We start from the raw sequence: 248,728 nt of genomic DNA on the forward strand, positions 1-248,728 counted from the left end.
CTTCATCACCCCCTTAGTTAAGGAAAAATTACAAAAATGTATTTATTTCCATTTTCCCATTAGGGTTAGGGGTTGGGGCTAGAGTTAGGGTTGGGGCTTGGGTTAGGGCTACAGTTAGGGTTGGGGCTAAAGTTAGGGTTGGGGCTAAAGTTAGGGTTGGGGCTAAAGTTAGGGTTTGGATTACATTTACGGTTGGGAATAGGGTTGGGATTAGGGTTAGGGGTGTGTCAGGATAAGGGGTGTGGTTAGGGTTACCATTGAGATTAGGGTTAGGGGTGTGTTTGCATTAGGGTTTCAGTTATAATTGGGGGGTTTCCACTGTTTAGGCACATCTGGGGCTCTCCAAACGCGACATGGCGTCCGATCTCAATTCCAACCAATTCTGCGTTGAAAAAGTAAAACACTGCTCCTTCCCTTCCGAGCTCTCCCGTGTGCCCAAACAGAGGTTTACCCCAACATATGGGGTATCAGCGTACTCAGGACACATTGGACAACTTTTGGGGTCCAATTTCTCCTGTTACCCTTGGGAAAATACAAAACTGGGGGCTAAAAAATAATTTTTGTGGAATTTTTTTTTATTTTTTATTTTCACGGCTCTGCGTTATAAATTGTAGTGAAACAACTGGGGGTTCAAAGTTCTCACAACACATCTAGATAAGTTCCTTGGGGGGTCTAGTTCCCAATATGGGGTCACTTGTGGGGGGTTTCTACTGTTTAGTTACATCAGGGGCTCTGCAAATGCAACGTGACGCCTGCAGACCAATCCATCTAAGTCTGCATTCCAAATAGCGCTCCTTCCCTTCCGAGCTCTGCCATGCGCCCAAACGGTGGTTCCCTCCCACATATTGGGTATCAGCGTAGTCAGGACAAATTGGACAACAACTTTTGGGGTTCAATTTCAACTGTTACCCTTGGAAAAATACAAAACTGTGGGCTAAAAAATAATTTTTGCGGAAAAAAAAAGATTTTTTATTTTCACGGCTCTGCGTTATAAATTGTAGTGAAACACTTGGGGGTTTAGAGTTCTCACAACACTCTGCAAACGCAATGTGATGCCTTCAGACCATTCCATCTAAGTCTGCATTCCAAATGGCGCTCCTTCCTTTCCGAGCTCTCCCATGCGCCCAAACGGTGGTTCCCCCCACATATGGGGTATCAGCGTACTCAGGACAAATTGTACAACTTTTGGGGTCCATTATCTCCTGTTACCCTTGGTAAAATAAAACAAATTGGAGCTGAATTTAATTTTTTGTGATAAAAAGTTAAATGTTCATTTTTTTTTAAACATTCCAAAAATTCCTGTGAAACACCTGAAGGGTTAATAAACTTCTTGAATGCAGTTTTGAGCACCTTGAGGGGTGCAGTTTTTAGAATGGTGTCACACTTGGTTATTTTTTATCATATAGACCCCTCAAAATGACTTCAATGTGATGTGGTCCCTAAAAAAAATGGTGTTGTAAAAATGAGAAATTGCTGGTCAACTTTTAACCCTTATAACCCCTAACAAAAAAAAATGTTGGTTCCAAAATTGTACTGATATAAAGTAGACATGTGGGAAATGTTACTTATTAAGTATTTTGTATGACATATCTCTGTGATTTAAGGGCATAAAAATTAAAAGTTGGAAAATTGCAACATTTTCAAAATTTTTGCCAAATTTCCATTTTTGTCACAAATAAACACAGGTAATATCAAAGAAATTTTACCACTATCATGAAGCCCAATATGTCTCGAGAAAACAATGTCAGAATCACCGGGATCCTTTGAAGCATTCCAGAGTTATAACCTCATAAAGAGACAGTGGTCAGAATTGTAAAAATTGGACCGGTCATTAACGTGCAAACCACCCTTGGGGCTAAAGGGGTTAAAGTACTAAATTAAAGGAATAGTTTGATTGCTTACCCTTTTGTATATTTTATCATACAAAGGTTAATTCATATTAAGATTAAATACATATAAAGATTACATGTACTCACATCATCACTAAGTAGCTTTTAAACATCATCCGTCTGGAATATCAGAGAATCAACACCAAGACAGAGAACCCCTGGGAAATTCACAAACTGCATGGGCGTCCCCATTACATGTACCCAACTTACTGCTTCTGTTTTAGTAATGTTTCTCTGGCCTTATATAGTGATTTACACTGTGTAACACTGTGTTTACACTGTGTAACTCTGGTTTCAGCCTCTGCCCTCCAGTCGCCAGCCTTTGGGAGTAAGATGAATCAGAGATACCAGGCAAACATCAGACAAAGTGGCAATAAGCCCACACAATTCAAAATCTCCCAATATAAAAATAAATCCATAGTACACAGAGGTTAAATAAACCTCCATGTTTTACAGCAGAGGTCCACAACATTTCTGATCTTGAGAACCACATTCAGCTCTGAGAGAGGGTCGCAAGCCACATCCAGTCTTGAGAGAGGGTCGCGAGCCACATTCAGCTCCCGTGCCATCACAATAGTGGCAACCAAAGCCCCATTACAGGCGTAATGGTAACTAAAGCTTTTCCACAAAAATCACCCCAAAGTAGTATACTAAGATCCAGGGGTTCCCACAATACCCCCATTCAGTATTCTCCTATAAAGCACTCCCAAGACACTGTCACATCCAGCTTCAAACACCTCCTCTGACAAGTGGTATCATCTTGTCTCCAGCGTAGCATACTTAAATTATCTCAAAACCCCTAAGGGTATGTGCACACTTCCGGATTTCTTGCAGAAATTTCCTGAAGAAAACCGGAAATTTTCTGCAAGAAATCCGCATTTTTTTTTGCGTTTTTTTCCCGTTTTTTTCGCTTTTTTTAGCATTCTGTTAAACACTAAGCGTAGTAACACAGAGCTCAGGCACAGGTGTCAGAGGTAATGAGAGAAGTCAGACAAGCCAAGGTCATACACAGAGATATCAGCACTGTACACAAGGGCAGTCAGGAGAATAATCAGGGACACGCAAGAAATCAGAGCCTACCGGGAACGTGGTAACCAAAACGTGAGACGTAAGACAAAGTCGGGGTACAAGCCAAAGTCAGAACCAGGAGGGGAGCGTGGTGTCAGAGACGGAAAACAAGAGGCGAAGTCCAGAGATCAGATCGAGTCATACACGGGTACAGGCAGTCAGAGACACAAGGATCACCAAAATCAGAATACAGGTCAGGGGCTCAAGCTGGGAAGCATGAACTATCACTAACACCGGTCAGCAGGCTGTGAGGGACTAAAATAGCCCAGCTAGCTCAAGAACGAGGCTGAGGAGATTAACCCCTGCATGACCAGTCCCAAGAGAGGAAAGATGAAAATAAACTCCGGACTGGACCATGACAGTGGATGGGTCTTTCGGCATGATAATTATCCCAAGCACACCGCCAGGGCAAAGGAAGGATTGGCTTCTTAAGAAGCACATGAATGTCCTGGAGTGGCCGAGCCAGTCTCCAGATCTCAACCCCATAGAAAACCTTTGGAGGGAGTTGAAAGTCCGTGTTGCCCAGCGATAGGCCCAAAACATCACTGCTCTAGAGGAGATCTGCATGGAGGAATGGGCCAACATACCATTAACAGTGTGAGCCAACCTTGTGAAGACTTCCAGAAAATGTTTGAGATGAACTCTTGTTAATGACCAAATGCTTATTTTTCACCATAATTTACAAAATAAATCTTGCCAAATCAGACAAGGTGATTTTCCGGATTCGTTTTCTCATTTTGACTCTCATAGTTGTGGTCTACCTATGATGTCAATTACAGGCCTCTCTCATCTTTTTTAAGTGGGAGAACTTGCACAATTGATGGCTGACTAAATCCTTCAGAATGCCAACCGGCTCAAGGACCCCAGGGGAATCAGGCAAAAAACTCCTAGAGAGGGCATCAGCCTTAACATTCTTAGAACCCGGAAGATACGAGACAACAAAATCAAAGCGGGAGAAAAACAGGGACCATCGGGCCTGTCTAGGATTCAGCCGTTTGGCAGACTCGAGGTAAATCAGATTCTTATGATCGGTCAAGTCCACAATATGGTGCTTGGCCCCCTCAAGCCAATGTCGCCACTCCTCAAATGCCCACTTCATAGCCAACAACTCACAAATGCCGACATCATAATTGCGTTCCGCAGGCGAAAACTTTCGAGAAAAGAAGGCACACGGTTTCATCAAGGAACCATCAGAATTCCTCTGAGACAAAACGGCCCCTGCACCAATCTCAGAAGCGTCAACCTCAACCTGAAAAGGAAGAGAGACATCCGGCTGACGCAACACAGGGGCAGAAGTAAATCGGTGTTTAAGCTCCTGAAAGGCAGAAACAGCCGCAGAGGACCAATTCGTCACATCAGCGCCTTTCTTCGTCAAATCGGTCAGGGGTTTAACCACACTGGAGAAGTTGGCAATGAAACGGCGATAAAAATTAGCAAAGCCCAAAAATTTCTGAAGGCTCTTCACGGATGTGGGCTGGATCCAATCATGAATGGCCTGAACCTTAACCGGATCCATTTCTATAGATGAGGGAGAAAAAATGAAGCCCAAAAAAGAAACCTTCTGTACTCCAAAGAGGCACTTAGACCCCTTCACAAACAAGGCATTATCACGAAGGATCTGAAATACCATCCTGACTTGTTTCACATGAGACTCCCAATCATCTGAAAAAATCAAAATATCATCTAAATATACAATCATGAATTTATCAAGATAATTCCGAAATATATCATGCATGAAGGACTGAAACACAGATGGAGCATTAGAGAGTCCGAATGACATCACAAGATATTCAAAATGGCCCTCGGGCGTATTAAACGCAGTTTTCCATTCGTCACCCTGCTTAATACGAACAAGATTATATGCCCCTCGAAGGTCAATCTTAGTAAACCAACTAGCCCCCTTAATCCTGGCAAACAAATCAGAAAGCAAAGGCAAAGGGTATTGGAATTTGACCGTGATCTTATTCAAGAGGCGATAATCAATACAGGGTCTCAAGGAGCCATCCTTCTTGGCAAAAAAAAAAAAACCTGCTCCCAATGGAGAAGAAGATGGCCGAATATGCCCCTTCTCCAAAGACTCCTTAATATAACTCCGCAAGGCGGCATGTTCTGGCACAGACAGGTTAAAAAGTCGGCCCTTAGGGAACTTACAGCCTGGAATCAAGTCAATAGCACAATCACAGTCCCTATGCGGTGGAAGGGAACTGGATTTGGGCTCATCGAAAACATCCTGGAAATCTGACAAAAACTCAGGAATTTTAGAAGAGGTGGAGGAGGAAATTGACATCAAAGAAACGTCATCATGAACCCCCTGACAACCCCAACTAGTCACAGACATAGATTTCCAATCCAATACCGGATTATGCACCTGTAACCATGGAAACCCCAGCACAATAGCAGCATGCAAATTATGCAACACCAGAAAACGACAATCTTCCTGATGGGCTGGCGCCATGCACATGGTTAGCTGTGTCCAAAACTGAGGTTTATTTTTAGCCAATGGTGTAGCATCAATGCCCCTCAAAGGGATAGGACTCTGCAAAGGCTGTAAGGGAAAACCACAACGTCTGGCAAATTCTAAGTCCATTAAATTTAAAGCGGCGCCTGAATCCACAAATGCCATGACAGAAAATGACGATAATGAGCAGATCAAGGTCACAGATAACAGAAATTTAGGTTGTACAGTACTGATGGTAACGGAATTAGCGATTCTCTTGGTACGCTTAGGGCAATCAGAAATAACATGAGCAGAATCGCCGCAGTAAAAACACAACCTAGTCTGACGTCTGAATCCCTGTCGTTCAGCTCTAGACACAATCCTATCACACTGCATAAGCTCAGGACTCCGCTCGGAAGACAACGCCATAGTGTGCACAACTCTGCGCTGCGCTCACGCAAGCGCCGATCAATTTGAATGGCCAGAGACATAGAATCACTCAGACCAGCAGGCGTGGGGAACCCCACCATAACATCTTTAACGGACTCAGAAAGACCCTTTCTGAAGATTGCCGCCAAAGCATCCTCATTTCATTTAGTCAGCACAGACCATTTTCTAAATTTCTGGCAATACGATTCTGCCCCTTCTTGACCCTGACACAGGGCCAACAAGGTTTTCTCAGCATGATCCACAGAATTAGGTTCATCATACAATAACCCAAGCGCCTGAAAAAAGGCGTCTACATTAAGCAAGGCCGGATTCCCAGATTCCAGGGAAAACGCCCAATCCTGAGGATCGCCACGTAACAGAGATATGACAATTTTAACCTGCTGGATGGGATCTCCCGAGGAACGGGGCTTCAGAGCAAAAAACAGTTTATAGTTATTTTTAAAGCTCAAAAATTTGGACCTGTCCCCAAAAAACAGATCAGGAGTTGGAATTCTAGGCTCTAAAACCGGAGTCTGAACGATATAATCAGAAATACCCTGTACTCTAGCAGCAAGTTGATCCACACGAGAAGCAAGTCCCTGAACATCCATGTCAGCGCCAAACTCCTGAGCCACCCAGAGGTAAAGAGGGAAAAAAAAACACAACAGAGTACAGAAAAAAAAATGGCTCAGCACTTTCTTTCCCTTCTTCTGAGATGCGGTTAACTCATTGTTGGCCAGTTGTACTGTTATGATCTGGTGGCCTAGGAGCAGCATAAGACGTACCCTGGAGAAGGTGGTATCTGTACTGACCGCAGACCCTGAACTTAACACCGCAACTAGAAGTAGCCGTGGGATATACCTACCGATCCTAGACACCTCGACACAGCCAGAGGACTAATTAACCCTATAGATAGAAAAGGGAAAACTATCTTGCCTCAGAGAAAATCCCCAAAGGATAGACAGCCCCCCACAAATATTGACTGTGAGAGGAGAGGAAAAAACATACACAGACTGAAAACAGGATTTAGCAAGGAGGCCAATCTAGCTAGATAGGAAGGATAGGACAGAGTACTACCACAGAAAATACAAAAACTCCACATCTAACTAAAGACATGGAGGGTATATCTGCCTCTCCAGAGATTCCAACTAGGCTGCATAAATCCTTACACAGATTAAGCTGGACAAGAAAAAACATGAAATGCACTGAACAATAAGGCCCACAACATGTGGCTGCAAAAACAAGCAGAACTTATCTTTGTTGAAATGAACAGCAAGCAGGAGAGACCAGGAAGGGATGTGAATCCTCCAGAAACAATGGACAACTGGCACTGACTAAAGGGTGAAACCAGACTAAATAGCCCAGTCCGAAGTGGAAACACCTGATGACTGCTGTGAAGGACAGACCGCAGTGCTACCACTTATAACCACCGGAGGGAGCACAAGAGCAGAATTCACAACACATGTGCCTGATGATGCTGGTGGTGGTCAGGCTGGTAGATTTGCTACCTCTGCTGATGCTGGCCTGGCAGGTGGTCAAAATGGCCTTATTGGGGTTATCGGCAGATTCTTTAAAAAACAACCAGACTCAGGAAGACCTAACAGTTGTACTGGCAACTTCCGTCATGTTGGTGTTACAGGGGGAACGGTTGCCCACCTTCTGTCTGCGGCCACGACACTGTTTATTCCTGCCTGTTGGAGTGCTACGCCTCCCTCTCCCTGTGTGCTGCTGTTCTCGCTCTGTATATCCTCCTGCCAGGTTGGGACAGTTACTTTATCAGCCACCACCTCGTTTCCGCTTCTACATCCTGGTCTTCCTGCTGACTTTCTGGCAATTGTGTCTCATCATCCTCTTGTGACACTTTCCCACCGTCGCCTTCGTGTGACCGTGGCTGCTCAAAGTGATTTATCTGCTATCCAACCAACAACCTTTTGACACTGATCTGGGTTCAATAGTGGGGTACTGCGGTCCCCTAGTAATTGGGACAGGAAGGTCAGGCAAGAAGATGTGGGTGTTTGTTGTGGAACAATTTTAGCTTGCCCATCACCATCACGTCCAGTTCCCCATCCTTTGCTATGTGCCTTGCCCATTTTAAATGGAGGACAATATTTTCCAGGTTCACTACAAATAGCAGAATTTGGAGCGAACTTATATGTGATCCTTATGACGGAAATCTACAGTTTTAAATAGCTGGCCTGTAGGTAACTATTTTTAACAGCAAACTGGTGTCAATAACTTTGCTAACACTTTGCAACAAAATTTAAATGGAGGCCAGAAATGGCAGAATTTTGAGCGCACTTATGTATGATCCATGTGATGGACAAACCACAGTTTTAAATAGCTGGCCTGTAGGTTATGTGAGGCAGTGACTGGTGTCATATGTGAAGGTCGCTATGTGTCCACCAGGATGTGCTCAGAAGCATATTAGATCCGCTGGAGTGCCCTGTGCTCACAGCAGGTTACCTGTGAGTCACAAGGCAGAATAAACGTGAGTGTGAACTTGGTCAAGTTATTTGACCAAGAAATTATTCAGGAAAGCCAGGTATGGGCTTTTATTTTTTAAACGGACTGCAGGAAGGTAGTGGGGCCGGTCTGTTTCCTCCAGCCCAGATCTTATAAGTGGCCCATGGCCACAGAGTCTGGAGGAAAGAAAAAAAAACCCTGCAAGAGAGTTTGGGTGTGTCAGTTTTAGTCTTGCAGGCAGACAGGGCAGTTGGTCTGCAGAGCACTCCCTGTGTGAGGCAACACAGGGCCAAGCAGAGCCAAAAGTTCTGGCTCCCTGTGTATACGACAGTGCGATCGCTCACGGCAACCGGCCCCGGACTGTCTTTTGTTTTCCCGGCTGCGATCCAGAGGATAAAGAGTGCTGTGCACTGTGTGAGTTTTTTTCTGGACATTAAACACGTTTTGTTTTTGAATTTGCTTAGGTCACTGCCTCATCACTGCACCGCGTGGACGCCGCTGCACCACATGTGAACTGAGGCATACCCCAAAGAGTGTTGCATGTCTGTCATTAGGCCTGCTTACATTGCAACCCAGGCCTGCGGACAAAATGGAGGAGATCCTGAGACAGCTGGTCCTCACTAGTGATGAGCGAATATACTCGTTACTCGAGATTTCCCGAGCACGCTCGGGTGTCCTACGAGTATTTTTTAGTGCTCGGAGTTTTAGTTTTTAGCGCCGCAGCTGAATGATTTACATCTGTTTGCCAGCTTAATTACATGTGGGGATTCCCTAGCAACCAGGCAACCCCCACATGTACTTAGAGAATTAAATCATTGCACTCATCATAGTTAAAGTCAATTTTGCTAACGTGAATCTTTTTATTGGAGATGAAAACGAAATAATAAGGCAACAAAAAGGTTTTTAACGTTTCGGCCACTCAGTGGCCTTGATCACAAATGATGCCTCAATAGGTTATTCGTGTGGCGTATTATGATAATAGGGTAGAGAATTCAAAATTAAAGGTGGCCCAGACTTCCCCAGATAGTGGAGGAAGGGGCTTTTTAATTCAATAGTAACTGTACAGGACAGCGTATCAGGGGTTTTAAGACCTCTGCCAGATATTGAATTGTCTTGATAGTCTTAGGCCCGTGTCTTGTAATCCTGAGGGACCCAGGGGTGGGTAGTGAAAGTGGAACTCTCCACATTAGTTTTGTCCCCTCAGTATAAGGTGGGTATGCCTATAGAAGAAAGGATTGGTGGCGCAGTGTGAGCGTAGTCCGGGACCGGGGAGACCGTTAGGCTGGTCTTATGTGAAACGCCGACACGGAGCGTGTCCACCGCCAGGACACGCTCCGTGTCGGCGTTTCACATAAGACCAGCCTAACGGTCTCCCCGGTCCCGGACTACGCTCACACTGCGCCACCAATCCTTTCTTCTATAGGCATACCCACCTTATACTGAGGGGTCAAAACTAATGTGGAGAGTTCCACTTTCACTACCCACCCCTGGGTCCCTCAGGATTACAAGACACGGGCCTAAGACTATCAAGACAATTCAATATCTGGCAGAGGTCTTAAAACCCCTGATACGCTGTCCTGTACAGTTACTATTGAATTAAAAAGCCCCTTCCTCCACTATCTGGGGAAGTCTGGGCCACCTTTAATTTTGAATTCTCTACCCTATTATCATAATACGCCACACGAATAACCTATTGAGGCATCATTTGTGATCAAGGCCACTGAGTGGCCGAAACGTTAAAAACCTTTTTGTTGCCTTATTATTTTACCCTTCGCCACGACAGCACCCCACATGAGAGAGAGGGATCCGCCCCATAGGAACAGGAAACCTACAGAATAAAAGGAGGCGGTCCCCTCTCCTCCTCAGTTTAGGTTTCCTGTTCCTACAGGGACCCGGCTTACCTACAGATGAAGAGGATCCCTGGGCCATGCACCCGCCTGCGTCGGTATCTATGGGAACGGCAGGGGCTGCGGTTCCAGAAGCAGCGGCGGGGGAGCCCCTGCTTGCAGCCTCCCCCCTCGTCTGGCCATACATCCACGGTCCGGGTCCGGTCACCGTGGGTCCGCCCGGCACCGTGAGGACGCGCGCGCTGCTGCGGCCGGCTTAATATCCCCAGCCGCCGCATGGTGAGTGAGAGCGGCGCGTCTAACCCGGAAGTCGCTGGAGCACTTCCGGGTTGGTCCGGGGAGGCAGGAGAATGGGCGGCAGTTTTAAAAATGCAGCGCTAGCGTCGGGCCGGTGTGTGTAAGATGGCTTCACCGGCCGACGATGCGCACTTGCCCGCGGTGCAACAGCGTTCTCCTAGCAAGGAGAGGAGCGCTAGGAGCAGCACAAAAAGTGGTGATCGACCTCCAGGGAAGGGTTCTACCACCAAACGAAATCCGCCTCCAGAACCGGTACCTGTCAGCTTCACTGGGTGAGTTTTTGAAAGAGTCTCTACCTATATGCTGATATATGTTCCTCCTGTATCCTTCCTCTAGACTAAGAAAAGGACACACAAGTCCAAGCACAAGGAATGTGCTTTATGTACACAGCCCCTCCCGGATGATTATGTCAAAAAACTGTGTTCGGAATGTATCGTGCAAACCTTACGACAGGAAAACATAATGACTCCGTCAGATGTCCGAGCTATAATCCGGGAAGAAATGCAGGGGCTGGCACAGGCTAGTACCACCAATACCCGTCAGCCTAGTAGGTCCAAATCTCCGGTCAGCTCACAGTCAGAGGACGTATGTATATCCTCAGGCGAAGCGGAATCCCAGCCGAGCTCATCCGAGGCTGAAGGGGGACTTTGTCTTCCCAACAGCAGTGTGGACAATTTGATAAAATCCGTCAGAAGCACGATGGGGTGCTCAGACGAGAAAGAAAGTAAAACGGCTCAGGACATCATGTTCGCGGGGTTAGGACAGAAAAAACGTAGGTCCTTCCCCGTCATAAAAACTATTAAAGAAATAGTAAAAAAAGAGTGGGATAAGCAAAATAGAGGTTTTCTACCATCATCCTCTAAAAGACGCTATCCCTTCAGTGACGAGGAACTAAATACCTGGTCAAAGGTGCCGAAGGTGGATGCCGCTGTAGCCTCCACAACCAAACAGTCGGTCTTACCGGTGGAGGATTCAGGAGTCCTGACAGACCCGCTGGATCGTAAAGCGGAGGCTTTACTAAAAAGGTCGTGGGAAGCCAACACGGGGGCGTTCAGACCCGCCATATCTAGCACCTGCACTGCGAGGTCACTGCTAGTATGGATGGAGCAACTGGAGGAACAGATTAGAGGTAGAACTTCGAGAGAGTCAATCCTGCCGAAATTCCCTCTAATCAAAGAAGCAGTAGCATTCCTGGCTGATGCCTCTGTGGACTCGCTACGCCTAGCAGCCAGGTCAGCCGGCCTAGTGAACACAGCCCGGCGAGCACTCTGGCTAAAGAACTGGAAAGGGGACGCACAGGCCAAAGCAAAACTTTGTGCGATCCCCTGCCAGGGTGAGTTTCTTTTCGGAAAAGCACTGGATGAGCTCCTAAGTAAAGCAGGTGAAAGGAAAAAAGGCTTCCCTAACCAGTATCTTCCATCCTACAGGAGAGCCTTCAAAAGACGTCCCTTTACCAGGAACAAGCCGTTCGAACAAAGGGAGCGATGGGAGTCGAAGGACCCGAAGCAAAAAGGTGCCTTTTTTAGCGGGTCCCATAACCCGAAACGTAAATACCGCTAACCAGGAGGTAGGCGGCAGATTGAAATTCTTCTTCCCCAGATGGGAACAAATTACATCCAGCCAGTGGATTCTGGACATTGTACAATACGGCCTAAAATTGGAATTTGATCGAATCCCTTGGGATTCCTTTATAGTAACATCTCCAAAAGGTCAAGACCAACAAAGGGCTCTGGAATCAGAGATCCTATCTCTTCTGTCTAAAAAAGTCCTGATAGAAGTTCCCCGAGATCAAGAAGGGAAGGGGTTCTATTCCCCTTTATTCTTGATCAATAAGCCTGATGGTTCATTTAGAACCATCATAAACCTCAAGAGGTTAAATGCCTTCCTGCGTAATCATACCTTCAAAATGGAATCTATTAGTTCAACCATAAAACTCTTGTTTCCTAGGTGTGTCATGGCCGGAATAGACTTAAAGGATGCTTATTATCATCTTCCCATACATCCGGAACATCAAAAGTATCTAAGGGTAGCAGTCATCCTGGGAGGACAGGTTCGTCACTTTCAGTATGTTGCAATGCCATTTGGGCTTTCTATGGCTCCCCGCATCTTCACTAAAGTGATATTAGAAGTAATGGCTCATCTACGTCAACAAGATACCTTGATAATACCCTACCTAGATGACTTTCTAGTGGTGGGAAATTCCATGCTTCAGTGTAAAACTCGTCTATCTAATACGATCTCGTCCCTACAGGAGTTAGGTTGGATCATCAACTTCGAAAAATCCCGGCTGAATCCAGAAACCGTCCAGACATTTCTAGGAATCCAGCTAGACTCCGTAAGTCAGAGATGCTTCCTCCCCCAGGCAAAGAAACTGATTATACAATCAAGGGTATCAGACGCAATACGCAACCCCTACATGACACTAAGGAAGAGCATGTCCTTACTGGGGTCATTATCATCATGTATCCCTGCTGTACCATGGGCACAATTTCATACTCGTCAATTACAGTATGAGGTATTGTCGGCTCAGGATAAAGACGGACATCTAGAAAGCAAAATAACTCTTTCCAAAGATGTCTTAGAATCGCTATCCTGGTGGCTAGACATGGACCACCTCTCAGAGGGTGTGCCATGGATAATAGACCCGTCTAAAATAATTACCACTGACGCCAGCCCTATTGGGTGGGGAGCACATATGAAAAACAGTCTGGCCCAAGATACTTGGGACCAGGCAGAATTGTCATGTTCCTCCAATTGGAAGGAGTTAAAAGCGGTAGAGTATGCCTTAAATCACTTTCTTCCGCAGATTCAAGGAGCAGATGTAAGAATTTACTCGGACAATTCCACCACAGTGGCATATGTGAACCGTCAGGGTGGTACAAGATCAGGAAGTCTAATGACCATAGCTGCAGACATCTTTCAGCTGGCAGAGACTCATCTAACATCCCTAACAGCCCTGCATATCAGAGGTGTAGAAAACATCAGGGCAGACTATCTCAGTCGAAACGAGCTACGTCAAGGGGAATGGACCTTAAACAGATCCATATTCAGTATGATAACAGAGTCATGGGGGATACCACAAATCGACCTATTTGCCACAAGAGACAACCGGCAAGTAAAAGGTTCGCTTCCCTGAACGTCATGGATCACCCAGATATGTTGGACTCTCTCCACCATCCTTGGAGATTCCAGCTGGCATATGCCTTTCCTCCAATGTCTCTGATTCCTCTAGTGATCAGAAAAATCAGGAGGGAACAAGCAAGAGTGATCCTCATTGCACCATTCTGGCCGAAAAGACCATGGTTCTCTTGTCTCCAGACCATGTGCCTATGCGATCCATGGATCCTCCCATCAGACAAGGAACTGCTGTTCCAAGGCCCCTTTTTCCACCCGCAAGTGAAAGGTCTTCACTTGACGGCGTGGAATTTGAGAGGCAACTACTAAGATCAAGAGGGTTCTCAGCAGAACTAGTTAACACCCTCTTATTGAGCAGAAAAAGATCTACCACCCTAATATATAGTAGGGTATGGAATAAATTTTTAGACTTTCACACGGTACCGTTCACTAAGCAAGTTCCAATCACACCTATTTTAGAGTTCTTGCAGAAAGGCCGAGAGTTAGGATTATCTGTAAATACCTTGAGAGTTCAGGTCTCGGCATTAGGAGCCCTATATGGATGCAATATAGCAGCTAATAGGTGGATCTCCAGATTCATAAAATCTTGTGAACGTAGTAAACCGGTCCATATTCCCCGTCTACCTCCGTGGGATTTAAATCTAGTGCTAGAGGCCTTAACCAGCTCCCCATTTGAGCCACTAGATTCAATACCTTTAAAAGTCCTGACATATAAAGTAGCCCTCTTGGTAGCCCTAACCTCAGCTAGACGGGTTAGCGACATCCAGGCCCTATCAGTAGACCCACCCTTCTTACTGATATTCCAGGATCGGATAGTCCTAAAACCAGACCCCTCATACCTCCCTAAGGTAGCGTCCACCTACCACAGGTCCCAAGAGATATTTCTCCCTTCCTTTTTTGATTCACCTGTAACTCCAGAACAGCATAAATTCCACACCTTAGATGTCAGAAGAGCCATCCTGACCTATATAGAAAGGTGTCACACATGGAGGGAGAGTAGGGCTCTGTTTATCTCCTTTCAGGGCCACAAGAAAGGACATGGGGTCACGAGAGCTACCATATCTCGATGGATCAGAGATGCTATCTGCTTGGCCTATACATCGAAAGGCGAGATTCCTCCAGTGGGTATTAAAGCGCACTCAACACGAGCCATGGCTTCCTCCTGGGCGGAACAAGCGGATGTCCCGATCCATCTAATATGTAAGGCCGCAACTTGGTCTACACCTTCTACCTTTTACAACCATTATAGACTTGATCTATCTGCATCTTCGGATCTGACCTTTGGTAGAGCTGTTCTAAATACAGTAATCCCACCCAAATAATGAATCTCTGAAAATCTCTCATGTGGGGTGCTGTCGTGGCGAAGGGTAAAAAGCCGGATTACTCACCGGTAATGCTCTTTTAATGAGTCCACGACAGCACCCATTTACTACCCTCCCTAAGTTATGCACAGCTCTTCCTTTTAAATTCACAAATAATGGTTGTATAGAGTTTAAGATATTTTGCTGAATAAGAATTAATACTAAAGCTTTTGCGGTTCCCTTTTTGTACTCTGTAAACTAAACTGAGGAGGAGAGGGGACCGCCTCCTTTTATTCTGTAGGTTTCCTGTTCCTATGGGGCGGATCCCTCTCTCTCATGTGGGGTGCTGTCGTGGACTCATTAAAAGAGCATTACCGGTGAGTAATCCGGCTTTTCGTTTTCATCTCCAATAAAAAGATTCACGTTAGCAAAATTGACTTTAACTATGATGAGTGCAATGATTTAATTCTCTTGGAGCTCTTGGGGTCTTGGGACTCCTTTCACTTGCACCGTCCACTTCCATCTTCAGTCGAGTGCTAGCTCTTTGTTCATTCCCCCACATGTACTTATGCTGGCTAACAGATGTAAATCATTCAGCTGCGGCGAAGAAAACTAAAACTCCAAGCACTAAAAAATGCTCGGAGGACACCTCAAGTAACGAGTATATTCGCTCATCACTAGTCCTCACACAGCAACAACAGCTGCAAACTAATAACCTGTTACTGCAGCAAATTACAGCCCTACATGAGGCACCTCCAGCACCGACCCTGGAATGTCGCAATGCCCGAGACAAGGTCCGCTCCGCTTTGAGGAAGTTGAGTCTGGAAGATGACGTGGAAGCTTTCCTCACCGTCTATGAGTGCACAGTAGAGCGGTAGAACCTGCCAGCGGCACAGTGGGCCAAAGTCGTGGCTCCATTCCTGAGGGGTGATGCGTTAAAGGCCTACTTTGACCTCAGTCAGGAGGACGCCCAGGACAATTCCAAGCTAAAAGGTGAGATCCTTGCCCGACTGGGGGTTAATACTTACGTGAGAGCCCAACGGGTGCTTTGATGGAATTTTGTGGAAACCCAGCCTGCCCGGTCTCAGGTTTTTGACTTACTGCAGCTTGTGAAACGGTGACTCCAACCTGAGACTTTAACCACACTTCAGATAGTGGATAGGGTGGTGGTCGACCGACTTGTGAGGGCTCTGCCAGCAGCCATACAGCGTTGGGTGGGTCAAGAGGACCCGGGTACCCTGGACCAGGTTGTAGGAATTGATAAAGCGGTAAAAGGCCACTCAGGACTTTATACGGGACATGGCTCCGCTCCAGCTGCCACGTAAGGCTCCACCAGCTCAGGAGTCTGAGAAAAGTCCACGACCCTCCACTGGGACAAAACCAGACCGAACCCGTGCTGAGGGGATAGCTCCAAAAGAGTGTGACCACAGACCTGCCCCAAGGTTACATCGTGCCACAGTCATTAGGTGTTGGCGATGCTGAGAGCCTGGACATGTGGTTGCCAATTGCCCCCTAACAACAGAACCCATGGACTGCGGGTATACCCACCGTGTATCTATGTATGCCCAGCCAGTCTGCATTGCCACTACAGACCCTGCCGGTACCAAACCTCAGCTGTGCAAGGTACTCATTAATGGGTACCAGACGGAAGCCCTCTTGGACTCGGGGAGCTTGGTGACCCTGGTACACGGGTCCCTGGTTGCTGTGGACAGTCCTAATGGACAGAAGGTGGGGGTAGTGTGCATATATGGGGACCTCCGAGAGTCCCCGACTGTGGAGGTAACATTCTCCACCCCGTGTGGGGAAATAATACATGTGGTGGGAGTGGTAAAGACTCTTGCATATGGGACTGTATTGGGAAGAGACCTGCGTGCTATCTGTGATCTTGCGGACCTTAAAGGTATATTGCCAAATTCTTTTTACTCTTTTTCCCTATCTTTGCACATATTGCACTGGGAGCGATGTAGTATGGGTTTGCACCATTTTGTTTGACATTGGTACACTTAGATTGTCACCTAATGGAGTGAGTTTTATTGTTTTACTTAATTCATAACCAATTATTGCCCATTTTTATATCATGTTACACTCACATTTTTCACAATTATAATTCACTTGTGGCTAATTTTTTTTTTATTTTTTCATAAACTTTTTATATACTGTATTTTCTGGCGTATAAGATGACTTTTTAACCCCTGAAAATCTTCTCAAAAGTTGGGGGTCTTCTTATACGCCGGGTACGGCGTGTACGGAGCTCTGAGGTTGCCGCATATGGTGCAGGGAGCGGTCCTGAGATGACGTCGCGGTCACACGACTGTGACGTCACAAAGGTACTTCGCGCAATGCATCCCTGGGAATGGAAGCCGCCGCGTGCACCGCTGAGAGTGGGAGAACTCCAGGGGCCGTTGGAAGATAAGTATATCCCTATTTGTTATTTTTATTCTTTTTTTTTTTTACATGAATATGGATCCCAGGGCCTGAAGGAGTCTCCTCTCCTCCTCCTCCAGACCCTGGGAACCATCCAGGACCGCTCCCTGCACCATATGCGGCGACCTCAGTGCTCCGCATGCGCCGTATAAGAGGACACCCGGCGTATAAGATGACCCCCGACTTATATGGCGAGTATATCCCAAACTCTATATTTTAAATGGAAAAGTTGGGGTCGTCTTATACGCCCAGTCGTCTTATATGCCGGAAAATACAGATATATTAATTTTTCATTTTATATTATTTTAATCTAAAAATATATTTTTTGCTTTCACTTCTTTTTCTTCATTCTTCTTTTTTTGGGGGGTCTTTTATGTGATCACAAATATATGTATTTTTATACTGTATATGTGTATATATATATATATATATATATATATATATATATATATATATATATATATACTAGATGGTAGCCCGATTCTAACGCATCGGGTATTCTAGAATATGTATGTAGTTTATTTATGAAGATTTTAGAATAATGCATTGAATACACAGGACTGAGCCTGTCGCTGATTGTTCAAGGCCGGTCATGTAGTTGTAGTATATAACAGCCCACGTAGTAAATAGCACAGCCACGTACTATATTGCACATCCATGTGGTATATAACACAGCCATGTAGTATATAGCACAGCCCACGGAGTATATAGCAGCCCACAGAGTATATAGCACAGCCCATGGAGTATATAGCACAGCCACGTAGTATATAACAGCCCACGTAGTATATAGCACAGCCCACATAGTATATAGCACAGCCCACATAGTATATAGCACAGCCCACAGAGTATATAGCACAGCCCATGGAGTATATAGCACAGCCACGTAGTATATAACACAGCCCACAGAGTATATAGCACAGCCACGTAGTATATAGCACAGCCCACAGAGTGTATAACAGCCCACATAGCATATAACACAGCCACGTAGTATATAACAGCCCACGCACGCAGTATATAACACAGCCCACGTAGTGTATAACACAGGCCACGTGATGTATAACACAGCCCACGTAGTATATTGCACAGCCCACGTAGTACATTGCACACCCCACGCAGCACATTGCACAGCCTAGGTTGTACATTGCACAGCCCACGTATTATATTGCACAGCCCACATAGTATATTGCACAGCTCACGCAGTATATTGCACAGCCCACATATCATATTGCACAGCCCACGTATTATATTGCGCAGCCCACGTAGTATATTGCACAGCCCACGCAGTATATGGGCATCATATCCCTGTTAAAAAAAAGAATTAAAATAAAAAATAGTTATATACTCACCTTCCGTTGGCCCCGGATCCAGGCGAAGTGGTTACCGACGCTCCTTGGGCGCTCCGGTCCCAAGAGTGCATTGCGGTCTCACGAGATGATGACATAGCGGTCTCGCGAGACCGCTACGTCATCATCTCGCAAGACCGCAATGCATGGAGCGGTCACCAGAGCGTCACGAGGAGCGGGAAAGGCCGGTTCTGGATCCGAGGGGCCGACGGACGGTGAGTATATAACGATTTTTTATTTTTTTTATTATTTTTAACATTAGATCTTTTAACTATTGATGGCGCATAGGCAGCATCAATAGTAAAAAGTTGGTCACACAGGGTTAATAGCAGCGGTAACGGAGTGCGTTACCCGCGGCATAACGCGGTCCGTTACCGCTGCCATTAACCCTGTGTGAGTGCTGACTGGAGGGGATTATGGAGCGGGCACTGACTGCGGTGAGGAAGGAGCGGCCATTTTGCCGCCGGACTGTGCCCGTCGTTGATTGGTCATGGCCGTTTTGCCGCAACCAATCAGAGACTTGGATTTCCATGACAGACAGAGGCCGCGACCAATGAATATCCGTGACAGACAGACAGGCAGACAGACGGAAGTGACCCTTAGACAATTATATAGTAGATATATATATATATATTTATTACTAGATGGTGTCCCGATTCTAACGTATCGGGTATTCTAGAATATGCATGTCCACGTAGTAAATTGCACAGCCCGATCCGAGGGCCCCTTGTAGTTGTAACATACTCACCATACTTGTAGTTCTGTTGCCTGCGTGGTACAGGCGGCAGCTTCCGGTCCCAGGGTGTGATGACGTCGAGGTCACATGACCGTGACGCATTGGCAGGTCCTTCTCCCACACGATCCTTGCTACCGGAAGCTGCCGCTTGCACGGAGCGGTTACCGGAGGGTCGCGAGGACCGGGAAAGGCGGCGGAAGGTGAGTATATAATGATTTTTTTTTATTATTATTATTTTTAACATTAGATCCTTTTACTATTGACGCTGCATAGGCAGCATCAATAGTAAAAACTTGGTGACACAGGGTTAATAGCAGCGGTAACGGAGTGAGTTACCCACGGCATAACGCGATCCGTTACCGCTGGCATTAACCCTGTGTGAGCGGTGACTGCGGGGACTATGGAGCGGGCACTGACTGCAGGGGAGTAGGGAGGGACTAATCGGACTGTGGCCGTCGCTGATTGGTCGCGACAGCCATGACAGGCAGCTGGTGAGACCAATCAGTGAATGAATAACCGTGACGGAAGTTGAGGACAGACAGAAGGACAGACAGAAAGACGGAAGTGACCCTTAGACAATTATATAGTAGATTATTATTATTATTATTATTATTATTATTATATTGTTTTTGTTATGTGATCTCTGTGGTCCGGCATCTGTTCTAATGGTTTTATGGTTTTTACATTATATTCATCATATATAATATATTTCTTTATCAATTGATGTATGGTCCAGATACGTGCACATGTCTTTTTTTTACCTATTTAGTACTACTGTTTGCCACTATCTAATTAATAAAGGCAATTTTTTATTGATTATATCTTGTCCAGTATTTTTATGATAGTCCATTTCTCTGGGGTTTTCTTTTAGTATAATGTCAATTCTTGCAGCGTATTTCACTCATACTAATGAGTATGGGAAAAAAACATAACAAAAGCATGGCACAAATGTGGAAAAAATAAATAAATGTATTTTACGCAACTTTCTTCCTGCCAACAGATTAGGATATACAGCAGAATTTTTTCCTGCAAATCCCTGTACTGTGTCCTCATCATTCACTATACGTACTTGATAGCATCGTCATAAATTGGTAGTGGTACTGAGCATCCTCCGCCACCTCCCAATTCATTACAAGTCCTTGACAGTGTCATCTCCCGCCTTTCAGTTTATTATAAAGTGTCCTATGCACCTTGCCCTCTCCTCTGCCAGTCCCCAATAAATGTTAAGTCCCCGATCGCATCATAATAAATTGTGAGATGGGGAGGATGCTATCAGGGGCTTAACACCCTCCTCCACCACCAAATTAATTTTATATCTATGTCTAACGTCCTCCTTCCCCTATTTGAAAGTCCATTATAAGTCCCCCTTCCTTACATCCCAATCCCCCACATCTCTCCTTGTCCTCCTCCCCCACCTCCATCATTGCCCTCTCCACCACCCTCACCATTGCCCACTCCACCACCTCCATCATTGCCTTCACCACACCAATCATTGTTTTCCCCCACCACTGCCATCATTGCCCTCTCCTCCACCCCATTGTTCTCCCGCACCACCTCCATCATTGCACTCTCTACGACCCCATCATTGTTCTCCCCACTTCCATCATTGCCCTCTCCACCACTTCCATAATTGCTTTCTCCCTCTCCTCCATCATTGCCCTCTCCATCACCTCCATCATTGTTCTCCCTTACCACCCCATCATTGCCCTCTTCTCCACCTCCATCATTACCATCTCCACCACCCCAATCATTGTTCTCCACCACCTCCATCATTGTTCTCCCCCACCAGCATTGCCCTCTCCACCACCTCCATTACTTTTCTCCCCATCACCTCCATCATTGCCTTCTCCACTTCCATCATTGTTTTCCCCACCACCTTAATCATTATTCTTAACCACGTCCATCATTGTTCTCTCCCACCCACCTCCATCATCGCCCTCTCCACCACCTCCATCATTGTTCTCCCCACCACCTCCATCATTGTTTCCCCCCATTTCCATCATTGTTCTCCCTCACCACCTCCATCATTGCCCTCTCCACCACCTCCATCACTGTTCTCTCCCACCACCACCATCATTCTTCACCGCTTCCATCATTATTCTCCCAACCACATCAATCATTGTTTTACCCCATCCACCTTCATCATCGCCCTCACCACCACCTCCATCATTGTTCTCCCCCACCACCTCCATCATTGTTCTACCTCAGCACCTCCATCATTGCCCTCTTCACCACCTCCCTCATGGTTCTCCCCCACCACCTCCATTATGTTTTCCCCCACCACCTCCATCATTATTCTCCCCATCGCCTCCATCATTGCCCTCTCCACCACCTCCATCATTGTTCTCCCCCCACCTCCAACATTTCCTTCTCCACCACCTCCATACACACACACACACACCACCGATCACCTCTCCACACTTTCCCCTGCAGCATTACCATTGCAGGCAGCTTCCTCTATCTGACACAGGTGCACTGAATGCTGACGTGACCCGCCCGGCTGTGTCAGGAAAGGCGGGTAGGAAGTGTAGGATGGATCCTTGCAGCTCCGCTCTGCTGTCATTTTCTCCTGTAGGCACCTCCATCATTGCTCTCCCCCACCACCTCCATCATTGTTCTCCCTCACCACCTCCATCTTTGCCCTCTCCACCACTTCCATCACTGTTCTCTCCCACCACCTCCATCATTGTACTCCCCCACTTCCATCATTCTTCTCCCCATCACCTCAATCATTGTTCTCCCCTACAACAACCATCATTGTTCTCCCCCACCCACCGCCATCATCGTCCTCTCTGCCACCCCCATAGTTGTTCTCCCCAACACACCCATCATTGTTCTCCCCCACCACCTTCATCATTATTCTACCCTACAACTTCCATCATGTTCTGTCTGACCATCTCCATCAATGTTCTCCCTCAGTACCTCCATCATTATTCTCCCCAACCACATCCATCATTTCCTTCTCCACCACTTCAATACACACAAACCACCGCTCACCTCTCTGCACGTTCCCCCACAGCATTACCATCACAGGCAGCTTCCTCTATCTGACAGAGATGTGCGCTGAATGCTGACATCACCCATGCCAGCTATGTCTTACAGGAAGCGCAGGTAGGAAGTGTAGGGCGGATCCTTGCAGGTCCACTTTGCTGCACATGAGGGCAATCTGACCAGGAGCTCTTTGGGGCCAGAGAAACAGGCCAGATTTCCCTCAATATTAGCCACACTGCTGGGACCCCCCTCCAACTCCGGGCCCCAGTGCAGCTGCACCGCCTGCACATGGGGTATGTCCGCCACTGCAACTGAGGCAGAGACACTCTTAAGTGGAATATGAGTATGTGGGACTAAAAGGAGTACTTTGGGCAGATTCACTTTAGAGCATCTAAGGCACAGTCACTCTTAGAGCCACAGAGGATCAATATGGAGCACCCTTGACATAGCATCATGGATAAAAATACTATAAGGGACACCTAGGGAAGGGGGAAATTAGGAACAAACACCTGTGAAGTATTATAGGACAGCAGAATTTCTATTTGGGCATCTGGGACAGGTACTTGTAAAAGACATTTAGGACAGATGCACAAGAAGGGGCACACAGGGCAGAGGTACTATACATAAAATATGGGGTATTTGGGAAAGTAACTATACAGAGCATTTGGGGCAGTTTCTATAAGGGGCAACCACTATAGGGGGCACCTGAGTCAAAACATAAGGGGACACCTACTATAGTAGACACTTTGGAAGAGGTACAACAATGGATCAATGAGACAGAGCAAGTTTAGGACAGAAATAGTGTGAAGGGACAAATTAAGAAAGATTCTCCATTTTGTGCTTTTCAAGTCTATTTTGCTGTTCTAAGATAAATATTGTTACTAAGCTAAAGTTTACAGCTGTTATGAAACCTTGATTGTTGCAATCTAGACAGGACATGAAACTGAGAGTGTATTGTTCTATGAGACTTTGACGCACAGACTGTTCCTGCATTCTTATAGGTTAAGAACTGTGAGCGTGTTCTTATGCTGATTGGTTGAAGTATAATTTCTATGACTATGAAAAGTCATACACAATAAACGGGGGCCAGAGATCTGCTTGATCCCCCCCCAAACAGAGACACACGGCTCCGTCTGGTCATTTTCAGTTGCCGGCAACTCCCTGTAGATTAATTTGGAAATCACTGAGTTAACTGTGAAGGATCACTTTAGATCCTCCCTCAACAATAGCATAGAAGACTCCTTGGACAGAAGCACAAAGAGGGGTGCCTAGCACAGAGGCTTTTTACTGGGTACTTGAAACAAAAAAGTATAGATTTAATATTGGGAAGTGGATCCAGAAGGAGAACCTAATTCAGAGATACTAAAGATGGCAATGGGGGCACAAATACTAAAGATGAAATCTGTACGAGTACCTGGGAACTACAGGAAAGCACCTGGTTCTGTAGGAGGTACTTAGGGCAGAAGAATTATATACATAAAATATAGTATATGTAGACATACCTATGGGTCTCCACAAAGTAAATACCCAATATCCTTTACAGCAATTAGCTACATTAAATAATAGCTGTCAGGAACGCCCCCCCAAGTACAATAACATACTTTTAAAACACAGTCGTTACTAGTTCAGTACAAATACATTCAGTCCAAAGTGATGTCTTATATATATATATATATATATATATATATATATATATATATATATATATATATATCTAATATATAATTGCCTAGAATACTACTTCCTGCAATTTGTGCCAACTTCCGTGGCTTTGTCCGGAGCTAATGTCCGGAGCTAATGTCCGGAGCTAATGTCCGGAGCTAATGTCCGGAGCTAATGTCCGGAGATAAGTGACGTCACCAGTGTCCTACACCCAGGCAGAGCACAGGGGCCCCAGGCAGCATATGGGGCCCCAGGCAGAGCACAGTGGCCCCAGGCAGAGCACAGGGGCCCCAGGCAGCATATGGGGCCCCAGGCAGAGCACAGTGGTCCCAGGCAGAGCAAAGGGGCCCCAGGCAGCCTATGGGGCCCCAGGCAGAGCACAGTGACCCCAGGCAGAGCACAGGGGCCCCAGGCAGCATATGGGGCCCCAGGCAGAGCACAGGGGCCCCAGGCAGCATATGGGGCCCCAGGCAGAGCACAGTGGCCCCAGGCAGAGCACAGGTCCCCCAGGCAGAACATGGGGCCCCAGGCAGAGCACAGGGGCCCCAGGCAGAGCACAGGGGCCCCAGGCAGCATATGGGGCCCCAGGCAGAGCACAGGGGCCCCAGGCAGAGCACAGGGGCCCCAGGCAAAACATGGGGCCCCAGGCAGAGCACAGTGGCCCCAGGCAGAGCACAGGGGCCCCAGGCAGAACATGGGGCCCCAGGCAGAGCACAGGGGCCCCAGGCAGAGCACAGGGGCCCCAGGCAGCATATGGGGCCCCAGGCAGAGCACAGGGGCCCCAGGCAGCATATGGGGCCCCAGGCAGAGCACAGGGGCCCCAGGCAGAGCACAGTGGTCCCAGGCAGCCTATGGGGCCCCAGGCAGAGCACAGTGGCCCCAGGCAGAACATGGGGCCCCAGGCAAAGCACAGGGGCCCCAGGCAGAGCACAGGGGCCCCAGGCAGCATATGGGGCCCCAGGCAGAGCACAGTGGTCCCAGGTAGAGCACAGGGGCCCCAGGCAGCCTATAGGGCCCCAGGCAGAGCACAGGGGCCCCAGGCAGCATATGGGGCCCCAGGCAGAGCACAGGGGCCCCAGGCAGCATATGGGGCACCAGGCAGAGCACAGTGGCTCCAGGCAGAGCACAGGGGCCCCAGGCAGAACATGGGGCCCCAGGCAGAGCACAGAAGCCCCAGGCAGAGCACAGGGGCCCCAGGCAGCATATGGGGCCCCAGGCAGAGCACAGGGGCCCCAGGCAGCATATGGGGCCCCAGGCAGCATATGGGGCCCCAGGCAGAGCACAGCGATATTTTGGACCACTGTGCGGTGTTTCAGACCCCCTGTGTGATGTCTGGGGCCCTGTTCTTAAGTATATTAAAGATTAAAGTAACGTATATTAAAGTATATTATAGATCAAATTTGACACGTTTATGAGCACCATTGAGTGATATACAAGAATGACATAATTTTTCAACATTTTATGGTTTCAAATTGTAAACACTCAGAGTTTTTTTTACTTCAACCAGAAAACCTTAACGGTTCATAAAAAACTTGACTGTTCAGGATATGATAAAAGTCATAGTATTCTGAATCTTTAACTTATAAAGATACCTTTACATGGGGTGATTATTGGTTCCAGAGAGGCTTTCGGCCGATAATCGTACACATGGCTGGTGACAGGACAATACAATATAAACGTTCAAAGGTAAACACTGATAACATTAAAATCTAATATATAATTGCCTAGAATACTACTTCCGGCAATTTGTGCCAACTTCCGTGGCTTTGTCCGGAGATAATGTCCGGAGATAAGTGACGTCACCAGCGTCCTACACCCGCTCAGGGTGGACAAAGATATATGCCTTCGTGGTGCGCGGCACTTTTCTGATTGGTTGCCGCCTGCCGCGAGCGACCAATCAGAAATGCGCCGTACTGTCAAGAATTGTCAAGAGCTGGTGAGTGCAGCCATTTTTTGTTCTTTCTTACTATTATTTATTAATTGTATTATTCTTACATTTGAATAAATAAAGTATATATGGATTCTAGACTCTCGATTCTTTAGAATCGGGCTGCCATCTAGTATATATATATATATATATATATATATTCTAACACAAAATAATATATGTCCGTGAAAATATCTACATTTTTACAAGACTAAATTTCTCTAGTCTCTTTTAATATATTATAGCTTTATAGATATTTTTCACCTATTAACATAAGTACACAGGCTGATTATTATCGGATCACCTGGATATTGCTGCCATCTTGTGGACAACCTGCGTATTACATGACTGATATCATTGGAAAACTGTATTCATGCAACTTCATCCCTCACAACTAGAATTGTATGGTTCAACCTTTCCTTGATTAATGTTATACAACTTTTTTCTCCATTTTGAGTCATACAGAGGTAGAACGGTCAATATTTACATCTATTGGTCTGCTTAACTTCTTTTGGACATCAAACTGAAACTGCAAATACAATGTGACTGTGTTGATGTCATAAAGCCTGTAACTTAAAGATGTGTGAATTACTGTGCACAAATTTGAAATCACAGTCAAGTCCATATTTTAATTTTAGACACCTCTCCCCTATGACAGATGTTAAAAGAAAAATTATCCCCGAGCTTTCTAATCATGTGCTACCTAATAAGAATAAACACAATAATTGACGTTAGTCTTATTTTAAATGCTTAAAGTAATTTGAATTCCAATTATTTAGAGAAACAGCTTAGATCAGCTACGCCCAGAGAAGCCCAAGCTTTTCAATACTATTAGGGACAATAGAAATTCTGCTATAAGTCCTTAATTCCAAGCCTGTCTTACCAAAATGGGAACTGTTGTAGGTTTCTATATCATTTGGGCACTTCAGTAACACATTAAGGTGCTTTGGATAAGGGCAGCGGCATCTAGGTACAAGAGTCACAGTCACTATATATAACTGATATTAAATATGAACACATTTATAAAAAGTTATTTAATTTAGCCTCCAGTACATTGATAGCAACCAATCACAGAGCACCTTATATTCTTCTAGTTCAGGTGAGAAAATGATAGCTGTGACCTGATTTCTTTATAGTGATTGGAGCTCTGGTTATTTTTCTGAGACAGAGCTCCAAATCCTCCATAGACATACAGTAAATGTAAAATATTTAACTTTCTGGCTGCCAGTAGAGGGCACTGTGGAGCTTACTGCATACTATTTATACATTAAACTCAATTACAACCCTGTGTTCACTGATCCCCCACTGTTGGTGGTGGCAGGTATCAATCATGGTGAGGGGATAATTTATAAAGTGATGTATGTTACTTGTTTGGCATTTAAAAAGTTGCACATGTTGGCACCAAACTAAATTTGCAATACAATTTGCAAACTTTTATTCTTCCCACCACATTTGAAAAATTATAGACTCCTTAACGAGATTCTCTTTTTTCTGGAGGAGAGCACATTTGCTAATTTTGTTTTTATTTATTTCTATGCCAGCTGTTAGTCTCTACAAAAAGAAACTCTAAATTTACAAAGAAGAACAAAGCTGTTAATAAATCTTGCTCATCAGGTGCAGCTTCAAGAACAGAACGATTTCTGTCATATTTCAGGTTGTCCACTACTTTTACATTGATGGCCTTTCCTTAGGTTAGGTCATCAATATATAATCGGTGGGGGTGAGACACCCGGCGCCCCCGATCAGCTGTTCTTGATATCAGCGGCTGCTGGAACTTCTCAGTTACGGAGCTGCACAGCTCCGACAACTCATCAGTGGCCATTTAATGCACATCCGCCATCAATTCAAATTAGTGGGGGGCGGATGTGCATTACCTGGGAGCCGCCACTATCCTGTCGACTAGCTGCGCTGTGCAACTCCAAAACTGAGCAGTTACAGCCACTGATGATATGGAGAACAGCTGATCGGCGGGGACGCCAGGTGTCGAATACCCATCTAAAAGACATTGATGACAGGATAGGTCATCTGTGTAAAAGTAGTAGGCAACCTATTTGGATAGGTGATAACTTGTTTTCACTGGACAATCCTTTTTAAGAAATGTAGATTTAAAGATGTCATATTCCCTGAGGACATTTTCCTTAGGCTGTATTCGTAATTCTGCTGATTTCCAGACAGCAGTGTATTATGGGATTTTAGGTAAGGTCTCATGTTTAACCGAGATCTAAACTGCATCTTTTTCCAAGGGCAAGCAGTAGCATTTTGAAATTAGCTCTGAATATAAATGAAGAAAACAACATAAAAAAGCTCTAAACCAGTACAAAACCAGCAAAGTAACCTTTGTTCTTTTTTGTGTGAAAAAGGCTGGAAAATGTTTTCGATAGGCTTATTGATAGGCAACGCCAATATATTTTTCCAGATTGCTTTATATCCCTGAATCTACATTTCGGAAGATTCAATCAAGGTGATGTATATTCCCAATGATAAAGAGCACAAGTAACAGACAGAGTGATAAAACTGATCCATTGTCCGCTTTGCTGAATATATGTAATGTTCCCGGTTCCGGGTGAAAGTCCCTGGCATCTTCCAAGGCATAGAAAGCTGAATCAGTTAAATTTGCATTTCCTGACACCATCAAGTCAAATACACAGGACTCAAAATACATATCTTCTATGGCCAGTCTCTCCCGGCATAACAACCTGGCGCTCTCCATGCACATAGAGTGAGTCCTAGTGATGTATTTAGTCCTAGAGATCTGTTGGTTGGATGGACAGCCACCTACACAAAGCTGCAAGTCCTGCTCTTCCTGGAAAGCTTGAGAGATCTCCTCTGCCATGCTTACGGAAAATGACAGCTGCCTGCCCAGCTGGCGCACACGGATTGTGGTGCCTATGTAAGCAGCGTGGATCTCTATGTACTTCCCAGGCTCCTTCTCATGAATGGTGAGGCTGCTACCACCTGCTCTTGTGCCGCCATTGACAGATCCGTCATCGAAAGCCGCTGGAACGTGGCCCACTTCTGCCTGGTACACTTTTTGATCAATGCACTGCTTCATGTTCTTGAAAATTATTGTTAGCTATAAAGACAAGACAATAAATGAAGCATTAAAAATGGCGCTATATTAAGACAGTGACTGTACGTCACATGTTACCCTTTTATCTCTTGTTGTATTAAAACCTCTGTCCCATTCAAATAACTTCAATCAAAAATACAAATTTTACTGTGGCAAATCACCTGGCTACACACCTAGCGCACCTCTTCTGGTATCCTGTTTGCCTCGTGACAAACTGAGCATTACAATCTTTGACTTCCCTGAAGACATCTGAGACACACCAACCCCTGCTGACGATGACTGTGGTTTTGTAAAAAAAGTGCTGACATCATCCACACGGATACATAATTGCGCAGTGGAAGGGAAGCGGTGTGTTTCAGACTTCCCATTAATTCTCAATGTTAGGGAGACAGAGTCAACCATTTTTTGAAGATGCAAAAGGAGGACTGGAAAACAAAAAATGTCAGGACCGTCCACAATGAGAGCACTAGGTGCATTGACTATTAATTTGCCATATAAAGGCAACTTTTCACTTTTGACTTGAGAATCACTTTAAGTTTGGCCATACACTTTAGATAACTGTGTGCTGAATGCCTGTCCAGTCAAGAGCTGTTCCTTCCTTATTCCCCATATATATGTACACTCAGTTCAATGAGGAGACAGTAAAAGGTAGCTGTCACACAACTCTGGCGGTGAATAATCTTTCATGGAAGCATGTTAAAATCTAGGTACTCCATTATTCTTTCTATGATTATTTGGATTACCCCCCATAGGCATTAGATGGTCAGCTTACATTCATCTGGCGTGTATGGACACTTTTGCCCTTTCTCCCTGGGCCATCACAAAAAATATCACAGCATGGCAGATACCACAAATGTGTAGGTGGGATTTTGCTGGCTATATTGGTGTTGATCACAGGTACACATTGGTTTTATAAGTATAATCTGTGCATTATTTATGTGCACTATGTATAGCCATTGTTACATGGGGAGTGTACATGATGGTTGCATCATCTCCACTTGTTTTTGTAAAGACTTTGCACGCCATTTCCATTGCCTCCAACCTTTTGGAAAAAAATACTATCAACTGAACTTGGTAGCTATGAATTTTACCTTTGTTGTAACTGTAGCATTGAAGGAAGGGTGAAGAGGTATGCTGGTTGCCTGGACAAACAGATATTCATTGTCAAGAAGAGGCCATGAGCCATTCACCTTACATGTCTGAAAGTCACCACTGAAAGTGCGCACATGGGGATCTCCGAAAACTCCACAGTGCAGGTACTTGGGATCAGTCTCATGTTTTTCCTGGTAGACTTTCTCATAATCACAAGCCTCTTTCACATGACTATCGGGAAGAGGCTGTGGTGGAGGCTGTCGTCTGGGAGGAGAGGTAGGCCCCACCTTGGAGCAGTTGTGCTGTATCATACGATCCTCGATTATGTGAACTGCAGAGTGGTATACCAGGTCTCCTCTACAAGTTCGAGCTGTGTTACGAGTGCACTGAGAATAGGCACGTAAGGCGTTGCAGAATACAGCGTTCTTGTTGGAGATCCTTGGATTTGATATGGCAGCAACATAGTCAGTGTTACATTTCACAATTTTACACTGTGCGTCCACTAAACAAGGAAGAAAAAAATGCTCATTAGTAGGTGTTTCACCAATGCATATGTACTTAGAACTCAGGAGAAATGTGTCTATAAATCTTGACCTGATAGATTTGGACTTTAAGACTATGGCATGAATTAAGATGCTTCACTTAATTTAAAGTTATTGAGTTATTCATGACGATGGTACTGGGTCAGTGGCTAATTACAGTGAGGGATAAAGGGTAAATATCTTCCCACATCCACAAACCTCCCAAGTACAATCATTATTCACATACTGTATGGCTTAATTTTCATCAAATCGCCTTAATTCTATTTTTTGGACAAAGGTAAAAGCAGTCCATCATTTTGAGTCATTTATCTTCCTAACACAGTTTCTATAAGTTAAAATTTCCAGCCCACCTACCTTGCTCCCAGAAAATTAGCAGAAGCACAGTCTTGAAGAAAACACTCTCTGTAGATCTTGAGATATAACGTCTAGTGGTCAGCCTACCCATTCCAGTCCATTCAATTCTCCGGGGATGGTCACTCGTCACAGGCTCATCCTCCACCTGGTACAAAAAAGTTTTTTAGACTTATATCTAGAATTAATTTTAAGGGAAATTGGTGAAAAAAAAATCAACTATGGTTAAAGAGGTCCATAAGCTAGAACTATATGTGTATAGATTTCTTCTGTCAGTGCCTTCACCACAGAGTTTCACATTACAGTTCAGAGACAGATATATTAACTGACAAGATTTCGTTATCTCCGATAAACATATTAGCTTCCTAGCTCAATTTTCAGTTTCCGTATCTGTTTGGCAACTTGGCAGATCCTTTTAGTGATGGACCGCTTATGCTATGTATCCCTCAACTAGCAAATGTCCAAATTTTCAATAGAGACTGGCTGATTGCCCAAAATTCTTTAAGTGCCTCTTGAAGTTTAAGGAAGGCTGGTGGAGAAGTATGGGTGACGAAGTGGAGTCTTTTTTTGTGAAGACATAACAAGTGTTAAATTCTTTTTAAGACACTGGGATAATTTATTCTTGCCTTTACATAAGTAGACTGATAAAACCTCAACTTTTTCTCAAAAAAACATTTTACTAGATTTTAGATGATATGTATAAAGTACAGTCATACAATCAAAAGGAATTTTCAAACCACAACTTTTTAATATTTTTTTGTTTCTAAACTCCTCACCTTTTTTTTCCCAAATGTAATAGTTTATAGATTTTTAGTCATTTTCCAAAAATGTGACACCTGATAGGCTGTCCTCTAATTCTGGGTCCAGATTTGAGAACACATTGAAGGAAAGGCTAACACCACTCCAACTCCATAAAAGCACAAAACTCCCCCATAAATATTAAATATCTGTTTGGTCTGAACTATCTTCTACCCAACAGCTATCTCCCCTTCTCAGTTAGGAGGTGAGATAGGAGCACTCAGACAGTTCAGCCCGTCTGAGTGCTCCTATGTTCTCTATGAGAAAGCCACTGCCAGAGGAGTTTAATCTCCCAACGAATAAAAGGATCAGCCATGGAAATGCCAGTGGCCGGATCCTTCTCTCCTCCTACATATGACCTGATGATTTCAGAAGGCATCTATACCCATCAAATTCAGATGACACATCCGATATCGTTAGGTTCGTCAGATCTAGTTCTAATTAATATAGAATCTTAATCCCACATCTAATTACTAACGTTCATTTTTAATCAACTCACAACACTAAAGGTTCCCATAAACATTCAATGAAAGTGAACCCAATCTGTTGATTTTGGCGGTACAGTTCAACTATCTCTCCATGACAATTGTGTTTGAGGAGATGAGGTTGACCGTGTTTCTCATGTTTGCCAATTGAAAACACATGAATGGTCTTTCGATCCCAAAAAATAAGTGGATGAAGTGCAAGTAGCATGAGTGTGGTCAGCTCTTACCAATGATTGGGAACGAGATCTAATAAAAGCTCATCCAGGCATTTATAGGTCTGTGTTAATGAACATAAACTCTATAGATGTAAAAGAGAGGTAAACTACTCCAATTCCATGAATACACATTACTATGAATAAACCTCGGAAATCCATACTGAATCACTGATGCGTTGTGAACATCAAGGGTCATTCCGCTATGTGCACATCACAAACAATGAAAATAATGCACTATACATGCACTAAATGGAGCTCTTTAGGTCTCCATTTATCTGATAAAGGCCAAAAGAGTGGTCTCTTGATGTCTTGGGTGGTATGTGTTGGCAAATTATCTGCTTATCTTATATATAGCTTGGCTTTTTAACAGTACACATTGGATGTATATGTTAGGGAGTTGCAGTTTATATGCTCGGGACATGTGTTTTAGGAATCACTGACCCATGGATTTCCCATAACATGAACAAAACTTTTTTTAAGTCACTTCCAGGTTAGTGGTAAGATGCATATCTTCTTAGCAATTGTCCTAACACATCTGAAGTATTGGTGATATGACCATGCACCATGTGTGCGTCATATGTGTCCTGCTTTAAATGGCTGAACTGCAATCTACCTCCCATCTGTCTCACTAGCTTAGGGTATTAACTGTGCCGTTTGGCCTGTCACGTAGAGGAATGCATTGCTAATACCGCTCATCTGTGAAAGCTGCCTAGTACACATGTTGTGCCCTTATGGGTGCGAAGCCTGGAGCGCATACACAGTACCGCTTAACAGGGCACAAGAAGTTGAAGTGACAGATGCAACAATAGCACTGTCCTATATACAAATTGGTGCTATCATTGGGGTCATATGCAAAACCACATCATAGTGCTCGAAAATATTAGGAGCTAAGTTTTGCTCAAGCTGTTATAACTGGAGGGTAGTTAGAGGCCCATTACCTTTTTTGCCCAGGTCTCAAGCCCTCAGAAGGTCCTTTTTTGTAGATAAGCTGCCAGTAATGAGAGTCGATCAATGATGTAGGAAGATCTGCACTCCTTTACTTTCATGTTCAGATAGCAGTGATTTGGAGCGAAGGTTTGTACAAAGGATTGTTCTTTCCCCCTCCACTTATTCTTGGTGCAACAAAATTTTGGCACATTTGCTCAAATATCTGAAAGTTTTCATCTTCTTGTCTAAAGTAAGTGGGATACGTGGATGAGACAGAACCAATATATTGCAGACTGATTTGTTAAAACTTGCGTCACATATTGTGCCTGCGCTACATCACAAGCTCTAGAACAATTATAGCCAAGGATGCATCTTATCCCAGCTACGGTTTCTCCTACCTTCCATCTCTATGCACTGTCATGAACCTCATTTCTCTCTTCTTGAGGTTGCAAATGTTATTTTAGGTTAATCTCATTATTTTCACATTCTTTGGCAGTGACCCGTCCATCTGTTGAAGTTACAGCTGACACAATTTTGGGGTGACATCATTACTTTTTAGATTTTTTTTTGTTTGAGAAATCACCAAACAAAAGATTCCCACACATCTACTCTACTGTCGGGCGAGCCTTTTACCATCAGCGCACTATACCATATAATCGAATGAATGCATTCCACTCATCTCACTATCCTCATCTTGTCCCGCAAAGCAAATGCTACAGATTTATGTCTAAACTCAGATATTATAACTAGGAGAGGAAGAAAAAGTCATGTTCTTCCATCGGAAACATCTGCTCCCTCCTCCCCCACCACTTTTTCAATATATCCCCATTTTTTCACCTGCACTGGGGACTCAGAAGTTAAGCTCGCTTGCCTCAGACTTGTCTTGACCTCTTTCTAATATAAACCATTTGCTGCCATAACTTTCTATCCATCAAAGAGCTGAGGCCTGCCCCACTATGGGAAGAGGATGGAGATCAGAACATTTAGGATTAAAATTAGTGGCACCCTTTCGTCCACCTGCTGAACACTGGAGGTTCCACAGCTGGGAATAGGAGTTGTCTTGGCCAAACTCTTTTTCTGTCAAGCAAATTGCTCTCTGAAGACTTGGGAAGTATTTCCTTCCAGATCAACATGTGTCCAGATGTCGTGGATGTGGAAGGGGGAGACATCGCAGATGTACATTATCAAGAAAACACTGTGCTCTCCCATAACAGAGGACTTGCTTACTTTGTGAGATCAAGAAGCTTACAAGACTTGAGATTATGTAATCACCAGCAACCTTGTTTGCTCATTAAACTTGTCACTTTTGGAAGACAGCCGGGGGATGAACTTGAGATCTTCAGCTCTGCTAAGTACTAAGTTACGAAGTTTTTACCTAGAATTGTGATAGATGTAGCAGAATTAACTTAGTCATCTAAGTCTTTTGGCCAACCAAAAATCAAACAGGCTTAGATTTTTTGGAGATGGTCACGCTAGGGTCATGTTACGTCATGAGTCACAATGCAACGTATATATCTCAATGCAGCGCAATCCACATGCCATTCATTCAACCCCAAATCCAACAGATTTAGCCTTTTTTTATGATTGTCGCTCAATGGTCCTGTTAAATTGTGAGGCGCAATGTGACCCGTGACTTCAATTAACATCTTGGTCCATATACAACATGTAGAATCACATCTCATCAGCGACCACCATGATGCATTCATCTAAGTGGTCATGTAAGCAGAATTATCTATGACCACCTGAAAAAGACCTCGATTCCCTCTCCCTCTCTCCTTGTAGAAAATGATCCATTTCTCCGAAGCACCAGAGGTTGTTTTCAAAGAGCGTCACAATATTGTTGTAACAATGTAAATAATGTATCAACAGGAACCCTGGCTCACTGCCAAGATCTATGGTTGTTAATGGAAAATAGGGTGGGGACAGTTCGGAGGCCTGGTGAACCCCTCTAAATCACAAGGAGCCTCTTTAACTCAAGCTAACATTATAACAAGCAGAAGGCAATGACTTTCTAATAACTTGTACATCATTATATTGAGTGAGAATTACACATACCATACATAAAAAAAATATCAGGAGACCATTTAAGTGCCTTACTCAAACTTAGATATTGTGGTAATCTTGTAGTAAACACTTACGAATGTGCTCTTTTTCTCATGGCCATACTGTGTAGTAATGTGTCCTTTGGCAAGTGTTGAGGTTGTAAAAACAAAATCTCCTTCCACCTGAAATATATTTCAAAGACAGCCGGTGTTCATCCCAGTCTACTTTTTTTCCAGTCCTCCTTCATAAGAGTGATAATCCGTACTTTCAAGAGCAGCTGTCTGTCTGTATCAACAAGTATTTCAAGAGCTTCAGTGGCTGTCAGGACTTTCTCTGTAAACCACACACAATCTTCGCATAGAACAGATAATTGTATCAGCAGGAGAACCTGGGCCCAGTCAAAAATGATAACATCACTGGAGTCTCCTGTCCCATGGTATCCAATCTGTAATTCAAGAATAACACCAATAGAAGTCCAAGAAGTGGTAGTTCTTCATCTGTTGAGACTACAAGGGATATCACAGGACTTCTTTTTCCAGTTGGCCACTTTTATGAGTTGTCAAAATTAATCAGCTCTGAAAAATCCTAATAAACAGGCTTTTTTGTCTCACACTGCAGTCATTGAGCAATAGCCATGCTTCCACCTCATACACAAAGCTAATGATCAACTGGTTCCCGGTATAGAAAGCAGAAGCCTTGATCTTTGTCAGTCCAGGCCTATGCCAACTCAAAGAAGTACAAATGACTAGAACCCAGATTGTTCACAAAATACAATAGCAACAGCCGACAGCACTTCAGATATCAGAATGCACATTTAAAATCCATAGGACAAATAGGAAAAACGTATACCAGAAAATCAAGAAGAACAGCAGCCAATCCGGGTAAAAAATTATTTTGCCATAATGTGATGTTTCGACCAATTGTAGGTCTTTTTCTAGCAATTTTGCCATAATGCGACGTTTCGACAAATTGTAGGTCTTTTTCAAGCATGAAAAAGACCTACAATTGGTCGAAACATCTAATTATGGCAAAATAAAGAGGTATTTTTGTTTTTTTCACCCAGATTGGATGCTGTCCTTCTTGATTTTCTAGAACCCAGATTGGTCATATGATTATTATTATTATTATAATAAACATAGTTGTGTAAAGTGCCCGCTGCAAATTCAGTAACGTGAACCCCCAGCTATTATACAGTTGTCTTCTTATGTTGGTCAGAAGCTTGTGGGCCCCTCAAACACGCGTCCCTGAGGGTAACTGCTTCTTCTGCACCATTTATAATTAGACTATACTTACCAACTGCTTAAAATTCTTATTACAGAAGACAGATTGATCTTTTGGATATTGTTTCTCAGAGTAGCCGCAATGAAAATATTGGGACAACACTGCTTGTTGTAAGGTTTCAGGAGGCTTCTCTGGTACCTAGGAGGTTTGCCAACTCTGTCCAAAGACATACTGATAGGGAATTTAGATTGTGAGACCCATTGGGGACAGTGATGATAATGTGTGCAAATTGTAAAGCGCTGCGGAATATGTTGGCGCTATATAAAAATAAAGATTATTATTATTATTACCAGCAAATTTTCTCTTTTTCTGAGAGCTTCTGAGCCTTTCTGAGTGAACTGGCAAGTGTAAGTTAAGCCCCCATACACAACAAATAGCTGTAAGCAGAATGATTGCTTGTCCGACAGCTATTTCCCTAGACTTATGCATACACGGTAGTGCGCCTGTGTTCTCGATGAGAGAGTCAGACTCCTCTGATATTTGCTTACAGTGGCATGTAAAAGTTTGGGCACCCCTGGCCAAAATTACTGTAATTCTGAGCTGTTAAGCAAGTTGAAGATTATATGATCTCTAAAAGGGCTAAAGTTAAAGATGTCACATTTCCCTTGTATTTTAAAAATTACAAAAAGGCAAACAGGCCAATGCAAAAGTTTGTGCACTCTTTGAGATTTAAGTGCTCAAATAACTTTGACCAAGGATTCAGACCTTAACTAATTTACTATCATTGTTAGGAAAGGCCAGGTGATGCAAATTTAACAGGTTTATAAAACCCCAGCCTCCTCTAACCTTGTGCCAAAAAATGGCATCCATGGGCTATTCTAAACAGCTGCCTAGCACTGTGAAAATTAAATGGTGGGGGCCCACAAAGCAGGAGAAGGCTATAAGAAGATAGCAAAGTGATTTCAAGTTGCCCTTTCCTCAGTTCAAAATGTAATTAAGGAACGGAAATTAACAGGAACAGTGGAGGTCAAGATAAGGTTTGAAAGACCAAGCAAAATTTCAGTGAGAGCTGCTAGTAGGATTTGCTAGAGAGTAGGGATGGAAAAACCCAACAGTAAAGTTCGGCATCCGAACACCTACTGTTCAGGCACAGACGCTGAACACAGACTTCACCAGGAAGTCTGTGTGACTGTTCAGATGCAGACCACTGAACACCGGGTGGCGAACACCGTTTCTGATGGGCGGTAAAATCATCACCGCCGGTCAGATAGCCATGTTTCCCGTGCTGTCAAATGACAGTGTGAGCCGGCAGCTGTGATCGGAGGTAGAAAGTTTACCTCCGGTCACTGGTGTTGACTGATGAAACTACTGCTCCCATCAGCCTACGCCTGCTGCTGCTAATAACAGTGAGAGCAGGAGCGGCTGATGGGAGTGTTCATCAGCCAGGTCCTCCACTGAATAAATAATAAAAAAAAATAAAAAAAACCTGCGTGAGTTCACCTGTATTTTTGATAACCAGCCAATCAAAACTCACAGCTGGGTGCTGCAACCTTCAGCTGTAAGTGTTAACAAGGCTGGTAATCAAGAATAGAGGGGTTTCCATGTTGTTTTTTTAATTATTTAAATAAATTTAAAAAAAAAAATGGCATGGGGTCCCCCCATTTTGGACAACCAGTCAAGATAAAGCGGACAGCTGGGGGCTGGTATTCTCAGACTGCTAAACCTTCATCTCCTGTAATAAAACAAAAATAGAAAAACAAGAATATCCCTCACCTGTCCGACGTTCTGTCCCACACCATAATCCATGTCCGGGATTAATAGTTTTCAACCTGGATGGTGCCAAGATGCGACCGTCCAAGCTGAGAACCACTGATGCATGAACTGCTGTGAGTGCAGCATCAGTGACTAGTGGTTCTGGTGCTTGAACCTGAACTTTTTGTAACTGTTCGGCTGGACCTGAAAATCCAGATATCTGCCCATCTCTACTAGAGAGGCAAATCAGAACCCCCGATTGACTGCAAAAGACCTTCAGAAAGATTTAGCAAACTCAAGTTGTGGTACATTGTTCTACTGTTCAGAGACACCTGCACAAATATGGCATTTATGGAAGAGTCCTCAGAAGAAAACCTCTCCTGCGTCCTCACTATATAATTCAGAATCATAAGTATGCAAAAAAAGTCTAAACAAGCCTGATGCATCTTTAAAACATTTCATCGGTAGGGGAAGGATGGATTCAATTAAATTTCAACAAATTCTTGATGAAAACATAACACCATTTGTAAAAAAATGCTGAAGTTTAAAAGATGATGGCTCCTACAGATGCATAATGATCCTAAACACATGTCAAAATCCACAACAGACTGCCTCAAAAGGTGCCAGCTGAAGATTTTACAATGGCTCTCACTATCCTTTGATCTAAAAATCATTGAAAATCTGTGGCTATACCTCAACATAGTGCATGGCGGACGACCCAGGAATCTCACATAACTGGAAGAATTCTCCAAGGAAGAATGGATGAAAATCCCTAAAACAAGAATTGAAAGACTCCTGGCTGGTTGGCTGGCTACAAAAAGTGTTTACAAGCTGTGATACTTGCAAAGGGGGGGCGCTACTAGGTACTAACCATGGAAAGTGCCAAAGCTCTTGCTTTTGGCCCTTTTCCTTTTTGTAATTTTTAATGTATTTATATATATATATATATATATATATATATATATATACATATATATACATATATACATACATATATATACATATATATATATATACTAGACTGTGGCCCGATTCTAACGCATCGGGTATTCTAGAATATGCATGTCCCCGCAGTATATGGACAATGATGATTCCAGAATTCGCGGCAGACTGTGCCTGTCGCTGATTGGTCGAGGCAACCTTTATGACATCATCGTTGCCATGGCAACCATTATGACATCTACGTCGATACTGTGCCTGGCGGCCTCGACCAATCAGAGACGCGGGATTTTCATTATGACATCATCGTCGACCAATCAGAGACATGGGATTTCCAGGACAGACAGACAGACAGACAGACAGACAGACAGAAAAACCCTTAGACAATTATATATATAGATATATACACATATATATATATATATATATATATATATATATATATATACATACATATATACATCTATATATATATGAGGCATCGTGATTACTCGCTATTCCCACCCCCTGTACAGTAGCTCCGCCCCCACCACATCACCACACATAATCCCGCCCTCCACCACATTACCACACACAATCCTGCCCCCACCACATTACCACACATAATCCCGCCCCCCACCACATTACCACACACAATACCACCCCCACCACATTACCACACACAATCCCGCCCCCCCACCACATCACCACACATAATCCCGCCCACCCACCACGTTACCACACACAATCCCGCCCCCCACCACATCACCACACACAATCCCGCCCCCCACCACATCACCACACATAATCCCACCCACCCACCACATCACCACACATAATCCCGCCCCCCACCACATCACCACACACAATCCCGCCCCCACCACATCACCACACATAATCCCGCCCCCCACCACATCACCACACATAATCCCGCCCCCACCACATCACTATACATAATCCCGCCCCCCACCATATTACGACACACAATCCCGCCTCCCCACCACATCACCACACATAATCCCGCCCCCCACCACATTACCACACACAATCCTGCCCCCACCACATTACCACACACAATCCCGCCCCCCCACCACATCACCACACATAATCCCGCCCCCCACCACATCACCACACATAATCCCGCCCACCCACCACATCACCACATAATCCTGCCCCCACCACATCACCACACATAATCCCGCCCCCCACCACATCACCACACATAATCCCACCCACCCACCAAATCACCACACATAATCCCGCCCACCCACCACATCACCACACATAATTCCACCCACCCACCACATCACCACACATAATCCCGCCCCCCACCACATCACCACACATAATCCCGCCCCCACCACATCACCACACATAATCCCGCCCCCCCACCACATTACCACACACAATCCCCCCACCACCACATCACCACACACAATCCCGCCCACCCACCACATTACCACACACAATCCCGCCCCCCCACCACATTACCACACATAATCCCGCCCCCCACCACATTACCACACATAACCCCACCCCCCACCACATTACCACACATAATCCCGCTGTTGTGAATTCCGTTCTCGAACTTCCTCCTGTGGTCATGAATGGTACTTCGGCGAGTTCTGTCCGTGGACTCCCTCTGGTGGCTGTGAGTGGGACTGCTGGTTCTGAGGTTGCTTCCTCACCTGCCCTCGTTTGCGGCTCGGCTGGCTTCTCTATTTAACTCCACTCAGATCGTTACTCCATGCCAGCTGTCAATGTATCAGTACTGGTTCAGATCTCTCTCGGATCTTTCTGATGACCTGTCTACTCCAGCAGAAGCTAAGTCCCTGCTAGTTCATTTGTTGTTCATTGTGTACAGAATATATTTATTAGTACTTGCTAAGTTCTAGTCCAGCTTGCTAACATGATATTGCCTTGCTAGCTGGAAGCTCTGGGGTGCAGAGTGGCACCTCCGCACCGTGAGTCGGTGCGGGGGTCTGTTATGACCCCAATGGCAGAGGGTCTCAGGAATAAATACCAAGTCTGCAAACACAAAAAACCAGCTCATAGGGCAGTGGTAACTGGGCTGACCATATATCTAATCCTAGCACCACAAATAGCAGTAGCCGGGGAACGTGCCTACGTTGGTTCTAGACGTCTCGCGCCAGCTGGAGAACTAACTCTAGAAGGGAAAAGAAAGACCTTTCTTGCCTCCAGAGAAAAGACCCCAAAAGTTGGATACAAGCCCCCAACAAATAATAACGGTGAGGTAAGAGGAAAAGACAAACATAAGAATGAGCTAGGTATTTAGCAAAGAGAGGCCCACTAGCTAATAGCAGAATATAGTAAGATGACTTATATGGTCAGCAAAAACCCTATTAAAATATCCACGCTGGATATTCAAGAACCCCCGAACCGACTAACGGCCGGGGGGAGAACACCAGCCCCCTAGAGCTTCCAGCAAGGTCAGAACTCACATTTAGTACAAGCTGGACAAAAATAGAAGCAAAGCAAATAACCCAAAAAACAAAGAAGCAAGACTTAGCTTAATTTTGCAAAAACCAGGACCAGCAGACAGGAGCAACAGAAGGATCTGATTACAACGATTGTTATGACCCCAGTGGACAGGGTCTCAGAGGAACGTGTAAGTCTGCAAGATACAAAAATCCAGCTCATAGGGCTGTGGTAACTGGGTTGACCAAATAGCTACTCCTAACGCCAACACTAGAAGTAGCCGGGGATCATGCCTACGGTGATCGCTAGATGACTCGCGCCAGCCGGAGAATCTAACTACCCCTAGGAGAAGAAAACAAAGACCTCTCTTGCCTCCAGAGAAAGGGACCCCAAAGCAAGATACAAGCCCCCCACAAATAATAACGGTGAGGTAAGAGGAAATGACAAACACAGAAATGAACCAGGTTCAGCACAGAGAGGCCAGCTTACTAATAGCAGAATATAGCAAGATAACTTATCTGGTCAACAAAAACCCTATAAAAATCCACGCTGGAGATTCAAGAACCCCCGAACCGTCTAACGGTCCGGGGGGAGAACACCAGCCCCCTAGAGCTTCCAGCAAAGATCAGGATACAGATAGGAACAAGCTGGACAAAAATACCAAACAAAACAAAAGCAAAAAGCAAAGAAGCAGACTTAGCTTGAAAAACAGGAACCAGGATCAGAGGACAAGAGCACAACAGATTAGCTCTGATTTCAACGATGCCAGGCATTGAACTGAAGGTCCAGGGAGCTAATATAGCAACGCCCCTGAACTAACGGCCCAGGTGAGGATATAGGAAAAGACAGACGCTCCAGAGTCAAATCACTAATGACCACTAGAGGGAGCAAAAAGCAAAATCACAACAGTACCCCCTCCTTAGTGAGGGGTCACCGAACCCTCACCACGACCACCAGGGCGATCAGGATGAGCGGCATGAAAGGCACGAACTAAATCGGCCGCATGAACATCAGAGGCGACCACCCAGGAATTATCTTCCTGACCATAGCCCTTCCACTTGACCAGGTACTGAAGCCTCCGCCTGGAGAGACGAGAATCCAAGATCTTCTCCACCACGTACTCCAACTCGCCCTCAACCAACACCGGAGCAGGAGGCTCAGCAGAAGGAACCACAGGCACAACGTACCGCCGCAACAAGGACCTATGAAACACGTTGTGGATAGCAAACGACACAGGTAGATCCAGGCGAAAGGATACAGGATTAAGAATTTCCAATATCTTGTAAGGACCAATAAAACGAGGTTTAAATTTGGGAGAGGAAACCTTCATAGGAACAAAGCGGGAAGAAAGCCACACCAAATCCCCAACACGTAGTCGGGGACCCACACCGCGGCGGCGGTTGGCCCACAAATAATTTCGCTCCGCAGGCGAAAACTTCCTAGAGAAAAAGGCGCAAGGTCTCATAACAGAGCAACCAGGGCCTCTCTGCGACAAAACGGCCCCTGCTCCAATCTCTGAAGCATCCACCTCAACTTGAAAGGGAAGCGAGACATCAGGCTGGCACAAAACAGGCGCCGAAGTAAACCGACGTTTCAACTCCTGGAAAGCCTCCACGGCAGCAGGAGCCCAATTAACCACATCGGAGCCCTTCTTGGTCATATCCGTCAAAGGTTTCACAATGCTAGAAAAGTTAGCGATAAAACGACGGTAGAAGTTAGCGAAACCCAAGAACTTCTGAAGACTCTTAACTGACGAGGGCTGAGTCCAATCAAGAATAGCTCGGACCTTGACTGGGTCCATCTCCACAGCAGAAGGGGAAAAAATGAACCCCAAAAAGGGAACCTTCTGTACACCAAAAAGACACTTTGAGCCCTTGACAAACAAAGAATTTTCACGCAAAATTTTAAAGACCATCCTGACCTGCTCCACATGCGAGTCCCAATTATCAGAAAAAAACAGAATATCATCCAGATAAACGATCAGAAATTTATCCAGATAGTTCCGGAAAATGTCATGCATAAAGGACTGAAAAACTGAAGGGGCATTAGAGAGCCCAAAAGGCATCACCAAGTACTCAAAATGACCTTCGGGCGTATTGAATGCGGTTTTTCATTCATCCCCTTGCTTAATGCGCACAAGGTTGTACGCACCACGAAGGTCTATCTTGGTAAACCACTTGGCACCTTTAATCCGGGCAAACAAGTCAGACAACAGCGGCAAAGGATACTGAAATTTGACAGTGATCTTATTTAAAAGCCGATAGTCAATACAAGGCCTCAAAGATCCGTCCTTTTTAGCCACAAAAAAGAATCCCGCACCAAGAGGGGAAGAAGACGGACGGATGTGTCCTTTCTCCAGAGACTCCTTGATATATGAACGCATAGCGGTATGTTCAGGTATCGACAGATTAAACAGTCTTCCCTTAGGAAATTTACTGCCTGGAATCAAATCTATTGCACAGTCACATTCCCTATGAGGAGGCAATGCACTGGACCTGGACTCGCTAAAGACATCCTGATAATCAGACAAGTACTCCGGAACTTCCGAAGGCGTAGAAGAAGCAATAGACACAGGCAGGGAATCCTCATGAATACCACGACAGCCCCAACTAGACACTGACATAGCCTTCCAGTCAAGGACTGGATTATGGGTCTGTAACCATGGCAGCCCCAAAACAACCAAATCATGCATTTTATGTAGAACGAGAAAACGTATCACCTCGCGGTGTTCAGGAGTCATGCACATGGTAACCTGTGTTCAATACTGCGGCTTATTTTCTGCCAATGGCGTAGCATCAATACCCCTAAGAGGGATAGGATTTTCCAATGGTTCAAGAACAAAACCACAGCGCTTAGCAAATGAGAGATCCATAAGACTCAGGGCAGCACCTGAATCTACAAACGCCATGACAGGATAAGATGACAGTGAGCAAATCAAAGTTACAGACAGAATAAGCTTAGGATGCAAATTACCGACGGTGACAGGACTAACAACCTTAGATATACGTTTAGAGCATGCTGAGATAACATGTGTAGAATCACCACAGTAGTAGCACAAGCCATTCCGGCGTCTATGAATTTTCCTCTCATTTCTAGTCAGGATTCTATCACATTGCATCAAATCAGGTGTCCGTTCAGACAACACCATGAGGGAATTTGTGGTTTTTCTATCACATTGCATCACATCAGGTGTCTGTTCAGACAACAACATGAGGGAATTTGCGGTTTTGCGCTCCCGCAACCGCCGGTCAATTTGAATAGCCAGGGACATGGTATCATTCAGACCTGTGGGAATGGGAAAACCCACCATAAGATTCTTAATGGCCTCAGAAAGGCCATTTCTAAAATTAGCGGCCAGTGCACACTCGTTCCAATGTGTCAGCACGGACCATTTCCGAAATTTTTGGCAATACACCTCAGCCTCGTCCTGGCCCTGAGACATAGCCAGCAAGGCTTTCTCTGCCTGAATCTCAAGATTGGGTTCCTCATAAAGTAAACCGAGCGCCAGAAAAAACGCATCAATATCAGCCAATGCCGGATCTCCTGGCGCCAACGAAAAAGCCCAATCCTGAGGGTCACCCCGTAAGAATGAAATAACAATTTTTACTTGTTGAGCAGAGTCTCCAGACGAACAAGGTTTCAGGGACAAAAATAATTTACAATTATTCCTGAAATTCCTAAACTTAAATCGGTCTCCTGAAAACAGTTCAGGAATCGGAATCTTGGGTTCAGACCTAGGATTTCTGGTAACATAATCTTGTATACCCTGCACACGAGCAGCAAGCTGGTCCACACTTGTAATCAAGGTCTGGACATTCATGTCTGCAGCAAGCTTAAGCCACTCTGAGGTAAAGGGGAAAAGAAAAAAAAAAAAAAAAATGAGAGAGGGAAAAAAAACAACTCAAAATATTCTTTCTTATAATCCCACTTCTGCAATGCATTAAACATTTAATACTGGCCTGGCATACTGTTATGACCCCAGTGGACAGGGTCTCAGAGGAACGTGTAAGTCTGCAAGATACAAAAATCCAGCTCATAGGGCTGTGGTAACTGGGTTGACCAAATAGCTACTCCTAACGCCAACACTAGAAGTAGCCGGGGATCATGCCTACGGTGATCGCTAGATGACTCGCGCCAGCCGGAGAATCTAACTACCCCTAGGAGAAGAAAACAAAGACCTCTCTTGCCTCCAGAGAAAGGGACCCCAAAGCAAGATACAAGCCCCCCACAAATAATAACGGTGCGGTAAGAGGAAATGACAAACACAGAAATGAACCAGGTTCAGCACAGAGAGGCCAGCTTACTAATAGCAGAATATAGCAAGATAACTTATCTGGTCAACAAAAACCCTATAAAAATCCACGCTGGAGATTCAAGAACCCCCGAACCGTCTAACGGTCCGGGGGGAGAACACCAGCCCCCTAGAGCTTCCAGCAAAGGTCAGGATACAGATAGGAACAAGCTGGACAAAAATACCAAACAAAACAAAAGCAAAAAGCAAAGAAGCAGACTTAGCTTGAAAAACAGGAACCAGGATCAGAGGACAAGAGCACAACAGATTAGCTCTGATTTCAACGATGCCAGGCATTGAACTGAAGGTCCAGGGAGCTAATATAGCAACGCCCCTGAACTAACGGCCCAGGTGAGGATATAGGAAAAGACAGACGCTCCAGAGTCAAATCACTAATGACCACTAGAGGGAGCAAAAAGCAAAATCACAACAAACGATGCCAGGCACTGGACTAAGGATCCAGGAAGTTTATATAGCGACACCCCTGGACTAATGACCCAGGTGAGTGCCAAACTGAAGAAAGACAATCCCAGAGTCATATCACTAGTGACCACAAGAGGGAGCCAAAAAGTCTAATTCACAACAGGGGTCTTTTTAAACACTCTGCGTGGCTTTTTGTAGTTTTTTGTGCTGACCGCATAAGATCCCTTTTTCTATCCTCAGTCTATTTAGTAAGTCTGGCCTCCTTTGCTGAAACCTGTTTCATTCCTGTGTTTGTGACTTTCCTCTTAACTCACAGTCATTATTTGTGGGGGGCTGCCTTTTCCTTTGGGGACATTTCTCTGAGGCAAGGTAAGGCTTTATTTTCTATCTTTAGGGGTAGTTAGCTCTTAGGCTGTGAAGAGGCGTCTAGGGAGATTTAGGTACGCTCCACGGCTATTTCTAGTTTGTGTGATAGGATTAGGGTTTGCGGTCAGCAGAGATCCTACTCCCCAGAGCTTGTCTTGTCGTCTAGTTTAACCATCAGGTCATTCCAGGTGCTCCTAACCATCAGGTCATTCCAGGTGCTCCTAACCACCAGGTCATAACAGTACAGCTGGCCTATAAAGTGTTAATGCATCTCAATAGAGGGATAAGAGAAGTTCTGAGACCATTTTTTTTTCTCTGCAGTGTGTTTTGTCTTTCTTTTCCCCTTAACCTCTGGGTGGTTCAGGACTCAGGTGTAGATATGGACATTCAAGGTCTGTCCTCTTGTGTTGATCAACTCGCTGCAAGGGTACAAAACATTCAAGATTATGTAGTTCAGAATCCGATGTTAGAGCCTAGAATTCCAATTCCTGATTTGTTTTCTGGGGATAGATCTAAATTTCTGAATTTCAAAAATAATTGTAGACTGTTTCTTGCTTTGAAACCCCGCTCCTCTGGTGACCCCATTCAGCAAGTGAAAATCATTATTTCTTTGTTACGTGGCGACCCTCAAGACTGGGCATTCTCCCTTGCGCCAGGAGATCCTGCATTGCTTAATGTAGATGCGTTTTTTCTGGCGCTTGGATTGCTTTATGATGAACCTAACTCTGTGGATCAGGCAGAGAAAATCTTGCTGGCTTTGTGTCAGGGTCAGGATGAAGCGGAGGTATATTGCCAGAAGTTTAGAAAGTGGTCTGTGCTTACTCAATGGAATGAGTGTGCCCTTGCAGCAATTTTCAGAAAGGGTCTTTCTGAAGCCCTTAAGGATGTTATGGTGGGGTTCCCCACGCCTGCTGGTCTGAATGAATCAATGTCCTTGGCCATTCAGATCAATCGACGCTTGCGTGAGCGCAAGGTTGTGCACCATTTGGCGGTATCCTCTGAGCAGAGGCCTGAGCCTATGCAATGCGATAGGACTTTGACCAGAGCTGAACGGCAAGAACACAGACGTCAGAATGGGCTGTGTTTTTACTATGGTGACTCCACTCATGCTATATCTGATTGTCCTAAGCGCACTAAGCGGTTCGCTAGGTCTGTCACCATTGGTACTGTACAGCCTAAATTTCTTTTGTCCGTTACTCTGATTTGCTCTTTGTCGTCCTACTCTGTTATGGCATTTGTGGATTCAGGCGCTGCCCTGAATTTGATGGATTTGGAGTTTGCCAGGCGCTGTGTTTTTTTCTTGGAGCCCTTGCAGTATCCTATTCCATTAAGGGGAATTGATGCTACGCCTTTTGGCCAAGAATAAGCCTCAGTATTGGACTCAGTTGACCATGTGCATGGCTCCTGCACATCGGGAAGATATTCGCTTTTTGGTGTTGCATAATTTGCATGATGTGGTCGTGTTGGGTTTGCCATGGCTGCAGGTCCATAATCCAGTATTGGATTGGAAATCAATGTCTGTGTCCAGTTGGGGTTGTCAGGGGGTACATGGCGATGTTCCGTTGTTGTCAATTTCTTATTCTACTCCTTCTGAAGTCCCTGAGTTTTTGTCGGATTACCGAGATGTATTTGATGAGCCCAAATCCAGTGCCCTACCTCCTCATAGGGATTGTGATTGTGCTATTAATTTGATCCCTGGTAGTAAATTTCCTAAGGGACGACTTTTCAATTTATCTGTGCCGGAACACGCCGCTATGCGGAGTTATATAAAGGAGTCCTTGGAGAAAGGGCATATTCGCCCGTCATCGTCACCGTTGGGAGCAGGGTTCTTTTTTGTGGCCAAGAAGGATGGTTCTCTGAGACCTTGTATAGATTACCGTCTTCTCAATAAAATCACGGTCAAATTTCAGTACCCTTTGCCTCTATTGTCTGATTTGTTTGCTCGGATTAGGGGGGCTAGTTGGTTCACCAAGATAGATCTTCGAGGGGCATATAATCTTGTGCGTATTAAACAGGGCGATGAATGGAAAACAGCATTTAATACGCCCGAGGGCCATTTTGAGTACCTGGTGATGCCATTCGGGCTTTCTAATGCTCCATCTGTGTTTCAGTCCTTTATGCATGACATCTTCCGAAAGTATTTGGATAGATTCATGATTGTATATTTGGATGATATTTTGGTCTTTTCGGATGATTGGGAGTCTCATGTGAAGCAGGTCAGAATGGTGTTCCAGGTCCTTCGTGCTAATTCTTTGTTTGTGAAGGGGTCTAAATGTCTCTTTGGAGTTCAGAAGGTTTCCTTTTTGGGCTTCATTTTTTCCCCTTCTACTATCGAGATGGATCCTGTTAAGGTTCAGGCCATTTTTGATTGGACTCAGCCTACATCTGTGAAGAGCCTTCAGAAATTCCTGGGCTTTGCTAATTTTTACCGTCGCTTCATCGCTAATTTTTCTAGTGTTGTTAAACCGTTGACTGATTTGACCAAGAAAGGTGCTGATGTGGTGAATTGGTCCTCTGCGGCCGTTGAGGCTTTTCAGGAGTTGAAACGTCGTTTTTCTTCGGCCCCTGTGTTGTGTCAGCCAGATGTTTCGCTCCCTTTTCAGGTCGAGGTTGATGCTTCTGAGATTGGAGCAGGGGCTGTTTTGTCTCAAAGAAGTTCTGATGGCTCTGTGATGAAGCCATGTGCTTTCTTTTCTAGAAAGTTTTCGCCTGCTGAGCGTAATTATGATGTTGGCAATCGGGAGTTGTTGGCTATGAAGTGGGCATTCGAGGAGTGGCGACATTGGCTTGAGGGAGCCAAGCATCGCGTGGTGGTCTTAACGGATCACAAGAATCTGACTTATCTCGAGTCTGCCAAGCGGTTGAATCCTAGACAGGCTCGATGGTCACTGTTTTTCTCCCGTTTCAATTTTGTGGTTTCATACCTTCCAGGTTCTAAGAATGTGAAGGCCGATGCCCTTTCAAGGAGTTTTGTGCCTGATTCTCCGGGAGTTCCTGAGCCGGCTGGTATTCTCAAAGAGGGGGTAATTCTGTCTGCCATCTCACCTGATTTGCGGCGGGCGCTGCAGGAGTATCAGGTTGATAGACCTGACCGTTGTCCAGCGGAGAGACTGTTTGTCCCTGATAGATGGACTAGTAGAGTTATCTCTGAGGTTCATTGTTCGGTGTTGGCTGGTCATCCTGGGATTTTTGGTACCAGAGATTTGGTGGCTAGGTCCTTTTGGTGGCCTTCCTTGTCACGGGATGTGCGTTCTTTTGTGCAGTCCTGTGGGACTTGTGCTCGGGCCAAACCCTGCTGTTCTCGTGCCAGTGGGTTACTTTTGCCCTTGCCAGTCCCGAAAAGGCCTTGGACGCATGTTTCCATGGATTTTATTTCAGATCTCCCTGTCTCTCAAAGGATGTCGGTCATCTGGGTGGTTTGTGATCGCTTCTCTAAGATGGACCATTTGGTACCCTTGCCTAAATTACCCTCCTCCTCTGATTTGGTTCCATTATTTTTCCAGCATGTGGTTCGTTTGCATGGCATTCCGGAGAACATCGTGTCTGACAGAGGTTCCCAGTGTGTCTCAAGGTTTTGGCGGTCCTTTTGTGCTAAGATGGGCATTGATTTGTCTTTTTCTTCGGCTTTCCATCCTCAGACAAATGGCCAAACCGAGCGAACTAATCAGACTTTGGAGACCTATCTGAGATGCTTTGTTTCTGCTGATCAGGATGATTGGGTAACCTTCTTGCCATTGGCTGAGTTCGCCCTTAATAATCGGGCCAGTTCGGCTACTTTGGTTTCGCCTTTTTTTTGTAATTCTGTTACAATTTTGTAATTGTAAGTTTTCATCCTCGTTTTTCTTCAGGGCAGGTTGAGCCTTCGGACTGTTCCGGTGTAGATTCTGTGGTGGACAGGTTGCAGCAAATTTGGACTCATGTAGTGGACAATTTGACATTGTCCCAGGAGAAGGCTCAACGTTTCGCTAACCGCCGTCGCTGTGTTGGTCCCCGACTTCATGTTGGGGATTCGGTTTGGTTGTCTTCTCGTTATGTCCCTATGAAGGTTTCTTCTCCTAAGTTTAAACCTCGTTTCATTGGTCCTTATAAGATTTCTGAAATTCTCAATCCTGTGTCGTTTCGTTTGGCCCTTCCAGCTTCTTTTGCCATCCATAATGTGTCCCATAGGTCGTTGTTGCGGAGATATGTGGCGCCTATGGTTCCCTCCGTTGACCCTCCTGCTCCGGTGTTGGTCGAGGGGGAGTTGGAGTATGTGGTGGAGAAGATTTTGGATTCTCATATTTCGAGACGGAAACTTCAGTACCTGGTCAAATGGAAGGGCTATGGTCAGGAGGATAATTCCTGGGTTGTTGCCTCCGATGTCCATGCTGCCGATTTGGTTCGTGCCTTTCATTTGGCTCGTCCTGATCGGCCTGGGGGCTCTGGTGAGGGTTCGGTGACCCCTCCTCAAGGGGGCGGTACTGTTGTGAATTCTGTTCTCGAACTCCCTCCTGTGGTCATGAATGGTACTTCGGCGAGTTCTGTCCGTGGACTCCCTCTGGTGGCTGTGAGTGGGACTGCTGGTTCTGAGGTTGCTTCCTCACCTGCCCTCGTTTGCGGCTCGGCTGGCTTCTCTATTTAACTCAACTCAGATCGTTACTCCATGCCAGCTGTCAATGTATCAGTACTGGTTCAGATCTCTCTCGGATCTTTCTGATGACCTGTCTACTCCAGCAGAAGCTAAGTCCCTGCTAGTTCATTTGTTGTTCATTGTGTACAGAATATATTTATTAGTACTTGCTAAGTTCTAGTCCAGCTTGCTAACATGATATTGCCTTGCTAGCTGGAAGCTCTGGGGTGCAGAGTGGCACCTCCGCACTGTGAGTCGGTGCGGGGGTCTTTTTGCACACTATGCGTGGCTTTTTGTAGTTTCTTGTGCTGACCGCATAAGATCCCTTTTTCTATCCTCAGTCTATTTAGTAAGTCTGGCCTCCTTTGCTGAAACCTGTTTCATTCCTGTGTTTGTGACTTTCCTCTTAACTCACAGTCATTATTTGTGGGGGTCTGCCTTTTCCTTTGGGGAAATTTATCTGAGGCAAGGTAAGGCTTTATTTTCTATCTTTAGGGGTAGTTAGCTGTTAGGCTGTGAAGAGGCGTCTAGGGAGAGTTAGGTACGCTCCACGGCTATTTCTAGTTTGTGTGATAGGATTAGGGTTTGCGGTCAGCAGAGATCCCACTCCCCAGAGCTTGTCTTGTCGTCTAGTTTAACCATCAGGTCATTCCAGGTGCTCCTAACCATCAGGTCATTCCAGGTGCTCCTAACCACCAGGTCATAACATCCCGCCCACCCACCCCATTACCACACGAGGCTCCGTCCCCACACATTACCGCACATCTTACTGAATCCAGTTTGTTTTTGATTTTACACTGTGAATAAAATGTATTATTAGTATTATTCAGATTTTTAATGATTATTATTGTTATTAACGTCATTTTAAGTTAATTTACCACTTGCGTAAGCGCTATTGAATGTTGTCATTATTTACTTTAGTTTAATCACCAGCAGCGTTAATTAGATAGCAATGAGCGTGCCGAGTGTTAGCTGGCTGGAAACAGCTAGTATATATATATATATATATATATATATATATATATATATATATATATATATATATATATATATATATATACAGGGGTTGACAAAATAATGGAAACACCTAGAAACATCAACAAAAGTTGGTTTCATATGGTGTAGGTCCACCTTTTGCGGCGATTACAGCCTCAATTCTCCGAGGTATGGATTCATACAAGGTGTGAATTGTTTCCAAAGGAATTTTAGCCGATTCTGCAGTTAAAACACCCTCCAGTTCTTTGAGCGACGATGGCGGCAGAAATCGACGTCTAACTTGAATCTCTAAAATCGACCATAAATGCTCAATAATGTTGAGGTCTGGGAATTGTGGGGGCCAGATGAGATGCTCAACTTCATTAGAATGTTCCTCGTGCCATGCTTTAGCGATTCTAGCTGTATGAATTGGTGCATTATCATCTTGAAAGATGGCGTTCCCCTCCGAGAACAGTGCTTGAACCATTGGATGCACTTGGTCACCCAAAATGCCTAAATAATCTCGGTTGTTAATTCTTCCATGAAGGGATATCATTGGCCCAGCGGATCTCCACGAAATAGCACCCCAGATCATCACACAACCTCCACCATGTTTTACAGTTGGGTGAAGGCAGTCTGGATGGAATGCTTCTTTCGGCTGTCTCCAAACGTACACTCGGCCGGAGGTCGGAAATAGGGTAAACGATGATTCGTCTGAGAATATCACGTTTCCACTGCTCGAAGGACCAATTCTGGAGGTTTCTACACCACTCTAAACACTTGGAAACATTTGTCATTGAGAGCAGCGGTTTTCTAATTGCAGCTCTTCCGTGGAATCCAGATTTGTTCAGCCCCCGACAAACAGTTTTCGTGGAAACTGGGTTCTGTAGGTGTTCATTGAGCTCAGCAATGATTTTCAGAGCCATGGTGTTGCGATCCTCTCTCACAATTCGCTTTAGAGTCCGACAGTCTCTCTCAGTCAACTTTGACTTTCGTCCGGACTTGTGCTTTGCTGTGGACGTTTTTCCTTCTCTTTCAAACGCAGTCATTACTTTGGAGACAGTACCTCTTGACACGCCAAGCATTCGGGCACTTTCTGTTACACTAGCGTCTGCCATACGAGCACCAACAATTTGGCCTCTTTGAAAATCCGAGAGGTCTGCCATTGGTATCAGGTTCTCATCAATGTCCTTACAATTATTCAAAACAAACAGTTAATTTACATACACATATTACATAACACAAATAATCAACTACAAAACATTACCATATGTCAAGATTTGCATGTTTATCGCTAGTTTGAAAATTATGATGCCAAAACGTTAGGTGTTTCCATTATTTTGTAAAGTATATACATTATCATTAAATGTTATTGCTCATAGAACTTAATACAACTGAACGAAATTATTAAACAGATCATCAAAATATATAAACCATTACATAAATATCTAACTCTATTAAAATAAATCATTGGACGAAAAAAATACATCGACACTATAATATATTTGTTAACAATATCAACCCAAAATATTTTTGTACACCACATTGACTGACTGAACGTGTTCAGTAAACGTGAGTGAACTATGTCGCACTGTGACTGACAGAACATGTTCAGTAAACGTGACTGAACCACGTGGCACTGTGACTGACAGAACTTATTCAGTAAACGTGACTGAACTACGTGGCACTGTGACTGACAGAACTTGCCAAGTAAACGTGACTGAACTACATCACACTGTGACTGAGAGAACTTGTTCAGTAAACTGAACTATGTGGCGACCAATCAGCGACGCGGGATTTCCGTTACAGACAGACAGAATTAGACGATTATATAGTAGATACACACACAGTTGGTACGGAAAGTATTCAGACCCTTTACATTTTTCACTGTTTCATTGCAGCCATTTGGTAAATTTAAAAAAGTTATTTTTTTTTTCATTAATGTACACTCTGCACCCCATCTTGACTGAAAAAAACATAAATGTAGTAATTTATGCAAATTTATTAAAAAAGAAAAACTGAAATATCACATGGTCATAAGTATTCAGACCCTTTGCTCAGTATTGAGTAGAAGCACCGTTTTGAGCTAGTACAGCCATGAGTCTTCTTGGGAATGATGCAGCAAGTTTTTCACACCTGGATTTGGGGATCCTCTGCCATTCTTCCTTGCAGATCCTCTCCAGTTCCATCAGGTTGGATGGTGAACGTTGTTGGACAGCCATTTTCAGGTCTCTCCAGAGATGCTCATTTGGGTTTAGGTCAGGGCTCTGGATTGGCCAGTCGAGAATGGTCACAGAGTTGTTCTGAAGCCACTCCTTTGTTATTTTAGCTGTGTGCTTAGGGTCATTGTCTTGTTGGAAGGTGAACATTTGGCCAAGTCTGAGGTCCAGAGCACTCTGAAAGAGGTTTTCATCCAGGATATCTCTGTTCTTGGCCACATTCATGTTTCCTTCAATGACAACTAGTCGTCCTGTCCCTGCAGCTGAAAACACCCCCCATAGCATGATGCTGCCACCACCATGTTTCACTGCTGGGATTGAATTGAGCAGGTGATGAGCAGTGCCTGGTTTTCTCCACACATACCACTTAGAATTATCACCAAAAAGGTCTATCTTCGTCTCATCAGACCGGAGAATCTTATTTCTCATAGGCTGTGAGTCCTTCATGTGTTTTTTAGCAAACTCTATGTGGGCTTTGATATGTCTTGCACTGAGGAGAGGCTTCCGTCAGGCCACTCTGCCATAAAGGCCCGACTGGTGGAGGGCTGCAGTGATAGTTGACTTTGTGGAACTTTCTCCCATCTCCCTACTGCATCTCTGGAGTTCAGCCACAGTGATCTTGGGGTTCTTCTTTATCTCTCTAACCAAGGCTCTTCTCCCATGATTGCTCAGTTTGGCTGGTCAGCCAGGTCTAGGAAGACTTCTGGTGGTCCCAAACGTCTTCCATTTAAGGATTATGGAGGCCACAGTGCTCTTAGGAATATTGAGTACTGCAGAAATTCTGTAGTATCCTTGGCCAGATCTGTGCCTTGCCACAATTCTGTCTCTGAGCTCCTTGGCCAGTTCCTTTGACCTCATGATTCTCATTTAGTCTGACATGCACTGTGAGCTGTGAGGTCTTATATAGACAGGTGTGTGCCTTTCCAAATCAAGTCTTATCAGTTTAATTAAACACAGCTGGCCTCCAGTGAAGGAATAGAACCATCTCAAGGAGGATCACAAGGAAATGGACAGCATGTGACTAAAGGTACCGTTACACTAAACGACTTACCAACGAACACGACCATCGATACGACCTGGCCGTGATCGTTGGTAAGTCGTTGTGTGGTCGCTGGGGAGCTGTCACACAGACAGCTCTCTCCAGCGACCAACGATCAGGGGAACGACTTCGGCATCGTTGAAACTGTCTTCAACGATGCCGAAGTCCCCCTGCAGCACCCGGGTAACCAGGGTAAACATCGGGTTACTAAGTGCAGGGCCGCGCTTAGTAACCCGATATTTACCCTGGTTACCATTGTAAAAGTAAAAAAAAAAAACAGTACATACTCACATTCTGATGTCTGTCACGTCCCCCGGCGTCCACAGGGTTACGCGCTGCTGCTCAGAGCTTCCTGCACTGAATGTGTCAGCGCCGGCAGTAAAGCAGAGCACAGCGGTGACGTCACCGCTGTGCTCTGCTTTACGGCCGGCACTGACAGTCAGTGCAGAAAGCTCTGAGCAGCAGCGCGTAACCCTGTGGACGCCGGGGGACGTGACAGACATCAGAATGTGAGTATGTACTGTTTTGTTTTTTTTTACTTTTACAATGGTAACCAGGGTAAATATCGGGTTACTAAGCGCGGCCCTGCGCTTAGTAACCCGATATTTACCCTGGTTACAAGTGAACACATCGCTGGATCGGCGTCACACACGCCGATCCAGTGATGGACAGCGGGTGATCAGCGACGAAATAAAGTTCTGGACTTCTAGCTCCGACCAGCGATATCACAGCGGGATCCAGATCGCTGCTGCGTGTCAAACACAACGAGATCGCTATCCAGGACGCTGCAACGTCACAGATCGTCGTCGTTCTCGCTGCAAAGTCGCTTAGTGTGAAGGTACCTTTAAATATGAGTGTCAGGGTCTGAATGCTTATGACCATGTGATATTTCAGTTTTTCTTTTTTATTAAATTTGCAAAAATTTCTACATTTCTGATTTTTTCAGTCAAGATGGGGTGCAGAGTGTACAGTAATGAGAAAAATATTAACTTTTTTGAATTTACCAAATGGCTGCAATGAAACAAAGAATGTGTGTGTGTGTGTGTGTGTGTGTGTGTGTGTGTGTGTGTGTGTGTGTGTGTGTGTGTGTGTGTGTGTGTTTGCTGAAAATGCAAAGGAAATGTGTTATCTTTAAGCCTTTTGAAGATCATTTCATCTTCAACTTGATTAGCTGTTCACAATAACAGTAATTTTGATCAACGGAGCCGAAACTTTTGCATGTGACTGTATCTCCCAGAGAATAAAAGGATCAGCCCTTGGAGTTTCAGTGTGCCGAGCCTTCTCTTCCCCATCATCTCCTCTCAATTGGAGAATTGGGAGGCCTCTCTACACATTAGTCTGTAGACCTATCTCATCAGGTTTAAAGGGACTCTGTCACCTGAATTTGGAGGAAACAATTTTCAGCCATTGGGGCGGGGTTTTCGGGTGTTTGATTCACCCTTTCCTTACCTGCTGGCTGTATGCTGGCTGCAATATTGGATTGAAGTTCATTCTCTGTCCTCCGTAGTACATGCCTGCACAAGGCAATCTTGCCTTACGCAGGCGTGTACTATGGAGGACAGAGAATGAACTTCAATCCAATATTGCAGCCAGCATGCAGCCAGCGGGTAAGGAAAGGGTGAATCAAACACCCGAAAACCCCGCCCCTATGGCTGAAAATTGTTCTCTCCAAATTCAGGTGACAGAGTCCCTTTAATGTATGGGGACCTTAGACTCTTGATGACTTTATTTACAAGCCCATGATAGGTTAATAAGTTCCAACCGTGGGAAATGTGACATTATTGAGAGGTGGAGCTCATGGTTTTAAGGGTCATGTTTGTAACTTTGGTGGTTTCCTAGCACATGTAGAGGTTTAATTGAAATTGCAGCTCAAGAATAATATTTTGTTCAAGTTTGGTCAGACTACTAGACCCTCAATATTTGACATTTAATCTATGCTTGCCAATTCTCCAGAAACGCCTGGGAGGCTTGTAGAAAAAGGGGAAACTTGCCATGCTTCTGAAGAATCGGCACACTCCAAAACTTCCCATTCTTGTGCCCATTACTGGAATCATCCATCATTGGAGTGCCCCCTATGTTCAGGAAACAACAGATAAGGGATGCCTTGTAAAAAGGGAGTGGAGCGCCCCCACTGCTGCAGGGCCGAGGGGCACCCGGTACCGGGCCGCTACGTCTCGGTTCTGGGGTTGTCACGGTGGCTGGGCCCGGTTCGTGACCCTGCTGAGGGGTGTCCAGTGAAAGTTGAGAACGTGATGAGGTTGTGGTGCGGTGCAGATCGCAGTAAATAACGAGGACACCAGGTTGCAGTCTCTTTACCTCTTTACTGAAGGCTTCAGGATCCTCAGTCCGGAATACGGTTAACCGGGCTGTGTGAGTCCGGCCGGTCCGATGGCACCTCCAGAGTTCCCTTTGCAGGTGGAAATCGGTGCCTACCTTCTAGCGCTTGTGTGTTGTGGTCCTCCCCTGCTGTGCTTACGGAATAGTCCCCACAACTGTTGTGTCTGTTTCTGAAGTTCCCTCACAACTCGATTTTGATGTTCTTCTTCGTCCCCCCAGATGATATGGCTAGGACGCACCCGTATGACGGGTAGGCTCGGAGCTCTTCCGGGACCCTAGTGTCGCCCCTCTCAAACTGTTGCCCCCTATGTCTTCTTAGGTGATTTGAGTGAGACAGCCCGCCTATAACTGACTGTCCTGCCGTAGGTTTGAAGTAAGGCCTGGAGCTCAATACTTCCTCGGCGTTTCCGGCCACCGGCTACGCGCCTCAGTAGGATGTTGCCTCGTCTTACAGCACGACTCCTACTGGTGTTTCTCCTTGTTGCGTTGATCTCATTTCTCACTCAGCACAATAAACCTCGCTTCTTGTCCTTTCTTGGGATACCGCCGCGATGAAATGCAGGCGCGGTCCCGTAACGTTCTTTCTGTTCGCTAGGCCTCTGTCAGGATCCCACCCCTGACGGGGACCCCCCTGAATCTTCCCCTGCAACACCCTCTGCCACAGGATGTTGCCTGGTTCCAACCCAGTCAGCTTCTGACTAACTTCCTATCTAACCCCCAGTTTTACCAGATTGTGAGGAGTGGCCTAATACATAGCACCCTTAGCTCCCCCTGGAGGCCAGACTGTGAAGTGTATTGGTGTCTGTGATACCTGGTCAGGTGAACTCCTTCAGTGCCATCAGACGTACCATAGCCCCCCTTAGCGGCGGAGCATTAGTACTGCAATGACCAGGACTCTGGGGCGCTGCACTCCCCCCCGGTTAAACCCAGTACTCCTGGACTGGGAAGAAAACAACAATACATGTCAGCAAAAAGACATACAATTTTTGAAATGCAATAACAAGTAAACTTGAACAGAGCTTCACTTTATGGGAGGTGAGGACACTTGAACGTTACAAACATGGTTAAATATTTTAAATAACTTCTCTTACCCAACCGGGTATTCTACTTAGTGCAATTTCTGAACAATAATTTAACATTGCCTTTAAGGACGTACACACTGAATCCACTAAAGACCTTCTTATAAAACACTATAAGGCTAATCAACTTTTCTTCATTTTCCACCTTTACATCTGCAGGACCGCCTGTCTATCTGCCCCAGGCCTACTGCCTCTCGTTCTGTTGCAGGACCGCCCCTTTCCGCCCGGGCCTACTGCCTTTCTGCTACTATACACAGTATAGAACTTATCAACCTTCTCTCAGTTCAAGATCACTGAGCCATCTCTGTATGGCTCCTAGGAGGACTCACCGACTAACCCCATACGGCTTCACTTCCTGTCCTCATTTTCTAACACATTATTAAACATTTCTTACAATTAACTAGCTAACTACATATAACTTTCACATGTAAGCATTATTCGACTTTAAGTGCTGTTGGTGAACGTCCCCTTTAAGAAGGGACCAAGTCTCTCGGAGGTAGTGCAACTTCTCAAGCTGCAAGTTCGTGTACAGCAAGGACTCCGGTACTGCTTTCAGGAACAGTTTTTTCGCAAAGAGTCCTTTTCTTTGTAAAACCAGTAGAGGGCACCTTTAAGAAGGTGCAAACTATTTACAATAAGTTTGTAATCATGCAGTGTTCATGATCCAGCAGTTCTTTTAAAGAATGATGAACAAGAAACAAAAACAAAAGCAAAAAGGCAAAATAGGGATCCCGGGTAAACTAAGGGATCCCTTTAAGAGTTAACCCTAGACGGGTTGTATCAGCAAGAAAACACATAGGAAAATGAACAGTTAACTATATACAAATGATGAAGCATTCTTGCTTACTCAGTTTCTGGCTGGGCAGGAGGCGGCCTCCTCCCGGGCCTCACCGGACCAACGGGTCGTGATGGTGTAGCAAAGACCGGTCCCAGTAACGATAGGATCCCTCGTTGGGACACCCTCCTCGCTCGTGGGTGAATACGACCCATAACGACACGGTGGGTCTGAATCCCCTGGGGTTCCGCGAGGGCAGGTTCCAGCACCTTCCCTGCAGGAGGCTCGTCTTCCGACGTTCCGGCTGCGGCCTGGAGTGCGACGCACCGCTGGATGCCCCGAGCTATCCAGCCAACCTCCCTTCTCCACCGGGTGTAAGTCACTGCGTCTCCAGGCTCCAGGTCGCGACCGTACCTTCCCCCGCAGGGTTCCACCTCTTCCCGATCCACACGGACCTGCAGTGGCTCTCCAATTTCTTGTATAACTCCCCGTCCTTCCCGGGAGTTGAAGAACACCACCACACCCCAATGTGACGGGGGGAACCTCCTCGACTTCCGTCAGGTCGATCTGGGCCGCAGGTTGGGGTCTATTCCTCCACGCCGTCATCAGGCGCCGCAGATGTTCTGCCCCCGGCAGGATCCTCAGGCCCTGCGCCTGCAGCTCGCACTCTGCCGCGGCCAGGATGGAGGAAGCAGGGGACACCGGAGTTAGGCAGACCTCCGCAGGCTGGCCCAGCCGAGCGGTCACACGAGCATCGGCCTCCCGGCGGCATGCTATCTGCCGGGCCTCGGCAGCGGCCACACACTCCTCAGACGGCGGCCAGTTGGGTCTGCCCATCGGTAGCTCCATAAGGGCCAGTCCCCGCAACGATGGCGCGTCTGGGGCTGTGTCAGGTGGTGCAGCCTCATGCTGAGTCGGGTCGTCCCCACGCGGTGCTCCCGGCGTCGCCATCTTTGCGTCCTCTCCAGTGTCTTCTTCCCGCGGTCTCTTTCGTGGGCGGCCCCGTCTCCATGGTCTCTACCCTCCAAAGAGGATGAGAAGGCGGACCTCGGCTGCTGACGGACACGTCCTCAGGATGCAAAAATGTTTAGACTGGGCGGCCATTGTCTTTCGCGCTCTTCAGCTGGTCCACGCCTACTCCACGCCCCTCTTCTCCTGCGCTCTCCTCAGCGCTGTAATGGCGGCGGTTTTTGGTGGCAAGTGGCAATGCACAGTCTTTGCAATAAGTCACAGTCCAAACACAGTAAATCACAGTTCCAAGGCACACATGACCTGATTCTTCAGGCTTAAGTAGATCCTGTTCGTGACGCCAAGTTGGAGCGCCCCCACTGCCGCAGGGCCGAGGGGCACCCGGTACCGGGCCGCTATGTCTCGGTTCTGGGGTTGTCACGGTGTCTGGGCCCGGTCCGTGACCCTGCTGAGGTGCGTCCAGTGAAAGTTGAGAACGTGATGAGGTTGTGGTGCGGTGCAGGTCGCAGTAAATATTGAGGACACCAGGTTGCAGTCTCTTTACCTCTTTACTGAAGGCTTCAGGATCCTCAGTCCGGAATACGGTTAACCGGGCTGCGTCCGATGGCACCTCCAGAGTTCCCTTTGCAGGTGGAAATCGGTGCCTACCTTCTAGCGCTTGTGTGTTGTGGTCCTCCCCTGCTGTGCTTACGGGATAGTCCCCACAACTGTTGTGTCTGTTTCTGAAGTTCCCTCACAACTCGATTTTGATGTTCTTCTTCGTCCCCCCAGATGATATGGCTAGGATGCACCCGTATGACTGCAGCGCCCCAGAGTCCTGGTCGTTGCAGTACTGTGGCTCCGCCACTATGGGGAGCCATGGTGCGTCCGATGGCACTGAAGGAGTTCATCTGATCAGGTATCACAGACACCAATACATTTCACAGCCGGGCCTCCGGGGGGAGCTAAGGGTTCTATTCATTAGGCCACTCCCCACCATAGTGGGTAAACTGGGGGTCAGGCAGGAAGTTAGATCAGAAAGCTGACTGGATTGGACGAAGCAACACTCAGTGGCAGAGGGTGTTGTGGAGAAAGAGACAGTAGGGTCTCTGTCAGGGGTGGGATCCTGACAGAGGCTTGGCATTGGAAAGAACGTAACGGGTCCGCGCCAGCTCCGGGAAGCGGCGGGACCCAAGAAAGGACTAGAAGCGAGATAGATTGTGCTGAGTGAGAAACGAGATCAAGCGATAGGAGAATTCCAGCAGGGGTCGTGCTGTAAGACCGAAGCAACACCCTACTGAGGCGCACTACCGGTGGCCGGAACGCCGAGGGAGTATTATAACATTCAGCTTCAAGCAATACTCTAAACAGCGGCAGGGCAGTCAGTCTCAGGCGGGCTGTCTAACACATATCACCTATGAAGTCTTGGGAGGCAATTGCGGGAGAGGGGCGTCTCTAGGGTCCCGGAAGAACTCCAGGCCTACCCGACAAACGGGTGCCGTTCTAACCGTAACATCAGGGAGGGACGGACGATTAGAAGAACATCATTTAATCGAGTTGTGAGGGAACTTAAGAAACAGACACAACAGTTGTGGGGTACTTTCCGTAAGCACAGCAGGGGAGGACTACAACACATAGCGCTAAGAAGGAAGGCACCGATTTCCACCTGCGAAGAGGACTCTGGAGGTGCCATTGGACCGGCCGGACTTGCGCAGCCTGGTGAGCCGTACTCTGGACTGAGGACTCAGAGATCTCCAGTAAAGAGGTAAAGAGACTGCAACCTGGTGTCCTCGTTATTTACCGCGACCTGCACCCCACAACTGCACCGTTACAACACGACTTATTTCACCGGACGTCCCCCACTGACGGACAGGGCCACGGACCGGGTCTAGCCACGGTGACAAACTTAAGACTGAGACCTAGAGGCCCGGCTCCGGGTGCCCCTCGGCCCTGCGGCGGTGTGGGGGCGCTCCAACTTGGCGTCACGAACAGGATCTACTTAAGCCTGAAGAATCAGGTCATGTGTGCCTTGGAACTGTGATTTATTGTGCTTGGACTGTACTTTATTGCAAAGACTGTGCTGTGTCACTTGCCGCCAAAAGTTCGCGCCAAATCCGCCGCCATTACAGCGCTAAGGAGAGCGCGGGAGAAGAAGAAGGGCGTGGAAGTGGGCGTGAACAAGCTGAAGAGCGCGAAAGACAATGGCCGCCCAGTCTAAATATCTCGGCCCCTTGAGGACGTGTCCGTCAGCAGCCGAGATCCGCCTCCTGATCCTCAATGGTGGGCAGAGACAGAGAAAACGAAACCGCCCACGAAGGAGAGAGCGGGAAAAGGACCAGGAAGAAGAATTCAGCGACATGGAGGACGCCATGGCCAGCCGCCCGGAGCCGGAGCGTGGGGTCGGAGCCGAGGACTCCCCCAGCTACCCGGAGAGGCACCGCAGCCAGACCTCCACAATTGACGCTGACCTCCTGCAGACCGGAGCGGACGAGCTGATCCACCGACTCCCGCAGACGCAGCTGAGCACTGAGGCCGGGTGGAAGAAGGCCATCATCAGGAGCCTCACCGGACATCTGTCGGCAGCCTCATCTGGTCCGGAGCAGGGAAGAAGTCCCAGCGCTCCGAAGCTGGAAAGCAAGGCCCTGCCGGAAAGGGGTATGCTGCGAGCAGAGATGACAACGCCGCAGCACAAGGTCCCGCAACCAGCGTTCCAGACCCCAGCAGAGGCAGAGCAGACCGGCACCGGAGGGACCGCATCTGAAGCAGGTATGAAAGACGACCCTGCCCTGACGACCGACACCCCTCCAGTGACTGCTAGTGCCACAGCTGCTGACTCCGTTCCAGTGACTGATCTTGCAGCGGCCGCTACCTCTGCTGCAGCAAATGCCCATACTCAAGCTGCGCAGACCTCCATCGCTGCGCATGATTTAACCATACATGAAGGACGGATTAACGGCGTTTGTCCAGCACTGGGTGTAACCCTGGACCTCACTTTGCCCAGGCCAAGAAGGGTTAAGTGCCAGGTGCAGCCCTGGAAGCCGTCCAACTAAACCTCGGAAACCTGAAACTGTAAATAGTTAACTGTTTATTTCCTTGCTGTTTTGCTGCTAAAACCCGTCCTGGGTTAACTCTTAAAGGGATCCCTTTGTTTACCCGGGATCCCTATTGCTTTTTATTTTTGCTTTCACTTTCATTTTTGCTTTTTGTTCCACAATGTTATAAAAACTGCTGAATCATGAACAGTGCATGATACAAACTTCCTGTATATAGTTCGCACCTTCTTAAAGGAGCTCCCTGCTGGTAATACTTAAAGAAGGACTCTTTGCGAAGATACCGCACTGGAACCTTTGCTGAGCATGGACTGGTAGTCTGAAAAGACGAACTACCTCAGAAAGACTTGATCCCCTCTTAAAGGGGATGTTCATTTGATGCACGTAAATGGTGATATTGCTTTAAGATCGGTAGCAATAATGTCAATGGAAGGAAATGATGATAATGTTTACATGAGAAAAGTTATATGTGTTTAACTGGTTAAATGTGAAGAAATATTGATAATGTTCTCTGAAAGAAAAAGTAGAAGGAAGAAATGAGAAAGGTTAATGTTGTGAAAAGAAGATAGTTGATAATGTTGATAAGAAAAGGGGGGGGGATAGAAGGTAAACCCTGCGTTCCCCATCGAAAGTTAGTAATGTGTTACTAAGGACAGAAAGTGAACCTGTAAGGGTTAGTGGGTGAGTCCTTATAGGAGCCAAGTAGACCCGGCTCAGTGTTCTCGAACTGAAAGAAAAGTTATGTTCTATACTGTGTATAGTAGCTGAAAAGGCAGTAGGCCCTGGCTGAACGGGGCGGTCCTGTAACTGAAAGGAGAGGCAGTAGGTCTGGTGACGATAGGACAGGCGGTCCTGCAGATTTAAAGAAGGAGAATGAAAAAGTTGAAATACCTTATAATGTGATTATAGGAAGGTCTTTAATGGACTAAGAGTGTATATCCTTAAAGGCAAAGTTAAATTATTGTTCAACAATGTTTGCACTTAGTAGAATACCCGGTTGGGTAAGAAAAGTTAATTGTAGCATGTTGCTATGATATTTTACCATGTTTGTAACATTCAAGTGTCCTTACCTTCCATAAAGGGAAGCCTGTTCAAATATGCTTATTGTTATTACACTCAACAAAAATTGTATGTCTTTTTGCTAACTTGTATTGTTGTTTTCTTCCCAGTCCCGGAGTACTGTGTTTAACCAGGGGGGAGTGCAGCGCCCCAGAGTCCTGGTCGTTGCAGTACTGTGGCTCCGCCACTATGGGGAGCCATGGTGCGTCCGATGGCACTGAAGGAGTTCATCTGATCAGGTATCACAGACACCAATACATTTCACAGCCGGGCCTCCGGGGGGAGCTAAGGGTTCTATTCATTAGGCCACTCCCCACCATAGTGGGTAAACTGGGGGTCAGGCAGGAAGTTAGATCAGAAAGCTGACTGGATTGGACGAAGCAACACTCAGTGGCAGAGGGTGTTGTGGAGAAAGAGACACTAGGGTCTCTGTCAGGGGTGGGATCCTGACAGAGGCTTGGCATTGGAAAGAACGTAACGGGTCCGCGCCAGCTCCGGGAAGCGGCGGGACCCAAGAAAGGACTAGAAGCGAGATAGATTGTGCTGAGTGAGAAACGAGATCAAGCGATAGGAGAATTCCAGCAGGGGTCGTGCTGTAAGACCGAAGCAACACCCTACTGAGGCGCACTACCGGTGGCCGGAACGCCGAGGGAGTATTATAACATTCAGCTTCAAGCAATACTCTAAACAGCGGCAGGGCAGTCAGTCTCAGGCGGGCTGTCTAACACATATCACCTATGAAGTCTTGGGAGGCAATTGCGGGAGAGGGGCGTCTCTAGGGTCCCGGAAGAACTCCAGGCCTACCCGACAAACGGGTGCCGTTCTAACCGTAACATCAGGGAGGGACGGACGATTAGAAGAACATCATTTAATCGAGTTGTGAGGGAACTTAAGAAACAGACACAACAGTTGTGGGGTACTTTCCGTAAGCACAGCAGGGGAGGACTACAACACATAGCGCTAAGAAGGAAGGCACCGATTTCCACCTGCGAAGAGGACTCTGGAGGTGCCATTGGACCGGCCGGACTTGCGCAGCCTGGTGAGCCGTACTCTGGACTGAGGACTCAGAGATCTCCAGTAAAGAGGTAAAGAGACTGCAACCTGGTGTCCTCATTATTTACCGCGACCTGCACCCCACAACTGCACCGTTACAACACGACTTATTTCACCGGACGTCCCCCACTGACGGACAGGGCCACGGACCGGGTCTAGCCACCGTGACAAACTTAAGACTGAGACCTAGAGGCCCGGCTCCGGGTGCCCCTCGGCCCTGCGGCGGTGTGGGGGCGCTCCATGACGGGTAGGCTCGGAGCTCTTCCGGGACCCTAGTGTCGCCCCTCTCCAACTGTTGCCCCCTATGTCTTCTTAGGTGATTTGAGTGAGACAGCCCGCCTATAACTGACTATCCTGCCGTAGGTTTGAAGTAAGGCCTGGAGCTCAATACTTCCTCGGCGTTTTCGGTCACCGGCTACGCGCCTCAGTAGGATGTTGCCTCGTCTTACAGCACGACTCCTACTGGTGTTTCTCCTTGTTGCGTTGATCTCGTTTCTCACTCAGCACAATAAACCTCGCTTCTTGTCCTTTCTTGGGGTACCGCCACGATGAAGTGCAGGCGCGGTCCCGTAACGTTCTTTCTGTTCGCTAGGCCTCTGTCAGGATCCCACCCCTGACAGGGACCCCCCTGAATCTTCCCCTGCAACACCCTCTGCCACAGGATGTTGCCTGGTTCCAACCCAGTCAGCTTCTGACTAACTTCCTATCTAACCCCCAGTTTTACCAGATTGTGAGGAGTGGCCTAATACATAGCACCCTTAGCTCCCCCTGGAGGCCAGACTGTGAAGTGTATTGGTGTCTGTGATACCTGGTCAGGTGAACTCCTTCAGTGCCATCAGACGTACCATAGCCCCCCTTAGCGGCGGAGCATCAGTACTGCAACGACCAGGACTCTGGGGCGCTGCAGGAGCATAGATAGAGGTTTCAAGCCTACATCCTAAAGGTTCTTCTGGCCAGTGTTCTCCAGAGTGCGAGGTCATGTGGTCATAATCTGCTCCACGCTATCCTTTTATATAAAAATATTAAATCAAGACAAAACCGAATGGTATGAAGCAACACATCTTCACGCGTCACCAAGCATGTCCCCTGGTTATTCTACTAACCTCACGGTCTTCATGTAGCTAACCATTTTTGCATCTCTGGAGCCATTATATAGTTTCACAGTCACCTTGGATTCTTAGCAATGCATAGTCCCTTCTTTCTCCCCCCCCCACCTTACCTGCTTTCTTCCGGTGTCTCCTCTTTCATGTCTCCAACTTTCTTAGTACTCTACTAGAGTCTACTATATTATTAAACATCGATAGTATTATAGTCTAGTATTACCCACATCAATGCAGTTCCCCGATCTGCTTTTTAAATGCTCTACATTCCCACTGAGACCCAAGCGCTGCCCTCCTGCTTACATTTATTTTGGTAAAGCTACAAGCCTGCACTAAATTTAGATTTTTCTTCGGACAGGGCCAATTAAAACATGCACCTGGCAGGCGGTCATAGAAATAGCTGATGTCGGTCGGGGGCACTGCCTGGCCATGATGTTATTGAAACACAGGTTGAAATTTGTAGCAAATCTGCAACAAAATCCGTGGCAAAATCTGAATGTAATATTCTTGCATTTTGCTGTGAAAAAATCTACAGCAGATCTTTTAGGTGTGAATCTACCTTGGAATCCACCCCACAGATGTATTTATTTTTTCACCACAGCATGTAGATAAGATTTTTTGCAAAGTCTGTAGGATATTGTGAATTTTCCACAAGCAAATCTAGAGTAAAAATCAGCAGCTTATCCACCCTCTTTCAGCAAACTCATGGAAAACATGAGTAAAATCCAAAATTATCATCCACGCATCACTGGGAAAAAAATCTTCACAGCAATTGATGTCAGGTCAATTCATGCCTCGGATGTTATCTTTTGGGGTAAATGCATGTGGTGACCATTTGTTGCACATTTTCTGCACCGATTTTAATGCAGATTAGTGAAGTAAAAGCTAAGGAAATGAGATTTTTAAACCAATTTTCTCTTAGTTAATTAACCCACAGTGCAGATTTCAAGGTCCACAGAAGTCATTAATAGTGATGAGCGAATATACTCGTTACTCGAGATTTCTCGAGCATGATCGGGGGTCCTCCGAGTATTTTTTAGTGCTCAGAAATTTAGTTTTTCTTGCCACAGCTGAATGATTTACATCTGTTAGCCAGCATAAGTACATGTGGGGGTTGCCTGGTTGCTAGGAAATCCCCACATGTACTTGTGCTGGCTAACAGATGTAAATCATTCAGCTGCGGCAAGAAAAACGAAATCTCTGAGCACTAAAAAATACTCGGAGGACCCCCGAGCATGCTCGAGAAATCTCGAGTAACGAGTATATTCGCTCATCACTAGTCATTAACTCTTTTCAATGAATATGGTGAAATCCACACCAAAACCTGTGCTAAAATCTGTATGAAAGTCACATACAATCCACAATTTGTGCATTTACCATTTCAACACAAACCCTCTATACTACAATTTAGCAACTAAGTAAATTTTGCATACAAAACTCATACAATGTAGTGCGCTTCTCGCCGCTTTGTAAAACCCATGGCGTGTGAACATAGCCTTAATAGTAGATATTAATTTTCTTGTGTAAATTTGGAGGGATTTTGTGAGGTTGTATAAGCGCTAGGGGTGGAGAAATCACCGATTTTGCTTCATCGGCGCCCGGAGGAGAAGAGCCTCCAGCGACTACTTCACCTGGATGTGCTTCCAGGATGGTTCACATTATACCAGGATGGGGACCAGGAAATGGCTCAGTATGGGGGACATTATTACTGGAATGGACATCTCTTATTACGCATCATCCTTTCTAGTTATGTATGGAGCAGTCCCTTATTATGTAGCATCCTCTGTTGTTATGTACAGTGCTGTCCCATTATTACATAGTATCATATCTTGTTATATATAGCAGTCTCTTACAATGCGTATCCTCATTATTTTTGGTATTCACATTGCCTTCTCTTTATTACATAGTGTCCTCTCTTGTTAGATATAAAATGACTGCTTATACAGCAGCATCTAACCAGAAGACCAGTCCAGGAGGAGGGCCCCAAACACAAGCACAAGGGTCCCAAGCTATCAGTGTCCGATTCTGATTAGCATGCATATAGTTCAGGCCTCCATTCTCTAACACTTTTATTGCAGTCCATTCTGTCAGGTGGGAGTCATAAATGAGAAATGATGTTCCTCACTTGTTGCCTGTTAATGGAGCACACATGTAATTAGACCGTCGAGGTGTCGGGGGATGGAGCGCATCTGACAGATGATTGATGTGATCTAGTAATATTTCTGCATGCAGAACGTAGGCCAAGGCTCTCCCATGTGCTAACTCCAGCCAGGTGCCGAGGAGCAGCCATGTTGGATATATCAAGTCGAGCTCTGGGGAACAAGCTATGTAATGCATCACTAATCTGCTGTATCAGGGCTGCTCGCAGCTGCTCAACAGGTTGAGCGCTTGAGGCCAAGTCCTATATTACTTTGGCGCAGTGATATTTAGCTGCGTATATACATGGCAAGCTGTATGACAACTTTGTGGATATTGAGGGCTCAGCTTAGATGTATCCTAGAGGCTGACAGTTCTTCAAAAATGTCGCAGACACTCGGAAATCAAGGCTATACATGAACTCTATTAATTAGCTAGAATACAGTGCTGTGTAATGGAGTTCACTTATAGCCTGGATTCCGCAATTTCTGGGATCATTAATTGTTTTCCTTTTTCACTATGTACTTCCTTGGGCATCCTGTGATCAGCTCATCATCGGTTCTCTTGTTCCAAAAAGGGGATTGTTCAAAGCGGAGAAAACCGAGAGTCGCAAGAGAATTTTATCTAATTTTTGCCGGAATCACACATACGCGAGATATGGCCGAGTCTCGCAGGTGAAAACCTAGCTCTGGCGCCGGCACTCCGGAGCGGAGCGTGCTGCCACACAGCAATACATGGAGCTGCACGCTCCGCTCCCAAGTGCTGGTGCCAGAGGAGGGATTTCACCTGCGAGACTCGGCCGTATCTCGCGTATGTGTGATCCCGGCCTTTGACAGACCCTATTGGGTTCCTTACCAGGGGCGTAACTATAACAGGTGCAGGGGTTGCAATCACACCCAGGCCTTAAAATTCCCTTTGGCCTATATAAAAAAAACTATTGCTATTAAAGATTAAAAATATTTAGGGGCCCCGTTGGAGCTTTCGCATCAGGGCCCATGAGTTTCAAGTTACGCCACTGTTCCTTACGCTTTACTAAAGAGGTTGTACGTAGGATCGAAGAGGTTGTCATTGATCAGAAGGGACTGGAATGTACTGGTTCTTTACTGGACTGGTGATACCTCTCCGCTAACCTCTAAACTGGGGGGCAGGATTTTCCCATTCTGGATGGTGACTTTGGCAGTGTCACCTGTGCATAGCACTCACAGTCTGCTGCTTAGTCTGACTGGACATGTTCACTTTCATCATAGTCTTACCTTTCACCGATAGTGACTCAAACTGATTCCTGTACTCAGTGACCACGTCGGATATACACTCCTCAACATTGAAATTGTAACACCAAGAAGGAAAAGTCATGGAATTATAGAGGATGGAGACATGTTAGAAATTATGAAAAAATGTGAACAAAATTTTAAAAACAACAGGATTTCTTCATTATTGAGTATGAGCCATGTGCAGAAATTCCTGCACTTCCAAGCTTGGCTGCCATCACTGAGGTTATTAATAGTTATCTGAGGAAAGTTCTGCTGCACTGAGTACATTCAGACAAATCATCAAGATACTATTCTGGCAGCTTCTGTATAATCACTGACCAAAGATGTCACAGCTGTGCTTGATGGGAGACAAGTCTGGAGGCTACTCAAAGTAGCACGAGCATCATGGAGCCTGGCGTTGTAGTGTTGAAAAATGATGCGAGACCCTGGAGAAAAGGCACCACCACTGGTTCCATCATCAAATCAATGTAAAACCAAATTGTTAAGTGTACCCAGAATGAAGATTATAGGGGTCTATCTGCCATACATTATGCCACTAGACACCATAATCCCAACAGCAGGACCAGTGTTACGTTCCCTCTTGAAGGCATCTTGATGTCAAGCATTGCACATGTGGTCTCCAGATGGAGACCGGGGGCTAGAATCGAGCATTGAAGGCAGGTCTTTCCTCTTTAGTGATGTCATGTTTATGGCTTAGATGCAATGTTAGTCGGAGATTGGACTCGAGACCACGTGGGCAACAGCATGAAGGGGCCTTCACAGTGGAACGTCACTTTGGTCCTAATCCAGGGAATATGGTGTGTGATGGTGTAATGTACAGTAGCCGGACCCAACTAGTCTTCATGCTGAGTACACTAACAGCATAGCGTTACATTGATTGAGTGGTAGAACCCGTGGTATGGCCTAAACGTGCAAACATGGCCACAGCGTCTCCAGACTTGTTTTCCATCTTGCACGTCATTGGTCGGTAATTGCCACCAGCGAATCTTGATGATGTGCCCAAGTGCATTCAGCGCAGGCTCGGACTGGCCCATAGGGTAACGGGAATCCTCCGGTGAGCCTCTGTGCAGATCTGAGCCCCAACCCCACTGTATGGGCAGTACTTGGCATAATTCACTTGATTCACTCTGTACAGAAAAAAAGCAGCATCTCATCATTCATTAACCAAACTACACAGTTATTATTATGAGATATATGTAAATTTGTGAAAAAGGGTCGTGTAATATTTGTATGCAGGTGAAAAGTGGGCCCCCTCAAAGTCAATGTTACTGGTAGGCCCTTGGCACCCCAGTCCAACACTGTTCAGGGGTACAACCTTCCTAAGATGACCGTTAATAATCTCAGTGATAGCAGCCAAAGCAGCACGAGGGATTTCTGCCCATGGCTCATACTCCTGAATACATCAAGATGCTTTGAAAATTTTGTTTCCATTTTCCCCTCATTTAGAAATCAGTAACGTCTCCATCCTGTGGTTTCCATTATGTGCGACACACACACATTTATTGCCCTTCCCAGTAGCAACACTGTTTTTCCTCCCCACTGCTGACTTTCTCTGTGCTGCTGAAAGATCCTGCTCCTCCAAACTAACCTCCCACTTAATTCATTCACATCCTCATCTGTCCACCATGCCTTATCCGAGGGAGTGGTCAGATCACAGCTCCTTCTCCAGGATCATTATGTGCTGCTGAAATACTCTGAGCTGCTGTGACACCTTCCATTGACTTTGACCTCTCGTCTATATTTTCCTCACTGCTCCTGTCCCACATGATGCCATCTTCATTACCAATTATGAATAGACAGGTCGCTACCTCCTTGCTCCATTCCAGAAATTCTCTGTGCCGCTGCTGTTGCTACACATTGATTTGCCCACATAAGTAAAGCAAGGTCCGGTGTCCTCTCATCACACCTCTGTGGGCCTGGCTGTACCCCCTGCAACCACCACAATCCCCATCAAATCACGCAGAAATTAATTTACTGCAGATTTCACCCTTCACAGTTTATACGGTCAAAAATGAACAAGTCCAGCAAAATGGTTGCCCGATGGCCTCCAGACTACAGAAATTTAATGACGCCAGGTGTCCGCAGATTTGCCTTTCTCCTTACAACTAAGTGCCATATTGTCTTGCAGTTTAGTGTGATCCATGTGTTACCCCTCTCGTAATGACTGCTGTAATCAGTAGTCCCCGCCGGCCCAAAGATCAAACTGTCAGAAGCAAATTCCTCAATGTTACCACGCAGCTGACAAGGCACCCTGAGCGGCCACACTCTACATTTCCTCTAAAAAGTTATACATGCACAAGGTCATGGATGTCAGACTTGAAGACCCGATGGGCATTCACTCCAATCACCCTCAAATTCCCTTCAAATCTGAATGGGTCGACAAGGCAGTCTTGTAAAGGAGCCCCATCGGAAAAAACGGATAGAACGAAAAATGGCTTCAGATTTTTTTTTTTTTTTTTAATTTGGGGGTAAATGCCACTTGGGGATTGAATGTACGGTCCCAGCTGTTTTCCTATTTGCTTCCAAGCTCTTGTACAAATATTGATAAGAACAAAGTGTCTGGTGTGAGGAAAAACTCAGTTTGGTGATTCTGCATTTCCAAATGCCAAGGATAAATTTAGAGGAAAACTGGGGAGATAACCTATGAACACTGGTGGATGCAGAACTACAGATGCCAGCAGGATAAATACAATTTTCAATTTTTTCCTATACTAGACCCTAAAATTAAAGTGCAATATCCACAGACCCTCAGTAGTGAAACCAGCAGGAAAATTACTATTTCAATAAAACAAATATGTAATCACAGAGAATATATTATATATATATATATATATATATATATATATATATATATATATATATATACACACACACATATACATATATACATACATACACATATATATACAAATTCGATATATATATAGAAAACTAATTCTAAAAATACAGATTTTGTAAGAAAAAAAATTATATTATATATATTTTTTTACAAAATCTGTACTTTTAGAATTCGTTTTTTTATATATAAATTACAGGAGGTAAAAAATAAAAAAAAATAGATGTACTAAAAGTTTTAGATTGTATAATGTAAAGTATAATTATAATTATATATATATATATATATATATCACACACACACACACGCACGCAGTGTTTCTATCAAATTATTTTTAAAATCCCAAAATGTATATATACATTATATATAATGTGTGCCTGTGTGTGTGTGTGTATATATGTGTGTGTATATATATATATATATATATATATATATATATATATATATATATATATATATACACACACACACACATATACACATACTGTGGTCTTTTTTGTTTTTCAGACAAAATTTCAAAACCTAAGAATCAAAGAGAAAAATACCCACTGCTGGATAGTTGCCTTTGCAGACATGCGCATGTCACTTACCTGGCACACCGCTCGCAGGCCGTAAGCTTCACTTGCCCATGACTCATGTAGCCGCACTGCTGCAGGTGGCAGTGACTGCAACGGATCAAACCAGCATCTCGTCCGCCACCCAATAGTCGGACCCCAAAACTCTAGTGGCAGAATGATAGATGATCCCACTGCACTTCTATGCACAGTTCTGTGCCCTCATCTGGGACCACCTTTTTTTTTTTTTTTTTTAGGGTGGGTGCAGCTTGTCTCAGCGGAGCTCCGGAGACACCAGAGGGGAGATAAATCAGTGGACATTGGCACCTGCTCGTTGCTTGAACAACTGTGTTTGGCCCCCTCAGCGCTGCAGGCTCAGTGCATATGTTACTTGCAGGATGGAAGAAGTACAGTATAGGGTGTGTGTGAGAGAGAGGGAAGGGGGAGAGACTAAGGGGGTCTAAAAAAAGATTGAAACAGATGTAGGGGAAGCTTGCAAGCTCAATATATCAAGCTTTCCTGGAGCTTAGGCTAAAGTCATGCAAGTGACATTTCAGAAAGGAGATGGAGCAAACGGAGGATGTGTCGTCTGCAGGCCCAGAACATCAGAGGGTTATAATTACAGCATAAACCAGGTCACAGTTTTATAGTGTCACATCACCTAGTAACAGAATTTGATGTATTGTTTAGGTAGAAGTCTTTGACCCCTTAGTGACGGAGCCAAGTTTTTGAAATCTGACCAGTGTCACTTTATGTGGTAATAACTCTGGAACGCTTCAACATATCTCATTTTTTCGTGACACATTGTACTTTATAATGGTAAATTTAGGTCGATGTGTTTTGTGTTTATAAAAAATATCAGGAATATGACAAAAAAATATAAAATTGAAATTTTCAAACTTTGAATCATTATCCCTTTAATTCAGATAATGATACCACAGCGAAACATTAACCCCTTCATGACCCAGCCTATTTTGGCCTTAATGACCTTGCCATTTTTTGCAATTCTGACCAGTGTCCCTTTATGAGGTAATAACTCAGGAACGCTTCAACGGATCCTTGCGGTTCTGAGATTGTTTTTTCGTGACATATTGGGCTTCATGTTAGTGGTAAATTTAGGTCGATAATTTCTGAGTTTATTTGTGAAAAAAACGGAAATTTGGCGAAAATTTAGAAAATTTCGCAATTTTCACATTTTGAATTTTTATTCTGTTAAACCAGAGAGTTATGTGACACAAAATAGTTAATAAATAACATTTCCCACATGTCTACTTTACATCAGCACAATTTTGGAAACAATTTTTTTTTTTTGCTAGGAAGTTATAAGGGTTAAAATTTGACCAGTGATTTCTCATTTTACAACAAAATTTACAAAACCATTTTTTTTAGGGACCACCTCACATTTGAAGTCAGTTTGAGGGTTCTATATGGCTGAAAATACCCAAAAGTGACACCATTCTAAAAACTGCACCCCTCAAGGTGCTCAAAACCACATTCAAGAAGTTTATTAACCCTTCAGGTGTTTCACAGCAGCAGAAGCAACATGGAGGGGAAAAATTAACATTTAACTTTTTAGTCACAAAAATGATCTTTTCGCAACAATTTTTTTATTTTCCCAAGGGTAAAAGGAGAAACTGGACCACGAATGTTGTTGTCCAATTTGTCCTGAGTACGCTGATACCTCATATGTGGGGGTAAACCACTGTTTGGGCGCACGGCAGGGCTCGGAAGGGAAGGAGCGCCATTTGACTTTTTGAATGAAAAATTGGCTCCAATCTTTAGCGGACACCATGTCGCGTTTGGAGAGCCCCCGTGTGCCTAAACATTAGAGCTCCCCCACAAGTGACCCCATTTTGGAAACTAGACCCCCCAAGGAACTTATCTAGAAGCATAGTGAGCACTTTAAACCCCCAGGTGCTTCACAAATTAATCCGTAAAAATGAAAAAGTACTTTTTTTTCACACAAAATTTCTTTTAGCCTTAATTTTTTCATTTTCACATGGGCAACAGGATAAAATGGATCCTAAAATTGGTTGGGCAATTTCTCCTGAGTACGCCAATACCTCATATGTGGGGGTAAACTACTGTTTGGGCACATGGTAAGGCTCGGAAGGGAAGGAGCGCCATTTGACTTTTTGAATGAAAAATTATCTCCATAGTTTGCGGACACCATGTCAGGTTTGGAGAGGCCCTGTGTGCCTAAACATTGGAGCTCCCCCACAAGTGACCCCATTTTGGAAACTAGACCCCCCAAGGAACTTATCTAGATGCATAGTGAGCACTTTAAACCCTCAGGTGCTTCACAAATTGAGCCGTAAAAATGAAAAAGTACTTTTTTTTCACACAAAATTTCGTTTAGCCTCAATTTTTTCATTTTCACATGGGCAACAGGATAAAATGGATCCTAAAATTTGTTGGGCAATTTCTCCTGAGTACGCCGATACCTCATATGTGGGGGTAAACCACTGTTTGGGTGCACGGCAATGCTTGGAAGGGAAGGCGCGCCATTTGACTTTTTGAATGGAAAATTAGCTCCAATCGTTAGTGGACACCATGTCGCGTTTGGAGAGCCCCTGTGTGCCTAAACATTGGAGCTCCCCTACAATTGACCCCATTTTGGAAACTAGACCCCCCAAGAAACTAATCTAGACGCATAGTGAGCACTTAAAACCCCCAGGTGTTTCACAGAAGTTTATAACGCAGAGCCATGAAAATAAAAAAAATATTTTTCTTTCCTCAAAAATGATTTTTAGCCCGGAGTTTTTTATTTTCCCAAGGATAATAGGAGAAATTGGACCCCAAATGTTGTTGTCCAGTTTGTCCTGAGTACGATGACACCCCATATGTGGGGGTAAACCACTGTTTGGGCGCACGGCAGGGCTCGGAAGGGAAGGCACGCCATTTGGCTTTTTGAATGGAAAATTAGCTTCAATCATTAGCGGACACCATGTCGCGTTTGGAGAGCCCCTGTGTGCCTAAACATTGGAGCTCCCGCACAAGTGACCCCATTTTGGAAACTAGACCACCCAAGGAACTAATCTAGATGTGTGGTGAGCACTTTGAACCCCCAAGTGCTTCACAGAAGTTTATAACGCAGAGCCATGAAAATAAAAAATTATTTTTCTTTCCTCAAAAATGATTTTTTAACCCACAATTTTTTATTTTCCCAAGGGTAACAGGAGAAATTGGACCCCAAAAGTTGTTGTGCAGTTTCTCCTGAGTACGCTGATACCCCATATGTGGGGGTAAACCACTGTTTGGGCACATGCCGGGGCTCGGAAGGGAAGTAGTGACGATTTGGAATGCAGACTTTGATGGAATGGTCTGCGGGAATCATGTTACGTTTGCAGAGCCCCTGATGTGCCTAAACAGTAGAAACCCCCCACAAGTGACCCCATTTTGGAAACTAGACCCCCCAAGGAACTAATCTAGATGTGTGGTGAGCACGTTCAACCCCCAAGTGCTTCACAGAAGTTTACAACGCAGAGCCGTGAAAATAAAAAATCATTTTTCTTTCCTCAAAAAAGATGTTTTAGCAAGCAATTGTTTATTTTCACAAGGGTAACAGGAGAAATTGGACCCCAATATTTGTTGCCCAGTTTGCTGTGAGTACGCTGATACCTCATATGTGGGGGTAAACCACTGTTTGGGCGCACGTCAGGGCTCGGAAGGGAAGTAGTGACATTTGAAATGCAGACTTTGATGGAATGGTCTGCGGGCATCACGTTGCATTTGCAGAGCCCCTGATGTGCCTAAACAGTAGAAACCCCCCCTAAGTGACCCCATATTGGAAACTAGACCCCCCAAAGAACTTATCTAGATGTGTGGTGAGCACGTTCAACCCCCAAGTGCTTCACAGAAGTTTACAACGCAGAGCCGTGAAAATTAAAAATCATTTTTCTGTCCTCAAAAAAGATGTTTTAGCAAGCAATTTTTTTTTCACAAGGGTAGCAGGAGAAATTGGACCCCAATATTTGTTGCCCAGTTTGTTGCGAGTATGCTGGTACCCCATATGTGGGGGTAAACCACTGTTTGGACGCACGTCAGGGCTTGGAAGGGAAGTAGTGACATTTGAAATGCAGACTTTGATGGAATGGTCTGCGGGCGTCACATTGCATTTGCAGAGCCCCTGATGTGCCTAAACAGTAGAAACACCCCATAAGTGACCCCATTTTGGAAACTAGACCCCAAAAGGATCTTATCTAGATGTGTGGTGAGCACTTTCAACCCCCAAGTGCTTCACATAAGTTTATAACGTAGAGCCATGAAAATAAAAAATAATTGTTCTTTCCTCAAAAATTATGTTCTAGCAAGTAATTTTTTATTTTTGCAAGGGTAACAGGAGAAATTGGACCCCAATAGTTGTTGCCCAGTTTGTCCTGAGTACGCTGGTATCCCATATGTGGGGGTAAACCACTGTTTGGGCGCACGTCGGGGCTTGGTGGCGCCATGTTGCGTTTGGAGACCCCTGATGTGCCTAAACAGTGGAAACCCCTCAATTCTAACTTCAACACTAACCCCAACACACCCCTAACCCTAATCCCAACTGTAGCCATAACCCTAATCCCAACCCTAACCCCAACACACCCCTAACCACAACCCTAACCCCAACACACCCGTAACCCTAAATCCAACCCTAACCCTAATCCTAACCCTAATCCCAACCCTACCCACAACTTTAACCCCAACACAACCCTAACCCTATCCTTAACCCTAACCACAAGCCTAATCTTAACCCTATTTCCAACCCTAGCCCTAATTCCAACCCTAAGGGTACCGTCTCACATAACGATTTACCAACGATCACGACCAGCGATACGACCTGGCCGTGATCGTTGGAAAGTCGTTGTGTGGTCGCTGGGGAGCTGTCACACAGACCGCTCTCCAGCGACCAACGATGCCAAGGTCCCGGGTAACCAGGGTAAACATCGGGTTACTAAGCGCAGGGCCGCGATTAGTAACCCGATGTTTACCGTGGTTACCAGCGTAAAAGTTTAAAAAAAAAAACCCGTACATACTCACATTTCGGTGTCCTTCAGGTCCCTTGCCGTCTGCTTCCCGCTCTGACTGAGTGCCGCCGTACAGTGAGAGCAGAGCGCAGCGGTGATGTCACTGCTGTGCTGTGCTCTCACTTTCCGGCCGGCAGACAGTCAGAGCGGGAAGCAGACGGCAAGGGACCTGAAGGACACCGAAATGTGAGTATGTACGGTTTTTTTTTTTTTTACTTTTACGCTGGTAACCACGGTAAACATCGGGTTACTAAGCGCGGCCCTGCGCTTAGTAACCCGATGTTTACCCTGGTTACAAGCGAACGCATCGCTGGATCGCTGTCACAACGATCCAGCGATGACAGCAGGAGATCCAGCGACGAAAGAAAGTTCCAAACGATCTGCTACGACGTACGATTCTCAGCAGGGTCCCTGATCGCTGCTGCGTGTCAGACACAGCGATATCGTATGGATATCGCTGGAACGTCACGGATCGTACCGTCGTAGCGATCAAAGTGCCACTGTGAGACGGTACCCTAACTCTAATTCCAACCCTAACCCTAAGGCTATGTGCCCACGTTGCGGATTCGTGTGAGATTTTTCCGCACGATTTTTTAAAAATCTGCAGCTAAAAGGCACTGCGTTTTACCTGCAGATTTACAGCAGATTTCCAGTGTTTTTTTGTGTGGATTTCACCTGCGGATTCCTATTGAGGAACAGGTGTAAAACGCTGCGGAATCCGCACAAAAAATTGACATGCTGCAGAAAATACAACGCAGCGTTTCTGCACGGAATTTTCCGCACCATGGGCACAGTGGATTTGGTTTTCCATAGGTGTACATGGTACTGTAAACCTGATGGAAAACTGCAACGAATTCGCAGCGGCCAATCCGCTGCGGATCCGCAGCCAAATCCGCTGCGGATCCGCGGCCAATCCGCTGCGGATCCGCGGCCAATCCGCTGCGGATCCGCAGCCAAATCCGCACATGCCATAACCCTACCCCTACCCGTAACCCTAACCCTACCCCTAACCCTACCCCTAGTTCTAACCCTAACCCTAGTTCTAACCCTAACCCTAGTGGAAAACGAAAAAAAAAAAATATATTTTCTTTATTTTATTATTGTCCCTACCTATGGGGGTGATAAAGGGGGGGGTATTTATTATTTTTTTTATTTTGATCGCTGTGATAGAACCTACCACAGCGATCAAAATGTACTTGTAAGGAATCTGCCGGCTGGCAGATTCGGCGGGCGCACTGAGCATGCGCCCGCCATTTTCCAAGATGGCGGTGCCCAGCGAGGAGACGTACGGACACCGGGAGGATCGGTAAGTATGAAGGGGTGGTGGGGGGGGTGGATTGGAGCACAGGGGGGGTGATCGGACCACAGGGGGGGTTTATTCAAACAAGGAGGGAGCGGGCAGGAGGACGGGGGAGCCGGCAGGCGGACGGAGGGGACCGGACCCCATAACGGAGCACTGGGGGGGGCGATCGGTGGGTGTGGGGGGGGACATATTAGGTTTTCCAGCCATGGCCGATGTTATTGCAGCATCGGCCATGGCTGGATTGTAATATTTCACCAGTTTTTTAGGTGAAATATTACAAATCGCTCTGATTGGCAGTTTCACTTTCAACAGCCAATCAGAGCGATCGTAGCCACGGGGGGGTGAAGCCACCCCCCCTGAGCTGAAGCACCACTCCCCCTGTCTCTGCAGATCGGGTAAAATGGGAGTTAACCCCTTCACCCGATCTGCAGGGACGCGATCCCTCCATGACGCATACGCTGCGTCATAGGTCGCATTGGCACCGACTTTCATGACGCAGCGTATGCGTCAAAGGTCGTGAAGGGGTTAATAAACAACATTTCCAATATGTCGGCTTTACATCAGCACCAGTGGTAAAATGTTATTTTATTTTGTTATCGTTTTAGAAGAGTTAAAAATGTAGCAGCAATTTTTATTTTTTTCTAAGGAAATTTACAACATTAATTTTTTTTTTAGGGACCTATCCATGTTTGAAGTGACTTTGGGGGTCCTATATATTGGAGACCCCTTCAAAAGTGATACCATTTTAAAAACAGCACCTCCTGACATATTGAAAACTGATGTCAGGTAGTTTATTAACCCTTCAAGTGATTTTCAGGAATTAATGCAAAGTGACATTACAGGAAAGAAGAACTGTATTTTTACCACCTAAATGTCGCTGACTTCTGAACAAATTACTACAGTCGTCAGACTAAGGCCGCTATTTTGCTGTGAACTGCCATGGCAAACACCAGGACCACACAATCATGATCTCAGGGTGCCAATTGGGATAAAGAGGATCCCCCACACTCAACCATTTATATGATGTAGTCACTATAGAAAGCAGCATCTAAGGGTAAACAGATTTGGACAGTGCAAACACTGATCGTGACTGATGCAGCAAGTTGTCAGCTATAGTGGACAGCTGACAGCTGCTGGATTGTCTCCTGTATGACGATGCTAGACTCTTACATCTCAGGTCAGTTAAAAGACGTTTTGGCGGTCATTTCTCCCCTGAATCTAAACTGTGCCTAAATTGGCGATGCAGAGCCAGACAAGTGATGTGGTTGTTGTTACTAACCCCACCCTCCACCTTGTCTTTAGTGACCCCACCAGTGTTGTCAACTTCATTATTGGCTGTACTGAATACTGCACTGTTGCCATCAGTCAGCACTGAGGTCATTGTGCTCGGGGCGGTTTGAGTATTGAGAACTAGAGCTCTTGCCAAATTAGACCATGAACCCCATGATGACGTTGGTTTTCGCATCTGGTGGGAAGTTGGGTCTTAAGTGTCCAGTGGGAGGTCCCAAGTAGTTGCCACCAATCTCGTGTCCTTCCCCTGGTGTTGACTGATAACCTTTCAGTCCTGGGCTGCGCCAGTGTGGTCAATCACCACAGAGAAAGAGGTGCTAAGGAGGGATTAGTGACACTAGAGCACATTCCTAGCCTGGGACTGCCCACTGGACACTTGGTATCTAGCTTACATATGCATTACATGTTCAATGTCGCAGCAGCGATGAATCACTTTATTCGCATGTTGTCAATGTACCGGGTGTAATCGGTTTAGTACAGAGAAAGCTTTTCCTTTTTTACATTTTTTTTCCTACTATTTTTGTGGGATTTTTTTCTGCTCTTGCAGATCCCCCATCGGTTTCCAAAACATGAACTTTTCTTCCTGAACTCTGACTGAAGAGTCCTGATATTTTTGTAGTCTTGCACTAACAAGGTCCTTTCATCTCACAGTGTTTACAGTCGGGCCCCTTGCTCTCGCTCTGCAGCACCATTCATGGAATGTATTATTATAAAATGTACACAAAAACATTAAAAAGTGTAATTAACGTGGAGATGACTTTAGTTATACGCAATGTATCAAGGATGTGTGGATGGCTTACAATTTACGGAGAGTGTGGATTCCCAAATAAAGGGACATATATGTTATCTGCAATGATGAGGAAAGTGGAAAATCATAAGCAACGTTGTATATGGTGTTTATGAGGACTGCTGCTTCTGTATATTCCCATTTATTGCCTGTCTACTAATTGTGAAATAGGCTTCATATTTCTGGGGGTCCCGAATGTGGGTCCTCAATTTGAGACAGTTAAAATTGTACATATTAGAGTTGTTGTAAATTTATTCGCAGGATCCAGTCCATGGGCTGTCGGTGATCCGCTGGTGGACAGGAGTCCCGAGAACCGTCCCTTACATGATTCCAGCCGTGGCTCTTTTCATTATCTGGCTTGGTGTGACGTCCCATGTACATCAGGCAGCAATGACTTTGCACCAGGCCAGGTAATCAAAAGATAAAGTTGTGGAAGCAGAGAGGTAAGGCTCCCCATCCAGCAGCCACAAATTACTGGGGTGGCCGACGGGTCCTGCAAATCGATTAGCACCAACTCTAATATTTCTAGAAAGTGACAGATACTCTTTAAGAATTATCCTAGTACTATGCTTTGAATATCGAGTATAGCAGTTTCCTGACACTGTAGAATTAAAATTGGGTTTCTAACTAAGCAATGCAATGGGTTTACCCCCATGAGTCATAAAAGACTAACCTCGGCCCACAGATGGGTTTTCTACAATGCGCTGTGGTCAGGCACCAAGGCACAGAGACTGTGGTGATGGGGGATGGCACACCCTCCTATCCTAAATGGGACACACAGGCAGTGCGGCAAAAAAATGTTCTGCCATCAGAGTAGGGCACCCATGACCTTCGGCAGCTGAACATAAAGCCCACTCCACAAAACAACAGCACTGCAGGGGCGGGTCTTCCAACACTTTTAAACCCTGCCCCAGAGCAAGCATTTTCGGAATATTGGCATAAGCCAAACTCCAGAACATCACATATGCCTGTGGAGATTGGACCAGGGAACATCACGGCCTGTACTCGATCTAGGATTGAAGGCTTGTGGTAACCAGTCTGGCGATCTGACCAAAGATATTTAATAATTCTATGAAGTTCAAACATTTTGCACCATCTACTAGAAATAAATGACAGAAGGAATGCAGCAGGTTTCAGGTCACACTTTACTGATGTTACATTCTACAATAACAGAATAAAAAGGAAAATCTATAAAGTTACTGGCACGTGGGCCACTTCCATCTTAACTCACAGGATATAATTAAATGAAGTTCTAAACACAATTATGTAATATGCAGACTCTATTCATGACGATGTGTAGCTCCTGATAACAAGCGCAACCCCGGAACTTCATCACGTCATCTGTAAAAGAAAGATGGTAGTGAGGTGCAGACATCAGCAGGGCCAAGTTACTGCCAGGGAACATGCTGATTGTACCACAGACTTCTCTATGTAGTATTGGAGAAAGAAACAAAAGAAGGAAGGAAATTAAGAAAAAGAACAAAACAAGAACAAGCAGAACAGGGAGGAATATGGAAGAAAGAGAAAGAAGGATAAGAAAAGAAACATGGAAAAGAAATAAAGAGAGGAAGAGCAGAAGAAAGGAGGTGAAGGGTGAGAAAAGCAGGACAAATAAGGTGAGGAATAAAGGAACTGTTGGGAAGAAATGGGAAGGGAGGAGAAGTAAAATGAAAGACAAGGGAGAAATGAAGGAGGAAAAGAATAAATAAAAGTGACTGAAGGAAGAGAAATAATGGTAGAAGGGGAAAAAAGGAGAGAAAGGGGGAGAAGAAGTGAAGGAAAAGAGAAAGGTGAATCAGGGACAAGGGTGAGAAAGAGAAAAAAGGGATATAAAAGGTGAGGAAACTGGTAGAAAAAAAGATCGAAGGTGAGAACAAACACACAAATCCGCACTGCCAACTGAATGTAATCCATAAATAAATTGACCACTTCACACTATAATGGTTACAGCAGCCACATATATCCTGTGTGAGACTGGGGGTGCGATTTCCAAAGAAGTATGCAAACAGTCCAAAAAATAAGAGAAAAAAGGAACGCACTTACCCCTGTTCAGAAATTGTTCACTTTATTTGGACATACTTAAAAACAGGACCCGTTGAAGTGCTTGTACGCACGAAACGGCCCTTGTCCAGAGCTGCTTCTATCCCTCCCTGCAAATCTGTTTTTAAGTATGTCCAAATAAAGTGAACAATTTCTGAACAGGGGTAAGTGCGTTCCTTTTTTCTCTTATTTTTTGGACTGGTAGAAAAAAAGGGCTGCAACAGGAAGGTAGAGAAAAGGGAAGTGAAAGAAGAAAGATGGAGGCAGAAAGAGGGGAAATAAAGGCAGTGAAGGGGAAGTAAAAGATAGGTAAGGAAATGGCAAAATGAAAAAGAAGGCAGAAGAGGAAAAGGGAAGTTAACCCTGCTGTGGAACCATGGGGTCATATAGACCCCAGCACTGAATAAATTGGAATATTTCTAAAACTGGTCAATCTCAGACCTTCTATGTATTTTCAAGTGACATATTTCTGCTTATTTTACCTATATACAGGCGGAAGCATCTGCCAAGTAATTTAAAAATAACAATTTTTATTAACCAACAATTATAAAAAACATAAATTGCCTTTAGTGGGTAGATACACAAAATGGACCTGACAACACAGGGATGATTACTCCAAATATTGGGTTAGGATTCAAATTTCATAACAATAGCATAGCAAAAAAAAATGAAGAAATCCTTGAACAATGTTTCTATTTAAATAAACCCCAAAGTGGGTACAATTAGTGCTTATAAGGTTCTATATGTATAAACAGGTTAATAGATAGATGATAGATAGATGATAGATAGACAGATGATGACTCCTGATGAAATATTGGCAGCTTCTAGTGATGTTGATACTGGTAATGAAGGTAATTTGGAAGATAATTTGAGCTGGGTTGAAAGTGACGCAGATCTCGATCGGATTCAGATAGCGAACAAGGTGGTATTCTGTCTGACACTGGCGATCGAAGGACAAAAAGACGAGATTTGTTTGCAAGAAGTTCATTTGTGAAGAACATGGCACTATGACGTGCAGTGAATGCAAGGGCTACATTTATTGCCAGATCATTCATTGCCATTATGTTTTTACTAAAATCCACACAGCTGCAGTTATTGTGCATTTTTGTTATTGAATTTGAATACTTTCAGTTATTAGTAATGTATTTTGGTATAAATTTCAGTTAGTGTTTGATGCTGACAAATAAATCGCTTCAAAGGTACATTTGATTTCATAACTGTGTTCTGAAATGACGACAGAATAACACTTGACTATTCTGAACAGCCAGCATGCTCATTTTAATGAAATATGACGATTTTGAGCCTGGGGTCATATAGACCCCATGGTACCAAAGCAGTGATTTTTTCATGGTTCCACAGCAGGGTTAAGGAATAAGAAGAGGGGGTGACAAGCAGACACCCCTCTTGTCATGACCTCAATTTGATCTAACAGAGTATGAATTGGGGTGGTCTTTGCTACTACTTACAGAGACATTTGCCTGATTTGGGAAAGATTTAGGAAGGGGGGTTGACCGTTTTGTTTTTGAGGATGCCGGCAGGGTAAACGCCACGTTTAGCAGGAGCTGCACTGGGCCATGTGTCTGGACGCCCCTCTGATGAGTACCCGGTAGAAGCAGCAGGCTGAGGCTGGAGACCTTGGGGTGCTGTAAAGCAATGATGAAATACAAGAATTAAGAACTAATATGCCAATATAAATCTATCACTTATTATCACCCAAAAATTATCACGTGTTATGGCCGAACCTCCCAATCCACTAAGCCATATTTCTTTCCTACAGTTAAGGGGTTTTTCCACCAAAGACATGGGGATGCTCTGCGTAGGTAACAAAGTGGTACAGATTGCAAAAAAAGCGGCCACGCCAGAGGGTTGTGGCAGAAGCTTACTTATGGACGGCTCAGTGGTTAGCCTTGCAGCGCTGAGGTCCTGGGTTAAAATCCCACCAAGGACAACATCTGCAAGGAGTTTGTGCGTTTGCGTGGGTTCCTCCGGATGCTAAAATTTACTGGAAGGTATTTTGCTCTGATTTCCTCCCACATTCCAAAGACATACTGATAGGAAATCTCGATTGTGAGCCCCAATGGGGACAGCGACGATAATGTGTGTAACACGTTGTGGAATTAATGGTGCAATATAACCAAGTAAAATAAATAAATAACTACTCCTATCTCCATGCAAATCTAGTAAGTCATAGATACATACCAGGAGGTTTATTGTCTATTCCGGCTCCATACTGCTCTTTGCTACTGTACTGGGATTGCCACTGGTTTTGGGTGTACTGGTCTGACAAAACACACGAGTGATTATTTACATGTCTCCGTCCATCATACAGATATCTTGTTTCCCTACAGACCCCACAACAACCACAATCCACCCACAGTGTATAGCATGGACACATTAACAGTACACATTAATAATACCGTCATATCTTCCCGTTCCCATCCCGGAAGCTGGTTGCGCCTCATTATAGAAGCCCTGTTTTCCTGATGTTGGGCCGCTATTCCATGCCGCCTGCTTATAATTTCCTTGTTGATCTATGAAGATAAAGCGTATGTGTTATAATCGCCAAGAAAATATATACAGTCACAGTCCAGCAATATGGAATGGTGGCGGGGATCGCCCATAGACCTATGTGGACCTGGAATCGCTTCACTACAGTGAAGCTATCCCTCCATCAAAGGGCTACTGGTACGTAGGGGACTTCCTGTGCTGTCCCATGTTGCCCCCATTATACTTGTAAGCAACACAACAGCACGCAATGCGTCATACAATAAACATGGTGATACAGAAAAGGGGCAACATACTCAGGACAGGGGAAATAGAGATTCTAGCTTAAAGCGGTTGACTAAGACACCTAGAATAGGTCATTAAAATCCGGACCCTCGGCTGATACAAAGCTCTACTGCAACTGGAAGGACACAAATGTACGCTCCATGCAAAGGAAAAGTGAGGTAGGAAGTAAGCTCTTATACGCCATGTTGTGGCACTTTTTAGGCACTGAAGAGCAGCTCGTATTAAAGTGAATAAAAACTAAAAGGCAGTACCGTGAATGGCCACGCCCACTGTACGGCGCTGTTGTGTTCCAGCTCTGTACACTGTGTACTTTAGACAGCTGCAGGATCCCAATAAATATGATACAGCTGACCAATACTTAAGCTTGGCTAGCCGTATCAAAGTCCTCAACCACACTGTTAAAGGGAACCTGTCAGCAGGATTGTGCACAGTAACCTACAGTGTCAGGTCGGCGCCGTTATACTGATTACAAGGATACCTGGTGATGAAATCCTTCTTGTGGTTCTTTAATCTTTATTTTCAGTTTTGAGTTAATGATCTGCTCGTGCCCCGGGGCGGCCTGTGGGGGTCTTCATATGGTGCTCTGATTAGGTTTCATCAGGATCGCTTCTCACAGGTACTGATCTGTCACTGACCTGCCCCCTAGTTTATATAATATTATATATTTAACCCCTTTCTGACATCGTGCGTAAATGTACGCCGATGTCAGACACCCTCCCTTTGATGTGGGCTCTGGCACTGAGCCCACATCCTTTTCCGGCACATGTCAGCTGTTTTGAACAGTTGACATGTGCTGCTAACAGCCGTGGGAGGGATCGTGATCCACCGACGGCTATTAACCCATTAAATGCCGCTGTCAAACTGACAGCGCATTTAACACGTGCTTCAGGCAAGCGCGCCGGAAATCCACCCATCGTTGGGTGACCCCGTCATGTGATCGCGGATCACCGATGGGTTGACATGACAACCAGAGGTCTCCTGCAAACCTCTATGGTTGTCACTGCCGGATCGATATGAGCGCCGCCTGGTGGTTGGCGCTCATTACAAGGCGATCAATCTGATCATAGCTTTTATGTAGCAGAGGCGATCGGGTTATGGCAGCTTTAAGTCTCCCATTGAGACTATTGAAACATGCCAAAAGTTGGAAGGGCAGCAAAAAACGAAAATGCAAAACAAAAATACCATTGTCATTAAGGGGTTAAAAAAGCCCCACCCTCCTGCAGGCAGGAGCCAGTGTTGCACCATGATCACATCCATATTGTGCATTTATTCTTTTTGATGGTATCCATAAATTCCTGTAAAAAAAAAATGGCGCCATCTCGGAAGAGGCAATTTTTTTTCCCTAGCAAGATGGCGCGACCGGCGCCATTTTCAAACTGATTTTTATTTTTTTTTAAAGCAATCTATGTATACCATAAGAATAATTAAATGCACAATGTGGATGCGATCATATATAGTATTCATTTAGTAAACTAGGGGACAGGTCAGTGAGGGGTCAGTGACCTGACAGAAGTCATACTGCTGAATACCTAATCAGAGCATGAAGACCCCCACAGGCCACCCTGGAGCACGAGCGGATCATTAACTCAAAACTACAAATAAAGATTACACAACAACCACAAGTCGGATTTCATCACCAGGTATCATTGTAATCAGCATAACATCGCCGACCTGATACTGTGTGTAGGTTACTGAGTACAAGGAGTAAATAAAAGTCTTTTTCAGCTCACCTGTCCTCTCTGTGCATGGCTGCCATCCGAGGAAAATCCAACAAGTAGTAACAAATCCAGAACCAAGAGGTTGCACTCCAATAAGCTTGAACCAAGAGGTTGCAATCCAATAAGCTTTATTCCAAAATCTTCATATAAAAACATAGACAATAGAAAAAAAATGGCAGAAATACGCATACTTGGCCCTGAAACGCGTAAACCGGTGTCTGGGACCCCTGCTATTTGTGCCATTTTTTTCTATTATCGGTTGTCTATGCTTTTCTATGAAGATTTTGTTTGAATAAAGCTTATTGGAGTGCAACCTCTTGGTGCTGGATTTTTTACTACGTACTGTGCACAATCTTGCTGACAAGTTTCCTTTAACTTTCATGTCCAAAAAAGCAATAAATGAGATCATCTGTCGGTTCGCTGATCCTGACAGTCAGTAATCACCTGCTCCTACTGGTGGTCTTGTCTTATCGTGAGATCCATTGTTTTTGGTCCAGGCACCCGGATACGTGTCATCCTGGCTATAAAAAGTGTCTGGCTCTGTACACAAAGAATGAAAAAATTATCACTGTCTGAGCTAGTGGGTGGAGACTAGCTGATCTGGCTGAGTGAGCTGCGTATGGTAGATGTCCTGCGTCATGTAGCACTTGTTCAGTAGAAGCATCATCATGGTGCACATCATACAACAGTACTGAGCACTGTCACTGTGAACCCAGACTTGCTGCTGCTTTTACTAGAAAGCAGCAGCGCAGAGGACATTATACAGCAGTATTGAGAAGTAGCTGTGAATCCAGCACTCAGTGTGATTAAACACTTAAGTTAGTGCACTGCCAGTAGCATTACTGAAGATGCAGTAATTAAAAATAAATATCTTTTCTGTTTGAAGAAAAATATTATAAAAACATCACTTATAACCCATTGACAAAATTGGAATCTGACCTCAGTGATTTCTGAAAACACTAAAATAGAAAGGGATTTATTTTTAATTACTGCATCCTCACTAATTGTGCTGGCAGCACACCAACATAACCTCTAATGTTTTTATATCTCCCGGTTCTATTGCTGTGCCACGAATATTGTTCAGTGCTGCGCCTCACCCCCTCCACTCCAGGTGCTATACCCTGCACCATTGGACTTCATAGCCATTTCAGCACCACTATCCCCACCAATTCTTTGGATAATGTAGTACTGAGCAGTGTTGCTGTGAATCAGGATACCTTGATATCTGTTTGCTGCTTGTCCCACCAAGGATTTTGGTTGATTACCAGGATTTGAATTGTCAAATCTGGGACCAGGGTTTTGCAAATTCTGACTGAAACGCATCTCAGAGCCTGTAAAAACACAAACAAAAACATAGATTGAGTTAATACAAAGGGTCCTCTGTTCATCATCTCTTAGTACTTTTCTCGCTCTGGAGGACACGGCCTGCCCTGAATTACGCAGACAGTTCATTGATATGGAAACTATAATGCTGCATTTCCCCTCTGGAGGCGCAGCAGAAAATTTAGATACTGCGAGGTTTATCCACAGTTTACAGCTGATCACTGAGAAAAACAAGGACAAAGTGATCAGATTGTTGTCAAAGGACCCTACTACCAAGTGAAAAACCCTTTGTCATCAATCCTGACGGTCAGTAATTACCTGCTCCTGATGGTGGTCTTGTCTTATCGAAGGATCCATTGTTGTCAGTCCGGGCCCCGGGATACGGCTCATTCTGGCTGTAACGACCATCCGTCCCTATACATTGAAGAATGATAAAATTATAACCGAGGCCGATCAATTCTCACAGTAATAATATATAATCACTGACGGCACAGTAAGTGATTGTGTCCCAAAACCCGAACGCCAGTGATCAATAAGTGGTCACCCATCCAAGTTGGGACCAAATTCAGATATGTGCGAGGTACCTAGATATCTGCCTGCTGTTTGCCCGACATTAGACCTTGAATCCTTAGAGACATTCGGATTGTCAAATCTGGAGACAGGAACTTGTGGAGTCTGACTGAAATGCGTTCTGGGACCTGTAGAAAAATAAAGTGATACTACACATGGCTCCGAAACATCCATGGAGCCTACATAGCAGCTCCAGGTCTATAGTAATGCTAACAATACTCTATACCATATTGGGGGCATATGGAGGTACAGAAGGACCCACAACAAACAATGAGGACTTCCCCATGGTCAAAAGATCCGGGTGGAGTAGGCCTATATTAATCGAATGTGTACGGGTGGACCCTGGTGAGCTGTGTAACATGTATATATATACCTTGTCCTGCTCCTGCACCATCCACAGGTCCTCTGGTATCAAAGCGGGAAGGCGGATTTTGGTTAAAACGATTGGCAGCGTCTGTGAAAGAAAAGAAAAGGGAGCATGTATGAAATACAAGAGCATGTATGATGGAAAAAGTACGGGATCATGTGATGTTTGCATGTGGTAGGAGTTATAAGAGCGATGTAGATTCTGCCACCAATGTCCCATCAGCGGAGGTCCTACCACTGCCACACCAGTAAGACATAATGGCAGTCATGCCAGCACCACTCTGCGCATTGTTGGCTGCTGTTCACCCTGCGATTGCTCAATATTTTCAGTAACCAACCATGCAGGGGGCCAAAAAAATATCCAATCAGAGACTATGTTCCACTTTGTGGGGCAGTTTATGAGATGATTCACCCGAGCCGTGGCACATGCTGTCAATTTCTTAGCACCCCTAGATGCTACAGTCGGCATTTACTGCAGCATCTAAGAGGTTTTAATAAAAAAAGAAAGCAAGAGTCAGGTGTATGGCTATGAGTATACATTACATACGTCATTTGTGATGCCACAATATGAAGGGAATACATCCCAAATATGACCATGAAATACACCTGATCATCTGGCATGTCCTCATCCCGACTATCAGTAATCACCTGCTCCTAATGGTGGTCCTGACTTATTGGGAGCTCCCGCGCTGTCAGTCCGGGGACCGGGAAACGCCTCATTCTGGTTATAACGACCATCTGATTCTAATCGAAGAATGACAGAATTATAACCGAGGCTGATCACATGTAATTACCACTCGTGTGGTACAAATGGAGAGCATCTATCCCCACACACCATGGATACCTGGATATCTGCTCACTGCTTGTCCCATCTGAGACTTTTGGTCCTTTGGGGGATTTGTATTATCAAATCTGGACACGGGAGGTCCCTGATTTTGACTGAAGCGTGTTTCAGAACCTGTAACGCAAAAAAAAAAAAAAAAAAAAAAAAAAAGAAGTTACGAGACGAAGGGAGAACATGACATACTTCTACATGTGCATGGGAATGTATGGCTGCAGGGGGTAAGATGGCAGCTATGTTCTGCAACAGACACATTAATACCATTGCATTTCAAAAGGACGATGCGCAACCTAATACATGTGATGGCTGGAGCCAGAATACGGGGAGCCAACTGATCACAAAAATAGTGCTCTTGGATCCCCTGTAGAATGGCAGCCCCTCAGGAAATGAATGGAGCAGTGGTTGTTCCTTCCACCGTACCTGGTCCTGCTCCATCCACAGGTCCCCTGATGTCAATGCCAGGACGAGGATTTTGGTTAAAGCGATTGGCGTCTATGGAGGAAAAAATATATACAATAACCAATGCAGGTGCCACGTGTATACAGTTAGTATGTGGCAGACTAGGAAAGCTGTGGGGGTCCTGCCCCTTAAACATCAGGGGGCGGCACATCATTTTACAATGGGACCATTACTAGTCTGCGACCATTATAATACGGTGCTACCTTGAGGGTTTGGAGCAGCTTGTTGTTGAGGCTGGCTGGGATTCATGGGAGCTGGAAGTGTATAAAGAGATTGATGTTACTGTCAAACTGCAGAAATAAAACTACACGTGGAAACAAATCTTGTACATAGCAGTGTATTACCATTATCACCCACTAGGAGGTAGTGATGGGTCGTTGGCGAACGATCAGGTACAAAGAGCCGGGTCCCTGCTGTGACCGATGGGTGATGGTACCCCAGTGAGTGCCACTGAATTCTCTGAATGGCTATCACTGGGCGTGAAATTCTGGTGTTCAACAGACGTAACTCCACCCACCCAAACCAAATTCCACCCACTCATCAATTTAATTGGTTAACAGCAACCATCATGGTTGGGCGAGGTTTCGGCCGCATTAACATCAGCTTAAATACGTATTCACCTATTGTGAACACATTTTACAGTGATCCATTCAGGATCCATAAGAGCAGGCTCTTTTTGGTGAGCGGAGCCAGACTGCCCATCACTACTAGGGTGAGCTAAAGGTATCGGCAGAATATGAGACCAAGTGATTATTTAACTGGACCACCTGTCTGTACCCCCTGCTAGGGCATAATGTCATCGGGGATCCTTCCCTGTCAGATGTAGGGAATAGAGGGCGGATGGCACAATGCCCTATCAACAGGCGAAGCATACATCTGACCCTACTAATCACTATCGAGATCCTGGAAACTGTTATAGCATTATCACTAGTGTGAATTAGTAGTCACGGTGCAGGATTACCTGGATATCCACCAGGTCCTTGTCCCAACAAAGGAGGCCTTTGTTCCTTAGAGGGGTCCCGATTATTAAATCTGGACCCGGGAATCTCAGGATTCTGAGCGTAACGCGTTTCAGGGCCTGAAAAAATGAAAGCAGATTACATCCTCGCCAATGTACATGGGTCAGAGGGTCTCCTCTGCGCCATCACCTCTGCATCGTAATGAGGATGGACTTCAATTTACAAAACTGGATCTTACAATTGCAACCACCTGAGACCATTACTACAATAATTACCTGGAGCTCTCGGACCGGCTTGTTGGACTGGTGCAGTACTGGACCCAGGTAACTGCTGGTAACCGGTCACAGGATTGGAAGGGACGACGTTCTCTGCTGCCAACACATAATCCACATATTACTGGAAGATCCTTGTCAGCTGCAGTGTAGAACTGCTAAGGCACACCAGGGGGCGCTGAAGTAGGGAACACTTCCTACCGAGGCCCTAAGAATAGCATTAACACAAGATACCTGGATATCTGCCGGCTCCTTGTCCTGGGAAAGGCCACTGTTCCTTAGAGGGATTTGGATTATCAAGTTTGGGGCCAGGGATCTGCAAATTCTGACTTGGGGTAGTAGATGCTGTGATTGTAGATACTAAAAAAAAAAAAAAAGCGGTGTGGTGAAATATTGGGAAAAAAAAAATATATAAATATATATATATATATATATATATATATATATATATATATATATATATATATATATATATATATATATATATATATATATATAACTGTACAGATTTATTGTGTCACTGGCAATAATGTAACATCTGTCCTTAAGGCTGCAGGTTCGCACCCCGGTGTTAATATGCATTTTCCTGGGACAAGTAGAATTCTGTCTCCAATCTCACCAAGGGGTCCTGCTGGAAGCCAAGAAGAAAGGTAACATTTGACACCTCCTAGCTCTTGGAAGAGAGATGTTAATTACGACCTGATAGTATCTCTGTGACAGCTGTTACACTAAGGAACTCAAGAGAAAATAATATATTCATTGGGGGCGCGGCCGTAGTCCAATCAAAAACCAAGCAATTATATTAACCTGAGGGGCTGGTCTAGAAACCTGACCTCCAGACCAACGCTATAAATTAGACCTATATACAGAGAGTCAAGTTCACATGTGAGGGCAGCCAACGCTGATGTGTTCCACCAACTCCATTCACCCCCCCTTCAGGTAGCAGAAAGCAAACTACCAGTTAGATGATTTCTGTAAGTTTTCTCCTGTTTTTTTATACTGTTTTGCATAAGTTGTATTTCTTTTTATCATATTTTTATAAGTTTTTCTTACTGTAAGCACTGAACCTTTATGAATTAAAGAATAAAACTTTAACAAGTTAAACCTTGAATGTTCTAAAAGAATCCATAGCCTAAGGTGTGTGAGCCTTATGAGTGGTAGACAGTATTAGTATTAAAATTTCCGTGACTCATGTCGTGTATTCGGTCAGTGGTGGCAGCGTGTATGAGCATGTGTGTGGCCTGGGTCGGTGTGCGATTTATGCTCCCATTACAGCATAGGACAGAGGTTGGATACTGGACTGAGAGTGGGGAGATTAACCCTTGCAGGCACAACCCAAGTCACACGCTGAGAGCGGGCACGTGACGAATTAATTACACCATGGAGTAGGGATCTGTGACAGGCACCATGGAAGAACCAGAGCATGCACTGCGATGGCTTTTGGATCTCGAGGCCGAACCATGAACTAGAGTACATTGGCGTTCAGTCTGGATGCCATCCGACCTTCATCTGGAGCGCTCCAGAGAAGGCAGATCTGATGGAAGACTTCCGGGTGAAGTTCCCACTCACTTGTGGCGGGACCCTGACGGCGTGATAGATCTGAATGCTAGATCTCGGCCCATCAGAGAATGTGAGGTACCTCGACCCTGACGCCTGACCGTGGGTACGTGCTAGATGATTGACGTATGGCACAGCCGTGGCAGTGTCCGACTGAATTCGGAAGGGGTGACCCATCAGAAGGCAGTGGACCTGCTGTAGAATTAGCCATACAGTTCGGATCCCCAGAACAATGATCAGGAGAAGAGGACTGGCATCAGTAGTCACTAATAACCATTGAACCGGGAGAAAGGATCTCCCCTGGATGAGGAAGGAGCTCAGAGACTACCCTCTGAAAGCCTGTTTGACCTGCAGAAAACGAGAGGAGCGAAGGAAACCGCTTCCATTGTCGTCACCATTTTCCCCTCTGAACCCTCCTAGCAAATCGAATGGAATGAAGGGACGTGTGAACAAGTGCGCAAGCTCCCTGTTGCAGGGCCACGGCCTTGTCTCAAGGGAGAATTACCAACCTTCTGGAAGTGTCCAGGATCATCCTCAAAAAGGATATCTGCTGGGCTGGAAATGAGGAAAAACTTTTCTAAGATTAGCTGCCAGCCCAGGTGAGAAAGGGTATCGCAAGAGATATAGACGACTCAGCGCTGTCCTGGAAGAGTGGCTAAAAAGTCGACCAGATAGGGCAGGATGACCATGCCTCTAGGGTGCAAGAGGAACATGACAGCCGCCATAACCCCTGCGAACACTATGGGTGTGGTAGCACGGCTGAAGGACAAGGTCGTGATTTGAAAATGCTGTTCGCGAATGGAAAAGCGAAGGAATTTTTGAAGAGGGGAAAAATTAGGAATGTGAAGTAAGAGTCCTGAATGTCGGAGGATGCCAGAAACTCTACCTTTTTCCGTTGAAGTAGTGGCTAAGCGGATGAACTCCATCCGAAGAAGGGGGACCTTGTGAAGCATGGTAGAATTTTGAGGTCCAGGATCGGTCTTAGTTTTCGGTCCCCTTTTTGGAACTAAGATGCCTTAGATCTAAACCGTCTTGGTCAACTCATCCACTGCTGGTTGGGTCTATAGGAAACATACGATCCTTTGTTCCTGCGTGGAGAACGCTCCCAACTTCTCACCGAATAACCGATCACCCTGGTAAGGTAGTGATGTCAGAGGCTTTTTGAACGCAGAGTACGCTTCCATTCTCTGAGCTATAACGTCCTTCTGAGTGTAATGGCATTTGCTGCTGACAGCGCCGCACGAATAGCCGCATCCGAGAGGCGTGAAGCAGCTAGTCTCCCACTCAAGAAATTTGATTGACCAGCTGTACTGTCTTCGGGAGAAGGTTACTGTTGTGAATCAAGGAAGTTAAGGTCTCCGACCAGGAGACCATTGCTGCAGCAACCCATGCAGCGGCTAAGGAAGGGTAGAGCGCTGAACCCGAGGCCGCAAGACGGGACTAACCAGATTTGCTATCTGACAGTCCGTTGTATTTTTAATTGATGTCCCATCGGGCAGGGATACTGGAAGGTATACAACAGGAGATTCTACCCGGTTAATCTGCCAAGTGGCAGAATGCGCGGCTGCATCCGGAAGGTCAGGAATAGCCGTCTCTTGCAATCGCCACTCTCTTTTGACGGTGCGGAGTTAAAAATTAGGAACCCTCGATCCACCATCCTCTTAACAGGGAAGTGGAGACAGATCGTCCGCCTTCTAGCATCACCTGCTAAATAGCGGTGATGCAGAGGGGGACATTAGGACGCCGAAAAGGGTGCCTCCGTACATCCACAGAGTTCAGGTCACCGGGTGGACAGGGCTGGTTGTCCGGCGTTAGGCCTGGCTGAAGAGGATACATAGAGGCGATACTCCGTGTGCTCGTCTATTGATGGTGTGGGGAGATCGGTGCCCTTTAAAAGGACCCGTCGCCCCTAAGAATCAGACCAGGCATGGCATCCCACGTCCTAGGGGGGGTATACGTGGAGGGGACACCCCACGTGTTCTTATATTGGCTGAAAAGAGGGATTTTTTGGTACTTACCGTAAAATCTCTTTCTTGGAGCCTTCATTGGGGGACACAGGACAACCATGGGTGTATGCTGCTGCTGCTAGGAGGCTGACACTATGCAAAAAAGGAAAAAGGCGTAGCTCCTCCCCGGCAGTATACACCCACCGACAGGCACCAAGCACCTCAGTTAGTGCAAAAGCAGTAGGAGAAGCGACAGAACTCATAACAGTAAAAGTACCAACTCAACTAGGGTCTCCAGGCCCCAAACACGGTACCAGAACAAACCAGTAGGGAGGGTGCTGTGTCCCCCAATGAAGGCTCCAAGAAAGAGATTTTACGGTAAGTACCAAAAATCCCTCTTTCTTTATCGCTTCATTGGGGGACACAGGACAACCATGGGACGTCCAAAAGCAGTCCCGGAAAAGGGTGGGTAGAAAGGAAAAGAGAAAAGGTCTCAGGTCGGCCGGTGTGCGACCGCCGCCTGCAGTACCTTCCTACCAAGACCTGCATCGGACGAGGCTTGGGTATGAACCCGACAGAACCTCGTAAACGTGTGCAAAGACGACCAGGTTGCGGCCTTGCAAACTTGTAAGGCGGAGGCCTGGTGGCGAACAGCCCAAGAAGCTCCGACAGCTCTGGTGGAGTGAGCTCGCACCCCCGGGAGAGGACGTGTCTCATGAACATGGTACGATTCTGAAATTGCCGAGCGAATCCAGCGCGAAATGGTGGATTTAGCCGCTTGAAAGCCCTTCCGACGACCTTCAGAAACGACAAGGAGAGAATCAGATTGACGGAAGGGAGCGGTTCTAGAAAGATAGACCCGAATGGCCCTGACCACGTCAAGCTTGTGAAGAGACTTCTCCAAAGGATGAGCCGGAGAAGGGCAAAATGATGGAAGGACAATGTCTTCGTTGATGTGGAAAGCCGAGACCACCTTGGGAAGGAATTCAGGAACCGGTCGAAGAACGACCTTATCCTGATGAAGAATCAGGAAAGGGGAACGACATGACAGGGCTGCCAACTCAGAGACCCTCCTGATGGATGTAATGGCAATGAGGAAGGCGACCTTCCAAGAGACAAGGGGACGTCATGAAGAGGCTCAAAGGGAGCAGCCTGAAGAGAAAAGGACATTGGAAAAACTTCATTGGTTTCGCACCAGCGAAAGAACGCTTTCCAGTACCTATGGTAGATACGGGAAAAAGCCGGTTTTCTGGCTCTGATCATGGTCTGTATGACCTGGGAAGAGAGACCAGAGTTTTTTAAGACTGCGGCCTCAACGGCCATGCCATAAAACTCAGCGACTGAGAACTCTGGTGGTAGAGAGGTCCCTGCGAGAGGAGATCTGGCCGATCCGGGAGTCTCCAAGGAGTGTCCGCGAGCATGTTTACGAGCTCGGCGTACCACGGCCGCCTTGGCCAGTCCGGCGCTATCAGTATGACTGGAATCCCTTCCAACTTGATCTTCTTTACCACCCTTGGAATCAAGGGGAGGGGTGGGAACAGGTAGGGAAACTGAAACTGGGACCATGGAATTACCAGGGCGTCGTGGCCGACGGCAAGAGGATCCCGGGACCTGGCGACAAACTGAGGGACCTTGTGGTTCATCCGGGATGCCATAAGATCGACGTCTGGCGTACCCCAGCGGAGGCAAATTTGATTGAAGACTGCGGGATGGAGAGACCACTCGCCCGCTGCTAGGCCCTGGCGACTGAGAAAGTCGGCTGCCCAGTTTTCGACCCCGGGGATATGAACGGCTGATATGGCCGGAACGTGGCGTTCCGCCCACCGAAGAATCTTTGCCACTTCTGCCATTACTTGGCCGCTGCGAGTCCCGCCCTGGTGGTTTAAGTACGCCACGGCCGTGGCGTTGTCCGACTGGATGCGGCGGGAAGATTCGACAGAAGAGACTGCCAGCGGATTAACGCAAGGAAGATTGCCCTGATCTCCAGAAGGTTGATGGGAAGGAGAGCTTCCTGGGTGGTCCAATGGCCCTGAGCCGTGTGTTGTCGGAAGACTGCTCCCCACCCGAGAAAGCTGGCATCGGTGGTGATGACCTGCCACTGAAGGGGAAGAAATGATCTTCCTCTCAGGAGAGAGGAGGACAACGTCCACCAGGTTAGGGACTGACGGACCTGGAGAGGAAGGTGGACGGGACGGTCCAGGGAGTCCAAGGACCTGTTCCAGGTGGATAGGAGGAATAGTTGGAGGGGGCAGGTGTGGAACTGGGCGAAAGGAACAGCCTCCATGGAGGCCACCATCTTTCCCAGGACTCCCATGCAGAAACGAAGTGACTGAGGGGCTGGGCGTTTGAGAAGGCGGACCGCCTTGAGGAGTACTGAGAACTTGTCCTCTGGGAGAAAGACCCGAGCTAAGTTCGTGTCGAACACCATGCCCAGGAAGGACAGTCGTTGGGATGGAATCGGAGAGGATTTGGTCCGGTTGATAATCCAACCGAGACGGGTCAGGGTATCCAGGGAGACCTGGAGACTGTGGGCACTGTCTAGACGAGAGGACCCCTTGATCAACAGATCGTCCAGGTAGGGGATAACGAGGATCCCCCTGGAACGAAGGAGGGCCATGACCGCCGCCATGATTTTGGTGAAGACCCTGGGGGCAGACGCTAAACCGAAGGGGAGAGCCGTGAACTGGTAGTGATTGTCCCCGACAGCAAACCGAAGGAATCTCTGATGCCGTACGCAGATGGGGACATGAAGGTACGCATCTTGGATGTCGACCGAGCAGAGGAACTCCCCAGGTTCCATGGCGGCGATCACTGACCGCAGGGATTCCATTCTGAAGTGGCGAGGTCGGACGTGGCGGTTCAGAAGCTTCAAATCCAGGATAGGGCGAAGAGACCCGTCCTTCTTTGGGACTACAAAAAGGTTCGAGTAGAAAACGGTCTTCGGAAGGAACGGGAATTAAGACTCCGGCGGCGACCAGAGACGTTGCGGCTTGAAGCAAGCCGGGTAAATGGGACGGTTGCTTTGGGGGGCAAGAGAGAAAGAAGCGATTTTCCGGGAGGGTAGAAAATTCGATCTTGTACCCGGAGGTGATAATCTCTCTGACCCAGGCATCGCTGATCACTGACAGCCAGGTGTCTTTGAAGAGAAGAAGCCTGCCTCCCACCCTGGAAAGACTCCCAGGTAGGGGCGACCCGTCACTTGGAACGGTATCTGTTGGAACGAGGTCTGGAAGACCTGGGAGGTGGAGCCCTGGATCTCCACATGGGAGCTGGCTTGTAAGAGTGTTTTCTACGTTCACCCGTGGTAGCGAGTCACTCTTGTTGCGAAGAGGAATCTGAGGCTGCAAACGGACGAAAGGGGCGAAATGTTCGAGGAGCCTTTGGGTTAAAGAAGCGTTTTGGCTTGGACTGGGGGAGAGAGGTACTCTTGCCCCCAGTCGCGTCTGAGATAATTTGATCCAGAAGAGCGCCAAAAAGCCTGGAACCTTGAAACGCCAAGTTGGTGAGAGACTTTTTGGAAGTAGCATCTGGATTCCATGCTTTGAGCCAAAGAATGCGGCGCATAGCGACAATGTTGCTGCTTGCCCTGGCTCTACAGGCTGCTGCATCTAAGGAAGCAGTGAGAAGGTATTTCCCTGCGTGGTTAATCTGGTCGGCGAGGTCAGCCAGCTCTGTAGGGGAGGCCGAATCCAAAATGCCCTGACGGAGAATCTTGGCCCAGGCAGATATGGCCTTAGCCACCCATGTGGAAGCAAAGCTGGGGCAGAGGGAAGCACCCGTTGCCTCAAAAGCCGATTTGGCCAGCGCCTCAATTTGTCTGTCCGATGCGTCCTTAACCCCTTCATGACCCAGCCTATTTTGGCCTTAATGACCTTGCCGTTTTTTGCAATTCTGACCAGTGTCCCTTTATGAGGTAATAACTCAGGAACGCTTCAACGGATCCTAGCGATTCTGAGACTGTTTTTCCGTGACATATTGGGCTTCATGTTAGTGGTAAATTTAGGTCGATAATTTCTAAGTTTATTTGTGAAAAAAACGGAAATTTGGCGAAAATTTTGAAAATTTCGCAATTTTCACATTTTAAATTTTTATTCTGTTAAACCAGAGAGTTATGTGCACAAAATAGTTAATAAATAACATTTCCCACATGTCTACTTTACATCAGCACAATTTTGGAAACACATTTTTTTTTTTGCTAGGAAGTTATAAGGGTTAAAATTTGACCAGTGATTTCTCATTTTTACAACAAAATTTACAAAACCATTTTTTTTAGGGACCACCTCACATTTGAAGTCATTTTGAGGGTTCTATATGGCTGAAAATACCCAAAAGTGACACCATTCTAAAAACTGCACCCCTCAAGGTGCTCAAAATCACATTCAAGAAGTTTATTAACCCTTCAGGTGTTTCACAGCAGCAGAAGCAACATGGAAGTAAAAAATGAACATTTAACTTTTTAGTCACAAAAATGATCTTTTAGCAACAATTTTTTTATTTTCCCAAGGGAAGAAACTTGGGAAACTGGACCACGAACGTTGTTGTCCAATTTGTCCTGAGTACGCTGATACCTCATATGTGGAGGTAAACCACTGTTTGGGCGCACGGCAGGGCTCGGAAGGGAAGGAGCGCCATTTGACTTTTTGAATGAAAAATTGGCTCTAATCTTTAGCGGACACCATGTCGCGTTTGGAGAGCCCCCGTGTGCCTAAACATTGGAGCTCCCCCACAAGTGACCCCATTTTGGAAACTAGACCCCCCAAGGAACTTATCTAGATGCATAGTGAGCACTTTAAACCCCCAGGTGCTTCACAAATTGATCCGTAAAAATGAAAAAGTACCTTTTTTTTCCCCAAAAAATTATTTTAGCCTCAATTTTTTCATTTTCACATGGACAACAGGATAAAATGGATCCTAAAATTTCTTGGACAATTTCTCCTGAGTATACCGATACCTCACATGAGGGGGTAAACCACTGTTTGTGCACATGGTAAGGCTCGGAAGGGAAGGATCGCCATTTGACTTTTTGAATGAAAAATTATCTCCATCGCTAGCGGACACCATGTCACGTTTGGAGAGCCCCTGTGTGCCTAAACATTGGAGCTCCCCCACAAGTGACCCCATTTTGGAAACTAGACCCCCCAAGGAACTTATCTAGCAGCATAGTGAGCACTTTAAACCCTCAGGTGCTTCACAAATTGATCCGTAAAAATGAAAAAGTACTTAATTTTTCACACAAAATTTCCTTTAGCCTCAATTTTTTCATTTTCACATGGGCAACAGGATAAAATGGATCCTAAAATTTGTTGGGCAATTTCTCCTGAGTACGCCGATACCTCATATGTGGGGGTAAACCACTGTTTGGGTGCACGGCAAGGCTCGGAAGGGGAGGCGCGCCATTTGACTTTTTGAATGGAAAATTAGCTCCAATCGTTAGCAGACACCATGTCGCGTTTGGAGAGCCCCTGTGTGCCTAAACATTGGAGCTCCCCCACAAGTGACCCCATTTTGGAAACTAGACCTCCCAAGGAACTAATCTAGATGTGTGGTGAGCACTTTGAACCCCCAAGTGCTTCACAGAAGTTTATAACGCAGAGCCATGAAAATAAAAAATAATTTTCTTTTCTCAAAAATGATTTTTTAGCCCACAATTTTTTATTTTCCCAAGGGTAACAGGAGAAATTGGACCCCAAAAGTTGTTGTCCAGTTTCTCCTGAGTATGCTGATACCCCATTTGTGGGGGTAAACCACTGTTTGGGCAGATGCCGGGGCTCGGAAGGGAAGTAGTGACGTTTTGGAATGCAGACTTTGATGGATTGGTCTGCAGGCATCATGTTACGTTTGCAGAGCCCCTGATGTGCCTAAACAGTAGAAACCCCCCACACGTGACCCCATTTTGGAAACTAGACCCCCCAAGGAACTTATCTAGATGTGTGGTGAGCACGTTCAACCCCCAAGTGCTTCACAGAAGTTTACAACGCAGAGCCGTGAAAATAAAAAATAATTTTTCTTTCCTCAAAAAAGATGTTTTAGCAAGCAATTTTTTATTTTCACAAGGGTAACAGGAGAAATTGGACCCCAATATTTGTTGCCCAGTTTGTTGTGAGTATGCTGGTACCCCATATGTGGGGGTAAACCACTGTTTGGGCGCACGTCAGGGCTCAGAAGGGAAGTAGTGACATTTGAAATGCAGACTTTGATGGAATGGTCTGCGGGCATCACGTTGCATTTGCAGAGCCCCTGATGTGCCTAAACAGTAGAAACCCCCCACAAGTGACCCCATTTTGGAAACTAAACCCCCCAAGGAACTTATCTAGATGTGTGGTGAGCACTTTGAACCCCCAAGTGCTTCACAGAAGTTTATAACGCAGAGCCGTGAAAATAAAAAATAATTGTTCTTTCCTCAAAAATTATGTTTTAGCAAGTAATTTTTTATTTTTGCAAGGGTAACAGGGGAAATTGGACCCCAACAGTTGTTGCCCAGTTTGTCCTGAGTACGCTGGTACCCCATATGTGGGGGTAAACCACTGTTTGGGTGCACGTCGGGGCTTGGAAGGGAGGGAGCGCCATTTGACTTTTTGAAAGCAAGATTGGCTGGAATCAATGGTGGTGCCATGTTGAGTTTGGAGACCCCTGATGTGCCCAAACAGTGGAAACCCCTCAATTCTAACTTCAACACTAACCCCAACACACCCCTAACCCTAATCCCAACTGTAGCCCTAACCCTAATCACAACCCTAACCCCAACACACCCCTAACCACAACCCTAACCCCAACACACCCGTAACCCTAATCCCAACCCTAACCCTAATCCTAACCCTAATCCCAACCCTAACCCTAATCCCAACCCTAACCACAACTGTAACCCCAACACACTCCTAACCCTATCCGTAACCCTAACCACAAGCCTAATCTTAACCCTATTTCCAACCCTAGCCCTAATTCCAACTCTAATTCCAACCCTAACCCTAAGGCTATGTGCTCACGTTGCGGATTCGTGTGAGATTTTTCCGCACGATTTTTGAAAAATCTGCAGGTAAAAGGCACTGCGTTTTACCTGCAGATTTACAGCGGATTTCCAGTGTTTTTTTTGTGCGGATTTCACCTGCGGATTCCTATTGAGGAACAGGTGTAAAACGCTGCGGAATCCGCACAAAGAATTGACATGCTGCGGAAAATACAACGCAGCATTTCCGCACGGAATTTTCCGCACCATGGGCACAGCGGATTTGGTTTTCCATAGGTGTACATGGTACTGTAAACCTGATGGAAAACTGCTACGAATTCGCAGCGGCCAATCCGCTGCGGATCCGCGGCCAATCCGCTGCGGATCCGCAGCTAAATCCGCACTGTGTGCACATGCCCTAACCCTAGTTCTAACCCTAACCCTAGTGGAAAAAGAAAAAAAATATATATTTTTTTTTTATTATTGTCCCTACCTATGGGGGTGATAAGGGGGGGGGTCATTTACTATTTTTTTTTATTTTGATCACTGTGATATAATTTGATCACTGTGATAAAACCTATCTGGAACGAATCTGCCGGCCGGCAGATTCGGCGGGCGCACTGCGCATGCGCCCATTTTGGAAGATGGCGGCGCCCATGGAGAAGACGGATGGACACCGGGAGCCTCGGTAAGTATAAGGGGGTGGAGATCGGGGCACGGGGGGGTGGCATAGGAGCACGGGGGGAGCGGACAGGAGGACGGGGGAGCGGAGCACAAGACGGAGGGGAGCGGACCACAGATCGGTGGCTTGGGGGGGCCATCGGTGGGGTGGGGTGGGGGGTGGGGTTCACATCAGTGTTTCCAGCCATGGCCGATGATATTGCAGCATCGGTCATGGCTGGATTGTAATATTTCACCAGTTTTTTAGGTGAAATATTACAAATCGCTCTGATTGGCAGTTTCACTTTCAACAGCCAATCAGAGCGATCGTAGCCACGGGGGGGTGAAGCCACCCCCCGGGCTGAAGTACCACTCCCCCTGTCCCTGCAGATCGGGTGAAATTGGAGTTAACCCTTTCACCCGATCTGCAGGGACGCGATCATTCCATGACGCCACATAGGCGTCATGGGTCGGATTGGCACGGGTTTTCATGACGCCTACGTGGCGTCAAAGGTCGGGAAGGGGTTAAGCGAAGCGCCGTCCGGTAAGGAGAGAACAGTCTTGGAGGAAAGACGGGAGATCGGTGGATCGACCTTGGGAGATTCAGCCCACTTGGAGAGAAGATCGGCGCTAAAAAGAGAGAGCACGTCCAGATGTTTTCTACCCGAAAAACGTTTTTCAGGATGTTCTCAGTGTTTAGACAGGGTAGACTCAAACTCCTCATGGGTAGGAAAGGAGCGAGAGGGACGCTTCACCCGCTTAAAGGAGACAGAGGAATCCTGGGGGGAAACCTCGTTTTGCTTTAGTTTGAGGGTTAGTGATATAGCCGAAATAAGACTATCTACGACAGCCTGCATGCTAGAATTCTGGTCTGAATCAGAGTCAGAACCGGACTGGGAATCCACATCAGACCCAATGTCCTCCTCCGAAGAGGGGAATTGGGAGGAGGAGAGCCGCTTGGGCGCTGCGGAGGGACCTGGAGAACCAGACGAAGAGCCAGACAGAGTCCTCTTTCTAGAGCGGCTGGCTGATTTGTCTCCCTGTGGTTCAGGGTCAGGTGCGGCCGACTCGCCATGGAAGACGGTCGGAGCGCTGGTGGCTGAAGGAGGCTGTGGAAGACGTTCAAGCGCCTGGACCAGGGACTGAGATACCTTAGTCAAATCAGAGACCGACTGCAAGATAGCAACGGCCCACTCAGGGGGAGGGAGAGCGCCCCCATCCCGAGAGTCGGAAGCTTCCTGCGGGGCAGACATGGCAGGAGGACTGCAGGACTGGCAGAGAGGCGACGATTGGCCTACTGACCACTTTATCTTACAATGAGCACAGGCGTAGTGAGTTATGGTAGGTTTGGTAAAGAAGGCTCCAGAAGAGTTGGACATAAGGATATTCTGCAGCACTATACTACAGAAAAGGCTAAGGGGCCTACAGTGGTATGGATAATACCAGGGAGGGGCCAATATAGCATCGCAATCCTACCACACCGCAGAGCAGAGTAGTCCATGTCCCCCAACACACGATGTCTCCATCTGAATAATCCATCTTGGCTGAATAAGCCAAGGCTCCTGATAGGGCCGCACTGAAAGGGAAGGGTGTGCCCGGGATGTAGAAACCCCTTTGAGTGGAGGAGGAAAAGAGCGCCGAAAAAGGAGGGGGCGTGGCCGGCCGCAGCAGTGAAAGTGTAAGTAAAAACGGTCTGTGTGAAAGCACTGTACATTTAGACAGGGAAATACTGCTGCGGGGGAGAGGCTGCTGAAGCGCTGGTACCTGCATGTTCCGGTTCCACAGGTAGAGGGAGAGAGGATCGACCAGGGGCCCGATGAGACGGGTCGCTGGAACAGAATCCTTCGTCCAGAAGACGGCCTTGACCCCCCAAAACAAGGGGGAGGATCACCGCTGGTGACCACCGTCTTCCTCTCAGCCCTCTCCGAGGAGAGGGGTGAGGGGGACTGTTTGGCAAGGACCGCCACCATAAAGACCCTGGAGCACCTGGGAGGGTGTCAGGAGATAATGTCCTGCCGGCGGTCTGAGAGCTGCGATGCGGACGACACCACACTGCTCGCTCAGCCGCCCTCCTGGGGAGGCAGGGTGGGAGATTGCACACTGAATCCCTGAATGCTGTATCTGAAAAAGAAAAGCCAAAATGTTAATAAAAACAACAAAACCTGTAAAGGAATCAAGATTAGCAGCGGATCTGAAGATCCAGGTCCGCCTCCTATAGACACTAAGCACAAACTGAGGTGCTGGGTGCCTGTCGGTGGGTGTATACTGCCGGGGAGGAGCTACGCCTTTTTCCTTTTTTGCATAGTGTCAGCCTCCTAGCAGCAGCAGCAGCATACACCCATGGTTGTCCTGTGTCCCCCAATGAAGCGATAAAGAAAAGGATACCGCGCATGCAGAGGCTTCTGTCCAATGAATCGCTTATCCGGACGCTCCCTGTCCGGGTGAGTGGCAAATGCTCTGCTGGGAGTTTAGTCTCCTTATGAGGGACACTGCGTGATCTAGAGTAGAACCAAAGTCCTGGCCAAACTACGGGGATTGGTAGATGATATAAATAAGCAAATCCATCCTTTTCTGAAGTTCTGGCGAGTCCAGAACCAAGTCAATATCCGATCCATATTCAGAGTCTTGTTCTCAGCAAATCATTGGTGAGGGATCAGGAAACGAAACTTCCATTTTCTAGACGCCTGTATGCATCTAGAATACTTGCGGCCCCTGCTAGCTGACGGCTCGCATGAAGGAGAGGGACCATCTATATTGGTCCTGCGAGCCACAGAGGGTTCACGGAGGGATTCAATCTCTTGGTCAGAGAAGCCATGGGTTGCGGCAGTGACGAAGCCCACTCAAGGAACTAGGTACTCTGGGATAAGCTGGGGTCGGCGGCGGAGGGCTCCTGAGCTCATTTAAGGTGACCGGTTTCGGACTGGTCATGTGCCTTTAAGACAGGGAATATTGGTCATGAGCCTTTAAGACCAGGGAAAACTGTTCATGTGCCTTTACGATCAGGAAATACTGGACATGTGCCTTTAAGAGCAGGGAATACTAGTCATGCCCCTTTAAGACCAGGGAATACTGGTCACGTGCATTTAAGACCAGGAAATACTGGTCATGTGCCTTTAAGCACAAGGGGAAGATGCGGAGGGTAGAGCAGTACTTTCTTACCCGGTTGCAGGTGCCCCTTCAATGCAAATACCAGGGGTAGAATAGAGGGACGTAGGTGGTGGCCGGGAGAAGCGATCGCTCCCGTGCTAGGTGAGAAGCGCCAGAAAAGGTGGGCGGAGCCGCTTTAGTGCGCCATAGTGCGGTGGCGGCTTCCGGGATACGGCCTACACATCGGCCAAAGCCGGGGGCTAAATTTTTGCAGCCAGCCGGAGTGTTACCTCAGGGAGGTGGACCAAGGGAAGCTGAGGCTGCCTGTCAGCATGTGAATATCCCACTGCAGAGACCCATCGCTGACTGGATCCACTCACCATCGGTGCGCGTCCCGGCATGGAGCCGCAGTGATGACTGGGTTTCAGCGCCGAGGAAGGCGCACGCAGTCTACTGTTCTGCTGCAGGTCAGGTATTGCAAAGTGGACGGTGCAGGGATAGAGGGATACACTTCAATCCACCATCCCTTTGTTAGGGAGGTGGAGAGGAACCGTCCGCCTCCTTGTGCCATCCGCTTTAGGGTGCCTCTGTACATCCACAGAGTTCCAGTTCCCTGGTGGACAGGGCCAGTTGTCCGGCATTAGGCCTGGCTGCAGAAGAGGGTACGTGGAGGCGACACTCCATGTGCTCGTCTGTTGATGGTGCAGGGAGATCGGTGCCCTTGAAGGGGCCCGTCGCCCCTAAGAATTAGCCCAGGCCTGGCACGTCGCAGGAGAGGATACGGAGAAGCGACACTCTCCGTGCTCGCCTGTTGATGGTTTGGGGAGATCGGAACCGTGAAAGGATCTGTCGCCCCTTCAATGTAGAAAGTAAAATAAAAAATGTAAAAATAAAATAAAAGAGTTTTGGGTCTGAATAGCAGACCCGTCCGTGTGCCTCCTACAGACACTAAGCAAGAACTGGTTAGCTAAGAGCCAGCAGGAGGGTGTATACTGCAGGGGAGGAGATCACTTTCTTTGTATCACTTAGTGTCAGCCTCCTAGTGGCAGCAGCATACACCCACGGTCTGTGTCCCCCAATGAGGCGAAGGAGAAATCATTTTTTCACAAAAATGATATTTCGCCCCCAATTTTTTATTTTCCCAAGGGTAACAGAAGAAATTGGACCACCCCAAAAGTTGTTGTGCAATTTGTCCTGAGTACGCTGATACCCCATATGTGGGAGTAAACCACTGTTTGGGCGCATGGCAGAGCTCGGAAGGGAAGGAGCGCCATTTGACTTTTCAATGCAAAATTGACTGGAATTGAGATGGGACGCCATGTTGCGTTTGGAGATCCCCTGATGTGCCTAAACATTGAAACCTCCCACAAGTGACACCATTTTGGAAAGTAGACCCCCTAAGGAACTTATCTAGATGTGCGGTGAGCACTTTGACCTACCAAGTGCTTCACAGAAGTTTATAATGTAGAGCAGTGAAAATAAAAAATCTTTTTTTTCCCCACAGAAATTATTTTGTAGTCCCCAGTTTTGCATTTTCCCAAGGGTAACAGGAGAAGTTGGACCCCAAAAGTTGTTGTCCAATTTGTCCTGAGTACGCTCATACCCCATATGTGGGGGGAAACCACCGTTTGGGCGCATGGCAGAGCTTGGAAGGGAAGGAGCGCCATTTGGAACGCAGACTTAGATGGATTGGTCTGCAGGCGTCACGTTGCATTTGCAGAGCACCTGATGTACCTAAACAGTAGAAACCCCCCACAAGTGACCCCATATTGGAAACTAGACACCCCAAGGAACTTATCTAGATGTGTTGTGAGAACTTTGAACCCCCCATGTGTTACACTACAGTTTATAACGCAGAGCCGTGAAAATAAAAAATGAGTATGCTGATACCCCATATGTTGGGGTAAACCCCTGTTTGGGCACACGCGAGACCTCGGAATGGAAGTAGCACTGTTTTACTTTTTCAACGCAGAATTGGCTGGAATTGAGATCGGACAAAATGTCGCGTTTGGAGAGCCCCTGATGTGCCTAAACAGTGGCAACCCCCCAATTCTAACTGAAACCCTAACCCAAACACACCCCTAACCCTAATCCCAACCCTAACCATAACCACACCCCTAACCATAACCACACCCCTAACCCAAACACACCCCTAACTCTAATGCCAACCATAGCCCTAACCACACCCCTAACCCAAACATGTCCCTAACTTTAATCCCAACCACACCCCTAACCCTAATCCCAACCACACCCCTAACCCTAATCCCAACCATAACCCTAACCCTAATCCCAACCATAACCCTAACACCCCTAACCCTAATCCCAACCATTAATGTAATCCAAACCCTAACTTTAGTCCCAACTGTAACCCTAACTTTAGCCCCAACCCCAACTGTAGCCCTAACCCCAACTGTAGCCCCAACCCTAACACTAACTTTGGCCCCAACCCTAACTGTAGCCCTAACCCTAACGAGAAAATGGAAATAAATACAATTTTTAAAATTTTATTATTTTTCCCTAAGGGGGTGATGAAGGGGGGTTTGATTTACTTATATAGCGGGTTTTTTAGCGGATTTTTATGATTGGCAGCTGTCACCCTAAAAGACGCTTTTTTATTGCAAAAAATAGTTTTTGCGTCTCCACATTTTGAGAGCTATAATTTTTCGATATTTTGGTCCACAGAGTAATGTGAAGTCTTGTTTTTTGCAGGACGAGTTGACGTGTTTATTGGTACCATTTTCGGGCACGTGACATTTTTTGATCGCTTTTTATTCCCATTTTTGTGAGGCAGAATGACCAAAAAACAGCTATTCATGAATTTCTTTTGGGGGGGCGTTTATACCGTTCCGCGTTTGGTAAAATGGATAAAGCAGTTTTATTCTTCGGGTCAGTACGATTACAGCGATACCTCATTTATATCATTTTTTTATGTCTTGGCGCTTTTATACGATAAAAACTATTTTATATAAAAAATTATTTTGCATCGCTTTATTCTGAGGACTATAACTTTTTCATTTTTCGCTGATGATGCTGTATGGCGGCTTGTTTTTTGCGGGACAAGATGACGTTTTCAGCGGTACAATGGTTATTTATATCCGTCTTTTTGATCGCGTGTTATTCCACCTTTTGTTCGGCGATATGATAAAGCGTTTTTTGCATCGTTTCTTTTTTTTTACGGTGTTCACTGAAGGGGTTAACTAGTGAGACAGTTTTATAGGTCAGGTCGTTACGGACGTGGCGATACTAAATGTGTACTTTTATTGTTTTTATTTTTTTATGTACAACGCGATCACATCGCGTTGTACCGAGAGTCTCAGGGAAGCACCCTCCCTGCACAATGCTTCCCTATGCCGTCGGAACACTGCAATCATGTTTGATCGCAGTGTTCCGGGGGTTAATGTGCCGTGAGCGGTCCCGTGACCGCTCCTGGCACAGTGCCGGATGTCAGCTGTAATAATCAGCTGACACCCGGCGGCGAGGGGCCGCGTTCCCCCATGAGCGCGGCAAATCGCCTATGACGTACTGTTCCGTCCATGTAAAGTACGGCCCGGGTCACATGGACGGAATAGTACGTCTAATGGCAGAAAGGGGTTAATTATGGACCTGAGAATCTCAGGATTCTGAGCATAACGCGTTTCAGGTCCTGAAAAAATGAAAGCAGATGAATCCTCACCAATATACATGGGTTAGAGGGTCTCCTCTGCGCCATCAGCTGTGCATCGTAATGAGGATGGACTTCAATTTACAAAACTGGATCTTACAACTGCAACTACCTGAGACCATTACTATGATAATTACCTGGAGCTCTCGGACCGGCTTGTTGGACTGGTGCAGTACTGGACCCAGGTAACTGCTGGTAACCGGTCACAGGATTGGAAGGGACGACGTTCCCTGCTGCCAACACATAATCCACATATTACTGGAAGATCCTTGTCAGCTGCAGTGTAGAACTGCTGACGCACACAAGGGGGCGCTGAAGTAGGGAACACTTCCTACCGAGGGCCTAAGAATAGCTTCAACACAAGATACCTGGATATCTGCCGGCTCCTTGTCCTTGGAAAGGCCATTGTTCCTTAGAGGTATTTGGATTATCAAGTTTGGGGCCGGGGATCTGCAGATTCTGACTTGGGGTAGTAGATGCTGTGATTGCAGATAAAAAAAAAAAAAGCGGTATATAGATCCAACACTGGCATGTACACTCTATGATCTGTGGCTAAGTATACAATTACCTGCTCCTAGGGCCGGTCTAGTTCCACCCAAAGGACCCCTGATGTTAAATTGAGGACTGGGTGTTGGCAGAAGAGGATTAGCAGCGGCTACGGATGAAAAGAGACAAACATAGGACTAAAGGCCCTTTACACAAGAGGGCAATGTCGGCCTAATCTGGCCCACTGGGGCCTGTCGAATACATGGGCTCTTCACGCCCGACTGTCAAGTACAAGGGCCCTCCCTCCCAACTATTGCGCATCAAGGACCCTCGCTCCTGTCACGTGTAAGGAGCCCTCCCTCCTGACTGTCGCGTGTAAGGAGCCCTCCCTATTAACTAGTCACGTGTAAAGAGCCCTCCCCACTGACTAGTCACGTGTAAGGAGCCCTCCCTCCTGACTGTGGCGTGTAAGGAGCCCTCCCTACTGACTAGTCACGTGTAAGGAGCCCTCACTCATGACTGTTGCATGTAAGGGGCCCTCCCAAACCAACTGTTGCCTGTAAAGGGCCCTCTGGAACAGACTGTCACGCACAAAAGCCCTCCTGACTCTTGCTTACAAGGACCCTCCCTCCTAACTGTCACATACAAGGGCCCTGCCTTCTGAGAGATGATGTTGGGGAAGAGAAGGATCAGACATGCTGAAATTCATCACTCTGCTCAGCACCCAGTATGCTGGTGGGAGTTAACACTTTTATATGTGCAGCAGCCATTCCCCCCATTCTCAACTGCCCCTTGAATGATGTGCATGAGAAATGATCATATAGTTACCCTGAGGTCTGAGGAAAAGCTGTTGAAGTATTTGCCCCATGCCGGCCATTAATGCCTTCTGAGAGATGAGAGCTTGCTGGGCCAGGGTGAGGTTCAGTGCTGCACACAGTATAAAATCTCAGTGTTATCTGGAGATCTGTATGTGCCCAGAATGAGGACAGAAATGCATTCATTACTATATTGTTACCTGGAGGTTTCTGGGCGGCTTGTTGTACTGGTGCTGTACCGGCTACCAACGGATTCTGGGAGCCGGGCACGAGCTGTGGAGCAGCGACTGCTGCAGACAGGATAAAAAAAATCTCAGCATTACAGTCAGATCTGTACAGCATCTGTGTATCCCCCAGAGGAATCCCTTTTGTTACCTGGAAATCTCTGAGTGGCTGGTAGCATCATTGGTGGTATGCCAGCCACCACAGTCTTCAGGAAGTTGGTCAGCAGCAGGGGCTGGTTAACTTTGTCTGCAGCAAGGGTATAAATTATATCAGTGATTTCACATTATGTTCATCATAACAGGAAACATGATAATATACAAAAAATTCCCTGCTGCCTGTAATATGCTGCCCATCATTCATGTGACCACTGCAGCAAATCAGTGACCTCAGCGATCACGTGCCGTGTGTGCCAACATTACAGCCGAGGATAGAAATTGGCTGCTGCGGTCATGGGAATGATGAGAGAAGCTTCAGGACCTGTGGTCTCCTAATCGTCAGCATCTTCTCTACCTACATATCACATCCCCACAGTCACAACAAAGACCACTGCTAACCATCTTTGTTGGTAGCCTTGTGACCACTGCAGGCAGGTGGGAGCCTTGTGACAGTCTTGTTATGTGAGCCATTTACAGGTTATTTCATGAATTAATAGGATTCTGTTGCTTATTTGTATACGCCTGGACAAGAAAACTCCTTTAAAGGGATAAAAAAAAAAGGCAATTGCATTTCAGTGGGACCTTAAACCTACCTGCACCCCCTACTGCACTAATAAAGACCCCCACTGCATAGAGAGGTGCGATATACTGTATGTTACCGCATCAACTCCCGACACCCTATAGAGTGGCGCGCCCCTGTACTACATTGTTACCTGGAGGTCTCTGAGCGGGCACAGGCAGCTGCTGGGTGACCTTCTCCGCTGTAGAAATGATATAAAATGTCAGTTACTGGAGATTTTTCTTGGGAGAACATGGAATGGGATCCGAGCAGGTCATGAGATTGCCTGGTATATGTACAGCGTAATACTACACACTCACCAGAAGTATTCTGAGCAGCCGCTTGAGCGTCTTTTCCAGTATCGGAGCTGTTCTTCTTATGGGACCCCGTCACTTCATTAAACAGCTTCAACATCTCGGGTTCTGCAAAAATGAAAAAAAAATAAAAAAAATCAGAAAGCTGATGGATAGAAAAAAGATTATGTATTTGGATTCAGACGTCTCCCCGATGGTATTGTGATATACACCGCACAGTGGAAATGTTTTAGGCAGATGTGGAAAAATTACTGCCAAGTAAGAATATTTTTAAAAATAAGCGTTTCAATTTTGTTAACTCCTTTCTGACATTTGTTGTAATACGTCCCTGTGCCCTGGGCCTTATTGACCAGAGATGGATTATTATTACGTTATCCCGATCGCCCGTGCACACAGATGGTGCACGGGCGATCGCAGCCGGTTGTCAGCTGATTCTGACAGCTGTCACCCGACACTAAGTGCCAGGAGCGGTCCCGCACCGCTCATGGCACTTTAACCCGCTAAATGCAGCAATCCGGGAGCCGGCAGAGGGATGACAGCCCCTCTGCCCTTGGATCGCAGACCCTGCAGCTTGACGCGGGGTCCCGATCGTTGCTATGATGTCCCGATGTCATCATGACAACTTCTGGGTCACCAGAGCTGGGAAAGTTGCTTGATCATGCGTAGTGCATGATCAGCAACTTTCTCTGTCAGTCCAGAGCTGAGTTTCTACAGCATGGGGATGCTGCTGCATCCCCATGCTGTAGACGCGATCAGCCTCCAAAAAATGCTAGTCCCATAGTGGGACAAAGTAAAAAAGTATAAAAAAAATTCTTAAAATATTTAAAACAATTTTAAAATAAAAAGATTGTATCCATAAATATTTGTATGAAAAAAACAAACAATAAAAGTGCACATTTGGTATAGCTGCTTCTGCAATGACCTGACCTATAAAACTGACCCACTAGTTAACCCCTTTAGTGAAGACCATAAAAAATAAAAAAATAAAAAACCTCAATGCTTTATCATACCGCCGAACAAAAAGTGTAATAAAACGTGATAAAAAAGACAGATATAAATGCACATGATACCGCTGAAAATGTCATCTTGTCCCGCAAAAAACTAGCTGATATACAGCTCCATCAGCTGAAAAATAAAAGTTATAGCTCTCAGAATAAAGAGATGCAAAAATAATTATTTTTTTCTATAAAATATTTATCACTGTGTAAGGCTATGAGCGCATGTTGCAGATTTGCTTGTGGAAATTTCTGTGCGGTTTCTGCATCTCTTGGCAGAAAACGCAGTGGAAATTCCACATGGTTTTCATGTGTTTTTGTTGCATTTTTTATGCAGTTTTTCATGCGTTTTTGTAAATCCATAGAGCTAAATAAAGATATATTATGAGAAGAAAAAAAATAAAGAATTGTGATGTAGTTTCCTTGCTCAACCTCTCCAGCCAGATACCCTCATTAATATTAAATAAAGACACACACACACCAGCATATGTAGGAGCATTAACATAACTAACCTAAATATGCTGTAACAAAAAAGCAACTGTCAGACATCTGCGTGAAATACAATGTTTACTTTAAAAAAAAAATTGTGTGGGCTCCAGCGTTATTTTAATAACCAGCAGAGGGAAAGCCGACGGATGATATTAATATTCTGGGAATGAGCCAATAGCCATAAAAGTTCCCAAGCTATTAATATCAGCTCACAGCTGTTTGCTTAGCCTTTACTGGCTAGTTTACAGGGAAACCCCAGAAAAAAATTGACATGGGGTCTCCCTATAAAATCAAACCAGCAAAGGTTAGGCAGACGGCCACGGGCTGATATTAACAGCTTAGGAAGGGGCCATGGATATTGGCAAAAAGATCAGCTCTCAGCTGCCCTAGAAATGGCGCATCTTATAGATGAGCCAATTCTGGCACTTAGCCTCGCTCTTCCCACTTGCCCTGTAGCAGTGTTAACTGGAGTTCATATTTGTGGGGTTGATGTCACCTTTGTATTGTCAGGTAACATCAAGTCCACGGCTTAGTAATGGAGAGGCGTCTATAAGACACCTATCCATTACTAATCCTATAGTTACACGGTAAATAAGGACACGGGCCGAATTAAGTCCTTTACTTGAAATAATCACACTGACTCCTTTATTAAATCTAAATTTACTTTACTTACTGAACGCCTACTCCCCGACGCCCTTGTCTCCTGCAAACAATCAAAAAAATAATAAACCAACATACAATATACTATCCTGTCCGACGTAGTCCATTTAATACCAAGTGTCTTATGGCGATCTCATGTGTAAAACAGTCACATCGGGAGATGTGAAAGCTCTACCCGGCCTACGGCGACACACTGCCAGGATATAATTGCTCCCGCAGTGTATCACTGAGGCGCTGTGAGAGCACCGGAGTTGATCAGCTGATGAACTCCGGTGAACTCTCACAGCGGCTCAGTGATACACTGACAGGAGTTGATCGCTCCCACAGTGTATCGAAGGCGGCTGGGTGAGATCGACGTGGGACACACGGTATTAAATGAGTCACAGTGGACAGGGAGTATATGTTAGTTTATTATTTTTGATTGTTTGCAGGAGACGCGGGCGTCGGGGATTAGGTGTTCGTTGAGTATGTATTGTGTATGTGAATATGTAAATGTTTTGATTTACAATTATTGAACACAGGCTGATGAGACTATTCGTCTCTCCCATCATTGGCTCATGCTGTCTCTGTTCTATGAGACAAAAGATGTAGCAGGACGGGAGTAGTAGTCCCATCAGACGACGCCTGGGTACACACACACACACACACACACACACACACACACACACAACACGCACATATTCTTCGCCCACACACTCTTCCTACTTCTGACATCATTTCCCTTTGACAATTTGCAGCGTTTTAGGCAGCAAATCGGCAGCAAATACGCAAACCTTTTTACTCCTGCATTTTTGCTGCGGATTTGGCTGACTCAATGGAAGTCAATGGATGCAGAAATGCTGCATATCTGCAAAAAGAATTGATATGCTGCGGAAAATATAACGCTGTGAAAAAGGACAGAAATTTCCAGATCATGTGCACAACACTTCAGGAATGTGACTGATTAACATTGCTTTAGTAATCCATTGCGTTTTTGGAGCATTTCCGTGCGGAGAAAACGCTGCGGAAACGCAACAAATCCGCATTGTGTGCACATCGCCTAAAAGCGCCAAAACATAAGAAAATTATATAACACTGGTATCGATGTAATCGTACTGACCCAAGAATAAAGCTGTCTTATCAATTTTATCACACATGGAAAGGCATAACACCCCCCAAAAGAAATTCCTGAATTGCCGTTTTGTTCATTCTGCCTCCCAAAAATCAGAATAGAAAGCAATCTAAAAACGTCAAGTGCCTGAAAACGATACCAATAAAAACGACAAGTTGTCCCACAAAAAAAACAAGCCATAACATGACTGTCGGCCGAAATATGAAAAAATTATAGCTCTCAACATATGGTGATGCAAAAAGAGGGATTTTTGGTTCTTACCGTAAAATCTCTTTCTTGGAGCCTTCATTGGGGGACACAGGTAACCATGGGTGTATGCTGTTGTCACTAGGAGGCTGACACTATGCAAATAAAGAAGAAGTAACTCCTCCCCGGCAGTATACACCCTCCGACAGGCACCAGGCAACTCAGTTGGTGCAAAAGCAGTAGTAAGAACAGGTAATATAAAACTCAACCTATGTACCAACCCACAACAACGGCACGTTAGCCAACACGGTACAACTTCAAGGGAGGGTGCTGTGTCCCCCAATGAAGGCTCCAAGAAAGATTTTACGGTAAGAACCAAAAATCCCTCTTTCTTTCTCGCTTCATTGGGGGACACAGGTAACCATGGGACGTCCAAAAGCAGTCCCTAGGGCGGGTATTCTGCAGAAAAAGAGGAGTCAGGTTGGCCGGTGAGAAACCGCCGCCTGCAGTATCCTCCTACCCAGGCTCGCGTCCGCGGAAGCCTGAGTATGCACCCCGTAGTATTTGACAAAGGTGTGCATGGAAGACCACGTAGCGGCCTTGCAAACCTGCGAGGCCGAAGCTTGGTGACGAACTGCCCAGGAAGCTCCCACTGCCCGGGTAGAGTGAGCCTTCACCCCCGAAGGAGGCTGTTTGTCTTGGACGCGGTATGCCTCCAAAACCGCCGAACGGATCCAACGAGCAATCGTGGACTTGGAGGCAGGAAGACCCTTTCGACGCCCATCCGAGACGACGAACAGAGGATCGGCCTGACGAAAAGAGGCAGTTCTGGCGATGTAAATCCGGATAGCCCTGACCACATCCAGCTTGTGAAGGGATTTCTCCAATGGATGAACCGGGGAAGGGCAAAAGGACGGGAGGACAATGTCCTCGTTGATATGAAAAGATGAGACAACTTTCGGTAAGAAGGAAGGAACCGGACGAAGAACCGCCTTGTCTTGATGCAGAACCAGAAAGGGAGAACGGCAGGATAAAGCCGCCAGCTCTGAAACCCTTCTAATGGAGGTGATGGCGATCAAAAAGGCTACCTTCCAGGATAGAAGCGAGAAGGAAATATTCTGAAGCGGCTCAAAGGGCGGCCGCTGCAGGGCATGTAAGACGAGGTTGAGATCCCAAGGCTCAACAGGAGACCGGTAAGGGGGAGCTATATGAGCGACCCCCTGGATGAAGGTCCTCACCTGAGGCAGGGAAGCCAGGTCTCTTTGAAAAAGAATTGATAGAGCGGAGATCTGACCCTTCAAGGTGCTAAGGGAAAGACCCGAATCTAGGCCCGTTTGAAGAAAGCTGAGAAGGGAAGGAAGGGAAAAGGTCATAGGAAACAGATTGTTACCCTGACACCACCGGAAAAAGGCCTTCCAACATCTGTGGTAGACACGCGATGAGGCCGGATTTCTCGCTCTTATCATAGTCTGGATGACGCTATGAGAAAAACCCGCGTTCTTCAGGACCGCGGCCTCAACGGCCATACCGTTAAATTCAGCGACCGAGAATTCAGGTGGGAGAGAGGCCCCTGTGAAAGAAGGTCCGGAAGATCCGGAAGTCTCCACGGAACATCCGATAACATGTTTATCAGCTCTGCGTACCAGGCTCTGCGAGGCCAATCTGGAGCTACCAAGAGTACAGGGACCCCTTCCGACTTGATCTTCTTTACGACCCTTGGGATCAGAGGGAGAGGCGGGAACAGATAGGGCATCCGGAACTGGGCCCAAGAGATCACGAGAGCGTCGCATCCGACGGCCATCGGGTCCCGAGACCTGGCGACATACTGGGGAACTTTGTGGTTTGCCCGGGAGGCCATCAAGTCGACGTCCGGAACGCCCCACCGCTGGCAAATCTGGCTGAAGATTGCTGGAAGAAGAGACCACTCGCCCGCCACGATGCCCTGGCGACTTAGAAAGTCGGCCTCCCAATTGTCCACTCCTGGGATGTGGACGGCTGACAGAGAGGGAACATGACCCTCCGCCCAGCGGAAAATTTTTGCTACTTCCGCCATGACTTGACTGCTGCGAGTCCCCCCTTGGTGATTTATGTATGCCACGGCCGTGGCGTTGTCCGACTGAATGCGGACCGGCTTTCCCGAAAGGAGAGACTCCCAGCGGATGAGGGCTAGGAAGATGGCTCTGATTTCCAAGAGGTTGATCGAGAGGCACGCCTCTTGAGCAGTCCAGCGGCCCTGGGCTGTGAGGTGGAGAAAGACCGCTCCCCAACCTTGGAGACTGGCGTCGGTGGTAATCACCTGCCAGTGGGGGGGGTAAAAATGACCTCCCGCGCAGAATGGAGGTGGACAGCGTCCACCAAGAGAGAGACTGTCTCGCCCTGGGGGAGAGGCGAAACGGACGGTCCAGGGAAAGCGGGTTCCTGTCCCAGGCAGACAGAAGAGCCAGCTGGAGGGGACGAGAGTGGAACTGAGCATAGGGGACCGCTTCCATAGAAGCGACCATTCTCCCCAGAACTCTCATGGCTAGACGAAGGGACAGAGGACTCGGACCCTTTAGCGATCTGACACCCCGACGAAGAGAAAGAAACTTCTCCTTGGGAAGGAAGACCTGAGCCCGAAAGGTATCGAATTCCATGCCTAGGAACTCCAGCCGTTGGGTTGGAATCAAGGAAGATTTCTGGTAGTTGATCAACCAGCCTAGGCGAACTAAGGTGTCCAGAGTAAGATGGAGGCTCTGGCTGCAATCCCCCTGGGATGAGCCCTTGATCAATAGGTCGTCGAGGTATGGGATTACCAGAATCCCTTTTGAACGCAGGATGGCCATGACAGCTGCCATGACCTTCGTAAAGACCCTGGGAGCAGATGCCAGCCCGAAGGGGAGGGCAGTGAACTGGTAATGATGCTCCCTGATCGCGAATCGGAGGAACCTCTGATGCTGCACGCAAATAGGAATGTGAAGGTACGCATCCCGAATGTCCACTGAGCACAGAAACTCTCCCGGCTCCATGGACGCGATCACCGAGCGCAGAGATTCCATTTTGAAGTGTTGAATCCGAAGGTGGCGGTTCAATCGTTTGAGATCCAGAATCGGACGGAGAGAGCCGTCCTTTTTTGGAACCACGAACAGGTTTGAATAAAACCCGGAAAACCGCTGACGAAAAGGCACCGGCACTACGACTCCCGAGGCGACGAGCGAATCGACGGCTTGGAGAAGCCCTGGGAGATGAGAGGGCTTTTTGGGAGGACGAGAGAGCATGAAACGTCTTCCTGGGGGCGAAGAAAACTCTATTTTGTAGCCTGACGTGACGATCTCCCTGACCCAGGCGTCGTCGACTACTGAAAGCCAAACCTCTGAGAATAGAAGAAGGCGGCCTCCCACCCTGGAAGGAGTTCCAGGTGGGGGCGACCCGTCATTTATTAGAAAACCTGCGGCCCCGAGATCCCGATGGTTTTGCGGGGTGGCTCTTGGCTCTCCAGCGTGGCGGAGGCCTGAAAGAAGGTTTTCTTCGGTCCCCTTGTGAGGAGGAACGGTCCTGGACGGGGTTTCCTGAAGAGGCAAAAGACCGAAAGGGACGAAAGGACTGGGGACCCCTCCTGTTGAAGGGACGTTTCGGCTTGGACTGGGGTAAGGAGGTACTCTTACCGCCAGTAGCGTCCGAGATCATTTGATCTAGCTGCGAGCCGAAGAGTCTGGAGCCCTGGAAGGGCAGACCCGTGAGCGATTTCTTAGATGCGGGGTCAGCGTTCCACGCCTTTAACCAAAGAATCCGGCGAATGGCGACAATGTTGCCATTAGCCCTGGTAGAACAGGCCGCTGCATCAAGGGAGGCATTCATCAGGTATTTTCCTGCCAGTGAAATCTGATCCGCTAATTCAGACAGTTCTTCAGCAGGAGCAGAGGCCGAAATGCCCCTGCGCAGGGTCTTGGCCCAGGCTGAAACAGCCTTGGCTACCCATGACGAGGCGAAACTAGGGCAAAGGGAGGCTCCGGAGGCCTCAAATGCTGATTTTGCTAGCGCCTCGATTTGTCTGTCCGAGGGGTCCTTAAGGGAAGCCGCATCCGGAATAGACAGAACTGTCTGTGAGGATAGCCTGGACACAGGCGGGTCGACCTTAGGAGACTCGGACCACTTGGAGACCAGGTCGGAGTGAAAAGGGTATAACACATCAAGCAGTTTCCTGCCTGGGAAACGCTTGCCAGGGTTTTCCCAGTGAGTGGCGGTAGTGTTGTCAAACTCCTTGTGATTAGGGAAAACCCTAGAGGGACGTTTAATCCGTTTAAAAGCAACGGAGACGTCCTGAGAGCTTGCCTCATCCTCCTTAAGATCAAGCGTCTGAATGATAGCTGAGATAAGGCTATCAACCATGTTTTGTGTTCCGGAAGTCTGATCTGCATCCGAGTCAGATTCCGACTGAGAGGTGACATCAGACCCGAGGTCCGCCTGTGAGGAAGGGGAACGGGCAGATAGGGGAATCCCGATGTGGTCCGGTGAACTGGAGAAGGATCTAGATAAAGTCCGTTTTCTGTCTCTTTTGTCCGGTCTGCCTCTGTGAGAGTCTAGGACAGGTGCGGGCGAATCGCCGTGAGAGGCGTTCGTGGCACTGGTGGCATTAGAGAGAAGCGGGATGCGTTCAAGTGCCTGGACCAGGGACTGAGAAACCTTAGTCAGGTCGGACACAGATTGAGACATAGCAACAGCCCACTCCGGGGGAGGGGGGGTGCACTCATCCCGGGACCCTGAAGCTTCCAGGGGAGCTGACATGGTGGGAGGAACGCAGGACGGGCAGAAAGGAGAAGGCTGACCTGAAACCCACTTTTTCTTACAGTGAGCGCAGGCGTAATGGATGGCCGTAGGGGCAAAGGCCGGGGTGGGGTCGGACATAGGTGGATATTACCTTGTCCCCAGAGAATACTGCCAGGTGGAGTAGGAGGTAGCGCTGAGCCTGGTGAAAGACAGTGGTAACCGCAGGTGCCTGTGTTCCCCCGAGAAATCCTGTGTCCTACGCGATGTGCAGACGCTGACCCGCTGACAGGAAGCAGGAGAAAAGAGCGCGGAGAAAGTGCGACGCTGTGGGCGTGCACAGGATCGAAGGGGGGAAAGAAAGGAACGCCCCCTGTAAAACTGAAAGTAATCCGGCCGCTATACCGTCGACCGCCACAAGAGGGCGCTCAAGCGGCAAGAAAGGGAAAAGCCGGGAGACGCTGCACATCCCGGCCGCAGTAATTCCGGCCACCACCAGAGGGCGCTCAAGCGCTAAGAAAGGGAAAAATAAACTGTGAGGCAGAGAGAAATGGCGGGCGAACGGGCCTGCAAGTTTGAATAAGGAGGGGGAAAAGATGCCAGCCTTCCTGCTCCCATTCTATGCAGCCCACTTCCCTGTCAGATGCACCCCTATGGTAAGAGGGGATCACCGCTGCGCAGGGTATTGGTGGGGGGGGGGGGATTTTGTAGATTGAAGATTCCCTACCTGCAGATGAGGAAGCATCAGGATCCCTGGTAGATAGAGGGTCCTGGAAGTAGTCCTCCTTCCCGCGCCACGACTCTCCGGCGCAGAAGACGGCGTCGACCCCTGAACAGGGGGAGAGGGTCACTGGATGTGACCGCCGTCTTCCTCTCAGCCCGCTCCGAGGAGAGGGATGAGGAGGGGAAACGGGCAGGACTGGCCACCGAAGAAAGGGTCACCCTGAACACCCGAATGGGTGACAGGGGACAAAGTCCTGCCCAGCGGGTCCGAGAGGGTGCGATGTGGGTGATACAACACTGCTCTCTCGGTCGCTCAAAGTGGGGAAAACAGGGTGAGAAAACTGCACCCTGTTACCCTGAAGAAAGCATCTGAAAAAGAAAGGGGAAATGATTAAAAACACACAACAAATCCCTGTAAAAGAAATGCGGATCTGGTGTTAGATCCAGGTCCGCCTCCTACAGACACTAAGCAAAAACTGAGTTGCCTGGTGCCTGTCGGAGGGTGTATACTGCCGGGGAGGAGTTACTTCTTCTTTATTTGCATAGTGTCAGCCTCCTAGTGACAACAGCATACACCCATTGTTACCTGTGTCCCCCAATGAAGCGAGAAAGAAACTATTTTTTGCAATAATACGCGTCTTTTAGTGTGTGACAGCAGACAAAAAAAACAAACAAAAAAGAACAATAAAAATCTGGTATCGCACCGACCCAAAGAATTAAGTCCACCTAATCACTTATACCACATGGATTTTTCTCCGAGCCACTCTTTGGGGGACACAGGACCATGCATGCTGCTGCCACTAGGAGGCTGACACTAAGTGAATAATAAAAAAAAGTTAGCTCCTCCTGTGCAGTATACACCTACCACTGGCTCCTGCCCAAACCAGTTCAGTGACAAAGCAGTAGGAGATCATAACCATCAAATATGGATTCAACATGTCAAACTTAAGAATAAACACAGCCATCAGGCCAATAGAGTGGGTGCGGTGTCCCCAAATGAGTGGCTCAGAAAAGGATTTTACGGTGGGTACACAAAAATCCCTGTTTCTCATTCGCCTCAGTGGGGGACACAGGACCACGGGTCCTCCTAAAGCAGTCCCTGGGTGGGAAAAAAACGAAGTAACAGATCAACCCCCACGTACCAACTGACTAAACGGGGCGGTACTGTCTGTTGCAGACACCGTCTGCTCAGACCCACATCCACAGAAGCCTGAGTGTGGAAATTGCAGTGCTTCGAGAATGTGTGCAGACTGGGCAAAGTCGCAACCTTGCAGACCTGTTCCGCCGACGCCTGGTGCCGAATGGCCCAAGAAATGTCCACCGACCGAGTGGAGAGTGCCCTAATCCCTGCTGGGATAGGCTTACCTCCGACCCGGTAGGATTCCTGAATAGCTGAACAAAACCACCTGGCTATAGTGGACCTCGAGGCGGCTAAGCTCTTGCTGTGACCCTCAGGGAGTACGAATAAGGCGTCCGACTTACGGAAGGACACTGTCTGTGAGAAGTACCTTCTGAGAGCCATCACCCTATCTAGAGTGTGAAGAGCTCTCTCAGTACAATGTACCGGACAAAATAAAGGCAGAACAATGACCTCGTCGAGGTGGAAAAAAAGATCACCTTGGGCAAGAACCTGAGAACCACCCTGTCCTGGTGAAAGATCAGGAAAGGGGCGCGACAGGACAGAGCGGCTAGCTCCGAGTTCTGCCGGATTGACGTCACCGCAAGAAGAAAAGCAACTTTCCAAGTAAGGAAGGTAAACAAGACATCCTGCAAAGGTTCGAAAAAGGATCTCCCGAAAAACACCCAAGACCATGGTAACGTCCCACGCGTCCAATGGTATGCTATAGGGGGGTCCACATGAGAGACCCCCTGAATGAAAGACCTCACTTGCAGATTGGTCCCTAAAGACCTTTTAGGGAGCTAAATGCCAGGCCTAACTCCAGTCTGGCTTAGAGGAACTCCAAAATGGTAGGAATAGAGAAGACAAGGGAGGACGTCCGGTCTCTGCACCCTGCGAAAAAGGCTTTCCAGGTGTGGTGATAGAAGCACATTGATGCAGGCTTCCGGCGCTAATCATGATAGAAACCACCTGATGGGAGAACCCAGCCTAGGTTAGGACCCAGGATTCGACGGCCAAGCCAGTAAACACAGGGCCCCTAACTTCTGGTGACAAATCGGGTCCTGGGAAAACAGATCTAGTCAATCCGATGGTTGCCAGGGGACGTCGGCGATGAGCTGCACTAACTCCGGGGAACGCGCCCTGTGTGGCCAACCTGGAGCTACTAGGATAACTGGAACCCCATCCGCTTTAATCTTCCTGATGATCCTCGGAAGTAACAGAAGCGAGGGAAACGCGTACGGAAGACAAAACTGACACTATGGAAGAACTAGTGCATCTGCTCCAAAGAATTCTGGATCCCGACACCGAGCTATGTACTCGGGTACTTTGGCGTTTAATCTTGAAGTGATCAAATCCACGGCCGGGGTCCCCCAGAGATGACAGATCTGCTGGAAGACCTCCGGAGGAAGTGCCCACTCTCCGGAGGTGACACCGTGACGGCTGAGGGAGTCTGCCGCCCAGTTTTCCATGCCCAGAGCGTGGTCTGCTAAAATGACTGAGTGGTTCCTCTTAGGAAGGAGCTAACTTTTTTTGTCTTCACTTAGTGTCAGCCTCCTAGTGGCAGCAGCATACACCCATGGTCCTGTGTCCCCCAATGAGGCGAAGGAGAAAATAAATAAAAACAATCAACTGCTGTTGATTTTTTTTTTTTTCATTCTGTCTCCCAAAGTTTGCAGTAAGGCTCGGTACACATTTATCCTGTGCTCTGCGCATTTTGGTGTTAAAAGAGGGATTTTTGGTTCTTACCGTAAAATCTCTTTCTTGGAGCCTTCATTGGGGGACACAGGTAACCATGGGTGTATGCTGCTGTCACTAGGAGGCTGACACTATGCAAATAAAGAAGTAACTCCTCCCCGGCAGTATACACCCTCCGACAGGCACCAGGCAACTCAGTTGGTGCAAAAGCAGTAGTAGGAACAGGTAATATAAAACTCAACCTATGTACCAACCCACAACAGCGGCACGTTAGCCAACACGGTACAACTTCAAGGGAGGGTGCTGTGTCCCCCAATGAAGGCTCCAAGAAAGAGATTTTACGGTAAGAACCAAAAATCCCTCTTTCTTTCTCGCTTCATTGGGGGACACAGGTAACCATGGGACGTCCCAAAGCAGTCCCTAGGGCGGGTATTCTGCAGAGAAAGAGGAGTCAGGTTGGCTGGTGAGAAACCGCCGCCTGCAGTATCCTCCTACCCAGGCTCGCGTCCGCGGAAGCCTGAGTATGCACCCCGTAGAATTTGACAAAGGTGTGCATGGAAGACCACGTAGCGGCATTGCAAACCTGCAAGGCCGAAAGCTTGGTGACGAACTGCCCAGGAAGCTCCCACTGACCGGGTAGAGTGAGCCTTCACCCCCGAAGGAGGCTGTTTGTCTTGGACGCGGTATGCCTCCAAAACCGCTGAACGGATCCAACGAGCAATCGTGGACTTGGAGGCAGGAAAACCCTTTCGACGCCCATCCGAGACGACGAACAGAGGATCGGCCTGACGAAAAGAGGCAGTTCTGGCGATGTAAATCCGGATAGCCCTAACCACATCCAGCTTGTGAAGGGATTTCTCCAATGGATGAAACGGGGAAGGGCAAAAGGACGGGAGGACAATGTCCTCGTTGATATGAAAAGATGAGACAACTTTCGGTAAGAAAGAAGGAACTGGACGAAGAACCACCTTGTCTTGATGCAGGACCAGAAAGGGAGAACGACAGGATAAAGCCGCCAGCTCTGAAACCCTTCTAATGGAGGTGATGGCGATCAAAAAGGCTACCTTCCAGGATAGAAGCGAGAAGGAAACATCCTGAAGCGGTTCAAAGGGCGGCCGCTGCAGGGCATCTAAGACGAGGTTGAGATCCCAAGGCTCAACAGGAGACCGGTAAGGGGGAGCTATATGAGCGACCCCCTGGATGAAGGTCCTCACCTGAGGCAGGGAAGCCAGGTCTCTTTGAAAAAGAATTGATAGAGCGGAGATCTGACCCTTCAAGGTGCTAAGGGAAAGACCCGAATCTAGGCCCGTTTGAAGAAAGCTGAGAAGGGAAGGAAGGGAAAAGGTCATAGGAAACAGATTGTTATCCTGACACCACCGGAAAAAGGCCTTCCAACATCTGTGGTAGACACGCGATGAGGCCGGATTTCTCGCTCTTATCATAGTCTGGATGACGCTATGAGAAAAAACCCGCATTCTTCAGGACCGCGGCCTCAACTGCCATACCGTTAAATTCAGCGACCGAGAATTCGGGTGGGAGAGAGGCCCCTGTGAAAGAAGGTCCGGAAGATCCGGAAGTCTCCACGGAACATCCGATAACATGTTTATCAGCTCTGCGTACCAGGCTCTGCGAGGCCAATCTGGAGCTACCAAGAGTACGGGGACCCCTTCCGACTTGATCTTCTTTACGACCCTTGGGATCAGAGGGAGAGGCGGAAACAGATAGGGCATCCGGAACTGGGCCCAAGAGATCACGAGAGCGTCGCATCCGACGGCCATCGGGTCCCGAGACCTGGCGACGTACTGGGGAACTTTGTGGTTTGCCCGGGAGGCCATCAGGTCGACGTCCGGAACGCCCCACCGCTGGCAAATCTGCTGAAGATTGCTGGAAGAAGAGACCACTCGCCCGCCACGATGCCCTGGCGACTTAGAAAGTCGGCCTCCCAATTGTCCACTCCTGGGATGTGGACGGCTGACAGAGAGGGAACATGACCCTCCGCCCAGCGGAAAATTTTTTGCTACTTCCGCCATGACTTGACTGCTGCGAGTCCCCCCTTGGTGATTTATGTATGCCACGGCCGTGGCGTTGTCCGACTGAATGCGGACCGGCTTTCCCGAAAGGAGAGACTCCCAGCGGATGAGGGCTAGGAAGATGGCTCTGATTTCCAAGAGGTTGATCGAGAGGCACGCCTCTTGAGCAGTCCAGCGGCCCTGGGCTGTGAGGTGGAGAAAGACCGCTCCCCAACCTTGGAGACTGGCGTCGGTGGTAATCACCTGCCAGTGGGGGGGTAAAAATGACCTCCCGCGCAGAATGGAGGTGGACAGCGTCCACCAAGAGAGAGACTGTCTCGCCCTGGGGGAGAGGCGAAACGGACGGTCCAGGGAAAGCGGGTTCCTGTCCCAGGCAGACAGAAGAGCCAGCTGGAGGGGGCGAGAGTGGAACTGAGCATAGGGGACCGCTTCCATAGAAGCGACCATTCTCCCCAGAACTCTCATGGCTAGACGAAGGGACAGAGGACTCGGACCCTTTAGCGCTCTGACACCCCGACGAAGAGAAAGAAACTTCTCCTTGGGAAGGAAGACCTGAGCCCGAAAGGTATCGAATTCCATGCCTAGGAACTCCAGCCGTTGGGTTGGAATCAAGGAAGACTTCTGGTAGTTGATCAACCAGCCTAGGCGAACTAAGGTGTCCAGAGTAAGATGGAGGCTCTGGCTGCAATCCCCCTGGGATGGGCCCTTGATCAATAGGTCGTCGAGGTATGGGATTACCAGAATCCCTTTTGAACGCAGGATGGCCATGACAGCTGCCATGACCTTCGTAAAGACCCTGGGAGCAGATGCCAGCCCGAAGGGGAGGGCAGTGAACTGGTAATGATGCTCCCTGATCGCGAATCGGAGGAACCTCTGATGCTGCACGCAAATAGGAATGTGAAGGTACGCATCCCGAATGTCCACTGAGCACAGAAACTCTCCCGGCTCCATGGACGCGATCACCGAGCGCAGAGATTCCATTTTGAAGTGTTGAATCCGAAGGTGGCGGTTCAATCGTTTGAGATCCAGAATCGGACGGAGAGAGCCGTCCTTTTTTGGAACCACGAACAGGTTTGAATAAAACCCGGAAAACCGCTGACGAAAAGGCACCGGCACTACGACTCCCGAGGCGAGGAGCGAATTGACAGCTTGGAGAAGCCCTGGGAGATGAGAGGGCTTTTTGGGAGGACGAGAGAGCATGAAACGTCTTCCTGGGGGCGAAGAAAACTCTATTTTGTAGCCTGACGTGACGATCTCCCTGACCCAGGCGTCGTCGACTACTGAAAGCCAAACCTCTGAGAATAGAAGAAGGCGGCCTCCCACCCTGGAAGGAGTTCCAGGTGGGGGCGACCCGTCATTTATTAGAAAACCTGCGGCCCCGAGATCCCGATGGTTTTGCGGGGTGGCTCTTGGCTCTCCAGCGTGGCGGAGGCCTGAAAGAAGGTTTTCTTCGGTCCCCTTGTGAGGAGGAACGGTCCTGGACGGGGTTTCCCGAAGAGGCAAAAGACCGAAAGGGACGAAAGGACTGGGGGCCCCTCCTGTTGAAGGGACGTTTAGGCTTGGACTGGGGTAAGGAGGTACTCTTACCGCCAGTAGCGTCCGAGATCATTTGATCTAGCTGCGAGCCGAAGAGTCTGGAGCCCTGGAAGGGCAGACCCGTGAGCGATTTCTTAGATGCGGGGTCAGCGTTCCACGCCTTTAACCAAAGAATCCGGCGAATGGCGACAATGTTGCCATTAGCCCTGGTAGAGCAGGCCGCTGCATCAAGGGAGGCATTCATCAGGTATTTTCCTGCCAGTGAAATCTGATCCGCTAATTCAGACAGTTCTTCAGCAGGAGCAGAGGCCGAAATGCCCCTGCGCAGGGTCTTGGCCCAGGCTGAAACAGCCTTGGCTACCCATGACGAGGCGAAACTAGGGCAAAGGGAGGCTCCGGAGGCCTCAAATGCTGATTTTGCTAGCGCCTCGATTTGTCTGTCCGAGGGGTCCTTAAGGGAAGCCGCATCCGGAATAGACAGAACTGTCTGTGAGGATAGCCTGGACACAGGCGGGTCGACCTTAGGAGACTCGGACCACTTGGAGACCAGGTCGGAGTGAAAAGGGTATAACACATCAAGCAGTTTCCTGCCTGGGAAACGCTTGCCAGGGTTTTCCCAGTGAGTGGCGGTAGTGTTGTCAAACTCCTTGTGATTAGGGAAAACCCTAGAGGGACGTTTAATCCGTTTAAAAGCAACGGAGACGTCCTGAGAGCTTGCCTAATCCTCCTTAAGATCAAGCGTCTGAATGATAGCTGAGATAAGGCTATCAACCATGTCTTGTGTTCCGGAAGTCTGATCTGCATCCGAGTCAGATTCCGACTGAGAAGGGACATCAGACCCGAGGTCCGCCTGTGAGGAAGGGGAACGGGCAGATAGGGGAATCCCGATGTGGTCCGGTGAACTGGAGAAGGATCTAGATAAGGTCCGTTTTCTGTCTCTTTTGTCCGGTCTGCCTCTGTGAGAGTCTAGGACAGGTGCGGGCGAATCGCCGTGAGAGGCGTTCGTGGCACTGGTGGCATTAGAGAGAAGCGGGATGCGTTCAAGTGCCTGGACCAGGGACTGAGAAACCTTAGTCAGGTCGGACACAGATTGAGACATAGCAACAGCCCACTCCGGGGGAGGGGGGGTGCACTCGTCCCGGGACCCTGAAGCTTCCAGGGGAGCTGACATGGTGGGAGGATACGCAGGACGGGCAGAAAGGAGATGGCTGACCTGAAACCCACTTTTTCTTACAGTGAGCGCAGGCGTAATGGATGGCCGTAGGGGCAAAGGCCGGGGTGGGGTCGGACATAGGTGGATATTACCTTGTCCCCAGAGAATACTGCCAGGTGGAGTAGGAGGTAGCGCTGAGCCTGGTGAAAGACAGCGGTAACCGCAGGTGCCTGTGTTCCCCCGAGAAATCCTGTGTCCCACGCGATGAGCAGACGCTGACCGGGAGCAGGAAGCAGGAGAAAAGAGCGCGGAGAAAGTGCGACGCTGTGGGCGTGCACAGGACCGAAGGGGGGAAAGAAAGGAACGCCCCCTGTAAAACTGAAAGCAATCCGGCCGCTATACCGTCGACCGCCACAAGAGGGCGCTCAAGCGGCAAGAAAGGGAAAAGCAGGGAGACGCTGCACATCCCGGCCGCACTAATTCCGGCCACCACCAGAGGGCGCTCAAGCGCTAAGAAAGGGAAAATGAGGCAGAGAGAAATGGCGGGCGAACGAGCCTGCAAGTTTGAATAAGGAGGGAAAGATGCCAGCCTTCCTGCTCTCATTCCTACGTGGTCTCAACGCCCGAATATGCAGCCCACTTCCCTGTCAGATGCTCCCCTATGGTAAGAGGAGATCGCTGCTGGGCAGGGTATTGGTGGGGATGGGGGGTTTGTGGATTGAAGATTCCCTACCTGCAGATGAGGAATCATCAGGATCCCTGGTAGATAGAGGGTCCTGGAAGTAGTCCTCCTTCCCGCGCCACGACTCTCCGGCGCAGAAGACCGAGGAGAGGGATGAGGAGGGGAAACGGGCAGGACTGGCCACCGAAGAAAGGGTCACCCTGAACACCCGAATGGGTGACAGGGGACAAAGTCCTGCCCAGCGGGTCCGAGAGGGTGCGATGTGGGTGATACAACACTGCTCTCTCGGTCGCTCAAAGTGGGGAAAACAGGGTGAGAAAAACTGCACCCTGTTACCCTGAAGAAAGTATCTGAAAAAGAAAGGGGAAATGATTAAAAACACACAACAAATCCCTGTAAAAGAAATGCGGATCTGGTGTTAGATCCAGGTCCGCCTCCTACAGACACTAAGCAAAAACTGAGTTGCCTGGTGCCTGTCGGAGGGTGTATACTGCCGGGGAGGAGTTACTTCTTCTTTATTTGCATAGTGTCAGCCTCCTAGTGACAACAGCATACACCCATGGTTACCTGTGTCCCCCAATGAAGCGCGAAAGAAAATGTAATTATTTTTTCTTCACTGCCCAATGGTATAAGATTCTGTGACACACCCATGGTATCAATATGATCACTGCACCCCTAGATGAATTCATTGAGAGGTGTTGTTTGTAAAATTAAGTCACTTATGGGGGGTTCTGCTGTTCTGGCACCTCATGGGTTCTCCCAGTGGGTCAAGACACCTGCAAACTAACAGTAAAATCTAGCACTCCTTGCCTTCTGAGCTTTGCACTGTGCCTGAAAAATATTTCACGATTACATGTAAGGTATTTGCGCACTCAGGAAAAAATGGACCTCCGTTTATTGTAAAAAAATTCCTATTAGCCCTTACACAAATTAAAAAATTGGGGCTAAAATAACATTATAGTGGTTAAAATGTAATTTATTCTTTCTTCACTGCTCAGTGGGATAAAATTCTGTGAGGCACATGTGGTGTCAACATGATCACTGCACCACTAGATGAATTAATTGAGGAGTATAGTTTATAAAATGAGTTCACATATGGTGCGGGGTTCCTTTTGAAAAATCTGAACTCCGATATGATGCCTCTTCCCTTCTCAGCTTTGCACTTTGCCTCGAAAGTAGCATTCCCCACATATGAGGTATCGGCGTACTCAGGAGAAATTGCACAACAAATTTTTTAGTGCAATTTCTCCTGTTACACTTCTGTGGGGAAAACGTGATTTTTTTTTTTCAGGGCTCAACGTTATAAAACTTCTGTGAAGCACCTGAGGGTTCCATGTGCTCACCACACATCTAGATCATTTCTCTGAGGGGTCTAGTTTCTAAAATGGTGTCACTTGTGGGGGACTTTGACTGTTTAGGCATATCAGAGGCTCTCCAATTGTTCCAGCAAATTTTGCATTCAAAAAGTCAAATGGTATTGGCATGCTCAGGAGAAATTACACAACAAATTTTGGGGTTCGATTTTTCTTGCTACGCTTGTCAAAAAAAATAAAGGGATCTGAAGTAATTTTTTTGTGAAAAAAGTTCATTTTTTTCCACATTTCAAACATTCTTGTGAAGCACCTGAAGGGTAAGACTTCTTGAATGTGGTTTTGAGCACCTTGAGGAGTGCAGTTTTTAGAATGGTGTCACTTTTGGGTATTTTCTTTCATATAGGCCCTCAAAGTCACTTCAAATTTGAGGTGGTCCCTAAAAAAAATGGTTTTGTAAATTTTGTTGGGAAAATGAAAAATCGCTTGACAACTTTTAACCCTTATAACTTCCTAACAAAAAAAAAATTTTGTTCCAAAATTGTGCTGATGTAAAGTAGACATGTGCGAAATGTTATTTATTAACTATTTTGTGTGATATAGCTCTGATTTAAGGGCATGAAAATTCAAAATTGGAAAATTCCGGCATTTTCAAAATTTTCACCCAATTTTTATTTTTTTTAATAAACACGTCATATCAAAGAAATGTTACCACTATCATGAAGTACAATATGTCACGAGAAAACAAAATCAGAATCAGTGGGAAACATGGAAGCATTCCAGAGTTATTACCTCACAGTGAGTGGTCAGAATTGTAAAAATTGGTCTGGTCATAAACATGCAAACCACCTTCGTGGGTAAAGGGGTTAATTGCTTCAAAACAGCATCAATTCTCACAGAAAGTAAGGGATTTTCTAGAATTTCATATATAAGTTGAAACACGGTCAAGAATGAAACAGAAGCAACTATGCAGGAGGATTTAAACTGGATGAGGAACAGGACTACTCTACTACAAAGTTGAGGTTTTGGAAGACCGTTTCATATCCCAGGTCATCAGCATTTCACTGGAGCACCTTGGGCCCACCAGAGAAAATCATTCTTGGGGCCCACTATGGAGCTACACAGAAATAAATACAAGACCAATTGTGTGGTAAAACATGCTAATTTCAGAGTATAATATAAGGTAGTACACGTCTTAATTATGTAGCAAGGGTTGGGGTAGCCCCCTCATAGAAAATAATGTAGCCCCCTCATAGAATATAATGCAGCCCCCCCCTCATAAAATAACGTAGCACCCCCTCGAAGAATATAATGCAGCCCACCTCATAGAATATAATGGAGTACCCCACAAAATATAATGCAACCTCCTCATAAGGTATAATGCAGTCCCCACCATAGAATACAATGTAGCACCCTCATAGGTTATAAAGCAGCCCCCCCAAGAGTATACTGTAGCCCCCTCACAGGGCATAATGCTGCCCCCCTCATAGTATGATGTAGCACCCCCAGAATATAATGTAGTCCCCTGAGAGAATGCAGCCCCACCACAGAATATAATGTAGCTCCCCCATAGAGTATACTGTAGCCCCTTCATATAGTATGATGTAGCCGCCCAAAATATAATGTAGTCCCGATAATGCAGTACCCCCCACAGAATGCAATGTAGCCCCCTAATAAAGTATAATGCAGCCCCCCTCATAGGGTATAATGCAGCCCCTCTCCACCTCCATCAATGTTCTCCCCCACTACCCCCTATCATTGCCCTTTCCACCACCCCCTATCATTGCCCTTTCCACCACCCCCATCATTGACTTCTCCCCCACCACCCCTATCATTGCCCTTTCTACCATCTCCATCATTGCCTTCTCCCCCACAAGCTCATCATTGCCCATTCCACTACCACCATTGTCTTTTCCACCAATACCATCATTGTCCTTCACACCACAACCATCATTGCTTTCTCCCTCCATCATTGCCCATTTCAACGCCCACATCATTGCCCATTTACCAAATATAGATGCGATTTAGATTTCTCCTTTGCTTCTATTTTTGATTGTCCAGGTCTCAGTTTTCTAGCAGTGCAGTCACCCTTATAACACGTGTTTCTCCCGCTACGCCAGGTCTTGTACTTACCGCAGATTTTTGTGCTGGTTATCTTATCTTCTTTCCGCTTCTTCATTTCTTGAAATTTCTAGAATATAGAAGACAGGTGGTTATACAGGATCACCTGTGATTGGCAGCCTCATTTCGCTCCTCCAGGGACAGGGGAGAACCAAAAGCCATCTGGGTCCACGGTCCTGACAATCTGTGGGGATTGACACTGATCGAACAGTTATCACCTATCTAGTGAATCGTTTTTCGTAAACTGGAATACTTGTTTATGTGCCTCTGTGCAGGAAACGGGGCTGTCCAGGGCTTACAGGCTAGCACTGGGGACCCCAAAGGTTTAGCCACAGCCCCAACATGGTTAGAAGGAGCAAATCTGGCTAAAGCAATGCCTGGCAATACATCACGGATGATCTGCGGCACCAGGTATGGTCACATCCATTTCGTGCCCTTTTGTTATGCTGATCAGTTGGGGCCCCAACCCACCATACATTGATCTTGCGGTTACTCATCAAGCCACTGAGGAACGATGAGGGAGACGCACCAACTATGCACAAAAGGCCCCCTATTCTGGAGGTCAAGGGACAGTCACACAGCACATAATACCTTCTTCTCCTCTTCCAGCTTCTTCTTCTCCTGCGCGATCCAATTCTTCAGATCCTCCATCCGCGTCTTGTGACGGACCAAGGCGTGAGACAAGGTCTTTATGGCCTCCAGGATGAACTGGACATCTTCTTCATCTCCAATGTAGTAGCATTTCTAAAAAAGAGAAAAATCAGAAGGTAAATCTAAGTATTAGAGCCGAGGACAATTTTTGTTCTTACTGTAGTTCCACCAATTTCAAGACTCATGACTTTGTTAGTTTTATGATTTTTTTTTTTGAAGGATGAGTTGCAGTTTTGAATGACAACAATCATTTTAAAATAAAATTTACTGAAAACAAAGTTTGCCTTACTTTATTTTTTAAATAATGGAAAGGAGATTATATATATATATATATATATATATATATATATATATATATATATATATATATATATATATATATATATATATATATATATATATATATATATATATATTTTTTTTTAAATTTTTTTTTTTTTTTTTCACTTTGAACATTATGTTTAGTATAAAAGTGCTCATATAAGAGGAGTTCTTACCAGGTAATCAAACAGCTCCTCATTACACCAGAAATCGTCAGGTTCACATTCGCTGAAGTCCTGTAGGTAAATGGAAGAAATATTATTAGAAATTTCACCCTGTGGAGACATGTAAACCAGCTTTTTAAAAAGGATAAGAACAGAGAAATGGTCTGTGGTCACCCCCTGCAGAACCACTCCTTTATAGGGGTTGTCTTGCTAATTGTCAATCACTTCTACCTGTTGTCTGTTTCATATGCACAACAGCAGGAGAAATTGATTCACAATCAGTGTTGCTTCATAACTGGAGTGTGTGTGTGTGTATTATGTTATGCAAATGGAACAGACAACAGGTAGAAATGACAGGCAATTAGCCAGATAGAGGTACTGTACAGTAGCACGAGGCGGTGTCTACAATCCACATAAGTTGCTCAGGTAGTGCAGCTCATCCAGGATGGCACAACAATGCAAGCGGTGGCAAGAAGGGTAGCTGTGACTGTCAGCACAGTGTCCAGAGCATGGAGAAGATACCAGGAGATGTGGAGGGGGCCATAGGAGGGCAACAACCCAGCAACAGGACTGCTGCCTCCTCCTTTGTGCAAGGAAGAACAGGAGGAGCACTGCCAGAGCCCTGCAAAATGACCCCCAGCAGGCCACTAGCATCCATATGTCTTCTCAAACGGTCAGAAACAGACTCCATAAGGGCCCGACATCCACAAATGGGTGTTGAGCTTACAGCCCAACACCGTGCTTGGCGTCAGATTCAACATTGGCGACCTGTGATCTTCATGGATGAGAGCAGGTTCACACTGAGCACGTGACAATCTTACTCTGCTGTCTGCAACATCCTCCAGCATGACCGGTTTGGCAGTGGGTCAGTAATGGTATGGGGAGGCATTTCTTTGGAGGGCCGCACAGCCGTCCATGTGCTCGCCAGAGGTACTCTGACTGCCATTAGGTACCGGGATGAGATTCTCAGACCCATTGTGAGACCATATGCTGGTGAGGTTGGCCCTAGGTTCCTTCTGATGCATGACAAAGCTAGGCCTCATGTAGCTGGAGTGTGCCAGCAGTTCCCGCATAATGAAGACAATGATGCTATAGACTGGCCTACCTGTTCAACAGACGCAAATCCAATAGAGCACATCTGGGACATAATGTCTCGCAACATCCACCAATGCCACATTGCACCACAGACAGTCCTGTAGTTAAGTGATGCTTTAATCTAGGTCTGGGAGGAGATCCCTCAGGAGACCATCTGCCGCCTCATCAGGAGCATGCCCAGGCGGTGTAGGGAGATTATACAGGCACATGGAGGCCACACACACTACTGAGCATCATTTCCTTGTCATGATGCATTTCCATTTAAGTTGGATCAGCCTGTAACTTCATTTTCCACTTGGATTTTGAGTATCATTCCAACTCCAGACCTCCATGGGATACTAAGTTACATTGATCACTTATTGAATAAAGAATTGCAACTGGAATATTTAATTCAGTGATATCTAGGATGTGGGATTTTAGTGTTCCAATTTTTTGAGAGATATTATATATAGGCATGCACACGCACTATATATATATATATATATATATATATATATATATATATATATATATATATATATATATATATATATATATATATATATATATATATATATATATACACAAACACATATATACACACATATACACGGGTCGGCTTTCATATACTGTTCAGCAGTCACATACCATGCTGCACACGTCCATGTCGCTGTCCGAATCCTTGTCCTGAAAGCAAAAAAAAAGAAAAGATAGTAAGATGAATGTGTTGCCGCTTTGGGGGTTGTTTAGGATTTCTCGTGGACGCTTACCGTCGTCGTCTTCTTCTTTTTAGGCATGGGTACATGTAAGGTGCTGTAACAGAAATAACTCCATGAGTATATTGTACATTATATGGTTAAGCATTATGCTGGCTGCCTCCAGACAGAGCTGTATATTGGGGGAGATATGTTAGGACATTAAAGGGTTAATCCATTGCACAAGTGTACCAGAGAGGCCCACATTCACCTCGAGTACAGTGAACCCACGGTCCTGTAAGTGACAACCTTTTTTATTCACTTCCTTTTTAATTTGCATAGAAGTGAAGGGAAAGAGCAACACAAGAGCGACCATTTCTACATTAAACCTAGGGCCCCATTCTCCACAGGGTTATGGGCCTCAGATGTGGGACACATGCCCATTTCAAAAGAGGGCGTTGCCTGACCGGAGAGATGCTGCTGCGCATGCGCTGTTGAAGTGAATGGAGAGAGCTGCGCATGTGATGGGCAGTTTTCCCATGACGGGATGGTCTCGCGATCCCCGCCTCACGGCTTGTAAGTGAGCAGTTAGTGTGGCGCATGCACATCTTTCACAGTTTGATTTTATGGTAGATCTGAAATGGCTCTTTTACTTTCAGAAAGGCGACTTGGAGAAAACGGTCACCATTCACAGCAGCAGTAAAATAGGGCCCACTATTGACCTCTGCTGTCCATGCTTATCTCTCAGAGCTGTGTTTGCAGTGCAATCTTTCCATTTTCAGCAGCTGGAAGCAAGATCCTACTGGGACCTGTGCCTATTGGACATTTATGGTATATTCGGCTGATGTGCTAAGCTAAAAGATAGGACAGGATCGAGCAGCCTGAACTGCACTGCATTATATGCAGGCTCCACCAATCTAGACCAAATACTACACTGAGTCAAATAGTTGAAGCCATGTGAAAACCTACAACATTGGTAACAGAAGCATCCTGCATTGATGTCATATCCTAATCACTAACCTGATTCCTCCTTGTAGATGTCCTATGTTGGCTGTTTTCAGTTCTGCAACGATACATGGGATCAGGTAGGAACAGACCAGCAGAGACCAGTGGCTGAATACAGTGACATTTCAGAGGGCCAGAAGGCAGATTAACTTACCTCGAAATGATATGCCCCCTGCGGGCAACACGGACCGAACGTCAATATCACCAGAGCTCTCTAAGAATTTGGATCTGTGACTACTATGTGTTTTTCTGCGGCGATCTGGAGAACGAGAACGGGACCGTTTCCTACGATCTGACCTGGAGTCAGCAGCTGAGGAATCTTTCAGTAAGCTGAGTCGAGATGCAGAGCTTATGTTCCTGGCATCAAAATCTTCATCGTGAATCAGAGATTTCGTCAGGTCACGTCGGGAAGAGGAATCGCGCTCACGACGCCTGGATCGGTCATCACGATCATCATCTCGCGCTCGAGATTTTAGCAGCTCTCTATACTTCTCCGCTCGCTCCCGGCCTCTTCTTAATTTATTACTATCCTTTCTGACTTCTTTTTTCTTTTCCGTTTTTTTATTAGAGGGAATATTGTCTGTGAGATTTAAGAGGTTGTACAACATTAAAAACAAACAAACCAAAATAAAACTAACTGCTTCCATAAACTGCACCACACACGTTTTGTGGTTGTTATTGCAATTGTGCACCATTCACTACACTAGAGCTAAGCGGTAATACCTCACACTGACAGGTGTGGCACTGTCCCTGCAACATCCTACAGAATTGACAGCGTTTCATTCGTCAGCACTAGTGATGAGCGGGTATGCTCCTTGCTGGGGTTTTCCCGAGGACGCTCGGGTGATCTCCGAGTATTTGTGACTGCTCGGAGATTTCGTTTTTGTTGACACAGCTGCATGATTTACAGCTGCTAGCCAGCCTGAGTACATGTGGGGGTTGCCTGGTTGCTAGGGAATCCCCACATGTATTCAAGCTGGCTAGCAGCCATAAATCAAGCAGCTGGGGCAAGGAAAACTACATTTCTGAGCAGTCACAAATACTCGGAGGACACCCGAGCAACGAGTATAGTCGCTCATCACTAGTCAGCAGTAAGGACGAGAACAGGAGGTCGATTGATCCTTTTAACAGGAAAGTGCCATAAAAAAAAAAAATTTCCAGCGATTGAAAAAATGTAAAGAATTAATGTTTAAAATTTTCTTAAATATTATCATTTGTTTATAATTTAGTAAAATATGAAAAATAATTTTAAAAGGTTTGGCATTTCCACTTTTAAACACTAGGGAGAGCAGTTACAGAAATTTGACAAAAACCTAGTGTACAACTAGCTCACATTACTGCACTGCAGTAATTATGGGCGGAGTCTGCTGACATGGCTGTGATGTCTCCTCTCCTCCCCTTCTAGGTGTTTGCTAAGGGATAAGAGAGGATGATATTCAGGAACACAGTGTGCAGCCATTTTGTTGGTGCCTGCAGAGTTATACTGACAAGTAGACAGTCACCGAGGATGGCAGGCAGCAAGGATTCTGGGAGATATATGGTAGAGGGAGCAGGATGACAGCAGCACAGAGTATTTCAGGAGGGCATTGTGCTGGTCTATGGGGGGCACCCTGTTTGGTGCGCGGAGCAGCCAGGGATTGTACATAGAGCGCTGTCTTTTATACACATGGATGGCAGGGCTGTGGAGTCGGTAAGCCACAGTTGTGACTCCGACTCCTGGATTTAATCAGGCTCCGACGCCTTCATAAATGGCCAATTCGTAACAATAAATTTACTGTTGTAAAATATTAACATCGTGCTTATTCAGTTTCTCACCATCATACAAAGTAATCAGACCACTTAGAGCAAAAACTATATTTATTAGAATACAATTAGAATATAGCAAATAACTTTTATAAACTTTTCTAAACTCTTGTAAGTAAAAATGCAATAAACACTGTTATGCAGTTAATAAGAAGAAATCTATAAATTTGTCCTCAGAAAAAGTATTGCCTCTGTCAGATCCTCCTTCATGGATTCCCTCAAATCTGATCTAATTATTTTGAGAGCAGAGAACAACCTCTCTACACTAACTTGGGTTGGTGGCAAAGCAGTAACCACTCGGGCAACATCTCTGACAATGTCAGGATACAGAGGAATCGCTTGTTGCACTTATTTTTGATGAACGGTCAAATTTCTCAATTTCTTTTAGTGCACATGAAAAATTCTGCTGAAATGTACTGGCTGCGTTCTTTGATGGGGATGACTCTTCTATGCGGGAACGCTTTGCACGGTCCTTGTGATCCAAATATTTTTCTAAATTAAATTCTTCATCAGTTGATGAGGGTGAAGATGTGGCAGGACGACCAAATTCTTCTTGTTCCTCCTGACTGTTCTGCAACCCTTTCATCCTTACTGCTATTTCAAACAGAGCTTCTTTTCCTTTAGTTAGCTGTTGATCATCTAGAAGAATCCGATGCATTGGGTCTACATAAACAGCTGCCAAAAGAATGTTATTTTGTAATAGTAGCTCCTCTCTCCGTTTCATTGATGTAGCAATGCCACTTGCAATTAACCCTCCTCTTTGGGACAGGCGAAACATCAGGTTCTTCCACTCCTTTAAGAAAATACCTGGAGTTAAGTCCTCTGCTTGTAATTTTTTAGTCACTGTAAATGGGTGCTCTAGCAATTTTTCCAGCTCAGTCACCTGATTCCACTGACTTATTTAGCGTCAGTTAGACATGTAGCCATGTCTACAAGAAAGGTTTTCAGTTCAACCAAGTGCTGAATTATTAAGTAAGTACTGCCCCATCGTGTGGCTTGATCAATAATTGCCCCTTTTCCAGCACGTCTCTTCAAAATTGAGTCAGCTTTAGGGGTTCTGGCAACAGTAGCCAATTTTCTCACCTTGCCAATCAGTGCAGCAGCATGTCCTTCTTGCAGACTGTCTCTTATAGCCAGCTGTAGCGTATGCACAACACAGCACATGTGATGAATGAAAGAACGTATTGACAGTTTCAACAAGATCATCTAAACTATCATGTTGCTATTCATCTGAAGCAACTTCAGTTTTCTCCTCAGTTACAATAATGTGTTCCTCTATTTCAAACATTTCTGTGTTTGTGGACCCAGAGTGTTCTTCTAGCTGCTGGTCACCATCATTACTCTCATTCATTAGCTTAAGACTACTTTCACATTAGCGTCGGGCTCGGCCCGTCGCGGTGCGTCGGGCCGAGGTTCCCGACGCTAGCGTCGTCTCCACCGCACAACGGGGGCAGCGGATGCATTTTTCTAGCGCATCCGCTGCCCCATTGTGAGGTGCGGGGAAGTGCGGGGAGGTGGGGCGGAGTTCCGGCCGTGCATGCGCGGTCGGAAAAAGAGGACCGTCGGGAGCAAAAAACATTACATGTAACATTTTTTGCTCCCGACGGTCCGCCACAGTACGGCGCAACCATCGCACGACGGTTGCGACGTGTGTCATTGCGTCGCAAATGCGTCGCTAATGTTAGTCAATGCAGAGAAAACGCATCCTGCAAGCACTTTTGCAGGAGGCGTTTTTTCGGCAAAACGACGCATTGCGACGTAATGCAGTTAACGCCAGTGTGAAAGTAGCCTAATAGTACTTATCATATTTGAAGCATTGTCAGTTACGACAGAAAGAACTTGCTCTTTTTTAAGTTCATAGTCTTGCAGAACCTTTTCCACCAAGACCTGGAGAAACTCACTGGTGTGATGAGCTTTGGTGTCTTTTACTGCCAATGTCTTGGCAACTATTTCATTTTTGTCACAAACAAATCGGACATTGACGGCAAAATAGTTCACTCTGACGTGTGCAGGCATCCATTTTAAGAAACAAAGCGTCCCTTGAGAGTTTTTTTTAAGTTCTTCCTTTTGTTTAAAAGCTTCTTCGATTACTAATTTTCTAATACTCTCTCTCTCTCTCTCTCCAGAGAAACACCAAGCTTGTGGGCCATTTCCCCATTCAGACACACAAAAGCTGGTCGTGAAAATAATGAAATAGGCACACTATCCTTTACAACAAGCTCTATGATCTGTTTTTTAAATGTATCTACTGTCATTGTCACAGTAACTTGGTCACTGACAAAATATCTTGCAACTGATGGCTGCAAAGTTCTCTGCTCCTTTGTTTGGCTGGAAGAGCTGGGCACTGGTTCATTGGTTTGGATGCAGTCTTTCTCATCCACTGCTTTCAGTACTTCTGGATGAAAGCGCTGTAAATGTCTCTTTAGATTAGAAGCTCTGGTAGGAGCATTTTTATCTTTGCCTGAATATGCACTGATCTTGGCTTCACAGCATTTGTTTTCGTCTGGATCATTTGTCATACACTGACAGACAATGTTTTCTATCTTGAGTGATGGTGAAATGTTCAAATACCGCTGATTTAATGTGACGCTTCTTTGACATTCTCAGGTTTTTAATTCTGCATTCACAATCCAAATGACAATTGTTTTTCCTAAAAACAATTGTACAAAATTATTGCCAGGTCGTACAACTGATATAGTGGTCAGTAATACTGTTATTCCTCATGTACTCACAGTTAACTGATGCAAAGTTTGTTGAAAGGATAATACTTCTTACAGTCTTCCTCTTCTGAGTAGCAGCTGTGAGATGCTTGGAAGACGCACACCTAGTAAACATCTAGTCTAGAGGAGGAGCTTTACTACTAAGAATTTGCAACACATTTTCACTTTCAGTTTCATACATTGTAAGTAGGGGGGTTGGGGCACCATGAGGTTAACCAAGTATAAGATTAGATAAGGGCAGTGGAGAACAGTGACACACAAGAAGTAAAGGTACCTTCACACTCAGCAACTTTACAACGAGAACGACAACGATCCGTGACGTTGCAGCGTCCTGGATAGCGATCACGTTGTGTTTGACACGCAGCAGCGATCTGGATCCCGCTGTGATATCGCTGGTCGAGCTAGAAGTCCAGAACTTTATTTGGTCGTCAGGTCGGCGTGTATCGTCGTGTTTGACAGCAAAAGCAACGATGCCAGCAATGTTTTACATGGAGCTAACAACCAGCGAGAACGATAAATGAGTCGCCGTTACATCACAGGATCGTTCTGGAGCTGCTGTGTTTGACGTCTCTACAGTGACCTAAACAGCGACGCTCCAGCGATCTAGTTTAGGACGGCTCGTTGTCTATATCGCTGCAGCTGAGTGTGACGGTACCTTTAGAAATGTCTCTATCTCCAGCAGAACTGCTTATCACTGTTGTTCATAGTTTGATACTCAAATATATATGTTCTAACATTTATAAAATTCATATGAAAGTTCAATTATGAAATATTAATACATTTTTTTTTTTTAAGCTGGAGTCGGAACATTTCTACCGACTCCGACCAAAACTAACTCTGCCTCAGACTCCACAGCCCTGCTCAGCAGTCAGTATCACACAGGATAGGATTAGATACACAGCTCAGACAGCATCACACAGGATAGGCTTAGATACACAGCTCAGCAGACAGCATCACACAGGATAGGATTAGATACACAGCTCAGCACAGTAACACATGGGAGGAGATACACTGCTCAGAGTCAGCATCACAAAGGATAAGATTAGATTACCTCTACCCCTCCCCCGCTGATATTACTTCACTGCTGCCTGCGCTGCTCCTTTCTCCCTCCTGTGCCATCCTTGGTCTCCTCCTCCTAGAACCGCAGGGCTCCTGCGATTACACTGGGAAACTGGAGCTCACAGACACACTGTGAGCTCCAGAAAGATGGCGCCGATCTCCTGCCTCTGCTGTGATGTGGATGGCTCAGGGGGCGTGGCCAGATCACAGCAGGGAGCAGCTCAATGTAAAGTATAGAGTCGGCTTCCGACCGCAGTCTACTATGCCCAGGGCTGCAGTATTTGCAGAGTGTAAAAGTGTCGTGCAGCTACACTTACACTCCTGCAAAGCAAAATGGCGGCGCCCAGTGGCTGAAAAAAAAATTAATAAAAAAAAAAGTTAGTTAAAAAATGTAAATTTGTATTAAAAATAATTGTTTATATAAACAATCATTTTTAATACAAAAAAATAAAATGCGGCACCTTCCTTTTAAGTATGTTGTACGACACTGGTATTGCAGTATATAGAACACGTAATGCTTCAGCAGCCCCCGACTGTCATGTCAACCAATAGGCACCCCACAATCCTGTAGAAAGGAGGAGGACCGCTCCATGATAGATGTGTAAAGAGGTTAAAACATCATATACACCGGCTTGCAAAAGTATTCATCCCCTTGGCACATTTTTTGCGTTTTGCTCCCTCACAACTTGGAATTTCACTATTTTTCAAGGGTTTGCATAAATTCATGTAAAGAACATGCCTACAACTGAAAACATTTGGTTTCCTTTCTATTGTGAAGCAAACAATAGGACAAAATAACTGAAAGTGCATAATTATTCACCTCCCTAAAGTCAAAACTTTGAAGAGCCCCCGTTTGCTGCAATTAGGCTACGTTCACATTTGCGTTGTGCGCCGCAGTGTCGGTGCCGCAACGCACAACGCAAACAAAAACGCAGCAAAACGCATGCACAACGCTGCGTTTTGCGACGCATGCGTCCTTTTTTTAATTGATTTTGGACGCAGCAAACATGCAACTTGCTGCGTCCTCTGCGCCCGGACGCGGGCGCCGCAGGGAAGCATGCGGCGCAAAACGCAAGTGCGACGCATGTCCATGCGCCCCCATGTTAAATATAGGGGCGCATGATGCATGCGGCGACGCTGCTGCGCCCGACGCTGCGGCGCAGACCGCAAATGTGAACGTAGACTTACAGCTGCATGGTGCTTGGATTAGTCTCTATGAGCTTTCCACATCTTACCACTGGGATTTTTGCCCATTCCTCAAGCCAAAACTCCTCCAGCTCCTTCATGTTAGATGCTTTCTAGTGATGAGCGTGTTCGGATAAGGTATTATCTGAGCACGCTCGTGTCCTATTCAAGTACTTTTGGTGTGGTCAAAAAATATGTTCAAGTCCCCGAAGATGTTGAACAAGACATGCAGCAGCAGGAACATTTTTCGAGCACGCTGAAAATACACCGATGCCTCTACCTTGTGCCAGTCATTACACTGGCTACCCATCCAATCCAGAATCCAGTACAAAATTACTACCCTCATCCACAAAGCACTCCATGGCTCAGCACCACCCTACATCTCCTCTCTGGTCTCAGTCTACCAACCTACCCGTGCCCTCCGCTCTGCTAATGACCTCAGGTTAGCATCCTCAATAATCAGAACCTCCCACTCCCGTCTCCAAGACTTTACACGTGCGGCGCCGATTCTTTGGAATGCACTACCTAGGTTAATACAATTAATCCCCAATCCCCACAGTTTTAAGCGTGCACTAAAAACTCATTTGTTCAGATTGGCCTACCGCCTCAACGCATTAACCTAATTATCCCTGTGTGGCCTATTAATAAAAAACAACAACATAATCACGTTCCTCCATCATGTTCTCATACACTTTATGCAGTTAATAGCCTCTGTGTCTGTACTGTTACATACTTAGGCAGTTAACTGGTTCATGCAGCTTTACATGATCACCCGAGCCTTACACTATGGCTGGTCCAAATAACTAAAGCAATTGTTACCATCCACCTCTCGTGTCTCCCCTTTTCCTCATAGATTGTAAGCTTGCGAGCAGCAGGGCCCTCATTCCTCCTGGTATCTGTTTTGAACTGTGATTTCTGTTATGCTGTAATGTCTGTTGTCTGTATAAGTCCCCTCTATAAGTTGTAAAGCGCTGCGGAATATGTTGGCGCTATATAAATAAAATTATTATTATTATTATTATTAATACTCGATTAGAACACGAGCAAGCTGAGATAACACGCTATCACTAATGTTTTCCTCTGGTGACCAGCGATCTTCAAGTCTGACCACAGATTTACAATTGGATTGAGGTCTGGGCTCTGACTCGGCCACTCCAAAACGTTTACACGTTTCCCCTTAAACCACTCGAGTGCTGCCTTAGCAGTATGCTTTGGGTCATTGTCTTGTTAGAAGGTGACCATCTGTCCCACTCTCAAATCACCGACAGACCAAAAGAGGTTTCTCTCAAGAACATCCCTGTATTTAGCACCATCCATCTTGCCCTCAAATAAGACCATTTTCACCGTGTTTGCTGCTGAAAAACTTTGCCACAGCATGATGCTGCCACCATGTTTCACTGCGGAGATGGTGTCCTTGAACTGATGAGCTGTGTTGGTTTGTCACCAGACATGGCATTTACCTTGGTGGCCAAAAACTTCAATTTTGGTCTCCTCTGACCACAGCACCTTCCTCCATACATTTGGGGAGTCGCTCACAAATCTTTTGGCAAACTCAAAATGAGCCTTACTATTTTTGTAAGTACTTTATTTTTCAGATCATAAGATGCACATTTTTCCCCAAAATTTTTTGGGGAAAATGTGAGGGGGGTGGGGGGAGATGTCTTATGGTTGCAATATACTTACAAATCCTACAGCTGTGGCGGTGCAGCAGGGCTTTGTGGTGTGGTGGCGGGCTCTGCTCCTTGGCAGTGGCTCTCTGTGCTCCGTGGGGGGCTCCGCCCGCATTTCATCAAAGCCCGGAGGCCCCCGCACATCCATTGCGATGGCCTCCGGGAATATGGCCGCCAGGAAGATGGTGCCGGGCCGGCGCATGCTCAAGATTTAGATCTTGGGAGACGAGATCTCAGGACGAGATCTCGCTACCAAGATTTGAATCTAAGTTTGCACCGCCCCAGCGGCCATGTTCCCAGAGGCCACTGCAACATGGCAGAAAAGAATGTGCAGGGGCCTCCGGGCTTTGACGAAATTCCAGCGGAGCCCCCCACAGAGCACAGAGAGCCACTGCCCTGGAGCACAACCCGCCACCCACCATACCACAGAGCAAGGCCTGGCGGCCACATTCTCGGAGGCCACTGCTACATGGCAGCAACGGATGCACGGGGGCCTCCGGACTTTGATGAAATGCCGGCGGAGCCCCCCACAGAGCTCAGAGAGACAATGCTACTGCACCAGAGCACAGCCCCCCTGCTCCAGCACAGAGCCACCACCTCTGCCCCAGCACAGAACTACCACCCCTGCCTCAGCTTGGCAAGGGATTTCCCAGAGGCCACCGCACCAGCCACCGGACCATCGAACGACCCCTGTGACCACTCCTCCACCTGTGCCGATGCCTTCCCTAGCAAGCTGAATTCGGACTGTTAAACGGACCCCCATTTGACATTTTTTTTCCCTATTTTCCTTCTTAAAATATGGGGTTCGTCTTATGGTCCTATATTTATGGTCTTATAGTCCGAAAAATATGGTAAAGGCTTTTTTCTGGCCACTCTTCCATAAAAGCCACCTATATGGAGTGTACGGCTTATTGTGGTCATATGGACTGTTACTCCAGTCTGCTTGGGAACTCTGCAGCTCATTCAGGGCTACCTTTGGTCTCTGTGCTGCCTTGCTGATTAATACCATCTTTGCCCGGGCTGAGAGTTTTGGTGGGCAGCCCTCTTTGAGAGGTTTCTTGTGGTACCGTGTTCTTTCCATTTGATGCTAATGGATTTGATGGTGCTCCAGGGAATCTCCAGAGATTGGGATATTATTTATAGCCTAACTCTGACTTGTACTTAACTTTGTCCCTGACATATTTGGAGATCTCCTTTGTCTTCAAGGTGTTGTTTAGAGATCTCCATGGTTTTCATGGTGTTGTTTGGAGATCGCCATGTTGTTTTGTTAGTTTTGCCTCTTGTTAATGGTGTTGCAGCCTCTGTGGCCTTTCATAAAAGGTAAAGTGTACATAGTGACAGACATGGGACACAGACTGCACACAGGTGGACGTCCTCTCACTAACTATGGGATTTATGAAGGTAGTTGCTTGCAACAGAAATTTTTAGGGGCTTCATAGCGACAGGGTGAATACATATGCACGTGCCAAGTTTTAGTTATTTGATCCCATAAATGTAATTTATGCCTATTTTTTTCTCACTTCACCAACTTAGACTATTTAGTGCTGATGCATCACACACAAATCGGATTACAAAAATATTTAAACACCGGTTGTAAAGTAAAAAATAAGTAAAATGCAAAGGGGGTGCGTGAATACTTTTGCAAGCCACTGTACATAACATATCAAAAGTTTCCAAAGGAGGGGCGCTTCCCCCAGGACCACTCTTTCCTCCGCCAGTGGTTAACGTACCCACAAGATAAATTTCCGTATCACTGACTTCAGAGACGTTCGGTTTCGATACATAAACTTCCTCCACGACCTAAACGTAAAAATAAATATATACTAAGAATAAGACATCCTCAATCCTGTCCAAACCTCCCTGCTATTGGTGAATGTTCATTATTAAAGGGAACCTGTCACCACGTTTTTGGAAGATGGGATAAAAATAGCGTTAAATAGGGGCAGAGGTGGGCGTTACATTAGTGTGTGTGTTATGCGTTTATTACCCACCTAAGTTGCCGAAATAACTTTGCAAAGTCTCCGTTTTCGCCTGTCAATCAGGCTGGTCAGGTCGCATGGGCGTTGTCTTCCCCCAGATTTGGCGTAGTTTTCCGTTGGTGGCGTAGTGGTGTGCGCATGCCCAAAGTCCGGAATCCTCTTCCAGGGGATTTAAAATAGCGCGGTGTTCGTTATTGCATTGGTGATCGGTGGGCGCGGCCATCTTCCTTTGGCCGCGCGTGCGCAGAAGCGGCGCTCTGCTGGCCGCGGCTTCAGGAAAATGGCCGCCGCGATATCCATCTGCGCACGCGCGGCATCCCGCGGCCATTTTCCTGAAGCCGCGGCCAGCAGAGCGCCGCTTCTGCGCACGCGCGGCCAAAGGAAGATGGCCGCGCCCACCGATCACCAATGCAATAACGAACACCGCGCTATTTTAAATCCCCTGGAAGAGGATTCCGGACTTTGGGCATGCGCACACCACTACGCCACCAACGGAAAACTACGCCAAATCTGGGTGAAGACACCACGCCCATGTGACCTGACCAGCCTGATTGACAGGCGAAAACGGAGACTTTGCAAAGTTATTTCGGCAACTTAGGTGGGTAATAAACGCATAACACACACACTAATGTAACGCCCACCTCTGCCCCTATTTAACGCTATTTTTATCCCATCTTCCAAAAACGTGGTGACAGGTTCCCTTTAACACCTTCCTGATAACAGGGTTACTGGTTAAGCCCCCTCCATTCACAGCAGACACCATCATGCAACGGCCGGGATTGGAGAGGACTCAGATTCTGACGACTCAACCCCTTAGATGCTGCAGTGAATAGCTGTCGTGGCATCTAAGCAGGTATTCAACATGGCTTCCTCTGCCACCCCTTACACACAATGGGTTGCCAGAGTAATTGGGGGCATAAGGAAACCCCGAGGCCTGCTATAAATGCCTAACACTATCGTAGAAGTACTGACTTGTACCAGCAAACACATTACTAAAGTTCAAATACGCAATATAAAGTGCAATAGATAGCCAATAATGTATGGATCCCTCTGTATCATAGAAAAAAAAGCAAAAATAGGGAACTTAACATTTAATATTAATCATTAAAATGTCACAATGGAGATTCTATCATCTGTGGATCTGGTGAGATTGTTCCAAATTTCTTTCAAATGAATTTCCTTTGGGCATTATGAGACAGAGGGGTAAATGAGTCAGTCTAACTGATAAGCCTAAAGGTTTCCCCATGTCTGATTAGGTTTTAAATTGCATTGCCAGTTGTACTGGTAGCCTCTTTTGGATTATAATCAGCCCCCAGTTTTGGCACAATTATGTCTGGCTGCTTCACTTGGGAGTTCTGATTCTATGTGTATTGTCAGTGAAGTCTGGTATAGTAGTATTCTAGTTACAGGAGCATGGCCCATGGACATGCTGTTTAAGATGTGTGGCTTACATTTATCTTCTTCCTTCCGTGCGTCTGCTCGATGGCGAGGGCGTGATTGGTTAGTTTTCGGTAATGCACTTGTTGTTGGACATCAAAATCGTCCTCGATTCCCATAATGGGATGATGCTTTGCCTGAAAGCAAAAAAAAAAAAAAACCTCCACAAGCCGAACTGTAGTCATAAGAAGTTGGACATGACCCAGTACAGAGATCGAGGGACACCAGGGATCGCTGAATAAATGCCCATGATCGGGGAGGGTGACAGCAGATGGGAACACCCCCGGTACAATCCTGGATCCCTCCTTCGTGAGGAGTCCGTGCTGCTCCAACTTACCAAGTACAAAACCCGGTGCCTGATGCCCACAATGTGGAAGAAGATGGAGGCGACTCTGAAGGCAGATGAGCAGAGTTTGCATTCGTACATGCGGACCCCTTGGCTATCCTCCGCATACTCATAGATGTACTCGAGGCCTGACAAAAGAAATCCACCACACTATTACATGTATTCATCGTCTCCCTACAATTCATACCTTACACGCTATGCTCTGTATACACCCCCATTTCTGTTGAAGCTCCTGAGCTCAGTGATTGGCTGCAGTGGTGTTGTAAGCGGGCGACATGACATCATTACTGATGATGGAAGACTGATCGCTGGGGCCGGCTGCCAAGACCCAAAGTTGGATGGAGTGGTGGTTGCACACAACAGGAGCGATCATAGGGGTCATCCCGCTGCCCCTCCCAGTGATGCACTCAATTTTACTGGCCAGGAAGCCCCCATAGCAGTGTACAGAAGCCCCTGGTGTGTGGTGAAGGCTTCTGACTTTCTTACCGATTAAAGACTCCTTTTTGCCGGTTTCTGTGATCTGATCGTTCAGCGTCTTGGATTGTCCCATATAAGACAGCTGGTTTCGCCTCACCCCCTGTATGAAGAGTAATTATACAGTCCTTATACAGCACAGACCCAACAACCTGGCAGATTAGAAAACCTTCTGGATTATCAGATCAGTAGAAAAAAAGTGGGGCGCTCGTTCCGTAGACATATATAGAGGGACAGAGAAAAGGATAGTCGGCTCACCGTATCAATTCTTCAGATGAAGATGGAGTCCATGCTCCCCAGACTAGTAGGCCCTCCTTTCCCTTGTGGGCATGATATCATAATTTGAACAAGCGGCATCAGTGATACTCATGCAAATCTGTGCAGGCGTGCCGCTCATTCCTGCAGCCTGCATTGCCTGAAGCCGGGTGTATGCTTCCCAGCGTCAGAGACGCATAACACATGACCACAAGATGGCCTCTGGTCATGTGGGAAGCGTACACCCGGCTTCAGACACGCTGCCGGAATGAGCGGCACGCCTGTGCAGATTTGTATGAGTGTCACTGATGCCGCTCGTGCAAATTACGATATCATGCCCACAAGGGAAAGGAGGGCCTACTAGTCTGGGGAGCGTGGACTCCATCTTCATCTGAAGAATTGATACGGTGAGCCGACTATCCTATTCCCTGTCCCTCTATATAAGCCTGGGGAACTAATGCCCCACTGACTAGTAACAGCCCTCGTTAGCATAGGAAAAGCAGAGGTTACTAATGCTTTATTAGAGATTTCTAGAACTGAATGCTGTGATACAGGGTGGGTTGGGGGGGAGCTGAATCACAAAGGGGAATGCTGCTGGATTGGAGGGCACAGGGAACCTGATCGTTTGCTTTAAAACATTCCTGACCAGAAGAATTTCCATTCTTACGCTTCCATTTTTTTTTTTCCTCCTTTTCTTCCAGGAACCATAAGATTTCTGCAATTTTCTCCATTGAGGACTTGTTTGTCTCCTGGACAAGTCATCATTCACTTTACTTAGATTCTTTTTGCCTCATCTTCTAGTACACAATACATTAAAGTGAATGGTGTCATTCAAAACTACAACTCGTCCCGCAAGAACAACAAGTCCTCGTATAGAAAAAATTAAAACAAAACTTACGACACTTGGAACAAAGGGGAGAAGAAGCTTTTACTTTGGGTCTGGTAATGAGAAACCTTTGGGGCTGTCGCTCACCATCATGAACTTGTGGAACTGCCCGTTGTAATGAGTGTCTTTGTCATTGTTGTTTGTGAACTGTGCGTCGCAGAGCTGAAAAAAACAAGACAGGTAGTAATGATATCTTAGGGCCGGACCCCAGCAGATCTCAGGGGCCACATGTAGACTACCAGGCGGTCGGCCCCGGGTGCCGATGCATTCTAGGAGTGGCCAGCTGCGGTACTTACATAGCACTTATGGATGACTCCCACTTTGTTCTGGTCAGCCATGTTGATTCTGCAATTTAAAGAGACGTGGCGATGAATTGGACAGAGCGCATGCCGCCATTACCACCTGTGCCGCCATTACCGCCTGTGCCGCCATTACTGCCTGTGCCGCCATTACTGCCTGTGCCGCCATTACTAGTCCTACATAAGTTTAGCAACCTATGATGTACGTCTTCTCTATAGCCTTCTAAGTATGAAGCGGCTTGGGACTGCTGGGCCAGCATTGGGCCCCTGTCACTGCCACCTTGGTGCTCCTGTGACGCCCATGGGCTCCACTACCAGCATCCCTATTTCACTATGTACTGCAATACTGTGGGATGAGACTGAACAGGTTCAAGTCCACTAAAGGGACCAGAAAATAAAGTCAAACATTTAAAAAAAATACATATTAAATATTATACTAAAAAAACATGTTTAAATAAATCACGAGAAAGAAAAGGAAAAATTAGGTGAGAAAAAAATGGTCAAATCGACGCACTAAATAGTGATCATGTGAGATCATATGTGAGATGTGTCCACAGAGGGTAGGTAGGAGCCTTGGAGAGGGGGCAGCAGGGGGCATTGTATCCACAGAGGGAAGGTGGGAGCCCTGGAGAGGGGGCACCAGGGGGCTTTGTATCCACAGAGGGAAGGTGGGGGCCCTGGAGAGGGGGCACCAGGGGGCTTTGTATCCACAGAGGGAAGGTGGGGGCCCTGGAGAGGGGGCACCGGGGGCTTTGTATCCACAGAGGGAAGGTGGGGGCCCTGGAGAGGGGGCACCGGGGGGCTTTGTATCCACAGAGGGAAGGTGGGAGCCCTGGAGAGGGGGCACCGGGGGGCTTTGTATCCACAGAGGGAAGGTGGGAGCCCTGGAGAGGGGGCACCGGGGGGCTTTGTATCCACAGATGGAAGGTGGGAGCCCTGGAGAGGGGGCACCGGGGGGCTTTGTATCCACAGAGGAAGGTGGGAGCCCTGGAGAGGGGGCACCGGGGGCTTTGTATCCACAGAGGGAAGGTGGGAGCCCTGGAGAGGGGGCACCGGGGGGCTTTGTATCCACAGAGGGAAGGTGGGGGCCCTGGAGAGGGGGCACCGGGGGGCTTTGTATCCACAGAGGGAAGGTGGGGGCCCTGGAGAGGGGGCTTTGTATCCACAGAGGGAAGGTGGGGGCCCTGGAGAGGGGGCACCGGGGGGCTTTGTATCCACAGAGGGAAGGTGGGGGCCCTGGAGAGGGGGCACCGGGGGGCTTTGTATCCACAGAGGGAAGGTGGGGGCCCTGGAGAGGGGGCACCGGGGGGGATTTGTATCCACAGAGGGAAGGTGGGAGCCCTGGAGAGGGGGCACCGGGGAGGCTTTGTATCCACAGAGGGAAGGTGGGAGCCCTGGAGAGGGGGCACCGGGGGGCTTTGTATCCACAGAGGGAAGGTGGGGGCCCTGGAGAGGGGGCACCGGGGGGCTTTGTATCCACAGAGGGAAGGTGGGGGCCCTGGAGAGGGGGCACCGGGGGGCTTTGTATCCACAGAGGGAAGGTGGGGGCCCTGGAGAGGGGGCACCGGGGGGCTTTGTATCCACAGAGGGAAGGTGGGGGCCCTGGAGAGGGGGCACCGGGGGGCTTTGTATCCACAGAGGGAAGGTGGGGGCCCTGGAGAGGGGGCACCGGGGGGGCTTTGTATCCACAGAGGGAAGGTGGGGGCCCTGGAGAGGGGGCTTTGTATCCACAGAGGGAAGGTGGGGGCCCTGGAGAGGGGGCACCGGGGGGGCTTTGTATCCACAGAGGGAAGGTGGGAGCCCTGGAGAGGGGGCACCGGGGGGGCTTTGTATCCACAGAGGGAAGGTGGGGGCCCTGGAGAGGGGGCACCGGGGGGCTTTGTATCCACAGAGGGAAGGTGGGAGCCCTGGAGAGGGGGCACCGGGGGGCTTTGTATCCACAGAGGGAAGGTGGGAGCCCTGGAGAGGGGGCACCGGGGGGCTTTGTATCCACAGAGGGAAGGTGGGGGCCCTGGAGAGGGGGCACCGGGGGGCTTTGTATCCACAGAGGGAAGGTGGGGGCCCTGGAGAGGGGGCACCGGGGGGCTTTGTATCCACAGAGGGAAGGTGGGAGCCCTGGAGAGGTGGCACCGGGGGCTTTGTATCCACAGAGGGAAGGTGGGGGCCCTGGAGAGGGGGCACCGGGGGGCTTTGTATCCACAGAGGGAAGGTGGGAGCCCTGGAGAGGGGGCACCGGGGGGGGCTTTGTATCCACAGAGGGAAGGTGGGGGCCCTGGAGAGGGGGCACCGGGGGGCTTTGTATCCAGAGGGAAGGTGGGGGCCCTGGAGAGGGGGCACCGGGGGGCTTTGTATCCACAGAGGGAAGGTGGGGGCCCTGGAGAGGGGGCACCGGGGGGGCTTTGTATCCACAGAGGGAAGGTGGGAGCCCTGGAGAGGGGGCACCGGGGGGCTTTGTATCCACAGAGGAAGGTGGGAGCCCTGGAGAGGGGGCACCGGGGGCTTTGTATCCACAGAGGGAAGGTGGGAGCCCTGGAGAGGGGGCACCGGGGGGGGGGCTTTGTATCCACAGAGGGAAGGTGGGGGCCCTGGAGAGGGGGCACCGGGGGGCTTTGTATCCACAGAGGGAAGGTGGGAGCCCTGGAGAGGGGGCACCGGGGGGGGCTTTGTATCCACAGAGGGAAGGTGGGGGCCCTGGAGAGGGGGCACCGGGGGGCTTTGTATCCAGAGGGAAGGTGGGGGCCCTGGAGAGGGGGCACCGGGGGGGCTTTGTATCCACAGAGGGAAGGTGGGAGCCCTGGAGAGGGGGCACCGGGGGGTTTTGTATCCACAGAGGGAAGGTGGGGGCCCTGGAGAGGGGGCACCGGGGGGGCTTTGTATCCACAGAGGGAAGGTGGGAGCCCTGGAGAGGGGGCACCGGGGGGCTTTGTATCCACAGAGGGAAGGTGGGGGCCCTGGAGAGGGGGCACCGGGGGGGCTTTGTATCCACAGAGGGAAGGTGGGAGCCCTGGAGAGGGGGCACCGGGGGGCTTTGTATCCACAGAGGGAAGGTGGGGGCCTTTGTATCCACAGAGGGAAGGTGGGAGCCCTGGAGAGGGGGCACCGGGGGGTTTTGTATCCACAGAGGGAAGGTGGGGGCCCTGGAGAGGGGGCACCGGGGGGGCTTTGTATCCACAGAGGGAAGGTGGGAGCCCTGGAGAGGGGGCACCGGGGGGCTTTGTATCCACAGAGGGAAGGTGGGGGCCCTGGAGAGGGGGCACCGGGGGGGCTTTGTATCCACAGAGGGAAGGTGGGAGCCCTGGAGAGGGGGCACCGGGGGGCTTTGTATCCACAGAGGGAAGGTGGGGGCCCTGGAGAGGGGGCACCGGGGGGCTTTGTATCCACAGAGGGAAGGTGGGGGCCCTGGAGAGGGGGCACCGGGGGGCTTTGTATCCACAGAGGGAAGGTGGGGGCCCTGGAGAGGGGGCACCGGGGGGCTTTGTATCCACAGAGGGAAGGTGGGGGCCCTGGAGAGGGGGCACCGGGGGGCTTTGTATCCACAGAGGGAAGGTGGGGGCCCTGGAGAGGGGGCACCGGGGGGGCTTTGTATCCACAGAGGGAAGGTGGGGGCCCTGGAGAGGGGGCTTTGTATCCACAGAGGGAAGGTGGGGGCCCTGGAGAGGGGGCACCGGGGGGGCTTTGTATCCACAGAGGGAAGGTGGGAGCCCTGGAGAGGGGGCACCGGGGGGGCTTTGTATCCACAGAGGGAAGGTGGGGGCCCTGGAGAGGGGGCACCGGGGGGCTTTGTATCCACAGAGGGAAGGTGGGAGCCCTGGAGAGGGGGCACCGGGGGGCTTTGTATCCACAGAGGGAAGGTGGGAGCCCTGGAGAGGGGGCACCGGGGGGCTTTGTATCCACAGAGGGAAGGTGGGGGCCCTGGAGAGGGGGCACCGGGGGGCTTTGTATCCACAGAGGGAAGGTGGGGGCCCTGGAGAGGGGGCACCGGGGGGCTTTGTATCCACAGAGGGAAGGTGGGAGCCCTGGAGAGGTGGCACCGGGGGCTTTGTATCCACAGAGGGAAGGTGGGGGCCCTGGAGAGGGGGCACCGGGGGGCTTTGTATCCACAGAGGGAAGGTGGGAGCCCTGGAGAGGGGGCACCGGGGGGGGGCTTTGTATCCACAGAGGGAAGGTGGGGGCCCTGGAGAGGGGGCACCGGGGGGCTTTGTATCCAGAGGGAAGGTGGGGGCCCTGGAGAGGGGGCACCGGGGGGCTTTGTATCCACAGAGGGAAGGTGGGGGCCCTGGAGAGGGGGCACCGGGGGGGCTTTGTATCCACAGAGGGAAGGTGGGAGCCCTGGAGAGGGGGCACCGGGGGGCTTTGTATCCACAGAGGAAGGTGGGAGCCCTGGAGAGGGGGCACCGGGGGCTTTGTATCCACAGAGGGAAGGTGGGAGCCCTGGAGAGGGGGCACCGGGGGGGGGGGGGCTTTGTATCCACAGAGGGAAGGTGGGGGCCCTGGAGAGGGGGCACCGGGGGGCTTTGTATCCACAGAGGGAAGGTGGGAGCCCTGGAGAGGGGGCACCGGGGGGGGCTTTGTATCCACAGAGGGAAGGTGGGGGCCCTGGAGAGGGGGCACCGGGGGGCTTTGTATCCAGAGGGAAGGTGGGGGCCCTGGAGAGGGGGCACCGGGGGGGCTTTGTATCCACAGAGGGAAGGTGGGAGCCCTGGAGAGGGGGCACCGGGGGGTTTTGTATCCACAGAGGGAAGGTGGGGGCCCTGGAGAGGGGGCACCGGGGGGGCTTTGTATCCACAGAGGGAAGGTGGGAGCCCTGGAGAGGGGGCACCGGGGGGCTTTGTATCCACAGAGGGAAGGTGGGGGCCCTGGAGAGGGGGCACCGGGGGGGCTTTGTATCCACAGAGGGAAGGTGGGAGCCCTGGAGAGGGGGCACCGGGGGGCTTTGTATCCACAGAGGGAAGGTGGGGGCCTTTGTATCCACAGAGGGAAGGTGGGAGCCCTGGAGAGGGGGCACCGGGGGGTTTTGTATCCACAGAGGGAAGGTGGGGGCCCTGGAGAGGGGGCACCGGGGGGGCTTTGTATCCACAGAGGGAAGGTGGGAGCCCTGGAGAGGGGGCACCGGGGGGCTTTGTATCCACAGAGGGAAGGTGGGGGCCCTGGAGAGGGGGCACCGGGGGGGCTTTGTATCCACAGAGGGAAGGTGGGGGCCCTGGAGAGGGGGCACCGGGGGGGCTTTGTATCCACAGAGGGAAGGTGGGAGCCCTGGAGAGGGGGCACCGGGGGGCTTTGTATCCACAGAGGGAAGGTGGGGGCCCTGGAGAGGGGGCACCGGGGATTAATGAGGCCACCACACCGCGTAAAGCACAGCCGACTGCCCAACCAAAACATTACTGGATATGGAGGCAGACGACAATGAGAAACTTACAAACAAAATTATCTAAAATATATTCTAAAAATCAAATCAAAATATTTGGATAAAAAAATAAACTAAAAATTATAAAGAAATAAAATAAAGTAAATACATTTAAAAAATGTTTTACAAAGTATTTCCCCTCCTCCCGCCGCTACATACGGAGGTCCAGCCGGGCAGCCGCCGCCGCACTCACCAAACCATTAGTTCGCTACACAATGGCAGGAGTGAGGAAGCAGCGTGGCGCAGCCCGGACACCCGTCACACGGCGCACAGGCCTCACCTGCACCCGGAGCGCTGCTCCGTCTCCTCCGCTCCCCGCAATACACGGCCCCACAGCTACGAACTACAGCTCTACGTCTGTCTCCTGTGCAGCCGCCATCTTGGAGGAGATATTCCGGTAGGAACACATTGCTGTAAGGCTCCGACAACATGGAGGACGCTCAGACATATGGACTGCGTACTGCGGACACGGGAACATCAGCGTTTAGATGATGTCATGACCATGTGATCAGCCACATGATTAGTTGTTTTTTTTTGTTTTTTTTTAAGGCTATTGCATTTCTTTATTTTAGTTCTCCCTCACCTGAGCTAGACACGTTGCTACACCCTGTGCCTGAGAGAGGGCGCCCGTACGACAGAACACTACAGTGGGAGGCGCACTGTACACCGTTGGTGGGCGAGGCGTTTACATGACGTTCTTGCGTAGTGACGTGGCGGGAGGTCGTCGTGAAGGCGCAGAGCGGAGCGGTCGCCATGTCAGCGATGAGCGGGTGAGGCGTGCGCCGGTATTCGGGGTGGGGGGATAGTGGGGTCCTGAGGAACAGGGACCCCCCGGGGAATGTCGCAGTTATTAACCGTCTTCCTTCCCACAGCCATACCCTCCTTCCCGTGTAGCCGGGTGACGGCTTGTGTTTGGCAGGCTGAGCCGCAGTGTTTATTATTGCCATGGTGGGGTGATGGGACGTTGTGTCGGCTCTTAGCACATTGTTAGAAGCGTCAACCAATAACCGTCATCTATGGTGTCTGAGGCTTCCTGTGTGGTGGCGATGGGTGTATGTCGGGATCCATCCGCCGGTGTCAGCTGACCTGCAGGTGGCAGCTATTCGGGGCAGCTCGGGCTAGGAGCATGCGCAGTACTGGGCCACACATTGTGTCTTGATTTGTTTGGTTTTTTTCTAGACGCAGAAGTAAATGGGACCAGCCAGGCCCTGCCACCGCTGCCAGCCTCCTCCTCCCCGGGGTGATGCCGGTGATCCCGCCCGTCGGTACGACCATGTTCATGCTGCCTGTAGAAGAAAAGCTGCCCATGTGCGAGACTGTCAGCGCGCCCTCTGGGGCACTGGATGCTGCAGCTGCCGTGGCTGCCAAGATCAACGCAATGCTGATGGCCAAGGGGAAGATCAAACCTGCCCAGAATACACCAGACAAGGTGAGGGCGCCCCCTGTGGCAGCACCATCGGATCATAAGAGGAGGGCCCGGTGACCCCCTGTGGATCTGAAGTCACTTTCAGGTGCTGCACCATTTGGTATAATATCCCATAGATCATGGAGGTATGCACCACTGCGGTGTAACGGGACTTGAGACCCTCATTCTTTTCCTTTGGGGGGGTCTTCACAACAATTGTCCAGTTATCACTTATCCTGTCTGATAATTATTGGGTGTACGGGGTCAGTAAGTGATCAGTTCAACAGCTACCAGAGCGAGCACCGACCACTTCTGTTTCATTACTTAAGAGCTTGTCTCCTACTCGTACGTTGATGACCTATCCTTAGTATGGTTCACCAATGTCTGATCGGTCATGGTCTGACACCCGGCATCAGCACTGGCCGAAAGTACTCACTTGCCGAGCTGCTCCGCTGCAGGGTACTGCACACACTTCCGACTCCTATTGATTTAAAGGATGCAGATGTGAAGTACCTATCCCCAGCCACTACATGTAGACGGAGCAGCTTGACCAGTGAGTACTTGCGTCCGATAACAGCTGATCGAGGGGTGCCCAACCCCGACCGATCAGACATTACGGCTAGGTCATCTATGTGAGAGTAGTGAACAACCTCTTTAAATATCGGCTGTGGGGAACATTGGGGTGTTACTACTTCACCCTCACGGTGTTGATGGGTTGTTCTTTTTAGGTTCCAGTCGCCGGTAAACCTCCAAACACCACCAAAAGCAAAGACGACCTGGTAGTGGCCGAAGTGGAGATCAACGACGTGCCCCAGACCTGCCGGAATCTACTGACCAGGGGACAGATGCAGGACGAGGTGGGTACACTGCTCTCCAATGTTTGTCGCCGCTGTACTAATGGACTAACAAGTATCCTGTGCCCCTACAGATAAGCCGACTGAGCGGAGCTGCTGTGTCCACAAGGGGGCGATACATGAGACAGGAGGAGAAAGACAAAGGGCCTGGGTACGTATGAGAGGAGGACGGCGTGGCTCCGTAGATACTGGGTCGAATAGTCAGGCCATTCTCACATTTCGCTACTTTTTGACGAGACAGATGATGGGTAAGACCAGTGACACCAGGGAGGTTAGTTTTTGCTGATCTCTGGGTCTACACCCCTTGCTCGACATTTAAAGGGATACTACAGAACTAAAATATTTGTTGCCTGGCATAAATGGCTTACCTTGCAGATACTGTGGGTACTGCAATTCCTAAGATCTGTACTCTTTGTGGTGGGAGGGGGTAGTGAGAACGTCGCTCTGTGAGGTCCATTTCTTATGTCACCCTCTGTTCAATCCTCCTGGCAGGGATCGGCCGATCTATCTCCACGTTCAGGGCCAGACCAGGGAGCTTGTGGACCGTAAGTGGCCTGTTCTGTTCTGCTAGTGCTCGGTGTGATGTGCAGTGTGACAGGTAACATTCTGTGCCTTCTCAGGGGCGGTGAATATAATAAAGGAAATCATTACCAATGGAGTTGTCAAAGCTGCCACCGGCTCCAGCCCCACCTTCAATGGCGCCACCGTGACTGTGTATCACCAATCGGCCGCCGTGACGCCAGTAGCCCCTGTGACATCTTCCAAGCCGCCTTTCCAGTCCGGAGTATGTATTGCTTCCAACCACGATACTCAGCCTTAGAGGTAGTGGCGCGGAGAGCTCAGCTTTTGTTCTTGCCCCCCTCGCAGTTACACTACGTCCAGGACAAGCTGTTTGTGGGGCTGGAGCATGCTATAGTCACCTTCAACGTGAAGGAGAAGGTGGAGGGGCCGGTCTGCTCTTACCTCCAGCACATCCAGATGGAAACTGGCGCAAAAGTTTTCCTGAGGGGGAAAGGCTCGGGGTGTATTGAGCCCGCCTCTGGGCGGGAAGCTTTTGAGCCTATGTACATTTATATCAGGTTTGTCATTTTTTTTTTTAAGGGGTCTCTATTGAAAGGGAACCTATCACCCCGTCTTTTAAAAATTAGATAAAAATAGTGTGAAATAGGGGCAGAGCTGGGCTTTACATTAGTGCCTTTTTGGTGCCTTTACACCCCCGTTAGGCTGCCGAAATACCTTTGTGAAGTGGCCGTTTTGTCCTGTCACTCAAGTTGGTCAGGTTGGATGGGCGTGGTCACAGCGCTGTTTCTCCCCCAGATCAGGCTCATCATTACGTTGGTGGCGTAGTGGTGTGCGCATGTCCAAAGAGAAGATCCACTGCCCAGGAGATTCAAAACAGCGGGGTCTACGCTATTCGCCGTTTACCGGTGGGCGCGGCCATCTTTCCTGTGGCCGCGCGTGCGCAGATGGAGCGCTCTGCTGCCCGGGGCTTCAGGAAAATGGCCGCCGCGATCTCCATCTGCGCACGCGCGGAATCCCGCGGCCATTTTCCTGAAGCCCCGGGCAGCAGAGCACTCCATCTGCGCACGCGCGGCCACAGGAAAGATGGCCGCGCCCACCGGTAAACGGCGAATAGCGTAGACCGCGCTGTTTTGAATCTCCTGGGCAGTGGATCTTCTCTTTGGACATGCGCACACCACTACGCCACCAACGTAATGATGAGCCTGATCTGGGGGAGAAACAGCACTGTGACCACGCCCATCCGACCTGACCAACTTGAGTGACAGGACAAAACGGCCACTTCACAAAGGTATTTCGGCAGCCTAACGGGGGTGTAAAGGCACCAAAAAGGCACTAATGTAAAGCCCAGCTCTGCCCCTATTTCACACTATTTTTATCTAATCTTTAAAAAACGGGGTGGTAGGTTCCCTTGAAGAAGTTGTCCAATACCCTTCACTTCTGCATCAAGAGGTGAGTGGTGCTTAAGTCACATCCTGGAAGGTTTGTGGTTACGCAGCTTTCTCAGCACCTCTTACCCCCTGATGTGGGACGCTGGGTTGTGTGGGTATCACGTATGGCCTCCAGATAATGTGCACGTCTGAGTGTGGTGTCGCTTCACCTTCACAGCCACCCAAAGCCCGAAGGCCTGGCAGCCGCCAAGAAGCTGTGCGAGAACCTCCTACAGACGGTAAGTGCCCAGACCTCGCCTGTTGCCTCTTCTGTGGAGGGTGAAGAAAGCACAGTCTGTACAGTGAGGCTCTGCTGATACTGCCCTCCTACAGGAAAGCATGGTCCGAGAGCAGCCATGCTACCAGTCAGGGTGAGGGCTGACTGCGCCATGCGACACCACCGAGGACCACCGCTGCCATGCCTAGACACTGATGTGGCGCTCACTCCCCCAGGGGGGTAGAAGACTGAATGGATAATTTGTATTTCTCACAGTTCCCAGTTCTCTCCTCGCCACCATTAGCTTGGGCTTTTTATTGTTACCTGGTGGCTCCATTGAGCAATGGCGTTATCTTTAGCGCCTGATAGCGAGCAGCACAAGGCCTCGCACCCTCAGGAGGTGGCACCTTGCCAGGAATGGGGCGCTGGCTGTGCATGAATGGTTGAGAGCGCTCTCCATTCCTGGTAGCAGCAGGACCCACAATCATACATGGATGTGATGTCTGCACGAAATGTACCAGAGAAGACCCCCCCTTTAATGGAGTAAATATTACTTTTTCTGCTCCCCAGGTCCATGCGGAATATTCAAGGTTCATCAGTCAGATGACTTCAGCCGCTTCTGTGCCCGGTACGTCATCCCGGGATCTGGAGACCGGCCGCTCCGTCACTGCTGACCCCTCTTAAGTATTGGCCGTGACAACAAGGCATCGTGGGGCTGAATGATGGGTGGTGGGCTTGCTCCACCACTTCTCTATATACACAGGACTCTGGGCCTCCCAGCTCCCATCCTGTGTATAATGTTATACAACCTCCTTAAAGGGGTTGTTTTAGGTTTGGTAGATCCCCTCTGCTTCCTGTCAGTGAATGAGGGCATTCTTACCTGGTCTGCCGGCCATCCTGACACAGCTGAAGCTTTCTACACTGTCAGGTTTAGTCTGTCTTGTGAGCTGCGACTTCAGACCGATACCTTGTACCTGCACTAACACATTGTAACAAACTCTTTCTCAGCATATGTCCAGCCCCCACCGATATCGACCGTACCCATCCAGCCGCCATACTATGCAACAAATGGCTACCAGGCGGGGTTTCCTGTGGGTCCACCCATCCCACCGCAGCAGCCAGTGCAAGTTCCATATGTAGTGCCCACACCGATGAGCAGCCCAGTGCCTCCAGTACCTACTGTCATACCCACCATGCCCATTCCTGTGCCCCCTGTACCAACGCGGTATCCAATCCCACAAGTGCAACCACCGGTGACCTCTATTACAGTAAGTGATTGCGCCAGCAGAATAGTGAGTGCAGCTCTGGAGTATAATACAGGATGTAACTCAGGATCAGTAATGTATGTACACAGTGACTGCACCAGCAGAATAGTGAGTGCAGCTCTGGAGTATAATACAGGATGTAACTCAGGATCAGTAATGTATGTACACAGTGACTGCACCAGCAGAATAGTGAGTGCAGCTCTGGAGTATAATACAGGATGTAACTCAGGATCCGTAATGTATGTACACAGTGACTGTACCAGCAGAATAGTGAGTGCAGCTCTGGGTTATAGTACAGGATGTAACTCCGGATCAGTACTGGATCAGTAATGTATGTACACAGTGACTCCACCAGCAGAATACTGAGTGCAGCTCTGGGGTATAAAACAGGATGATACTCAGGATCAGTACAGGATCAGTAATGTAACGTATGTACACAGTGACTGCACCAGCAGAATAGTGAGTGCAGCTCTGGAGTATAATACAGGATGTAACTGTATTCCATTCTTTCTTCCACTTCAGGCTCCTATTTCCTATATTGCGCCTGCTCTCTGTAAATCCACCACTACAGCCCTGTCGGTACCCAACTTGCCTCTTCAAGGTCAGAAGCGACGTTTCAAAGAGGAGCTTCCTGAGGAACAAGACTCCAGTCTGCTGGGATACCAGGTGCTTTTACGCCTCCAAATCAATCTGTGCTTCCTCCCCTGTGCCCATTGCTCTACGCTTGCTGACCTCCGTGGCTTTCAGCTGATTTTGGTGGGAGATGTGGCCATTTATCCCCTGCAGTATCACGTGACTGCACACAGTGGGAGGCGCTGTTATCTTGGTGCCCCAACCATTTGGATGATGACGGGGGTCTTGTATGTAGTAGAGTTTAGATGCCAGGCTGGAGCCCTCTTCTCTTCCTGGGGTGGGGATCTCTGGGTGGCTCGGTTGCCCGCGCAGCAGCAGTAGCAGATGGCACCACTTCTGTAGGATTGCTAATAATGCCCCTGTGTATCTTTCTGCTCATAGCATGGACCCATTCATATGACTAATTTAGGTATAGGCTTCCCAGGCCAGAACAAGATGGACTCTCCTGCTGCTAAACCAGACACCTCGGCCTGCAAGGAGCGACAGAGGGACAGGTGAGAACCCGAGGCTTAAAGGGGCAGTGAGGTGAGACTGCATGGGCTTTATCTAGTACGCAAATATAAGATTTCAGTGTGTTCCGCAGTCATCGGGGGGCAAAAGTGCTCCTTTTTACTATTTCACTCCGCCAGTACCTGTCCATCGGGAGGTGGGGTAGCTCCCACTGAGAATGATGGGTCACACGATATGTCTATTAACTCCCCGCAGGCAGCTGATGCCCCCACCAGGGTTGCCAGGGTCCACGCAGAGGAGTCCAGAGGAGCGCAGCAGCATGCGGAGCTATGAGGGTGCAGATGGTGAGTATTGAGCCTCCCGGTAGGTTGGTACCCCTGCTCCCCACCAGTTCTCGGCCTTCTCCCCGGATTCTACAGGCTGCCGGTGTGAAGTCTCCCATGACTTGAGCCAGCCCTGTGTATATTGTTCTGCTCCTGCCGCCCGTCATACTGCAACGGGTGGGGGGCAGCTTGGTGTAGAGTCTGTCGTGATCTCTAACTGCATATTTTTGTATTTTTTGTGTCTTCTTTTTTTTTTTTTCTCCATTTCTCTCTTCTCTTCCATGACCGTGGACTGCGTGCCTATGCTGTGCTTGACCTGACGCGTGACCCACCCTGGGGGGAACCCTCACAAATCTCCCACATGGTTCCCGACTAATGTGTTTATTTCTCCTGAATTAATGGACGCGGGTATTTTCTGTTTCTGTCCTCCTTCCTTTGTTTTGTTCCCCTCCCCTCTCCTGCTCTTGTTCTGTTTTTTTCCCTCTTCCAGATTCTCCCACCAAGAAAATGAAGGCTGATAAAACTTTCGGGCTGGTAGCATACGCTGGCGATTCGTCTGACGAGGAAGAGGAGCATGGGGGGCACAAGAGTTCGGGTTCCTTCTCTCCGGGGTGGAATGTTGGGTACCAGTATCCCGCATCCCAGCAGCGGGCCAAACAGCAGATGCCTTTCTGGATGGCACCTTAGCGCGTCGGGCAGATTCCCATCCACGAGGTCCTGTAGCAATAATTCGGCATGTGTACACCAGACTCTCACTTGTCAGACTTTAAAAGTAGGAGCAGGTAAAGAGATGACAACGGGATCCATCTTGTCCCAACTCCCCATCTAGTCCTTGTCCTTCCCCTGTTATTCTTACTGTTGGGCTTTGCTGTAGCTCAACCCTTGTCCTTGATCCTTGATGTAGCACACGGATCGGCAGCGTTTGACTCTCCAGTGTTGTGACACCACGGTTCCCAGCATGCTTGGATCATCTAGGGCTGTCAAGCATGTTGGGAGTTGTCATTGTGATAATGCTGAAAGTGCTTCTACCGAGAGACTATGAACCTGATTCCTCTTGGCAGCCGCTTGGTCCCGTGAGGCATAAAGATAGTTTTCTCCCTGTAGCTGTGCGTTCATTGAAGTGGTCAGATAGCATTGTAACACAGAGAACCTGCAGCTTATAAGCGTTGGGACAGGATGGTCCCCCTATGTTGCAGTACTGCTATCTCATAGATTGATGGCACGCTTGTGAGGGTCATTTTATGACTATTGGAGTACTCTACCAATCTTGAGTTCACAGATTAGCACTATGTTCAGCGACGATACCTCAGCATTGAATCCACTTCACCCATTGCGAGGACATTAACCAGCGAGCACCATGGTTTCCAGCTCAGACTACCCATTTAAAAGGGTAAATCATAAACTTGGTAAATTCTCTTTTTTAATTTCTTTACTGCTGAGTCTTCTCAGTTGTTAAAAGGGTATTGCAGTTCTACTCACTTCTGCGTCAGCATGTCCCATCACTTCCGTTAATACTGGATGGGTCACTTAGATGTTTTGATGTTGACTCTCCGTTACTGATGGGAGTGGAACTAGAATATCTCTTTAAATTTAGAGTATGCTACTGAGGAACGTAAATCTAATATGGGGGGCAGTCCTTAGTTCAGGTCATGATAGGTGCTGGTTTACCTGCTGGACCTTTTGAAAATACTTTTTGGTTAAGGCCGGCGTCACACTGGCCTTTTAAACGGCCGAGTGCAATGCGATAAAAAATCGCATTGCACTCGGACCAATGTTCAGCTATGGGGCAGCTCCCACCAGCCGCCTTTTTGTCGGCCGTTTTCCTCGGTCCGAGACAATTGAAGCATGCTGCAATTGTCTTGGACCGAGGAAAACTCTCGGCTCACTCGCACCCATAATAAGCCTATGGGTGCGAGTGAGACAACGCATATCACTTGGATATCATCTGAGTGATGTGCGTTATAAGCGGACCCCAGCAATGGAGGAGATGGAGAAATTCATTTCTCCGCCTCCTCCGCAGCTGTGCTCCAATCCTCCCTGTGCGGGGGAATCAGAGCACAGACGCATGACACTCGGCTTCTGCTCTGCTGCGAGCAGGAGCCGAGTGTCATTAGCATATCGCATCCGATGCTCTCGCATCCGATGCAATATGCCAGTGTGACGCCGGCCTAATACAGCTCCGTTTTGTTTCTCCACTGGAGGGACCCCAAATAGCTGATGAGGATAATAACTAAAAGCCACATTGGTAGGTTGCTTCTGATTGATTAGGAAACAATGTGTATTGGGGTACTGTAATGGGGTCTAACCTCACCCCACGACTACTGAGTGCACCGTGGCTTGTGGTCTTGTGGCAGCTGAGTTGGGTGGAAACAGTCAACACGCTCCCTCTTCTGACACCTGTATTAATGCTAAATCTTTTCCCATTAGGAACCTTGTACTTTCTGGACCCCTTTGCTGTACACACTTAGCCCCTTGTACCGCTGATCACCTCACTGTGCTCTGAGTCGCCCCCTGTTATTTGCATGTTGTCACCGTGCTTGGATATTTATAGCTAAATGCCTGATCGCAGCTGCCGCCGTCTGTATACTGCAGATCTGTTCCTCCAGTCTGGATCCCTCAGCGTCCATCTCCTGCCTGGCAGTCCTGCTCTGTACTTTTTATGTATTTTGCTGTAAATATGGGGGGAAAAAATCTTTTATTGTAAATAAATGTATTCATATTCAACCAGCTGCGTCCGTGTGGTGCGGGATCACAGGGCAGGAGTTCTGTAAATATATATCTCACCTGTGGCCGGTAGTGGGGATTCCTGTGTATGTGGCGCCACTTCTCTAATAGAAACAGACCTTGAGTGTGATGAGAGAGGATCTGTTGCCATCGGACATGGATCATCTCTTGCCAGGCCGAAGGTTTGGTCATCAACTTTCAGCATGCCGGTCCTCTCCAGTGATGGATAAGTGTGAAGGTTCTCTGCTCAGGCTTTCCCTGATAAGTGTGAGGTTGTTGCAAAAATATTTAATGCCAGATTAATGAATGGGGGAGTGAACTATTTACCGATTCCACAATTGGTATTTTATTTTCTTTAGAACAAAATTAAGTGTCATCCAGGTCACAGCTGTGGTGCAGGTGTGTGTGGGGGGAGGGGGTGGTTTGGCACCACTTTAATGTCGCCCCGAGCTGTGCTCTCAGCTATTATCTCTCCATCACCATTCAGCAGTGATAGGATGTCCGGGCTACGGTGGTGAGAAGAGCCGGAGGTCGTGGGAACCTGACATTGTGCTACTGCCCGGCTATTGAGGATTGCTCTGTAGTGGCTCCTTAGTCCAGCGCGGAGCTCAACTAGCTGGGTATTTGTACAATGTCAAGTGGCTAACCTGTGTTCCCCACTGCTGTCAGTGTTCAGAGTACAGCAGAGAGCCTCATGCTGCTGTGCTCTGACCACTGACTCGGCTGTGCTAGGCCAATGAGCCTCGTTCAGACATCTTGAGAAGCAGCAAGTTGTAAATGAGGCTTTGCTGCATCTGCCACTTGCATCATCCCAGACCTGAGAGCAGGGCGCATGGAGCTGCACTAATGCCTCATTCACACATCTCTGAAGAACAACTGAATGAGGCTTTCACTGATGGCAGAGCTGCGTCCCTTTAGAGCACAGCAGTGTATCTCATCCCGGTCTGCGTTGTTCCCTCCATGTACAGTGGGTATGTAAAGTATTCAGACCCCTTCACCCCATCTTGACTGAAAAAAAAAAAGGTAGTAATTTTTGCAAATTTATTAAAAAAGAAAAACTGAAATATTACATGGTTAGAAGTATTCAGACCCTTTGCTCAGTATTGAGTAGAAGCACACTTTTGAGCTAGTACAGCCATGAGTCTTCTTGGGAATGATGCAACAAGTTTTTCACACCTGGATTTGGGGATCCTCTGCCTTTCTTCCTTGCAGATCCTCTCCAGTTCCGTCAGGTTGGATGGTGAAAATTAGTGGACAGCCATTTTCAGGTCTCTCCAGAGATGCTCAATTGGGTTTAGGTCGGCTCTGCCTGGGCAGAATGGTCACAGAGTTGTTCTGAAGCCACTCCTTTGTTATTTTAGCTGTGTGCTTAGGGTCATTGTCTTGTTGGAAGGTGAACCTTTGGCCAAGTCTGAGGTCCAGAGCACTCTGGAGGAGGTTTTCATCCAGGATATCTCTCTACTTGGCCGCATTCATATTTCCTTCAATGGCAACCAGTAGTCCTGTCCCTGCATCTAAAAAATACTCCCATAGCATGACGCTGCCACCACCATGTTTCACTGTTGGGATTGTATTGGGCAGGTGATGAGCAGTGTCTGGTTTTGCCACACATACCGCTTAGAATTATCACTAATCATGAGCGAGTATACTCGTTGCTCGGGTTTTCCCGAGCACGCTCGGGTGGTCTCCCAAGTATTTGTGACTGCTCAGAGATTTAGTTTTTGTTGACGCAGCTGCATGACTTACGGCTGCTAGCCAGCCTGAGTACATGTGGGGGTTGCTAGGGAATCCCCACATGTAATCAAGCGGTCTAGTAGCTGTAAATCATGCAGCTGCGGTAAGGAAAACTACCGTATATACTCGAGTATAAGCCGAGATTTTCAGCCCAAATTTTTGGGCTGAAAGTGCCCCCTCGGCTTATACTCGAGTCACGGTCGGCGGGTGAGGGGGAGAGGGCGCTGAGGCATAGTTACCTGCTTCCGGGGCTCTTGGCGCTCCCCCTGCCCGTCCCACGGTCTTCAGTGCCGCAGCTCTTCCTCTGTTCAGCGGTCACATGGGACCGCTCATTAGAGAAATGAATAGGCTGCTCCACCTCCCATAGGGGCGGAGCCGCATAATTCATTTCTCTAATCAGCGGTGCCGGTGACCGCTGACAGAGGAAGAGGCTGCGGCACCGAAGACCAGCTGTCCGGGGGAAGGAGCGGGACGCCGGGAGCAGGTAAGTATTACATATTTACCTTCCCTCGTTCCACCCGCCGGGCGCCGCTCAGTCTTCGCGTCCTCTTGTTCTGACTGTTCAGGTCAGAGGGCACGATGACGCATATAGTGTGCGCGCCGCCCTCTGCCTGATCAGTCAGTGCAGAGAGACGCCGGGATGGGACGCTGAGGAGCTGCTGTCGGGGTCGTAACGACAATATACCCTCATTCACCAGTCATTCCAAATTAAACTATAAGCATGTGGTACTGGGTAAGAATGAGTCAGACAGGTAGCTGGTTCAATCTCAGTGCATGCTCATGTGACTATATGTGTCAGCCACGGTCATAGCAACTGAACTTTATTTTCCAAATACACGGTACTAAAAAGGAATGCAATAGGCGGGGTTTAAGCAGTATACATCTAGTATTCAATCCCTTTCTGATTCGTCGGACGTCTTCTGGTGGATTCCTCCTCTTCTTTCTATTTCCAAGTTTCGATTTCAAAAGAAATGAAACTCAACATTTCAGATTCTAAACTGAAGAATGAACACTGGCAGCCATCTTTAATACAGTTACATTTGCAAGCAGATAGGAAAAACTTATTGTTTTACAGTATAAGATATATAAAAGGTATGTAAGAAAGTATACTTTCACCTTGACAATCCCCCCTAAACACTAAGTTTTTCCCTTAAAGAAAGATCCTTCGAGACTGTCCATGTGATGGGAAAAGGGGAGGTGGATTTCTTCATCCAGACACCTCAGAAACTCTCCCCTAGCGAGAGGCCTCCAGGCAGCTGAACCCTTCACTAACCTCACATGGAGTTCTCCCACTGTCCCTAAACTAAATCTCTTAGCATCATCTGAGAATGGGAGGTTTTGTCTACTCTCTTGAGAGGAATATACTTCGGAATCTCCCCTGGATCCAGTACCATTGTACTCTGGTGGGTCTACTTCTTGATTGAGGAAGGTGCCAGTCGGAGTTGCCTTGGCAATAACCTTTTCATACAAGGGAATAACACAACAGAGAATTATTGATCCAATTACAAGGAGGGCAATCGGTACCAGACAAGCTTGTTGAAGGAATCCCTTGAGCCCACCTAACCAACTGGAAAAGAAAGATGTGTCTACTCCAGCATACATGACACGTCGTCTTATTGTCCTAATTTGTTCAACTTCTTTAGAAACCTTCAGGTCTTTTGGATCTACATTTCGCCATTTAGGTCTGGCTGTCTATATTTCGTCTCGTAAGTCTTTGGTCATACCGTCAATGAATGTATTCACCAATACTCTAACATCAAGTGGGTTTATGGGACTGTACTCCATGTCTTCCCATTTCAGCTGTAACCGTCCAAAGTATAGCTCTACACTCTCCTTTTGTCACATCTGTAAAAAGTCTTAATTTGCGTCCTAGCACGTCACCTGTTTTTGTGCTCACTAACTACCTAGGCCTGCCTAGGTGCACTTATACGTCCATCATATGATCATTATTTGTCTGTAGAATGAGAAAGGTTGGTTCTCAGGGTCAGCCAAATATTTTGCGTAGCTAGCTAGTCAGAGGGCCTCCAGGGATAATATTCCTGTATCTGTCTTACCCTACCTGATGTGGTTGGTTCTCTGGTGGTGGGAGCGACATGACATACTGGTCTACAGCTCCTTCCCAAAAGGATTACTGTCAGCCTACTCCCAAAAGTTAATGTCCCCACTATCCACCAACCACAATCCTGTGTCAGCTTCTTATATCACTGCATGTGATCTTGTCTGGACAGGATTCAGTGTAATTCTCTTAGGTCGGGTTGCAGCACGGGTCATACAAGTGTTAGGGCCCAAACCCTCAACTATATCCTAAAAGGCATCTTGGCTAAAATTGACAAATCTTTGTTCTCTGTAATATATATATATATATTTGATCCATTCAACATTTTTATTAATCTGCACCTGTGGGATTATAGAAGCAATGCCGGCATAAATCTGGTTCTGGGCTTTAAACTGGTCAGGCACCCCCCTTGGCACTCCAATGGCATCAATATATATCAGTGGATCTTCTTCATAACTCATGTGGAGCTGATTGAGACTTCTCCTCTTTCTGGTAGGTTCATCAGGTACCTCTGGATCCCAAGGTAAAATCTTGAACTGCATAGCTAGTTTAACAAGGGTGCATTGGCCTATCCAGGCATTAGGCAACCTGGGACGGAGCTTACCATCTCCACATAACCAATAAATGTCGTACATATATTGTGTATGGTTTGATTAGCAAATCAGTATCTAAAGAACTGTTCTCTTTGCAGAAACCCGTCTCGAAGATCCCTACTGGTTTACCTGTAATGTCGTGGGAATTATAGCAGGTGTAATTGTCAGCTAATACAGTTACTTCTCCTGGGACCTTTAGTTTAGGTTCCCTATGAATTAGTGGGACGTAATCTGGGCAATCAGTGGGCTTCAAACCTTTCAACAGATTCATGACACAGGCAGTGGTGTTGTCATCAGGAAAAAGCAATGCATGTGTGTAGAGATGTGTATTCGCAGCAGCACAAGCAATACATCCTACAGAGATATTCTGGACTCTCACATTGTATCTCACCCATTCTAACCATAGGTTTTTCCTTGGGGCTGTTTGTGTTTCTATGGAGAAAACTTCTCGCCAACTGAGACCTGGAATGGGGATCACTTCATTAACTACATTTCGCAAACGCTCACTTGGGCCTGTTTTAGCTGTACTGGTAACAGGGGCCTTGGTCAGTCTGAAGCTAATATCTTGGAGCTGTATATGGCCTAAATTCTCATGATATCCACTACTAAATACATAATTAAAATGCCTTCCTAGTACAAACGTCTGCAGATCAGCAGATTGGGGGTTTTCAAGATTCAGGAGGAGGGGGTGACCGCTTCTACCCCATTTACAGCCCCTAAGTGGTTGCAGAAGGGCTGTTAGATGCATTCTCTCACAAAGACTCCTACCGTCCCATCCTTAGGGAACATGGCTTCGCTAGGTTTATATCCCAAATCATCTCCCGTATAAAACTGGATGATTCCCTCTACCACCCGTTCAGTCTCAAGGCACTTGACTATGTCAAGGTGAAAATGTATTTTCTTATATACCTTTTATACTTTTATAAATCTTTATACTCTTTTTGTACTGCTATACTTTTATACTGTGAAACAATAAGTTTTTCCTATCTGCTAGCTAATGCAAATGTAATTGTATCTAAAGATGGCTGCCAGTGTTCATTGTTTATTTCAGTTTAGAATGTGAAGAGTTAAGTTTATTTCTCTTGAAAAAGATAACTCTGGAATGTGAAGAAAGTAACCATCGAAGATGTCCTGACGAATGAGAGAGAGAGACTGAGCACTAGATGTATGCTGCTTAAACTCCGCCTAATGCATTCCTTTTTCCTAAACAATAGTACTGTGTATTCAATAAAAAAAATAAAGTAGTTGCTGCTCGGCTCTGGACACAGGTGAACGCAAGAGCGTCAGCAAAGATTGAATCAGCTACGTGTCTGAATCATTTCTTTTTCCGGTACCAGATGTTCTGTGCTCACATCACAATTTGGAATGACTGGTGAATGAGGATCAATTGTCGTATTACGACCCCGACAATTTTGGAGCCCAACGGGGGGCGTGGCCAGCGATCCGAGACTCTCTGGACCCATGCCTGGATGTCTGTGGATGATACCCGTAGTGGCTGACCTCGAGGACTGATCACCCTCACACGGTAAGTGGCGATCATATACACTGTATGTGTCACACTTGCTAGTGTCTCAGCCGTTATTGGTTTGTCTGTGGTCTCTTTTTGGGTCTGGAGAGTGACCGGTCGAGTGGTGAGATCGAATGTGATCCTGTGCCACGCTCTGAACCAGCAACTGAGAGGTGTCGCATTCTGTGCGATCTCTGTACACCACACCTTCTCCATCGGTCATTGTACTCCATTCAACCATCCTACCCGTGACTATTGTCTAGTAGTGAAGTGGACTGAAAAATTGAGCCAGTTGTAGATTGTGGGGCGGCTTAGAGAAAGGGATAGGAGACGCAGCCTCTGTGATATTGTACTAACCGGTAATTAAGATGTCCCAAGTCAGGGACCACCAGAATTTTGAGTACAAATAGGTAATTAAGACGCCCCGTATGGAACCACCAGAATAGGTAATTAAGACGTCCCGAAACGGGACCACCAGAAACAGGTAATTAAGACGCTCCATACGGGACCACCAGAATTTTTGTGGAGGGGTCTCATTAGGAGGCTGCCTCCCAACGGTTGGAATATCGTAGCAGGATAGTCTGTTAAACGCTGGTGTTCATGTTAGGGACAGAAAATCTTTTTCTAATACGTTGAGCGAGTTTCCGTATTGTGGGAAACCAGCGTTGAATATCGCTGCTAGTGGTTTTACTGCAGAAAATCACAGTATTCTGTAAGAGTCATGTTGCGTCTCTTAAAGCAGAAGAAATCCGTGCCCCACAAGTTAGATGAGGATGCCGTGGAAGTCAGGACAATAGTTGAGTCACGGGAGGGCAAGAAAGCAGTCAAAAATGTTGAGAGATTGTATAAGCATGTAGGATTGCCCTCGTCAGGGAGACTACAGCCGGCTATGTGGAATAATCTCATAGAGAACAAACGAGGCATGTTGAAAGATAAAGGATTGTTAGAACAAGCACAAGCTCATCTGCGAGTAGCGCGAGGCTTGAAGAATGAAGGATGGAAAGAAGTTGATGGGGAGGGTGGATCAGACAATGCGGAGCCCGTGTTTGGTTATAAAATGCCTTTGAACTGTGATCTTACAGATTGTAAAATGGCCGCCGTGCCACTGGTGATGAAAATACAGTGCCAACCACCACCCTATAATGGCGATGGGCCAAACTCTCCAGAAGCGTGGGTGTGTCCTGCTTGTGGCGTGCAGAATCCAAACTGGGTGGAAATCTGCCGTGTGTGTGGGGCGGGCCGTCCTCAGGGGTCTGCCCAGATCATGGGAGGAAGTGGGGCATGCCACACTTCCTCCAGCGGCCATCTTGGTGCACCCGGAACTTCCCCCGGAAGTGGGGCATGCCACGCCTCCACCGGCAGCCATCTTGGTGCACCTGGAATTCCTCCCCAGCCACTATGTCCGCTGGTAACACTTTCCGGCGAGTACTATCAGGGACCACCACTTCCTGAGAAACCCCCAGCACCGACTGATGCTGCCTCCACCTCCAATGTTCCCGTATCCACTTCAGTCTCGGGGTCTAGTCTCCCAGTGCAACCCACTGTGATATTTGTAAACACTCCAGGTCAGGGTCCCTTTACCCTTGAAGCTCTGACCGGCAGTGCAGCTTTTCAGTCCGCAATGCGTACGAGACGCCAAGTTATCGGAGATGATGAAGAGTCAGAGGACCAGGACAACCAGGCCGTTACAATTCCCCCTGCCCTGCCAATGCTATTAGGTCCATTCGAATCCCCCCGGCCTGGAAGGAGCCCACTACCTACCCCTCTCAACAAATCCTCTAAGCTGCCCCATGACCCCGAAATCTGGTTCCCCTGTCATTCACGCTATTACACCACACCTCAGGGCTCCCAGGTTCTCTTCACAGTGGGCTATGGGGACATACTTACCCACCAGGTGGGAGCCATAGTGAACCCAGCTAATTCTGCCCTGTCACATAGAGGTGGTTTGGCCCAACAGATAGCTAAAAAGGGGGGCCCATCCATAGCCCAAGAGTGTCAGGCCTACCTTGTCAATTATGGCCCCTTGCATCCAGGAGATGCTATGACTACCCAGGGAGGGAATTTGCCCTGTGATATAGTGCTACACACTGCAGGCCCTATATACGACAACAGGACACCCGAACACTGCCGTACAATGTTGCAGACTGCCCTGCAGACAGTGGTCATTCTTGCAGGACGGCTAGGGAGAGATACACTTCCTCGTAGAACTTTGGCTGTACCATTGATATCTTCAGGACTCTTTGGATACCCACTGGGCCCCTGTATGAAGGAACATGTTGAAGTCATCAAGAATTGCCTCCAATCAACCCCAAATCTAGACTTACAAGAAGTCAGAATCGTCTGTTACCACGAGTCTGGATTAGAGGGCATCATGCCCTTGGTAGCTGAATACATGGTGCCACTGATGCATACGGGTATAAAGCCTGTGGATGAGATAACACCCACAGCACCCCCAACTGCCCCGGAGGGCGAGGTAGTGACACATGATGAAGAAGAAGAAGAACTGAAGCTGAAGTACAAACCCTTCACTCCGGTACAGATTGATGCTATTGTCAGCAAGTTATGTGACCCAGACAAATTTCCCATGCAGTATGTGAGGAGACTGGAGCAGATTAGGAGCATCTATGGGGCTACATGGTCGGATCTATCAGGTATTACATCTATCAGAGCCTCCGAATATTTCCTCCCCACCATCATGAAGGAACTGGATTCCACTAAAGCAGGACCTCTCAACAAGTTCAAGTCTGGAAAGGAGTTTATTGCTCAACTCACAAAGTGGGCCCAGGATCGTCTCTGTGACGAAGCAGGATCAATACAGGATATACGACAAGAATCTGGAGAAGCTGTGGAGAAATATGCTGCCAGACTAACTATGCAATTTGAAGATTTGGGTTATTCAACTCATGTGAAGACGCAGGCAGCCTTGTTGGTCCGTGCTTTTATTGATGGTCTGGAAGATCCACTGAAGGATAAGGTCATGAAGCTTCGTCCCGAATTACCTGATGGTCCCCTAAAACAGGCCCTTACTGTTGTGAAGAGTTATCAGAAATTGCTTCAAAGGGAAGAGAAAGAAGCAGAGAAGGAAGCGCAGAAGGACAAAGGAAAGAAGAAACCAGCCATGTATATGGCAGAGGCTTCAGAAGTACCTGTTATGGTGTACCAGGCTCAGGATCGGTATGGACCACCATCTTTAAGGCCGAGGGGGCCCCAAGGCCGAAACTACAGGGATAGACCATTTCGTGATGACCAAGGGAGACCTCTGTGTTGGGAGTGTGGCAACCCTGCCCACATGAGAAGAGATTGCCCCCACAAGGAGCACCCTCGGAGACTCCCTCCTCCACACTCATGAAGTTCAGGCCAACCGGTGCCCACTTTTCCCGCCACCTGTACTTCTTCATCTTGCGGTACAGTGACCCTGGAAGTGGACAGCCAACCTCTCAAGTTCTTAGTGGACACTGGGGCGGCCACCTCTGTTATCTCTTCATCTCAGCTGCCTCCTACGATTTCCCTGTCTTCAGATTTCCTCACGTGTATTGGAGTTGAAGGCCAACAAACCTCATCACCACTCACTGTTCCTGTCTCAGCTGGCCCTTTCTCTGGTGTCTTTGCCAAATTTCTGGTGTCTGAAACCTGCCCTGTCAACCTTCTAGGAGCTGATCTCCTTCAAAGACTTCATGCTACCATCACCTTCGGTGATCAAGGGATGGAACTGCAGATACAGGACCCTGCCTCACAACAAGGCGCTGAGGATCGCTGTGTCCTTAAAGCTTTCCCTCTGATGATGATGACTCTGCAAACGACACCTTCCCCGGATTTGCCCAATGTACCTACCGGTCTGTGGTCAACTGGACCTGAAGATGTGGGTCTGCTCAAAGTGCCTCCAGTAAAAGTACACCTCAAACCTGGGCATCCGTACCCCAGACTACCTCAGTATCCACTTAAGGCTGCCCAAGAGCAGAGCCTTGGAGTTCAGATTACCTCCCTCCTGCGTTCTGGAGTGCTAATCAGATGTGTTTCACCCTGCAACACGCCCCTGTTTCCGGTAAAGAAAAAGACAGCTCCTGGAGAACCTCCGAGATACAGACTCGTACAGGACCTCAGAGCAGTCAATTCAGCCACCATCTTGGAAACTCCTGTGGTACCCAACCCCAACACCTTGCTTTCCCAAGTGCCTACTTCAGCAACACTCTTCACCGTCATTGACCTGGCTAATGCTTTCTTCAGTGTCCCGCTTCATGAAGACTCACAGTTCTTATTTGCCTTCACGTTTCAAGGATCTCAGCTGACCTGGACCAGGACACCTCAAGGTGCCCAGAACTCCCCTAACCAGTTCACACATGCTATGAAGATGACCCTGGATCCGTGGGTGTTACAGAATCTTCATGTCACGCTTCTCCAGTATGTTGATGACCTACTCCTCTGTGGAACTGAAGAGAATCTGTTTGCTGCTTCTGAGTCCTTACTCCTCTTCCTCCACTCTGCCAACTGCAAAGTCTCAAAGGCCAAGGTCCAGTGGTGCAAAGAGAAAGTTGTCTTCCTCGGACACTGCATCTCTCAAGGTTCGAGACACCTCACCGAGGACAGAAAACATGCCATCGAGGACATCCCTTATCCGAAGACGTACTCTGCTATGCAGTCTTTCCTAGGACTCATTACCTACTGCAGACAGTGGATTCCAGATGCTTCAAGACTCATGCAACCCTTGTATGACTGTCTTAAAACTGGAGGACCAGATTGGGAACATGCTGAAAATCCGTATATCTATGCTCAGCAAAAGGACTGTTTTGAGACTCTCAAGGAAGCTGTTGTCAGTGCCCCTGCTCTGGGTCTCCCTGACTACACTCAGCCGTTCCACCTCTTTGTTTCAGAGTCTGAAGGATATGCCTCTGGTGTGCTAGCACAGAAACATGTTGATCGTTTCCGTCCTCTGGCCTATTACTCAGCCAGACTAGACCCTGTTGCCAGAACTGCTCCATCCTGTCTCAAGGCTGTACATGCGGCCCATGTTCTCCTGGACAAGTCTGCTGACATAGCCCTTGGTCATGACTTGGTCATTCAAGCTGGACATGATCTCTCTGCAGTCCTTCAACAAACATCTCCTAAGCATCTGACGAGCCAAAGACATCTCAGGCTTCAGTGCTCTCTACTTCTGCCTTCCAACATCACTTTCCAGAAATGTACTACAATCAACCCAGCCACTTTGCTTCCACATTCTAGGGGGGAGTTACCTGAATGGTATAAGGACTTACCAGACTGGAGATCACCTGGTGACCCACATGACTGTGTAAAAGCACTGGAGCAAGAAATTTCTGCACCACAGAATGTGGTAACTCAGGAACTCCTCAACCCTGATTTGCAACTATGGACTGATGGATCCCGATTTGCAGACTCTTATGGCAAGTTCCACACTGGATATGCTGTCACCACTGACACAGAAGTCCTTCTGGCTGAAGCTCTACCACCTCACCTGTCAGCACAGGAAGCCGAACTTGTGGCCCTACAACAAGCATGTTATCTAGCAGAAGGGAAAACGGCCAATGTCTACACTGACTCAAGATACGGCTATGGAATCTGTCACGATTTCGGATTCCTATGGAAATCCCGAGGGTTCATTACGGCTACAGGAACCCCTGTTAAACATGCACTAAGGATTAAAGCCCTGATGAAGGCACTAGAGCTCCCCGCACAGATTGCGGTGATCAAGGTCAAAGCTCATGGGAAAGTCAATTCGAAGGAAACTAGAGGAAACCATTTAGCAGACCAAGCTGCCAAAGCTGCTGCCATAAAGAATGTCTCAGCAAAGTGGGAAGAAGAAGAAACAGCACCAGAAAAACCCTGTTGGGAAGACACTGCTACACCCGTGATGCCTGTGCTTACCAGAGCACAAACAAAGGAACAAGCAACCAAGGAAGCTACCCAAGCCGAAGAAGAACGAGACTTTGAGAAGTCTGAAGCCCGAAGAAAGAAGAAGAAGTTGATAGAAGACATGGAAATGGAATACCCTGCCACCGGATCTGGCTGGAAGCCAGCTCGACCACCTGAAGAAAGATTGTGGGAAGAACAAAAGTTGACTTCTAGAGAAGAAAAGAAACAGTGGGAAGCTGCAGGAGCCATTCATGGGAATCGTAGTTCGGCCGGACAATACGAATTTCCTAGACTCTATAAGGTGGATGGGAGACCCTGTCTACCCAAAAGAATGTATCCAGCCGTTGCAGCATGGGCTCATGGATCAACTCATCGAGGAAAGAACCAAGCACTAGCCTGTATCAAGAAGCTCTACTGGGCCCCAGGAATCTCTACCACTGTCACAGCTTACTCAAGAGCCTGCCCAGTCTGTGCCATCTGTAACCCAACAGCCACCGCCAAGGTTCCACTTCAGCATCTTGCCAAACCAGATTACCCTTGGCAGAGGATCCAGGTTGATCATATTCAAATGCCCAAGTCAGGAAAGTATGAGTACGTCCTAGTGGCTGTGGATATGTTCTCAGGATGGCCTGAAGCCTACCCAGTGACCAATATGACTGCCAAAACTACAGCTAAGAAGCTCATCACTGAAATTTCGTGCAGATTTGGAATACCCGAAGTCGTTGAATCAGATCAAGGCCCAGCCTTCACTGCCAATGTCTACGAGGAATTGTGGCACATGTTAGGGACAGATTTGGGTCTGCACACCCCTTATCACCCCTCCAGTTCAGCCAAAGTTGAGAGAATGAACTCCACAATTAAGACACAGTTGCTTAAAATGAGCCAGGACCACCCACTCCCATGGCCAGATTTGCTCCCTGTGGTCTTATACCATATCAGACACACCCCACAGGGAAAACACGGCTTGACCCCCTTTGAGATTCTTTTCGGTGCTCCACCTAAAATAGGAGATATTAGGCCTCAAGAGTTGTCTGAGACAAATGATAAAGTTGTACAATTTGTGATTGCATTGTCTAAGGAACTGTCTAACACCCATTCTACAGTTTCTGCTTCTCTTCCAGAATCCACAGGTGACGTGGTCCATGACTTTGTGCCTGGAGACTTGGTGTATGTGAAAAAGTTTGTGCGCAGAGATTGTCTCCAGCCAAGATTTGAAGGACCTCATACAGTGATCCTGGTCACCCCCACTGCAGTAAAACTTGAAGGAAAGAGCACCTGGATTCACGCTTCACACTGTAAAAGAGACCGAACCAGTGTTTAGTCACAGTAGTGACTGAAGGGAAATGTTGCTGTTTTTAACCTTGGGACTGGGGGCCATCCTCGCCCCTACCTTTTCGGCCTCTGTTGTAAATAAGAATTCTGGCCCCACTATTCTCTGGGTAAATCTGACAGCCCCGGTGAATATCTGGCGATTTGATTTCTGTGATGTAGTCAAGTGCCTTGACACTGAACGGATAGTAGAGGGAACTATCCAGTTTTATCTGTGTGTTACCAGACAATACAATGATAATTGTCACTATTGGACAGATGCTGCCTGGAGTACAGGGAAAGATTGGGGATATAAACCTAGCGAAGCCATGTTCCCTAAGGATAGAACGGGTAGGACTCTCCGTGAGAGAATGCATCTTACAGCCCTTCTGCAACCACTTAGGGGCTGTAAATGGGGTAAAAGTTGTCACCCCCTCCTCCTGAATCTTGAAAACGCCCAATCCGCTGATCTACAGACGTTTGTACTGGGAAGGAATTACAATTATGTATTTAGTGCTGGACCCCATTCGTATTTAGGCCATATACAGCTCCAGGATATTAGCTCTAGACCAACCAAGGCCCCTGTTACCAGTAAACCTAAAACAGGCCCAGGTGAGCGTTTGCAAAGTGTAGTTAATGAAGTGATACCCATTCCAGGTCTCAGGTGGCAAGAGGTTTTCTCCATAGAAACACAAACAGCCCCAAGGAAAAACCTATGGTTAGAATGGGTAAGATACAATGTAAAAGTCCAGAACATCTCTGTAGGATGTATTGCTTGTGCTGCTGCGAATACACATCTATACACACATGCATTGCTTTTTCCTGATGACAACACTACTGTCTGTGTTATGAATCTGTTGAAAGGTTTGAAGCCTACTGATTGCCCAGACTATGTCCCACTAATTCATGAGAAACCTAAACTAAAGGTCCCAGGAGAAGTAACCGTATTAGCTGACAATTACACCTGCTATAATTCCCACGACACCACAGGTACACCAGTAGGGATCTTCGAGACAGGTTTCTGCAAAGAGAACAGTTCTTTAGATACTGACTTGCTAATCAAACATACACATTATATGTACGACATTTATTGGTTATGTGGGGATGGTAAGCTTCGTCCTAGGTTACCTAATGCCTGGATAGGCCAATGCACCCTTGTTAAACTAGCCATGCAGTTCAAGATTCTACCTTGGGATCCAAAGATACCTGATGAACCTACCAGAAAGAGGAGAAGTCTCGATCAGCTCCACATGAGTTATGAAGAAGATCCACTAGTATATATTGATGCCATTGGAGTGCCAAGGGGGGTGCCTGACCAGTTTAAAGCCCAGAACCAGATTTATGCCGGCTTCGCTTCTATAATCCCACAGGTGCAGATTAATAAAAATGTTGAATGGATCAATTACATATATTACAGTGAACAAAGGTTTGTCAATTTTAGCCAAGATGCCTTCCAGGGTATAGTTGAAGAATTGGGCCCTAACACTAGAATGACTCTTCAAAACCGACTAGCCCTTGATATGATTTTAGCTGAGAAAGGAGGAGTTTGTGGGATGGTGGGAGAAGAATGTTGTACCTATATCCCTCAGAACACTGGAGTGAATGGAAAAACCATGATAGCCCTTAAAAAGATAACTGGGTTAGCAGCAGAATTGAAAACTAATGCCGGAGTAGACACATCCTTCTTTTCCAGTTGGTTGGGTGGGCTCAAGGGATTCTTTCAACAGGCCTGTCTGGTATTGATTGCCCTCCTTGTAATTGGATCGATAATTCTCTGTTGTGTTATTCCCTTGTACAAAAAGGTTATTGCCAAAGCAACTCCGACTGGCACCTTCCTCAATCAAGAAATAGACCCACCAGAGTACGATGGTACTGATCCAGGGGAGATCCCGAAGTATATTCCTCTCAAGAGAGTAGGCAAAACCCCCCATTCTCAGATGATGCTAAGAGATCTAGTTTAGGGACAGTGGGAGAACTCCATGTGAGGTTAGTGAAGGGTTCAGCTGCCTGGAGGCCTCTCGCTAGGGGAGAGTTTCTGAGGTGTCTGGATGAAGAAATCCACCTCCCCTTTCCCATCACATGGACAGTCTCGAAGGATCCTTCTTTAAGGGAAAAACTTAGTGTTTAGGGGGGATTGTCAAGGTGAAAATGTATTTTCTTATATACCTTTTATACTTTTATAAATCTTTATACTCTTTTTGTACTGCTATACTTTTATACTGTGAAACAATAAGTTTTTCCTATCTGCTAGCTAATGCAAATGTAATTGTATCTAAAGATGGCTGCCAGTGTTCATTGTTTATTTCAGTTTAGAATGTGAAGAGTTAAGTTTATTTCTCTTGAAAAAGATAACTCTGGAATGTGAAGAAAGTAACCATCGAAGATGTCCTGACGAATGAGAGAGAGAGACTGAGCACTAGATGTATGCTGCTTAAACTCCGCCTAATGCATTCCTTTTTCCTAAACAATAGTACTGTGTATTCAATAAAAAAAATAAAGTAGTTGCTGCTCGGCTCTGGACACAGGTGAACGCAAGAGCGTCAGCAAAGATTGAATCAGCTACGTGTCTGAATCATTTCTTTTTCCGGTACCAGATGTTCTGTGCTCACATCACAATTTGGAATGACTGGTGAATGAGGATCAATTGTCGTATTACGACCCCGACAACTACATCACAGAAATCAAATCGCCAGATATTCACCAGGGCTGTCAGGTTTACCCAGAGAATAGTGGGGCCAGAATTCTTATTTACAATAGAGGCCGAAGAGGTAGGGGCGAGGATGGCCCCCATTTCCAGGATCAAAAACAACAGCAACATTTCCCTTCAGTCACTTCTGTGACTAAACACTGGTTCGGTCTCTTTTACAGTGTGAAGCGTGAATCCAGGTGCTCTTTCCTTCAAGTTTTACTGCAGTGGGGGTGACCAGGATCACCGTGTGAAGTCCTTCAAATCTTGGCTGGAGACAATCTCTGCGCACAAACTTTTTCACATACACCAGGTCTCCTGGCACAAAGGGATGGTGTCCAGGAACCTTGTCTGGGTCTGGAAGAGAACTGAAGACAGTTAAATGCACTTTGGCAAGGTGTCCATGTAAGGCCTGCACATAGCTAGTCAAGTCCTGGTACTTGGGTTGCAACTGTTGTGGAAAGAAACATTCAAGACTGGGGCTCCTGCCAAACAGAATCTCATACGGTGACAGTCCTGTCTTCCTATTTGGGGTATATCTTACTGAAAACAAAGCTAGAGGAAGGCATTCTGTCCATGGTTTACCAGTCTCTGTCATTGCCTTCTGAATTTTTAAGCTTAAGAGTTCCATTTAGTCTCTCCACTTTTCCACTACTCTGTGGATGGAGTATGCAGTGCTTGACTTACCCCCAGTGCTGCCATTACCTCTGACATGATCTCTCCAGTAAAATAGGAACTCCGATCGCTTTCAATGACTTCAGGAACTCCATACCTGCATATGATCTCAGCCATCAGTTTCTTCGCCGTTGTCTTAGCCGTAGCTTTGGCAACTGGGTAGGCTTCTGGCCAACCTGAAAATAAATCAATGCAGACCAACACATACTCATACGTCCCTACCCTGGGCAACTGAACATAATCAATCTGCAGTCTCTGGAATTGGTTAAAAGGGCCGGGGAGTGTGTTTGGATGGGGTTTTCACTGTCCTACCCTGATTATGTGTGGCACATATCATGCAGCTCTGTACCTGCCCTTCTGCGCAGGTGGAAAACCCCGGGGGCAATCCATTGTTTCTGTAGGGTGTCACACATGGCCGTCTTCGAGTGGTGCACATTCTCGTGCAGAACCTGTGCCATCATTGGGTACAGTACCTGTGGTAGGCAGACCTTTTCACCCCTCCCCCATAGTCCAGTGACGGTATCAGAGCAAGCCCCTATCTCTTGCCACCTATTTTTCTCCTCCTTACTTGCCTGTTCTTGTAACCGGGCTAAGATGTCTTTCAACACAAGTGGAGATGGTGGGGTGTCTAGGTGATGTACTTTAGAGGCTACAGGAGTGCTTGCTGCTTTATTGGCAGCCTGGTCTGCCAGTGCGTTACCCTTTGTCCGTCCATCAGTGCCTTTGGTATGTGCCTTTAACTTTATGATGCCTGCTTGGGTGGGAAGTTGTAGTGCATTCATAGGTTGCTGGACTGCCTCAGCATGTTTAAAGGGGTGACCATTTGCTGTCAGGAAAGCCCTGGCTCTCCAGGTAGGCCCATAACCGTGTGTAATGCCAAAAGCATACCTGGAATCAGTGTAGATATTTACAGTCTTACCTTCTGCTAGTTTGCATGCTTCTGTAAGCGCCTTGAGCTCTGCTTCTTGTGCAGACATATGAGCTGGCATTGACTCTGCCTTGATTACCTCATGTTCTGAGACCACAGCATATCTGGTACAGTAGCATCCTCGGTCATCTTGGTGACGGGATCCATCTACAAAAAGCTCAAAATCAGCATTAGAATAGGCACACTAGAAACCAGCCGTTTCCTGAGACATCAATTCTAGACAATCATGTGGTTTGGAAACCTAATCTTGTTCCTCTGGATCCATTCTAGAAAGAAAAAGAGTGTCCTTGCTCATGTCACCTACTCCTCCCCCCTTTGGATCCATAGGAACTAGGAGAAGAGTAGCGGGGTTCAGGACAGTGCACCTTTTCAAAGTCACATTAGTAGGCATGAGAATAGCACACTGAAGTCGCAGCTGTCTGGCCATAGACATGTGGCTAGTTTGTACACGGTTAAGGATACTATATACATCGTGTGGGGTGTGGACCATCAGTGGGTAATTCAAAACAATCTCTGAAGATTTGTGTAGCAACAGCTGGACAGACAACACAGCCCAAACACATAAGGGATTTCCTCTTGCCACCCTATCCAGGCGGCCGCTGTAATGAGCAACAGATCTCTGTTTGTCTCCATAAAACTGAATCAGCACACCTGTAGCATGTCCTGCATAGGTGAGCTCTGTCTGCAAGGCAGTCTGCAATACTGTACGGCCTGCAGTGTGTAACACTATATCACAGGGCAAATTCCCTCTTTGGGTGGACATAGCGTCTCCTGGATGCAAGGGGCCATAAGTGGCAAGGTAGGCCTGACACTCTTGGGCTATGGCTGGGCCCCCCTTTTTAGCTATCTGCTGGGCCAAACCACCTCTATGTGACAGGGTAGAGTTAGCTGGGTTCACTATAGCTCCTATCTGGTGGGTAATTATGTCCCCATAGCCTACTGAGAAAAGAACCTGGGATTCCTGAGGTGTGATATAGTAGCGTGAATGACAGGGAACCAAACTTCAGATTCCTGGAAAGTCTGGCCTTGTAAGTGTGAAGGTTTCACGGGAAGAGGAGATGTAGGGGCCTTTCCGGGCTGGGGGGTCTGCCATTTACACCGATTAAAACAAGCTCTTGGTCTGAAAATTGACATAACAAAGCTGGGAGGGAGTGAGATTCCTATACAGGGTTAAAAGCGTATTGGAATGTGAGGCTGGACTTGCGTGTACGATAGGAGATAAGGAAATCACAACATTCCTCAGCGCACAAGGGAGAATACAAAGCCCAGCTCTTTGCCCCCCTCTTTCTCCGGCTCACAGCACCGAAGGGAGAAATTTCAAGCAGGTCGCGCAGGGGCTCACTCGCCCCTGCCCTCTCCTACACATCACTGATAAAAAGCTCCGTATCTTCTACAAAGGAACAAATTGCAGCAGTTTTCAGACTTAATTTCTACAAAACTTTCCTATGATCCTCCGTGGTCTGGGCGGAGCCCCAAGGACGGTCCGTACGCACACACACGGCAGGTTTCCACCCAGGTTGGATTCTGCACAACACAAACAGGACACACCTACGCTTCTGGAGAGCTCGTCCCGCCGCCATTACAGGGCGGTGGCTGGGACTGCATTTTCATCACCAGTGGCACGGCGGCCATTTTACAATCTATAAAATCACAGTTCAAAGGCATTTTATAACCAAACACGGGTTCTACATTCTCTGATCCTCGCTCTCCATCAACCTATTTTCATCCTTTGTTCTTTAAACCTCGCGCAACTCGCAGATGAGCTTGTGCTTGTTCTAACAATCCTTTATCTTTATCCACCTCTTGTGTCTCCCCTTTTCCTCATAGATTGTAAGCTTGCGAGCAGGGCCCTCATTCCTCCTGGTATCTGTTTTGAACTGTGATTTCTGTTATGCTGTAATGTCTGTTGTCTGTATAAGTCCCCTCTATAAGTTGTAAAGCGCTGCGGAATATGTTGGCGCTATATAAATAAAATTATTATTATTATTTATTATTATCTTTCAACATGCCTCGTTTGTTCTCTATGAGATTATGCCACATAGCCGGCTGCAATCTCCCTGACGAGGGCAATCCTACATGCTTATACAATCTATTATTATTATTATTATTTATTGTTATAGCGCCATTTATTCCATGGCGCTTTACAAGTGAGGAGGGGTATACATAATAAAAACAAGTACAGTAATCTTGAACAATACAAGTCATAACTAGTACAGTAGGAGAGAGGACCCTGCCCGCGAAAGCTCACAATCTACAAGGGATGGGTGAGAATACAGTAGGTGAGGGTAGAGCTGGTCATGCAGCGGTTTGGTCGATCGGTGGTTACTGCAGGTTGTAGGCTTGTCGGAAGAGGTGGGTCTTCAGATTCTTTTTGAAGGTTTCGATGGTGGGCGAGAGTCTGATGTGTTGTGGTAGAGGGTTCCAGAGTAGGGGTGATCCGCGAGAGAAATCTTGTATACGATTGTGGGAAGAGGAGATAAGAGGGGAGTAGAGAAGGAGATCTTGTGAGGATCGGAGGTTGCATGTAGGAAAGTACCGGGAGATGAGGTCACAGATGTAAGGAGGAGACAGGTTGTGGATGGCTTTGTACGTCATGGTTAGGGTTTTGTACTGGAGTCTCTGGGCAATGGGGAGCCAGTGAAGGGATTGACAGAGGGGAGAGGCCGGAGAATAGCGGGGGGACAGGTGGATTAGTCGGGCAGCAGAGTTTAGAATAGATTGGAGGGGTGCGAGAGTGTTTGAGGGGAGGCCACAGAGCAGGAGGTTTCAGTAGTCAAGGCGAGAGATGATGAGGGCATGGACTAGGGTTTTTGCAGATTCTTGGTTGAGGAATGAACGGATTCGTGCAATATTTTTGAGTTGAAGTCGGCAGGAAGTGGAAAGGGCTTGGATATGTGGTTTGAAGGAGAGATCAGTGTCAAGGATAACCCCGAGGCAGCGAGCTTGTGGGACTGGGGAGAGTGGGCAGCCATTTACTGTAATGGATAGGTTCGTTGGGGGGGTCACGTGAGATGGGGGAAAGATGATGAATTCTGTTTTGTCCATGTTAAGTTTCAGAAATCTAGCGGAGAAGAAGGATGAAATAGTGGACAGACATTGAGGGATTCTGGTTAGTAGGGAGGTGATATCTGGTCCAGAGATGTAGATCTGTGTGTCATCAGCATAGAGGTGATACTGAAAGCCATGAGATTCTATGAGCTGTCCCAGGCCAAAGGTGTAAATGGAGAAGAGCAGGGGCCCAAGGACTGAACCTTGTGGGACTCCGACAGATAGGGGGTGAGGTGAGGAGGTGGCGTGTGAGTGGGAGACGCTGAATGTCCGGTCTGTTAGGTATGATGAGATCCAGGATAGGGCCAAGTCTGTGATGCCAAGGGATGAGAGGGTCTGTAATAATAGGGAATGGTCCACTGTGTCAAAGGCAGCCGACAGGTCGAGGAGGAGGAGAACAGAGTAGTGTCGCTTGCTCTTGGCGGTTAAGAGGTCATTGGTGACCTTAGTTAGGGCAGTTTCAGTGGAATGGTGTGACCGGAAGCCAGATTGTAAGCGGTCAAAGAGGGAGCAAGAAGAGAGATGGGAGGACAGTTCAAGGTAGACATGTTGTTCCAGTAGTTTTGAGGCATAGGGGAGAAGTGATATAGGGCGATAGCTAGATACAGAGGATAGGTCAAGAGAGGGCTTTTTGAGGATAGGTGTGATGGAGGCATGTTTAAAGCTTGAGGGGAAAACACCAGTTGTTAGTGATAGGTTGAAGAGATGGCTTAGAGTTGGGATGAAGATTGTGGTGAGGTTTGGGATGAGGTGGGATGGGAGCGGGTCAAGTGCACAGGTGGTGAGATGCGATCTTGAGAGTAGAGTGGCGAGTTGATCTTCTGTAATGGTGGAGTAGTTGGTTTTGGAGGTGGAGGGTAGGGAAGTTGGGAGGAAGGGCTCTGGGGCTTGTTGACCAAAACTGTCTCTGATGTTATCAATCTTCTGCTTGAAGAATGAGGCAAAGTCTTCAGCAGAGATAAGTGGGGAGGGAGGAGGTGCTGGGGGACGGAGGAGAGAATTGAAGGTGTTGAATAACTGTTTAGGGTTGTGAGACAGGGAGGATATGAGAGATGAGAAGTAGGTTTGTTTAGCTGTGGCGAGTGCAGTCTTGAAAGTAGTGAGGGACTGTTTGAATGCGATTAAGTGGTCGTTGGAGTGGGATCTTTTCCATCTGCGCTCAGCAGCCCTGGAAGCTCGCCTCAGTTCTTTGGTCAGGCTGGTGTGCCAGGGCTGTCTGTTGATTTTGCGAGCTTTGATATGTGTAAGTGGGGCAGCAGATTCCAAAGCTACAGCTATTGTGGTGTTATATAGAGCGGCAGCGTCATCCGCATTGTGTATGGAACTTATGTCTGTGAGAGGGAGGAGGGATTCAGAGAATGAATGTAGGTCAAGATGTTTAAGATTTCTGCGAGGGTGTGAAAGTTTGTGGGGTGGGGACTCTAGACATGGAGTGGAGAGAGATGAGAATGTGAGAAGGTTGTGGTCAGAGAGAGGAAGAGGTGAGTTAGAGAGGTTAGATAGGGAGCAGAGGCGGGTGAAGATGAGGTCCAGTGTGTGACCATCTTTGTGAGTGGCTGCAGAAGACCATTGAGTGAGGCCGAAGGAGGAAGAGAGAGATAGAAGTTTAGTGGCAGCTGAGAGGGAAGTGTCAATGGGGATGTTGAAATCGCCCATGATGATAGTGGGGATATCTGCAGAAAGGAAATGAAGTAGCCAGGTGGTGAAGTGGTCAAAGAAGATGGTGGCTGGCCCTGGGGGGCGGTAAATGACAGCCAGTTGGAGGTTGGAGGGGGAGTAGATGCGCACAGAGTGCACCTCAAAGGAAGGGAGGGTAACAGAGGGTGGCAGTGGGATTGGGGTGAAGGAGCAGTTATCTGACAGGAGAAAACCAACTCCTCCACCATGCTTGCTGCTGGGGCGGGGTGTGTGAGAAAGGTGGAAGCCACCGTAAGAGAGTGCAGCAGGAGAGCCTGTGTCAGAAGGGGTGAGCCAGGTTTCGGTGATGGCGAGGAAGGAAAGTTTGGTAGTAACAAAAAGATCATGGATGTAGGAAAGCTTGTTACAGACAGAGCGAGCGTTCCACAGAGCTCCTGTTAGTGGGACTGGGGAAGCGGGGGCTGGGTGAATGGGTATAAGGTTAGAGAGGTTACAGAAGTTTGTGATGGAGCGTGGATGGGAGGTAGAAATGACTGTGGGAATGTGGTGAGGAGGACCAGGATTTGGAGAGATATCACCAGCAGTGAGAAGGAGCAGAGATAGTGTTAGCAGGTGGGAGCAGGAGAGGGCGTGAGGGGGCTGCCTGTGCTTTGAGACAGAGGATTGTATGTTGAGGAACAGTTCTGAGGAGGAGGTGAGATGGATGGGAAGGATTGAAGAGGAGATGAACAGTTCCTTACTTGGTGTGGGGATTGGGGGAGGTAGCAGAAAGTGAAAGATTATAGGGGTAAAAGTGACAACAAACAGAAACATTGTTTGCAGTGACAGGCCAGTTACCTTCAGTTCCCTTCAGGTTCAATTCAGGTTTTAATTCTAATGTAATCCACACTTTTAGAACACACTTCTAGAAATCACACTGCAGACTGAAGTCTAGCAGACTTGTGCTATGCAATATATGGAAAACTAAGTGCATTCAGGTGTGGAGCAGAGAGGAGTGGTCTCTGCTCATCTTGGTCAGAGAATTAAGGGTGGACCAGATGCATACAATCAAGCCTAAGTAAACAAGGTCATAAATATCACAGAGTAAGTTGGGGGTTAGCTGAAAGGCATACCATCACAATGCTAGGAGCAGAGGAAAGTCTATGCGCAAAGCTGGGTGATGTACTATGTGCACTTCACAGACAGACAGCAGGAGAGCTGGGTGGACTGGGTGGGTGAACATACCTGTTGGAAGAATAGAGATGCTTGTTAGAGTGCGATGGTGGCAGGTAGCAGGGCACAGTCTGTATACATCTTTCAGGTTTTAATTCTAATGTAATCCACACTTTTAGAACACACTTCTAGAAATCACACTGCACACTGAAATCTCTTAACATTCCTGACTGCCTTCTTTCCCTCCCGTGACTCTACTATTGCCTTGACTTCCACAGCATCCTCATCTAACTTGTGGGGCACTGACTTCTTCTGCTTTAAGATACGCAACATGACTCACAGAATACTATGGTTTTCTGCAGTAAAGCACTAGCAGCGATATCAACACTGGTATTCTACAATACGGAATCTCGCTCAACGTATTAGAAAAAGAGCCTCGCGCTCAATATTTTCTGTCCCTAACCTGAACACCAGTGATTAACAGACTATCCTGCCACGATATTCTAAACAGTCGGGAGGCGGTCTCCTAGTGAGAGCCCTCCACAGAAATACAGGCGGTCCCTTCTCGGGACGTCTTAATTACCTAGCTGGTACAATATCACAGAGGCTGCGTCTCCTATCCCTTCCTCTAAGCTGCCCCACAATCTACAACTTGCCCAATTTATCACTCCACTTCACTACTAGACAATAGTCACGGGTAGGGTGGTTGAACGGAGTACAATGACCGGTGGAGGAGGTGTGGTGTACATGAGGACACGCAGGATGCGACGTCTCCCAGTTGCTGGTTCAGAGCGTGGCACAGGATCACGTTCGATCTCACCACTCGACCGGTCACCTCCCCAGACCCAAGGAGACCACAGACAAACCAATAATGGCTGAGACACTAGCAAGTGTGACACATACAGTGTATATGATCGCCACTTACCGTGTTCGGAGGGTGATCAGTCCTCGAGGTCAGCCACTACGGGTATCATCCACAGACATCCAGGCATGGGTCCAGGGGGTCTCGGATCGCTGTCCACGCCCCCCGTTGGGCTCCAAATTGTCGGGGTCGTAGCGACAATATACCCTCATTCACCAGTCATTCCAAATTAAACTATAAGCATGTGGTACCGGGTAAGAATGAGTCAGACAGGTAGCTGGTTCAATCTCAGTGCATGCTCATGTGACTATATGTGTCAGCCACGGTCATAGCAACTGAACTTTATTTTCCAAATACACGGTACTAAAAAGGAATGCAATAGGCGGGGTTTAAGCAGTATACATCTAGTATTCAATCCCTTTCTGATTCGTCGGACGTGTTCTGGTGGATTCCTCCTCTTCTTTCTATTTCCAAGTTTCGATTTCAAAAGAAATGAAACTCAACATTTCAGATTCTAAACTGAAGTGAAGAATGAACACTGGCAGCCATCTTTAATACAGTTACATTTGCAAGCAGATAGGAAAAACTTATTGTTTTACAGTATAAGATATATAAAATTATATTACCAACAAGTCCAACCATAAACATAGTATGGTACTTCCAAGGTACATATAGACAAACCACTAGATGGCAGCAGAATCACTGTCATCCAAATAGAAGCTTACCAAAGAGAAAATAAATTTAAAATAAATTTATTGAGAATAACATAGTAAAAACACATATATAAAAACACAAAACTACAGCATATCCTCCAGGTAGTACCTCATGGGACGAACGTGGGAGGCACAATATAAATAATGTCCATCTGGACACATTAGATATATGTACATGTGAAGCACCTGCCCCCCTATGCTCTAAAATGGGCCTATATATGTCTAGGTGCAAATCGCATCCTCTTATAAATAGTAACAGCAGGTCCCAACTACACAGGTAGACTGAAGTACTAGTACCAATCCGCTCCCCATATGCCTATAATGACCGGGCGCCCCCCGGAAGAAGCCAGGGCGAAACGCGCGTCGGGGCGCTGGGAAGGAGACGTGGGAGTACGCACGCTATTTACCTGATCTGGTGAGCACTGTAACATATCCTTCTTCTCATGCCATGTATCATTGGTGGTCATTATAGGCATATGGGGAGCGGATTGGTACTAGTACTTCAGTCTACCTGTGTAGTTGGGACCTGCTGTTACTATTTATAAGAGGATGCGATTTGCACCTAGACATATATAGGCCCATTTTAGAGCATAGGGGGGCAGGTGCTTCACATGTACATATATCTAATGTGTCCAGATGGACATTATTTATATTGTGCCTCCCACGTTCGTCCCATGAGGTACTACCTGGAGGATATGCTGTAGTTTTGTGTTTTTATATATGTATTTTTACTATGTTATTCTCAATAAATTTATTTTAAATTTATTTTCTCTTTGGTAAGCTTCTATTTGGATGACAGTGATTCTGCTGCCATCTAGTGGTTTGTCTAAGATATATAAAAGTACAAAAGGTATATAAGAAAGTATACTTTCACCTTGACACTGCAAGCAAGAGAGGTGAGTATGTGTTTTGTTTTTTTTATTGCAGCAGCAGCAGCAATGGCACAGATTTATGTGGAGTATCTATGGGGCAACGGTGCAGAGCATTATGTATAAGGCACAGCTTTATGTGGAGCATCTATGGGGCAACGGTGCAGAGCACTATATATAAGGCACAGCTTTATGTGGAGCATCTATGGGGCAACGGTGCAGAGCACTATATATAAGGCACAGCTTTATGTAGAGCATCTATGGGGCAACGGTGCAGAGCATTATATAAGGCACAGCTTTATGTGGAGCATCTATGGGGCAACGGTGCAGAGCACTATATATAAGGCACAGCTTTATGTGGAGCATCTATGGGGCAACGGTGCAGAGCACTATATATAAGGCACAGCTTTATGTGGAACATCTATGGGGCAACGGTGCAGAGCACTATATATAAGGCACAGCTTTATGTGGAGCATCTATGGGGCAACGGTGCAGAGCACTATATATAAGGCACAGCTTTATGTAGAGCATCTATGGGGCAACGGTGCAGAGCATTATATAAGGCACAGCTTTATGTGGAGCATCTATGGGGCAACGGTGCAGAGCACTATATATAAGGCACAGCTTTATGTGGAGCATCTATGGGGCAACGGTGCAGAGCACTATATATAAGGCACAGCTTTATGTAGAGCATCTATGGGGCAACGGTGCAGAGCATTATATAAGGCACAGCTTTATGTGGAGCATCTATGGGGCAACGGTGCAGAGCACTATATATAAGGCACAGCTTTATGTGGAGCATCTATGGGGCAACGGTGCAGAGCACTATATATAAGGCACAGCTTTATGTAGAGCATCTATGGGGCAACGGTGCAGAGCATTATATAAGGCACAGCTTTATGTGGAGCATCTATGGGGCAACGGTGCAGAGCACTATATATAAGGCACAGCTTTATGTGGAGCATCTATGGGGCAACGGTGCAGAGCACTATATATAAGGCACAGCTTTATGTAGAGCATCTATGGGGCAACGGTGCAGAGCATTATATAAGGCACAGCTTTATGTGGAGCATCTATGGGGCAACGGTGCAGAGCACTATATATAAGGCACAGCTTTATGTGGAGCATCTATGGGGCAACGGTGCAGAGCACTATATATAAGGCACAGCTTTATGTAGAGCATCTATGGGGCAACGGTGCAGAGCATTATATAAGGCACAGCTTTATGTGGAGCATCTATGGGGCAACGGTGCAGAGCACTATATATAAGGCACAGCTTTATGTGGAACATCTATGGGGCAACGGTGCAGAGCACTATATATAAGGCACAGCTTTATGTGGAGCATCTATGGGGCAACGGTGCAGAGCACTATATATAAGGCACAGCTTTATGTGGAGCATCTATGGGGCAACGGTGCAGAGCATTATATATAAGGCACAGCTTTATGTGGAGCATCTATGGGGCAACGGTGCAGAGCACTATATATAAGGCACAGCTTTATGTGGAGCATCTATGGGGCAACGGTGCAGAGCATTATATATAAGGCACAGCTTTATGTGGAGCATCTATGGGGCAACGGTGCAGAGCACTATATATGGCACAGCTTTATGTGGAGCATCTATGGGGCAACGGTGCAGAGCACTATATATAAGTATATAAAGAAGGTAGCGGGCACCACAAAGCATAAGTGAGTCAGGGATCAACCATATGCATATGAGAAAGACTATCAAGAAAAACTAAGAAAAAGGATATGCATAACACTGGGATCGACCATTAAAAGATGACAACTTTATTCAAAAAGGCACATCAAAACGAGACATACATTTAAAAGCATTTAAAAACGGAAAAAACAGCACATAGCTAGTAAGCTACATGCAACCCCCCAGACAGTTGGGAGACAAATGTCATTTTAGCACTGAACAATGTGACAAATATTTAGAGAAGGTGCGTGCATATGAATTAAAACACGTACACTAATATATACTCTTATACCACCAACGTGTACCCTACAGACATCAAGCAGTATTAAGGACAAAGGTATAATATACACACAAATTTAGGCTCAGAGTATGCCCCCTCATGCACCCTAAGAATTCCAATAAAAGCAAAACAATATATAAGATGTTAACCAGAGAACTGGGGGTAAGATAACCACATATTAAATAAAGATATACCACCCAGAAACAATAGCCAAGTTGTAAAGGAATATATCACCTAAAGACCAGGAGCGAGGCAAATAGTAAACTCCAAAGGAGCCTGGAGTGCAAAGATGCCGAGTAGAGATGAGGTAGTTCAAATATAAAGTGCTAATACTGGGGAGAGCTTGAGCCCCACGCGTATCGATGCTACAAGGGCATTTTCCTCAGGGGAAATGTATATATGTATACACTCACCGGCCACTTTATTAGGTACACCATGCTAGTAACGGGTTGGACCCCCTTTTGCCTTCAGAACTGCCTCAATTCTTCGTGGCATAGATTCAACAAGGTGCTGGAAGCATTCCTCAGAGATTTTGGTCCATATTGACATGATGGCATCACACAGTTGCCGCAGATTTGTCGGCTGCACATCCCAAAGATGCTCCATACAAGGCAGGATGGATCCATGCTTTCATGTTGTTTACGCCAAATTCTGACCCTACCATCCGAATGTCGCAGCAGAAATCGAGACTCATCAGACCAAGCAACGTTTTTCCAATCTTCTACTGTCCAATTTCGATGAGCTTGTACAAATTGTAGCCTCAGTTTCCTGTTCTTAGCTGAAAGGAGTGGTACCCGGTGTGGTCTTCTGCTGCTGTAGCCCATCTGCCTCAAAGTTCGACGCACTGTGCGTTCAGAGATGCTCTTAGGCCTACCTTGGTTGTAACGGGTGGCGATTTGAGTCACTGTTGCCTTTCTATCAGCTCGAACCAGTCTGCCTATTCTCCTCTGACCTCTGGCATCAACAAGGCATTTCCGCCCACAGAACTGCCGCTCACTGGATTTTTTTTCTTTTTCGGACCATTCTCTGTAAACCCTAGAGATGGTTGTGCGTGAAAATCCCAGTAGATCAGCAGTTTCTGAAATACTCAGACCAGCCCTTCTGGCACCAACAACCATGCCACGTTCAAAGGCACTCAAATCACCTTTCTTCCCCATACTGATGCTCGGTTTGAACTGCAGGAGATTGTCTTGACCATGTCTACATGCCTAAATGCACTGAGTTGCCGCCATGTGATTGGCTGATTAGAAATTAAGTGTTAACAAGAAGTTGGACAGGTGTACCTAATAAAGTGGCCAGTGAGTGTATATAAGGCACAGCTTTATGTGGAGCATCTATGGGGCAACGGTGCAGATCACTATATATAAGGCACAGCTTTATGTGGAGCATCTATGGTGCAACGGTGCAGAGCACTATATATGGCACAGATTTATGTGGAGCATCTATGGGGCAACGGTGCAGAGCATTATATATAAGGCACAGCTTTATGTGGAGCATCTATGGGGCAACGGTGCAGAGCATTATATATAAGGCACAGCTTTATGTGGAGCATCTATGGGGCAACGGTGCTGAGCACTATATATGAGGCACAGCTTTATGTGGAACATCTATGGGGCAACGGTGCAGATCACTATATATAAGGCACAGCTTTATGTGGAGCATCTATGGTGCAACGGTGCAGAGCATTATATATAAGGCACAGCTTTATGTGGAGCATCTATGGGGCAACGGTGCTGAGCACTATATATGAGGCACAGCTTTATGTGGAACATCTATGGGGCAACGGTGCAGATCACTATATATAAGGCACAGCTTTATGTGGAGCATCTATGGGGCAACGGTGCAGATCACTATATATAAGGCACAGCTTTATGTGGAGCATCTATGGTGCAACGGTGCAGAGCACTATATATGGCACAGATTTATGTGGAGCATCTATGGGGCAACGGTGCAGAGCATTATATATAAGGCACAGCTTTATGTGGAGCATCTATGGGGCAACGGTGCAGAGCATTATATATAAGGCACAGCTTTATGTGGAGCATCTATGGGGCAACGGTGCTGAGCACTATATATGAGGCACAGCTTTATGTGGAACATCTATGGGGCAACGGTGCAGAGCACTATATATAAGGCACAGCTTTATGTGGAGCATCTATGGGGCCATAATCAAAGGTCAAAGGTGCAGAGCATTATATATGGCACAGCTATCTATGGGGCCATAATCAAAGGTGCAGAGCATTATATATGGCACAGCTATCTATGGGGCCATAATCAAAGGTGCAGAGGTAATATATAGCACAGCTATCTATGGGGCCATAATCAAAGGTGCAGAGCATTGTATATGGCACAGCTTTCTATGGAGCATCTATGGGGCCATAATGAACTGTGAAGAGCATTGTATATGGCACAGCTTTCTATGGAGCATCTATGGGGCCATAATGAACTGTGCAGAGCATTATATGTGGCACAGCTTTATGTCGATCATCTATGGGGCCATAATGAACGGTGCAGAGCATTATATATGGCACAGCTTTATGTGGAGCATCTATGGGGCCATAATGAACGGTATGGAGCATCTAGTTTTAATTTTGAAATTCACCGGTAGCTGCTGCATTTTCCACCCTAGGCTTATACTCGAGTCAATAAGTTTTCCCAGTTTTTTGTGGCAAAATTAGGGGGGTCGGCTTATACTCGAGTATATACGGTAAATCTCCGAGCAGTCACAAATACTCGGAGACCACCCGAGTGTGCTCGGGAAAACCCGAGCAACGAGTGCACTCGTTCATTACTAATTTCACCAAAAAGGTCTCTCTTCGTCTCATCAGACCAGAGAATCTTATTTCTCATAGTCTGGAAGTCCTTCATGTGATTTGTAGGTAGCAAACTCTATGCGGGCTTTCATATCTCTTGCACCGAGGAGAGGCTTCTGTCAGGCCACTCTGCCATAAAGGCCCGACTGGTGGAGGGCTGCAGTGATAGTTGACTTTGTGGAACTTTCTCCCATCTCCCCCATCTCCCTACTGCTTCTCTGGAGATCAGCCACAGTGATCTTGGGGTTCTTTACCTCTCTCACCAAGGCTCCTCCCACGATTGCTCAGTTTGGCTGGACGGCCAGGTCTAGGAAGTCTTCTGAGGGTCCCAAACTTCTTCCATTTAAGGATTATGGAGGCCACTGTGCTCTTAGGAACCTTGAGTACTGCAGAAATTCTGTTGTAACCTTGGCCAGATCTGTGCCTTGCCACAATTCTGTCTCTGAGCTCCTTGGCCAGTTCCTTTGACCTCATGATTCTCATTTGGTCTGACATGCACAGTGAGCTGTGAGGTCTTATATAGACAGGCGTGTGCCTTTCTAAATCAAGTCCTATCAGTTTAATTAAACACAGCTGGACTCCAATGAAGGAGAAAATTACAAAAGAACAACCCAAATAAAATAAAGGCTATATATATAAATCAGTATTACAATCATAAATATAGTGATATTAGCTCACCCGGGTGTCTTTTGAGGTAAAAGAAAGTGGAGACCACTTTAACCAAGAACCAAAACCAATCACCAAACCAAAGGATGCACCAGGAAGACCAGACTGGATCAAGATATATTATTTTATTATTTAATTATCAAGCAGCAATACAATATATACACAACTACAGTTTAAAAATATACGATAAAAATACAAAACAATCATACAAAAAAGTGTGCAGCACAGGACGGCATATAAAAAATGAATATACGGATACCCAACCGCACAGTAATAATAATTATTTATATACCCGTGCAAGGTAAGTATTACCCACAATCAGGGTATATTAGTTCCCTGAAAAATTAAGTGACACAATGTGGAAACAAAAATAAAAAAACTCCAAAATTCGTCACCCCCTGACGAAGGAATTTAGTTCCGAAACGCGCGTCGGGTGTGTGCGTGTACTCAGGACGGCGTGGTGCCCTAAGGTAATATCCACTAATATCCACTATTTTTCCCTGAAATCTGTTATAGTTCAGCACTTAGCACTTTGTCTCTATCAGCACTGTGCAGGGTCTGGAAATAACCCTGATGGTTAAAACAATTGTGTTTTTTGAATATATTTGCACTTCAGCACTTTTTTTTGCATATATTGCACATCAATTTTGGAGTTTTTTTTTTTTTGTTTCCACATTGTGTCACTTAATTTTTCAGGGAACTAATATACCCTGATTGTGGGTAATACTTACCTTGCACAGGTATATAAATAATTATTATTACTGTGCGGTTGGGTATCTGTATATTCATTTTTTATATGCCGTCCTGTGCTGCACACTTTTTTGTATGATTGTTTTGTATTTTTATCGTATATTTTTAAACGGTAGTTGTTTATATATTGTATCGCTGCTTGATAATTAAATAATAAAATAATATATCTTGATCCAGTCTGGTCTTCCTGGTGCATCCTTTGGTTTGGTGATTGGTTTTGGTTCCAATGAAGGAGTAGAACCATTTCGAGGATCACAAGGAAATGGACTGCATGTGACTTATAAATATGAGTGTCTCGGCAAAGGGTCTGAATACTTATGACCATGTGATATTTCAGTTTTTCTTTATTAATTTGCAAAAATGTCTACATTTCTGTTTTTTTTGTCAAGATGGGGGTGCAGAGTGTACATTAATGAAAAAAAAAATGAACTTTTTTGAATTTACCAAATGGCTGCAATGAAACAAAGAGTGAAAAATGTAAAGGGGTCTGAATACTTTCCGTACCCACTGTATTTCAGCCTGGCTTGCATCACACTTAATATCTCAGCCTGGCCTTGGATCCCCCATGTGCTGTGCTACAAGGGCTTGGATACACTTCTTGCTCTGCACTGGATAGGCTTATAATCGGTGTACCTATCACACAGGATGGACTTTGATACACCGCACTGCACATGATTTTTTTTAGATAAACTGTACCTCGCAGGATAGGCTTGGAAGGTCTCCTTGTATCATGAAGGTTTGGCTGGAGTCACATCAGATGTTAGATGCTCTTGACTATCTGCTGCGAGCGTTATCTGAGGGTCTGTGCTCCGATCCTCTCACCTAACCGGATGAGCGCACAGCTGCTGATGAGATGGCGAAAGTAGTTTCTCCATCTCCTCTGCTGGCAGGAATCGCACTCTACTCGGGTGATCTAGTGCAGTCCGATGTTTCACTGGAGGGAGCCGAGTCTCGCTGCCAGTCACAGCATGCTGGCATTGCTCTCCTGTCCCGAATTGGCATGAGAAAATAATGGCAGATGTGAGCTGCCCCATAGAGGAACACTGGGCAGAGTGCTATCGGATGTTTATCGCATAGCGGCCATGTTCTAGGATAGTGTGACTCCGAACTGCGAGATGCACTCAGTGTTACATGCCAGATGGACTTGGATACATGGTATATCGTGAAGTAGGGGCTGAGATGCACTGTATTATATCGAATGGGCCTAGATACACTGAGCAACACGAAGGATGCTGGAAAATGGGCTTGGATACACTATCACACAGGTGGGGCTTGAATCGCTCCGTCCACTGTTCAGGATCAGATTGGATGCATTCTGTGTACAGCTTCGGATGGACTTGGTTGCACTAAGTGTACTACATAGGGTGGTCATGGATGCACTGTACCGTGCAGGATTGGCTGAAATTCACTGTCTCATGCAGGGTGGTTAGATCCACTCCATGCACTGCTGGCAGAATGGACCTAAATACACTATAATGTAAGAGGGGCTTAGATACACTGAGTGAATAGTGCAGTATGGGCTTGACTACACCCGTGTACCACACAGGATGGTCTGAGATACTCTGCGTGATACACTCGGTGTACTACGCAGGACAGATAGCTGCACTCCATATATACACTGACTGTGTATCATGCAGAATTATCTTAGATACAATGTATCACACAAGATGGGCTTGGATACACTGAATAGTGTAAGATGTGCTTATGTACACTCCTTGTACCACACAGCATGGGCTTGGATGCACTGTATCGCAAAGAAAGGCCTTAAATACGCTTCTTGTACTGCCCAGGATTGGCGGAGACACACTATATAGTGCAGGGTGGGCTGGGCTGCATTGGGTGTAGGGTGGGCAGGACCCCCACTCCTGGAAATGGTGAACTGAGTTACTCGGTTACACACTTAGGGCTGATTCCCACTTGCGATAGAATCAGATTAATACAATCCGATTAAAAATCTGATTCCATTCGGACCAATGTTATTCCATTGTGTATTCATCTACGATCCCCCCCCCCCCCCCCCCAATCTGATCAGATCACGATCGGACTGGAAATAAAACGTGGCATGCTGCGATTGTATGTGAAATTCGGATCGCATTTACCAATAGAAGTCAATGGGTGTGAGAAAAAAAAATCACATGGCACTCGGACAATGCTAGTGCAGTCCGATTTTTACACCCCGATGTTCTTAAAAACCCGATATTTCAGCAGCTACGTACACTGAAATCACGGCATGACCTGATCAAATAGAAATAAAGATGTTATACATAATTAGTAAAGTACATATGTTTAATTCAATATCTGAAAAACATGGTATGGGATTTTATTAACTAGAAGGAAAATGGACAGCTGGGGGCAGATGTATATAGCCTGGGAAGGGGGTAATACCCATACACCTCACAGCTATACAGCCTTTACTGTAAGAAAAACAAGAAAAGTCTAGTCCCCCTATAACTAACCAGCAAAGGCTAGGCAGAGAGCTGCGGGCTGATCGCTTCCCACTATAGTGTATGCATTAGCCAACTTTCCACCGGACTAGGGCAAGTGGGAAGAGGGAGGCTAAGTGCCGCATTTGGCGCCGCATCTTATGGATTTTCCATTTCTAGGGCGGCTAGGAGCTGATGTTTTAGGCTGGGGTCACACTTGGCGTAAGACAATACGCCACGTATTATACGTCCGTACTACGGCCGTAATACGGAGAAATGTTCCCAAAATATTGATCCGTAGTCAGGGTGTGTCCGCGTATTTTGCGCATGGCATCCTCCGTATGTAATCCGTATGGCATCCGTACTGCGAGATTTTCGCGCAGGCTTGCAAAACCGACATCTAATGGATTTATGTGCTCAAATGTTCGGGAAAACATATATACAGTATATATATATATATATATATATGTCATTGAGACACATATATATATAGTCTGTATTTATATTTCATTCAGCGCGATATCTGTGAACAGCCGGTAATTCAATTGCCGGCTTTTCATTTCTCCTGCACAAACCCGACAGGATATGAGACATGGTTTACATACAGTAAACCATCTCATATCCCCATTTTTTTTGCATATTCCACACTACTAATGTTAGTAGTGTGTGTATGCAAAATTTGGGTGCTGTAGCTGCTAAAATAAAGGGTTAAATGGCTGAAAAAATTGGCGTGGGCTCCCGTGCAATTTTCTCCGCCAGAGTGGTAAAGCCAGTGACTGAGGGCAGATATTAATAGCCAGGAGAGGGTCCATGGTTATTGCCCCCCCCCCCCCGTGGCTAAAAACATCTGCCCCCAGCCACCCCAGAAAAGGCACATCTGGAAGATGCGCCTATTCTGGCACTTGGCCACTCTCTTCCCACTCCCGTGTAGCGGTGGGATATGGGGTAATGAAGGGTTAATGCTACCTTGCTATTGTAAGGTGACATTAACCCCTTTCTGCCATTGGACGTACTATTCCGTCCATGTGGGGTGGGCCCTAATTCCCAAGGACGGAATAGTACGTCCAGCACGATCGGCCGCGCTCTCGGGGGGAGCGCGGCCGATCGCGGCCGGGTGTCACCTGCCTATCGCAGCTGACATCCGGCACTATGTGCCAGGAGCGGTCACGGACCGCCCCCGGCACATTAACCCCCGGCACACCGCGATCAAACATGATCGCGGTGTGCCGGCGGTACAGGGAAGCATCGCGCAGGGAGGGGGCTCCCTGCGTGCTTCCCCGAGACCCCCGGAGCAACGCGATGTGATCGCGTTGCTGCGAGGGTCTCCTCCCTCCTATCCCTGCAGGCCCCGGATCCAAAATGGCCGCGGGGCTGCATCCGGGTCCTGCAGGGAGTACTTCCGGGTGCAGAGCAGGCTGCAGATGAAAGCTGCAGCCTGCACGGCTGTAAGTGAGATCGGTGATCTCACAGAGTGCTGTGCACCCTGTCAGATCACCGATCTGTAATGTCCCCCCCTGGGACAAAGTAAAAAAAAAAAATTCCCACATGTGTAAAAAAAAAAAATAAAAAAAAATATATATATCATTCCCATAAATACATTCCTTTATCTAAAAAAAAAAAAATCAAACAATAAAAGTACACATATTTAGTATCGCCGCGTCCGTAACGACCCCACCTATAAAACTATATCACTAGTTAACCCCTTCAGTGAACACCGTAAAAAAAAAAAAAAAAAACGAGGCAAAAAAACAACGCTTTATTCTCACACCGCCAAACAAAAAGTGCAATAACACGCGATCAAAAAGACGGATATAAATAACCATGGTACCACTGCAAACGTCATCTTGTCCCGCAAAAAACGAGCCGCCACATAGCATCATCAGCGAAAAAATAAAAAAGTTATAGTCCTCAGAATAAAGCGATGCCAAAATTATTATTTTTTCTATAAAATAGTTTTTATCGTATAAAAGCGCCAAAACATAAAAAAATGATAGAAATGAGATATCGCTCTAATCGTACTGACCCGAAGAATAAAACTGCTTTATCAATTTTACCAAACGCGGAACGGTATAAACGACTCCCCCAAAAGAAATTCATGAATAGCTGGTTTTTGGTCATTCTGCCTCACAAAAATCGGAATAAAAAGCGATCAAAAAATCTCCCGTGCCTGAACATGTTACCAATAAAAACGTCAACTCGTTCCGCAAAAAACAAGACCTCACATGACTCTGTGGACTCAAATATGGAAAAATTATAGCTTTCAAAATGTGGTAACGCAAAAAAATATTTTTTGCAATAAAAAGCTTCTTTCAGTGTGTGACAGCTGCCAATCATAAAAATCCGCTAAAAAACCCGCTATAAAAGTAAATCAAACCCCCCTTCATCACCCCCTTAGTTAGGGAAAAATAAAAAAATTAAAAAAATGTATTTATTTCCATTTTACCATTAGGGTTAGGGCTAGGGTTAGGGTTAGGGTTGGGGCTAGGGTTAGGGTTGGGGCTAGGGTTAGGGCTAGGGTTAGGGTTGGGGCTAGGGTTAGGGTTGGGGCTAGGGTTGGGGCTAGGGTTAGGGTTGGGGCTAAAGTTAGGATTAGGGCTAAAGTTAGGGTTAGGGTTGGGGCTAAAGTTAGGGTTTGGATTACATCTACGGTTGGGAATAGGGTTGGGATTAGGGTTAGGGGTGTGTCTGGGTTAGAGGTGTGGTTAGGGTTACCGTTGGGATTACGGTTAGGGGTGTGTTTGGATTAGGGTTTCAGTTATAATTGGGGGGTTTCCACTGTTTAGGCACATCAGGGGCTCTCCAAACGCGACATGGCTTCCGATCTCAATTTCAGCCAATTCTGCGTTGAAAAAGTAAAACAGTGCTCCTTCCCTTCCGAGCTCTCCCGTGCGCCCAAACAGGGGTTTACCCCAACATATGGGGCATCAGCGTACTCGGAACACATTGGAGAACAACTTTTGGGGTCCAATTTCTCCTTTTACCCTTGGGAAAATACAAAACTGGGGGCTAAAAAATAATTTGTGGAAAAATAATATTTTTTATTTGCATGGCTCTGCGTTATAAACTGTAGTGAAACAATTGGGGGTTCAAAGCTCTCACAACACATCTAGATGAGTTCATTAGGGGGTCTACTTTCCAAAATGGTGTCACTTGTGGGGGGTTTCTACTGTTTAGGTACATTAGGGCCTCTGCAGACGCAATGTGACGCCTGCAGACCATTCCATCTAAGTCTGCATTCCAAATGGCGCTCCTTCCCTTCCGAGCCCTCCCATGCGCCCAAACGGTGGTTCCCCCCCACATATGGGGTATCAGCGTACTCAGAACAAATTGGACAACAACTTTTGGGGTCCAATTTCTCCTGTTACCCTTGGGAAAATACAAAACTGGGGGCTAAAAAATAATTTTGGGGGGAAATTTTTTTTTTCTTTTTTTTTTCACGGCTATGCGTTATAAACTGTAGTGAAACACTTGAGGGTTCAAAACTCTCACAACACATCTAGATGAGTTTCTTAGGGGGTCTACTTTCCAAAATGGTGTAACTTGTGTTTTTTTTTTTACTGTTTAGGTACATTAGGGCTCTGCAAACGCAATGTGACGCCTGCAGACCATTCCATCTAAGTCTGCATTCAAAATGGCGCTCCATCCCTTCCGAGCCCTCCCATGCGCCCAAACAGTGGTTCCCCCCCACATATGGGGTATCAGCATACTCAGGACAAATTGGAGAACAACTTTTGGGGTCCAATTTCTCCTGTTACCCTCGGGAAAATACAAAACTGGGGGCTAAAAAATAATTTTTGTGGGAAAAAATGTTTGTTTAATTTTTACGGCTCTGCATTATAAACTTCTGTGAAGCAGTTGGTGGGTCAAAGTGCTCACTACACCTCTAGATAAGTTTCTTAGGGGGTCTACTTTCCAAAATGGTGTCACTTGTGGGGGGGTTTCAATGTTTAGGCACATCAGTGGCTCTCCAAACGCAACATGGCGTCCCATCTCAATTCCTGTCAATTTTGCAGTGAAAAGTCAAACGGCGCTCCTTCCCTTCCGAGCTCTCCCATGCGCCCAAACAGTGGTTTACCCCCACATATGGGGTATCAGCGTACTCAGGACAAATTGTAAAACATCTTTTAGGGTCCAATTTCTTCTCTTACCCTTGGGAAAATAAAAAATTGGGGGCGAAAAGATCATTTTTGTGAAAAAATATGATTTTTATTTTTACGGTTCTGCATTATAAACTTCTGTGAAGCACTTGGTGAGTCAAAGTGCTCACCACACCTCTAGATAAGCTCCTTAGGGGGTCTACTTTCCAAAATGGTGTCACTTGTGGGGGGTTTCAATGTTTAGGCATATCAGGGGCTCTCCAAACGCAACATGGCGTCCCATCTCAATTCCAGTCAATTTTGCATTGAAAAGTCAAATGACGCTCTTTCGCTTCCGAGCTCTGTCATGCCCCCAAACAGTGGTTTACCCCCACATATGGGGTATCGGCGTACTCAGGACAAATTGTACAACATTTTTTGGGGTCCATTTTCTCCTGTTACCCTTGGTAAAATAAAACAAATTGGAGCTGAAGTAAATTTTGTGTGAAAAAAAAGTTAAATGCTCATTTTTATTTAAACATTCCAAAAATTCCTGTGAAACACCTGAAGGGTTAATAAACTTCTTGAATGTGGTTTTGAGCACCTTGAGGGGTGCAGTTTTTAGAATGGTGTCACACTTGGGTATTTTCTATCATATAGACCCCTCAAAATTACTTCAAATGAGATGTGGTCCCTAAAAAAAAAATGGTGTTGTGAAAATGAGAAATTGCTGGTCAAATTTTAACCCTTATAACTCCCTAACAAAAAAAAAATTTTGGTTCCAAAATTGTGCTGATGTAAAGTAGACATGTGGGAAATGTTACTTATTAAGTATTTTGTGTGACATATCACTGTGATTTATTTGCATAAAAATTCAAAGTTGAAAAATTGCGAAATTTTCAAAATTTTCGCCAAATTTCCAATTTTTTCACAAATAAACGCAGGTAATATCAAAGAAATTTTACCACTATCATGAAGTACAATATGTCACGAGAAAACAGTGTCAGAATCACCGGGATCCGTTGAAGCGTTCCAGAGTTATAACCTCATAAAGGGACAGTAGTCAGAATTGTAAAAATTGGCCCGGTCCATAACGTGCAAACCACCCTTGGGGGTGAAGGGGTTAAGCCAGATTAATAATGGAGAGGCGTCAATTATGTCACCTATCCATTATTAATCCAATTGTTTGAAAGGGTTAAAAAACACACACATGATTTAAAAGTATTTTAATGAAATAAACACAGCGGTTGTTGTAATAATTTATTGCTCTCTCAATCCATTTGCAGACCCTCGCTTGGCAAAACAATAAACGCACAAGATACATACCTTCTGATGTCCTATCACGTCCAACGAGGTAATCCATCTGAAGGGGTTAACTAATATTACAGGCACGAGCTGCGATAAACCACTCGCTCGTGCCTGTAATCCCCGGGTGCTGAAAGGAAAGCAGTGATCTATACTTACATTGAGTCGCGGTGATGCGCCCCTGCTGGATGTTCTCATGAACTGCAGCCTGGGAACTTTTTCCCACGCTCCAGGTCATATGAGGACATCCACCAGGGGGCGCATCACCGCGACTGAAGGAAATGTAGGTCAATGACCTACATTTCATTCATTCGCCGGGGATTACAGTCACGGAGCACAGCTGCATTTGCAGGGCTCCTGCTTGTAAAATATTTTAACCCCTTGAGATGGATTACCTCGTGGGACGTGACGGTTCAGCTGAGGGTATGTATCTTGTGCGTTTGACGGAAAATCATGCGATTGTCATGCGAGTGTCATGCGATTTTTTTATCGCAACATCCGTATGACATCTGTATTGCTGTCCGATTTTTACGCACCGGTGTCCTTTGAAAAGCCGGCAAATCAGCGCTGTGTACAGTAAAATCACACTGACAGGTTAGAATAGAGAAGATATATACACATAGAATAGGTATATATATATATATATATATATATATATATATATATATATATATATATATATGTCAGTGAGACACCTATATATGTATATTTATTTTTAATGCAGCGCTAGATAGCATAAAAGCCACTAATTCAATTGCCGGCTTTTTCTTTCTCCTTCACAAACCCGACAGGATATGAGACATGGTTTACACACAGTAAACCATCTCATATCCCGTCTTTTATTACATATTCCTCTTCACTAATGTAACAAGTGTCTGTGTGTCAAATTGGGGGTCTCTAGCTATGAAATTAAAGGGTTAAATTGCGGAAAAAATTGGCGTGGGCTCCCGCGCAATTTTCTCCGCCAGAGTGGTAAAGCCAGTGACTGAGGGCAGATATTAATAGCCAGGAGAGGGTCCATGGTTATTGGCCCCCCCGTGGCTAAAAACATCTGCCCCCAGCCACCCCAGAAAAGGCACATCTGGAAGATGCGCCTATTCTGGCACTTGGCCTCTCTCTTCCCACTCCCGTGTAGCGGTGGGATATGGGGTAATGAAGGGTTAATGCCACCTTGCTATTGGAAGGTGACATTAAGCCAGATTAATAATGGAGAGGCGTCAATTATGTCACCTATCCATTATTAATCCAATTGTTTCAAAGTGTTAAAAAACACACACACATGATTAAAAAGTATTTTAATGAAATAAACACAGCGGTTGTTTTAATATTTTATTGCTCTCTCAATCCATTTTCAGACCCTCGCTTGGCAAAACAATAAACACACAATATACATACCCTCTGATGACCTGTCACGTCCCACGAGGTAATCCATCTGAAGGGGTTAACTAATATTACAGGCATGAGCTGCGATAAACCACTCGCTCGTGCCTGTAATCCCCGGTGCTGAAAGGAAAGCAGTGATCTGTACTTACATTCAGTCGCGGTGATGCGCCCCTGCTGAATGTTCTCATGAACTGCAGCCTGGGAACTTTTTCCTTTTTCCCACGCTCCAGGTCATATGAGGACATCCACCAGGGGGCGCATCACAGCGACTGAAGGAAATGTAGGTCAATGACCTACATTTCCTTCATTCGCCGGGGAATTACAAGCACAAGCACAGCTGCTTTTGCAGGGCTCCTGCTTGTAAATTATTTTAACCCCTACAGATGGATTACCTCGTGGGACGTGACGGGTCAGCAGAAGGTATGTATATTGTGTGTTTATTGTTTTGCCAAGCGAGGGTCTGCAAATGGATTGAGAGAGCAATAAAATATTAAAACAACCGCTGTGTTTATTTCATTAAAATACTTTTAAATCATGTGTGTGTGTTTAACCCTTTCATACAATTGGATTAATAATGGATAGGTGTCATAATTGACGCCTCTCCATTATTAATCTGGCTTAATGTCACCTTACAATAGCAAGGTGGCATTAACCCTTCATTACCCCATATCCCACCGCTACAGGGAGTGGGAAGAGAGTGGCCAAGTGCCAGAATAGGCGCATCTTCCAGATGTGCCTTTTCTGGGGTGGCTGGGGGCAGATGTTTGTAGTCAGGGGGGGCCAATAACCATGGACCCTCTCCTGGCTATTAATATCTGCTGTTATGGTTCTCAATGGCAAGAGAACATAGCCCAGCATACATAGGAACTAGCTCTTGGAAGGATGGAAACTTAAACTGACCATGAACTAAACCTGCCGCACAACTAACAGTAGCCGGGTAGCGTAGCCTGCGTTTTATCCCTAGACGCCCAGCGCCGGCCGGAGGACTAACTAATCCTGGCAGAGGAAAATATAGTCCTGGCTCACCTCTAGAGAAATTTCCCCGAAAGGCAGACAGAGGCCCCCACATATATTGGCGGTGATTTAAGATGAAAATGACAAACGTAGTATGAAAATAGGTTTAGCAAAATCGAGGTCCGCTTACTAGATAGTTACATAGTTACATAGTTATTGAGGTTGAAGGAAGACTTTAAGTCCATCTAGTTCAACCCATAGCCTAACCTAACATGCCCTAACATGTTGATCCAGAGGAAGGCAAAAAAAACCCATGTGGCAAGGAGTAACTCCACCATGGGGAAAAAAATTCCTTCCCGACTCCACATACGGCAATCAGACTAGTTCCCTGGATCAACGCCTTATCAAGGAATCTAGTGTATATACCCTGTAATATTATACTTTTCCAGAAAGGTATCCAGTCCCCTCTTAAATTTAATTAATGAATCACTCATTACAACATCATACGGCAGAGAGTTCCATAGTCTCACTGCTCTTACAGTAAAGAATCCGCGTCTGTTATTATGCTTAAACCTTCTTTCCTCCAGACGTAGAGGATGCCCCCTTGTCCCTGTCTCAGGTCTATGATTAAAAAGATCATCAGAAAGGTCTTTGTACTGTCCCCTCATATATTTATACATTAAAATAAGATCACCCCTTAGTCTTCGTTTTTCCAAACTAAATAGCCCCAAGTGTAATAACCTATCTTGGTATTGCAGACCCCCCAGTCCTCTAATAACCTTGGTCGCTCTTCTCTGCACCCGCTCTAGTTCAGCTATGTCTTTCTTATACACCGGAGACCAGAACTGTGCACAGTATTCTAAGTGTGGTCGAACTAGTGACTTGAATAGAGGTAAAATTATGTTCTCCTCATGAGCATCTATGCCTCTTTTAATACATCCCATTATTTTATTTGCCTTTGTAGCAGCTGCCTGACACTGGCCACTGAATATGAGTCTGTCATCCACCCATACACCCAGGTCTTTTTCATTGATGGTTTTGCCCAGAGTTTTAGAATTAAGCACATAGTTATACATCTTATTACTTCTACCCAAGTGCATGACCTTACATTTATCCCCATTAAAACTCATTTGCCATTTATCAGCCCAAGCTTCTAGTTTACATAAATCATCCTGTAATATAAAATTGTCCTCCCCTGTATTGATTACCCTACAGAGTTTAGTGTCATCTGCAAATATTGAAATTCTACTCTGAATGCCCCCTACAAGGTCATTAATAAATATGTTAAAAAGAAGAGGGCCCAATACTGACCCCTGTGGTACCCCACTGCTAACCGTGACCCAGTCCGAGTGTGCTCCATTAATAACCACCCTTTGTTTCCTATCCCTGAGCCAGCTCTCAACCCACTTACACATATTTTCCCCTATCCCCATTACTCTCATTTTATGTATCAACCTTTTGTGTGGCACCGTATCAAAAGCTTTGGAAAAGTCCATATACACTACGTCCACTGGGTTCCCTTGGTCCAGTCCGGAACTTACCTCTTCATAGAAGCTGATCAAATTAGTCTGACATGAGCAGTCCCTAGTAAACCCATGCTGATACTGGGTCATGAGGTTATTCCTCTTCAGATACTCCAGTATAGCATCCCTTAGAATGCCCTCCAGGATTTTACCCACAGTAGAGGTTAAACTTACTGGCCTATAATTACCGAGTTCAGTTTTTGCCCCTTTTTTGAATATTGGCACCACATTTGCTATACGCCACTCCTGTGGTACAGACCCTGTTATTATGGACTCTTTAAAGATTAAAAATAATGGTCTATCAATGACTGTACTTAGTTCCTGCAGTACTCGGGGGTGTATCCCATCCGGGCCCGGAGATTTGTCAATTTTAGTGATTTTTAGACGCCGCTGTACTTCCTGCTGGGTTAAGCAGTTGACATTTAATGGGGAATTTTTATCACTAGTCATATTGGCTGCCATGGGATTTTCTTTTGTAAATACTGATGAAAAAAAGTCATTTAGCAGATTGGCTTTTTCCTCATCCTCATCCACCATTTCACCCAGACTATTTTTAAGGGGGCCAACACTGTCATTTTTTAGTTTCTTACTATTTATATAGTTAAAGAATATTTTGGGATTATTTTTACTCTCTCTGGCAATGAGTCTCTCTGTCTCAATCTTTGCTGCCTTGATTTGCTTTTTACAGCATTTATTTAATTTTCTGTATTTATTTAATGCCTCCTCACTACCTACTTCCTTTAATTCTCTAAATGCTTTCTTTTTGTTCCTTATTGCGCCCCTAACAGCTCTATTTAGCCATATTGGTTTCCTCCTATTTCTAGTATGCTTATTCCCATACGGTATATACTGTGCACAGGTCCTATCCAGGATGCTAATAAACGTCTCCCATTTTCTTTGTGTATTTTTGTGTCTCAGGATATCGTCCCAGTTAATTGCACCAAGATCCTCTCTCATCCGTTGGAAATTTGCCCTCCTGAAGTTTAGTGTCCTTGTCACCCCCCTACTACCCATCTTATTAAAGGTTACATGAAAACTTATTATTTTATGATCACTAGTCCCCAAGTGACCCCCAACCCTTATATTTGATATGCGGTCTGGCCTGTTGGTTAATATTAGGTCTAGCAGTGCCCCCCTCCTTGTTGGGTCCTGAACCAGTTGTGAAAGGTAATTGTCTCTCATAGTTGTCAAAAACCGATTACCTTTGCTGGAACTGCAGGTTTCTGTTCCCCAATCTATTTCAGGGTAGTTGAAGTCCCCCATAATAATGACTTCTCCTTGAGTCGCAGCTTCATCTATTTGCTTTACGAGGATATTCTCCATTGCTTCCATTATTTTTGGAGATTTATAACAAACCCCTATCAGTAATTTATTATTTTTTCCCCCTCCTCTTATCTCCACCCACAGGGACTCCACATTTTCATTAAATTCACCTATATTATCACGCAGGATGGGTTTTAAGGAAGATTTTACATATAGACACACCCCACCCCCTCGCTTATCTGTACGGTCATTTCTGAACAGGCTATAGCCCTGCAAGTTAACAGCCCAGTCATGGCTCTCATCCAGCCATGTCTCAGATATTCCCACCATGTCATAATTATGCTCCAACAACATTAGTTCTAATTCGTCCATTTTGTTGGCGAGGCTTCTGGCATTAGTATACATGCACTTGATGTTACTCTCTGTACCTCTATTCTTTCTTAAATTATTAACTGTTCTAACCCCACCCCCCATGCCACCGCCACCCCCAACTTCCTTATTTGTGCCCAGGTCTCTATCTGCACTATCTTTCCCTCCTATAAAATGAATACCCTCCCCCCCAATCCCTAGTTTAAACACTCCTCCAACCTTCTAACCATTTTCTCCCCCAGCACAGCTGCCCCTTCCCCATTGAGGTGCAGCCCGTCCCTAGCGTAGAGCCTGTAGCCCACTGAGAAGTCGGCCCAGTTCTGCAGGAACCCAAACCCCTCCTTCCTACACCAATTCTTGAGCCACTTATTAACCTCCCTAATCTCCCGTTGCCTCTCTGGCATGGCACGTGGTACAGGCAGTATTTCGGAAAATACCACGTTGGAGGTCCTTGCTTTCAGCTTGCAGCCTAATTCCCTGAAATCATCTTTAAGGACCTTCCACCTACCTCTAACTTTGTCATTTGTGCCAATGTGCACCATGACTGCTGGGTCCTCACCAGCCCCTCCCAGTAATCTGTCCAGCAGGACAGATAGCAGGAAGACAGAAAGGGTACTTTCATGGTCAGCTGAAAACCCTATCAATACACCATCCTGAAATTACTTTAAGACTCTAGTATTAACTCATAACATCAGAGTGGCAATTTCAGATCACAAGAGCTTTCCAGACACAGAAACGAAACTGCAGCTGTGAACTGGAACAAAATGCAAAAAACAAACAAGGACAAAAGTCCGACTTAGCTGGAAGTTGTCTGGTAGCAGGAACATGCACAGAAAGGCTTCTGATTACAATGTTGACCGGCATGGAAGTGACAGAGGAGCAAGGTTAAATAGCGACTCCCACATCCTGATGGGAACAGGTGAACAGAGGGGATGATGCACACAAGTTCAATTCCACCAGTGGCCACCGGGGGAGCCCAAAATCCAATTTCACAACAGTACCCCCCCCTCAAGGAGGGGGCACCGAACCCTCACCAGAACCACCAGGGCGATCAGGATGAGCCCTATGAAAGGCACGGACCAGATCGGAGGCATGAACATCAGAGGCAGTCACCCAAGAATTATCCTCCTGACCGTATCCCTTCCATTTGACCAGATACTGGAGTTTCCGTCTGGAAACACGGGAGTCCAAGATTTTTTCCACAACGTACTCCAACTCGCCCTCAACCAACACCGGAGCAGGAGGCTCAACGGAAGGCACAACCGGTACCTCATACCTGCGCAACAATGACCGATGAAAAACATTATGAATAGAAAAAGATGCAGGGAGGTCCAAACGGAAGGACACAGGGTTAAGAATCTCCAATATCTTGTACGGGCCGATGAACCGAGGCTTAAACTTAGGAGAAGAAACCCTCATAGGGACAAAACGAGAAGACAACCACACCAAGTCCCCGACACAAAGCCGAGGACCAACCCGACGCCGGCGGTTGGCAAAAAGCTGAGTCTTCTCCTGGGACAACTTCAAATTGTCCACCACCTGCCCCCAAATCTGATGCAACCTCTCCACCACAGCATCCACTCCAGGACAAACCGAAGATTCCACCTGACCGGAGGAAAAATCGAGGATGAAACCCCGAATTACAGAAAAAAGGAGACACCAAGGTAGCAGAGCTGGCCCGATTATTGAGGGCAAACTCCGCTAAAGGCAAAAAAGCAACCCAATCATCCTGATCTGCAGACACAAAACACCTCAAATATGTCTCCAAAGTCTGATTCGTCCGCTCGGTCTGGCCATTAGTCTGAGGATGGAAAGCAGACGAGAAAGACAAATCTATGCCCATCCTAGCACAGAATGCCCGCCAAAATCTAGACACGAATTGGGTTCCTCTGTCAGAAACGATATTCTCCGGAATACCATGCAAACGAACCACATTTTGAAAAAACAGAGGAACCAACTCGGAAGAAGAAGGCAACTTAGGCAGGGGAACCAAATGGACCATCTTAGAGAAACGGTCACACACCACCCAGATGACAGACATCTTCTGAGAAACAGGAAGATCCGAAATAAAATCCATCGAGATGTGCGTCCAAGGCCTCTTCGGGATAGGCAAGGGCAACAACAATCCACTAGCCCGAGAACAACAAGGCTTGGCCCGAGCACAAACGTCACAAGACTGCACAAAGCCTCGTACATCTCGTGACAGGGAAGGCCACCAGAAGGACCTTGCCACCAAATCCCTGGTACCAAAGATTCCAGGATGACCTGCCAACGCAGAAGAATGAACCTCAGAAATGACTTTACTGGTCCAATCATCAGGAACAAACAGTCTACCAGGTGGGCAACGATCAGGTCTATCCGCCTGAAAATCCTGCAAGGCCCGCCGCAGGTCTGGAGAAACTGCAGACAATATCACTCCATCCTTAAGGATACCTGTAGGTTCAGAATTACCAGGGGAGTCAGGCTCAAAACTCCTAGAAAGGGCATCCGCCTTAACATTCTTAGAACCCGGTAGGTATGACACCACAAAATTAAACCGAGAGAAAAACAACGACCAGCGCGCCTGTCTAGGATTCAGGCGTCTGGCGGACTCAAGATAAATTAAATTTTTGTGGTCGGTCAATACCACCACCTGATGTCTAGCCCCCTCAAGCCAATGACGCCACTCCTCAAAAGCCCACTTCATGGCCAAAAGCTCCCGATTCCCAATATCATAATTCCGCTCGGCGGGCGAAAATTTACGAGAAAAAAAAGCACAAGGTTTCATCACGGAGCAGTCGGAACTTCTTTGCGACAAAACCGCCCCAGCTCCGATTTCAGAAGCGTCGACCTCAACCTGAAAAGGAAGAGCAACATCAGGCTGACGCAACACAGGGGCGGAAGAAAAGCGGCGCTTAAGCTCCCGAAAGGCCTCCACAGCAGCAGGGGACCAATCAGCAACATCAGCACCCTTCTTAGTCAAATCAGTCAATGGTTTAACAACATCAGAAAAACCAGCAATAAATCGACGATAAAAGTTAGCAAAGCCCAAAAATTTCTGAAGACTCTTAAGAGAAGAGGGTTGCGTCCAATCACAAATAGCCCGAACCTTGACAGGATCCATCTCGATGGAAGAGGGGGAAAAAAATGTATCCCAAGAAGGAAATCTTTTGAACCCCAAAAACGCACTTAGAACCCTTCACACACAAGGAATTAGACCGCAAAACCTGAAAAACCCTCCTGACCTGCTGGACATGAGAGTCCCAGTCATCCGAAAAAATCAGAATATCATCCAGATACACGATCATAAATTTATCCAAATAATCACGGAAAATGTCATGCATAAAGGACTGAAAGACTGAAGGGGCATTTGAAAGGCCAAAAGGCATCACCAAATACTCAAAGTGGCCCTCGGGCGTATTAAATGCGGTTTTCCACTCATCCCCCTGCTTAATTCGCACCAAATTATACGCCCCACGGAGATCTATCTTAGAGAACCACTTGGCCCCCTTTATGCGAGCAAACAAATCAGTCAGCAGTGGCAACGGATATTGATATTTAACCGTGATTTTATTCAAAAGCCGATAATCAATACACGGCCTCAAAGAGCCATCTTTCTTAGACACAAAGAAAAAACCGGCTCCTAAGGGAGATGACGAAGGACGAATATGTCCCTTTTCCAAGGACTCCTTTATATATTCTCGCATAGCAGCATGTTCAGGCACAGACAGATTAAATAAACGACCCTTAGGGTATTTACTACCCGGAATCAAATCTATGGCACAATCGCACTCCCGGTGCGGAGGTAATGAACCAAGCTTAGGTTCTTCAAAAACGTCACGATAGTCAGACAAGAATTCAGGAATCTCAGAGGGAATAGATGACGAAATGGAAACCAAAGGTACGTCCCCATGCATCCCCTTACATCCCCAGCTTAACACAGACATAGCGTTCCAGTCGAGGACTGGGTTATGAGATTGCAGCCATGGCAATCCAAGCACCAACACATCATGTAGATTATACAGCACAAGAAAGCGAATAATCTCCTGATGATCCGGATTAATTCGCATAGTTACTTGTGTCCAGTATTGTGGTTTATTACTAGCCAATGGGGTGGAGTCAATCCCCTTCAGAGGTATAGGAGTTTCAAGAGGCTCTAAATCATACCCACAGCGTTTGGCAAAGGACCAATCCATAAGACTCAAAGCGGCGCCAGAGTCGACATAGGCATCCGCGGTAATAGATGATAAAGAACAAATCAGGGTCACAGATAGAATAAACTTAGACTGAAAAGTGCCAATTGAAACTGACTTATCAAGCTTCTTAGTACGCTTAGAGCATGCTGATATAACATGAGTTGAATCACCACAATAAAAGCACAACCCATTTTTTCGTCTAAAATTCTGCCGTTCGCTTCTGGACAGAATTCTATCACATTGCATATTCTCTGGCGTCTTCTCAGTAGACACCGCCAAATGGTGCACAGGTTTGCGCTCCCGCAGACGTCTATCGATCTGGATAGCCATTGTCATGGACTCATTCAGACCCGCAGGCACAGGGAACCCCACCATAACATCCTTAACGGCATCAGAGAGACCCTCTCTGAAATTCGCCGCCAGGGCGCACTCATTCCACTGAGTAAGCACAGACCATTTACGGAATTTTTGGCAGTATATTTCAACTTCATCTTGCCCCTGAGATAGGGACATCAAGGCTTTTTCCGCCTGAAGCTCTAAATGAGGTTCCTCATAAAGCAACCCCAAGGCCAGAAAAAACGCATCCACATTGAGCAACGCAGGATCCCCTGGAGCCAATGCAAAAGCCCAATCTTGAGGGTCGCCCCGGAGCAAGGAAATCACAATCCTGACCTGCTGAGCAGGATCTCCAGCAGAGCGAGATTTCAGGGACAAAAACAACTTGCAATTATTTTTGAAATTTTGAAAGCAAGATCTATTCCCCGAGAAAAATTCAGGCAAAGGAATTCTAGGTTCAGATATAGGAACATGAACAACAAAATCTTGTAAATTTTGAACTTTCGTGGTGAGATTATTCAAACCTGCAGCTAAACTCTGAATATCCATTTTAAACAGGTGAACACAGAGCCATTCCAGGATTAGAAGGAGAGAGAGAGAGGAAGGCTGCAATATAGGCAGACTTGCAAGTGATTCAATTGAAAGCACACTCAGAACTGAAGGAAAAAAAAAAAAAAAATTTTTCAGCAGACTTCTTTTTTCTCTCCTTTCTCTGCCAATTAATTTAACCCTTTGTGGGCCGGTCAAACTGTTATGGTTCTCAATGGCAAGAGAACATAGCCCAGCATACATAGGAACTATCTCTTGGAAGGATGGAAACTAAACTGACCATGAACTAAACCTGCCGCACAACTAACAGTAGCCGGGTAGCGTAGCCTGCGTTTTATCCCTAGACGCCCAGCGCCGGCCGGAGGACTAACTAATCCTGGCAGAGGAAAATATAGTCCTGGCTCACCTCTAGAGAAATTTCCCCGAAAGGCAGACAGAGGCCCCCACATATATTGGCGGTGATTTAAGATGAAAATGACAAACGTAGTATGAAAATAGGTTTAGCAAAATCGAGGTCCGCTTACTAGATAGCAGGAAGACAGAAAGGGTACTTTCATGGTCAGCTGAAAACCCTATCAATACACCATCCTGAAATTACTTTAAGACTCTAGTATTAACTCATAACATCAGAGTGGCAATTTCAGATCACAAGAGCTTTCCAGACACAGAAACGAAACTGCAGCTGTGAACTGGAACAAAATGCAAAAAACAAACAAGGACAAAAGTCCGACTTAGGTGGAAGTTGTCTGGTAGCAGGAACATGCACAGAAAGGCTTCTGATTACAATGTTGACCGGCATGGAAGTGACAGAGGAGCAAGGTTAAATAGCGACTCCCACATCCTGATGGGAGCAGGTGAACAGAGGGGATGATGCACACAAGTTCAATTCCACCAGTGGCCACCGGGGGAGCCCAAAATCCAATTTCACAACAATCTGCCCTCAGTCACTGGCTTTACCATTCTGGCAGAGAAAATTGCGCGGGAGCCCACGCCATTTTTTTCCGTCATTTAACCCTTTATTTGAGCAGCTACAGCGGCCAAATTTTGCACATACACACTACTAACATTAGTAGTGTGGAATATGCAAAAAAAAGGGGATATGAGGTGGTTTACTGTATGTAATCATGTCTCATATCATGTCGGGTTTGGGAAGGAGAAATGAAAAGCCGGCAATTGAATTAGCGGCTTTTATGCTATCTAGCGCTGCATTAAATATAAATATACATATATAGGTGTCTCACTGACATATATATATGTATATATACACATTCTATGTTTATATATCTACTCTATTCTAACCTGTCAGTGTGATTTTACTGTACACCGCGCTGAATTACCTGCTTTTCAAAGGACACCGGTGCGTAAAAATCGGACAGATCTCGCATGGTGCGAGTGCTGTGCGATTTTTTTTCTCGCACCCATTGACTTACATTGGCGAGTCTCGTCCGAGACTCGCAGCAAATCGCAGCATGCTGCGATTTTTTTCTCAGTCCGATTTCGGCTGAGAAAAAAATCGCAAATGAAAAGACACCTATTGAATAACATTGGTCCGAGTGCAATCCGATTTTTTATCGGATTGCACTCGTCCGTTTTCCTCGCCAGTGGAAATGAGCCCTTAGGCTGTGGCTGGCCACTATCCATGGCTCCTTCCTAGCCTGTTAATATCAGCCCACAGCTCTGTCGGCCTAGCCGCCATTGCTTGTTATTAATTGTAGGGGGACTTTGGTTTTTTTTGTTTTTTTTTTTGGGGGGGGGGGCATTTTAATACCAAGGAAAGGCTAAGTACCTCTTTGTGCACCTATTTTTATCATTTATAACCTTCATGTGTAGCTTTACATTCTATGTATAAATCCTAGCTGTCTCTGTGTGATGTTCCTCCCCAGATGATGCTCTTGGTTCACTGTTACATATTATTATTATTGCCCATTCTGAGTGATGCAGTGTATCTAATCCCATGTGGTACACTCTGCTGAGCCACGTATCTAATCCCTTCCTGCGTGGTACAATCTGCTGAGCTGTGTATCTAATCCCGTCCTGCGTGGTACAATCTGCTGAGCTGTGTATCTAATCCCGTCCTGCGTGGTACAATCTGCTGAGTTGTGTAGCTAATCCCGTCCTACGTGGTACAATCTGCTGAGCTGTGTATCTAATCCCGTCCTGCGTGGTACAATCTGCTGAGCTGTGTAGCTAATCCCGTCCTGCGTGGTACAATCTGCTGAGCTGTGTATCTAATCCCGTCCTGCGTGGTACAATCTGCTGAGCTGTGTATCTAATCCCGTCCTGCGTGGTACAATCTGCTGAGTTGCGTAGCTAATCCCGTCCTGCGTGGTACAATCTGCTGAGCTGTGTAGCTAATCCCATCCTGCGTGGTACAATCTCCTGAGCTGTGTATCTAATCCCGTCCTGCGTGGTACAATCTGCTGAGCCGTGTATCTAATCCCGTCCTGCGTGGTACAATCTGCTGAGCTGTGTAGCTAATCCCGTCCTGCGTGGTACAATCTGCTGAGCTGTGTAGCTAATCCCATCCTGCGTGGTACAATCTCCTGAGCTGTGTATCTAATCCCGTCCTGCGTGGTACAATCTGCTGAGCTGTGTAGCTAATCCCGTCCTGCGTGGTACAATCTGCTGAGCTGTGTAGCTAATCCCGTCCTGCGTGGTACAATCTGCTGAGCTGTGTATCTAATCCCGTCCTGCGTGGTACAATCTGCTGAGCTGTGTATCTAATCCCGTCCTGCGTGGTACAATCTGCTGAGCTGTGTATCTAATCCCGTCCTGCGTGGTACAATCTGCTGAGCTGTGTATCTAATCCCGTCCTGCGTGGTACAATCTGCTGAGCTGTGTAGCTAATCCCATCCTGCGTGGTACAATCTCCTGAGCTGTGTATCTAATCCCGTCCTGCGTGGTACAATCTCCTGAGCTGTGTAGCTAATCCCATCCTGCGTGGTACAATCTGCCGAGCCGTGTATCTAATCCCGTCCTGCGTGGTACAATCTGCTGAGCTGTGTATCTAATCCCGTCCTGCGTGGTACAATCTGCTGAGCTGTGTATCTAATCCCGTCCTGCGTGGTACAATCTGCTGAGCTGTGTAGCTAATCCCATCCTGCGTGGTACAATCTCCTGAGCTGTGTATCTAATCCCGTCCTGCGTGGTACAATCTCCTGAGCTGTGTAGCTAATCCCATCCTGCGTGGTACAATCTGCCGAGCCGTGTATCTAATCCCGTCCTGCGTGGTACAATCTGCTGAGCTGTGTATCTAATCCCGTCCTGCGTGGTACAATCTGCTGAGCTGTGTATCTAATCCCGTCCTGCGTGGTACAATCTGCTGAGCTGTGTATCTAATCCCGTCCTGCGTGGTACAATCTGCTGAGCTGTGTATCTAATCCCGTCCTGCGTGGTACAATCTGCTGAGCTGTGTATCTAATCCCGTCCTGCGTGGTACAATCTGCTGAGCCGTGTATCTAATCCCGTCCTGCGTGGTACAATCTGCTGAGCCGTGTATCTAATCCCGTCCTGCGTGGTACAATCTGCTGAGCTGTGTAGCTAATCCCGTCCTGCGTGGTACAATCTGCTGAGCTGTGTATCTAATCCCGTCCTGCGTGGTACAATCTGCTGAGCCGTGTATCTAATCCCGTCCTGCGTGGTACAATCTGCTGAGCCGTGTATCTAATCCCGTCCTGCGTGGTACAATCTGCTGAGCTGTGTATCTAATCCCGTCCTGCGTGGTACAATCTGCTGAGCTGTGTATCTAATCCCGTCCTGCGTGGTACAATCTGCTGAGCCGTGTATCTAATCCCGTCCTGCGTGGTACAATCTGCTGAGCTGTGTATCTAATCCCGTCCTGCGTGGTACAATCTGCTGAGCTGTGTATCTAATCCCGTCCTGCGTGGTACAATCTGCTGAGCTGTGTATCTAATCCCGTCCTGCGTGGTACAATCTGCTGAGCTGTGTATCTAATCCCGTCCTGCGTGGTACAATCTGCTGAGCTGTGTAGCTAATCCCATAACGCGATGGCTCAATAGAGTGTATGACACGATTATCTCATACCAGTCCCAGCAGTGGATACAGTGCGCACCAACCGCCTGGTCGTCCTTAGTGACCGTCCACCTCTCTGCTCCTCTGGTGATTAAAAGCTGTAATAAATGTACTGTATTTTTCCTATTACACCATAAACCACCTGGACGTTCCAATCTTTTGAGAAATAGAAAACCTCCGGAGGCCGCAGCCCCGCGCTCCCCGCCCTCCCAATGGAACCTCTAGCACGCAGTGCAGGAGTGCAGCACAATACAGTGCCCCGTGTGCCCGCTGGGGGCGCGACAGGACATTCCGGGCAATGGCAAAAAGGAACGAATACTGAGAACACAATGTACGGCATCGCTGTCTTTCTTACGACGGCTTGTGACGTCATCATTCAGCTCTAACAGGCAGCGTAATCACTGCGCGATCCACTCCTGGACGCGTCTAAAAGGGGTGACGTCATCAGCTGGCGCCGAGAGCACGTGTGCATGAGATACGGGAGGTAATGGTGATGTGTTCCTGTGTGCGGCCGGCGGGTGATGGCAGCTGACGTATAAACATAGGACGTCGCCCCTTCACCAGCAGTGAGTTGGTATGGTTCGGTGTCAGCGCTGGTGGCGTTAACCTCTTCACATCTTTTCTTGTTGCTTTCCTCTCCCCCTCTTTCCTTTTCTCTATCACCCCTCCCTTTCCTCTTCCCTTCCCCCCTTTCCTCTTCCCTTCCCCCCTTTCCTCTTCCCTTCCCCCTTTCCTCTTCCCTCCTCCCCCTTTCCTCTTCCCTCCCCCCTTTCCTCTTCCCTCCTCCCCCTTTCCTCTTCCCTCCTCCCCCTTTCCTCTTCCCTCCTCCCCCTTTCCTCTTCCCTCCTCCCCCTTTCCTCTTCCCTCCTCCCCCTTTCCTCTTCCCTCCTCCCCCTTTCCTCTTCCCTCCTCCCCCTTTCCTCTTCCCTCACCCCCCTTTCCTCTTCCCTCACCCCCCTTTCCTCTTCCCTCCTCCCCCTTTCCTCTTCCCTCCTCCCCCTTTTCTCTTCCCTCCTCCCCCTTTTCTCTTCCCTCCTCCCCCTTTCCTCTTCCCTCCTCCCCCTTTCCTCTTCCCTCCTCCCCCTTTCCTCTTCCCTCACCCCCCTTTCCTCTTCCCTCCTCCCCCTTTCCTCTTCCCTCCTCCCCCTTTCCTCTTCCCTCCTCCCCCTTTCCTCTTCCCTCCTCCCCCTTTCCTCTTCCCTCCTCCCCCTTTCCTCTTCCCTCACCCCCCTTTCCTCTTCCCTCCTCCCCCTTTCCTCTTCCCTCCTCCCCCTTTCCTCTTCCCTCCTCCCCCTTTCCTCTTCCCTCCTCCCCCTTTTCTCTTCCCTCCTCCCCCTTTCCTCTTCCCTCCTCCCCCTTTCCTCTTCCCTCCTCCCCCTTTCCTCTTCCCTCACCCCCCTTTCCTCTTCCCTCCTCCCCCTTTCCTCTTCCCTCCTCCCCCTTTCCTCTTCCCTCCTCCCCCTTTCCTCTTCCCTCCTCCCCCTTTCCTCTTCCCTCCTCCCCCTTTCCTCTTCCCTCCTCCCCCTTTCCTCTTCCCTCACCCCCCTTTCCTCTTCCCTCCTCCCCCTTTCCTCTTCCCTCCTCCCCCTTTCCTCTTCCCTCACCCCCCTTTCCTCTTCCCTCACCCCCCTTTCCACCCCCCTTTCCTCTTCCCTCACCCCCCTTTCCTCTTCCCTCACCCCCCTTTCCTCTTCCCTCCTCCCCCTTTCCTCTTCCCTCCTCCCCCTTTCCTCTTCCCTCCTCCCCCTTTCCTCTTCCCTCACCCCCCTTTCCTCTTCCCTCACCCCCCTTTCCTCTTCCCTCACCCCCCTTTCCTCTTCCCTCACCCCCCTTTCCTCTTCCCTCCCCCCACGTTGTTTTTTGCAGTTTTGAATGTCACCGTTCCCGTTACCTGAAAAAGGAGAAAATTAAATTGCAAATGCGATAAAGTGGCATAATCCTGCAATTCTGCTGTATTTTCTCTTGGGGGGGAGAGGGGGTTGCTTTCTTACGTTTGTTGTGCGGTAGGCATGACCTGAGAGGCTGATTATCCCCCCGGCGGTGTGACCTCGGCGCCTCTGTCCTCAGAAGGTTTATTTATTGTACAACCCCTGGCAAAAATTATGGAATCACCGGCCTTGGAGGATGTTCATTCAGTTGTTTAATTTTGTAGAAAAAGCAGATCACAGACGTGGCACAAAACTGAAGTCATTTAAAATGGCAACTTTCTGGCTTTAAGAAACACTAAAAGAAATCAAGAACAAAAAATGTGGTAGTCAATAATGGTTCCTTTTTTAACCAAGCATAGGGAAAATTATGGAATCACTCAATTCTGAGGAAAGAATTATGGAATCATGAAAAACAAACAAACAAAAAAACATCACTAGTATTTTGTTGCACACCTCTGGCTTTTATAACAGCTTGCAGTCTCTGAGGTATGGACTTAGGCCAGTCTCACACGTCCAGATAATTCCGGTACCGGAAAAATCGGTACCGGAGTTATCCGTATCCGTGAGCTCACGTGGCACATCAGTGTGGCACATGTGCGGCAGCTGTGTGCCGACTGAGTACCACACGGATCATGCAGGAGACAGCGCTACAGTAAGCGCTGTCCCCCCAGCGTGTGGTGCTGAAGCCAGCCTTCATCCCTTCTCCCCAGCAGCGTTCGCTGGAGAGAAGGAATGAAAAATCAAGGTTTTTTTATTAATTTTGTGTTTATAATAAAGATCCTTGTCACCTGCCGCCTCCCACCCCCTGTGCGCCCGCCCGCTGGCATTAAAATACTCACCCAGCTCCCTCGATGCTTCCTCTCAGCATCAAAAATCAAACATTGATTTTTCATTCCTTCTCTCCAGCGAACGCTGCTGGGTAGAAGAAATGAATGGCGGCTTCAGCGCCACACGCTGGGGGGACAGCGCTTACTGTAGCGCTGTCTCCTGCACGGTCCGTGTGGTACTCAGTCGGCACACGGACAGCATCCGTGTGCGGTACGTGTTTACACGGACCCATTGACTTTAATGTGATCCGTGCGCTCCCACGAACACTGACATGTCTCCGTGTTTTTCAAACGGACACACGGTCCGTGAAAACACGCTGACATGTGCAGAGACACATTGATTTTAATGTGTCTACGTGAGTCAGTGTCTCCGGTACTTGAGAAAACTGTCACCACACGTACCGGAGCCACTGACGTGTGAAACAGGCCTTAATGAGTGTCAAACAATACTCTTCATCAATCTGGCTCCAACTTTCTCTGATTGCTGTTGCCAGATCAGCTTTGCAGGTTGGAGCCTTGTCATGGACCATTTTCTTCAACTTCAACCAAAGATTTTCAATTGGATTGAGATCCGGACTATTTGCAGGCCATGACATTGACCTTATGTGTCTTTTTTCAAGGAATGTTTGCACAGTTTTTGCTCTATGGCAGGATGCATTATCATCTTTAAAAATGATTTCATCATCCCCAAACATCCTTTCAATTGATGGGATAAGAAAAGTGTCCAAAATATTAACATACACTTGTGCATTTATTGAAGATGTAAAGACAGCCATTTCCCCAGTGCCTTTACCTGACATGCAGGCCATATCATCAATGACTGTTGAAATTTGTATGTTCTCTTCAGGCAGTCATCTTTATAAATCTCATTGGAACGGCACCAAACAAAAGTTCCAGCATCATCACCTTGCCCCGTGCAGATTCGTGATTCATCACTGAATATGACTTTCATCCAGTCATCCACAGTCCACAATTGCTTTTCCTTAGCCCATTGTAACCTTGTATTTTTCTGTCTAGGTATTAATGATGGCTTTCGTTTAGCTTTTCTGTATGTAAATCCCATTTCCTTCAGGCGGTTTCTTACAGTTCGGTCACAGACGTTGACTCCAGTTTCCTCCTATTCATTCCTCATTTGTTTTGTTGTGCATTTCCTGTTTTGGAGACATATTGCTTTAAGTTTCCTGTCTTGACGCTTTGATGTCTTCCTTGGTCTACCAGTATGTTTGCCTTTAACAACCTTCCCATGTTGTTTGTATTTGGTCCAGATTTTAGACACAGCTGACTGTGAACAACCAACATCTTTTGCAACATTGTATGATGATTTCCCCTCTTTTAAGAGTTTGATAATCCTCTCCTTTGTTTCAATTGACATCTCTTGTGTTGGACCCATGATTCATGTCAGTTCACTTGGTGCAACAGCTCTCCAAGGTGTGATCACTCCTTTTTAGATGCAGACTAACCAGCAGATCTAATTTGATGCAGGTGTTAGTTTTGGGAATGAAAATTTACAGGGCGATTCCATAATTTTTTTCCTCAGAATTGAGTGATTCCATAATTTTTTCCCTATGCTTGGTTAAAAAAAGTAACCATTACTGACTACCACATTTTTTGTTCTTGATTTCTTTTAGTGTTTCTTAAAGCCAGAAAGTTGCCATTTGAGATGACTTTAGTTTTGTACATGTCTGTGATCTGCTTTTTTTCTACAAAATTAAACAACTGAATGAACATCCTCCAAGGCCGGTGATTCCATAAGTTTTGCCAGGGGTTGTATATTTTACTGGTTAGAAATGTTCACATTTCTTTACACTTGGGGTGAAATAATGTTGTGCCTTCACTGATTGGAAATTTCCAGACACAAGAAGGAGTGTGATTATTCTGTGTGCACATTCTTGTATCGGGGGTTTTCTTTATTTGAATGTATATAATTTTATATTCTTCATTATTTTCCCTGCTTTCTCGCCTTTTCTTCTCTCGGGGACTTGAGCCTTGTGTCGTCTGTATTCTGAGACCTTGGTGCTTGTTTGTAGTGATATGGATCATCTCCCGGGAGGACACAGATGGCAGCGACCTTCAGTGGTTCTGTCTGCTCTGCCAATACACGAGAAGTGTAACACGCACCGAAGGTGGCCCTGAGATGGTTAAACAGCTGTGATCGGAGTTTGGCTCCAGTCTCTGCTTTCGGCAGTGTGACACAAGCCCTCCCCCCCCCCCCCCCTCCCCGCATCCGGACACGCACAAGCTGTCCTTCCCACCGGATGATCCTGAGCCGCCTCACAGGGTGCAGAGTTTTCCCAATTTCTTGCCTTTTCATTTTTTAGGGAGACGAGAATAAACAATGGACGCAGAGCGGAAGAAACGTACTGAACGGAAAAGACCTCGCAGCGACAAGAGGAGCTGGGAGTCAAAAAAGGCGGAGGAGAGTCTGGCCCCTGCCCTGGACCCCAAATTTGTGGAATATTTCCGACGAGTGAAGGAAACTCTGGAGCAAGACTTTGATTCGGAAGAAAATCGGGGTAAGAAGCACAAATAACTAATGCAAACCACCTCCACTTCTGTGGTCCATCCATCACATCACCGCTGCAGCCAGTCACTGGCCTCAGCCATGACGTTTGCACGTAGTAGTATCTGTATCTGTAGCTGTAATTGGCTGCAGCGGTCACTTGATGGATGGACGTGATGTCATCATTGCCAGGGATTCTATTATTTGAACACATTTCTTTCTCTTCCTCCCGGAGTCCATAATAGACATGGAAATAATCCCTCGCCGTCAGCACTGTAGGGATAGCGCTGCCGATGTGATTGTCACAAACCCCCAGCTGTGCATAGTATTAATTTCCATTCACTGCCAGCAAGCAGCAGTCTTGCACCTTGCGAGGTACTGATACAGGATGTCGGGATTCAGTTGCATTTTCTCCATCTCCTCGCAGCTCTTTTCGTCCGGAACGTCTTCAAGGAGGTGAAGGGGAACGAGCGGGCGGTGGCAGCCGACGCTGCTGGGAGCATCACCCTGCAGAAGCTGCTGGCGCTCGCGTCGTCTGCCCAGCTGTGCCAATTTCTGCACGTTCTGAGCAATAGCTGGCAGGCCATATGTTGGCACCGTACCGGATCACACGTGGTTGAGACCGCTCTCCTCCAGTACGAGCGGCTTCAGGGAGCTGAGGAGGAGGAAGACGATGAGGAGGAAGATGGGAGTGATCCCTGCAGCAGCCTGGACGATCTAATTCTGAGCCTCTGCGCAGAAGTGAAGTGCAAGTTCCTGTCTTACAACCAGAACACACACGGCAGCTTCATCGTACGCACTCTGTTCCAGGTGCTGAGCGGAACCATCCTCAGCAAGGACCACAAGAAAGCTGGTCAAGGGTCCACAGGTAGATATTTTTATTTATTTATTTTTTTAGGGTTACAATGTTCTTCCTCCAAACTGCTCTTAAGTTATGATCTGAGGTTCTCAGCAAGCAGAGGTATCGGAAATAAGGAAATGCAAAGTAACAAGGCTTTAGTTCCAAAACACCATACAGTTACTTGTATGGATTTGCTGCAGTACTGCTCACGGCCACCACACCATATACGGCGCTGTGCCAGTTCTCCCATTCACTTGTATGGATTGCTGCAGTACTGCTCACGGCCACCACACCATATGAAGTCAAAAAGAAAATAAAGCCATCTCACCACCTTCCAGGTGCACGGGAACTCCGTCCTGATGAGACGATATATAGCAAAGAGAAAAAAAGGCTTTGTTCCCGCTCCTTAGATAAAATCTTCAAAATGTATTTCATCAAATAAAAATGACAAAAGGCATGCTCCAAGACCGCACCATGTGCACACAGAAACAGCAGGAGACGCGTTTCGATCGCAAAAGCGATCTTTATCAAAGCTGCTATATGCAACAAATGACGGATATATATATACAGACTGAACCAATCCATTCAGAGTCACAAATCACATGACACATAAGGTCCTACAACATTGATTGTGATCAAGCAGAATATACAAGAATGAGATTAAAAGCACTCCTACAAAAGACAATATACAAAGCAAATGAATAAAAGACACATTCATTGATAATGAAACCATTTCATTGCGTTTATTCAGACCGTCTGGAAATCTGGTGCCTAGGTAATAAATCCAGTAGGCTTCTCGGGTTAATAGTTGGCGTCTGACATCTCCACCACGTCGTGAGTTATTAACCCTCTCCAGTCCACATACTTGCAGTGAGGAAATGTTACCGGCGTGCCTCTGAACGAAATATTTTGCTACTGGAGATATATTATGGGAAAGGTTAGTGTCCGTACCATTAGAAATGGCATTTCAATGTCCAGCTATGCGAGTTCATAACTTTCTTATTGTGCAGCCTACATAGGCTAATTTACAGATGGTACAATCAATTTTATACACCACTGACTTAGTGTTACAATTAATAAAGCTCCTAATGTTGAATTTTTGAGTGTTGTCATGCTTATGAAAAAATGTGGTATTGATAGCTTGTTTGCATGTTTTGCAGTTTGTTGCTCCACATTTCTAGCTACCCCTTGTGCTCACCGTGTCTCCCGAGCAGTACGGGATGTCTACATGCTAAATAGAGTGGTAACCAAAAATCATGAGGATTTGATTTCCTCTCATAATTCTAACAATATAACTGATGACTCTGCTGTTCGTAAACCTTTTTTATGTTTGCACTATAGTTCTCAATTTTATTTAATCAGAAATATCATCCAAAAATTCCTTCCAATTTTGCATGAGGATCCCACACTTGCCTTGATATTACAAAGTGGAGGCAATATAGTAGCAAGAAAGGCCCCCACTCTAGGGAACGTTTAGTCTCCTAGCATGTAGACATCCCGTACTGCTCGGGAGACACGGTGAGCACAAAGGGAAGCTATAAATGTGGAGCAACAAACTGCAAAACATGCAAACAAGCTATCAATACCACATTTTTTCATAATCATGACATCACTCAAAAATTCAACATTAGGAGCTTTATTAATTGTAACACTAAGTCAGTGGTGTATAAAATTGATTGTACCATCTGTAAATTAGCCTATGTAGGCTGCACAATAAGAAAGCTAAAAACTCGCATAGCTGGACATTGAAATGCCATTTCTAATGGTACGGACACTAACCTTTCCCATAATATATCTCCAGTAGCAAAATATTTTGTTCAGAGGCACGCCGGTAACATTTCCTCACTGCAAGTATGTGGACTGGAGAGGGTTAATAACTCACGACGTGGTGGAGATGTCAGACACCGACTATTAACCCGAGAAGCCTACTGGATTTATTACCTAGGCACCAGATTTCCAGACGGTCTGAATAAACACAATGAAATGGTTTCATTATCAATGAATGTGTCTTTTATTCATTTGCTTTGTATATTGTCTTTTGTAGGAGTGTTTTTATCTCATCTACTATATAATTGCCTAAGGGTACTTCCGTCTTTCTGTCACGGTTATTCGTTCGCTGATTGGTCGCGGCAGCCATGACAGGCAGCTGCCGAGACCAATCAGCGACACGCACAGTCCAGAAAAAAATGGCCGCTTACTCCCCGCACTCACTGCCGGCGCCCGCATACACCGCTCACACAGGGTTAATGCCGGCGGTAACGGACCGCGTTATGCCGCGGGTAACGCACTCCGTTATCGCCGCTATTAACCCTGTGTGTCCCCAACTTTGTACTATTGACGCTGCCTATGCGGCATCAATAGTACAAAATGTAATGTTAAAAATAATAAATAAAAAAAAAAACCGGCTATACTCACCCTCTTTAGTCCGCTGAGCCGCTCGCGCCGCCCGCCATCTTCCATTGCAGCTTGCGGTGGCAAAGATGGTATGGCAGCAGGACCTGCCATGACGTCACGGTCATGTGACCGCGACGTCATCACAAGTCCTGTGCGGCAAGGACCTGACGTGACGTCACGATCATGTGACCGCTACACGGTCATGTGACCGTGACGTCATCACAGGTCCTGCGCACAGACCGACCCTGGGACCGGAAGCGGCCGTGGACTACAAGGAGCCCTCGGAAAGGTGAGTATATGTTTCTTTTTTATTTTTAAACCTGTGACAAACGTGGCTGGGCAATATACTCCGTTGCTGTGCAATATACTACGTGGCTTTGTGCTGTATACTACGTCACTGGGCAATATACTACATAACTGGACAATATACTACGTGACTGGGCAATATACTACAGCGCTGAGCAATATACTATGTCACTGGGGAAAATACTACGTCGCTGGGCACTATACTAAATACTACGTGGCTGGGCAATATACTACTTCACTGGGCAATATACTACGTAACTGGGCAATGTACTACGTGGGCTGTGCAATATACTACGTGGACATGCATATTCTAGAATACCCGATGCGTTAGAATCGGGCCACCATCTAGTTTTTGTATATTCTGCTTGTTCACAATCAATGTTGTAGGACCTTATGTGTCATGTGATTTGTGACTCTGAATGGATTGGTTCAGTCTGTATATATATATCCGTCATTTGTTGCATATAGCAGCTTTGATAAAGATCGCTTTTGTGATCGAAACTCATCGCCTGCTGTTTCTGTGTGCACATGGTGCGGTCTTGGAGCATGCCTTTTGTCATTTTTAATTGATTAAATAAATTTTGCAGATTTTATCTAAGAAGATGGAACAAAGCCTTTTTTTTTCCTCACTACACCATATACGGCGCTGTGCCAGTTCTCCCATTCACTTGTATGGCTTTGCTGCAGTACTGCTCACGGCCACCACACCATATACGGCGCTGTGCCAGTTCTCCCATTCACTTGTATGGATTTGCTGCAGTACTGCTCACGGCCACCACACCATATACGGCGCTGTGCCAGTTCTCCCATTCACTTGTATGGATTTGCTGCAGTACTGCTCACGGCCACCACACCATATACGGCGCTGTGCCAGTTCTCCCATTCACTTGTATGGATTTGCTGCAGTACTGCTCACGGCCACCACACCATATACGGCGCTGTGCCAGTTCTCCCATTCACTTGTATGGCTTTGCTGCAGTACTGCTCACAGCCACCACACCATATACGGCGCTGTGCCAGTTCTCCCATTCACTTGTATGGATTTGCTGCAGTACTGCTCACGGCCACCACACCATATACGGCGCTGTTCCAGTTCTCCCATTCACTTGTATGGATTTGCTGCAGTACTGCTCACGGCCACCACACCATATACGGCGCTGTGCCAGTTCTCCCATTCACTTGTATGGATTTGCTGCAGTACTGCTCACGGCCACCACACCATACTACTACTCTGATGTCACCCGAGTGCAGTGCGATTGCTGCAGATGCCGACAATGGAGGAGATGGACCAATGACTTCCTCCGTTTCCTTCACAGCTGTGCTGCGATGCTCTGATGCGAGGGGATCAGAGCACTGACACTCGGCTCACACTCACAGCAGAGTAGGAGCCGAGGGTCATTAGCGGATCCAGTGTGAGCTAGCCCTTAGTCTGTATGTCCCCCTTGTCTCTTGCAGTCCGCTCTGAGTTTGACGTGCCGCCCAGTTTCCTGCAGGAGTTACAGGAGATGAGTGGATTATTTAAGGGTGACATCGGAGGTGAGTTCATATCGCCCCTTAATGACCAATTAATTATTTCACTGAGACATGCCTGACCCTCGCTCTGTGCCCTCACCAGTCTTTGCCACCCATGAACTGGCCAGCCTGGGCATGCAGACCGCTCTAGTGGTTCTACACCGGAAGTCGCCATCAACGTGTGCCGCGCTGTGCGATGATGTCATCGGTTACCTGTCCTCCAGGGAGGTCTCGGGGCATGGCCGGTAAGGGCTGAGGGAGGGGTGGTGGAAGACTGCAGAATGCTGCCATCCTGTATTCTATTGGTCGTACAGCCTTCCAGCTCCTTCTCCTTTTTACACTCTGTCCTTGAAAAGCCAGGGTGTTTTGGAAACCACTAGTGACCTATTTTTCCTTCTTTTTTTTCAGCGTTCTCCTAGTTTTCCTGAAGGATGAGACCAGCAGCCGCCTTTTTGAGAAAATTCTGGAAGTTTCCGAACAGAAGCAGCTGCATCGCCTCTTTAAAGCCCAGTTTAAAGGTCAGCTAAGGGAGCTGTCTGCCCATCCCATCGCCAACTATACGGTGCAAAGACTGATCAGTGCCATCCAAAAAAAGAAAGTGGTGAGTAATGCCCCCTAGTTCTTTCCTTCAGATACAGTATCACAGTGACCACCACTGACTGTCATTTTGCCAGTTCTCTGCGCTCTTTGAGGAGCTATCACCAGGAATAGAGGACGTTTTGGCCAAAGGTCACATGGGGATCATCACCACCCTGGCGGAGGGTTGCAAGAGACTGGAGAGTCACCAGGCGGAGCTCGTCACCCTTCTCATGGAGGCAGGTGCCCCCTTCAATTGTGCACCATTGTACTCTAATATCATACAATGCAAATAAATATTCTCAACCTCCTCCAGGCCTTCCACTGTGCCGTCCCGACCTCCCGCCAAATCTCCTGTGTACCGCTATTCCTGTCTCTACTGACCTACGAAATTTACTACAAGATCGAGGAAGACAAGGAACCCTCTGAGCATAAAGTAAAATTCCATATACCTCACTAATCTCTTCAATTAAAATACATGACTGTAGGGGGGCAGTATTATAGTAGTTACGGTACATTCTTGTACATACGGGCAGTATCCTAGTAGTTATATTCTTGTACATAGGGAGCAGTATTATAGTAGTTACGGTACATTCTTGTACATACGGGCAGTATTCTAGTAGTTATATTCTTGTACATAGGGGCAGCATTCTAGTAGTTATATTCCTGTACATAGGGGCAGTATTATAGTAGTTATATTCTTGTAGATAGGGGTAGTATTATAGTAGTTATATTCTTGTACATAGGGGCAGTATTATAGTAGTTATATTCTTGTATAGGGGCAGTATTATAGTAGTTATATTCTTGTAGATAGGGGTAGTATTATAGTAGTTATATTCTTGTACATAGGGGACAGTATTATAGTAGTTATATTCTTGTATAGGGGCAGTATTATAGTAGTTATATTCTTGTAGATAGGGGTAGTATTATAGTAGTTATATTCTTGTACATAGGGGACAGTATTATAGTAGTTATATTCTTGTATAGGGGCAGTATTATAGTAGTTATATTCTTGTACATAGGGGGCAGTATTATAGTAGTTATATTCTTGTACATAGGGGCAGTATTATAGTAGTTATATTCTTGTACATAGGGGACAGTATTATAGTAGTTATATTCTTATATAGGGGCAGTATTATAGTAGCTATATTCTTGTACATAGGAGCAGTATTATAGTAGTTATATTCTTGTACATAGGAGCAGTATTATAGTAGTTATATTCTTGTACATAGGGGCAGTATTATAGTAGTTATATTCCTGTACATAGGGGCAGTATTATAGTAGTTATGGTACATTCTTGTACATACGGGCAGTATCCTAGTAGTTATATTCTTGTACATAGGGAGCAGTATTATAGTAGTTACGGTACATTCTTGTACATACGGGCAGTATCCTAGTAGTTATATTCTTGTACATAGGGAGCAGTATTATAGTAGTTACGGTACATTCTTGTACATACGGGCAGTATTCTAGTAGTTATATTCTTGTACATAGGGGCAGCATTCTAGTAGTTATATTCCTGTACATAGGGGCTGTATTATAGTAGTTATATTCTTGTAGATAGGGGTAGTATTATAGTAGTTATATTCTTGTACATAGGGGACAGTATTATAGTAGTTATATTCTTGTATAGGGGCAGTATTATAGTAGTTATATTCTTGTACATAGGGGGCAGTATTATAGTAGTTATATTCTTGTACATAGGGGCAGTATTATAGTAGTTATATTCTTGTACATAGGGGACAGTATTATAGTAGTTATTCTTATATAGGGGCAGTATTATAGTAGCTATATTCTTGTACATAGGAGCAGTATTATAGTAGTTATATTCTTGTACATAAGGGGCAGTATTCTAGTAGTTATATTCTTGTACATAGGAGCAGTATTATAGTAGTTATATTCTTGTACATAGGAGCAGTATTATAGTAGTTATATTCTTGTACATAGGAGCAGTATTATAGTAGTTATATTCTTGTACATAGGGGCAGTATTATAGTAGTTATATTCTTGTACATAGGGGACAGTATTATAGTAGTTATATTCTTATATAGGGGCAGTATTATAGTAGCTATATTCTTGTACATAGGAGCAGTATTATAGTAGTTATATTCTTGTACATAGGGGCAGTATTATAGTAGTTATATTCTTGTAAATAGGGGGCAGTATTCTAGTAGTTATATTCTTGTACATAGGCAGCATTATTATAGGGGCAGTACTATACATATTTTTCAGGATAACCCGGATGTGAAACTGCAGTCTGTCAACTACCATGGCTCCATATTCCTACAACACCTCCTCCATTTTGAAGATCCCACTATAGTGCTGCACAGCCTAGAAAATATGACTGAAGCGGACCTCCACACGGTAGCTTGTACCCCAGCCGGCAGCCACATATTTGATGTCCTTCTTGATGGCGCCAACATTTCGAAAAAACGGAAGAAGAAAATTCTACGAAAGTTAAAGGTACGTTTACACTGACTGTTCAGAACCTATTCCCAATTTTTTTGTTTGGGGTCCAGTAATGTCCTATTGTTCTTTTGACGGGAATTCCTTAACTCCGTTCCTTTTTACATTTATCCACCTCAGGCTCACTGTATGGAGCTGGCGTGTAACAAGTATGGAAGCCGGGTGCTGGACCGTGTATGGAATGCCTCCACCATGGGAGTGAAAGAGGAGATCGCTCAGAAGCTCGGTGAGACTTGCCTATTTCCCAAAAAGGCTTTGTTCAGTTTTTTAAAGTTTGGTCACAGACTGATAGAAAGTTTTGCCACTTTTTAATATGTTTCTGCTGTCAGTGTAGCAGATTAGTTGGAACTTTGTACCTTTATTCTTTTGTTCTCCATATAATGTTATTTTTCTTTCTTTTTGACAGTTATAAGACTTCGGGAGCTGCAGAATGACCCCATCGGACATCACATTGCCCGGAATTTTTCTCTATATCACTTTGTAAAGAGGCGGAAAGTTTGGGAAGAGCACCAGCAAGTGGAAAAAAAGAGGCGCAAGATGTTTGCCGACATCCTGGAGGACTGAGGAGAAGATGAGCAGCGGCCATGAGGAACCTTCCTTGGTGTCCATGAGTTGCTGCCTCTCGCCCGTCAGTCATGGTGACCTCTTGGACAATATCTGGGGTCTTGGGATGAGGCTGTTCTTTGTTAATTTCCCAGTAGCCGTCTCCAGTCAGTATAGATCCCTAATTGAGGGCTTAGACAATTCCTGCTCTACACACCGCACGTTATTGGGCGGACACCACCACTATGGACTATTACAGGTTTATCCAGAATTTCATTCAGACATTTCTAATCCCCAAATCTTCATTCTTGACTGTATATAGGAGCATTCCCCATAAGTCAGTTGTGTATTAAAATGGATCATTTTATAAACTTTATAACTTTCAAAATTGTGCAATTTTTGTTATTAAGTCCCATAAAGGAGGCCCTTTATTGCACATTCCAAACGTGAAAACCATTTTCTGATATCTTACTCCTAGGCTGAGAGCTGATCACTTGAAGTTACAGGCTCAAAGCCTGAGGGGTGCACTACTGACAGATTCTGATGAGATCACGACTCCTGTCAGGAAAACTGTTGTTTCTCTAGTCACCTTCCACGACAGCCACTTCGGAGGTTGTCTTCCCTGCCCTAATAGGGGACAGGAACACAAAGAGGTTAAATACCCCTCCCCTTCCTGCACCGCCAGTGTTTTCCTGTCCCCTATGGGGCATGAAGAGATTCTGAAGGGGCTGCCGTGGCCGGCGACCGGAGCTCCACTTACCAAAAGCCGGGCAGCATGAGGTCGGGCGTCCCTCCTCAAAGAACGCTGCTCCCGTCTCCTCTCCTCGGAGGGACTCGGGACCTTCCCGCCCCTCCTGCGCTCCCTTCGTGGGGTAATGCGGGGCGGTGACGTGCGTACCGGGGGCCTCCTGCAGCCCCCCGGTTTCCTCCTCTCTGGCTGCAGCGCTGGAGGTGGCGCGCTTCCCGGAGTCTGTGGCCGGCCGACGGCTGGGTCACTTCCGGGTTGACGCGCGTCACTTCCGGTTCACTCAGGTGCGTTCCAGGGAGCACGTGCCGGCCGGCAATGGCGTCCGAAGCAGCAAACACGCCATACAGCAGCGGTTTCGGGGGCGTTCCAGGACCCTACCCCAATCGGGCAATGGGGGGGGGAGGAGCACCATGACGCTGGCCCTTCGATCCTTCATAAGAGATCCGGGTAGCAAGGTAAGCTGTCTGACTGTACACTACGTGACGGACATGGACGGTGACAGACCCCCTTGCTCTGCATCTGCAGATGCCAGCGTTCCCCCTCCTACTGGGCCCAGCTATCCAGTATATACATATATGCATATATGTATATATAAGTATATACCCTTAAGTGGCTTAGCAAACCCTCTTTCTCTCTCTTATAGGGAGAAAAGGTTTCTGATCCTAGAAAATCAAGCCGCAAATGTAAAGTGTGTGCGACCAAGCTCCCATTAACATACGGGAAAAAGCTCTGCCAATCTTGTATGGATGAGGTCCTGAACAACCCTCGCTGCTGGATAGCATTAGATCCCTCATTAAAGATGAGGTCCGTTCTTCTATGGCCACCTTCTCACAAATGTCGGTGCCTCAGCCACCCCCTCCAAAGAAGAGTAAAAAAGACCCAGTAGAATCCGACCCAGACTCAGAGGAAATCCAGTCCTCGGGTTCGGAAGATAACTGGGAAAATGAAGGCTCCACTTCAACTCCCACCCTTAAATCAGAAAACAAAAAGTACTACTTTAATTCTGAGGACATGAGTGACCTAATCCGTTTAGTATGAGGCACCATGGGGGTAGAGGATGAAGAAGTTACACTCACAGTACAAGATGAGATGTTTGAGGGTCTGAAACCCAAAGATCAAAAAGGGTTTCCAGTACATAAGAATTTACGAGATCTAATTCTTCATGAATGGGACCTCCCTGAAAAGGGTCTGACTGTGCCATCAGAGCTAAAAAACCGGTGTCCATTGGACGGGGATAACTCTCTATGGGAAACCCCGAAAGTGGATGTGCAAGTGTCCAGGGTAACTAAGAAAACAGCCCTTCCATTTGAGGACTCTTCGCAATTCAAGGATCCGATGGATCATAAAATAGAGTTTGTTAAAAAAGTCCTGGGACACCTCCACAAATTTACTAAAGTCCAATATAGCATCCACTTGCGTGGCCAGATCTCTATTTGTCTGGTTACGCAAGCTTAAGGATCACTTGACACAGGGTACCCCAAGAGAGGAGATTTTAGACTCCCTACCCTTGCTACAGAAGGCAACGGGATTCCTAGCTGATGCTTCTGCTGAATCGGTCCGAGTAGCCGCGAAAGCTGCCGTCCTTTCTAACTCATCCAGGAGAGCACTTTGGATAAAATCCTGGGGAGGCGATTTTGTCTCCAAGTCCAAATTATGTAGCATGCCCTTTCAGGGTCATAATGTGTTTGGACCCGTTCTGGATGACATTTTGGATAAGGCGGCAGATAAAAAGAAATCTCTCCCTGAGCAGAAGATTCCTAAAAAACGCTTTTTTCGTCCCTCCCGTGACCAGTCTTCACAGAGAGGAAAAGGCAAAACGGGAAGGTGGAGCTATCCCAAGGGAGGCAGGGGAAAAAATATCCTGGCCCCTCAGGCCCAACAGACCCCAGATAAGCAATGACTGTGCTCCGGTCGGGGGTCGACTCTCACGTTTTTTCACCAAGTGGCAGAACATCTCCACAAATCGGTGGGTCCTTCGTACAGTTCAAGAGGGACTAAAAATAGAATTTGTGAGACAACCCCCTCAATGCCTAAGGATAACCTCCCTTCAAAACCCAGACCTCCAAAACTCCTTGTTACAAGATCTACAAAAATTACTGCGGTCAAATGTGATCTCGCAGGTACCGAAATTGGAGGAAGGACGTGGTCATTATTCACGCCTTTTTCTGATAACCAAGCCATCGGGGAAGAACAGAATTATCATAAATTTGAAACTCTTGAACGAATCAGTCCGGTACAGGAGATTCAAAATGGAGACAGTCAAATGAGCAATCCCCCTCATCGGTCAAAATTGGATGATGGCGACTGTGGATCTGAGGGATGCGTATTACCATGTGCCAATCCACCCAGAGCACCGGAAATTCCTCAGATTCGCAGTCTCCAGGGGTCACCAGATCGAACATTTCCAGTTCAATGTCCTCCCCTTTGGCATCTCATCAGCCCCACGGGTTTTCACAAAAATTATGGCAGAAGCAATAATCTTCATCCGTCAACAAGGAATATGCATCGTCCCGTACTTAGACGACGTCCTGATTATGGCTCCATCTGCCCCCCGTCTGGAAACAGACGTATCAAAGACCCTAGAGATACTACAAACTCTGGGTTGGATCCCAAATCTGGAGAAGTCAGAGATCTGTCCCTCCACAAGGAGAAAATTTCTGGGGGTGCTACTGGACTCGGAAGTAAGAACATCTTTTCTGCCCAAAGATCATCAAATCAACCTTGTCCGCACAGTAGCCAAATTCAGGGGCCAGCGTACACCGACCCTCAGAGAATCAATGTCTGTACTAGGGTCCCTGACCGCATGTATACAATCAGTGTCCTGGGCCCAGGCTCACACACGAGCTCTCCAGACTTACGTACTCCTACATTCCAGGAGACGACAGATTCCATTGAGTCAAAAGATTCCTCTCCCTGGTCATGTAAAAGCATCTCTAAAATGGTGGCTAGATTACCAAAATCTCCAGAGAGGAGTCAGCTGGGATCACCTTCCCCTAAAAACACTCAGCTCAGATGCCAGCAAAAGAGGCTGGGGTGCAGTGGTAGATGGTTTCCACTTTCAGGGACAATGGGCATCGAATATCAGCAGCAGCTCCTCGAATCTAAGGGAACTAAAAGCTGTAGAGGAAGCCCTAAAAGCGTCATCTTCGCTGATCAAGAATCATCACGTTCGTATTTACTCAGACAATATGACCACGGTAGCCTATCTACGACACCAGGGAGGAACGAAGTATGCCTCTCTGAAGGAAGTAGCTGCAAGAATATTTTTCTGGGCAGAGAAAAACCTTCTATCGGTCACAGCGGTACATCTGAGGGGGTTAGACAACACTCAGGCGGATTTCCTCAGCAGGAAAGACGTTCATCCAGGAGAGTGGTCCCTAGACCAAACAGTGTTTCAATCCCTAACCTCAAAATGGGGTACTCCAGAGGTGGATCTATTCGCCAACAGGCAAAATGCGAAGGTAGAAACATTTTTCTCCCTTCATCACAAAGACAAGGCACAGGGAATAGATGCCTTCTCACAGCAGTGGAAGTTCAACCTTGCATATGCTTTTCCTCCCATTCCCATGCTGGCGAAAACTCTGCAAAAGATCAGAGCGGATGGAGTGACCACAATTTTGATTGCCCCATTATGGCCCGGGAGGAGTTGGTACGGCGCCCTGTTAGATATGGCCCTGGAAGGTCCCTGCCTTCTACCTCAAAAGCTCGATCTCCTACACCAGGGTCCCCTACTACATCCAGACCTAAACAGGTTGAACTTGGCAGCATGGCTACTGAAGCCACAATCTTAAAAGCTAAAGGTCTCTCGGATGACGTAATTCAGACCCTTCAAAAAAGCAGAAAAGCGGTAACCAACGCCATCTATACTAAGGTCTGGAAAAAAATTACGTCCTGGTGCTCCCCAGAAGTTCCAGACCCCTTAAATCCTGATATAGCAAAAATCTTACAGTTTTTACAGAAGGGCTTGGAAATGGGCCTTACCCCTAGCACACTCAAAGTGCAAGTATCGGCCCTTAGTAGCTTTTTTGATTTCAGCTTAGCCAATCACCGCTGGATCAAACGATTTATGACAGCAGCATCCAGAATTCGTCCTACGCTCCGTAGTAAGGTGCCTTCCTGGGACCTCAATACAGTACTTAACGCACTAACCCAGAGTCCATTTGAACCCCTGGATGCTATAACCATAAAGAACATAACTTTGAAAACAGTCTTTCTAGTTGCAATCACTACAGCTAGACGTATTGGTGAGTTACAGGCCTTATCTAACGGTCACTACGGATAGCATTATACTAAAACTAGACCGGTCCTTTTTACCTAAAGTGGTCTCGAATTTCCACAGAGATCAGGACATTCTACTACCTTCATTTTGCCCAAACCCCTCCAACCCTAAAGAACAGGCCTTCCACACCTTGGATGTTCGCAGGGTGGTCTTATCTTACTTACAACAGACTGAAGCCTGGCGAATTGATCAAAATGTATTCATCCAGTTCTCGGGACGAAACAAGTGAAAGAAGGCGGCAAAAAACACTATTGCAAGATGGATCAAACAGTCTATTTGTCTGGCATATTCATCTCAGGGACTGGATCCACCTGCCTCTCTAAAAGCACACTCTACCCGAGCGATGGCAACATCATGGGCAGAGAGGGGGAATGCCTCATCAGAGCAGATTTGCAGAGCCGCCACCTGGTCATCCATCCATACGTTCACCAGACATTACCGGCTTAATTTCAATAGGGATTTAACATTTGGCAGACGTGTTCTGCAGGCTGTGGTCCCTCCCTAGAGAAATTAGTTGTTGGTACTACTCCGAAGTGGCTGTCGTTTTTGGTGACTAGAGAAAATAGAATTAGTTCTTACCGGTAATTCGGTTTCTAGGAACCTTCCACGACAGCACTAATTTTCCTCCCTATCTGATATTCTTATTGGATGATTCCTGCACTTTTGTGGTAATTATACATGCTACTGTGTCCAGGAAAACACTGGCGGTGCAGGAAGGGGAGGGGTATTTAACCTCTTTGTGTTTCTGTCCCCTATTAGGGCGGGGAAGACAACCTCCGAAGTGGCTGTCGTGGAAGGTTCCTAGAAACCGAATTACCGGTAAGAACTAATTCTATTTTTTACTCTCACCTATGACATCACCACTGAGACGATCCACCCTTCCTGTAGGTTTCCTGTCCATGCGAAAAGGTGGTGTCTTTCCCACACATCAGTTGGTTTCCTGTCCTTGACAGGGGAACCTTGCATCAGGGCATACCTGAAGAAAAGACTCGGCGTCAGTGGTTGTTCCAAGGCCTGGCCGGTTGCCTCAGGCATAGATCTCTTCCCTGCCTTGGCCACTGCAGCGGACCTGAAGCACCACAGTGTGTCCGGAGGAGCCTTCAATAGTGAGCGGGCATAAGCAGCGGCACCATGCTCATTGGATTGCTGGCTATTGCGAGTCTCCAGTAGCGCAGGCAAAGGGAGGCGCGCCCTGATGACTCGCGCTGGAGATGTGCTCTTCATTAGAAGAGCGGTTCCTTTTGCTCTGGCGGTACCTCCAGGCAGTATGGAGCAAGAAGAGCAGTTACAGCAGCAGGGGAGTCCTCAAACAGCTCAGCAACAACGTGGCAGTGGCTGCTCGGATGGAAGGAGCAGCAGTCGTGGCTTCAGCACGGTGGATGAATCCTCAGTACCCAGAGGGGATCTATCAGCTGATATGATTCCTCCTCCAAATCCAGTACCCTTGATTACCTCTGAATGGTAAGTGATCTTCGCAAAAGTTCAGCTTTTTGCCATTCTATTGTCAAGGGAAGAAATGCATAGTAAAGTCGAAGCACAGGGAGTGTGCTACATAATGAAGGGTTGACACATTCCTGGGAGAAGATCCTTTGTCAGTCTTGTATTGAACACACATTGTGTAACGTGTCCCCTGTCTTTGCCTCTGAGTTGAGAACTACTATGAGGGCAAGGTTAAAAATTCCCTAAAATACCTGTCCCAAGGAGAAGGGAAGGATAGGCTAGGCAAGAAATCTAGGAGGTGTCTCCTGAGTGTCAGATACCTCTGACAAATTAGAGGTTGATGATGGTGTTTTAGAATCTTCATCTTCAACTTCGTCCTCAGATAAGTATATGGCAGGACGTCACTGGTTACCTATAGAAGAGACAGATAAGCTAATTAAAGCGGTTAGATCCATAATGGGGATGGTTGTTCCAAAACTGTCAAAATTACATGTTACCACAGACGCAAGCCCCAAGGGATGGGGGGGGGGGGGGGGGCTTGTTTATGAGACGTCATAGTCCAGGAGGTCTGAGCAGAGGACTGAAAAGGTAGTTTCATCGAACGTGGAGGAACTAGTAGCAGTGGAGCAGACTATAAGGAACCTGTTATTGCCCCTTCAAGGTCACCAGATAAGAATCCTTGCAGACAATAGTGTGGTGGTGGCCTATATAAATCATCAGGGAGGAACTGGTCCAGCCTGGCCTGTGATGGAGTTGGCAAGGCCTTTTTTTTAAGTAGCAGGGAATCATCTTTCACTATCCGCTTTCCACATAAAGGGCAACGAAAACTGCAGAGCAGACTTTCTGAGCAAGAATTGGCTGAAACAGGGAGAATGGGTGTTGGAATGAGTTGGTTTTCAACCAGATTGTGAGGATGTTGGGCATCCTGGACATAGACCTGTTTGTGAAACAGACAGAACACGAGGGTGAAATATTTTTGTTCCCTAGATCCCAGGGGGCAGTCCTCGGGTACTGGATTCCTTCTTGATTCCTTGGGATTACTATCTTGCCTCTGCATTTCCATCAGTAATTCTGATCCCAGCAGTCCTGAAGATCAGGGAGGGACAGGGCAAGAGTTATACTGATTGCTCCCTTCTGGCCCAGAAGGCCTTGGTTTTCCTGGTTAAGGGTAATGTTGGTCACCAAACCATGGGTGCTTTTGGACCTGCGCACCACCCTCGAGTAGCCAGTCTGTATTTAACTTTGTATTTAATTTTGGAGAGCACTGTTAAGAGACGCAGGATTTTCTCCTAATTTAATTTCCACCCTGCTCCAGAGTAGGAAGGCAGCCACCACTAAGATTTATGGTTAGACCTGGAGAAAATTTCTAACAAGCTCAGGAGCAAAAGTGGAAGAGGAAGTTCCATTTAGTCTATCGTAGAGTTCCTGCAAAAAGCAGAGTCTTTCTACCAGTACCCTTAAGGTTCAGGTATCTAGACCTATTATTAGGCAAAATTTGCCCCGTGGGAGTTGAATCTGGTCCTGACAGCTCTGACTAAGGGTACTGTCTCACAGTGGCACTTTTGTCACTACGACGGTACGATCCGTGACGTTCCAGCGATATCCATACGATATCGCTGTGTCTGACACGCAGCAGCGATCAGGGACCCTGCTGAGAATCGTACGTCGTAGCAGATCGTTTGGAACTTTCTTTCGTCGCTGGATCTCCCGCTGTCATCGTTGGATCGGTGTGTGTGACACCGATCCAACGATGCGTTCGCTTGTAACCAGGGTAAACATCGGGTTGCTAAGCGCAGGGCCGCGCTTAGTAACCCGATGTTTACCCTGGTTACCATCGTAAAAGTAAAAAAAAACAAACACTACATACTCACATTCCGGTGTCCGTCAGGTCCCTAGCAGTCTGCTTCCCGCTCTGACTGACTGCCGGCCGTAAAGTAAGAGCAGAGCACAGCGGTGACGTCATCGCTGTGCTCTGCTCTTACTTTACGGCGGCACTCAGTCAGAGCGGGAAGCAGACAGCGAGAGACCTTACGGACACCGGAAAGTGAGTATGTAGTGTTTGTTTTTTTTTTAACTTTTACGATGGTAACCAGGGTAAACATCGGGTTACTAAGCGTGGCCCTGTGACAGTACTATCCATTTGAGCCCTTAGTCAACATCACTCAAAGTTCTCTCATTAAAAACTGGACTCCTAGTTGCCTTAACTTCAGCTCGCAGGGTTAGTGAGATTCGGGTCTTGTCAACAGGAACCCTTTGACACAGATCCTGGAAGATAGGCTGGGTCTGGTTTTAAGATTACTCTATCTGCCCAAGCTACCTTCCCATTTCCATAAGTCTCAGTAGGTAGTCCTTCCTTCTTTTTGTACCAGCCTAAAAAGTTCTAAAGAGAAAAAACTTCATACGGTAGATGTGAGGAGATGTCTGAGTAAGTACCTGTCTGTCACAGAGGCCTAGAGAAGGAATAGGTCATTGTCTGCTTTCAGGGACCTACTGTATGAGAGTGCTTTAAGGCTTCAAAATGTACAATAGCTAGATGGATTAGGGAGGCCATCAGTTTAGTCTGCTCGGCAAGTGGGAATGTTATTCCAGAGGGGTTAAAGGCTCATTCCACAAGAGCTGTGGCAACCTCCTGGGCGGAAAGGTCTGATGTATCCATCAAATAAGGCAACAATATGGTCTACTCCCTCAACTTTCTATAGGCACTATAGGTTGGACTTGCCTTCCTCTACTGTTCTCGCCTTTGGGAGAAGGGTTCTGCAGGATGTGGTCGCTCCCTGAAGTCTTATTCTGAAAGGCTATGTGCACACGTTGCAGACATTTTTCGAATCCGCAGCGTTTTTCCATGCGGAATTGCATCAAATCCGCAAGGGTAGTTCAAGCAATGGGAATCCAGAATTGGTGTGCACATGCTGCGGAAATTCCGCACTGATTCTCTGCGTTTTATTTTCCGCAGCATGTCAATTCTTTTTGCTGATCTGCAGCGTTTCTGCACCCATTGACTTACATTGAGTCAGTCAAATCCGCAGCCAAACTGCATATGTAAAAAGGACTGTGGATTTGCGTGCCAAAAACGATGCAGAAAGGAAGGAGGAAGAGGGTGTGGGGGTCTGTGTGTCTGTCTGCAGATGTCTGTGTTTAAGAAAATGAAATCACTGAAAATGGATAAAAATAAGAATATATCAATAATAGTAATCTATTATAATAACCCCAGTGATAACAAAAGGTGAGTGGGAGCCACTCAATTGCTATAGAAGGAACCAAACACCTAGAGCAAGGATAACAGACCCAGAAAAGGAAAACAGAGCAGGGTATATGTATAAATATAAATCTTTATTAGTGATAATGATACATAGAGTTAAAAAGTGCACATGTTGGATAAAAAAATAAGACAATGTTGCCAAGCAAATATATATAAGCCTAGTAGGCCCACGGTGTGCCAAAACAGGTAAGATAATAATTCTATATAAATGTCTCCCCAATGAAAACATATAAAAAGTGGAATTACTTTGAATAAATTTTTAAATTTAAGTAATTTAAAGTAATTCCACTTTTTATATGTTTTCATTGGGGAGACATTTATATAGAATTATTATCTTACCTGTTTTGGCACACCGTGGGCCTACTAGGCTTATATATATTTGCTTGGCAACATTGTCTTATTTTTTTATCCAACATGTGCACTTTTTAACTCTATGTATCATTATCACTAATAAAGATTTATATTTATACATATACCCTGCTCTGTTTTCCTTTTCTGGGTCTGTTATCCTTGCTCTAGGTGTTTGGTTCCTTCTAGATGTCTGTGTTTGTAACCAGGCATTGTCTGATGGGACTACTACTCCCATCTGGCTGTGTCTGCTGTCACATATAACAGTGACAGCATGAGCCCATGATGGGACAGTAGTCCCATCATCTGGTGACTGTGTTCAATTGTAAAACAAAAAAAATTGATACTCGCCAAACACCTAATCCCTCGACGCCCTCGATCTCCTGCAATAAAAATAAAATAATAAACCAACAAATAATACTATCCTGTCCGATGTAGTTCATTTAATAACAAGTGACCCACGCCGATTTTACATGTAGAACAGTCACATTGGGAGATGTGACTGCTCTACCCAGCCGCCGGCAATACACCGACAGGAGGTGATCCCTCCCGTAGTGTATCACTGAGCCGTCATGAGAGGTCACCAGAGTTCATGCTGTCACTTGCGGCACCACTGCGTGAGAAAATTTGTAAGTGAGAGCACGATTTCCGGGGAATTCTGTGATGCACTGCAGGAGGATTACAGTCAGGATTAACGTGTGTGTGTATTTTGAACCCTTTCAGACTATTGGATTAATAATGATAGGTGTCTTATTGACACCTCTCCATTATTAACCACGCTTAATGTCACCTTACAATAGCAAGGTGACATTAACCCCTTATTACCCCATATGCCACCGCCACAGGGCAATGGGAAGAGAGAGGCTAAGTGCCGGAATAGGCACATCTTACAGATGCACATTTTCTTGGGTGGCGGGGGGCAGATTATTTTTTAGCCAGGAGGGGGGCCAATAACTATGGTCCCTGTCTAGGCTATTAATATCTGCCCTCAGTCACTGGCTTTGCTTCTCTGGTGGAGAAAATTGTTTGGAAGCCCACGCCAGTTTTTTCCGTGAATGAATCCTTTAACCCCTACAGCTCCAAAATTTTACGCACACACACTACTAACATTATTAGTGAAGGACATATAAAAATCTAGCGGATATGCAATGGTTTACTGTATGTAAACCATGTGTCATATCCCGCCGGGTTCTGCAATGATTTTACAGAACCCAACAATTGTATTATCGGCTATTCTGCTATCTAACTCTCTATGAAATATAAATATATATGTGTGCCACTAATATAGAATAGCTAAAATATATATATATATATATATATATATATATATATATATATATATATATATATATATATATATACATATATATTACAGTAAAATCACACTGGTTAAAATGGAATAGATAAAATAAGTGTGTGTATAAATGTATATTTATTTTATCTATTCTATTTTAACCAGTCAGTGTGATTTTACTGTACCGAACTGAATTGCCGGCTTTTCTAAAGACCACCGGTGCGTATTTCTCGCAAGTCACACTGATGGTCCGTGTGGTATGAGAGTTTTTCTCGCGCCCATATATTTTCATTGGTGAGTCTCGGCCTAGTTGCGGTGACAATTGCAGCATGCTGCGATTTTCCTTGCACGTATAATTCGGCCAAGAAAAGAACGGATGATGAGAGCTGCCCCATAGATTAACATTGGTCCGAGTGCTATGCGATTTTTTTATTTTATTTATTGCATTGCACTCGTCCGTATAATGTTCTAGTGTGACTCTGGCCTTACACGAGGAAACAAGCTTATGTGAGGAAAAAAAATTAGTGCTGCCCCACTGATGAGAACACTGGTGACTGTGCAATTCACTGCTCCGTGCTTTGCCACTGATAGTAGTTTAACCTCTTAAATGCTGCTATCCAGTGTGAAAGCAGCCTCTAAGGCTATGTGCTCACGTAGGAAGGGTCCTCTGCGGGTTCTCCCGCAGCGGATTTGATAAATCTGCAGGGCAAAACCGCTGCGGTTATCCCTGCAGATTTATCGCGGTTTCTTGCGGTTTCCGCTGTGGGTTTACTCCTGCACTTGTTTTACTATTGATGCTGCATATGCATATGCATATGCAGCATCAATAGTAATGTTAAAAATAATTAAAAAATGGTTATACTCACCCTCCGACGTCCCGATCTCCTTGGCGCTGCACGCAGCAGTCCGGTTCCAAAGATGCTGTGCCGAGAAGGACCTTCGTGACGTAACGGTCATGTGACCGTGACGTCATCGCAGGTACTGCTCGCATAGCAACCCTGCGACTGGACGGCCGCGTGCAGCGCTGAGAGGCGGGAGGACTTCAGGGGCCATCAGAAGGTGAGTATATCATTATTTTTTATTGTAATTCTTTTTTTTTTTTTTTTTTTTTTTACACAAATATGGTTCCCAGGGCCTGGAGGAGAGTCTCCTCTCCTCCACCCCGGGTACCATCCGCACATGATCCGCTTACTTCCCGCATGGTGGGCATAGCCCTATGCGGGAAGTAAGTGGATCAATGCATTCCTATGTGTGCAGAATCGCCGCGATTCCGCACAAAGAAGTGACATGCTGCGGAATGTAAACCGCTGCGTTTCTGCACGTTTTTTTCCGCAGCATGTGCACAGTGTTTTCGGTTCCCCATAGGTTTACATTGAACTG

At 46.8% G+C, this 248,728-nt stretch overlaps 4 protein-coding genes and 1 non-coding gene across 16 annotated transcripts; 3 read left to right on the plus strand and 2 right to left on the minus strand.

Moving 5' to 3' along the window:
- Nucleotides 1–26,181: 26,181 nt before the first annotated feature.
- On the minus strand, nucleotides 26,182–74,375 carry HJV (hemojuvelin BMP co-receptor). 4 transcript variants are annotated; one of them, XM_077259182.1, is made up of 5 exons: nucleotides 73,959–74,375; nucleotides 33,441–33,674; nucleotides 31,008–31,152; nucleotides 30,111–30,613; nucleotides 26,182–29,022 (listed from the first exon to the last, which is right to left on the minus strand). In XM_077259182.1, the coding sequence occupies exons 3-5, from the start codon at nucleotides 31,096–31,098 to the stop codon at nucleotides 28,402–28,404; spliced, it is 1,215 nt and encodes a 404-aa protein (XP_077115297.1). In that variant the 5' UTR covers nucleotides 31,099–31,152; nucleotides 33,441–33,674; nucleotides 73,959–74,375; the 3' UTR covers nucleotides 26,182–28,401. The 4 variants fall into 4 exon arrangements, with proteins under 4 accessions (XP_077115297.1, XP_077115286.1, XP_077115277.1 ...); XM_077259171.1 differs by lacking the exon at nucleotides 73,959–74,375 and adding an exon at nucleotides 34,657–34,751; XM_077259162.1 differs by lacking the exon at nucleotides 33,441–33,674.
- Nucleotides 74,376–83,438: 9,063 nt separating this feature from the next.
- On the minus strand, nucleotides 83,439–158,728 carry LOC143770025 (uncharacterized). 5 transcript variants are annotated; one of them, XM_077259222.1, is made up of 39 exons: nucleotides 158,619–158,728; nucleotides 158,316–158,495; nucleotides 152,629–152,677; nucleotides 152,420–152,494; nucleotides 151,204–151,294; nucleotides 150,709–150,845; nucleotides 150,386–150,508; nucleotides 148,686–148,755; nucleotides 138,673–139,098; nucleotides 138,534–138,576; nucleotides 137,589–137,631; nucleotides 137,467–137,505; nucleotides 135,757–135,816; nucleotides 135,200–135,352; nucleotides 134,621–134,678; nucleotides 114,064–114,165; nucleotides 113,898–113,945; nucleotides 113,180–113,275; nucleotides 113,005–113,094; nucleotides 112,818–112,916; nucleotides 112,072–112,158; nucleotides 111,872–111,982; nucleotides 111,641–111,736; nucleotides 93,884–94,009; nucleotides 93,653–93,745; nucleotides 93,380–93,496; nucleotides 92,622–92,672; nucleotides 92,380–92,451; nucleotides 91,963–92,076; nucleotides 91,767–91,862; nucleotides 91,126–91,206; nucleotides 90,767–90,880; nucleotides 90,501–90,596; nucleotides 90,077–90,190; nucleotides 89,304–89,399; nucleotides 86,769–86,882; nucleotides 86,551–86,631; nucleotides 85,818–85,994; nucleotides 83,439–83,652 (listed from the first exon to the last, which is right to left on the minus strand). In XM_077259222.1, exons 3-38 carry the CDS (start codon nucleotides 152,668–152,670, stop codon nucleotides 85,846–85,848), a joined length of 3,603 nt encoding a protein of 1,200 aa, XP_077115337.1. In that variant the 5' UTR covers nucleotides 152,671–152,677; nucleotides 158,316–158,495; nucleotides 158,619–158,728; the 3' UTR covers nucleotides 83,439–83,652; nucleotides 85,818–85,845. The 5 variants fall into 5 exon arrangements, with proteins under 5 accessions (XP_077115337.1, XP_077115318.1, XP_077115348.1 ...); XM_077259203.1 differs by having other exon boundaries at nucleotides 93,653–93,748; nucleotides 158,619–158,726; XM_077259233.1 differs by lacking the exon at nucleotides 89,304–89,399 and having other exon boundaries at nucleotides 93,653–93,748.
- Nucleotides 158,630–167,855, plus strand: KHDC4 (KH domain containing 4, pre-mRNA splicing factor). Of its 4 annotated transcripts, none has more exons than XR_013214533.1 (15): nucleotides 158,754–158,805; nucleotides 159,215–159,464; nucleotides 160,169–160,297; nucleotides 160,369–160,445; nucleotides 160,787–160,839; nucleotides 160,915–161,078; nucleotides 161,162–161,373; nucleotides 162,422–162,482; nucleotides 163,031–163,088; nucleotides 163,469–163,728; nucleotides 164,248–164,391; nucleotides 164,740–164,852; nucleotides 165,064–165,152; nucleotides 165,622–165,913; nucleotides 167,559–167,855. XR_013214533.1 is itself a non-coding variant. In XM_077259267.1 (14 exons), the coding sequence occupies exons 1-14, from the start codon at nucleotides 158,789–158,791 to the stop codon at nucleotides 165,816–165,818; spliced, it is 1,824 nt and encodes a 607-aa protein (XP_077115382.1). In that variant the 5' UTR covers nucleotides 158,630–158,788; the 3' UTR covers nucleotides 165,819–167,855. The 4 variants fall into 4 exon arrangements, 2 of the variants coding, with proteins under 2 accessions (XP_077115382.1, XP_077115369.1); XR_013214530.1 differs by lacking the exon at nucleotides 158,754–158,805 and adding an exon at nucleotides 158,970–159,127 and having other exon boundaries at nucleotides 167,559–167,672; XM_077259267.1 differs by having other exon boundaries at nucleotides 158,630–158,805; nucleotides 165,622–167,855.
- LOC143797481 (small Cajal body-specific RNA 4) lies at nucleotides 162,515–162,643 on the plus strand. The gene has a single exon (XR_013220502.1).
- A 54,520-nt stretch (nucleotides 167,856–222,375) lies between the features above and the next one.
- On the plus strand, nucleotides 222,376–236,368 carry NOP9 (NOP9 nucleolar protein). 2 transcript variants are annotated; one of them, XM_077259292.1, is made up of 11 exons: nucleotides 222,376–222,653; nucleotides 227,161–227,355; nucleotides 227,770–228,210; nucleotides 232,339–232,419; nucleotides 232,499–232,640; nucleotides 232,804–232,996; nucleotides 233,070–233,210; nucleotides 233,288–233,407; nucleotides 235,204–235,434; nucleotides 235,558–235,663; nucleotides 235,844–236,368. In XM_077259292.1, exons 2-11 carry the CDS (start codon nucleotides 227,178–227,180, stop codon nucleotides 235,999–236,001), a joined length of 1,791 nt encoding a protein of 596 aa, XP_077115407.1. In that variant the 5' UTR covers nucleotides 222,376–222,653; nucleotides 227,161–227,177; the 3' UTR covers nucleotides 236,002–236,368. The 2 variants fall into 2 exon arrangements, with proteins under 2 accessions (XP_077115407.1, XP_077115398.1); XM_077259283.1 differs by having other exon boundaries at nucleotides 222,419–222,661.
- The last annotated feature ends 12,360 nt before the right edge of the window (nucleotides 236,369–248,728 follow it).

This window comes from Ranitomeya variabilis, chromosome 1 (assembly GCF_051348905.1).
Source record: "Ranitomeya variabilis isolate aRanVar5 chromosome 1, aRanVar5.hap1, whole genome shotgun sequence".
NCBI lineage: Eukaryota > Metazoa > Chordata > Amphibia > Anura > Dendrobatidae > Ranitomeya > Ranitomeya variabilis.

Coding starts and splice junctions, on each gene's coding strand:
- HJV (XM_077259162.1), bottom strand. CDS start 31,098: ATGGGTAGGCTGACCACTAGACGTTATATCTCAAGATCTACAGAGAGT. Junction 30,614..31,007: donor GCTAATTTTCTGGGAGCAAG/GTAGGTGGGCTG, acceptor TTCCTTGTTTAG/TGGACGCACAGTGTAAAATT. Junction 29,023..30,110: donor ATGCTACAGTTACAACAAAG/GTAAAATTCATA, acceptor TTGTCTTTATAG/CTAACAATAATTTTCAAGAA.
- LOC143770025 (XM_077259203.1), bottom strand. CDS start 152,670: ATGGCTGACCAGAACAAAGTGGGAGTCATCCATAAGTGCTAT. Junction 135,353..135,756: donor AGGAGCTGTTTGATTACCTG/GTAAGAACTCCT, acceptor TCTCTTTTTTAG/AAATGCTACTACATTGGAGA. Junction 114,166..134,620: donor AACCAGCACAAAAATCTGCG/GTAAGTACAAGA, acceptor TCATTTTTGCAG/AACCCGAGATGTTGAAGCTG.
- KHDC4 (XM_077259254.1), top strand. CDS start 159,090: ATGTCGGGATCCATCCGCCGGTGTCAGCTGACCTGCAG. Junction 160,446..160,786: donor GAGAAAGACAAAGGGCCTGG/GTACGTATGAGA, acceptor TCCTCCTGGCAG/GGATCGGCCGATCTATCTCC. Junction 161,374..162,421: donor CCTATGTACATTTATATCAG/GTTTGTCATTTT, acceptor TCACCTTCACAG/CCACCCAAAGCCCGAAGGCC.
- NOP9 (XM_077259292.1), top strand. CDS start 227,178: ATGGACGCAGAGCGGAAGAAACGTACTGAACGGAAAAGACCTCGCAGC. Junction 232,997..233,069: donor CCATCCAAAAAAAGAAAGTG/GTGAGTAATGCC, acceptor TCATTTTGCCAG/TTCTCTGCGCTCTTTGAGGA. Junction 233,408..235,203: donor AGGAACCCTCTGAGCATAAA/GTAAAATTCCAT, acceptor CATATTTTTCAG/GATAACCCGGATGTGAAACT.